Here is a 288,358-nt window from a genome sequence, read left to right as displayed (position 1 = left end):
CTAAGGATTAGTCTCAGATGTAGTATAAATCAATTCAATTTCCACTCCACTGGCCAATGGTCCTTTCTAGATGCAAAGGGATCTGAGAAATGTACTAGCTGTCTGGACAGCTGCTATCCAGCAACACTACTACACTATGGAAAGAAAAGCACAAATAGTTGGTGGACAACTAGCATATCTACCATGGTGCTCAATAAGTGTTAGCTTTTATAACTTATTACCACAATGGCTAAAACTGTGACTTTTTTCCCTTGAGCCAGAAACTAAAAAATAACCATCTCATGAAGACATTTACACTATGTCAGATTGTTGTTGGGTATCCATCCTCCCATGGCCCTACACCTCCATGCATCACGATCTTTGGACCCCAAATTTCAAATATTTAACTTAATTCTCAATAGTTTGTTAAAAGTTTAATAAAGTAAATTCTTTTAAGCCACTTCAGAATAAATCGGTTATCTTCCTTGGCAAGGCCAGAAATGGTGATAATAGAAGCCTATGGTGATAATAGGAAGGAAGGGCAGGAGAATGATTTAACACTGAGACAGGCTTTTGATGACAGGTGATTCAGGGCAGGCCAGGTGTTTTCTTTTGGGAGAAAGATGTTTTCCCAAGCGGCATTAAAATTAAAACTGTCAAAGGAGATTAGCACCTCCTCCTTGAGTGGAACACTATCCAGGGTTTCAAAATCCAGATGTTTATACTTATTTGAGTAAGTGGAACAAACAGACTATTTTTGTGATCCAAGTCTATTATTAAGTATTCTTAGGGGAAAAAAAACTCTACCTACACGTGCATTATTAACCTGGGATTTGTGGACTCTACTAGGTCCATGCATGGTCTTCAGGGGGTCTATGCATCTCCTGAGGCTGTATGCAAATGTGTGTGTGTGTGTGTGTGTATATATGTGTGTATGTTTGCGTATGTATATATATGTGTGTGCATATGTGTATATATATATATGCATATAAGGTGTGTGTGTGTGCACATGTGTGTATATATATATATAAGGTTGGTGCAAAAGTACACATACACATCCCTTCATGGTCACCACTTTCGTATAAGCTGTTGAAACCACTGTCTGAACCACTGTCAGTCACGTGCCAGAGTTCAGTATATATTCCACAATGTGCCATGGTATGAAGGATAGGCTTTATTGGGAAAGGGAAATTTACAAGCCAGCATCAGGATAAAAGGAAGCCATAAGACTCCCATCCTCCCATTATCCCATAGAAAGACATGCTGAGATTTGAACAATCTGTTGAACATGCAGCATGAGTTTGTGTTCCCTTAAAGCAGTGGTTCTCAACCAGGAGTGAATTGCCCCTCAAAGACATTTAGCAGTGTTTGGAAATGGTCTTGATTATTACAGCTTAGGGATGGAGTGCCATTAGCATCTGGTCAGTAGAGGCTGGAGATGCAACTAAACATTCTACAATGGTCAGATCATCGCCCCACAACAAAGAATTATCACATCCAAAACGTCAGTGCTTAGGTTAAGAAATCTTGCACTAGAGGGACTTCCCAACATGGCAGTCTCTCTCCAACTGGGTTCAGAATTTCCGAAGTTCTGCTCTGTTCCCTTGTATCCAATTCTACAGTAGTGTAGGCATATTGCCTTGTTCTGGTTTTATTCCCCTCAAAAGCAGAGCCTGAGACAAGGCTGTCATGACACGGCGTGCATATATGTTGTTTAATTTGGAAAGTGATCCCAAGGAACAGAAAAGGGGGTACTAGGAAGAGTGAAACAGGGAGGATGAAAAGCCAGTCTAAAGGGCACGTTAGTAAGCTGTCCATACTGCAGACGATTGGAGCCCAATCCTTCTGGAGATCCCCCTGAGCGCCATGTAGAATGTTCCTCAGAATTCTCTGCCCTAGGGACCAATACTTATCTTCTGACTGCCATCTCCTAGTCGTCAAGGATTTTCCCATGGGGGTTAACTCCCTTCGGGTTTGTGCATACCCTCAGAACACAGAGGCTACAGGAAGTCTTGGATCAGATAACTAGTGTAGCCAGGGTAAGATGGTGTTACTTGCCACCTGCATATGGCTGGCTGCCACCACAGAAAGTTAGGTGGGCCAAGAGGATATGAGGCAAGGTATTAGATATATCCAACACACTCAGTCTAGCATTTTATTTTGTAGTAGAGGGTCCCGCGTTAAACCCTCCCTACTGACCACCATTCAGATTTACAGATGAAAACAAGCAATCAAGCTTTTGGGAATTTTTCTGGCCAAGAGTGAGGTGCTAGCCTGGAGGGAGCCTGCTTCTCTCTCTTGGTAATGTTCCATTTCTATCTGTACAGAAGTTTTTCCCGAACAGCTGCTAGGTGATACATTCAAGGTGCCCTAGCTGCCCAGATAGTATCCTGGGATGGGGCCTTTCCATCCTCTGTCTTTAGGATTCAGGGATTCCCGACTCTTGAGGAAGAGGGTGGGCTGCTTCAGTCACCTGCTGCCACCCTTCAGCACCCAGGATTCTGCTGTCACAGTGAGCCACCACTCAAGGACTTCCAAATGACCAGCTACCCCAAGTCCTAGTAGTCTTTTTTTTTTAATGTTTAATTTTTGTTTGTACATACTAGGTGTATATATTTATGGGTTATATGGGATATTTTGATACAGGCATACAATATGTAATAATCACATTAAAGTAAATGGGGCATCCATCAGCTCAAGTATTTGTCCTTTGTGTTACAAACAATGCAATTATACTCCTTTAGTTATTTTTAAATGTACAATTACATTATTATTGACTATAGTCACCCTGTTGTGTTGTCAAATACGAGAACTTATTTGTTCATTATAATTATTTTTTGTACCCATTAACCATCCCTACTTCCTCCCCACCCCTCTTCACACTGCCCTTCCCAGCCTTTGGTAACCATCATTCTACTCTCTATCTCCATGAGTTCAATTGTTTTTCATTTTAGTACCCACAGATAAGTGAGAACATGGAGTTTGTCTTTCTGTGCCTGGCTTATTTCACTTAACATAATGACGTCCAGTTCCATCCATGTTGTTGCAAATGTCAGGAGCTCATTCTTTTTTATGGCTGAAAAATATTCCATTGTGCGGATGTACCACATTTTCTTTAACTATTCACCCATCGATGGACACGTGGGTTGCTTCCAAATCCTGGCTATTGTGAACACTACTGCAATAAACATGGAAGTGCAGATATCTCTCTGATATCCTGATTTCCTTTGTTTGGGGTACATACCCAGCAGTGGGATTGCTGGATCATATGCTAGTAGTCTTTTGGTAGAGAATGAAGCCACTGGACTACTGGCCATTCCAGGGCTGAGTGGCCTGGCCTGCCCTCTCAGGGGCTGTGGTGATCGACATCACCATGGTCATCCAGTGGACTTCCTTCATCCCAAATGATCCTGCTCACCACCTCTCCAGATACCTTGTATTCGCTCTCAGGAGGGATATCTCCTACTTCCAGGGTGGCCTACTGGACCCTTGCTGGCTGGACAATTGGGATTCTCCTCACCTGATGTGCCAGGTGGGTCAGTTTGTGGTTATCACCTCCTTTGTTAAAGGGCTTAAATCCCACAATGTCACGCCATATAGAAAAAGTAGAAACTTACAAGGCCATGGTCATAAAACAAGCAAGGGCATAAATGCCTCACCTTCCCATTAGACACACAGAGAGGCATCCCAGGGCCAAGGCATGGATTTGCATCTAGAAAAAACTCCCCTGTTCACTCTCAATCTTACAGCAAATATGACAGAAAATGTCCACAAACATACTCCTAGGCACCAAGCTATCTGGATTTGGGTCCCATCTGTTTGCAGGAGTTGCCTGGGACCACCAACTCACCAGCACCTGGGGCCCCTGGGGTCTATGAGAAGCTAAGCTTAGGTACAGAACAGAAATACTCGCACTGGAAGAAATTGCACTGACTTGGCTGAATCAAGTATTATGTTTAGTAATGTAATATTCTGTTGAAGATTTCTCTCTCTCTCTCTCTCTCCACACCCCCCCACCATTTCTGAGAAATATAATGACTTATATATTATACCACATATTTCCATATTTATGTAAATTGTGCTATTGAGAAACAGATAAGTTGCTTTTTATTTAGTTGCCATTTAGTTATCATTATTTAAGGACTGTTATAGCTAATTTGCTTTTTAACAAATGAGATGACATGATTAGATTTATGTCTCTAAAAATAATTTTATGAGCAAGAATAGAGATTTGATTAGCAAGTTAAGATTGGGTACCCAGTCACTCCTGCTGGGAGAAAGTGGGGGCCCCACTCCAGCCAGCTCATTAACCAGGACACCCACAGTGAGCTGCCTGGATCACTGTTGTACAATCTAGATCCTTGCCTCCCAGAACCACTGCAAAATACTAATGTTTTAGCAATATCTTGGTGGACTACTTCAGTGAGCACTTTTAATTTTTCTGCTAGGAATGCCCTGATGCTCACGTGCACCATTCACTTCTTACAACATTCTCCTTGCTCTGCACATATACACTAGCTAAAAACCTCAGCTACCTACACTGATTACAGAAAAAAAAAAAAACAACGTAACTCTAAATAGACAGATTTACTAGGCAACTAGCCATATGACCATCCAATCTCTTAAAAAGTAATTATAAGTCAAAATAAGTAAATGACATTTGCCATCACTGTATCCAAATTCCAACAAGGTAGAGGTACTTGATTGCTAAAATACAACCTAGAAGAATCAGAAGGGGCTAATGCGGACTTTTGATGTTGGGCTGGGACACAATGGGAATACACTGACAAGCAAAACATTGCCTCTATCCAGATTCTCTCTCTGGCCACCACTGCATTCATTAATTTTCTGCCTAGATGACAGCATGCCTCCTAATGTTTGCCTTGCCACTTTTATTTTTCCCAATCAGCTGCAGCAGTCCCCTTGCAAAAGAAAATAAAAACAAATGCCTGGCTAAGAAAACACAAACAAAGCTTCATTGGTCTAGATAGACATATGCCATCATCAGCTCTGACAGCAGCCTTAGAATAGGAGCAGCCAAAATGTTTTCCTTCCACTCCTAAAAGAAAGAGAGAACGAGAGAGAAAGGATAAAATTACAGTACATATTGGGGAGATTTTCCCCAAATGAAGGAGGTAGTAAAAAATATCACCTTGTGTTTCAACACAATTGATTTTCAGTGTGTTTATAGCACAGACAAAATAAACATGAAGGACTGCAGGTAAACAAAACTGGAAACGTCATTTGGTACTGAGGGATGCTGCACCCGAACAGGGAGAGAATCAGTAATCACGTTTTCTTTCAGCCTGTGCTTAACAAATCAGATAGAAGCACAGGGCTCTCTAGGTATAATGGCGTGCTAAAAATAACTTCCTCGCTTCCTTATGTAACCCAGAGGCAATCTCATTCAGTTTCTAAATTTAGAGCCCTCAGCAAAGGCCAGTCTGGTGGGGAGGTGGTTTGTGGTGCCAGTTAGCAGAATGACTCATAGGGCTCAGCTAATAAAAATTAAATTTATCTCTCTCTGGAATATATGAAGGGATACAGGTATAGCAAGCATTTTTAAGAGCCTCAAATGAGATAAACTTAAGCTTTGTTATTGCAGTCAGGGAAGGAGAGGATGAAAGGGGACCATTAGGACTCCAATTACCTTGTAATAGAAACAAAAATCATATTATGTTTATCTGGTAATCTTATGAGGAGGAATTTTGAAAGCATCTACGCAGCCACAGCTTACAGACCATTTCTAAGTGTGGGTCAGCAACTGGATACACGGTGACAATTTCCGAAGCAAAAACAAGATTTACTGACTTTGAAGTTTTCCATTAAACAGACATATGATTTCCTTCTGGGACCCATTCTGCTGTACATCTCCTGTATCAGTTCTAACATCAAGTTTACAAGCAGAACTCCACACACACATGCACATATACATTACACAATCATTTCTCCCTCATAACTTACTAGGGTGGTTAAATAATAAAATCAGCATTGTTTCTAGTCTCTAATCACAAATTATTATTGACCTTGGTAAAGTTTCCCTTTATCCAGCATGTACACTACCAGAAAATTCTAATGGCCAGAACCGTTTTGCAGTAATGTTCCACAATAATAAATGCTCACAACAGTTTTCAATATCCTGAGGTATCCTTTGAATCATGATAGATAGTTTTCTGGTATGAAGGAAATATGTTAGGGTTCTCTGAAAATTGTTTACCTGTGGTTGGAGAAGAGGAACTTTCCATGGGCTTCAGGGACTGAAAACCTGGATTTCAGTCCAGATTCATTGGCAATTTATTTCAGGACAATTCATTTCAACATTCTGAACCTCAAAATCCTTACCTGTAAAATGGGGCTAATGATGATATCTTAGTAAAGTGCTGTAAGCATACAATGAAATATTATATGCAAGAGTACTTTGGAAATTATAAATCCTATAACCTTGATTAGTTTTGTTTTTAATCTCTAAAAGCTAGGTAGGATAGGAAATTTATCACCGTAACACTTTTTTTCAAGTAGTCAAATATATTAGGCAAAATGTTATCATAACAAAGACTCTGAGCAGTCCTGCAATTTTTCAAAGTCTGCTTGTTTTTTAAGACCGTTCCAATATCTTTAGCATACATATAAACCACTGTGGATTCAATACTGAGAAATTCTGGACTAGATAACTCCATTTTTTCCTTCTAAAATTATGTCCTATATATTATAAATAAAAGAGATCGGTACACCATAGGAATAAGTATAATCATCTTTTTTTATTTTTTTAGAAAATGAAGTCCCAGCTTCAAATAGTCCGACTTATTGCCATCAAATGTTCATTCACGTGTGATACTTTTTAGTTTAAAAGGCATGTTAACCAATGATAACACTTTGTAGATATTCAATGGATGACTCATTCAAGTATACTCTGATAAAAGAAAAAGAGTAAATTATTAGATGGTGTGTACTAAAATATATATTTGCAACCACATTGGACTGCCCAGATTTATTTTTCATTTATCTGAATCCCATCAAGGAGATAGACTTTCCAACACTGTCTCCTACATCTTTGCTATTTCTTTCTTTGTATGTGTGTGTGTTAAGAGCATTTTACATGAGATACAGCCTCTTAACAACATTTTTAAGTGCATGATAGCATATTGTTAACTATAGGCACAACGTTGTACAGCAGATCTCCAGAACTTACTCATCTTGTATTACTGAGACTTTATAGACGTTGAACAGCAACTCCCCATTTTCCCTTCCCCCATCCCTGGTATTAAGCATTCTACTCTCTGCTTCTATGAGTTGGACTATTTTAGAAACCTCATGTAAGTGGAATCGAGAAATATATTTATTGTACTTGATTTATGTATTTGTTCGGAAACAAAATTGGAGATATATCCACAGTGGAAGAAAACATTAATCAACTTCGTAACTTGCACTTTTATTTACATATCCATTCCCAAAGCTAATTATTTATTCAAATATGAGCATCTTCCCTGAGTAGAGCCTGTTAAGGAAATGAGATGCTGGACAAGATGGAAATATGATAATAATAGCTAACATTTATATGGCCCTTACGTTATGCTAAGCGTCATTCTGTACTGTTTGAAGTACTTTACAATATTGACCTATTTAGTTCTCCTAACAACCTTCTTAGTAGATACTATTATTATCTTCATTTTGTAGATGGGGAAACTGAGGTGCTGAAAGGTTAAAAATAACTTTCTCCAGGTTTCTTAGTGTCTGAGTGGCAGATGAGAAACAAACTCAGAGAGTCTAGCCTCCAATTCTATGTGCTTTACCACAATGCTATATGGCCTGGACCCTGAATCTGCTTTCTCTTCATGTTGAGGATGCAGCCTGCTGACCTTGAGTTTGATTCAAGATCCAGGAAGGGCTCAGATACTTGTCACTGTTTCCTGTTAAGGATATACATTGTTTTTGGAAATTCTTCCTGGATGGTCACATTAGCCAGTTATAAAAGACTCAGGGACAGCACAAAAGGAAGCACTCCAAGGCTAGCAGGACCAAACGTGTCTCAGGATCAGAGGTATCAAAGGCTGTTCTGCTGTGGTCCCCTGCACCTTCTCTTCTTTCTATAGCTGCAGCCCCCTCTCTTCTGTGAAGTTCCCAATCCTCGATTAAATCAATCTGGAATTTGCAGTGTAGTGAGTGTGGGCACTCTCACCATTCCATAGCTAAGGAAGAACACTCATCACAATAAAGCCAGTATGCACTTTGCAAGTATGTTTCCACCTCCAAAACGTTTAAAATTCACAAGGAAGGGTCAGTGTGACTAAAATGCTAAATAAATTAAAATAAACTAGATAACAAAACTAATCAGGGGTCCCAGTTCTGTCTTGTCACTGTCACTAATTAACTAGGGGATGGAACTTGATTGGATCATTTAACCTCAGAACTCCTGTGTCATCATCTACAAACCATGCTCATTGGGGAAGAAGAACTCCAAAGCCTTTTATATAAAATTCTACAGATCTAAAGATAGACTTGACTTAAATGAACAAAGACACTTAGAAGTAGAAATATAGACATAAGAACGAGTATGGAGTTTGGCTTTTTTTTTTGTTCGACAAAATAATAAGCCTAATCCTTGCCCAAGAAATCCCAAAGAAGTCTTGGGCCCTCAAGGCAAATGAGGTTCTAAAACCTGACCAGAAAGTTCATAACATTCCCACTTTCAAGTGTGTCTGCCAATGCAACCAAAACATCTGCAAAGTATTAGCCTGCCTTGGTATACAATACTCTGTCAGCCACACCCTCTAAACATCCAATCAGAACCATAGAAGCCTCCCATTTAGTGAACCAGATGTGGAGGGCTTGGTGAGCATTAATGCTTGAGAGAGAAAGAAATGCAATGGACAGCCAATTACTGAAGCACTGGAAGGAAATGGTATCATGGTCTCTAAATTCATAGTAAATAATCTGTGAGGGATATCCTGGGAAAAAAAGCACACACAAAGAATATGGTCACAATCCTCTGGTGTATAATTACCTATTTAGGTAATTCATACACAGAACATAGTCACTAAATTACAAGAATACAAATTTCTGAGCAAACAAAATGTGTCAAGTTCATGCACAAAGCTAATACACTTTACTCATAGAAAGGGGCCTCAGGTCCTTAAGAGTATATGTGTTCTAACTTTACCTGCTGCTCCAACAAACTTAGTTGTCTCATTGCCATATTAAAAAAAGATCAACAGCTGTAAGTTTGAAATGGTGTGGGGGTGGAGATAATTGGCAGAAACAGGCACACTGACTAGGGGAATAGAGAGAAAAGACACAGAAACTTAAAAAGAGAAACCCAAGTATAATAGTATTCAAAAGATATAGTAGTGGCAGGCCATTTAGAGAATCAAAGCCCCTTGATTACATCAGTAGGGCCTGAAAACTTAGCACAACCATCGTTGCGTGATGCATGATGATCCTAAATCATCCAAAACATTTAGACCACATTCAGAATTCTGGGGTGAAGGAATAGAAGAAGATGGAAATTCGTTATTAAAGATTTCCATCAAGTAGTTAAAAGAAAATGCTGACATGCATAGATTTTTTTCTCTCAACGGAATTTTTTTTTTTATTTGAACCAAACCGTTTTCTTATAATGCCAGCATGTTTGTTGGTGATCATCCTGAATAATCCTTGCAATGCACCATACTAAAACCTTGAAGCAATGGCATGCAAATTAAGACATTAGGAGAAAATACCAAAATAGGGTTTAGGGTTTACTCTCCAGGCAAGGTTAATGGAGAGGCTGAATGTGATGAAGAAGGTCACCAATGATGAGACAGGAGAGGGAAGAGCATTTACGGTTGGAACGACATTATCATTTTAGATACAAAAACCCTGAAGTGATGCTAACATTATCCAAGCTCTGATCATCAACATTCTTATCAGATGTTAAGAGATGCTGTCTTTGAAATTTTAATCCCCGATCCTGTTTGCTTATGATATCTTCAGATTGCAGCACCAACACCTCAGATTTCGAGGGATGCTTTTAAGGCTCTGGGAAACAGCAATATTCTACAAAATCCGGTTCCACTGTGTTTCAGTGCCATGGAATCCCATGTAAGGTACTTGCTGTTGTATAAGTACCTTTAAAGGCAAATAAGCAAATGACACAGCCAGGAGCTTTTTGGGGGTGTGGAGCCTGGCTGGACAAATCTTCGCTGCATTTCAAGCTAGCCATGAAGCACTAAGTAATATGGTGCTTCTTTTGTGCCACCAGGGCCAGGGAGCTCAACAAATCCTGATATATATACACATTTAGCTGAATTCACAGCATAAATGCTCTTTATTTCCTCCTAGAAGTGCAGACTGTTGATTCAACTGCTATTCCTGGGCAGAAAGACAGAATTAAGGTTTCATCTATGTGCCTTTGTATAGAAATCTTTTCTATCCAATGGGACATGGAGGAACGACCTACATGGGCAGGCACTGGTATGTTTTTCTTTCTTTCTCAGTATTTTCCCTATATATGTGCATGTATGTACATGATTGCTTCCCCTACGACTACATTGAACTGGAAGAAGTTGGAATAAGATGACAGAAAATTCCCTTACAGAAATCCCAACTGTCAAACAGCATCTCTTACTGAGTCATTTACTCCTCTAACTGCCTAGAAAATGGCCTCTTCCAGTGAACTAAATGGCATCTCAAGTTACTTGAGAAATCTAATGCACCTCCTTCTACCAGGCAATCTGTTCTCTTTTCATATGTAGCATTAGGCCTATTATCCTTAATTCCTCACCCACCCAGGCTGTTACCTAGGCAACAGTATCCCCAGATTGCACTGGTCAAACCAAAAATTTTATCCATCTTTATGAATCAAATGGGTGGCTAATATAATCAAATAGACCCAAATTTACTTTCAAAAGAGTTATAAAAGGAAATTTGTAAAAACAGCTAGAACCTCAGTGGTCAAAAGGAAGGTTGGTGTGTGCAGGGAGGTGTTTAGTTGGTAGTCAAAGCAGAAGGAGAAGGTGTCTGCAGGCCAGATTAGTTTGCCTGATTTAAGTAGCAGCTGAAAAGGTGCTGATGGTGGATTGGGGAATTTTGTTTTCTGCTCCTTAGAGGAAAAATCAAAATGTATATTGTGTCAGTCTGGGATCTTCCAGAAGCAGACTCTGAGTCAAGGATTTGGGTACCAATAGTTTATTTGAGAAGTGATCCCTGGAAGCATTCTGAGGAGGTAGAGGGGAGTGAAACAGAAAAGGTGGAAAAGCCAGCAATACATTAATAAGCTGGTTAGTGCTGTGGGCGATTGGTCACTGGAGACGATCTAAAAATAATGTGGAACACATCTCAGAATTGTCTGACAGCAAGGAAGCTGGGGCGCTTATCTACCTATTCCTTTCCCTGGTAGGTTGAGAATGGTTCCCATGCATTAACCCCCAGGCACTTGCAGCCTGCCCTGCACAGAGGCCTAGGAGACACCTACTGCCAGAGAATACCTCCGCCTCCAACAGAGACACGGAAACCTGGTGGTAGATACCAGAACCGTCTGCGGTGACCTCCACAGCCTCTACTGCAGTACTGAAAGCAACTGGAAACAAAATTAAATTCCAAACCAATTTTAAAAGCTGATCAATAAAATTTGCAAGAGTTTCAAATATGTAGCCAAAATACCATGATTTGAAATGAGGCAAAAAATGAAAGTCCAAATATTAATCAGGATCAGTATTAATTACACCATCACGATTTTTCTGACAACACACCTCAGAAAGAAGGTGGCCTCAGAAGGTGGTGTTGTGATAAGGGCATATGCACATCTGAGGTCCTCACACCACACAGAAAGGAACTGGTATGTTGAAAAGGAATCCACACTAAGGAGAAAGTCAAAAAAGCTGCCCCTTATCAAATGCATATGTAAGAAAGCCAGAAGCCTCCACTCTGCTCCCTTGGGATCAGCTCTGACGTTTGGATGTTTGATGGTTGCCCAGAATGTCAAGGAGAAAGCCAACAAGTCATGGGTTGGGAAGACGTGAAGACCAAGGCATTGTGGGGTGTTGCCTCAAACCAGAGGACATGGTGGCAGCAAAGCATCTCAAGGAGTAATGAAAGAGTCTAGGAGCCATGTCTGACCTACCAGATTAATTAACAACTCTCCCCTCACCCACCTTACCCCCTTGCATGATTGGTCTAGACATTGAAGGGCCCTTGGACAATGAGGTGAAGGGAAGGGAGAAGAACAGCCATATATCTAGCCAGAAGGAGTCCTGGAGAGCAGCCTGCAGGTCAAATGAAGCTGGGACTGACAAAGGAGAGGCCAGGTGTAGAAACCATAAAGAACACAGTGATTGCGAGCGCAGGATTTGAAGTGAGACACATCTTGCTTTCACCAAGTTTCCTAACTTCTCTGGGCCTCAGTTTCTTCATCTGTAAAATGAGGATATATTAGTCAGTTCTTACATTGCTGTAAGTAAATGCCTGAGACTGGGTAATTTATAAAGAAAAGAGGTTTAAGTGGCTTATGGTTCTGCAGGTTATACAGGAAGCGTGGTGCTGGCATCTGCTTGGCTTCGGGGAGGCCTCAGGAAACCTATAGTCATAGCAGAAGGCAAAGGGGCTGCATTCACTTCACATGTCCAGAGCAGGGGGCCAGAAAGCAGGGAGGTGACACACACTTTTAAACAACCAGATCTCAGCAGAGCTCACTCACTACCATGGGGACAGTATCAAGGGGATGGTGCTAAACCATTCGTGAGAAATCTGCCCCCATGATCCAATTACCTCCCACTAGGCCCTACCTCCAACATTGGGAATTACATTTCAATATGACATTTGGGTGGGTACAGACATTCATACTGTATCAGGGGATAATACTAATATCTACCCCAGAATTGTTGTGAGTTAAATGAGATGATGTCCATAATGTACTTAATACAATGCCTAGCATACTCACTAAATGGTAGCTTTTGAGGGGCGTCGGGGAGAGAAGGGCTTGATTGGGTTTGCAGATGGAGGCTGTGGAGAGCAAAATGTTTAAAGGTATAGTTGGGAAACAGCATCCTAGAGGGAGGGGAAGGGGTGGAATCAGGAATCAAAAGCTCTCTAGTCTCTAGGGAATTCTGTTTAAAACTTTGTAATTATGATATACCTTGTTGTATTACAATTAACTGTTTATGGGTCTAAATTTCCCCCTAGACTCTGAACGCCTTCATGCACCTATACTTGCTGAGCTCAACCTATATACCAGGCACTGTACATAGGCACTAAATTAGTGAACTAAACAAAGTACTCTGGTTTCATAGGGCTTAAACTAGATGGTGGGGAGACAGACATAAATAAAGACACAAATATACAACAGGAAAAGTCATCTTGAGAACTATGGGTAATAATTAAGCAGAAAGAGAGAGAATGGGGCACCAGCGTGAAGGGCAAGGAAGATCTGGAAAGGCTTTGCTGGTAAAGTAACGTTTGAGCAGAGACCCCATGAATGTGGAGGGAGGGGCCCTGTAGCTATTCTGAAAGTAGCATTCCAGGCAACAGCACCACTGAAGAGGGTTGGGGAAGAGTGTGGGGCCAGCGGGGCTGCAGTGAAGAGAGCCGGTGGGGAGCTCCCAGAGCTGGGGCTGGGGAGGGAGAAGGAGTATGAGGTCATGTAAGGAAGAGGGTCTCAAACTCCAGTACAGCATAGAATCACCTGGGAAACTGAAAAAGCCTGAATTCCATCCTGCAGCACAAGCAAGTTTAATCAGAATCTGGAAGTGGGATCCAGGCGTGGAATGTTTTAAAGAACTCCAGATAGTGGATGTATATGAGTGCCACTGACCTAGGTCTTTGAAGTCCATTTTAAGGACTCCAGCTTTTACTCTGAGACAGGAAGCCATTGTGGGTTTTGAGCAGAGAAGGTACATGATTTGTATTTTCAAAGGCTCACTCTAACTGCTGTATATAGAAATGGACTAGAGGAGAGAGAGAGGAGTGACACAGCAAGACCAGTTAGGAGACAAAACACCATTGTATTGATTTTCTGTATCCACAGTGCCTAACACAATTGCAGACATAAAATTAATATCCCCAAAACGTTCCCTCTGCCTGAAACCTCATCCTCTGGATCTATGAATGGTTTATCACCATAGTTCCTTCAGAGGATTGCCAGATAAAATTCAGGACATCCAGTGAAATTCAAATTGCAGATAAACAATGAATAATTTTTCAGTATTGCATGAGACATATTTATACTAAAAATTATTGGTTACCTGGTATTCAAATTTAACTGGACTTTTTATATTTATTTTTTATTTTAACTGGATCCCATCTTTTTATTTGCTAAATCTGGCTGCCTAACCTTCAAGGCTTACTCATAGGAGGCTTTCCCTAACTATCAAATATAGAAATAAAGCACTCTCCCCCAGGATTCTCTTTCTCCTTTATCCTACTTCATTTATTTTCAAAGCTCTGATCTTTGCCTGAGATGATATACATTGATTTGCTTCTCAATTGTCTGCCCTGCTAGACTGTGAGCTACAGGAGAGCAGGAATTCTGTTATATTCACTGTGGTATCCACAGAACCTAGACCTGTGCTTTGCATATACTCAACAAATATTCATGGAGGGAAGGAAGGAAGAGAGGGAAAAGAGAGCAAGCATGGGAGGAAGGGAGGAAATTGAAAAATGTGGGAGAAAAGAAGGAGAAAATGACACAACAGATAGGTTTTCTGGAGGAGAAATGGGAATTTAGAAAGCTCAATTCAGACGTTCTTTTCCTCAGGGTATAGGAATCGGGGTTATCTGCTAAGTCTGTAGGAGGCAGGATTAGGCAGAAATTTTAATGAGAGAGATGAATGTTTAGAAAGGTCAACAGAGGGGAAATGGGAAAGTGAGTAAACAGTGGAAAACACATAATTGTCAGAGTAAGGAGGATCTACATAAGGTTGACAAGCATCATCTGTAAGGAGGCTCATCTTGGTAGGCTTGTGATTGTCTCCAATGGGGCTTAGCTGGCTAGGATTAATACACATAAAGGCAGTTTGGACAAAGAGCTGAGGTTTGAGAGGGCCAAATGATCAAGAAACCCAGAAAATTAATTTTGAACTTAAGATAGCCTCAGATTCAGGCTAGGTTAGGAGGTGAGAAGATCTTGAAGGAAGTTACTAGACTTATACCTGAGGAAGGGGCTGAAAACCGAATTTTGGTGCAGTGGGGTGTACCAGTCGATTCTTACACTGCTATGAAGACATACCTGAGACTGGGTAATTTATAAAGGGAAGAGATTTAATTGACTCACAGTTCCACATGGCTGGGGAGGTCTCAGGAAACTTATGGCAGAAGGAGAAGCAGGCATGCCTGACATGGCAGCAGGTAGGAGGGAGAGAGAGAGAGATCATGTGAAGGGGCAAGAGCCCCTTGTAAAACCATCATATCTTGTGAAAGCTCACTTACTACCATGACAGCACCATAGGGAAAACTTCCCCCATGATTCAATCACTTTCCTCCCTTCACATGTGGGGATTACAGGTCCTTCCCTTGACACATGGGGATTACAATTCTAGATGAGATTTGGGTGGGGACACAGAGCCAAACCATATTGTTCTGCCCCTGGCTCCTCCTAAATCTCACGTCTTTTCACAGTTAAAAGCCAATCATGCTTTCCCAACAGTCCCCCAAAGTCTTAACCCATTTCAGAATTAATTCAAAAGTCCACAGTCCAAAGTCTCATCTGAGACAAGGCAAGTGCCTTCTGCCTATGAGCCTGTAAAATCAAAAGCAAGTTAGTTACTTCCTAGATACAATGGGGGTACAAGCATTGGGTAAATACACTCATTCCAAATGGGAGAAATTGGCCAAAACAAAGGGACTACAGGCCCCATGTAAGTCCAAAATCCAGCAAGGCAGTCATTAAATCTTAAAGCTCCAAAATGTTCTCCTTTGACTCCATGTCTTATATCTGCGGCACACTGATGCAAGGAGTAGGCTCCCACAGCCTTGGGCAGCTCCTTCACGGGCTGGCATTGAATGCCTGCAGCTTTTCCAGGCACAGGGTGCAAGCTGTTGGTGGATCTACCATCCTGGGGTCTGGAGGATGGGGGCCTTCTTCTCACAGATCCACTTGGCAGTGCCCCAGTGGGAACTCTGTGTGGGGGCTCCAACCCCACATTTCCCTACCACACTGCCCTAGCAGAAGTTCTCCATGAGAGCTCAACCCCTGCAGCAGACTTCTGCCTGGACATCCAGGTGTTTCCATACATCCTCTGAAATCTAGGTGGAGGTTCCCAAACCTCATTTCTTGTCTATGCACCCACAGACCCAACACCATGTGGAAAGCTTGGGGTGTGCACCCTCTGAAGCAATGGCCTGAGATGTACTTTGGCCCCTTTTAGCCATGGCTGGAGCTGGAGCAGCTAGGACACAGGGCAGCAAGTCCCAAGGCTGCACAGAGCAAGAGTGTCCCTGGGCCGGGCCCACAGAATCATTTTTCTGTCCTAGGCCTCTGGGCCTGTGATGGGAGGAGCTGCTCTGAAGGTCTCTGACATGCCCTGGAGACATTTTCCCCATTGTCTTGGCTATTAACATTTGGTTCCTTATTACTTATGCAAATTTCTGCAGCCAGCTTGAATTCCTCCCCAGAAAATGGGTTTTTCTTTTCTACCTCATGGCCAGGCTGCAAATTTTCCAAACTTTGATGCTCTGCATCCTCTTGAATGCTTTGCCACTTAGAAATTTCTTCCACCAGATACCCTAAATCATCTCTCTCAAGTTCAAAGTTCCACAGATCTCTAGGGCAGGGGCAAAATGCCTCCAGTCTCTTCACTAAAGCATAGCAAGAGTGACCTTTGCCCCAGTTCTCAATAAGTTCCTCATCTCCATCTGAGACCACCTCAGCCTGGACTTCATTGTCCGCATCACTATCAACATTTTAGTTAAAACCATTCAACAAGTATGTAGGAAATTCCAAACTTTCCCACATCTTCCTGTGTTCTTCTGAGCCTTCCAAAGTGTTGCAACATCTGCCTGTTACCCAGTTCCAAAGTTGCTTCTACGTTTCGGGTACCTTTATAGCAGTACCTCACTACCTCAGTACCAATTTACTGTCTCTACTTTATAAAGACATACCTGAGACTGAGTAATTTATAAAGGAAAGAGGTTTAATTGACGCACAGTTACACATCGCTGGGGAGGCCTCAGGAAATTTTCAATCATGGCAGAAGGAGAAGCGGGCACTTCTTACATGGTGGCAGGTGTGTGAGAGAGAGACAGAGAGAGGGGGAGGGGGATGGGGAGGGGGAGAGGCAGAGGGAGAGGGGCCCCTTATAAAACCATCAGATCTCATGAGAGCTCACTCACTATCATGAGAACACCAGGGGTGAAACCCCCATGATCCAATCATCTACCTCCTTCGACAGGTGGGGATTACAGTTTGAAATGAGATTTGGGTGGGGGACACAGAGCCAAACCATATCAGGGGATGTATAAGTGAAGATATTGTGCTCAGAGAGGAAAATTTGAGAATCTGAATCATTGGAAGGGGTAAGGTGATATCAGAGCAGTTAATGCCTCACCCTCTGAAGCCAGACTGTCAGAGGTTGAATCCCAACCCTGCTACTTATTAGCTATGTAACTTTGAGTAAGTTAGTTACTTTCTATGCCTCAGTTCCCTTATCTCTAAAATGGAGTTGATAATTATACTTACATAAAAAATTGTGCTATGGTAATTAATTGAGTTAATGTATGTAAAGCACCTAGAATAGTTCACAGTGGGTAGTTTGTAAGTGTTAGCTATTATCACCATGGGTACTGGTTGTTACCATTTATTAGAAATGAGAGTGATTGTAATATAGGAAGCCCACACTGAGACAAATCAATCAAACTAGCCAGATTGGTTGCATCATAAGAAAAAGGCAAAAATAACTCCAATGAAATCCAAAGATTGGAAAAGTAAAAATAAGTGTATAGAGAACAATCTTGAAAACAGCATTAACAACAGAACTGATTAATTCAAAACTTAGTTTTTGGAAAAGCAATATATTGGGAAAATGCTTTAAAGTAAAATAATACTTTTGAAGGTCTAATTTTTATAAGTGGCCAATTAAATGTAATCCTTTTACTATAACTATGGGTGTGTCTATTTCTCCCCTCAGTTCTGCCAATTTTTACTTTAAATATTTTGAAGCAACGTTATTGACTTTTTTTAATACTTTCCTGATATATTAGCTCTTTTATTGTTATAAAATATCTTTCTTGGTTTGAAATATTGCTTTTGCCTTAATATCTACTTTGTTTGATATTAGAATAAGAGAAGTGGCTTTCTTTTGGTTATTGTTTGCATGGTATATCTTTTTTGCATAATTTTAATTTTAACTTTTTGTGTCCTTAAATTCATGTTTCTCTTATAGAAAACGTCACGGGTGTGACTATATGGGCTGGTGTCGTAGGCAGTAAAGGAATTTACCAAGACCATTGTACATAAAAAAAGGCAGATTTATTAGAGAAGTTATGAAAATACGTTGCAAGGTTGCAACAGGCAGCATAGTAGAGAAGGGGCTGTCTGCAAAGAGGCATTTTTCCCAATATATTTTCTTTTACTCCATATATGTATTACTTACATTCTGTCCTTTTCTTTTCTTTTCTCTCTTTTTTTTTTTTTTTTTTTTTTGAGACAGAGTCTCACTCTGTCACCCAGGCTGGATTGCAATGGGATGATCTTGGCTCACTGCTACCTCCGCCTCCCAGGTTCAAGCGGTTCTCCTGCCTCAGCCTCCTGAGTAGCTGGGATTACAGGCGCTCACCACCATGCCTGGCTATTTTTTGTATTTTTAGTAGAGACAGAGTTTCGGCATGTTGGCCAGGCTGTTCTCGAACTCCTGACCTCAAGTGATCCACCTGCCTTGGCCTCCTAAAGTGTTGGGATTACAGGTATCAGCCTCCGTGCCCAGCCCAATCTGTCGTTTTCAATAGCTGTATGTCAAATACTGTTTTAAACCGACAAAAGAAATAATAGAAATACATTTAACAGTGTCACTATAAATATTAAGAAATTAAATACAGTCAGGTTGAATCAAGTGGTAGAGTGGGGGTAAGAAAGAAGCATACTGATTTTATCATTTCTCAAAATAAGAGATTAATAGATACTTTCTGAAGAAATAGAAGATTAAAAGCATTATATGAAATTATAATTATAAAGCTAGCCACAAAAACAAATACATGAACATTTCTAATTAGCAGAATAGACTCACAAACAGGAAATAAAATGGACCAATGGACAATGAAGAATGTTTTCAAGATCTATATATATAAGAACTATATTAAAAATTAAGATGAGTGGACTTCTAATAACAGATTAGGTAATTTGGTTACACCTTCTCACTAAGAACAACTAGAAAAGTATTACAAAATATTTTTAAATTTGCTTAAGGGCCTTATAATAAGATAGAGAAGTATTACCTGGACAAAACACAGGGGACAATGGATGCCCTGAGAAATGAACCCTGTGTTTACACTCTACTTCTAGGGGTGTTTAATGGTCCTGGAGGGGACATCTGAGAGGCTAAGCAGTAATTCAGTCAACCTGGTGAAGCTAAAGGAACAGACAGTGGCCAGTGGCATTGGAAGCCACCAAGACGTGGGTGGTGGAGGGGCGCTGGTTAACCTTCCTCATTTTGACTTGGATCTCAAAAAGTCTGCATCCTAAGATTAGTGTGAACTGGAAGTACATGAGCTGTTTCAGGGATTGTAGGTCTAATCCTCTCAATCCCTGAAATTGAACAGAGGTGATCAAGATTGCTAGTGCCTTTGGGCATCTGGCAGAAGCAAATGAGAATCCTCTTAGGAGGAAAATAGCATCACCTTGGGCTCAGATTATTTGTACTAACAGTTTTTCAAATCCCAGGTCCAACATGCCAACAGAAGCAGACAGGCCAGAGATAAGATAACATGAATTAAGACCAGTAGGGGGAAAAACAATAGAAATAGAATAACAAGGAAGGATATTGGAGATATCAGACAAACACTTTAAAATAAACATGCTCACCAAATTCAAAGAGATAAAGAGCAGTTTTCAGAATCTCAGTAGAAAAATGGAAACTATACAAAAGAATCAAGATCCTTCTCCCAGCACCAAAAATCTACACGTCAAGTCCAAAAACAAGTGGACATTTTTATAGCATTGGTGTGTGAAGTTATTGATTCATTTATTTAATAGGCATATATTGAGCTTTTCTGTGAAAGCCACAGTTAGATTCTGAGGAAGATGGAAAGATAAATAAAACATTGGTACTCTGTTATAAAGGACTTTGCAGCTAATTACCATATTTATTACACATATTATTTAGTCAAGCACTGACTGAGATTCTCCCTATGTTGCTTTTTAAAAGGTGAAGAAAACAAAATACATTTTGATGTTTAAATGGTCTGATCCTAAATTTATTCTATAGGGGAGTTTCTAAATATGGGTGGATGAGAGACCATCATTACTGTGTGGTGTGCACAAGGGTTGGTCACTTTAATCTGGAATGGCAAGGGAAGAGTCACAGTCATTCATACCACAGAGTACAATGGCTTCAGTCTAAGTATTATGCTCGCACAGGACTTCAGGTCAGCAGCATTCTTCAGTCCACATAAGAAGTGTAAGAAACTTGGTCCCATCTATATTTGAAGGGGTATTGATTTGGGGGCTGTTGAAAGCAATATATTTCTTTTCAATTTCTTTAAAACAGGAAACTGCTGGGGCCTCCTGGAGAAAATAACCTGTTCTCAATGCTGAAAGGACACTCGAATTAAATCATAAGTTACTTAACTTCCATGATAAATATCTCTCACAGCAAATATGGCCTTGAAAAGTTTCCATTTGGAGCCTGGTGAGGGGAACAAAGTCATTTCTTAGAAGCGTGAACTTCTTCTCTGAGACAGATTCGTGAACAAAGGGAATGAAAGCTGGTCTGTCAAAAGAAAACATGTCCTACACATTCCCTTTGTGAAAGGACTATAGGGGTGTAAAAAAAATCAATGTCCTCTTACACCACTCTCCTCATCTATGTTCCGGTTTAGCCAAGTGGTCCATGGGTTGAACCCAAGGTAACATTTCTTAGCTTCATATGTCACTGTTGCATTGTGTTATTACAGATGCATGATACTTCCAGAGTGAATCCACAACCCCAATGGCCCCTAAACTTCTGCAGTTATAACAATCTGGGTGATCATGTTTGGTTCTAATAACACATGCAAAATAAAGCCAAAAAGTTACCCTCAAGATCAGAACATAACAATGTATTGCCCTAAAATAAAAGCCATATAAGGTAAATAATTTGACATTCTGTGCTTAGATTGCCAGGTAATTTTCTCACAACTTCTCTTCCTTCAACTAAAATCACAGTCTTTATTACCTTCAACACACTTAAACTGAAAGAAATTTTGTTCTGGCCTCTGCTTCAATGGCTAAAGGTACTGTTTGCCAGGGCTTTCTATTTTGATGTAAGATAGTAAGTAAAAATGTCAGATATATTCTACCTAGTACACATTGTTCTCCTTAACAATACCCGAAGGGAGCTTTCAATTCAGGATTAGTAAATATGTTTTTAAAAATTAACTATTGAATTCACAGTACTGAATAAACTCAGCTTGAGATAAGTAGTCTTGCACTTAATTTGAAAATTATGTATTGAATTCACAGCGCAGAATAAACTTAAGCATATTCTACAAATAGGGCAACTATAAATATTAGGCATGCATAGTCACAAACAGATTTAGAGGGATTCTAGTTTAACTACTCTTCCTTTCTCATCAGAAAATTGATGAAACCATTGCTTAAGGATAATAAATGATAGCAAGCTTGTTCGGTTGCAATTTACTTTCTCTCATCGTGTCACTGGTACACCATCCACAAATACATTTCGGTACTGACCAATGTAGGTCCAAACTTGTCCATGTTGGACTGGTCCTTCTCTCCTATTAGCCACTACTGTAAGTTCTGGGGGCAGGAATCCCCTTTTCAATAAAACGTACTAAATCACCACAAAGTTTTCAATCCATTTTCTTCACAAGGAAAGACAATGAAAAAAGGGAATCCTAGATTTCTCCAAAGAGCTTGAGAGTTAAGGCAAAAGGCAATATCAATTTTAATCAAATCTCCAAAAGTCAAGAATAAATTTTGTGGTTGGCAGAATAATATCCCTTTCTACCCTCCATAAAAGTCCACATCCTAATCTCTGGAATCTGTGTATATATGATTTATATAGCAAGACGAAATTAAGTTTGCTAGTCAGCTGACCTTAAAATAAGGAGATTAGCTTGGATTATCCAGGTGGATCCAATGGAATCACACAGGTCCTTAAATAGAGAAGAGGAAGCAGAAAAGTCAGAAGCAGAGAGATGGCACCATGAAAAAGATTCAACCAGCCATTGCCGGCTTTGAAGATAGAGGAAGAGGCCATGAGCCAAGGAATGTAGGCAGCCTCTAGAAGCTGGAAAAAGCTCAGAAACAGGTCCTCCCCTCAAGTCTCCAGGAGGAACTCAGCCTTGCTAACACCTTGATGTTAGCCCAGTGAGACCTACTTCAGACTTCTGACCTCCAAAGTTGTAGGATAATGAACTTTTATTGTTTTAAGCCACTAAATTTGTGGTAATTTGCTATAGCAGCAAATGAATACAAGTGTTGAAATGCTTCTGGGCATTCTGGACTTCTTTAATGTTATTGGTCTATTTAAGAAAAGCTGGCACAGAGGACAGTGTTCATGTAGCATTCATGCATCTTCTTCCAAATCATTCCCAGGCATGCCACCATGGCCTGCCAGTCTTTTCCTATCACAAAATATTGAATGATGTATTCTTGACACAAATTGCTGGGTCTCACCCTCAGAGCTTATGATCTGGGGTGTGGCCTGAGAATTTGCATTTCTAACAAATTCCCCAATGATGCTGCTGATATTGCTGGTCATTTTGAGGCCCACTGGTCTAGTGGAAGAGAAAGGCGTGTAAACAACTAAAATACAGTGTGCTAACTGGCACGATGTAAGCACACAAATAGTCCAGCAATCACAGTGAAGAGGCATCAAAATCTTGTGCTTGTCTGGAGAAAGATTTTTAAAAGAAGTGAATAAGAAAAAAGACAAGACACGGAAAAGTGAGAGGGGGAAACAAAGGAAAAGAATATGTCTGGCAGAGGGCAACCCCATATAAGAAGACATAAAGGAGAAACTGCTTTTGTTTTTAGGACAGTGAAAATGTATAACTGGAGAAAAGAATGCCCAAGGGAAGGTGGTGGAAAATGAAGCCAGAGAGGGAAACAGGCCAGATATGAGGGCCTTTCTGTGCTAAGCAAAGGAGTCTGACATTATCCCAAATGCTACAGCGATCCATTGATGTATAAAAACAGACTTACACATTAGAAGGCATACTTGGCAGCTGTGTTGGATGAGTGGGGCTGGTGATAAGACCAGAAGCAGAGAAAGCAATAAGAAGGCTCTTCCAGGAATCCACCTGAGAAGCAATGAGTGCCAGCACCATGGTAAAGGCAATGGTTTGGATGGCATGGCCATGAGAGAAGCATAAAGATAGAGTCTGTAGACCATGGTTACCAATTAAATATGGGAAGTGAAAATGGAGTGTGGAAGAAAAGAGAATGACTGCCAAGGTTCGGGCTTATACATTTGGTTGGCTATTGGAACCATTCACCAAGAGAGGAATGCCTAGAGGAGGAGCCTACTGTCTGGGAGAGGTGATGATTGAGTTAGGATTCACAGGGCATAAAGTGCCTACATTATACCCAAGGGAATATGGCCAGATGAGGGTTTTAATTAGCTATAAGTTACGAGGATATCAAAGCACAAAATAAAATAGTGTTCAAATCAAATAAAAATGTTTACTTAAAGACTTCTTAAAAATAAAAAATGGTTTTATTTTGTCAGATACTTTTTGTAAAACAGTGTGCAACGTCCTCTCATTCTTCCCCATGCCTAATGTGTGGCCAGTCTCTTTCAGAGTCAAAAGCATGGGAAAGGGAAAGCAGAGTAAGAAAGGATTTAGTGATGACTTATTTGTGATAGAATGCACCTACTAGTAATTATAGTGACTGAGATAGATGCTCCTTCTCAAAGCACGTTTTAGAGTTGGCTACCATTTTGTTCCATTCCCGGGGATTGTGGATATGTTCTGTCTTTACACTGAAGACAGAACCAGGCATAGTGATTGCAGTACAACATAGGGCAAGGTATGGACTAAATTAGAGTCAATGTTTTTAATTTTAAGAGACCATATAGACATAGCAGTAAGAAATTAAATAATTTGTGTATATTAAGCCCCAACTAAAGCATATCAAATGGCATTATGTACTAAAATGCAAATAAGTCATTTGCTTTCAGAAGTTAAAAATCAAAAGTTGACCCTGTAATTTAATTTATATAATAATTAATAATAGATTACAGAAAAGGTGCATTCTGGGAACTTTTGCAGAGCACCATATAAATGCATGTAAAAATATATACAGAAAAAAATCACCTATAGAATCACAGATTGCTTTAATTTGCATTTATCCTTTCCTATATTGTGTTTGTATTTAATAATGTGCATGTAGTGCTCTTATAAACTAAAACATGAAAAATATTTTAAAGCTAATTTTCTTAATTAAAAATACAAGTATTTTTAAGTATATTCTAATGGAAACCTGAGATTATGCTGATATTGGTTCCTAAAAGAGATGTTTGCCCAACTGCCTCCTCACTGTCTAATATGGAGTCAAGTGGCATCCAAAGTGATGTCAGCCTTGGTGTCAGACATCTAGGCTTATGCACAACTAGGGAACTAATAGCTTGCTCATATGTGTTAAAATATAACAGAGAGAGGTGGAAAGGCTGGACTAAACAGGGAAGAGAAAGTTTTAGGACATCAATTTGGAAAGCTGTTTCAAATTGTTGGGAACCATGAAAGGATGAGGTTAAAAGGGTTTTCCTCTAAGGTAGCCCATGCTGACTTGAACCTCCTTAAATGCAAAGATAAAGACTGTGCTCCACAGTGACTATGGCTGTATGTACTACCTGAATGCAGCCCTGTCACAAAACTTAGGGCTAAATCTTCAAAGTAAGATCAGGCCATCATAGCTTGGCTATTACATAAAGGGCTCCCACAAATATAGGAGATCCAAAGACACCTATTCAGAAGATAAAATTAGGAATAAGAATTTATGCTTATAAGCATGGTATTTCACATATATACCAAGACTGTAGGTAACACCAGCTACATATGCAATGCCTGCTTAAGCTAAATCCTCTGCAATTTGCTCAAGGTTACTGTGCAGTTTACTGAAGGTTAATCCTCCTTATAACTTGACTATTAATGAGAAAATTGAAAAATAGGTGAAGATGACAAAACCTGAAGAAAATGTTTACTACTTTAAACCCTTTCAAAGGTGAATTCTTTTCATGTCTAAACATCAAATATTTGTAATTCATATCTTGAAAACATCTCACATTAGTGCTAATTTTATTGTAAAACTGGACAGTGTGTAATTCTCTAACTACAGGGGGAAATGGGAGTAAAAATGGCTTGTATCAGTTAGCTACTGCTGTGTAACCCATCATCCCAAAACTCAGTTACTTAAAACAATAAGCATTTATATTATTGCTCACAAAACTACAGATAATCTGGGTAGTTCTTCTGGTCTCAGCTGGGCTCCTGCATGGGTCTGCAGTCATCTTTGGGTTGGGTTGGTAGCTATGCTAATCTTGGTTGGGCATTCTCACATGTTTTGGAGTTGGCTGACTGCAAATTGGTCTAGGATGGCTTTGAATGGGGGGAAAATGAGTTTTCAATGTGTTTTGTCATCTTTCAGCAAGGTGGGCCAAGTTTGTTCTCATGGAGGCAGTGCTCTAAAAGGAGGTGGAAGGACAGAAGGCCTCTATGCTCAGACCTGGTACGCTGACACTTCTACCACATTCTATTGGCCAAAGTAAATCATATTCAAAGAGGTGAGAAAATAGACTCTACCTCTTGATAGGAGGAACTGTGAAGACACATGGGAAGGGGTAAAGAATTGCGGCCAATTTTGCAATCAGTCTGCCATATGCATAAACCAAACAGAATACCCAAGTCAATTATTAGGGGAAAAGTTTAAATACAAATGAGCGATGGTCAGCAAAATAAGCAGACCATCTGTTTCTTATTGTGTGATGATATGTGATGAAAAATGCTAGTTTTATTCAGTAGAGGGAAAAAGTTTTATACCTCTACTTTATCCCATCCAAATAGAACTCCATCTATACCACATTTTTACCAAGGGCTGACCTTGAAAGATACTTAAAAAAATGACTTAGTTCTTTCTATTGGAAATGAAATATATCTATTGACTATTTTGTCAAAGAAAAAAATGTATAATTTTACTCAGCATAATGTTACTGGAACCGTTAGGAGATGTGCCAAATTCTGACACTTTTTAGAATGATTCAGATACAAAAATTTTGCCAAGAACATTTCAATACCTGAGGCATTTTTTTCTGAATTATCCATGTAATTGTGCACTTCTCCTTCCTTTGTTTTTGTAGACGCAATTCAAACAGATTGCATTTTCCCATCTGGGGTTTCTGAGCCATGTGAAAATAAAGCATAGTTGGATCTAGAGTAATAATAAAATTATTTAACAAACAGTATGTCATGGGCACCGGCCAATAAGAACACAGTCTGACTCTAAATTTTGCTATGCTGTGAGTTCTACCACCACCATTCCTCTTAGAAAAGGGATGAAGGATGCCTCCCACATCACCTCCCAGGAGAGAGGTGCTTTAATGAGACCACTCCAAGGGCTAAATATTTGTTCTCTGAAACATTAGGGACACTGTGGACTGGTGTCCGGAAAATCAAAGGTGCAGGAGACAGGCTAATTTCTTTGAGAGCTGAGGGAAAGGAAGCTGGCAACACTGAGATTGGCCAGCACACCCAGAGTTTATCCGGGAAAAGGAGATGTGTTTCTCATGGGCCAGGTATGGCCCCTCACTAGAAGGAGCTGGAGAGATAAACACAACTCAGCTAAGAGAAGCTGTAGGTATTGCCAGATTCTCAGGGGCTAAGGAAGAACTAGGGAACTAACTGGAAGAGAGAAGCATTCATATTCATCACGGGAACTACAAGTAGAGATCTGGATCAATGAGAGCAATTCTTTCTTACCAACCATGAAAGTGTCAATGAAAGAAAAAATTAATTCTTAAAACCTGAAGTTGGGCCCAGAAACTACTAACCCAGTTTCATATAGTACCAACCAAGTTAAGACTTTTCCTACTTCCCTCACCTCTCCTGCCCCAATCCTTTGCATTCCAACTCTGAAGGACCAAGACCTCCACCTGATGAAATAGGGGAGAAGAAATCAAAGCAAAGGTGGTTAAGGCAAGAAGTTGACCACAACATTCTTCCTAACTGCTGGTCTTCCACCAGCCACAGCTAGGGAAGTAAGGAAAGGACTCACCCTTAAATCAGTTCTAAAGTTTGACTGTCCCATCAGACTGGACATTTTAATAACTGATCAGAGAGCTTTCCATTTAAGAGTGTAGAGGAAAGTTATGAGATGGCCCCAATTTTCACCTCGGAAAGAATAAAATGTAAAAAGAAGAAAACAGCAAGAACGAAAAATAAAACTGCTTTGTTATATATCACTGTTCATCCTTCTTCAATGGACTAGTACAAAGACCCACCTCTCTTGGAGATAACATTTTTGTGGAGGAAACAAAAAAAAGCAATTAGTAATTAGTTATGTAATAACAGGTAGTGATAGAGAATGAAGGAAAATAAAGCAGGGTTAGGAGATGGGTGTGTGGAGAGCAGTGCTATTTTCCACAGGGTAGCCAGGGAAGGCATTTGAACAGAAACATGAAGTGAGAGAGCCAGCCTTAAGAAGATTTGTAGGAAGATGGTCCAGGCAGGGAAAAAGAAAAAAAAAAAGAAAAAAAAAAAAACAATGACTGTAAAATGTGAGGCAGGAAGGAATTTGGTGGTCCAAGGATTTTTTTTTTTAAGTTTGTATGGCTGGAACAGGGGGAACGGAGAGAGAAGGGTAGGTTATGAGTTTTGAAAATTCACTAGGAGTTTAACCATATACAGTCATGAAAAAGGAATTGGACTTGAAGTGCAACACAAAACTATTTGAGGGCTGAGTTCCATTCGTTTTGTTGTTTTTTTTTTTCTGAGACGGAGTCTCGCTCTGTTGCCCAGGTTGGAGTGCCGTGGCGCGATCTCAGCTCATTGCAACCTCCACCTCCCGGGTTCAAGCAATTCTCCTGCCTCAGCCTCCCGAGTAGCTGAGATTACAGGCGCCTGCCACCACGCCTAGCTAATTTTTTGTATCTTTAGTAGAGACCATGTTGGCCAGGCTGGTCTCAAACTCCTGACCTCGTGATCCACCTGCCTCGGCCTGCCAAGGTGCTGGGATTACAGGTGTGAGCCACCGTCCCTGGCCGAGTTCCATTCTTAAACGATTACCTTGGTTGCTGGGTACAGAATGGATGGTAGACCACTGAGACTAGAGACTGGGTGTCCAGTGACGAAATTTTTGAGTCAGCTGTTTCTGAATCACCTAGGATACTTACTGAAAGAACAGATTACTAAACCCTATCCATTGCCAAAACCTACTGATTCAGAATCTTTTGAAAATAAGTAAAGCAAAGGATGCTAATTTGTGGTGATGCTCCATGAGATTCATGCTGTCAGAATCAGGAATCACAACCCTATATTAATAACCATTTTATGAGCACCACAAGAGAACTTTTGCTCAGTATCACACTTATGCTTCCCGTGAAATGTGCATGCTTTTATCTTGCCTGTTTGCTTTAGACACTTTTCGTCCATCATTAACAACAGTGCAGGAAACAATTGTGCAAATTTTTTGCTTCCAACTTTAACTTGGACTCAATTTTACTATTTATCCGACCTTCATTTTCCCTTTCCCTGGTATTTCTGTTTATTTTTTAGTATTTATGGATCCATATTGTTTTTCAGACTTAAACTGCCACCTCAGTAGTCTTCAGAGCAATATAATATAGCATACATAAATTTAATGTAGACTTATACTCATTATAGCTTCAAAGCCTTCTCTGAGTAAAAGGAAAAGATTCATATTATTTTTCCCTTAAAGAAACACTAATGGTAATTTTGTGATTCTTTTACCCATCACTATCATTCAAACATAACTGGATGAGTTCATAACCAATATCATTTAAAAATTTTGTCTGCTACAACACATTCATCTGTTCTGCTTTGCTAAATAACATATTGCCTAAACCTAACTGAAAATAAATAATTTTTAAAGGCTTCTTTTAACATGTAAAATTTTATAAGGATACTTTTTTTTGTCTAATGCATCATTTAAGTGGTTTCATACTGCCTTCAATCCTAGAGAATGTCAATAAACATAGAAGAGCTCTTCATAGATAGTTGAGAAGACTTAAATTGAATTTGGCTTTTATTACATGAAACAAAAAATTATATTGGATTTTAACAGCTTCTAAGTAGAGGTAAGAAAGGAAATCAAGTGTGCACCAGTCCAAGTACCTGTAATAATATAATAGAAGCATTTACCAACCAACATTTCACATAATCACATGCCATGCTCCTAATAACAAGGCTTTTTCACTAGAAATATTGCATTAACATTAGACTCTCAAATTGCTAGGTATGAAAAATCACTCACTTAAAAAAGAGTCTATTACTTATTTTAGGCTGGTCAAGGTTAAAATGGCCATTTATATATTTCTAACTTCAGCTCTAAGCTCAGAGAGCATCTGATCAGCCAAGACAAGAATTTATTTTGCCTGTACCCAACAGAGTAAAATGATAAGTTAGCCATCAGTTCATCCTTTGCTAAAAAGAAATATCTCCTAAATTTATATACTATAAACCATCTAGTAAATAATATCTGCATACTTTACACTTCATATTTATATTATGCACTACTGAAAGGGGAGAAAAATCTTCATGAGGGTTTATTCAAACGATATAAAATACCCTAAGAACCTCAGCTCATCCATATGAATTCTATACAAAGTACAGAAGTATAAGTGTAAGTGGTCATCATAGCTGGACTGCAATAAGCCCCTAAAATGCAAAAGCTCATTCTAAAGACACTTAATAAAGCAGTGAAATTCATATGTCATTACTTTTCTCCAATACAAAGTCATCTAGTAGTCTTTACTGTTAACTTCATGCTAAAATGTCCCAAGTTTAGACTGTTTACCAAGAAAAGAAATAGGAAAGAATTAATAGTTTTTAATTTCAAGTTAGAGGAAAAACCCTTATCACACAATAATGAAACCCAAGCAAGTCCAAGTCTGTAACTGTAACAATGCCTCTCATTAATAGATTATCCAAATTCCTCCATGGCATTCAAACTGTAGTTTAAAACCTAATAAACAAAAAAAACCACATAAGAACAGGATCAAACTCTACCATGAAATGAAGAATTATAATAAAGTTTATCCAGTCCTGAATATTTAATTTAGGAGCATGAGCAAAGTAGAACACACTTCATATAAATGACGCCATTTAAACAGTGCTATAAAATAATGCTACTTAAGACTAGTGTGGTACATTATGTGATTTGAACGATTCTGTAAAAAAAAAAAAAAAAAAAAGCATTAACAAGTAACATTGTCCCCACCAGCTTGGAGCCTACAGATACAATTACTTTGGCCATATCTTTCCAAATGATTTAGTAATGCTTTTTAACATTGCAAACTTAAATCTATCATAGTACTGGAATTCTGATATATTTTGGTCCTTCTGGGGCTGCCTAAAAATGAAAAGGCATCCAAACGAAATGCACTATACGCTTATTATACCTTAAAATTTCAGTTCCTAAAATGTGAAATAATTATCTACCATTTAGCAGTCTGCTTTAACTGTACATTGTAGTAGATTTTTACCTCTAGGATTTGTATTGTACTTTGGGAAATTAGTGGTAAAATATGTTTAGGAAACAGCATGTGACTATGCTTGAGTTCACATAAAATCGCATTTTTACAGCTGTATTGAAATTTAATCCTTTTACACAGGTTAACATATCACCAAAAAATAAAAAATAAAAACCACGATACTTTTGAAAATGTAACATTGCATATTTATTTCAGGAAATCGTCAGAGGTCACCTTTAGGTCAATTTACCACACCAGAGGAACAAAGTTGTTCAACTACAGCTCTGCTGAACTGAGCCACTTCTCCACAGTACAGTATAGAACTTGAAGGTTTTTTTCCCATCAGGTCTTCAGTTCCAAATACTGTTATCATCCTTAATACCGTCTATGTCTTCTCTGGTATGAATGATGTGATCGACCATGTAGGGTTGAAGGAGGTGGACTCCGCGTTGGTGGACAAGGTGACAGTCGTTTCCATGCAGGCCATCTTCTATGATCCATTGCATCTGTTTGTGTAAACTGAGGGCTCAAGGTTTCTTGATTTTCGGTGAACTGAGGTAAAAAGTTAGGGTTATAATGGTGAGAAGCAAACTCACTTGCAGATGGATTACCATTTTGAGACTGGGGAGCACGTAGTGGAGGAGAATTCATATCAGGTGGCACCTTTGCAATAATATATCCAGATGATGGATCGTAGGTCGTGGTTAGAGCTGGCACTTGGCTACGAACCGAGTTAGGAGTAACTACATCCTGAGGAGGATATGGCATTTGATGGTTTACTGGTGATGCTGGAGATGGAGGTGGCGCATAATGCTGTTTCTGAGGTATAATATGATGAGGGGACGATACCGCTGGTTGACTTTGATACTCAGGATAACAGTCGGGAGGTGTTGGCTTCTTAGCACCAGAATCTGAGTTATTCTGAATATGATCAACTGTTAAATTGCCATGTTTTCTCGTAAAAATACTAACGGTTTCCCACTGGATGGGAAAAGGCAGACTTAGAGATAGTTCTGGGGGAGGAGCCTGAATATCCTTATGTGGCTGATTATGTTGCTCGTGTAGCATATGTTGCGCAGACGGTAGTGACACCATGGTGTGCTGCTCTGGTGGAATATAGCTTAGATGGTCCCTGTCTTGCAGTCTTTTAGGGATTTCAGAGATTTCAGTTTGTGGCGGAGCAATATGAGGACGAACTTTTTCAAGCGAAGCGCTGGTAACTTGTTTTCGAGCTCTCTTATGGCGGCGTTTGATATGAGCCTGTAAGCTTTTCTGAGACAAGTATGTTCTCTTGCACTGCTGAACAATACTACACATGAAGACAGAACCTCGTTTATGCGCCTCAATTCGCAGCACAGGATAACGACAGCGTGGACATACTTTATATCCGACTTTGTCATATAAATTAGCACAGTCATAGCAAAAAGCATGCTTGCATGGAATTATTCGCCCATAGATTTTAATAGGCAAATCACATTTGTCACAGAAATGAATTGGTAAATCATCCTTTTCACCTATGATGTTTATCTTAATGTCCCCCCAACGGTAACCAGGAATTTTTTTCTTTTTTGTCACCAGTTTAACTCCTTTAGAGCAGTACTTCCTTTCTTTGTTATATTCACATTCTTGTTCACCAGCAGGCATCTTGTTCATATTCCTTGGAGTTCAGACACATATTTAGGTTTGTCTACTTCCTCAAAAATGACGTTTAAAGGAATTCTTCTGCTAACATGAAGGCCACCCAACGATCCAGAACTGTGAGTGCCTAGTAACCCATTATCAACGTCATTAGGATCCAAGTTTCGGCTCACAAGGGACCGGGAGTCATGTGCCAGTAACACGTGCGCATGACAATGCATGTGCACCATCTTCCCAAGCCTAGGAGGCGAAAGTGCGATCCGATCCCTCCCCAACCCTCCACTGCTTTGACGTTTAAGGGCTTCCTTCTCTCCTCACCTACCCTGTCCCACCACTCTAGTGAGGGAGTTTGGGCAGAGAAAGAAAAAGCTTCAGTGTTGAGGTTGCTGATGCTGCTCTTCAGTACTCAAAGAGAAAGGGGTCTTCATGGAAACAGAAACTGATGGGCGTGGGGAATAAATTCCCAGCAGGCCCTGCAGAGCTTTGCCTTCTAGGACTGACTTATTTTTATCCTATTGCATTTTTGTGAACTACCTTAAATCACTCATTGGAATAAGATAGGATGATATGTCTGTGTGTGTGCATGTATATGTACATACACACAAAATACACATACCTTTTAAGATTTTGTGATTTCACGATACAGTAAGTTTAAAATCACCTTTGTCTGGAAGAAGGGAGCATTACATTTATCTCGTCAAGGAAAAATCATGTAAAAGGCAGTGAATAGTCTCAGGCGCCTTGGCTCACTCCTGTAATCCCAGCACTTTGGAAGGCCGAGGCAGGCAGATCGTTTCAGGCCAGGAGTTCCAGACCAGCCTGGCCAACATGGTGAAAACCCATCTCCACTAAAAATACAAGAATTAGCTAGGCATGGTGGCACGCGCCTGTAATCTCAGCTACTCAGGAGGCAGGAGAATCGCTTGAGCGTGGGAGGCAGAGGTTGCAGTGAGCTGAGATCGCGTCACTGCACTCCAGCCTGGGCGACAGAGTGAGACTCTGTCTCAAAAAAAAAAAAAAAAAAAAGGAGTGAATAGATGGTAACTTCGCTGGGCTAGACATTTTTTAGACATTTGCTGTTCTTGCTTAATTTTAAAAAGGGTTATGGGTATTTAGCCCACATTTCCTCACATCTTACCTTGCCTCTAAGTACAAACTGGATCGTAAAAACAGCAACACACCATATTTTTCTGCCTGTACTCCACCCGTAATTGTGGCACCTCTATTCTCCTGAATGTGCAGACATTCACCCTTTTAGCTTTGTTGGCTGTCAACCCCTACTCCCTGCCCTCCCCTAAAATACTAGAAAAACATCACTGATCCATCCAAGTGAAGTATCTTATGAGACTTACTGCAGTATGAGAGAACTCCGCCTTAACGGTGTCTAGGCAGTGTCTCAGAGGGGAAATGACAGGATAGGTTATTAGGGACTAAGTTGGGTGGTTTCAGGGCAGGTCTTGCAAGGCAGGCCTCTAATTGGGATTGGGTAGATTTTGTGATGTAATAGCTGTAGATTGGTGGGCATAGCAGGAGGAGACTATTGAAGCAAGTTTTGATGGGGAAGGTGGTATTCTTGTTAAGTAAACTCTTTTAGTTGGTTTACAGTTTTAATTTTCAGGAAAAAGTATTTCCTGGAGCAAGTAGCTAAGTTTGCTTATTCTCAACATGGATTAATATGGGAACAGAAAACTATTCCCACGTCTGTTATTGTTTTACACAGCGACAGAGAATTATGTTGGTTTCAGTACTCAGTTACCACATAGCAGTGATCATTTTCCTTTTCTCTGGCTCTGGCTTGTTGGGTTGTTGACTCTTTTTTTTTTTTTTTTTTTTTTTCCTTCCAAGTAGATGGGACTATAGGCATGTGCCACCACACCTGGCTAATTTTTGTATTTTTAGTAGAGACGGGGTTTCACCATGTTGGCCGGGCTGGTCTCAAACTCCTGACTTCAGGTGATCCACCCACCTCGGCCTTCCAAAGTGGTGAGATTACAGGCGTGAGCCACCGCACCTGGCCAAGTTGTTGACTCTTGACTTCACTAATGGTGAAAACGCAACAATGCCCCAATAACCACCAAAGGCACCAGTGTCCATCAATATGCAAAGTCACAATTGCCCCAGCAAAGACACAATACTCACTGAAGGGGCCACTGAGTCCAAGAAGGTAAATGGACTTCTGTGCTCCCTTTCATTTCACTCTATTACATGGCCTACAAAACATTTCAGGTTTATTCTCCCCAGTGTCTTAAAGAGATTATTCTGAAATCATTCCTTCACTTGCTCTTAGTTATTGCTCCTCTACCAAGAACTCGGGTTATAAGCTCATGGTGGCTAGTTTAAATTTAAATGAACAGTGTCCCTTGCCTCTGATACTGTCCCCTAGTTCTTGACCTTCTCAATATCCCAGCAGTGCTACTCTGTCTTAGGGTTCGTTCATTCACGGGAAGCAACTTCATCCCTCGTGCAAACAAATTCCTTATGGGATCCTCTCATGGAGTCTCCAAACATACCTAACCTACCTAAACACTAAGGCCAATGCATGTTTTTCTCTCAAACCATTATATATTGATTTAAGTTTTAGATCATTTGAATTTCTGTTGGCTTAGAAACTTTTAAAGCGGTACTGTATTTTTTTTTTTTGGAGATGAAGTTTTGCTCTTGTTGCCCAGGCTGGAGTGCAATGGCGCAATCTCAGCTCACCGCAACCTCCACTTCCCGGGTTCAAGCGATTCTTCTGCCTCAGCCTCCCGATTAGCTGGGATTACAGGCATGTGCCACCACGCCCGGCTAATTTTGTATTTTTAGTAGAGACAGAGTTTCTCCATGTTGGTTGGTCAGGCTGGTCTCGAACTCCCGACCTCAGGCGATCTGCCAGCCTCGGCCTCCCTAAGTGCTGGGATTACAGACGTGAGCTAGCACGCCTGGCCGGTACTGTATTTTTTATAAGCCAAAGTGGTTCTTACAAAAGCATGGATGTTCTGCCCTATTATAAATAGTGAACCAGAATTCTGAGCAAAAACTAAAACAGCTTTAAAACATATGCGAATGTTCCTGTTTTAAAATTACAATTACTCACTTGCCAGGCTGTTTATGAGGGTTCAATTTTTTTTGGTGATGTGCATATAATTCAAATGCCATGAATACAAAGGGAAAAATCTGTCAGATATAATGTCCATAACTTATTTTCTCTTTCCTTGAAGCAGTGTTAATTTTTTTTGGTCAAAACTGAGACATTTTTCATGTGGCAGAATTCTATCCTTACCCATGACCCTGAGTGAAAAAAGTCAGCTTCTTTTCCCAGTTGACTACATTTGCATTTGTCGCTCATTGGGTCTGCTTCAAATTAATTTAGAAATAAATTAAAAGTTCAGCTTTTGAGTAATGAAAGCATGCTTTTCCATAGACAAGCGATGTTAGCTTCTAGCTCCATACCCAGCAACTGTCCCGGTTCAGCACTTCCAGTATCTCTGCTTGGAGTATTTCCTTGTTTATAGCTGAGAAACCTGATGTGAAAGTTCTTAGTAAATATTATTTGGTGAAATTGTTGATAAGAAAAAGGATATTGACCTCCCATTTATCCCTATCAGATTTAAGAAGCTATCTTGCTACACTCAGAGAGCCGTCTTTACAAATTGATCCTTATTTAGTACCTTTAAACAAAAAATTAAATGGGCTTCCATTCAGCCACCTCCTTTAGGGCAAAGAAACTCACTCTTTCCTTCAATCTCATTGCTCTTAAAAGTTGCTAGACTTACATTCAATTGACAGAAGGGAGATTCAGTGTCTGTCAGCCTATAACAGTGATTGGATAGAAAAAGGTTTGGGTTTGGAGCTTTTGAAATAGCTTGAATTCGTGGAGGCCTGCTTGAGTTCAGCTTCCCCTCAAAAAAAAGTCTAAATGAGGTTGACGATGAAGAATTATGGACTACACAGTGGAGGAGTATCAATGTGCACAATTAATACAAGGAAACAGGTTGAGCCATCTCCGTTTAAGCTACATGCCATCTGGCCTAGAAGCAGTCATTCTACCCGAGTGACATCAAAGGTCAGCAGGAGCGAGAGCCGTATGTCCCGCTGCCAGGCTCCTGGATTTTATTTCTCATTTAAGAGAAACTGATCTGTCATTCCTCTGGCTCCTGTGGGCTTTAAATTCACATAATCAACATATCACTGCCAGAGACTTAGTAATAGCTGAGGCAGTTTAAAGGTGAGTGGAGAATAATCGTGCTCCCAAGCCAGATGCCTTCAGTTCTGCAAGGAAATAAAAAGTCCATCTCGGGCTCCAAAAAGGAAGGCAAATTGCCCTGTTTGAAGGAGACCTCACCTCTCCTCCCAAATGTGGGAGTAGCTACATTCTGCGTCCTGGGAGGGCTGGCCCTTTGCAAAAGTTTAAGAGCAGTGGTCCTCAAGACATGGTCCACAGACCGTTGGGGATTCTCAGGGACTTTTCTGAGGGTCATTGAGGTCAAAACTATTTCCATAATAATAGAAAGATGTTATTTGCCTTTTTCACCATTTGACATTTGTGACGATGGTGCAAAAGCAATGATGGGTAAAACTGCTGGCACCTTAGCATGAATCAAGGTAATGGGACCAATCTATACTAGTAGTCAGTGTATTTTCTTACTGCTACACAGTAAAAAGAAAATGTCAGTTTCACTTAAAAATGTCCTTGGTGAAGTGCTAACAATTATTGTTATTAAATGTCAACTCATGAGTATAGATCTTTTTCATATCTTGTGTGACAAAATGGAAAGTACACATAAAGCACTTTCGCTGCACAATGAAGTACGATGGCTGTCTCAAGGAAAAGCACTAATGCCATCATTTGAGTTGGAAGGTGAACTATCTGCTTTTTTTTTTTTGAGATGGAGCCTCTCTCTGTCACCCAGGCTGGAGTGTGGTGGCACGATCTCGGCTCACTGCACCCTCCACCTCCCTAGTTCAAGCAATTTCCCTGCCTCAGCCTCCTGAGTAGCTGGGATTACAGGTGCACACCACCATGCCTGGCTAATTTTTTTTTTTTTTCAGTAGAGATGGGGTTTCACCATGTTGGCCAGACTGGTCTTGAACTCCTGACCTCAGGCAATCCACCCGCCTCGGCCTCCCAAAGTGCTGTGATTATAGGCGTGAGCCACCGCACCTGGCCTATCTGCTTTTTTTTTGAGGAACACTATTTTTATTTGGAAGAACAACTGACAGACTGTGGTTATTCGAAATTGGGTATTTGGCAGATACTTTCTCAGAAAAATGAACTAAATTGGCCAGTAACTTCAAAGAAAATAACTGGCGGTATTTATTGCCAATGATAACATTCAAGCTTTTGAATGAAAATTGGAATTTGGAAAATCTTGTATTTGCCACCGTGAGCCTAACAGCTTCCCAGCACTAAAAACTTATCTGATAAGATCAGTAGTGATTAATAATCAGGACAATGTTTTAAAATTGTATAATAAAATGTGCTTATATTTGGAAGATCTGCATAATTTGGTGCACTCAATATTTTCCAAGTGCCCAAGGTTTGGTGTTACAAAATCATAAATGATTAAAAGACGCATTGAAATAAAGATAGCAATGGATTTTGTTGTAACAGAGCATGAAAACTTCATTGATACGTTTTAGATTCTGCATTGCAAGTAATCTTTAACTGTTAATAGCGTATTGTACGTTTTAATATCGCTGAGTAAATTTCAAGTGTTCTTACTACAGAAACTGTTAATTATTTTGACTTCATTAGTCCCCATTTTATTCATAAATCATGACATCACATTGTACCCCATAAATATATACAACTATAATTTATCAAGTTACAATTGAAAACATTTCTTAAACTACCACTTGTTGAGTTTTGGTTTCATTTCAAAGAAGAATATCCACAATTATCTAAAAACCTATTCAAATACTCTTATGCCCTTTCCCTTTTTCAACAATATATCTGTATGAACCTATATTTTCTTCCTATATTTCACCAAAACCAAATACAGATGCTCCTTGACTTACGATGGGGTTATGTCCTGATAAACCTATCATAAGTTGAAAATATCATAAGTCAAAAATGCATTTACTACGCCTAACCTACTGGACATCATAGCTTAGCCCACCTTAAACATGTTCAGAACACTTACATTAGCTTACAGTTGGGCAAAATCATCTAATACAAAGTGTATTTTATTATAAAGGGTTGAATATCTCATGGACTTTACTGTACTGAAAGTGAAAAACAGAATGGTTGTATGGGCCCTTGAAGTATGGTTTCTAGTGAATATGTATCACTTTCACACCATTGTAAAATCAAAAATCCTGAGTTGTACCATTGTAAGTTGGGGTCCATCTGTGTTTAAAATGCAGAATCAAGAATCAGCTGTCTTCTATTAAACCAGACATTAAAGAGATTTGCAAAAATTTAAAACCATCCCGCTCTTCTCACTAATGTTTTGAAAGATACAGTTATTTTTCATAAAAATGTGTTATATACATTAATGTATAATGGGTTTGTTATTGTTACTTTTAAATTTAAACATATTTTTTAAAGTTTCTTGATAGACATACTCCACATAAACAAAAGCTCTTTGGGGTCCTCAATAATATTTAAGAGGGTAGGGTAGAGGAGTCCTGCAAGTAAAACGTTTGAGAACTGCTGCTCTAGGTGATCTTTAATGCCCTTCTCTTCCAGAGACAGCGCCATGCCTTCCCACATCCACTGCCCTAAGCTCTGTCCCAGAGGTCCCAGAACATTCCCATCTTCTAAATTAGCTGATGGTGGCATGAGGAAGGGAAAGAAAGATCAAAATCACTTTCAGCCAAGCACTGTGTCATGTACCTAATATATATCTCATTTAACCCTCACAACAGCCCTGTGAGGTAATAATAATAATAATATGCCCAAATAGTAGGGCAGCAGGACACATAAAGAGCCAACATCATTGTAAGGGTGAGCAAAGCCACATGCTGGCTAAGTATTAGACCAAATAAGTAAAAACATCTTAAATACAGTTACAGCACTACTAATTTTTGAGTACATGGTGGTGATGCTATACCTAAATAAAACTTCATTGTAAAGCATTAGCAAATTCATGAAAGCATCTGATCATTAAGGTATTTTTTAACATGTTAATCAATGAACCACAACACACTTGTTTATTGACAATGGAAAGGGAACAAAGAGATCTTCATCTTGAAGAATATTGAGAATCACCGCACTGTAGCATTGTAAACTACGCTGAAGCCACAGCAAACTCAGTACCTCCAGAACAATGCTAAGCTCTTTGGAATGATTTCCTTAACTCCAAAAGTCCACCTTTGCCATCAAAGTATTTAAGACACTAGCCAGGGAAGACAACAGACACATATTAAAGCCAACTAACAGCCCGGTATAGTGTAAGGTTAGATGAGGGAAACTGACAGAAAGTGCTGTAAGAAATCTGGGGACATAAAGAAATTTTGGTCAAGATGATCTTGGATAAACTAAGATCAGATCTTCATCTTTCAAGATAGGATTTACATGCACACAGAGCAGAGCCACTCGCCTTCCAAGTCAGGGAACAACATGGACGAAGACAGACATAGAAAGGGCAATATGCTTGACTCAACAGAGGACTCATAAAGGAGCAATGGGAGATATGGTCGGGAAAGCTAGTTTAGGGCCAAATGTTGGAGGGTCTGGATGGACTAAGGAGCAATATAAACTTATCCCTATAGGTAATTCAAAATCCTCAAGTAAAAATATAAAAGAAAGACAGCAGAATGTGGCATAGATTGGCAAACAGGAATAGGAATCGAAAGTCCTATTAGGAAGCAATTTACTGTTCAGGACCGAGATTGTTCAGGTTTGACTGGGGAAAATAGAAGCAAAAAGGAATGAGCATGAGAAACATTGAAGAGTCACAGTTTGGTGATTAAGGCAATGGAGAGGAGGGAAAGAGAGGACTGAAGTTTTCAAGCCCAAGAGACTATCACATGGTCCAACTAGGGAGGGACCATTTGGGTTGGGGCCCATCTGCTTGCTCTACACCCTCTTAAGTTTGGTCCTGGTCCACTAGAAGGTCTGAGGCACATGTTTAGTGACATGGAGGAGTTTTGACTTAGTCTCATAAGGTAATCCAAACAGTCTCCTGAACTTACTGCTGGTCAGTTCTTCAGCTGTTTGTGAGATGCCTGCCCCTTCCCAGCCCAGGACTGTAAGATCTAGATTTGCTTCAAAGGCTGCAGCTGTCCACTCACTACTCAGCCCACATCCAGGCCTGCTCCTCTTACAGAACAATTCCTCTGGATTCTCCCTGGGCCTTTGAACCAGCAAGGACTTCGGGCTTGGCTTTCTTTTTTCTTTTCTTTTCTTTTTTTTTTTTTTTTTTTTTTTACGACACGGCCTTGGATTGGGGCCTTGGTTTTGGACTCAGTTGTGTTCAGCTTTATTCCACAGCTGTGCACAAGCAGCACCTACCTCTACTCTCCCTGTTGCTTTCTCAGACATTTTTTTAACCTGCCTTGTCTCCATCAGTTGGAGAACAAGATCAGATAGACTTTTTGCATAGTACTAGGTTCAGTTCTGAAAAGTGTTTGGCAACAGTTAAAGGGGATCATAGAAATGATAAGAAGGAGAAGGAAAGGAAAAAGCTAAAGATGAAAATTTTGAGTCTGGAGAATGGGAGGGAGGATGGCACGATGATAAGATACTCATCTTTGGGTACAGAAAGGGCTCTGCTGGAGAGAGGAAGCCTGGCTGCCCTCCCATCTGGCCAAGGGCAGACCAAGGGCTTAGTTACAGCATGGGGGATTTACATAAGATAAAAGAATTTCTTGAACAAATGCGGAAATGGGTTTCAGAGGGGGTTTGTGTAATTGCCTTCACGGGAGATGGCTAAGAATAGCATAGCTCCTCCAGCAGCCGGAAGGCAAAGAGGTGTTCTGTGGACAAGCAGGAGGTGCACTTGGGTCATTTCTTTTGCCCTTTCCATAACTCCTACCCTCTTCTTTTTCTATAGGAATATACATTCCTGCACTCTGTTAGGCCCCTGTGGAAGAACTCTGAACCCTTCCCCAGAACAAGGGCTCTTGGCCAATTCCTGGTATTTTTAGAAAATCAGCCTGTAAAGACATTGCCCCTGTGGCTACCAGAGCACTGTAGTGGTGATCATTTCCAAAGCCATAGAGACAATTTCTGACTAAATGATATCCTAGGCAGACTCAAAAATTGTTTCTTTAACTGAAGGGTTGCATGGCTGGGTTTTAATTAGAATGGATTAACACAGTGTTCCCGTTTATAAAAACCAAAATCGAAAAGAAGGAAATGCAGTGAGGTAATTAAAGTGAGGAAAAAATCCTCTGGATCCTCCCCCACCCAAATGGAACCATTAAAAAGACAGGGAAAATTAAGTAAAAATTTATGTTATTTTTTGTATACCCTGGTAATGTCTGTATATAAAAATCTCAAGAGCGTCACATAGCTGTTTAAGCTTCTAGTGTGTATATACATATATGTATGTTTGTTCATGTGTGTACATAGTTTTGTACTATATAATCATATAAACCCATATACGGATTGTTTTTTGTTTACAATAGTATATGACAGTATATATAGGTAACACTTTTTTCCTTTTTCCTCTCAACTGACTGATTTGGCAAAATCAAGAAGTTTGCATGGTAGTGCAATAAGATGACCTACGTGATTTACCACTGCAAAATTTTGAAATGTGTCATTGGGTTTTCATTCCAAGCAGCAATGGGAAATCATTGGTAAGCGTTCTCTCGTTCGTCATGACAACATCCTTTGATGTATACACCTGTAAAAAGGTGTTAAAGGGGGGAATAAGGACAAAGGCACATGTGTTTTATCATTTATCAAAATTAAGGTTCTACCAATTTTTTTTTACTAGAAAAAAAAGTACCATGCCTACCTGTCAATTTCAAACCCGTCAATTACTGAGTCCTGTCAGAACAACTGTCTCCTCAATAGCTCTCATGTCTGTCCCTACTTCTCCATCCCATACCACCAGCCTGTCGTATCTCCCATGGATTACTGCAATGGCCTCCTAACTGGTCCCCCAGGCTCCAGTCTTCTTAACCCTCTTCAAGTATTTCTCACACCATCACCATCTTACTCTTTATTAAGTAGAAACTTAATTGTGTCACCTGTTTGATTTAAATTGGTCAGTGGTTCCCAGATGCCTACAAGATTAAGTCCAAGCTCAGTATCATGACCCTTTAAGATCTTTCTCTGTCTGACCTTTGCCAAACTCTCTTGCTTATCATTAACCCCTCCTCAGCTACTCTTCAAGCTCTAGCTCCAGCAAGCTCTGTCCACTCCCTCCCAGTGGGTTCTCTTTCTTTCCCTACCATACCTTTTTGCTTTCGAGTAGCCTGGCCTCTCTCCCTGGAACTGTCTGCCATCCACTTGCTTCCCTGGCTGTCTCTGATGGATGCTACAAAACTCAGGTCCAGCTTCATCTCTTCCAGGAAAGCTTCCCAGCCAGGACCCCACACCCAGTTTAGTCTCTTACCTATGTTCCTGCAACAAGTACAGGATTACCTACCATTGCCAGCAAAAAAAGGGCTCCAAAAATGAGGGGAGAAAAGCTTTTTAAAAGAATTTGATATTCAGAATTTCCCTAGAAAAGCATCAAAGTGATTGTTGTGGGGAAAAAATGAGGACTTACTTGGACTTTCTTATATTTATTTTGATGTTTTTTTTTAAACTTTTTGATGCAATACACATACATATACAAAAGTGCACAAATCATTAATGTAAAAAGCATCCAGATCAAGAAACCCAACATTACCAGAACTTCAAAAGCCCCACCTTGTGAACCCTTCCAGTTCCTAACCCCCAAGGGGTAACCACTCCTCTGACTTCTAACAGATTCGTTTTGCATATTTTTATATTTTATGTAAGTAGAATCATAAAGTATGTTCTCTCTTGTGTTTGGCTTTTTTCGTCCAACATTATGTTTGTGAGAAACACTCATCTTGTTGCATGTAGTTGCAGTTTGTTTGTTCTTGTTATTGTAGATCAGTATTTGATTAGTTACCTTCTCTATTGTTGATGGGCATTTGGATACTTTCTATTTTGGGACTCTTATAGTGCTTCTGTGAAATTCTTCCACATCTTTTGGTGAACATAGGTGTGCATTTCTGCTGGGTACACGTTAGGTTAAGCAATATAAAATTGCCAATATTCAACCATTGTTTACCTACTAAGATGACAACTTAATACCTAGGAGTGGATTGCTGGGTCATTGGATACAAGTATATTCAGCTTTAGAAGATACTGTTAAATAGTTTTCCAAGGTGGCCAAACAAATGTATACTCCCTCCAGCAGTCTATGAGAGTTCTGCTTGTCTAAATGCTTTTTGATTTTAGCCATTCTAGCGGGGAGGGGGTAAATAGTTGAATCATGTTGTGGCTTAAATTTGCATTTCCTTCATGACTAGTGAAGTTAAGCACCTTTCCATCTATTTGTTGGCAATTTGGAATATCCTCTTTTGTGGTTAGTTCAAGTCGTCTGCCCAATTTTCTATTGAGTTGTCTGCCTTATTCATTTTGTATTATTTTTATTTCACAGCTGAGGCCATTAGAATTTTTTCATTGCTTAGCTCTATAAATACTTTTATCCAGTTTTATTTCCAAAGAACTCTGTGTTCACCTCTATTCATTTATATATTACACTGCTGAAATTTATTTATATATCTACTGTTCCTTATGACTAATTTTCAAATTGTTAAACAATTGGAAACTACAACCTTATTCATCATATTCCCAACCCTAGAATAATATCTATTAAGTGCTTCAGTAAATATTTGTTCAGTTAACTGATATACACTTAACATTGTATACCTCCTAAATTTGTGTTAACTCTTTTGTACTTCTCTGTATAAAGTTTATTTCAGTAAGACAAATTCTGTGAAGTATTCTGCCCATCTACATTACCTTACAAAGGAACACCACTACTTACAAATGTACAAAGATGAGGATCAGAGAGTAGCAGAATTGTTTTCTAGTTAAGTAAGTGTCTATGAATAATAAGCAACAAAAACTTACCTAATTGATAAGAAAAAAATCAAAATCTTTTTTATTATTATACTTTAAGTTCTGGGATACATGTGCAGAACTTGCAGGTTTGTTACATAGGTATACACATGCCATGGTGGTTTGCTACACCCATCAACCCGTCATCTACATCAGCTATTTCTCCTAATGTTATCCCTCCCCTAGCCCCCCACCCCCGACAGGCCCTGGTGCATGATGTTCCCCTGCCTGTGCCCCTGTGTTCTCATCGTTCACCTCCCACCTATGAGTGAGAACATGTGGCGTTTGATTTTCTGTTCTTGTGTTAGTTTGCTGAGAATGATGGTTTCCAGCTTCATCCGTGTCCCTGCAAAGGACATGAATTCGTCCTTTTTATGGCTGCATAGTATTCCATGGTGTATATGTGCCACATTTTCTTTATCCAGTCTATCACTGATGGACATTTGGGTTGATTCCAAGTCTTTGCTATTGCGAGTAGTGCTGCAATAAACATACGTGTGCATGTGTCTTTATAGGAGAATGAGAAAAAATCAAAATCTTAATAGCCTAATGGGTGAAGGGCCTTGATATGTGGGTAATTTATATCAAGAGAGGTAAAAACAGAAAAGCAAATTGGTAAAATTAAACAACCAGTCACGCTTTATTTATTTACTTATTTACTTACTTACTTCAGGTTCTCACTGTCACTCAGGATGGAGTGCAGTTGTGCAATCATGGCTCACTGCAGTCTCAACCTCCCGGGCTCAAGTAATCCTCCCTCCTCAGCCTCTCCAGTAGCTGGGACTACAGGTGCACGTTCTATGCCCTGCTAATTTTTATATTTTTTGGTAGAGATGGGATTTCACCATGTTGCCCAGGCTGGTCTTGAACTCCTGGGATCAAGCAATCCACCTGCCTCGGCCTCTCAAAGTGCTGGGATTACAGGCGTGAGCCATTGCATTCAGCCTTACTTATTTAACGAATGCAAAAGTTACTAAAAATGAAATTAATAACACCTAAAGCTGATAAGGTTTTTCTAAATGTGGTACCTTCTTACACTGTTCTTCACTGTGCTTTTTATTACAGCTGATGGTTTACACATCTTCTTCCCACATTATATTGTAACTTTCTTATGAGCAGGACCTACTTCTGATCCAGTTCTATTGTAAAACCGGTAGGTACCCGCATGCATACAACCTTGTTAGAACGCAATTTGTTAGTGCATTTCAAAAGCCACAACAGCATATACGTGCCTCCTTTGATGAAGTAAATTCACTCTTAAGTATTTATTTTAAGGAAACAACCTATAGGAAAGAAAACAAATCTACATATTAAGATTTTCATCTCTATTATTTACAATAGTGATAAATGAAATCAATAATAAATTTCTAAATAGAAATAATTGAACAAATTATGTCACAGAAACTCTAAAGAATATCATTCTGCCATTAAAAATTGAAGATTTTGCCAGGTGTGGTGGCTCATGCCTGTAATCCCAGCACCTTGGGAGGCCCAGGTGGGTGGATCACTTGAGGTCAGGAGTTCCAGACCAGGCTGGCCAACATGGTGAAACCCCATCTCTACTAAAAATACAAAAATTAGCCGGGCGTGGTGGCTTGCGCCCATAATCCCAGCTACTCAGGAGGCTGAGGCAAGAGAATCGCTTGAACCCGGAAGACGAAGGTTGCAGTGAGACGAGATTGCACCACTGTATCCAGCCTGGGCAACAGAGTGAGACTCCATCTCAAAAAAAAAAAAAAAAGATTTTGAAGCACCTATGGATGCAGGCCGATGCTATTAGATGAAAAAGATTCAAAATCATATTATCCTCAGAATAAAAATTATGCCATATAATTATACATGGGGCTATGGAAAAACACAAATACAAAAGAAATAGGTGGAAATTTCAAAGTAACAGGGTGATGGAGCGTTTCTTTCTTAAATTTTATTATCGTTCATTCACTCATTTCCTCCCCTGCTCCTCTCCTCGACACGGCCACCATCATTTCTTGCTGGGATGATGGCAACCACTTCCTAACTGGTCTTCATGCTTCTTCCCCTGTTCAGCCACAGTCTATTCTCAACACAGCCAGAGTCATCATGGAAATCACAGGTTGGATCTTGTCACTTTTCTGCTCAAAATTCTCCAATGGCTTCCCATCTCACACAGAGTGAAGAGTTCTTGCAGCAGCCTATATGACCATAGACAAGCTGAATGTTGTTGTTTTCATCCTGACATCATCTCATTCTGCACTCTTCCTTGCTCGCTCTGCTCCAGCCACACTAGTTTCCTTGCTCTTCTACAAATGTCCTGGGATGCTCCTACCACTAAGTCTTTGGACTCACTCCTGCCTCTGCCAAGAAGGCTCTTCTCCAAGATAGGTTCTTTGCTCAAACATCTTCCTGACCATGCTGTTTAAATTTGCAACACTCTGACATCCACATATTATATCCTCCTCTCTCCTCCATAACAAGTATTACCATCTGCTATATCATGTTCCACTTATTTATTTTATTGTCTGTCTCCTAGAGTATAAGCTCTATGGAAGCAAGACCTTCCATCTGTTTGGTTTACTGCAATATCCTCAGCAGCCCCTAAAGAGTGCCAAGCACGTAGTAAATGATCAATATTTATTGGTGAAATGAAAGAACAAATTTACTAAATGTTTATTCAAGGGCCTATTATTTTTCAGACCCTGTTCTGAGTGCTGGAAATATAGTAGCGATGCTAGAAATATAGTCATAAACAAAAGAAAGGCTTATTTTTTTTTGTTTTGTTTTGGTTTAGAGACAGGGTCTCACTGTGTCATCCAGGCTGGAGTGCAGTGGCACAATCATACCTCACTGCAGCTTCAACCTCCTGATCTCAAGCTATCCTCCAGCTTCAGCTTCCTGAGTAGCTAGGACTACAGGTATGCTCCACAATGCCAAGCTAATTTTTTTTTTTTTTTTTTTTTTTAGAAACTGGGTCTCACTATATTGCCCAGTCTGGTCTCAAACTCCTGGCCTCAAGCAATTCTCCCACCTCGGCCTCCCAAAGTGCTGGGATTACAGGTACGGGTCAACATGCCTAGCCCAGGAGAAAGTTTTAATATCATGGGACTTAGAAGACAGTGGAGGAAGACAAACAATAGGAAAGAAGAGAGAGAGGGAAGGAGGGAGGGAGGAAGGAAGGAGAAAACTAGCAACAGTGGTAAGATCTATGAAGGTGTGAGCCAGGTGAGGTGACAGACTACATAGTTAAGGGGCCTAATTTCAATGAAGTTATGTGAAAGACATACAAAAAGCATTTCAGGCAAAGCAGCAAAGGCCCTGAGACTGAGAAGATAGGAGAAAGTTTAGTAAATTTACAGAAACAGAAAGACCACCAATGGAGCTAGAAAAAGGCTATGAAGAAGTGACAGCAGAAACAGAGAGCCAGGTCCTGTAGGCCCTTTAAGTCAGGGTAAGTTGTTTCGATGTTATTGTAAACACCATGAAAAACATCGCTAAAGGTTTCTTAAGCATAGGAATGACAAGGCTGTTATAATATTGTTCGTGAAGTTTTGGGCTAAAGTCACCAGAGTCCTGGATTACTCAAATTGCAATGTGACAACTAGCACTCTGCCTCATGTGTTGTAGGCAGACATTAAACGACAGTTGATTTTTTTCCTTATTCTAAATATCACTTAGTACATATCACCAACTGACCTAGGTGAGGGAATACCTTTATTATTAGCGCCTTTTGTAGTTTTAATATGCTGCATGTTTTAAAATGGTTTTTATTCAATGCTTATAATAAAATTGAGATACTGAACTTTCTGTTCCTAAAGAACCATTTATCCTTAAAAAGGTTTTTGATTGATTTCTTCCCAACAAGCTATGTGCATTAACTCAAACTCAATCTGCACCAGAGACTCTATGTGTGTGCAAATGAGAGTTGAAATGTGAATCTCCAAGGAGCGAGCTTAGCCCTTGTTGATATGTAAAAATTTCCTCCAGAGCATTTGTGACAAATCCACTCTAGCATTCTCCTAGATGTACTCCTAGGCAACTTCGGAAGGTACACAGAGATAGGTTCCTTCAATCTCTGATGAATTCTCCAAAGGCTGAGTTCTATGTCTTTAGGAGAAATGAAAAATACCAAATGTTCGTGTGTGTTTATTTTATTCAATTAACTAAGAAAAAATAGGATGGGTTTCTGTATAAAATAAAACCTCCTAATATTCAACAGTTTAAAGGAAACTTTAGACTCTTTAGTTACAGACATTACCGGGGAAAGGCAATAATTCCGTATAGAACTGTATCTATAGCAGCATTTCTTTCCAAATAAATTTTTATTAAATATCCCCATTAAAAAATTAAATGTAGACTTCCAGTTGAGTGTAGGAGACTCGGATGCAGATCTGCTCACCCTCTCACTTCAAAAAGCTAAAGATATATTTTTTGAAAGGTATAAACCTACATAGACAAAAATATTAGACCCCCCTACTAGAAGCAAACTGAAATACTCTGTAGAATACCAGAATGCCTCAGGATTTCGAAGCTCTAGGTAACAGCAAATGTCACAATGCATGATAAAGCTACAAGTGCTGGCAAGGATATGGAGAAAAGGGAACCCTTACACACTGTTGGTGGGAATGTAAATTAGTACAGCCATTATGGAAAACAGTATGGAAGTTCCTTAAAATATTAAAACTAGAACTACCATACGATCCAGAAATCCCACTACTGAGTATATACCCAAAGGAAATGAGATGAGTATGTTGAAGAGATATCTGCACTCCCATGTTTATTGCAGTACTGTTCACAATAGCCAAGACGTAGAATCAACCTAAGCGTCCATCAAGGGAGGAAGAATGTGGTATATATACACAAGGGAAAATTATCTAGCCATAAAAAATAATGAAATTCTGGGCCGGGCGCGGTGGCTTACGCCTGTAATCCCAGCACTTCGGGAGGCCGAGGCGGGCGGATCACGAGGTCAGAAGATCGGGACCATCCTGGCTAACACAGTGAAACCCCGTCTCTACTGAAAATACAAAAAATTAGCCGGGCGTCGCTGTGGGCGCCTGTAGTTCCAGCTACTCAGGGGGCTGAGGCAGGAGAATGGCGTGAACCCGGGAGGCGGAGCTTGCAGTGAGCCGAGATCGCGCCACTGCACTCCAGCCTGGGCGACAGAGCGAGACTCCGTCTCATAATAATAATAATAATAATAATAATAATAATAATAATAACGAAATTCTGTTACATGTGACAACATGGATGAACCTGGAGCACACTGTGTTAAGTGAAATAAGCCAGACAACAAAAAGATAAATACTGCGTGATGTCACTCCTGTGAAATCTCAAAAGTTGTTCTCATAGACGTAGAGAGTAGAATGGTGGCTGCCAGAGACTGGGGGGTGGGGAAGATAGGGAGAGGTTGTTCAAAGGATACATAATTACAGTTAGATGGAAGGAATTAATTCAAAAGATCTATTGTGCAGCAAGGTGACTGTAGTTAATGATGATTTATTATGTTCTTGAAAAATGCAAAGAGAGTGAATGTTAAGTGCCTTCCCCACAAAAAATAACTGCATGCGGTAATGCAATTGTTAATTAGTGAGATTTAACCATTCCATAATGTGTATATATACTTCAAAACATCGTGTTGTACGTGATAAATACACACAGTGTTGTCAAATCTTAAAAAAATTTTAAAAAGAATGCATCATAGGGTCAAAACCAAGGTGATTGCTTAAAAGTATCTCAACTACCCATAGGCAGGGCCACAAAGATTTTGTTCTCTGGAGAAAGTAACCTACAAACTTTTTGGTTTCAGGGACTGAACAGACAGGGTGAGGGTAATCATGGGGCTGATCACAGGTAGATTTCAGGGAGGTCTGCCAACTGAACTGAGGGGATGCCCCAGCCTGGACATCCAGGACTTAGAGTTACCATAGTTAATGTTTGCCTAAGAAAGCACTTAGACCAAACTGGATTCAAATCCATGCTGCCAGTTGCTAGCTAAATGATCATGAATGAAGTCATTAACCTCTCCAAGCCTCAGGTCTCTTACCTGTGAAGTAGAGATAATAATATGTATCCCAGTTGTTGTGATAATTAAATTAGATAATATAAATAAGGTATTTAGTACATGTTTGGCACTTTATACATAATAAATGGTAACAAGCATTATCAGTAAAGAGCAGTATCTAGAATCCTTTCTGAAGGACTTGAAACTACCAGTAAGTATAAATTATTGTAAACTCCTTTCTTTACATTATTTTCTAACAGATTACTATAGAAGTATAACCTGAAGTCTTCAGTAAGTCACAGGTTACAATCATGTTAACATTGTTCTATATCCCAGGAGAACATTCGAGAATGGGCTCTGAAGTTAGACAAAATTGACTATTTCTGGCTCTTGCAATTACTAATGTGATCTTGACAAGTCACGTGTTTCTCACCTGTGAAGTTGGAATAGCAACAACTATGTGCAAGATTGTTGTGAGGATTGGCCATAAAGCAGGCATGCCCCAGCAGAGTGCCTAGGACATAGTGGGTGTCAACAAACAGAAGCCATTTTCACTACGATTATTATTAGGCCAAAAAAAAAAAAAATACAGATGCCAATTGAAAATCTGGTCAACTTTGGAATAAATATGCTTTGGGCTATTTTTGACATTCATCAAATGTCACTGGGGTGGGAGGGCTGTCTGACTGTTATCCAAGTACTGGGATTCCACTGACTTCTAAATCAATTTGGAAATTAACACAGTGTACTTCCAAATGGTAAACTATACTTCTTTTTTTGTCTAGGACATTTGCAGACATTTCAGCCAAACTGGCAGGGAAAATGATACTCAATATTTTAGGTAGCTTTTTACACTGGGATTTTAACTTACTCAGTTTTTCTGTCTCTGTAAAGTGGAGTCTCCGGCCAGAATTAATTAGAACAGCACTTTTGTGGCTTGTACATGGACACTCATCTTCATTTCTTGGACTCTGAGCCTCAATTTCTCATTCAAGTGGAGAAAGCATATAACAAGAATATGGTAAGTAGTATTTTTCATCTCATAATCAATGGAGAAGTAAAAACTATTGTATATAAATTCTCTGAAAATACTGGAAAATATTGCACTTTCAACAGTATTTTGTAGGGTATTTTAGTTACTTTCTCAATGGTATATATTTTAAAAGCTTAGAACATATTATAAATTCATGGCTTTGCCACAGATTCTTATGTTCAGTTACCTTTCTAATTGAACCAATTAACAAAACAAAATACACATTCAAATGAAACATGTATCTAAACCATTTAGGAATAATTAAAATTATAGATCAGGTTTTCTTTCACTGATCACAAATCATGGTTATGCTTTTGTGGTGCTCATTTCCGGGCTCACTTTGGTGTGTTTATTAAAGCACAGTATTGTCAGATCACAGGGAGTATCTCATTTTCATTTTCATATCTCCAATTCTAACGGGGATTAAATTATCCAATTAAGCTGTTAATTAAAAAGACTCCTACAGAATAAACTGCAGGCTACCAATGGCATTTTCAGTTTTCATTGTGCTGTGCTCAAAAGCAATTTTCTAAATTCAAAAGAACTCAAAGTTACTGCCCCATACGTCACTTTATAAGGTGTGCCTGGGAATGCTCCCTGAGAACTAAACCCATTTGCTCTTCATTCTGGGCACACAGCTAGACTACATGTCCCAGCCTCCCCTGCAGTTAGATTTGGCCAATGGAATATGAACAGAAGTAATGTAGACAACTTCAAGGACAATTGCAAATCTTCCACTCAGTATCTTCCATGGCCTTTTTCCCTCCACTGGCTTCTTATAGATGAGCATACATTAAATCATGTGTTGAAAATGGCAGAACCATAATATGGAAGGAGGCTGGGTCCCTGAGTCACCAGTTAGAGGAGAGAAACTCACTGATAATTAATATCCATTATGTATATAATGAAAACAAGAAATAAATTGGGTTAAGCCATTATCTGTTTCTACAGCTAGTGTGATCTTAATAAAAAAAGCAAGTGAACTTGAGGCACATGCAAATATCTTAAACCTAATTGGAAACAGCCTCTTGCAAATTTTGATCAGGTCCACTTAGATACATATCTAACACTGTCATTTATATGCATCTTTCCTAGTGCCACTTCCCTATACACAAAAATTCCCATTTCATGGATCAGCTCAGAAACTAGAATAAACTCTCCAAGAAGGGCACAAACAGGCCATACTCAGCTACTTATTACCCACAGTCTGTGCCATCTGATGTCCATTTCCTGTACATGATGATGATATGACCTACTACACAGAAGGGCTGACCTAGGATCCTACAAACTATTACTTTTCCAGATCTTTTTTCTTTTTTTTTTTTTTTTTTGAGACGGAGTCTTGCTCTGTCCCCCAGGCTGGAGTGCAGTGGCATGATCTTGGCTCACTGCAAGCTCCGCCTCCCGGGTTCACGCCATTCTCCTGCCTCAGCCTCTCAAGTAGCTGGGACTACAGGCACCCGCTACCACGCCCGGCTAATTTTTTGTATTTTTAGTAGAGACGGGGTTTCACTGTGTTAGCCAGGATGGTCTTGATCTCCTGACCTCGTGATCCACCCACCTCGGCCTCCCAAAGTGCTGGGATTACAGGCGTGAGCCACCGCACCCAGCCTTTTCCAGATCTTAGAACATATCAGTGCCAGAAAGGTGTTTAATCAACAGGGGACTCAATTTGCACTGTCAGCATAATGCTAAAAGAAAGACACCACAGAGAAATCAGTATAAATTCTATTGTATGCCTCTGGATTTGTCTGAACTCAGGGAGGTAGTCAGGCATGCAGAGTCCCATACCACTCAGTCATTGTCTAAGGGTCACGAGGCACTTCCAGTTCTCTGAAAGTGCATTGGGCAAAGAGGCTCCAGTAGCATGAGGGCAGCCATCCTAGAGAGCCACAGCCAATTAGAAACAAAAGCAGACCAAAGATGAGATAAGGCCACCCAGTAAAAGGAATTTGCTGGGATCTGCGCAGAGGAAACACCAATAGTATCCACCAGACAAAAGTTGAAGAATTCTTTCTCTGTGTTCCAAACCACAACCTGATTTACTTATATATCATAATCACTCAGTAGGGTAATTGAAATGGTTTATATATCCATCTCCCATGTTAGACCAGACTGTTCACTGAAGCCCAGACACTGTATATTATCCACCTAAATATAGCTAGTTTGGTGATTTAAATATAATGGGTGCTCAGTTACTGTGTGCTGAATGAATAACTATAAATTGACTGGATTGTTAAAGAATGATGATAACACAGAGACTGTTTGATTTGATAGTAACTAACTGTGATGTTCATTGTCACTTTTGTGAGATCAGCCCTATCCCCTATCATCACTGATAATTTCCTCAGAGGCATCTCTTTCTCTATAGAAATATTATTACAAAGGCAATAAACCATATCTGCTGACTTACATTCTGGAAGAAAATATAATGACAACCTCGTAAATACCTTCTTGTCTATGGAGAAAGTTACTGCATTCAAATCTCACTTTTCTAAGCCAAGAAAGCTAGTAAGTACAGTTATTGTACACTATTTTTTGGCAAATGTTGTGTAAAACAGGACGGAATATGTTAACAGATCTAATAGATTTTAATATTTTTAAAAAAGAAAGACACAGAAAGCCTTCAACCAACTTTTTATTGTCCTTAAAATGATTGTTCACATCGTTTCACGAGTAGGAGAAGAAAATACAACCAGTCTCAGAATAACCATTTAGATATAAAACTCATAATCCAAGAATATCTTTCTTCAAACCAGTAGGACACTGTCACTGGTGATGAGAATGTTGTTATATGAAGCAATCGTATATTCTTCCATAATGTAATATGCAACTGAGGCATTATGTTAAATGTATCAAGGAAGAAGCCTATCAAATGCTAAGTGATTATAGAAATACTGATTGAATAAATGTATTTAGAAATGGAATAATCTAAGGGATAGAGTTTAATCCACAGGTCAGTAGACCAAAGCCCAAAGACTACCTCTCCTTCCTGTGGGATACTTGACAAGAGATTTCAGGCTTCTCCACTTCTCTGGCACAAGCATAATCTGTCTGGCAAGCCATAGTTCCTAGCTGCTTCTTAGTGATGCTCCAGGGCTAAATAAGATAAAATTTCTGTGCTATGCTTTAAGCTCCATTGAGGCAAGGCACTAAATAAACTTCAGGATAATTTATGAATCCTGTGTTTGCATTAGTGATGTCCAAGTCCATCTCATAAAATGAATAAATGAGAACAGGAGGCCAATGCTGAGCACTTAGTGAAAAGCTCAGTACACTTTGGGCAATGGTCATGAGCCCAAATAAAACCACTTTATATCTAGAAAATTTTTTTACTGATACAGGAGATTTTCACAAACACAAAAAAACCTAACTCCTTCCAATGCCCAGACAATAGTTCACTGGCAGAACATCTGGTGTGTGAATCAGAGAACTGTATTATAGCAGCCCTAGTCTGAGATCCAATATCTAATATCCTTTTAATTTACCATAATTATTTTTGTAAAACTTCATGGCTCTCCTCCAGTGAATGTGCTTAGCAAGGAATGCCAAAATCCTGTCTTCTCTTCAAAGCCACATCCATAGGCCAGCTTCTCCCTGCTTTTTTCTTTCCTTTCCAGTTGCATTTTACCTTTCTCTTTCTACCACTTAATCAGTGTCTGTTTATCTTAGCAATCTGTATCCAAGAGAAAGGACAATGAGAATGTAATTGGAAGAGTTAAACATAAGCATGTATTTGGAAATTCAATCCTTCTCATTGTTCTAGCTAGTAGTGATGATTTGGTATTGCTGCTTTTGGTTTGTTGTTTTGTTCTGCTTTGTTTTAGTAATGGACATCCTACCTACAATTTTCGGTATAACAGTTACAGCAAGTAAAGTTAATCAGGATAAGGTAAGCTTCTCATCTAGAAACTGTGAGGGCCCCAACTAATCACCAACCAGTTTTGCTAAACCAACAAGTGACTTAGTTTGTCTTTCCAAAGCCATAATTCTATGCTTTTATCAAACACTTTCTCTGACCTGCAGGAATGTGTTTATTTGGAGTTTATAAAGGAAATCTCGAAGGGAAACACTATTCGTATAAGCATGATAAACCTCAGCTGATTTTAAACACCCAAGTCCAGGAATAAAACAGAGTATCTTATATGTCTAAACCAAGTCAGAATGCTTCCTCCAGAGAAAAGACACATACAATTCCAACCTAATACTGCTTGTTTTTAGAAATACAAACTAAGGTCACATTAAGCCAGGTTAAGAGGAGGACAAGGTAGCTGCCCTTCACAAGTTTATCCATTCAGAGAGGAAGAAGTCAAGGGGAAAATCGCTCTCCTCTGACTAATGCAGTATAATTGTTTCCTCATGATGGTGCCCCTCCATTTTTCTCCCTTCAAACGTTCCCATGGCTACAAAAGGACATGGCACACACTTTATATATATATATATATATATATATATATTTTAAAAGAATCACAAATCACAGGGACACACAATGGCTTCCTGTGGTTAATCTGAATTTGTCATTTTGCTTTTGAGATTTTCCTATTGGCCCACTTAACCCAGCACCTCATGTATAATGAATAATGTAAAGGGGGTAGGGGGATGCCTATTTTATTTTAAGAAACCAAAAATGCCAGGTAACAACTTTAAGGCCATTACAATTTTATCCTACACACACACACACACACACACACACGCTCAGTAATAAGAAAGGAGTTCACTTAGAAGGATAATGCTCTAAGGATAAAACACATAGTACTGCTCTTTCTCACAACTCTTTAGATGACTTGAAGAGTAAAAATTATGTTTATTTGGACTATGCAGGGAATTTTAAATTGAATCAATAAATTCTAGAATGTCATCAATCAAGAAATTTTTCAAAAATGTTTTTTTTTTTTTAGAGAGAGGTAACATTAAGCTGAAAAAGAAGGGTACATTTCTCCCTCCTCAATGTGATGTTTGTTCCTTTGCACTAAAGGGAAATGAAAATCATATGTTCCTAATGGGGAATCAGAAAAGTGTTTTCTCAATGTCTGCTCATTTCAAAACCAGTACAATGCACACATATGAAGGTAATGAAACAAACAAGAATTAGGCTAAAAAAAAGTGTCTAGCAGACAGACAATCACTGCAGTTTATACAGATTGGACAAAATTTTGGAGATTTCATCTCCTAGTTTCCCTGCTGTTATGTAACTAGGAGGTTTTGCTTCTTCTGGGACCTAAAGGTATGTCCTCATTCCCCTTTTTCTACTGAATAAACTCAAATCCGTTACCTAGTAGCCTTTCTGCGAGCTTTGTTCATGCTGACTTGAACAGGGCAATCTGCTACATCAGATGCAAGCTGTGAGACACATTTTCATTCCAACAGACTCCAAAGCTGAAGGCAAGAACTTCATCAAAAAGTGTAAAATGGAGATCAAACATATTTCTAATTTAACTACCTTACAGTTTAGGAATGCTGTGTAATTACTGTCCATAAAAACTTGCACTGCATTCCACAGAGCAGCAAGCCCTCCCAGGTATTCATGCACATGTCTTCATCATTGAGAGGCTACAAGTTTAATAGATTGAACTTTTAAAGGATACATCAATTTAGGCTTCCCACAAAGCTATAGATTGAAATGCTATGGACCACATAACTGTGGCTAACACACTAAAATGGACAATAGCAACAATTTAGCAGAGAGCATTTTAACAAAAGTAGCCTAGGGATTTATTTTTGTTGGTTTGATTTTCTAAAGAAACATACTTAGTTCATTCTTATATTCCACTTTATAAGCCCTACAACTTTGAACAGATACTGTCTAGATCCAAGCAGGTCACCTACCCAAATAATGAAAATGCACTAAAAATGAAAGTCTCCAGGCCTAAAGCAATGGGCGATGAAGGCTCAGTGCAGCCTCTGCTGGCACTGTGCAACTGTCTCAGGATGCCATAAACCAGCGTCCCAGCTACCAGAGTCGGCAGGAGTCCATGCCTCTGTTCATCGTGGAATTGGGTGGACAGTTAAAAGCTTTCTGGAATTCTTCAAAGTTACTAATTGCACCATTGACCCTGAAAAAAGATATGTCAAAGCGTATGTCATATAATTCTTGCACATCAACAGGTTCTGTATAAAACTATAGCAGAATATTGCTAGAAAGAATGTTGGCATTCTTTTAATCTGTTTACAGGGAGACAGCTAAAGCCCAAAATGATTAAGTAAATTTCCAGAAAAAATTAACAGACTAGAACCAGCATCTCCTGAATGCCAAGCAAATGCCCCTATTACTCTTCGAACAGTCTTCAAAATTCTTTTAAAACTGTATCATCACCAATATTAGTTTTTCTAACTTTTTAAAAACTTTATGGAAAGTATAACTGACATAAAGTATACAAAATATTAAATGTAGAACTTGCCAGTTTTTGTGTGTATATGCCCATATTACTATCTGCCAGATCAAGACATTCCAGCACCCAGAAGGCTCCTGCCTGTTCCATACCAACAGCATCTCCCAAGATAACCTACTATTCTGACTTCTATTGCCATAGCTTTGCCTGATTTTGAACTTCATGTGAATGGAATCCACGGTATGTACTGTTTGGTCTTTGATTTCTTTCACTGAATATAATGTCTATAAGAGTCATCCATGTTGTTGCATTTCCAGCTATTTTTAAAGAATTCATTCAATCTGCAAAACATTTTCTCTGAATTAGTGTTAGGTATGGAAGCTCACAGTTGCCCAGAATTTGATTAATGCAACAATCAATCAATGAATGAATGGTATCTAGTTATTACTGATAATTCTTCACTGGAGTTAGCTCCAATATATCACATTCTTACAGGCTTCCAACTACAGCAAAGACTGGATTCCTACTCAGCACTTGGATTGTAGCTGCCTTTTGGAAGTGGTATTGCCATTGTGTGATTTCTGCTGCACTCAAAATCTATAGTTACTGCAGACCTCAGTAACAAGCCAGCACACACACACAAAAAAAACTTCCCCCCTTCTATTTCTTACTCAACTCCGTGTTCGAAGGGTTGACTCAAGACTCAGCATTCTCAGTCCCTGACTATTTCTTCCCTAATGACTTTGTTACCTACGGGCATTTGAATAAATCTAATGGACTGTATCCAAAAAATCCTCATAACCTCTTGCGTTTTAGCTGAATATATGGGTAGGGATGCATATTTCATAGTGTGATTCACCCTAGGCAAGTGTTAAAGATAGAATATAGCTGATAATTAGTAAGCATACACTGTAAAATTCAACATTACAGGCAACTAGTTAAAGGAAATAAGTTTCTGAAAACTTATCTGTTGAGTAATTAATCTACTGTGTGATTTCATCTGCACCATTTGTCAGTGGGAACACATTTTAGTACATTCGAGACCGTCAGCCTTCATGACAGTTTAGCCCAGTGGGGCAGAAATTTCCAACATAGTGATTAGATTTTTATGCTAGTGGGTAATTTATAGTCAATTTCTGAAGCATTTCTAAGGCAAGATCTTAAGAATAAGATTTTAAAATATAGAAGAAATTTTAGATGGCTTTCTTGCAATATGCTAATGGATCCGTTTAAACATTAAATATAAAGATATCCAGATATAATGCCCTAAACAAAGAATGAATACATATAAATTATTATGGTTTTTGGGTTTCTCATCATACTTATCTTTCCGGTACTATAGAAAATTTCTGTCAACCTATACGACCGAGTACAGGGTGAGTAATATTAACTTTAATTTTATTTGTACTTAATGTTTTATACATTCTGACAAATAAGACTGCAATTCATAATCCTTTTCCTTTTTTATATAAGCTACTGTTTCAAAATATGATCCAACCTGAAAGCCAAAATGTAGACTCTCTAACTCTAGATATAAATTGTAATTGCTGAATAATACTATGTATCCTCCTTTGTGTTCAGAGCTATTTAGAAAGTGGCCATTCATTCATGTTTGCTGGTTGACTGTGTGAAAGAATAAGAGTTACTAAAGGGGATATTCTTTAAAACAAAATAAACCAGAGCTCTAGGTGTTTTAAGGCAGAGTACATCAAATCTCATCCTTTCCTAAGACAATAAAGGCTATTTTTTTGGACAAAAAAGTAAGCAGTTGAGTAAGTCCAATAAAGCAGTTTACTGAGACTCTTTCAAAAACTAGAAGATAATGGGATGTAATACTAAAGCTATGATTCGGATTCCGAATTACCTCTGGAGTCTTGTATAGTCTCACTGGCACTTGATGTAGCACTAGACTAGATATGCACAGGTACCATCAGCAGAAATTCAGGTGAGAGAGTGCTGACAAAACCAGCTTACTACTAATGAAAGAAGATATTTAGTTTCCGTGTGGCCAGATATTTTTTGGCTGCAAAATGGAAATCACACGTTCACAATGTGGGATTTTTTTCAGATCACCTATCTGGTAGAGCCCTTGGATGGCTGGGTGGGGGAGGAAGGGGGGAGATGCACAGTTAAAAACTGCCGTCACCCATTTGCCCATTTACCTAAACTGAGGGGGACTGTGAGCACCAATTTGGACTTGTTCTCGGGCAGCTTCTGGTCTGTAGGAATTGCACCTCACCTAGAAGAGAAAAGCATCCCAACAAATGAGCTTTCATTCCAATTATGTATTTTCTACTGTTTTAACTGCTCCAAATTATACCGAGGAATAATTTTAGAACCAATGGATGACAAACAGTTTTAGAAGATCAAATAAAACCATCATCGGTAATAACATCTATTATTCTGATCCCCAGAGTAGAAGGTTTTACCAACGTGAATAATTTCACAATTTGAGTAAGTGAGAAAGGTTTCCAGACAAGTGCTTTAAATCAAGAGAATCGTATATGTGCCCAGGAATCGACCAGTGTATTCATTCAATGAATTTAATGTTTGAAATGGTCCTTCTCAAATTTAACCATACTCATTCAAATCAATAAAATGAATCAGCCACCCATTCTTGAGGATGGTGATGAGAAGTTAGTAGTCTGCCCCTGAGTGCCTTGCTCGCTTCACCCTAGTCTGGGCCTAGGATTGAAGTACACTTCTCCATCTCCTTTGAAGTTGGGCATGGCGATATGGCTTGTTCTGGCCAATGAACTGTGAGCAGAAGCAGAAGTAATATATGTTACTTCCTGGCAGAAGCTTTAAAACCTGACAGAAGTTTTAAGAGCCTTAAGAACAATTTAAGATGCTACACTAACGGCCAGTGCACATATCCTCGTATGTCTTTTCTACTCCTGTGGTATCCACAGAAGCACATGCCAAGATATAGACTCTAAAACCCAAGTCTTTTGTTTGTTTGTTTGGTTTGACATGGAGTCTCGCTCCGTCACCCAGGCTGGAGTGCAGTGGCATGATCTCGGCTCACTGCAACCTCCACCTCCTGGGTTCAAGCGATTCTCCTGCCTCAGCCTCCCAAGTAGCTGGGATTACAGGTGCACACCACCACGCCCAGCTAATTTTTGTATTTTTTTATTATACTTTAAATTCTGGGGTACATGTGCAGAACGTGGAAGCTTGTTACATAGGTATACATGTGCCATGATGGTTTACTGGACCCGTCAACCCGTCATCTACATTAGGCATTTCTCCTAATGCTATCCCTCCCCTAGTCCCCCACCCCCTGACAGGCCCTGGTGTGTGATGTTCCCCTCCCTGTGTCCATGTGTTCTCATTGTTCAACTCCCATTTATGAGCGAGAAAATGTGGTGTTTGGTTTTCTGTTCCTGTTAGTTTGCTGAGAATGATAGCTTCCAGCTTCATCCATGTCCCTGCAAAGAACATGAGCTCATTCTTTTTTATGGCTGCATAGTATTCCATGGTGTGTATGTGCCACATTTTCTTTATCCAGTCTATCATTGATGGGCATTTGGGTTGGTTCCCAGTCTTTGCTATTGTGAACAGTGCCGCAATAAACATACGTATGGATGGTGTCTTTATAGTAGAATGATTTAAAATTATTTCGGTATAGACCCAGTAATGAGATTGCTGGGTCAAATGGTATTTCTGGTTCTAGATCCTTGAGGAATCGCCACACTGTCTTCCACAATGGTTGAAGTAGTTTACGCTCCCACCAACAATGTAAAAGCGTTCCTATTTCTCCACATTCTCTCCAGCATCTGTTGTTTCCTGACTTTTCAATGATCGCCATTCTAACTGGCATGAGATGGTATCTCATAGTGGTTTTGATTGATTTGCATTTCTCTAATGACCAGTGATAATGAGCATGTTTCATATGTTTGTTGGCTGCATAAATGTCTTCCTTTAAGAAGTGTCTGTTCATACCCTTCACTCACTTTTTGATGGGGTTGGTTTTTTCTTGTAAATTTGTGTAAGTCCTTTGTAGATTCTGGATATTAGCCCTTTGTCAGATGGGTAGATTGCAAAAACTTTCTCCCATCCTCTAGGTTGCCTGTTCACTCTGATGGTAGTTTCTTTTGCTGTGCAGAAGCTCTTTAGCTTAATTAGATTCCATTTGTCAATTTTGGCTTTTCTTGCCATTGATTTTGGTGTTTTAGACATAAAGTCCTTGCCCACGCCTATGTCCTGAATGGTATTGCCCAGGTTTTCTTCTAGGATTTTTATGGTCCTAGGTCTTACGTTTAAGTCTTTGATCCATCTTGAGTTGATTTTTTTGTTTAAGGTGTAAGGAAGGGGCCCAGTTTCAGTTTTCTGCATATGGCGAGCCAGTTTTCCCAACACCATTTATTAAATACAGAATCTTTCCCCCATTGCTTGTTTTCGGCAGGTTTGTCAAAGATCAGATGGCGGTAGATGTGTGGTGTTATTTCTGAGGGCTCTGTTCTGTTCCATTGGTCTATATATCTGTTTTGGTACCAGTACCATCCTGTTTTGGTTACTGCAGCCTTGCAGTAAAGTTTAAAGTCAGGTAGTGTGATGCCTCCAGCTTTGTTCTTGCCCAGGACTGTCTTGGCTATATGGGCTCCTTTTTGGTTCCATATGAAGTTTAAAGTAGTTTTTTCCAATTCTGTGAAGAAAGTCATTGGTAGCTTGATGGGGTTGGCATTGAATCTATAGATTACCTTGAGCAGTATGGCCATTTTCACGATATTGATTCTTCCTATCCATGAGCATGGAATGTTCTTCCATTTGTTTGTGTCCTCTTTTATTTTGTTGAGCAGTGGTTTGTAGTTCTCCTTGAAGAGGTCCTTTACATCCCTTGTAAGTTGTATTCCTAGGTGTTTTATTCTCTTAGTGGCAATTGTGAATGGGAGTTGACTCATGATGTGGCTCCCTGTTTGTTATTGGTGTATAGGAATGCTTGTGATTTTTGCCCATTGATTTTGTATCCTGAGACTTTGCTGAAGTTGCTTATCAGCTTAAGGAGATTTTGGGCTGAGACGATGGGGTTTTCTTAATATACAATCATGTCATCTGCAAACAGAGACAATCTGACTTCCTTTCTTCCTATTTGAATACCCTTTATTTCTCTTGCCTAATTGCCCTGGCCAGAACTTCCAACACTATGTTGAATAGGAGTGGTGAGAGAGGGCATCCTTGTCTTGTGCTGGTTTTCAAAGGGAATGCTTCCAGTTTTTGCCCATTCAGTACGATATTGGCTGTGGGTTTGTCATAAATAGCTCTTATTATTTTGCGATACGTTCCATCGATACCTAGTTTATTGAGAGTTTTTAGCATCAAGGGGTGTTGAATTTTGTCGAATGCCTTTTCTGCATCTATTGAAATAATCGTGTGGTTTTTGTCATTGGTTCTGTGTATGTGATGGATTATGTTTATTGATTTGCATATGTTGAACCAGCCTTGCATCCCAGGTATGAAGCCAACTTGGTTGTGGTGGACAAGCTTTTTGATGTGCCACTGGATTCAGTTTGCCAATATCTTACTGAGGATTTTTGCATTGATGTTCATCAGGGATATTGGTCTAAAATTCTCTTTTTTTGTTGTGTCTCTGCCAGGTTTTGGTATCAGGATCATGCTGGCCTCATAAAATGAGTTAGGAAGTATTCCCTCTCTTTCTATTGTTTGGAATAGTTTCAGAAGGAATGGTACCAGCTCCTCTTTGTACCTCTGGTTGAATTCGGCTGTGAATCTGTCTGGTCCTCAACTTTTTTTTGGTTACTACTAACCAAAAAAAGTTGAGGACCAGACAGATTCACAGCTATTAATTGCTACCTCAATTTCAGAACTTGTTATTGGTCTATTCAGGGATTCAACTTCTGCCTGGTTTAGTCTTGGGAGGGTGTATGTCCCCAGGAATTTATCCATTTCTTCTAGATTTTCTAGTTTATTTGCCTAGAGGTGTTTATAGTATTCTCTGATGGTAGATTGTATTTCTGTGGGATCGGTGGTGATGTCCCCTTTATCATTTTTTATTGCGTCTATTTGATTCTTCCCTCTTTTATTCTTTATTAGTCTGGCTAGTGGTCTATTTTGTTGATCTTTTTGAAAAGCCAGCTCCTGGATCCATTGATGTTTTGAAGGGTTTTTCATGTCTCTGTCTCCTTCAGTTCTGCTCTGATCTTAGTTATTTCTTGTTTTCTGCTGGCTCTTGAATTTGTTTGCTCTTGCTTCTCTAGTACTTTTAATTGTGATGTTAGGGTGTCAATTTTAGATCTTTCCTGCTTTCTCTTGTGGGCATTTAGTGTTATAAATTTCTTTCTACACACTGCTTTAAATGTGTCCCAGAGATTCAGGTACGTTGTGTCTTTGTTCTCATTAGTTTCAAAGAACATCTTTATTTCTGCCTTCATTTTGTTATTTACCTAATAGTCATTCAGGTGCAGGTTGTTCGGTTTCCATGTAGTTGGGGAGTTTTGAGTGAGTTTCTTAATCCTGAGTTCTAATTTGTCTGCACTGTGGTCTGAGAGACTGTTTGTTATGATTTTCATTCTTTTGCATTTGCTGAGAAGTGTTTTACTTCCAACTATGTGGTCAATTTTGGAATAAGTGTGATGTGGTGCTGAGAAGAATGTATATTCTGTTGATTTGGGATGGAGAGTTCTGTAGATGCCTGTTAGGTCGACTTGGTCCAGAGCTGAGTTCAAGTCCTGGATATCCTTGTTAATTAATTTTGTCTCAATCTGTCTACTGTTGACAGTGGGGTGTTAAAGTCTCCCACTGTTACTGTTTGGGAATCTAAGTCTCTTTGTAGGTCTCTGAGAAATTGCTTTATGAATCTGGGTGCTCCTGTACTGGGTGCATATATATTTAGGATAGTTAGCTCTTCTTGCTGCATTGACCCCTTTACCATTATGTAATGCTCTTCTTTGTCTCTTTTGATCTTTGTTGGATTAAAGTCTGTTTTATCAGAGACTAAGATTGCAACCTCTGTTTTTTTTGTTTGTTTGTTTGTTTTGCTTTCCATTTGCTTGGTAAATATTCCTCCATCCCTTTATTTTGAGTCTATGTGTGTCTCTGCAAGTGAGATGGGTTTCCTGAATACAGCACACTGATGGGTCTTGACTCTTTATCAAATTTGCCAGTCTGTGTCTTTTAATTGGGGCATTTAGCCCCTTTACATTTAAGGTCAATATTGTTATGTGTGAATTTGATCCTGTCATTATGCTGCTACCTGGATATTTTGCCCATTAGTTGATGCAGTTTCTTCATAGTGTTGATGGTCTTTACAATTTGGTGTTTTTCAGTGGCTGGTACCAGTTGTTCCTTTCTGTGTTCAGTGCTTCTTTGAGGAGCTCTCGTAAGGCAGGCCTGGTGGTGACAAAAATCTCTCAGCCTTTGCTTGTCTGTAAAGGATTTTATTTCTTCTTTGCTTATGAAGCTTAGTTTGGCTGGATATGAAATTGTGGGTTGAAAATTCTTTTCTTTGAAATTGTTGAATATTTGCCCCCTCTCTCTTCTGGCTTGTAGGGTTTCTGCCGAAATATCCTTCGATGGGCGTCCCTTTGTGGGTAACCCGACCTTTCTCTCTGGCTCCCCTTAACCTTTTTTCCTTGATTTCAACCTTGGTAAATCTGACGATTATGTGTCTTGGGTTGCTCTTTTCGAGGAATATTTTTGCGGTGTTCTCTGTATTTCCTGAATTTGAATGTTGGCCTGCCTTGTTAGGTTGGGGACGTTCTCCTGGATAATATCCTGAAGAGTGTTTTCCAACTTGGTTCCATTCTCCCCGTCACTTTCAGGTACACCAATCAAATGTAGATTTGGTCTTTTCACAGAGTCCCATATTTCTTGGAGGTTTTGTTCATTTCTTTTAACTCTTTTTTCTCTAATCTTGTCTTCTCGCTTTATTTCATTGAGTTGATCTTCAATCTCTGATATCCTTTCTTCTGCTTGATCAGTTCGGCTATTGATACTTGTGTATGCTTCACAAAGTTCTCGTGCTGTGTTTTTCAGCTCCATCAAGTCATTTATGTTCTCCTCTAAACCGGTTATTCTAGTTAGCAGTTCCTCTAACCTGTTTCCAAGCTTCTTAGCTTCCTTGCAATGGGTTAGAACATGCTCCTTTACCTCGGAGGAGTCTGTTATCACCCACCTTCTGAAGCCTATTTCTGTCAATTCATCAAAATCATTCTTTCTCCGTCCAGTTTTGTTCCCTTGCTGGCGAGGAGTTGTGATCCTTTGAAGAAGAAGAGGCGTTCTGGTTTTTGGAGTTTTCAGCCTTTTTGTGCTGGTTTCTCCCCATCTTCGTGGATTTATCTACCTTTGGTCTTTGATGCTGGTGACCTTCGGATATGGTCTCTGATCAGACATCCTTTTTGTTGATGTTGCTACTATTCCTTTCTGTTTGTCAGTTTTCCTTCTAACTCAGGGCTCCTCTGCTGTAGGTTGCTGGAGTTTGCTGGAGGTCCTCTCCAGACCCTGTTTGGCTAGGTATCACCAGTGAAGTCTACACAGAAGAGCAAAGATTGCTGCCTGGTCCTTCCTCTGGAAGCTTTGTCCACAGAGGGGCACCTGCCAGATGCTAGTGAGAGCTCTCCTGTATGAGATGTTTGTCAGCCCCTACTGGGAGGTATCTCCCAGCCAGGATACACAGGGGTCTGGGACCCACTTGAGGAGGCAGTCTGACCCTTAGCAGAGCTCGACCGCTGTGCTGGCTGTCAGGCAGGGACGTTTAAGTCTGCTGAAGCTGTGCCCACAGCTGCCCCTTCCCCTAGATGCTCTGTCCCAGGGAGATGGGGGTTTTATCTATAATTCCCTGACTGGGGCTGCTGCTTTTCAGAGATGCTCTGCCTAGAGAGGCAGTCTGGTCACAGTGGCCTTGCTGAGCTGCTGTGGGCTCTACCTAGTTCAAACTTCCCAGTGGCTTTGTTTACACTGTGAGGGTAAAACTGCCTACTCAAGCCTCAGCAATGGTGGATGCCCCTCCCAACTCCAAGCTTAAGCATCCCAGGTCAACTTCAGACTGCCGTGCTAGCAGTGACAATTTCAAGCCAGTGGATCTCAGCTTGCTGGGCTCCATGGGGGTGGGACACACCGAGCCCGGTACTGTAAGGAATCTCCTGGTCTGCCAGTTGCGAAGACTGTGGGAAATGTGCAGTATCTGGGCTGGAGTGCACTGTTCCTCCTGGTACAGTCTCTCATGGCTTCCCTTGGCTAGGAACAGGAAATCCCCCAACCCCTTGTGCTTCCCGGGTGAAGTGACGTCCCACCCTGCTTTGGCTCACCCTCCGTGGGCTGCACCCACTGTCCAACCAGTCCCAGTGAGATGAACCGGGTACCTCAATTGGAAATGCAGAAATCACCGGCCTTCTGTGTCAATCCTGCTGGGAGCTGCAGACCAGAGCTGTTCCTATTAGGCCATCTTGCCTAATTTTTGTATTTTTTTAGCAGAGATGGGGTTTTGCCATGTTGGCCAGGCTGGTCTCAAACTCCTCACCTCAGGCAATCCACCCGCCTCGGCCTCCCAAAGTGCTGGGATTACAGGCCATGCCCGGCCCAAAACCCAACTTCTTGATTAAAAACTACAAGAGCCCCACTGCTGACTCATGTTGGACATGGAGAGTGAACAAGAAATAAACTTTTTCGTGTTGTTTCTGCAGCATAACTTACTTTATCCTGACTTGCCATATGACTTGAGGTATGATATGGTCTTCAAGTATGAATTGAACTAGGACACATAAATATGGAAAAAAATATTCTAAGTGGAGGGGGAAATGGGAACAAAGACATGTTTGAGGGGAAAGAGGACCAGACATTCAGCTAGGCTGGAGTATATGATGCCTAACGGGCAGCAGTGGGAGAGGAAGGACAGTGTCAGATTTCTGAAGTCCTGAGCAGTGGCCAGAGTGTTGTTTAAACTATATTTAAAAGTCATTCTTGAGTAGGAAGATAATAAAACCCAGATTTTAAAAAAGATTTATCTGGCAGGGGTGTATAGTGGAAGGAAGAAATTAGAGGCTAGTTAGATTATTTATAGATACCAGGAAGGTTCTCAATGGATGTCCACTAAATAAGTAGAAAATAGAATGGAAAGAAGTAGAAGGATTAGAAGAATATCTGAGAAAAATGAGAGGTCACAGCAACTACAGGGACATAGAAAGCAGGAAAGGTGATATGATGTTGTTGCTTTTGATGAAGATAAACCACCAGTCACAGTGGTTCTGAATTTGACTTTGAAGATGATGTTTTGTAATGTGATCCCTTGATTTCCTCAGAAGCTGGCTAATATGCAGTTGTTTCTGGCATTTGATTTTACCTCATTTCTTATTTCTTCTTATATTCTTATATTATAATATAGTATTGTCTTTGCTTAATATATCACTTAAGAGACTTCTGAAAACACATTATGCCTGCTACTGTTTTCTTAGTACCTTCCCAGGAGGGAAAGTAATTTTACTCCTTATAAGCAGACTTACTTTAAAGTGCAAAAGATTGAAAAATCTCTTCATTCTGTCAGTGGGAAAAGCTCCAAGATAAATTTCTCACTAGTGATATAAAATAGCTTTCCACTTTTCCCCCCTAAATCTATCTCTTTAGTTTACAATAAATCAATCAGCTATAGTTTGGTATTATATCTGGAAACATTTCAGAATTATAAGAAGTAACTTCACTATCAATTAGTTTATTTTCTCTACAAAGAGATATTGTGGGCTAGGATGTAAATAGTAAGAACTGATAGATCACTATACTTTGTCCTCTAGAGCAGGGGTTAGCAAACTTTTTCTGAAAAGAGACAGATGGTAAAGATTTTAGGCTTTGAAGACTATAAGGTCCCTGTTTCAATTATTCAACTCTGCCACTGTAGTACAAAACCAGCTACAGATCATGAATAAATGAAGGAATGTGGCTGCTTTCCAATAAAACATTATTTACAAAAACAGGCAGCAGGCCATATTTGGCCCTAGTTTGCCAATCCCAACTCTAGAAAGTTCTATTTTTGTATACTTATTTTATATATCTGACCCAGTAAAAGGGAGTCTCCTCAGTTGAATTGTTAGTTTTATTCATTTCAAGCAATTGATCTAAAAATATCAACTGTCTTCAATATACCCAGCATCTTTGCTGGGTGCTATGGAGATAGGAAGTGTAAGGATCCAGAAGATTAGCTGTGGAGATAAAACTAAAATTCTTGAACATTTGGAGAGCAGTTAAGTACTCAACTGCATGGTAATGAAAGTAAGTGTAAAAGGAGTTGAAGATAAGATAAAAGAAAATAATAAGGACTGGGGTCCTTGGGGAAGAGTTTATGGAAGATGTGGAGGGAGTGGAACTCAACATGGATCCTGAAGGATGAAGCTTAGATTGAATAATCATCTGAAGGGGAAGAGTAGGAAGGGTTGCATTATAGAAGGAGAATCAGAAGCAAAGCCAAAGAGACAGTAATGGGCATGACATTGTAGGGTAGAAGTAAGGATACTTGCCCCACTAAGGCTGAGTTTTTTCTCACCCAATGGAGTTAGTTATGGGAAACTGAATTGGATTGAGTGGAGTTGGGTCATACCGAAAATTTGGGAAGCCAGATGGAGGTATTTGGCTTCAATGTGGTAGGCATTTGGGAGCCACTGTAGTTCTTTCAGCAGGTTGGTAATGAAGTAAAAGTGGTATTCCAATGGTATGTATAACAGTGGTTAAAAAAAAATGCTGAAGTCAGATTAACATTCCATAAGGCTGTTGGGATAATCCAGAGTAGAGGATATTAAGATTATGCCTATATATGATAAGATAGGGTAATGGGGATGCTATGGACTAAAAAATGTTTCTATCCCCCAAAATTCTTATGTTGAAGCCCCGATCAATGTGATGGCATTAGGAGTTGGGCCTTTGGGAGGCAATTAAATCATGAGGGTGGAGCCCTCAGGAATGGGATTAGTACCCTTATAAGAAGAGGCCAGAGAGCTAGCTAGCTCTTTCCACCATGTGAGGACACAGAGAGAAATTGGCAGTGTGCATCCCAGAAGAAAGCCCTCACCAAAACTCGATCCCACTAGCACTCTGATCTCAGACTTCCAGCCTCCAGAACTGTGATAAATTTCTGTTGTTTATAAGCCACCTAGTCTATGACACTTTGTTATAGCAGCCCAAACTGTCTAAAACAGGAGAGAAGATGTCAAATCTGAAAAGCACTTAAAAGTATGAAACATCAAGAAGAACTAGAAGATGGCCAAATAGGAACAGCACTGGTCTGCAGCTCCCAGCGAAATCAATGCAGAAAGTGGGTGATTTCTGCATTTCCAACTGAGGTACCCAGTTCATCTCATTGGGACTGGTTGGACAGTGGGTGCAGGCCACAGAGGGCAAGCCGAAGCAGGGTCTGGTGTCACCTCACCCAGGAAGTGCAAGGGGTCGGGGAATTTTCTCCCCTACCCAAGGGAAGCCATGAGGGACTGAGCCTGAGGAACCGTGCACTCCAGTCCAGATACTGCACTTTCCCCACGGTCTTCGCAACCTGCAGAACAGGAGATTCCCTCCAGTGCCTACCCCACCAGGGCTCTGGGTTTCCAGCACAAAACTGGGTGGCCATTTGGGCAGACACCCAACTAGCTGCAGGAGTTTTTTTGTTGTTGTAGTTTTTCTGTGTGTGTGGGGGGGGGGGGGGGGGGGGGTTTTTTGATACCCCACTGGTGCTGGGAACACCAGCAAGACAGAACCGTTCACTCCCGTCAGAAGGGGTTCTAAAGCCAGGGAGCCAAGTGGTCTGGCTTGGCGGGTCCTGCCCCCACAGAGCCCAGCAAGCTAAGATCCACTGGCTTGAAATTCTCGCTGCCAGTACAGCAGCAGTCTGAGATTGACCTGGGACACTTGAGCTTGGTGGGGGAAGGGGCGTTCCCCAATACTGAGGCTTCAGTAGGTGGTTTTACCCTCACAGTGTAAACAAAGCCACCAGGAAGTTTGAACTGGGAGGAGCCCACCACAGCTCAGCACGGCCACTGTGGCCAGACTGCCAGATGTCACCTCTCTGGGCAGGGCATCTCTAAAAAAAAAAGGCAACAGCCCCAGTCAGGGAATTATAGATAAAACTCCCATCTCCCTAGGACAGAGCGCTTGGGGGAAGGGGCAGCTGTGGGCACAGCTTCAGCAAACTTAAACGTCCCTGCCTGACAGCCAGCGCAGTGGTCGAGCTCTGCTAAGGGTCAGACTGCCTCCTCAAGTGGGTACCTGACCCCCGTGTATCCTGACTGGGAGACACCTCCCGGTAGGGGCCGACAAACATCTCATACAGGAGAGCTCTGGCTGGCATCTGGCAGGTGCCCCTCTGGGGCAAAGCTTCCGGAGGGAAGAACAGGCAGCAATTTTTGCTGTTCTGCAGCCTCTGCTGGTGATACCCAGGTAAACAGGGTCTGGAGTGCACTTCCAGCAGACCTGCAGCAGAGGAGCCTGTTTGTAAGAAGGAAAACTAACAAACAAACAGAAAGGAACAGCACGTCTACTAAAAAAATACCCCATCCGAAGGTCACCAACATCAAAGACCAAAGGTAGATAAATCCACAAAGATGGGGAGAAACCAGCACAAAAAGGCTAAAAGTTCCAAAAACCAAAATACCTCCTCTCCTCCAAAGGATCACAACACCTCGCCAGCAAGGGAACAAAACTGGACGGAGAATGATTTTGACGAATTCACAGAAGTAGGCTTCAGAAGGTGGGTGATAACAAACTTCTCCGAACTAAAGGAGCATTGTTCTAACCCAATGCAAGGAAGCTAAGAACCTTGAAAACAGGTTAGATGAATTGCTAGCTAGAATAACCAGTTTAGAGGAGAACACAAATGACTTGATGGAGCTAAAAAACACAGCATGAGAACTTTGTGAAGCATACACAAGTATCAATAGCCGAATTGATCAAGCGGAAGAAAGGATATCAGAGATTGAAGATCAACTCAATGAAATAAAGCGAGAAGACAAGATTAGAGAAAAAGGAGTGAAATGAAATGAACAAAGCCTCCAAGAAATATGGGACTCTGTGAAAAGACCAAATCTATGTCTGATTGGTGTACCTGAAAGTGACGGGGAGAATGGAACCAAGTTGGAAAACACTCTTCAGGATATTATCCAGGAGAACGTCCCCTCCCTAGCAAGACAGGCCCACATTCAAATTCAGGAAATACAGAAAACACCACTAAGATACTCCTCGAAAAGAGCAACCCAAGACACATAATCGTCAGATTCACCAAGGTTGAAATGAAGGAAAAAAAGTTAAGGGGAGCCAGAGAGAAAGGTCGGGTTACTGACAAAGGGAAGCCCATCAGACTAACAGTGGATCTCTCTCAGCAGAAACTCTACAAGCCAGGAGAGAGTGAGGGCCAATGTTCAACAATCTCAAAGAAAAGAAAAGAATTTTCAACCCACAATTTCATATCCAGCCAAACTAAGCTTCATAAGCAAAGGAGAAATAAAATCCTTTACAGACAAGCAAAGGCTGAGAGATTTTGTCACCACCAGGCCTGCCTTACAAGAGCTCCTCAAAGAAGCACTGAACACAGAAGGGAACAACTGGCACCAGCCACTGAAAAACACCAAATTGTAAAGACCATCAACACTATGAAGAAACTGCATCAACTAATGGGCAAAATATCCAGGTAGCAGCATAATGACAGGATCAAATTCACACATAACAATATTGACCTTAAATGTAAAGGGGCTAAATGCCCCAATTAAAAGACACAGACTGGCAAATTGGATATAGTCAAGAACTATCAATGTGCTATATTCAGGAGACCCATCTCACTTGCAGAGACACACATAGGCTCAAAATAAATAAAGGGATGGAGGAATATTTACCAAGCAAATGGAAAGCAAAAAAAAAAAAAAAAAAAAAGCAGAAGTGGCAATCCTAATCTCTCATAAAACAGACTTTAATCCAACAACGATCAAAAGAGACAAAGAAGAGCATTACATAATGGTAAAGGGGTCAATGCAACATGAAGCGCTAACTATCCTAAATATATATGCACCCAGTACAGGAACACCCAGATTCATAAAGCAAGTCCTTAGAGACCTACAAAGAGACTTAGACTCCGACACAATAATAGTGGGAGACTTTATGCCCCACTGTCAATATTAGATAAATGGACAGAAAATTAATTAACAAGGACATCCAGAACTTGAACTCAGCTCTGGACCAAGTGGACCTAATAGGCATCTACAGAACTCTCCACCCCAAATCAATAGAATATATATTCTCAGCACCTCATCGCTCTTATTGTAAAATTGATTACATAATTGGAAGTAAAACACTTCTCAGCAAATGCAAAAGAAAGAAAGAAAATCATAACAAACAGTCTCTCAGACCACAGTGCAATCAAATTAGAACTCAGGATTAAGAAACTCACTCAAAACCACACAGCTACATGGAAACTGAACAACCTGCTCCTGAATGACTACTGGGTACATAACAAAATGAAGGCAGAAATAAAGATGTTCTTTGAAACCAGTGAGAACAAAGACACAATGTACCAGAATCTCCGGGACACATTTAAATCAGTGTGTAGAGAGAAATTTATAGCACTAAATGCACACAAGAGAAAGCAGGAAAGATCTAAAATTGACACCCTAACATCACAATGAAAAGAACCAGAGAAGCAAGAGCAAACAAATTCAAAAGCTAGCAGAAAACAGGAACTAACTAACATCAGAGCAGAACTGAAGGAGATAGAGACACAAAAAACCCTTCAAAAAATCAATGAATCCAGGAGCTGGTTTTTGGAAAAGATCAACAACATAGATAGACCACTAGCCAGACTAATAAGGGAGAAAAGAGAGAAGAATCAAATAGATGCAATAAAAAATGATATAGAGGATATCACCAAGAATCCCACAGAAATTCAAACTACCATCAGAGAATACTATAAACACCTCTATGCAAATAAACTAGAAAATCTAGAAGAAATGGATAAATTCCTGGACACATACACCCTCCCAAGACTAAACCAGGTAGAAGTTGAATCCCTGAATAGACCAATAACAAGTTCTGAAATTGAGGCAGCAATTAATAGCCTACCAACCAAAAAAAGTTGAGGACCAGACAGATTCACAGCCGAATTCTACCAGAGGTACAAAGAGGAGCTGGTACCATTCCTTCTGAAGCTATTCCAAACCACAGAAAAAGAGGGAATCCTCCCTAACTCATTTTATGAGGCCAGCATGATCCTGATACCAAAACCTGGCAGAGACACAACAAAAAAAAAGAAAACTTTATCCCTGATGAACATCTATGCGAAAATACCCGATAAAATACTTGCAAACCAAATCCAGCAGCACATCAAAAAGCTTATCCATCACATGATCAAGTCGGCTTCATACATGGGATGCAAGGCTGTTTTAACATATGCAAATCAATAAACATAAACAGAACCAATGACAAAAACCACATGATTATCTCAATAGATGCAGAAAAGGCCTTTGACAAAATTCAACACCCCTTGATGCTAAAAACTCTCAGTAAACTAGGTATTGATGGAACGTATCTCAAAATAGGAAGAGCTATTTATGACAAACCCACAGCTAATATCATACTGAATGGGCAAAAACTGGAAGCATTCCCTTTGGAAACCAGCACCAGACAAGGATGCCCTCTCTCACCACTCCTATTCAACATAGTGTTGGAAGTTCTGGCCAGGGCAGTCAGGCAAGAGAAAGAAATAAAGGGCATTGAAATAGGAAAAGAGGAAGTCAAATTGTCTCTGTTTGCAGATGACATGATTGTATATTAAGAAAACCCCATCGTCTCAGCCCAAAATCTCCTTAAGCTGATAAGCAACTTCAGGAAAGTCTCAGGATACAAAATCAATGGGCAAAAATCACAAGCATTCCTATACACCAATAACAAACAGAGAGCCAAATCATGAGTGAACTCCCATTCACAATTGCCACTAAGAGAATAAAACACCTAGGAATACAACTTACAAGGGATGTAAAGGACCTCTTCAAGGAGAACTACAAACCACTGCTCAAGGAAATAAGAGAGAACACAAACAAATGGAAAAACATTCCATACTCATGGATAGGAAGAATCAATATCGTGAAAATGGCCATACTGCCCAAAGTAATTTAGAGATTCAGTGCTATCCCCATCAAGCTACCATTGACTTTCTTCACAGAATGGAAAAAACTACTTTAAACTTCATATGGAACCAAAAAAAAAAAGAGCCCATATAGCCAAGACAATCCTAAGCAAAAAGAACAAAGCTGGAGGCATCACACTACCTGACTTTAAACTTTACTACAAGGCTGCAGTATCCAAAACAGCATGGTACTGGTACCAAAACAGATATATAGACCAATGGAACAGAACAGAGCCCTCAGAAATAATACCACACATCTACAACCATCAGATCTTTGACAAACCTGCCAAAAACAAGCAATGGGGAAAGGATTCCCTATTTAATAAATGATGGGAAAACTGGCTAGCCATATGCAGAAAACAAACTGGATCCCTTCCTTACACCTTATACAAAAATTAACTCAAGATAGATTAAAGATGTAAACAAACTTAAGACCTAAAGCCATAAAAATCCTAGAAGAAAACCTGGGCAATACCATTCAGAACATAGGCATGGGCAAAGACTTCATGTCCAAAACACCAAAAGCAATGGCAACAAAAGCCAAAATTGACAAATGGAATCTAATTAAACTAAAGAGCTTCTGCACAGCCAAAGAAACTATCACCAGAGTGAAGAGGCATCCTAAAGAATGGGAGAAAATTTTTGCAGTCTATCCATTTGATAGAAAGGGCTAATATCCAGAATCTACAAAGAACTTATACAAATTTACAAGAAAAAAACAACCTCATCAAAAAGTGGGCAAAGGCTACGAACAGACATTTCTCAAAAGAAGACATTTATGCAGCCAACAAACATATGAAAAATGCTCATTATCACTGGTCATTAGAGAAATGCAAATCAAAACCACTATGAGATACCATCTCATGCCTGTTAGAATGGTGATCATTAAAAAGTCAGGAAACAACAGATGCTGTAGAGGATGTAGAGAAATAGGAGCACTTTTACACTGTTGGTGGGAGTGTAAATTAGTTCAACCATTGTGGAAGACAGCGTGGCGATTCCTCAAGGATCTAGAACCAGAAATGCCATTTGACCCAGCCATCCCATTACTGGGTATATACCCAAAGGATTATAAACCATGCTACTATAAAGATGCCGTGCACACTTATGTTTATTGTGGCACTATTCACAATAGCAAAGACTTGGCACCAACCCAAATGTCCATCAGTGATAGACTAGATAAAGCAAATGTGGCACATATACACCATGGCATACTGTGTAGCCATAAAAAAGGACGAGCTCATGTTCTTTGCAGGGACATGGATGAATCTGGAAACCATCATCATTCTCAGCAAACTATCACAAGAACAGAAAACCAAACCCCGCATGTTCTCACTCATGAGTGGGAGTCAAACAATGAAAACACATAGACACAGAGAGGGGAACATCACACACCAGGGCCTGTCAGAGGGTTGGGGGCTAGAAGAGCTATAGCATTAGGAAAAATACCTAATGTAGGTGACGGGTTGATGGGTGCAGCAAACTACCATGGCACATGTATACCTATGTAACAAAACTGCACGTTCTGCACATGTACCCCAGAACTTAAAGTATAATTTTTTTTTAAAAGTATGAAACATCTGGCTTCTGGAATACATGTTGTAAAACTGAGGACAGATGCATCAAATAAGACCTAAGAATCCAGGCTTTCTAACCAGGAAAATCTAAAGATGGGATGTGATGATAGAAACAGGAAAACTAAAAGGAAAGTCATGTTGTGGATGACTAGAGTTTTGTTGACATTAGGTTGCTAAATAATAATTTATTTAGTGTTTTTTATTAGCTTTAAGAAATAAAAGACCCCAGGCAAGCAAGAATCCTGTGACCAGAGTGAATTATAGAAGACTTGTGTGAGAATGAGCTTACTTAGCAGTGAAAGCAAAGAAAGACTTAGGAACAAAAGGTTGTACTGATGAAAATTTTTGTCTAGCTTTGAGCATATTCATACACATTTGCCCACTGTGAGGCCATCCATTAGAACCTTTATTGACCTATCCCTGACTTCTTTGAAAAGGCTGCCCGTATGTTTATGACATAAACCAGTATAATAACTAATAAAGATTTGGCACTTGCCTCATTAGCCAGAGACTCAGGCTCAGAACTGTGCTTTATTTCGTGTACATCTTCCTTTCAATTTCTGCTCCAAGAGCCTATTAAACTCACAAAAGAGTGACATGACTCTCCTTGCCTTTGTTCTTTTTCAGCTCTAGGGGGTCTCTGCATATGCATTAGACAGTTGGGAACATGACCCGGAGGGTCCCCCACAGGCTGAGAGTGGTGGCATAAAGTCAGCAAATGAGGCAAAGGAGGAGCAATATAGGAAAGAGCAGGCCCATGAAAGCCAAAGAACAAGTTATTAGAAATGGTTACAAATAAATAATAGTATCAAACACATTAAGAAGTCAAGATACATTGAGGAACTATCAAATGAATTACCACAGGGCTGCTAACCCATTTGATTTAAAAAATACCAATAAACCTTGATTCAATCAGTTAATTAATTATGTACTACAGAACATTAAGAAGGTGAGATTTACCCTGAAAATAATCAAGATAAAATTTTTGCTGAAAATCAAAGTCATGCCATTAAACTTTTGTTTGAAATCTTTGATCAAGGGAGCAAACTCAAGTCCTGCATCTCATCCCCGATGCCCCTTCCTCAGTCTACTCACGTGAGCATAACTCAGGAAGAAGAGCTGGTTGTTGGTGAATGTGATGCCTGGTAGAAGAGGCTCCTCAAGTCCCTGCCTTCTGTCATTTATCCATTTCCTGTAAGCCTGGTGAGAGAAGAAGAAGAGATGAGTCTCTGCAACGGTGGGTTTTTTTTCTCTTTGCTTAGCTAGCACAGGAATAGCAAATATATACTCCTGCCACGTGCAAAATGCATCATGTCAAAATTTTCTTAAGAAACACAAGTCCATGTCCTATTGCTTACCAGTGAGGCAGGTACACCGGCAAAAAGGCCTTATGCTCAATGTATACCAAAGCAGCTGGACCAAAGCATTCAGATGTTAAATAACTCTTGGAGAAAAAAAAGCTGTTCTTTCAATTCCTAGCAGGGGACAAACAAATCTAATACAATGGCAAGGCCCCTATGGCAATACATTTTGGGGTCCGCATATTACCTTTTTTCATTTTGACACGTAAGAGAAAACCTATCATCTTCTAGTGCCCTCATTTTATAAAATAAAGTATATTTCAACTAGAATATAGGAAGGATATAACCAGGAATAACAGTCTAGTCATTAAATTTAATGCATTTAGCTTTATGAAATCTTTCTGTATTATCCTTATGCTTGTTATTTGACCACAAACTAGTGGATGATGAAAACGTTATTATGAACTATCACTTGGCCCAGTATATGAGAACCACTACCCTCTGGTCATAATTTAGAAGTTTGATATTTTAAGAGAAATTTATAGGAGGACTACAGAAAGACCTGTACTCAAGGAAAACAAATGAACCTAGCCCCAAGGAGATTGCTGTAGCATGCTTCGATCTGATGGTGAATGTATTTTCTAAAAGCTATTCTTTAAATACATGATTCTTAATAACAAATATTATTCTTTAGGGTGACTTCACACCCCAAAAAGCAAAAAGAAATATAGTTCTATTTATATAATAGGGTCAATGGGCAGACACGCTTCTATTTACAGAAATTCCATAATATCTAACAACTCCTCAAGAACATGGCTATGGTATGAAGTGAGGTACACCCATATGGTGTTTTATGGCTTGATTTTTAGAACCACAGTAAATGTAGCAGCGCATACCCTAAAAGCTTCCCGCAGGCCTCCATTATCAGCAATATTTTCTCCCAGGGTCCTCTTCCCCTTGACCTAACAGAAAGAAAAAAGGAAAAAAAAAAATCAATGAGTGTTTCATGGTCAACTATCATTCAGCAAGAGGCATGAATATTATAGCAAGAAAAGTATCATATTTTAAAGAGAAAAATCGCATTCAATAAATCAGAGGTAGGCATAATATATTGTAAGATGGCAAACTATCCTCAGCAAGGTGCTCTGGAATGTAATACTTTCTATTTTATTATGCTACACACTTCTTTCTCACCTACCTCTTCATTCTAACCAATCTAGCCAGCTCCAATAAAATGTTAACAATATTCTGAGTGACTCTGGTTTAATGGGAAAAAACAGGAATGTCAATACACAGGTTACTTTCTCTGGTTAACTCACATAATTTGAGTATTCTTCTCATTGTGCCTGTGTTTCCAAAAATTTACCATCCACACAGGAACAAGATTTCAAGACCAACTATCATCATTTTACCTTCAGCAATTTCCATGAAAAATTAAAAGGAAAGTGGTTCTCCTAGGGAAGAAAAATCAAATAGAAGTAGTGCAGATCACAAGGTCGAGGTCTGCGATATGTATGACAACCAGCCAGCATGGTAAAAAAAAATTATTCCCAATATTCAAGATTGTTTCTCAAACCTTTAAATGAGCTAGGACACAAATATTCGAAACTAATACAGCCCACACGCCAAATCCAACCTGCTGCTTGTTTTTGTACAGGCTTCAAGGTAAGACTGGATTTTACATACTTCAACAACTGGGGAAAAATCAAAAGAAGAATAATATTGGAAAAATCAAAAGAAGAATAATATTGTTGTGGCACATGAAAATTAATTATATGAAATTCAAATTTTGGTGTTCATAAATCAAGTTTTATTGGGACACAGCCATGCCCATGCATATACATATTGTCTGTATTTGCTCTCTTGCTACAGTGGCAGAATTAAATATTGTAACAGAGACCATACGCCCCACAAAGCCTAAATTTTTTACTATCTGGCCTATAGTAGGCAGAATAACGGCCTCCCAAAGATGTCTGCGTCCTAATCCCTGGAATCTGTGAATATGTTACCTTATTCACTGCAAAGAAAGATTCAGGCACAGAGGAATGGTCCCCACAAAATGAAGCTGGAAAAATAAAGCATGGCAAAGGAGACTTTTATGATGTGATTAAGGATCATGAGATGCAGACTTTATCCTGGATTGTCCAGGTGGACCCAGTGTAATTACAAAAGTTCTTACAAGAGGAAAAGGGAGGCAGGAGAGCGAGTGTCAGAGTGATGCAACATGAGAAGACTCCACCAGCCATTGCTGGCTTTGAAAAACGAAGGGGCCATGAGCTAAGGAATGTGGGCAGCCTCTAAAAGCTAGAAAAGGCGAGGAAACAGGTAGATACTCCCCTAGAACCTCTACAAAGGAATGTGGCCCTGCTGACACTTTGATTTTAGTCCACTGAGATCCCTGAGATCCATGTCAGACTTCTGACATACAGAACTGTATGATAATAAATTTATGTTATTTTAAGCTACTAAGTTTATAGTAACTTGTTACAGCAAGCAACAGAAAACTAATATACCTTGCTTTTAACTTTCAAGCCATGGATCTTACCAACGCTTTACTTTTAAGCTAGCCCAGTCACCCAGGTATCAAGCAATATAAATGAATAAAAACAAATCTTTGGAAAATATTATTCACTGTAATCACTCAGGACCCTCCTAGCTTCAGTATACAAAAGCTACCATTCCTGCTTTACGTATATTCTTTGTTATCCACAGTCGTATGAGGTAAGTGCTAATTACCACCATCCTTGCTCAACAAATGAGGATCTAAAGCTCCGAGTGTGTAGCAGATGTCGATATCCCACCAGATCCCCTTTTCTGCCTAAACTGTGCACCCATTCCCACAACTGCTAACAGCTCAGATCAACCTTAGCTTATGGGAGTCACCTCATCTGGAGACTGCTGGGAGGTTATAACCCACCTTCCAGTAATTGACTGATGTGCAGTTTGAACAACCCAGTACCTGGGCTGAACAATTTCTGTGGTGCAGTTCGTGCTCCAGAATCCTCTGTGGAATCAGGGTGAGGCTAAACATTTCCTGAAACCAATAGGTTTCCCTCATTCCATTATAGGTTTTTCCTGAAACGACTTTCTGAATAAATCACTGACCTAGGCTGGGTGCAGTGGCTCACACCTGTAATCCCAGCACTTTGGGAGGCCGAGGCAGGCAGACTGCCTGAGGTCAGGGGTTCGAGACCAGCCTGGCCAACATGAAGAAACCCCGTATCTATTAAAAATACAAAAATCAGCCAGGCGTGGTGGCTGGCACCTGTAATCGCAGCTACTGGGGAGGCTGAGGCAGGAGAATCACTTGAACCAGGGAGGCAGAGGTTGTAGTGAGCCGAGATCACACCACTGCACTCCAGCCTGGGTGACTCAGCGAGATACTGTCTGTCTCAAAAAAGTCAATGACCTAAGGAACCCCGTCTTGGGCTCTGCTTCTAGTGAACCTAAGACAGAGTGATGAAGTAAACTGCTCGCATGTCACTGGGATTCGAACCCAAGCAGTCTTCTGTCTCCAGAGCCTTTGCTTCCTAATATGCTACTTTCTCAAGTCCCAACTCCTCTTGGCTCTTGAAGATTATGATTATATCCACTCCTGCTTAAATTTAATCTCCTTCCTTTTTACTCTGAGGGTTTTGTGTTTGTCTGTGTGTTTTGAGACAGGGTCTCTCTCTCTTTCACCCACACTGGAGTGCAGTGGTGTGATCATATCTCACTATAGGGTTCAAACAATTCTTCCACCTCAGCCTCCTGAGTAGCTGGGACTACAGGCATGCACCACTACACCCAGCTAATTTTTAGAAAAATTTTCTGTAGAGACAGGGTCTCCGTATGTTTCCCAGGCTGGTATCAAACTCCTAGGTTCAAGTGATCCTCCCACCTTGGCCTTCCAAAGTGTTTAGAATACAGGCATGAGTCACCATGCCCAGCCATTCACTCTAAGCTTTATATCTAATTTAGAGCCTTTTGGAGCAGCCTCACCCCTCTGGCTCCTTGAACTCTGGTCTGCCTCAGTAGACCACATGGCCCTAGGTTTGGACTCTCAAGACTCAACAGCTACAAAAAGGAACAGCAACAAAAAAAGACTCAACAGCTGCTGACAGTCTGCATCTGTAGTGCCCCATCTGAGCTCCCCCGAATTCACTACAAAGCAAGATTCAGGCACAAAGGAACGGCTCCTATAAATGAAGCCAGAAAAATAAAGCATGGCCCTTATATCCACAAAGGAAGCCACCCACTCTCCTGTGGGAATGAAACTGAAGCTGTTTTCTGATGGTTAAGTGGATTGATGCTAAGACAGGCATGCCCTTTCTATCGTCCTTGCGACAAAGGTACATATTTGTCAGAATTAAGTTTCAATCTCTGACACTTTGGCCAAAATGAATGGTGAAGAGCAGTCCACCCACACATCACCCAGATATAAAATGAACTTAAAATAAGAACCTCAGCATGATATAGGGGAAGCAGTATGGACTTTGGAGTCGTACAGACTTAAACTCTAATCTAGACTTTACCATGGATTTTAATCTCTTTGAACCTCAGTTTAATTAATTCCTTTGAACCTCATATGTAAAACCTGTACACTTAGTAATAATCTATACCTCTCAGGACTAGTATGGGGATACATTTGTTTCAATTAAGTGAAAAGTTTCATCTTCATGCCTGTATATAATAATCATCAGGAAATATAAATTCCCTTCCTCCAAGAAAACTGTTCTATTGTTTTTTGGGGGGTTTTTAACCCAAAAATCTTTGGCTTTGTTTTTTCCTGGGATAGGGCACTAATGAGTATGTCACGAAGGATCAGGAATATTAACTAACTATCTTTTATTGAGCACTTGCTTTATGTCAGGCCTTGTGCTAGTGCTCCACATTGCTTTGCTCACTTAATTCTTACAACAAATCCATGAGTTCAGAAACATTGACCCGTTTCACAGATGAAGATGCTGAGACTCAGGAACATTAACTAACTTGCCCAAGTTCATAAAACTAGTTGAACCTAGATTTGGACCCATGTCTGACTCTAGAACCCCTTTCTGCTATGCTTTTCTTGAAGCAACATATACTCCAGATGAATTTTCAGTGTGAAAACCCCTGCACTATATAGAGATACATAGAAGCACCCATTTTAGGTCTTCTCATGTCACAGTTGTAGATATTTAAAAATATATAGGCAGAGAAATGGCTGTCCAGGACACTGATAAAAGAGCTAGACACCATTCAAGGATACAGACTCTGGTTTCTCTGCCTGAATGAGCAGTGGTCTCACTTGGGCTGAGCATGGTTTAAGAACCAGGAGAACCAAGTCAGTGTTTATAAACATTCCCTTTAAAAGAAGCACATGGATTTTTACCTAAATTCATCTACAAGTATAATAGATTTGAGGCATAGCAAGGATTTAGGTATTTTTCCAGCCCTAGTAATATATCAGGAAAAAGTTCATGCCTAGTTAAGGGATGACTAGGCCCCAACCCCAAAGATTCTGATTCAGCAGGTATGGGGTAGGACTCAAGAATGTTCCCAAGGAAGACAGATGCTGTTGATCTTGTAAACACGCTTTGAGAACCAATGGTTTAAAGCAAGCTAATGTCCAAATGAGGAAAAATGAACCACGAAGTGCCCCTTTAGCCACAGTTGTACTCACATTTAAGCCAGCTTTCTTCCAATAATAGTTGCTATACTGGTTAATCATGCATTTTGTTTTTTCCTTAAACTTTTCTTCTGATTCAGTAGACCACCAAGGATCCAGGTTTCCATTTTTATCATATTTTCTACCTAGCAAAAAGAAAAGTTCGAAGACATTTGTGTTATTTATGGAAACTAAATTCATCTTTCCTTTCCCTCACCTCGACAAGCCTTCAAAAAGCAGTCATAACAGCAGGGAACACTCTTCCTGAGATCAGCTCCTGCATTCTCTCCAATGTCACAGGTTAATTGTAAAAAGGGTGAAAAGGATAAAGACAATTGAGGAAGTTCTTTCCTTCTAAGGAACAAAGAGCACCTTAAAAATGAGATTCATCAATTTATTACATATACTAGTCTTATTCAATCTTGGATTCTGTGTCTTGACCTGATTTGACCCAAAGTGTTCACTGGATTATGAAATAAAATGGCTTCATTCAGAAAGCCCATGGAGGCAATCAGAGCATTACTACCAGTGAAATTCCAAATGATCCATAGGAATAGCCCCAGTGAGTCATCCATACTGTGCGATCATAGACCCTGACTCAGCCCTATAGGAACCTGTTTCCTCCAAGTTGCCAGGAGCTGAAAGACACATAAAACCTACGGAAGACCCATCTGTCCTGCTTAGACAGGGAAGATTGCTCTAAAAAGAAAACTTGGAATAAGAATGAAAATCTCCAAAACATAATGGGAAGAAAGATTACACATGCTTTCTTGCTATGTGCTCACTCTTCATTTCCTCTACAGCCTTTGAAACAAAATTTGGATGCTGCTAGACTGTCTTCTATATTCAAGGTTACTATGAGAATCAGAGGCATCGTTTAAATTTAATTATACAGAGAGCTTACAAAAAAGTCCCGTAAGTAAAGTTGTTAATTAATTGGAACAATCCAAAACTCTTCAGCAAGGCTACATACTACTAACACCACCCCCTGGGATAGTATGGAGTCACTGTCCTCTACCCACTAACCAACCAATCATTAAATAGGTACCGGGCATGTACTTATATGTGCAATGCACTGTTGTAAGCATTGGTTACAGACTGAAATTGCCACCATTAGATTCAGTCCTTTGAGAAAGACTCCAGAAGTTCTCCAGAAGGTTCTGGGGAGGAACTGTACTTAAATTTCCTATCAAGAGAGGTCCAGAACGAAGAAAGGACTATTAGCTTTTTTTTTTCTTAGCTAAGACTCTCATCTCAGATAAACCAAACACCCAAAGGCAGAAAGTCTAGCTCTGCAGAGTCAGATAACTACAAGTCAGCCACATTTTAACAGAGAAGGGAAGACCAGGGGAGCAAAAATCTAGGTGATTAAGGAAGGGCTGGTGGGAGTACAGGAAGACTTTTCTAGAAGAGCCTAAGTGTCTCTGGCCCTGGGGTAGGCATCCAGGAAGGATGTTGGAGATACTACAGGGATGGAAGAAAGAGGTCCCCTTCTGTATAACGTTGCCTTAGGGCAGCTGGTTCCTGAGACTGCCTGTAAATCATTGTGTGGGTATGGAAGTGATAGTAATTTGCTACTAATCCATAAGTTTCAGAGATTTCATGTGGCCTTCCGATAATACTCCAAAGTTAAAGGAGAAAAGAGTGCTGATTAATGATGATGTGGACTCTCAAAGGAAGCCATTTCTTTAGTTTATGTCATATTCTGCTTTTTCTTTTTGCTTAAATGTCATCAGGATACAAAGCATATCCTATTATATAAATTATCAGTTAAGTATAGACTTTAAAATAATCAGAATAGGCCAGGCGCGGTAGCTCATGCCTGTAATCCCAGCACTTTGGGAAGCTGAGGTGGGCAGATCACGAGGTCAGGAGATCGAGACCATCCTGGCCAATGTGGTGAAACCCCGTCTCTATTAAAAATACAAAAATTAGCTGGGCATAGTGGCACGTGCCTGTAATCCCAGCTACTCAGGAGGCTGAGGCAGGAGAACCACTTGAACATGGGAGGCCGAGGTTGCAGTGAGCCGAGATCGTGCCACTGCACTCCAGCCTGGCAACAGAGCTAGACTCTGTCTCAATAATGATAATAATAATAATAATAATCAGAATATAAGCCAGTATAGAGAAAAATATAGATTAAGCATTGCATAATCTTCGAAATCGTAAAAGGGAACCAGTCAGCCAAGCTCCAGAGTCCTAACTCAACGAGTCCTAACTTGGCAGCATGTATAATCATCGTTGGAGCAGAGCTTGCTCCTCCAGGGAGAATATCTCAAGGCAATGAATAAATGACAAAGGGAGAAGCTATAAATCAATCTCTGTAACTATTGTGGCAGCTACAGCAATCCTGATCTAAATGCAAAGCTAATTTTATTGAAATTACAAGGCTGCTTTTTAAAGTCTACGCCGATCACCAATGGGAACAATTGTTTACTTATTGCAAGCCATCACAGCAAGACACGGTGAAAAGTTTTCAATCAGCAATCATATTGCTTTGGATAATCTTCAAGCTATGATGCTGCTGCTATGCAAAGATAATCATAACAATTAACATCCATATAGTCAACATTATTATAAAAGCAGCAGCTTATAAAATGAACCAGTACTTACCATTATTATCAAATCCGTGTGTAAATTCATGTCCGACAATTACTCCTATAGCACCATAACTCAGAGATCTATGGCATTAATACATAATTTGGAGACAATTACAAGCATGAATCTCAGAGCATAATCCTTTAATTTTTTCAATGGAAAGCCAAGATAAACTGCTTTCTAGTAACCATGGTAATAACAATCGAATAACCATACCCATAAAGCTGTAAAAAATCTAAACATACCTTCCAATTGAAATAGACAAAGAAAATATAAATTCTAACATTGTCATTATTACCACATATGAACCTTAGCACCCTACTCTCTGAAATTAGGGCTGTGAAAGAGATGATTTCTAAAGTCCCTTTCAGCCTTAAGATTGCTATGATTTTTTTATCTGCTATAGCTATATATTTATGAACACCTAGAACAGGGCTTGAAAAGATCCTGTCAGTAAATATATCATTTATATTTTATCTGGAAACTTGTTGAAAAGTCACTATAGTCTTAGAAGTTAAATTGTTTTCCAAATGTAGTCATAAAAAAAGGAATAGAGTAGAGATTAAAAGGGATCACTCTATTTTCAAAGGTAGTCAACGTTCCTCTTTCTGTTGTAGACAAGATAGCAACTGAATAGCAAAGATTTGAAAAAGGTGCCACATTATTTCTCTTCACCTCTGAAGAAGCATGTGGTAGATTATCTATAAAAGGGGACACCAACAATTCTACCTACCCCTGAATGCACATAGCCCCTCCTCCCATCAAGAGACAATCTATTTCCCTCTTCTTAAATTTGGACTGGCCTTGGGACTTGCTATGACCAACAGAATGCAGTGGAAGGGGTCAGGTATGACTTCTGGGTCTAGGCCTTAAGAAACTTAGTAGCTTCCATTTTCCACCTTCTTGGAAGTCACTTGCAAAGAAGTTCAACTACACAGCTAGAGGGAATGAGGCCAAATGAAGCAAGCGAGAAACCCCAGAAGTTGAGAGACTCCAAAGGAAGAGAGAGAGGCCCTGCCATGCCCCAGCCACAAAAGCCAGCCCAACTGGGGCACAGACAAGTGAGTGAAGTCGCCTTCACTCACCTGTCTGTGAGTCCAGCCCTAGTTGAGCGACCCCGGCCAGCACCATACAGAGCAGAGACCAGCTGTCTCAGCTCAGTCCTGCCCAAATTACAGAATCATGAGCTAATAAATGGTTGCTTGGTGGTGCTTTGTTACATAGCAAAGCATATTAAGAATACATGAAGAAATCAATAATGGGGTTTCCATATGTATGTCTGGGATTTTCTCTCGCAAATATAAGTTCTATTGAGGCCACTCTCTTATCTACTTGTTCATTGCTATATCCTCTATGCCTTGTACAGAGTAAGAAAGTAACAATGATTTAACTCATTAGTTAACTTTACCATCTCATGCAAGTGACAGATCTGTATGTATCTTAATTTAGTCATTTAACCTGTGGATGAGAATTACACACCACTTAGAATCCTTATTGTGAAGATTCTTCATGAGATTTGCAATTATGCTAAAAATATCTCACAGTTAGTTCCTGACATGCAACATCAAAGTCACCCAGCAAATAGATAGGACCCATAACTGGAAGGAATGGAAATTTTTAAAGTAATATGTTATTACAGGACATAAATGATCCTTACCATGCTAACTGTTTGTCTCAACTACACCCAAGGAAGTGGTGTAAGATTTAATTTTTCCCCTTGGTGGCAATGCTTTCCTTTGTTATTTCTTTCCTGTAAGGTAATTTGCATTTGAAAAAATGCTTCCTACTGTTTTTCCATCATTGCAAACCTTCATTAAAGAAGTAAGAGTGAAATTATTCATTTCAATCATAGAACTATCATAGCAGTGTGGGACAAATTTGTAATTTTACATAGTGTTAATTTTTGCGGCAGTAGCTATCAGTGTGCAGATTGCAACATTTAGTTTTTCCAGGTCTCTCAGCTCTGAGAATAAGTACTTGGTTCTCTACATCCCTCAGTCAATGCTGTTGACTGGATGAATTGAAGGCATGAACAATGGAAGCTTATAGAAATTGCTGTGCAATAAATGTCCTTTAAGCGGGGCTGCTCCAACAAGCTTCCTATTTGCAAAAGGTAATAGAGAATTCAGAAAATGATTGAATCATTTTAAGTTTCAATTCTCAGTTACTTAATCACAATCCTTTGGACAAGAGACAAAGAAAAAGTAATTTTATATGACTAAGCCTGACAATAATAATTTTTTATAATATTAGATTCATGTCCTCTATTTTATCAACGAAGAGTATTTAAATTAGCATGTCATTGGCCAGGCGTGGTGGCTCACGCCTGTAATCCCAGCACTTTGGGGGGCCGAGGCGGGTGGATTACCTGGGGTCGGGAGTTCGAGACCAGCCTGACCAACATGGAGAAACCCCGTGTCTATTAAAAATACAAAATTAGCGAGGCATGGTGGCGCATGCCTGTAATCCCAGCTACTTGGGAGACTGAGGGAGGAAAATCACTTGAACCCGGGAGGCGGAGGTTGCAGTGAGCTGAGATCATGCCTTTGCACTCCAGCCTGGGCAACAAGAGCAAAACTCTGTCTCATAAATAAATAAATAAATAAATAAATAAATAAGCATAAAAAAATAAACTCGCCCTTTTAAAATGCAACCGTGACTGGCTGGCCAGAAACTGGAAGATTTCTTGCACTGAAGATCTAGTCTTCCAAAAATAAAATGGAGAAGACACCACTTTTACTACCTACTCAGTTTCTCTTTTGTTCTTATTACTCAGTGCGTTTAACATATGCACCGGATTTGCTGTCAACAACAAAACAACTATACTGCTGTCTAGCTTAATCATGATCTCACACTGTTATCAAGTAAGGGCTGCCCAATGCCTGAATCATAAATTCATAAAAATTTCTGAGTTGGAAATGGCTTAGAGGTCATCTACTCCAACTTCCTACTAGAGGAATGGGCCCCCTCTAGAAAAACCCATTCAAATGGTTATCATACTCTGCTTGGGTATTTCCAATGACCAAGAGCTCATCCCCTTCTAAGGTAACCCATTTCCTCTTTGGGCGGGTCTAAACATAATAGCTCTCCATAATGCTGATCTGAAATGTCTTTTCTATGGCTCCCATCTATTGGTCTAGTGTAGCCTCTAACTGAACACTTGCTGAATCTCCTGAATATAATAAGTCATTCTACCACCTTAACTTTCCTTCAAAAATATGCAGACAGTTATGAGGTTCCACTTCAAGTGTTATTAAGTTCTTTCAACTCTTATTCTTCAGTCATGAATTCTAGATCAGCATTTCCCAAAACACCGGGGAGTTTGGGAACCTCTACATTTCGAAGGATGGTTACCAGAGTCTGGGAAGGGTGGCGGGGGGCTGGGGTCAGAAGTGGGGATGGTTAATGGGTACAAAAAAGGTAGTTGTGTTAAACACATCTAAATAGGTTTCTTTCTTGCAGAGCTTCTAGGAAATTTTTATGGTGATAATTATTATGATTCCCCAAAACTGAGGGAAGGGGAGGATGTCTTACCTCTATTACTATTTCATGGAACACACACTTTGGGAAACGTTGTCTTCAACCATTTACAGTCCTGATTCTCTCTTCTGGAAACAATTCAGCTTGTTCATGCCCCATAATTAGACTCAACACTCAGGTGAGGACTAAGCTGACCACTGTGAGCAGAAAGGATACCCACTCCCTTGATTCTGGAGGCTATCCATTTATTAATACAGAATAGATGAACATATGGGAAGCCATCTCACTGGACCATGACTCCCATGTCTTTAGCATCTTCATATTCCCAATGCTGAGTACCCAAATGATACGTAGTAGCCATTCATTAAGTGGATGAGGACAAAGAAGTCTTTAGGAAAAAAAAACTCTCTTTCACACTCAAGTATTAACTATGACCTAGCCTAAGGTACAAACAAATAGACACTAACATGCTCACAGACCCAATAAACAAATCACTTAATCAATAACTTCAGAAATCTAACCAGACTATTTCCTAGTCTCCAGCTATATAACCACAATAATAGAAGCTCAGTTAAATTGTTAACAATAAGCAGAATCAAAGAATTATAGGACTTTTTTAGTTTGAAGGGAGCTTAAAGAATATCCTAAACCTTTAATTTTTTAGATATATATATATTTCTAAACTTAAAAGCAGGGCAAATTGATTCCAAACATCTGAACACCAAAGAAAACTATGGCGCTGAGGCCTGGGATATTATTAATGGATTTGGTTAAATAAGAACCTGCAATTTTTATTTACTCTAACGATGGTGCTTCCCTGTAGTAAGCTTTATCGATGGCTGCCCACGTCCTCGTAGCCCTCACTATTTTTGAGCATACCAATCTGACAGCCTTCAAATGTCAGCACCTGAAACTAGTTGCCTAAAGACTTTCTCCAGCCACTAGAGCCCTCTTGGCCTAGGATGGGCACTGCCAGGTACCCCTGGTAGGAGCCCTCAATCAATGATGGAAGGTGAGTTGGAGGACAGATAAATACCCCAGCTCCCATGTCCCTGAGGTGGGATCACTCTGAAGCATGTTTTACAGTTCCCCAGCAAGATTGAGCTCCAGTTGCCCATGGTGATAACTGGCTTTGTAACACACATGTGGTAGGTGGAATAATGGCCTACAAAAGATGTCCATATGCTAATCTTTGGAACCTGTGAATATGTTATGTTACACAGTAAAGGGGCTGCAGACGGAATTAAGGCTGCTAATCAGTTGACCTCAAAACAGGAAGATTATCCTGAATTAGCTGAATGGTACCAGTGTAATCACAAGGGTCCTTATAAGTAGAAGGGAGAGACAGAAGATGAGAGTCAGAAGGAGATGTGACTATGGAACTTTAAAGATGGAGGAAGAGGTCATGAGCCAAGGAATGTGGGCCCCCTCTAGAAACTAGAAAAGGCAAGAAAACAGATTCATCTCTAGAGCTTCCAGAAAGGAAAGTAGCCCTACTGACAACTTGATTTTAGCCCAGTGAGAACCAGTTTGGACTTCTGACCTACAGAACTATAAGCTTATAAGTTTATGTCATTTTAAGCCACTAAGTTTATAGTAATTCATTTTGGCAGCCATAAAAGACTCACAGGACATAATTCATTTGGCTTATTTCCCTCACTGTCTCAATTCTCCACTCCCCTGCTGGTGTTTCCTTGTACCACCTCCCGAAAGAACTAATTGCACTTGAATACTTATCACAAGGTCTGCTACTGGGAAAGCCCAAAGGCCAAATGAAAACATTGCCAACATATTTCTCTTGTTGATATATTTATGGGAATCGATATCTTTTAAACCTACATATTTTTAAATTGTCATATATCCAAACCAAAACACAAGAGACTCAACGTATAGAATCAAGACTAAAATTTTCCATGCATTAAAACACAAAAGCAAGTAGAAAGTATGTAATAGAAATGGTGATATTATTGACATCGAATATTATCAGAATCTCTACTATGTATGGAAATTGTGAATTACATGAGTCTACAATCTGTTGGTATTAAAATGACCTTTAAACTGGTATCCCTAAGTCCATACACTACCAATTCTGACTTATTCTGTAGCTATACAGGTTATATTTCTAAAGATAAATTCGATTATCTTACTAACTTGCTCAAAAAGTTCAATATTTTCTATTGCCTATTAGTATCCAAGCTCCTTATTTGCCATGCAGAGCCCTCCAATATCAAACCTCAATCTTCTTTTCCACTACTTCCTTTCATATACCATTTGGGCTAGCCAAACTAGACTCTGCCATTATAGAAACACTTTTCCCTCCTTATCTCACACTGTTTCTTCTACCTGGAATGGTTTTAGACTCATCCCATCAATTCAAATCCCAACAATCCTTCAATGTCCAAATACTGGTAGTATGAGTTAATGGGTAAGAGAATAAATGCATAAAAATGAAAGCCACCTATGTGTAAGATGGCTTTCCTGTCCAGCCATACACCCTGGTAACAAGGATCAGAAAACAAATACCTAAAATGATAAGAGTACAGGCGACCCACGCCAGATTCCATGGCTTCTTTCTGCTGAATAACCTTTGACTTTGTTTCTTCTGTCCTCTACCAAAGCAACATGTTCTTCCTAATTGGTCAGTAACTGGTTTGTGTACTCATTTACTCACCGAGGATATTCTGTTCCCCAAAAGAAAGGCTTCTGGAGCTCTCCTGCTGGAAATCCTATGAGAAAGAAAAAATGTTAAGAGATATAGAGAGATTGATTCAATGATGAGTACCTGGTTCTAGCTATAACACTGAGGTTTCAAAGACCCATCTGAAAGGCACTCCTCCTGGCACTGGGAGCCCTCTAAGAGATCTAGCTGTCTCAATGATATCAATTCAACTGAGTTTGAAATAAGTGTATTAAAGGTTTCAGGGAAACCATTTTGCACTGGTACACTATTGGCAATATCCAGCCTGCTGTAAGCTGGGCTCCTTCATACATGGCATGCTCATGAGGCTTCAGGCTGTCCAGCAGCTTTGCCTGATACAGAAAGGGCCGGCTTCGTGGGTGTGCAACCTGTGTAGTCACACAGGCCCCACACAGAGAAGGGTCCTGCACTTAGTTCAATCTTCTCCTGCCACTATCTTGAAATTCTTAATGATTTTTATCTTTGAACTTGTATTTTTTGAGTGGAGCATGAGGGGACAATGGAACATGTGTGTGTGAGCAGAGAAAATGTGCACAATATGTGTCTGTTGTTCCTAGGAGCCCCATTTACACACAGCATTCACAGTGCCCCAGGAGCACAGGACTCCATCAGGCCCATAGTGCATGGGAGTTCAGCGAGATGCCAAACAAATACAAGGTAAATATGATACATCTAGAACTGAGTAAGCTCTGATAGCCCTAAGAGGCCATACTTTCCATTCAAACCAGAATTTGCTTCAACCACCAAAAGAAGGTAGTGGCATTCTAAGAAACATGAATGACCAAGGAATCCTGTCATAACCTTTATTATACCTGTTACTTCCCTGTATTGGCCAAACGCCTACACTGAAAATGATGACAGAAAAGGACAGAGAAAGGGTGAATTATATGGTTTGGCTGTGTCCCCACTCAAATCTCACCTTGAATTGTAATAGTCCCCATGTGTCAAGGGTGGGGCCAGGTGGAGATAATTGAATCATGGGAGCGGTTTCCCCCATACCGTTCTCATGGTAGTGAATAAGTCTCATGAGATCCAATGGTTTTATAAAGGGGAGTTCCCCTGTACAAGCTCTCTTGCCTGACGCCATGTAAAACATGACTTTGCTCCTCTTTTATCTTCCACAATAATTGTGAGGCCTCCTCAGCCATGTGGAACTGTAAGTCCATTAAACCTCTTACCTTTATAAATTACCCAGTCTCAGGTATGTCTTTATTAGCAGTGTGAGAACAGACTTATACAATAACCTATAGATTCTTTTCCTTTTAGTCCTCCTTTATTCATCAGTAAACCAAAGGTAGAGAGTATTGGTAGAATGTACATGTATTCAGAAGTGAAATAAAACCAGTTGAGTTTTGTTCAGCATTTCCTCCATGCTGGTAAGAACAAAATACGTATGCACATACAAGCTACAAAATACAAACTGTGTAATTTTGGTGATTCCACATACAAGTTAAATGCTCTTATGTTTGCATTTAAAACTGACATTGCACAATATTGAGATGAAAAGTAACACTCATGCTAATGACTTACGTCTTTAATTTTTCTTATAGTAGCACTGAATAGCAAATAAAACAATACCATGACAAGTTGAAAGAGAAAGCCCATGAAAGATAGGGCAAGGCTTTATATTTTAGCCCCCTCAATGGCATTTTTTCCTGCTTTTGGAACAAGAGGCCCCACATTTTTATTTTGCACTGGGCTTCCCAAATTATGTACCTGACATTGAGTGCAGATGAGTGGGAGACATGCTTTGCTTTGCCCTTGCAACTCACCACTAAATTTTGCACCCTGGGTTGATCCTAGGAACTGTACTTACAAGTCATCACAGCTGATAGAGCAAAGAATCATAACCAAAAAGAGAGAGAGAAGCCTTCCGTAGTGTCCTTCGCTGCTCCAGAGCAACTGTTCCAGGCCCCAGGAGACTGAAAGCTCTTTTATAAGTCAAAATGTTCTTCCTCCCTCTTCTTAACTTTTTTTTCTCTCTCTCCTCCATGTCAGAACACATGAGGAGAAATGGGGACAGGAAAGCAAGTCCTTAATTTAGAAGGGAAATGGTGGTTCTATATAACCCTTATATATATTCTTTATATTTTATTAATAATATCATAGTTTGTGATTAGGTGCAAAAGCCTAATTGCAAAACAGAGATGGATCCAGCTACTAGTTCTCTGTCAGTTTCACATAAAGGAAAATGCATCTAATATTATTTTGAAGTGGCAACATCATAATAATCTTCCTAATTTCTACATTTCCTTAAATATTTGTGGCATATTTACATCAATACTCCATCCTCTTTTTTTGGTGATTACTTTTAGTAAGTCATTCTCACTCAGATATATATACATATGCAAATATATATTACAAATAAATGCAAATCATAGTGTTTATATGAAAACTCAGTTTCACATAATAAATCATCAAAAAGCAATGATATTTCCTAATAAGAACAATGATCATAAACCAATGTGATTTCATTATCAAATCATTATGGCTTATCCTGCCTGGTAATGTGCCCAGCTGGAAGCATTTACGTCCATTGCCAACCTCTTTACAGGAAAACATCTGACACCTGCATGAGCCTCTATTTCTGTCACTTTTGCTGTTAGAAGCCCCAGACTCAAGAGTTGAAGCCACCACACATCACTCTGTTCAGCTGTATCTGCTGAGCTTGTTGGGGCCAAGGAACCCAATACTGATAAACAGAAGAATCTGATGCCCTTAGGCATGTTTTGCTGAAGTGAATGGATTAATAGTGTAAGCTGCATTTTTAGAGATGTCAACCAGCTAGAGTGATAGATGGAATCCTACAGGGTCAACTCAATATCTTATCTCATAAAGTGGATAAGTTGTATTTAGCAAAGGTAGAAGTGAAAAATAAGTAGAAAGGGAATTCCTTTTTTCTTCCTTTTTAATAGGTTTTTATGTTTTCTTTCATATCCATTTTATTTCCTTTATTTTTTTTATTTTTATTTTTTTTACCATTTCAACACCACCTCGCCACCTGTTTCACACTTTTAAAGTTCCTTTTTCTATCAGTGTACTTATGGGAGGCATTCCTCACAGTGTAAATGTCTCTGTGGAGGTGGGGAAGGAGAGAGAGGGAGGAGAGGGAGAGGGAGAGGGAGAGGGAGGAGAGGGAGCAGAGGGAGCAGAGGGAGCAGAGGGAGGAGAGGGAGGAGAGGGAGGAGAGGGAGGAGAGGGAGGAGAGGGAGAGGGAGAGGGAGGAGAGGGAGGAGATGGAGCAGAGGGAGGAGAGGGAGAGGGAGAGGGAGGAGAGGGAGGAGAGGGAGCAGAGGGAGCAGAGGGAGGAGAGGGAGGAGACGGAGGAGAGGGAGCAGAGGGAGGAGAGGGAGAGGGAGAGGGAGGAGAGGGAGGGAGAGGAAGGAGAGAGACGTTTAACTAGTGGTTGGCAAAAGTTAATAAATGTGATAATAAGTAATATTGGCCAAGGTGTAGGAAGCATGTTGATGGGAGTGTAGGTTGTTGCAAGCATTTTGGAGATCAATTTAGTCATCTCTTAATGCTTTAAATGCCATTAAAAAAAAATGAGTAACTATGTGGCGATATGGAAAAAGCTCTAAGAAATATTAAGTGAAAAACAGCATTCAGTACAGTGTATGGAGTTATTTTGTGTAATGTATGCAAAAGAATAAGCATCCATACATACAGCTGTGACACCTGTATTGAAAAGGCAAATTTATTCCAAGGAAATTGATACACTGGGGGAAAATTTGGACATAACTCCAATTTCACATTTGCTTATCCACAAGAAATGCTAGGGAAAAGCAGAAAAATGCACCCAAATGGACTGAGCCATATAGGAATACACAAAATGCACACACGCACACACCTCAACATGACCAACTGCCTCAGTTCACCACGTGCGGCAGGAGCCACACTCACCACATCTGCTGTTAAAACTTACCTTCCAATTTCATGTAACCCTCCTTCCGCCACTACTCAAAAACTCACAAGGGACAACCCCTCCAATACCAACTTACACAAGCAAACTTCTGGTCTTTTCAAGGGAAGGTGCCATATTTACTGTAGCATTTGTGTATTTACCCATTTAACATGTATAAAACCGCACTATCATTTTTATTGGTCTCCCAGCTTTTGTTTTTAACGTGTCACTGATGAAGTTTTTAACTATTGTGCCCCAACCTCATTTTTCTCATAAGCCCTGAGGCCTTTTATTACATACTTTTGCATAGCACAGTGGTGTTTAAGAACACATATGTTACATTATAGAACTGACTGTATCCGTACATGTGTGTCTGTATGAACAGACATACCTGCCAGTGGTTTTCAAATTGTATAATGCATCAGATTCACCAGAGGGCTTGTTAAACTACAGATTGCTGGGCCCCATCCTCAGTTTATGAGTCAATAAGTCTAGGGTAGGGCTAAGAATTTGCATCTAGCAAGTTCTCAGGCGATGCAGATGCAGCTGGTCTGGGTGCCACAGTGAGAACCACTGCCTGATCACTTGCACAAGTGCACTACAGAATTCATTGCTGCATGGCTTGTAGTTGAGAAGTGTGCAACAAGCTAAATGTCCAAATAAGAGGGCAATGAATTATGGTATAACCATATTGTGGACTGCTATGCAGTAAGTGAAAAGAAAGAGGTAGGTCTTAAAATTCCAGCATGGGAAATAATCCCCAAGACATGTTGTTGGCATAAAGCAAGGTACAGATATAGATATATAAATACCATTGATTTTCTTACATAACTATCCTACCAGTGTGAGCATATACATGTATTGTGTGTATATGTGTATACATATGTAAATTCTTTAAAAGTCTGTAAAATACATATCAAAGTGATCATAGTGGTTACCTTTTGAAGAAAATCAGGATTTGGGGGTGGTGGCTCATAAAAAGGGCTCTACACATAAATGTAATGTTTTACCTTTTGATTATCCAAAGATAATCAACTTGTGTAATTAAAATTCTTTTAGAAATAAGTGTGTGTGTACACAGGGGCCTGTCGGGGGGTGGGGGGCTAGGGGAGGGATAGCATTAGGAGAAATACCAAATGTAAACGACGAGTTGATGGGTGCAGCAAACCAACACGGCACACGGCACATGTATACCTATGTAACAAACCTGCACATTGTGCACATGTACCCTAGAACTTAAAGTATAATAAACAAAAATAAATAAAATACCCCCTGGATTTTCAAGCCTTAGTATGACAAAAGAACATAAAACATCTCTTTAATAATTTTTGTATATTGATTACATATTAGAATGAAAATATTTGGGGTATATAGGGTTAAATAAAATATATTACTAAAATTAAATAAATTTGAGAATTAGTTTTGTCTTGATTTTGCTTTTAACGGTGACAATGTCAGGTAAATTTAGTTAATAGAGTAATTTTGTATGATGACAACAGTATGTATAAAAAAACCTCCTATTTCTTATTTTAGTTATTTGTTTTCTTATTTTTTTCATGGAAATTGTACCCAAAAGACTAATATATTCTTATCATACATTTCAAGACTTACTTTAATAATTATTACACAGAGGTAGATTTCATCAAATAGCTACACAGTATGTTATGTAACAATTATTAAAATTTCTTTTAGCATCTGAAAAAAAAAAAGAAGTGTGTGTGTATTATAGAAAATTCTTCTAAAGGCTATTGAAAAACAGTTAACTAAGCTTATATAGTATTATTTTGTTCTTGCATTTGTTAACACCAGCAAATTCCACTCCTATTTAAGGCAAAAATACAAATTGTGGTTATACCATTTCAATGATTAAAATTCTGACAAAAGAAAATATTGGTCTTTGTAATAACCTAATTATTTATTTATCATCAGTAATAGTGTCTTTTTCAAATCTGCACCTGGGAAAGCCACAAGAACCTGCTTTTGGTTTTCTACTGGGGTCAACCTCTCCTTTTTACTGGTGTTTCTCATTACAATTCTCCTATCAGTAAATATGGAGTAACCTAGTTGGAGCTTAGCAAAATGCTGACCATAAAAGACAGAGTGCTTTTGTTTAGGACACAATTGCCAAAGAACCAATCACATTCAGTGGGTGATTACCCCAGGCTCAACTATTTGACTTTTATAGTCATAAATCATACCCTGACGGTAGCTACAGCTTTCCCAGAAAAGTTAAATGCCTCAATGTGTCTGGGTTTCAGTACACATTATTGTAAGCTGCATTAATTAGAGTTTTTTTAGTACAAACAAGTATAGAGAAGAAAACAAACTTAGCACATTATTCCACAGCTCAGACCTCAAGAAAACAAATAAATAAATATATTCAGGCCTAGCAAATTCACACTGTATAGAAGGACATGCAAAAAAGGAATAATTTTCCTTTTGCCCTACGCCTCTCTTCTCCTAACCTAGAACCTACTTGCCGCCACCATCTGTATGGCTCGCTTCAGGTATGTAGGCTAAGATCATCTTTTCATTAACCCCTTCCCTAGTGCTTTTTTAAGGGGCAGGATGTTATTCTACCCACTTTCTTGCTTTGTAACTCATCGTAACACTTACCACCATCTAAGATAGTTTACATTTGACTTTCTGTCTTTCCCCAACTAGAATGCAAGTTCCATGACAAAAGGGATTTTTATTTTTTACTATTCTTTAATGGTGATATCTTCAGAGCTAGAACAATACCTGGTTCATGGTAAGCACTCAATAAATACTTGTTGAATGAACTGATTCTGTATCTTGTGAAACTCAGAGGGATGACTGGGGTTGAAGCATTACCTATCATTATGAGTACATCTTGTTAGACAAAGTTTAAAACCTTACATGATACTATTAGTAGTACCAATGTATTACTTCTTGAATTTTCCACATTCAGTACCAGATCTAAGATACATCCCATTATTCAAGTTCTGGTTTTCATTTTCCTTCTAGATGAAAGAATTTGTTGGTTCCATTCTCTTGCTATCATTGCCGAACTAGTGTAGTTTTGAGATCAGCACATTTTTCCAATAAACTTTCAATCGCAATACAGATATTAACAAGCTAAATAGTCCAGCCAGTTTTATGCAAATTCCATCACTCCTGTATCCTCTTAGCCCTCCCTGCTGACCCCCAATAAAAGTGGAATATTCTTCCTTTTTATGTTTGTGATATATGCTGGAAAGAGAAAATTAGACAAAATATTGATCAAAGGCCTTTGGCCTGCAGAATATTGAACTAATTTAATCCATTTTCCCTACATTCATTGTTGCTTTCACTTTACTGCAGCATTAATTTTAAGTTCCATATTCATAAGTGTATGGTTCAGAAAAGTTATCATACAGAAAATATTTTTAAAACATTACCTTCCAAAAGTGTATGTTATTTGGAAGTTTTAAAAATATTAATAATTTAATATTAATAAATTATTAATAAATTAATAATTTAATATTAATTTTTAATGTTAAGTGTTAACTTATAAATGCTGATGATTTTAGACAACTATGAACCAGACTCAGACATCTTTTCCTGTTATTTCCATGTTTGGTCAGATTTTACAAAATAGGAAGCCTCCAACTTTCACTGCCAGTCTTCAGAAACCCAGACCATGTGCTTTTCTCCTTTCTCTACAGCAAACTTTTGTAAGTGTAGTAACACAATGCAAGACAACTTGAACTCATCTACCTTCAGGAGCATTTCATTCTTAAATTCAACATCTCTTTTGACTCCTCTGAAGGAATTAGCATTATTGAATTTGTTCATTTAGGATCCCTGCAGCAGCCTCTGGACAGAAGTGACAGAGCCAGGGGCAAATGACAAAGTAAATTCAGTCCAAAGAAAGGTGACCAAGGGAAAATTCCAAAGGAAAATTCAATGGGCTTGAGGATGTGTGGACCAGCATACACATTCAGCTGTTTATTGAACTAAATCTGTTTCCATATTTGCTGTAGCTGCTTTCTCCAGAAATATACTTGGGGTTTTTCATTAAGTGTGTACCTGTGTCTGTTTTCTTTCAGTGTGGATGTTTGTGATAGTTTTATTAAGGGGTGGACTATGTCAATACATTCTGTTGCATTATTAGTTTTGTCAAACAATGGGATATTTGGTCATTTGCATGGATTTTTTGATGTATTAATGTGGCTTCAGTACAAGTTGTGACAGTTATTTTTTTTCAAAAGCCTTAAGTGTGTGCTTATATTACTAAACTACTCTATGTATCAGTCCACATTTCAGGGCTATTGCTGATATATCATCTTATCTACATTATTGTCCTTCTTGGTGAAATTCCCTCGTAGTCACCTTCTGCTAACTTCTTTGATTATTTTACTTGTCCTGTGCAATAGCTTCTACTTCTCTAAGTGAATACGTTTTATGATCCTAATTTTGGAGTGTCAGTCTATTTAGATCCCATTATAAAAACTGCTGGGAATAGGTGGGTTTGGTTATGATGATGCAATTTCTATGCATAACCACTGACTACTAACATTTACTGAGCACCTATGATGTTCTAAGCCACATGGGCAACCTTCGAACAAACAAATGTCCTCAGAGAACCTACAATCTAGTGAGGGAGAAAGGATACCACTCGACAAATAATCCTATTTTGCAAGACCTAAAGAGGAAGGTAAACCTATACCAAGCTTTCTAAAGTATGCTTTTTAATTGAAATATGTTTTAAACTCAGTAGAGAAAAGAAATACTGGATACGTGGGAGTAGATGTGCAGAAGTGTTTTGAGAGGGAGTTATTTATTCACATGTCTAGCTAATGGGTGACAGATGTGGTTTGTACGATTATCTGGGGTTTGGAGTAGGAATGGTTTAGGAAACTGGTGATCAATCTTGGTCTGCAGACCAGCAGCATCAGCATCACCAGGGCACACTCCTCAGAGGTGCAAATGTTTGCACCCCCACCTCCCTAGACCTACTGAATAGCACTTCAGGCTATTCTGGTACATGCTAAAGTTGGGACCCATTGGTTTATATCAGGGTAAGTACAGTATTCTCAACCCCAAATGCACATCACCTGGGGAATTTTGTTTGTTTAATATCTATGTCCAAGCCCCTGCCTCAAACCGATTAAGTCACAATCTCTGGGATGGAACCCTGAACATAAGCATTTTTTAAAAGCTCCCCAGGTGATTCGACTATGAAAACAGGTTCAGAATTGTTGGTTTAGGAAAAATAAGGAATTTCTCATGTTTAACTGATCTATAAATCAGCCCTCCTGTCTTTCTGTCATCAACACCATGCATGTAACAATGTAACGTATGATTACTTTTATTAAAATTTTGCACACTATACTTTCAAAACTGAAACTTTACATGCCTTATACATTATTGACTGTAGTAAAGAACAAAAAGAGTTTAAATTGCACCTGCTTTAGAAAATCCGGGATGAATGCTTACTCTAAGAATGAATGTTACATCTTATTCAGGATTAGTTCTTGTAATCAGATAAGCCCGACACCATTCTAGAATCTAGGGGGCCATCAGTCAGGACATGGAAACTGCTGCAATTACAAAGCACTTTTGGTTATGGTTTTTGCTGTAAAATGATTTCATTGTCATCACTGCTAAGATTAATCATGGCTTTTTTTTCAACTTGGCATCTTGCAGTAGTTTGGTGAATGCCAACCTTCCCCTTTCCAGAAAGTATCAAGTTCTAACAGCTGTGACTCCTGTCAAGGGATTCAGCAAGATGCCTTAGCCATCTGCTGGCTTCCTGCAGGTAACCTCCTGCCACCACATCTATCAGCCTAGAGCTGACAAGCAGAAAGCAGCTTCTGAAATCTGCCCTCCATCTTGAAACCTTCTCTGCTGGCCCTTCTATTCTTTTTCTGCCATAATTACCTTTAGGCTGCAATAAAGAGAACCTCCCTTCACCCCTGCCACCCTTTACCAGGGTGACCAACCATCCCTGTCTAGCTGGGACAGAAGGGGCTCCTGGGATGCGAGACTTTCTGTGCTAAAACTGGGATGGTCCCAGGCAAACCAGGAGAAGTTAGTCACCCCACCTTTAACCAACAAGTCTGACCTCTTCTGCATTTGCTGCCTTTTTATAGCTCAGCGGTCCTCAATCTTTGGCATCTTGCAGAAGTTTGGTAGTTAAGACCTTGTTAAAACATAAATTGCTGGGCCCAAATCCCAGAGTCTCTGATTCAGGAGGTAGGGCCAGATAATGCCCATCTATCACAAGCGATGCTGATGATCCAGGGACCGCACTTTGAGAACCACTGCTATAGTTTAACATCTGGCAAAGAAAACACTAATTTCCTTCCACTATAAAGCTCGGTGTCTCATAGTCTACTCATATTCCAACAGGTCCTCTCATTTATTGATTGCTGTACTAAGTATTTGAAACTGACACTAGCAGCAGGGATATTCAGCCCAGGCCTGGGAGCATGGTAGGTACTCAACAAATGCTTAATGTGGGTTCACTGAACCATATCTGGTTACGCAATAATGGTCTCAAGAATGAAATGTGACTGATATTTTCCCTATATCAGTTAGACAAAAAACTGAGTCTCTCTATTCATTTCCTCCAACAGTATCTTTAAGATGCAACTCATTAAAGGTTAAACCATCTCATTTGTTGTTACTGGAAATACAAATTTGTACCGCTTTCTTGAGAGAAGTTGGGTAAGATGCATTTCAAAACCCTCAAATGGGGCATACCATTTGATACAGCAACTCCTCCACTTCTAGGAATTTACTCTAAAGAAATGGTCTCAGATTTAGACAGAAAGCCACAAAAACTTATTAATACAGAGGGTTGTTTAACAATAGGGAAACAGCCTAAATGTCCATTGGGAAGTAATTAAATAAATTAAGGTGTTTTCTCAATTGAACACTACACTCGATGACTTAGAAGAATATGTAATAAATGGAAAAAATATTCATGTTACAATGTTCAGTGGGGAAAAAGTAGTACTGTTGGATGAGTCTAGTTAATTTAAACTGTAAAATATTTGTAGATAAACATACATCTCAGTGGTATTCAACAAAGGTATTAACCATGACTATCTTTAAATGATGTTAACTTTTTAAATTTTTAGTTCACTTAAAATTTTTCTAGATTTTCTATAATAAATATGAACTACTTTTGTAATAAGGGTAAAAAACAATTGATTTTTTAAAGAGAAGACAAATGAGACTGTGACCATCAAGGTCAATTAATGAGATTTCTCCCTGACATCCTGTTTCCTGTTCCCATGGCTGGTTTTTAGGTCCCTATGCTCACCTCACCCTGGCTTACTTACATCCAGGTAGTTGCCAGTGAGTGCCCCACTCACACCCTGTCTTTAATCAGGTTGACTCTGATAATCATTTCATGCTTTCCTACTACCAGCCCTGCAGCCAACCTGACCAGTGCACTATGTCTGAAAACAGCATTTAGAAATACCCTACAAGCTGCAAATTGCATCCTTACAGGCATTGGTTCTGGGACTTACCATGGTAACAGGAATCCCATGAGACTACAGAGCATTCCAGATGAGGCTACTTTTGTCCTCCCAGGATACTACCCAGAACACCATTCTCAGGTGCCTCCTTGGTTAGGCTTCAGAAACTGGGGGGCTGTATCAGGACCTCCAAATTTCTCAACTAGACCAGGACAAGAATGCCTTAAAATAGGTGTAGCAGGTCTGGGCATAGTGGCTCACACCTGTAATCGCAGAACTTTGGGAGGCCGAGGCAGGTGGATCACTTGAGGTCAAGAGTTCGAGACCAGCCTGGCCAACATGGCAAAATCCTGTCTCTACTAAAAATATATATTTTTAAAAAATAGCCAGGCGTGGTGGTGAGCGCCTGTAGTCCCAGCTACTCAGGAGGCTGAGGCAGGGGAATCGCTTGAACCCGGGAGGTGAAGGTTGCAGTAAGCCAAGATCGGGCCACTGCACTCCAGCCTGGGTGACAGAGTGAGACTCTGTCACAAAAACAAAAACAAAAAACTTGTAGCAGGTGTTCCACAGACTTGCTAAGTGCATCATCTTTCAATTTCACAAACTATTCGAAGTTTGTTCATGACTTAACTTCAGCTCACTTAACAAAACTTTTAAAATCTCAGTGTAAATTTTGGAAAGTAAAGCCTTTTGGGGGAGTATATCTAAATACTCCTTTTAAGCTAGCTTATAGAATAACCCCTCCTCCACTCTTCCCATAAGCTAAAGACCCAAGGAGATAACAGGCTTAGCCAAAAAGCTTGCAGAGAACAGCACTGTTAGAAGAGGCAATAATGAACTGCTTGATGCCACCACCCTTTTGGACATGAAATCAGTAGGACTTGGGGACCATCTAAACTTCTCACTCTCACCTCCTGGCTGCCTTACATTCTATAATATCTTGTTTCCATACCAGAAGAAAAACAATCCCCCAACCAGGGAACGAGCAGCATGGGTGAGGGGGTGATATAATAATGATTACTCTAACACATTTATATCATACCCTTAACCTTTTCAGAGTGTGTTCCTGTATATCATCTCATGGCTATTTTTTATTTTATTTTTTATTTTTATTTTTGAGACAGAGTCTCACTCTGTCACCCAGACTGGAGTACAGTGGCACGATCTCAGCTCACTGCAACCTCTGCCTCCCGGGTTCAAGTGATTCTCATGCCTCAGCCTCCCGAGTAGCTGGGATTACAGGCACCAGCCACCACGCTCAGCTAATTTTTGTATTTTCAGTAGAGACAGGGTTTCACCACGTTGGCCAGGCTGGTCTTAAACTCCTGGCCTCAAGTGATCCACCCACCTCAGCCTCCCAAAGTGCTGGGATTACAGGCGTGAGCCACTGCACCCAGCCTATCACATGACTGTAATTCTCACATTTCCTATCCAGTTTTGAACAGTGTAGTGTGACGATAAACAGGATGCAATCAGATAAGCTGGGTTATACTCCCAGCTCTGCAATTTGCTAGTTTTGCAGTCTTTTGCAAGTTGCATCACCTCTCTGAGCTTCAGTTTCTTCTTCTGTAAAATGAGCCCATAATACCAGGTTTATAGAACTATTGTGAAGATTAGACATAACATACATTAAAGTACCTGGCATAATGGTTGGCATATTAATGGTTCCTCAGCAAAGCCTAGCTGCACAGAACTGTTATAATCTCCATTTGATGGAAGTCCTGTAAAGCCCTAGTGGAAAAGTTAGAAACTTACAGTAGTCCCCCCTCTTGTCCTTGGGGGATATGTTCCAAGACCCCTGGTGGACACCTGAAACCTCAGATAGTACCAAACTAATACACACACGCACACAATGCACAAATTTCTTTTTCCTCCACAACTTCATGTATAGAAGATTCATTCTTACTGTAGATCTTAGCAACCTCAGTATATGATTTCTTTTTAAATTTCCTTAAGTGGAGAACTTTCACCTTAGCACTGAAAGGAAGCTTCTCTTTGGCATACCTGAATTGCCAGCATCACTACTCTTATGCTTTGGGGCCATTATTAAGTAACATAAGGGTTACTTGGGCACAAGCACTGTGACAGTTGATCTGGTAACTGAGACAGCTACTAAGTGACTAACAGGCAAGTAGCATATACAGCATGGATACACTGGACAAAGAGATGATTCACGTCCCAGGTGGCACAGAGCTGGACAGCAAGAGATTTCATCGTGCTACTCAGAATGGCACACGACTTAAAACTTAGGAATTGTTTACTTCTGGCATTTTCCACTGAATATTTTCAGAACTTGGTTGCCCATAGGTAACTGAAACAATGAAAAGCAAAACCATGGATAAGGGAGGATCACTGTGCTATCTGTATTATCATTATGCAGTTATTTGACAATTATCTCCTGGGATATGATTTATAAACTTCCCGCTCCTCCTCACCCCTGTCATTGCCTAAGTTTAGGCCCTCCCCGTCCTTCTCTTGAGCCATTTGCAAAACTCCTAACTGGTCTTACTGGCTGCAATCTGTCCCTCTCCAGACCATGATCTTTAATACTAGGATTAAGGAAGTTGATATGGTTAGGCTGTGTTCCCACCCAAAGCTCATCTTGAATTGTAGCTCCCATAATTCCCACATGTTGTAGGAGGGACCCAGTGGGAGGTACTTAAATCATGGGGGCAGGTTGTTCCCATGCTGTTCTCATGATAGTGAATAAGTCTCATGAGATCTGATGGTTTTATAAATGGGAGTTCCCCTGCATACACTCTCTTGCCTGCCACCATGTAAGACATGCCTTTGCTGCTCCTTCGCCTTCCACCATGATTGTGAGGCCTCCCAGCCATGTGGAACTGTGAGTCCATTAAACCTCTTTCCTTTATAAATTACCCAGTCTTGGGTATGTCTTTACTAGCAGTGTGAAAACAGACCAATACAGAAGTAAAACTTAAGTTATTTGCCTCCCCCCAAAAAAACTATACTAGCTCCCTCTGGCCTGTCCTTTGACATGACCCACAAAGCCTTCCTTCCACATATCATCTCCCATCATTCCCTTTGCTGTCTCTTCCACCAGTGCAAGCTGTGCCCCAGCATTTGTGGCCATCTCACAGTCTGTTCCTGTGCTATGTTCTGCCATATCTGCGCCTTTGCACCAAACAACAGTGCTTCTTCCTAAATGCCCTAATCTCACTTCTCTGCCCAGAGAAATTTCTTTTTCTTTCCAAAGTCCACTCAAACCTCAGTTTCATAGGGAATCCAATCTTGACTCCCCAGGCTTAATTGCCCCTCCACTGTGGCTCCCAGAATGCACTGCACACCCTTCTGTTGCACACTCACCATGATGTCTTCTAAATGACCTGGTAACAAGTCTCTCTCTCCCAGCTCCTCAAAAGCAAGGACTAATGGCTAATGTTTATTGAGTGCCTACTATGAACCACACTCTATACCAAGCATTATATATATATATATAATAGTAGTAACCATCCTATAGGGTTAAGATTAAATGATATTATATATACAATATTAACATATATATAAGTATATATAATTTAATATATACTTATATATTACATATTGATATATATTATATAAATATCTATTATATGTATAATTTATAATATATAACTATAAATGTATATTAATATTAGATATAATTAATATTTAATATTACATATTAATATTATATATCTAATATTAGATTATAAAATGTACTAGATAACATTAGATATTAAATATATAGTATCATTTAATCTTCACAAAAACCCTATAGGATGGTTACTACTATTAGCTCCATTTTACAGATAATTAAACTGAGGCTTAAAGATGTTAAGTAACTTGCCCAAGGTTGCAAGTTATTAGTGGCCAAGCCAGGATTCAAAATCAAACTGTCATACTTCAGAGCTCACACCCTTAACCACTAAACCACACAAAGTTATATACCCTCCTACCAAACTCAGTTAGTACCTGGGCATGCTCTAATAGCTATATTAGTTACCTCTTGCTGTGTAACAAATCATCCCCAGACATAGTTGCCATCTCCCCATTTCTCTGGGTCAGGAATTTGGAAACAGCTTATTTGGGTGGTTCTGTATCAGTGTCTCATGAGGCTGCAGCCAAGATGTCAGCCTGGGCCACGGTCATCTGAAAGCTTGGCTGCACTGGGGATCTACTTCCAAGATGGTGCACTCACATGGTACTCCTAATGGGCAGGGGGCCCCAGTTCCTTCACATGTGGATCTCTGTGTGAGCTCCCTGAATGCCCTCACAGTGTGGTGGTTGGCTTCCCCCAGAGTGAACATTATCCAAAAAACAAAAGCCACAATGTTTTTTATGACCCAGCCTCAGAAGTCATAATCTAGAATTTCCATAGCATCCTATTAGTTACAGTGGTAAGCCTTACTCAGTGTGGCAGGGGACTAGACAGGGGCATGAATACCAGGAAGTGAAAATCATTGGGGCCTTGAAAATTCACTTGAAAATCAAGTGAATAAGTGGAAAAAAAATTACTAAGAATTGCTCTGAGTGTCAGGATCTCTTTTAGGTAGTGAGAAATTTGGATGAGGTGACCACTTAAGTTTCTTTCTAGCTCTAAAAACAATGGAAGACTATTCCCAAATTCTACATATTAGTCTTATATTCTCATGTCCCCAGATGGAACATCAAGTGGATTCAAAGATTTAATTTCATTAAATTCCAAGAGAAGCCACAGGTGAGTATTTGCTAACTTAGCTTTTACTTTATGGTTTCAGGCAGAGCCAATGAAGTATGAGAAATTCTCCCAGTTTGAAACACAGTTATTTCCTTAACAGCAAAACAAATCTATGTTTCATTTCCAGATTAATTCCATAATTCGATGCCAGCATAAGCCCAGCCTCTGGACAAAGGCTTATCTTCTTTAGCAGAATATCTGTGATTAAACTGAGGGGAAAAAAATCCCTTGTGTATAACAGCAAAGATAATAAAATCATTGGTTTTAGCCCTTAGGCCATGCTTGTTTTCAAGCCAAGATCTTATCTGTTTAAAATACTTCTTTAATTTGATTTGAGATGTATGAAAATAAAAACCAAATACTTAAATGAGGCGCTTTTCAAATATTCATTGATAATGAATACTTAAAATGAATTTTCTTCTAAAGACCAATCCATGTTAGTAGAAATGAAAACCAAATATGAGCTGTTCACTCTTCCCACCACTACCACTACCTGAATATTGCCACCTGTTTTGTAAATAAAGTTTTACTGGAACACAGCCAGGCTCATTGGTTTACGAACTGTCTATGGCTGCCATGGCAGAGTTGAGAAATTGCAACAAAGAAAGTATGACTTGCAAAGCCAAAAATATTACTGTCTGGCAATTTACATAAATAGTTTGCCAATCCCTGGTCTACACCTCTAGAGACTTAGCCTGAGGCAACCTATTATTAGCTCCAGATGTCCATGCATACTATACGCTGTTCCAAACATTTTTATGGAGAAAAGGAGCAGTGTTCCTATTTATTTTGAGGTGTCACTTAACATACAGTAAAAGCATACATTTTTGTTGTTGTTAAAGACAGGATCTTGCTCTGTCACCCAGGCTGGAGTACAGTGGCATAATCATAGCTCACTGCAGTCTCAAACCCCTGGGCTCAAGCAATCCTCCCACCTTAGCCTCCAGAGTAGCTGGGACTACAAGTGCATGCCACCACACCTGGCTAATTTTTTGTTGTTTTTTGTAGACGCAGGGTCTTGCTATATGGCCCAGGCTAGTCTCGAACTCCCGGGTTAAAGCAATCCTCCCACCCTGGCCTCCCAAAGTGCTGGGATTACAAGCGTGAGCCACCACACCCAGCCAGACACAAATTTTAATGATAGAACACGGTGAGTTTTTACTCTTGTATCACCTGTGTAACCACATCTGAGATCAAGATAAAGAATGTGTCACATGCCTCCTCTCAGTCAATACCCCCAACAAAGGTACTCATTATTTTAACTTCTATCATATAGATTTATTTGCCTGTTCCTGAACTTTATACACATGAAACAGAACAGTATTTAGTCTTATACCTGGCTTCTTTTACTCAGCATTTAGTCAGTTGCATGCATACATATTATAATGTGGAACATTATAATAAAATCTCTTTTTTTTTTTTGAGACAGAGTTTCACTCTGTCGCCCAGGCTGTAGTGCACTGGCACAATCTCGGCTCACTGCAACCTCCACCTTTTGGGTTCAAGTGATTCTCCTGCCTCAGCCTCCCGAGCAGCTGGGATTACAGGCGCCTGCCACCAAGCCTGGCTAATTTTTATATTTTTAGTAGAGATGAGGTTTCACCACATTGGCCAGGCTGGTCTCGAACTCCCAACCTCAGGTGATCCACATGCCTCAGCCTCCCAAAGTGCTGGGATTACAGGCGTGAGCCACCATGCCCGGCCTAAGATCTCTTGAGGGCAAAAGTTTGAAATAATCCCCCCTGCCGATCTTTATATTTTGCTGTTTGTCCTGTGACACAATGGTTATCGCAGGGATTCCTGGCATGCCAGGTTTAGATATACAAGCCCTGAGCTTGGCAATGTGCTGGCACTTTACAAATTCATCTCATTAAATCTTCCCCTAAAACCCTATGGGCTAGATAGCCTCAACATGTGGCAGACAGGACAATAGGGGTCTGGAAGGATAAAAACCTCAACTAAGGCCATACAAACTAGATCTCTGATTCATGTTCTCACCTTGCCACTCTGAAAAGCAGCAAGATCAGTGTCGCAGTTATCACAAAGTTAGGGTTAAGCACCAATCATTTCAGATTTTTGTTTTCCTCTTTAACCACCTTATTCAAATATAATTAAATTTTATGACAGCTACTGAGTATAACTCCTCATACAGCAGATTTAAGTCATTATAATTTCACACTACGTTCCATGTCTAGAGACGTTGCTACCCAGCTTGACAAGGGAAGAAAAATAAGAAGTTGTAACCACCCTGTAAAAATCTAACATTGAAAGATGGCCACAAATCATAGGGTTCCACACAAAGGCATGGATTTGAAAAAGAAAAAACAACTACAGGTTTTTCTATTTTCTATTCAAGTCTCTATTGCGTGCAGAAGCAGATTTAAGTAGCATAAATCAGAAAATGATAATGGGAACTGAATGAAATTGTCATAAATCACGTTACTAAGTATAGTTACATCTTAGATGTAAAACCCAATTAAACAGATGGCCACATGCTGTCAGTATCAGCCCCTAATCAATAAAGATGTTCATTTTAGAGAATCACCTCAATTTTTCACTTCTTCAGCGAAGCAAAAAGAAGGCAGTTGTAGGGTGGGGGAAGTCCCAGGAAACCCGGTGGGGAAGTGTGTAAGAAGAAACTCCACCTGTCTTAATTTGTAGTCCAGAAAATCAGAAAGGAGAGAGGGGAAAAAAAAGTCACCCAAAGGATTCCTTGTCATCTTGCCTGGGAATGTAATTTACAATGAGAGCAAGCACTGGTCATTAGGAAAACAGAAACAGCTTGAATCTCTTAATTAAAATACTGTTTCAAATTGTTCATTTTAAAAAACCCCTCTGCCCATGAGCTTTCATGAAACCATTGGGTTACCCTGAAATGGTTTCTTCCTCAGTAAACCTCTGATAGGATTAGCCCTTCCCAGGCAAGAAAAAGGCTGAGCAGGGGTGAACCCTGGAGATGGAACTATTATTAGACACACTTAAGTACCCCAAGGAGCAGTAAGCCTTCAGTGACATTTTAAAGTGAATGCGGAAACGTCGGCTTTTCTTGCATAAGAGCTGATCTCTTACACTCGCTAGACTGGTGAAAATTAAATCTACCAATGCCAAGAGTCGATGAAAATGAGGAACAACAGAAACACTTCTGTACTTTGGAACACCAGCTTTGGAAAACATTTGATATTATCTGGTAGATAACTTCTTCCTATCAGCCAATAATTCTACTCCTGGATGTATACCCTCAGACACTTGTTCCAAGAGACATTCACAAGAATATGCAGAGCAGCACTGTTCATAAGCAAAAACCTGGGTGTGGGGACACATAGGCTGGACAACAGAAGAATAAACAATCTGGGGGTACAGTCATGAAATATTATACAGCAGTGAACATGAAAACAACCTACCACCACCTGCTACACGAACAAATCCTAAAAGCATGTTGACTGAAAAATCGCAGTTGTTTAAGATTGCATACAGTAAGATACCATTTTTATTATACTAAGAAACGAGTAAAAATAAACAACATATTGTTTAGGGATACCTATATAAATAAAGTTTTATTTAAAAAAAAAAAAAACAAAAATGATAAACCCTCAAATCAGAAGAGTGTTACTTCTGTGGTGAGAGGGAGGGATGGTTCCTGATGGGGTGAGGGCGTCGTAGGCACATATTAATTTCGTCATGTTTTCATATATTCTTTATAACTTATATGTGCCAAAATGTTACATGTTCTTTTGCATGTACCAAATATTAGACAATAAAACGTTTTTAAGTGAATAATCTAAACAATTTATATTTCCCAATAGAATATCCTAAATGTGATTATAGTTAATAATAAATTATTATAAGTATTAGTTATAATTAATAACTCAAATATCATAAGTTCCCATATAACATATGCAACTTAGTTCTCAAGTTGGCATTTAGGGCCTTAAGAAAGCAATGGTAGTTTCGTGATAATGAATATTTATACAGTAAGAAGTGACATTCAAAATATTTAACAACTTACTTGGTTATGTAAATTAATGTATAAATAAAAAAATCCCGCCATCTGCTTGTCTTTCGTCTTTCTGTTCATTTCTCTCTCAGACCGAAGTCGGGCAGAAACTGCCATTCCTAACAGTGGCCACACGAGGGCGGCTCTAAGAAGATGTGCCAGCTGGTAGTGAGCAGCCACAGCCTTCGGGCTGTCCTCTGACCAGAGGCCTGTAGGAACAATGGCCAGTATGGAGGACCCACGGCAGACTGGCCAACTGGCCAGAGGGGAGGCAGGATGCCTCCCTAAGGAGGTGGCCTGGCCTTTGAATAAAGATTTGAAGGAAATGGGAGCATAAACCAGGCAGGTCACTTGGGGAAGTTTTCCAAGAGAAAGCGAACCCCAGGTATAAATGCTCCCAGAGCAGAGCGTGTCAGGTGTGCTCTATAAACACGAAGGAGGCCAGTGTGGCCGGAACAGAAGGAGGAAGGAAGGGGGAGAGTAGCAGGAGGTACGGGCAGAAAGATAACAGACCTTAAGGCCATTATAAATAATTTGGCTCTTTCTCTGAGTGAGATGGGATGCTGATAAAAGCTTTTGAGCAAAGAAGTGACACGATGTGACTGTAAAACGTCTTAAAATCGCTACAATATTATATTTAGAATAGACTGAAGGGGGGTAAGAACAAAAGCAGGGAGGCCAATGAGGAGGCTATTACCATAATCCAGGTAGGAGATAGTAGTGGTATGAACAAGGGTGATAAATTCCATCCCCGGCATTCAACACTGTAGAAATGTGATTAAAACCATGAGATTAGATGTTATCACCAAGCAAGTGAGCAAAGATGGAGAGAAGAGAACAGAAAAGGTGCAAAGACTGAGCCTTGGGGCATGCCATCATTAAGAGATATGGGAGATGAGGAGAAACCAGCAAGGATTTGAGCAAGAGTGGCCCACCCTCCCCAAGACAAGCCACCACCAACCGGAATTTGGTGTTTGTCATTCTCATGAATGTCTTTACACTTACACTACAAATGGATGGACCTCCAAACCATGTGTAGAATTGTTCTGCATGATTTTCAACTTTATTTATATAGTATCATACTTGATATATTTTCCCAAGTTGTTTTACTTGTGAAATTCATCCATGTTAATATATGTTGCTCATTTTTCACTGCTGTATGGTATTCCTTTGTGTGAATATGCCACATGTGACTCATCTTCCTGCAGAGGAATATGTAGGTTATTTTGCTTTTTCTACTATTATAAATAATACTGTTATGAGCATTTTTGCATGGGCTTCTTTATGCCTTGTGCAAGAGTTCTCTAGGGCAGCTGTTCCCAAACTTTAGCATACATTACAATCACCTGCAGGTTTTATTGCACCAGATTTCTGAGCTCCACATCCAAAGTTTGATCAATAGACCTAAGGTGGGGCCTGGGAATTTGCATTTCTAACAAGATCCCCCATGATGCTATTACTGCAGGTCCAAGGACCACATTTCAAGAATCACAGCATTAGAGCACATTCCAGGAGCACACATCATGGTCATAGGTATGCATGCACAAATTCAGCTTTTTGAGATATTGTCAAATTGCCCTGCAAAGTGGATGAGCCAATCTATCTTTCCACCAGCAGTGAGTATGTGTCCTTATTGCCAAGGCTGGATGCTGTCAGACTTTTTATTTGTGCCATTCAGATCTTAATAATTTTTTAAGGCCAGGTGCAGTGGCTCACGCCTATAATCCCAGCACTTTGGAAGGCCAAGGTGGGCAGATCACTTGAGGCCAGGAGTTTGAGACCAGCCTAGTCAACATGGCAAAACCCCATCTCTGCTAAAAATACAAATAAAAAAAATTTAGCTGGGCGTGGTGGTGCACACCTGTACTCCTAGCTACTCAGGAGGCTGAGGCACAAGAATAACTTGAACCTGGGAGGCAGAGGTTGCAGTGAGCCAAGATCGTACCACTGAACTCCAGCCTAGGTGACAGAGGGAGACTCTGTCTTTAAAAAATAATAAAAATAGTAATTTTTTAAATTTATCGTGGTATTTTTAATTACATATACCTGATACATGTAAGTAGAAAACCTCAAGACATAACTTCCTAGCGTTAATAAGAATATTTCCAAGCTTCTTTCTTACATACAGATGGTCCGCTCAGGTTCTACAATCTGCTCAGTTACCTGCTGTTTTCCCCACCAATCCTAGGAATGAATAAAATGGCCTGGACAAAATCAGTAAGGCCATTATGAAAGGAAAGTGGAAACTTGCTCCTTTTCATGGCAAACTTCATTATGGTTTAATTTGGTTTACTGTAGTTGACTTTTTTTTCAATCAGTGGTGACATAAAGCTTTAAAAAAACTAGTAAGGTGAAGAGAGTGAGGAAAATTTGGCATATAGGTAGGAGAACAACCTTCCTTCACCAGCATACCCTGCCACTTTTGGGGGAAATAAGGAATGTCTTACCCTCCATCATAGTCATGGAAAAGTTCTTTGCATTTTATACCAGATTACCAAGGAGACAAGGAACCCGTACTCACGGATCTGGTTGGTGGATGCACTGTAGAAGGCATTGACAGTCGTTGGATTTGTAAACCACCTGTAGAAAAAGAAACAAATGCCAGAGAGTAATCATCATTATACAGGCAGGAGGGAAGCAAAGACAAACACAGCATGGCTGGGTTTATTAGCAGATAACATGGAACAATGGGGATGTTGGACATGAGGGGAAATTATTCCCTCAGTTTAGGGCTACTGTACTGCTCAATGAACAATCTCATCCTAAACTGAACATGGCTCAATGAAAATATATTAACATGCCCAGTTATTTATTGTTACTAACTTAACAGAAAAAAAGTCAGCACACCAGTGCTTTTGAAAAAGTTTTAAAGAGAAATTCTAGAATCTAAAGGGCTGTCCCTGCAAATGGAAACACAGCAACTATATATTTGCCAGGCCCTATTCAATGGGTTGAATGGACAATTGGGTTTCTATGCTGCATCACCTCTGGCCTGTCCATTTAAAAGTACTGGATTGGTGACAACACAGAGGTCCATTTAAAGAAAGATGAATAAAGTCCAACTATGCCACCCAGAGGGTCTGCCTGCTCTAGTGGAAAATGTACTGGCTCTATCACTAACTAGCTGAATTGTATGGGAAGACTCACCTACCTTCCTGGGGTTTGGTTTTAGCTATAAAGTTAAGGCATTGCATTAGGACATCTAAAGGATCCCTTCTATCTAAAAGGAGTCTACACCCAAACCTTAAATGCACAATAGGTTACTGGGATCAGCAGTCAGCAAATTTTTTTCTGTAAAGAGTGAGATCATAAATATTTTAGTCTTTACAGGCAAAGAGGCAAAATCAAGGATATTACGTAGGTACTTAAGAGCAAACTGTCCACAAATTTTATTGATGAAATCCAAAAAATAACAATAGTAATCAAGTACAATTATTTCTCTTTTTTCTTTCAGAGACAGGGTTTCGGCATGTTGGCCAGGCTGGTCTCGAACTCCTGACCTCAAGTGATCCACCCACTTCAGCCTCCCAAAGTTCTGGGACTACAGGCGTGAGCCACCATGCCCAGCTGAGTACAATTATTTCTAATATAGGCCTATTAATGAGAATAATGGAATTATTTTGGGATGAGATAACATTTTGCTTAATTGGGGTTCAAAGTTATGCTTCTCCAATTTGGAGGTTCCTCAAAGAACTAAAAATGGAGCTACCATATGATCCAGTAGCCCCACTGCTGGGTATATACTCAAAGGAAAGAAAATAAAGAGATATCTGCACTCCCATGTTTGTTGCAGCACTGTTCACAATAGCCAAGATTTGGAAGCAGCCTAAGTGTCCACCAACAGGTGAATGGATAAAGAAAACATGGTACATATACACAATGGAGTACTATTCAGCCATAAAAATAATGATATCCTGTCATTTGCAACACATGGATGGAACTGGAGGTCATTATGTTAAGTGAAATAAGCCAGGCACAGAAAGACAAACATTGCATGTTCTCACGTATTTGTGAGATCTCACGTATTTGTGGGATCTAAAAACCAAAACGATTGAACTCATGGAGATAGAGAGTAGAAGGATGGTTACCAGAGGTTGGGAAGGGCGGTAGGGGAATGGGGGAGAAGTGGGGATGGGTAATGGGTACAAAAAATGTATAGTTAGAAAGAATGAATAAGACCTAGTATTTGATAGCACAACAGGGTGACTATAGTCAATAATAATTGTACATTTTAAGATAACTATAATAATATAAGTGGATTGTTTGTAACACAAAGGATAAATGCTTGAGGGGATGGATACTCCCATTTTCCATGATGTGATGATTATGCATTGCAGGCCTGTATCAAAATATCTCATGTACCCCATAAATATTTACAACTACTATGTACCAACAAAAATTATTTTAATTAAAAAACAAAAACAAAAAACAGAACAAAGTTAGGGCTTCCCCATCATCAAACCAACTGCAAACATTTATCTCTAAAAATTATTCTTAGCTCATGGGCCATACAAAAACAGGCAGCAGGTGAGATTTAGCCCACAGGCCATAGTGGCCAAACCCTGACTTAGCTGGTTGTGAGTTTCAGTGACTGCTTGTTATGATTAAAACCAAGCAATTCATCTTAAGCAAAATTGCTAAAAATAAACTCCTAAGCCCAGCAGTGGCATGCAAATATAGTTCCAGCTACTTGGGAGGCTGAGGCAGGAGGATTGCCTGAGCCCAGAAGTTCGAGTCTCTAAAAAAATTAAAAAGGAAAGAAAAAAAAAACTTGTATAAATCCCTTTCTAGAATAATTGTATTACTCATTTATGTCTAATAGGATAATTATGTCAGACTAACAAATTAATTTATATCAGGTTAATATGAAACTAATAGGAAACCCAATTGTTGATACTAGTTGGTAAACTCATACCTTCTCCCCAACTACAAAGAAGTCTATGAATATGTCATTCTGTTATCATTATCATTATATTTAGCTAACATTCATTGAGAACTTACTATGTCCTAAGCACCTTCTATTCATCAGTTTTTCCCCATGGCAACATAGGAATTATTAGCCCATTTCACAGATGAGGATAATGAGATTTATGAGCAGTATGTGCTTGTACGAGGCCTGGTCTGTATGACTTCAAACCAGTTCGCCTAAGCATTATATTATACTGTAGACATTACTGGAAATCAAGAAAGAGCACCTCCTCTCTTTTCAAAACCAAAACCTAGACATATTTCCATAAAATGCATATTCTTTTCCTTCAAATTTAGGGTATTTCAATTAAGCCCTAGTGTTTAACATAAACTTGCTGGTTGGCCTACTTTCCTGAGGAAACAAGTGAAGGGGAAAGCACCTCTATTGACCTAACTTGGCTACCTGTAGTAGGTAAAATTATAGCCAAGTCCTAATCCCTGGATCCTATGAACATGTTATATTACATAGTAAGAAGGACTTTGCAGGTGTAATTAAGCTTAAGGACCTTAAAATAGAGAGATTATCCTGGATTATTCAGGTAGGCTCAATCTAATCACAAGCCCTTAAAAGCAGACAACCTTGTTTGGCTGGAATCAGAGAGATGCAACAGAGGAGGAAGTCATAGAGGAGGAAGGGTAAGAAGGATTTGACACGCTGCTGGCTCTAAGATGTAGGGGCAATGGGCAAGGACTGCATAAAGCCCTCTGAGAACAAAGAGTGGCTTCCAGGCGATAGCTAGCAAGGAAGTAAAGACCTTACCCCTACAATCAGAAAGAACTGGATTCTGCCAACAACTTGAATCCCCTTGGAAGGGGATTATTCCCAGAACCTCCCCAGAAGAGCCCAGCCGGCTGACACTCTGATTTCAGCCTTATGAAATCCAAAGCAGAGAAAACAACCAAGCTACCCTAGACTTCTGAGCTAGAGAACTGTGAGATAATAAATCTGTGCTGTTTTAAGCTGCTTAGGTTGTAGGAGTTTGTTACAGTAGCAATAGGAAACTAATACACTACCCAAAGAACCCAACATTTGTAGGTCAAGAGGGGAAAATCCAGGTGGGTGCTTTGGCTTCTAAATAACACTGGAATGAATCATAATATATACAAAAGATAATGTGTATTCCTAGAGCTTGTCCCTTCTCTTTTTGTTCTTCCCAACTCCCCTCTCTTTAAAATAACAAACTTTTAAAACATTCAGGTAAGGGCCATGCAGGGAAAATGTTCCTAACTGCTGGTAGACAAAGATAGACAAAGCAAACCAAACAACCAGTCTCTGAAACTAGACCTTAATGGGGCTTCTGAAGCTTCAACAAGAATAACGAAAACATCTTATTTCAGACACATGATCTTACCATTCCTGACCTCCCAGGGCTCTTATTGACTCTAGGGCACGTATGGAGCCTTGATAATACCCAGAGCTGATATTAAGCAGCTGCACCAGTAGCTCCTACCAGTTGTTGATGCTGTTATTTCTTCTATTTGTTCAGGGCCCATGCCAAACCAGCTGTTAAACATTTTGTATATCTCCCGTATTACATCCAAGTTTATTATATATTTAGTTTTACTATTCTCTAATGTAAGGCTACATGTGCTAGCTTCAATATGTGTTTGTGAACTTTTTTACACTCCTCCCATTAAGAGATGGAATCTAAATTCCTCTCCCCTTGATTATGGGTTAGCCTTAGTGACTCACTTCTAAAGAATAATATGCAGCAGAAATGACAGTGTGACTTCCAAGGCTAGGTAATTAAAGGTGATACAACTTCCCCCTGATGCATACAAGCACACCCTCCCTCCCTTCTTCTTTCTCAGAAAAGCTGCTCTTTGAACTTTCTATATCAATCAACATGCTTTAAGGAAGCCCAACATACATGAAGAGGCCATATGTAGATGTTCTAGTCAACAGTCAGCATCAACCATTAGACATGTGAGAGAGGTAGCCTTCCATATGACTCCAGCCCCAGCCACTATCTGACTGTAACTACATGAAAGACCACAAATGGCCAGGTGCAGTGGCTCATGCCTGTAATCCCAGCACTTTGGGAGGCTGAGGTGGGCAGATCACCTGAAGTCAGGAGTTCGAAACCAGCCTGGCCAACATGGTGAAATGCTGTCTGTACTAAAACTACAAAAATTAGCTCAGCGTGGTGGCGGGCACCTGTAATCTCAGCTACTCAGGAGGCTGAGGCAGGAGAATTGCTTGAACCTGGGAGACGGAGGTTGCAGTGAGCCGAGATCACGCCAATGTACTCCAGCCTGGTGACAGAGTGAGACTCTGTGTCAAAAAAAAAAAAAAAAAAAAAAAAAAAAAAAAAACCACAAACAAGAACCATGCAGCTGAGCCTAGTGACCCCCAGAACCATGAGAGAGAAAAATAATTACTGTTGTTTCAATACTCTAAATTTGGGGGAGGTTTATCACACAGCAATAGATAAATGGAATGCTGAAAAGTTGGCTATCCACAGACTAAGTCCAACCCAATGGGCTGAATCTTCCCAGAAAACTGTTTTGCTTGCCCAACACAATGGCTTAACAAACTATTGAATTGGAATTCCTTTAAGTGGTGTGTGTAATTACTAGTTTTCTACAGTCCCTACCACTCCCTGTTGTTTACACCCATGTAGGTCAACCATTTGTTAACTGACTGGCCCCTGAAGGCATCTGAGTTTGCACAGCTTATGTCCCAACAAGATTTTAAGTTGCTTATGGGCTTTGACTGTTGTCCAAATGGTAAGTGCTGAACAGAAGATCACTAAATCCATTAAAATGAATTTATTGCATGTATACATCCACTTCAATAAACAGAGAATACCATTCAAGTGCTTTAAATTCTTCTTACTATGTCTTTAGGGTGCTTCTGCAGTCTGTGTTTGAGAAAGGATTTGGTGGATAAGGTAAGGAGAGGTCTCATAGAAATTTCAAATCCCACAATAATGGGGATGAAATTATACTGGAGAATGAGATACATAAAAGGAATATAATACCAAAATACAAGAATCTGAAGAAAAAGACATTGGTACACCTATTTCTTTGGACCATATAAAATAGATATACATCAGGCTAAAGTTTTACATTTTTCTTATCAACTCCTACAGATAGTCTAGGGAATATGGAATGGAAAAGCAATAGTGTATTTATTGCTTTCTTATTAATATCCTGCAGATTATATCACTCACATTCCATGCTACAGATAATGCTTTTGCAAACAAAAGTTCTGGGCAGGAACATAATTTATAAAGACATTTAATGTATTGTTACATTTTTTCAAAAGATAGAGAATTCAGACATGTTTGGTCTCAGTAGAATGAGAGTGAGTTAAAAGTGAGGCTGGCTTAAAATAATTTCTGTCAAAGAAGGTGATCCTGAGGGAAAGAAATTACTTTCAACTCAAGCCGAGCAGTAAGTAAATCCTCTATTTTTAAGCAAGCTGATGAAGTGACAATTCTGTGAACCAACCCCTAAATATGTACCTTCAGGGATGACCACCCAATTAACTTCATTCTTGCTGACATTTCCCATCGCCTTAGAAACTACTTAATGCACATTAGTGCAGCTAAAATGGATTCCATAAGAATGAAAGATAAAGGGTCTTTATCTCCTACACCCACAAAGAAGCAAAACGTTATTTCAGGACTTTGTGAAAATATAATCATGATGCTGTTCAAAGTAAACTAGTGTAGTAGAGCTACTCCAGAATGATCCCCACTCGATTAACTCATGAATTTTCAGACCTGAAAGGTGTCAACTCAAGCCAATGAGTATCATGAGGCTAAAAGTCTCTACAATGCCTGAAAAGGTCCAGCCAGATGTTTCCTTTAAAAAAAAAAAAAAAGAAAGAAAAGGAATTTACTCATATCCCTTTACTATGCAAAGAAGACCTTAAATTTCTAAATGTTATTTCCCTGAAATAGACATATAGTCTGAGGAAACAAGAATTACAAGCATTGCACTGATTTCCATTTCTGGAGAACTTTTCCCAAAAGTTAACCAATTTAATACCCTTGTGAAAGAGCTATTTGTTTTTCAATGACAGAAAAGAAAACCACACAAATCTCAGTTTGCCTAAGCCCGCAAAGCCAGTATATTTCTAAGGCATGAATAAAATATTAGAAATAGTTAAGACCATTAGAATCTGAAAGTTCATCAGTATCCTAGGATGATGTTAAAGATAACACATTTAGGAGTTTTTCAATTACTAATCCAGGCCTTTCTACACATCTAAATGAATAATGACATTTTGAAATCAAACCATTAGACTGACTGTATTGCCAATATGCAGGAGCTCCTGAGAAGACCCTGAAAATTCACCAAAAAATTGGTGAAACCCTTCAATTTTCCACAGATATTTTTAAAAAAAAGAGTTGGAACTGATCTGAAGCAAATATTAAAGGGCAAGATTATATAGATCTGTGACTACCATATTACATGTAGATGGTCATAGGGATACTGGAAATCGTTTGCCAAAGTCATCAGATTTGAGTATTGGATTTAAGAAGCCTAAATCTAAAACTATTGAATAATTTAGACTGGGAATGAAACAGGATAGGTGGACTGAGAAATAACGTGATGAGAGGAAAGAACCAAAGACAGTGGAGCAAATGGCTTTAAACCATTATCTATCATTTTTCAAAGCAGTTCTAAAGCTGTTTTCCTTTGTGCTTTTGACTGGAGTCAGGGTTAGGTAGGGGAGAGACTCAGCTTTAGGCCTACCTCTTAAAGTCAGTAACCTCCAGTGAATTTTTCAGGTGCATATTATAGGAAGGTTTGAAGGGCAGAGAGCAGGGATGGCCGGATGGAAACATAAGAGGGAGAAGTGGTAATCACCACTAAAGCCAAGGGAAAGCACAGGGGCTCAGAGTTTCTAGAAGCCAGGACAGAACAGGGACTTGAAAGGGAGAGTAGCAAAAGACTAGGCAGCATAAAAACAGCCAGTCAAAGATCTAGAAATCAGAATATTAGCCAAGGTTAAAAAGTGGGCCATGAAAAAAAAAAATGTAATCCATGGAAGCCAGGCTTGCAGGTATAATGGCATGAGAACGTTGACAAATCATTTCTACAAAAACCAAGTATAAAACTGGACAACATTGTCAACAAATAACCATTTTAGGAATCTGGGAATTCATCAAGGGGGAGCAATAAATTAAACAAAATTTAATATTTAAAAACTGCTAGAACTTGGCATTAAGTAGAGCAGGCACTATGGCGTTTTTGCCTGAGACTACTCCTGTCCCTCCTAGCTCAGTGAGACCTTAGTTTTGTCAGAAAAAGGCTGGCTGGGAAATCAGCAGCTTTGCTGCCCCAGTGGGTAGACTCAACTGGGGGTGGCAGTGAAAAGCCACAGCTTTGTCAGATAAAAATGGCCAACATAAAGGATGAAGCAGAGCAAGAAGGCTGTAGAAACCTCCAGCAAGTGTCCTCCCTGCAGGAACACCAAATTGAACAACTAGCCACACACACACACACACACACACACAGCATCTTGATAAGAACCAAAATCCAGGTGAACAATCACAATACCTGGTTTTAACATCACATCAAGGAAAGAGGCACTGAAGAGGGTAGGAAAGCCAGTCTTGAATTGCCTACACCGTCCTTCCCTCATTCCCCACCAGCAGCCACATGGGCACAGAGAGAAAAACCTCTGCGCTTGGGGGAAGGAGAGTACGGTGATTGTGGGACTTTGCACTGGAACTCAGTGCTGTCCTATCACAGTGGAAAGAAACACGGGGCATATGATCATGTAAACTGATGCTAAAGAAGCATTTAATAAAATTCAACATCGTTTCAGGATAAAAACCCTCGAAAAACTGGGTATAGAAGGAATATATCTCAACAGAGTAATAGTCATATATGACAGAGCCACAGTTAGTATCACACTGAATGGGGAAAAACTGAAAGCCTTTCCTCTAAGATCTAGACAAGACAAGGATGCCCACTTTTACCACTATTATTCAACATAGTACTAGAAGTCCTAGCTAGAGCAATCAGACAACAGAAGGAAATAAGGGGCATCCAAATTAGAAAGAAAGAAGTCAAATTACCCTTGTTTGTAGACAATACGATCTTATATTTGGAAAAACCTAAAGATTCTACCAAAAAAACTATTAAAATGATAAACTGAGTAAAGTTACAGGATACAAAATCAACATACAAATATCAGTAGCATTTCTATATTCTAAGAGAAAGCAATCTGTAAAAGAAGTCAAGAAAATAATCTCATTTACAATAGCTATGAATAAAATAAAATACCTAGGAATAAACTTAACTAAAGAAGTGAAAGGTCTCTACAATGAAAACTATAAAAACACTGATGCAAGAAACTGAAGAGGACACAAAAAAGTAGATATTCCATGTTAATGGATTAGAAGAATCAATACTGTGAAAACGCCCATACTACCAAAAGCAATCTACAGATTCACTGTAATCCCCATCAAAATATCGATGACATTCTTCACAGAAATAGAAAAAAATTCCTAAAATTTATATGGAACCACAAAAGATCCAGAATAGCCAATGTTATCCTGAGCAAAAACAACGAAACTAAAAGAATCACATCACTTAACTTCATATTATACTACAGAGCTATAGTAACCAAAATGGCAATGATATTGGCATAAAAACAGACACATAGACACAAAGATCTGAATAAACATTTCTCAAATGAAGACATACAAAAGGCAAACAGGTATATGAAAAGGTATACAACATCAATGATTATCAGAGAAATGCAAATCAAAAATTACAATGAGATATCATCTTACCCCAGTTAAAATGGCTTTTATTCAAAAGACAGGCAAAAACAAATTCTGGCGAGGTTGTTGAGAAAAGAGAACCCTTGTACTTTGTTACTGGGAATGTAAATTAGTACAACCACTATGGAGAACAGTTTGGAGGATCCTCAAACAACTAAAAATAGAGCTACCTTACAGTCCAGCAATCCCACTGCTGGGTATATACCTAAAAGAAAGAAAATCAGTACATCGAAGGAACATCTGCACTCCCGTGTTTATTGTAGAACTGTTCACAATAGCCAAGATTTGGAAGCAACCTATGCGTTCATCGACAGACAAATGGATAAAGAAAATGTGGTATATATACACAATGGAGTACAATTAAGCCATAAAAAAGAATGAAATCCTGTCATTTACAACTACATGGATAAACTAGAGAATATTAAGTGAAATAAGCCAGCCCCAGAAAGAAAACTTCACATGTTCTCACTTATTTGTGGGAGCTAAAAATGAAAACAATTGAACTCATGGAGATAGAGAGTAGAATGAGGCTGAGAAGGGTACTGGGTCGAGGTAAGAGGGGATGGTTAATGGGTACAAAAATATAGTTAGATAGAATGAATAAGATCTACTATTTGATAGCATAACAGGGTGACTGCAGTCAACAACTTTTTATAGATTTAAAAATAACTAAAACTGTATAATTGGATTGTCTGTAACATAAAGAAAGGATAAATGCTTGAGGCTATGGATACCCCATTTACTCTGATGTGATTATTACACATTCGATGCCTTATTGAAATATCTTATGTACCTTATAAATACGTACACCTACTACATACCCACAAATTTTTTTTTTAATTTTTGAATGGCCAACTTAGTAGAAAACTAACGAGGAAAACCCAGTCAGAAATTTAAAAGAGAGATCCTGTAACTGAAATAGTAATAGAAGGGCCAAATAAGCACTCCACACATCCCTGGCTGACTGGGAAACTAGGCACATGTGCAGGGAAGACCAGTGGTGGCCTGGTGGAAGGTGAAATTGAAGGTGGACTGGCTATAACTTTGAAGGTGCTCCCAACCCACACACACAGCAACTGGCAGAGGGTAGAAGCCCTATAGACTCAAGGTGTTTAAGCACAAGCTCTGACCTAATCACTGATTGAGCACTAAGCTATGTAGACACAGGGACAACCATCAGGAAGTGAGGCTAATAACTACAAATAAGAGTTAAAAAACTGAGTGGAGACATCGACAGCTACATACCACAGAGAAGATCTATTTGGCAGTATAAGTTAGGACAGTTACTTTTGATTTAAAAAAAAAAAAGCCTCAGAAAAATAAATCAGAATCCAGAGGTGCTACAACATGCTATCTAAACTGTCATTAGCAACAACAACAAAAAATGTTAAGCAAAGCAAAAACTAAAAAAAAAAATTAATTAATTTAATAAAAAGGCAATCAATAGAAACTAACTCTAGTTAGTTTGAGCCCACATATTAGATTTAGCAAAGACTTGAAAGTGACTATTATAGATGACTTCAAAGAATTAAAATAAACTTTATTCGAAGAATAGAAAATATGATGACAATGACTTAACAAAGAATCACAACAGAGAAATAGAAACTACAAAAAACAAACGGAAATTCCGAAATTGTCAGCCATAAAAAGGAATGAAATAATGGCATTCACAGCAACCTGGATGGAACTGGAGACCATTATCCTATGTAACTTAGGAATGGAAAACCACACATTGTATGTTCTTACTCATAAGAGGGAGCTAAGCTATCAGGACACGAAGGCATAAGAATGATACAGTGGACTTTAGAGACGGGGGAAAGAGTGGGAGGGGGGTGAGGAATAAAAGACTACACACTGATACAGTATACATGTACACTGCTCGCGTGATGGGTGCACTGAAATCTCAGAAATCACCACTAAAAAACTTATTCATGTAACCAACCACCATCTGTTCCCCCAAAATCTATTGAAATAAAAAATAAGTTAAAAAAATAATAATACAATTAAATTTAAAAAAGAAATTCTGGAGTTGAAATCCAGACCAATAGAAATTATCCAATCTGGAGAAGAGAGGAAAAAAAAGCATTGGAGAAGTGGGCCTTAGCAGAACAGAATCCAGTCCCAGGAATCAAAAGCACCAGCAGACAGAACAAAACGTGATCCAAACCTAAGCTGAAGAATTTCTCAGTTGTAAGCCTTTTATTTTCCTGTAAAATGGGGATAACAGTACCTATACCACACAGAATTCATATGAGGATAAAATGAATTAAAAATTCTAAAGCACTTTCTGGTACAATGTAAACAAATAATAATTGTTAGCTGCTACATTCATCACTGACATTTTGCTAAGGGATGAAATCGTAGCTGGTGGGCTCTGGGCCTAAAAGTTCCTAAGGAAACTCTATCTGTAGGAAAAACTCCTATAGGCAGCTGAGAGGAAGGCAAATAAATCATAACTGCTATTAGATAAAAACAATATAGCTATCAGTTCTTTGATAGGCATTACCTCAACAAATATTTTCTAGTTGCTTCTATACATTTACTTTGACATTTCTAATCATAGTTTTTTTTAAGTATTTATTCTTTTTTAAGGTCTTCAAAAGTTACTACACGAATGTAAAAATCCAGAGAAATTATTCCCTCTCTATATATTCATAACTAGATCTAGAAATAACCTTAATGTTTGCATTCTAATAAGCCTTCTCTTGATATGTGTTGATGCTAGAAATGGGGGACCTGTAATTACACTTAAGATCTGAATCACATAATATAAAAAATAAGAGTTGGCAAAACATGACACAGATTTTGCTACAACAAGTTAACTGGCAAGCCAGCTACTCTGACTTGAGGGGAATTACAAAGTTTAATCTAAAGAGACTCCGCTTCTCACCAATGTATTTATCTATTTAACTTTTTTTTTTAATACTCACTCTGTTTTTGGAACGGCTTTTCTTAGCCAGAAGAAATCAGACTGTGCTAAATACTTGCGAGTTTGTAGGACGTTGCCAAAGTAGTCGGCTTCTGAAAACTTGATCTGAATAAAACAAACCACAACATCATTGTTCTAAGTAAAGATAAAAGATGGCTCTAAAAAAATACTTCAGCATAGGAAGGAGCAACTAGCAGAGAAGGTGCATCAGTCACAGCCTCTCTCAGCTGTTATCAGTTGACCCAGAAGTCACAAAGCCATGAAATTTAGTCTCAGTGATTTTGTTAACGTAAAAACTTCAAAAATCAATATAGTCATTTCTGGATCACAGTAAAAACACAACAAGAGAAGCTGCAGTCATTTACAATGCGTTCCGTTTACTTTCTAATTGAAAAATCTACTTTAACCTTTATAAAACATATTATCTTTGGTTTGAAATTTCTTGGCTCACGAGTCCTTGATCTTTTTTAAAATGTGTACTTTGTTTATTTGTCACGTAAGTTTTTTCAGTAACATGCAGTTTAGTTGGCTGAAAACTCATTTAGCTTATAGACAATGATTTAGTCAAATAATTGGTAGTTGTTCATAAAGGAAAACAATAAATGTGATTCAGAGACCTATTTTCCACCATAAGCACAATGAAGTCACCAGAATAATTATTAACAGAATGTATCTGTTAACACTCAAAAAGTCTCTGGTCACTAAATATTAATGAAATTACAGAGGCAAATCATAGATTATAGCTTGCATGGGAACACAGAAAGCTGGTAGCAGCTCACAACAATGTTGTCTATTAAGACAAGGAAACAGACATAATTGCTTTTTTAGTTCCTTTTCTTGTTTTGGAAGGAGAATGGCAGACGGTTTCCATTCTATAGGCACTCCATCTACAAAACTAGCAATACCTAACCTGGCTATTTATTGTAAATAAGATCTGTGGAGCTGTTCATGCTATCGTTTGTAGTGACCTCCAATGCTTGGGTTTTTAAATATATTACTATGGAAATTAAGAAAAATACACATTTGAATAAGGAGATAACCAAGGGTAACCAAATTCTTATAAACTGTAATTTTTATAACTTTAATAGTCTTTTACAAGCAAAAAGTAAAATACTCGTGTATATGAAACCCACAAGGCATTACATTATAGATACAAATGTATATATGCAATTTGGTGGTAATAGGCTCGACAGTCACCTAATTGTTGACCAATGTCTGGCTCACATTTAGCTCCTCCCTAACACAGAGTGGGTTCTCATGTCCATGGAGAAGTTTTTGTTAAGGAGTCATCTTAACAATCTTTCCAGGAGACCAAGCCAAAATATAAAGGAAGGAGTAAAATAACTGAAGGCACATGGAGAAAGGCAGAAATAAAAGTATTGATTCCTGGCATCCTCTGTGTTCTGCTTGGCCAACAAATTATAACGCTATAACTTTAAATTGTCCCTCAAACTGCTTGCTCAGGGAAGAGGGGCTGATAAACAAATTGTGGTATATTCACATAATGGAAGGCAATACAACAGTTTACATGATTGTTCTGTATGCATGAACATGAAATAATCTTAAAAATTATGCAGAGTGAATAAGGTAAGTTATATCTATGAGGAAATTTAAAGTTTTTAAACATGCAAAACAACACTGTATGCTGTTGATGGACACGTACCTATGTAGCAAAAGCATAAAGAAAGGCATGGGAATGACAATAATAAGACTGAACTCAAGGTAGTGTTTATATGCAGAGATGGAGATAGACGCAGAGGAAGGAGATTAGATCAAGGAAGATTACAGACAAAATTTCAAATGCATCTGTTCATTTAAAATGTGTGTGTGCATGTACAAAGCTAATATGGCAATATGTTTACTATGTGTTAAAATAGATGTGTTCAAATTATTTTACTCATGTTCCAACATTTGAAATGCTTCATAATAAAAAGAAATCATATATACATACATATATATATATATATATATATTTTTTTTTTTTTTTTTTTTTGAGACAGTCTCGCTCTGTCACCCAGGCTAGAGTGCAGCGGTGCAATCTCAGCTCACTGCAACCTCCACCTCCCAGGTTCATGCGATTCTTGTGCCTCAGCCTCCCGAGTAGCTGGGATTACAGACATGCACCACCATGCCCAGCTAATTTTTATATTTTTAGTAGAGATGGGGTCTTGCCATGTTGGCCAGGCTGGCCTTGAATTCCTGGACTCAAGTGATCCGCCCGCCTTGGCCTCCCAAAGTGCTGGGATTACAGGTGTGGGCCACCGCGCTGGCCAAAATCTTATAATTGATTGTATTTTAAGATAAAGGTTTTCTTTTAGCCTCAGAAGAAACAGAGTAAGCACCTTGTTATAGAAAGCAACCTTACTAGCAATCCTAAGGCATTCCCAGATCATATGGTTAAAAGATGTGTCCACTGTTCAACCCTTTGCCTTTTTCAGCTTTTGTTTCCAAGACAGCTCTGCCAAAACCTTCAGAATATGATTATAACTGATAGAAAATTCAGGTATGTTCTTGGGTTCAGAACACATTCTGGGAAATTCTCTCAGAGGAATTTCCTTCAAAAATATTAACTTTTTAAAAATAATATCAGTGAGGTCAGTTTTTACTTTTAGAAAACTTGCTAATTGTGATACTTTCATTACTGTTCCATCCGAAAAAAAAAAATCCCTTGACATTCAGGTTGGTCTACAGACATTAAACAGAAAGCCATCTCAAAACTTTCTAAAGGGCTGGGCACAGTGACTCATGCCTGTAATCCCAACACTTCGGGAGGCCTAGGCTGGCAGATAACTTGAGGTCAGGAGTTCGAGGCCAGCCTGGCCAACATGGTGAAATCCCGTCTCTTCTAAAAATATGAAAATTAACCAGGTGTGGTGGCACATGCCTGTAATCCCAGCTACTCGGGAGGCTGAGGCAGGAGAATCACTTGAACCTGGGAGGTGGAGGTTGCAGTGAGCCGAGATTGTGCCACTGCACTCCAGCCTGGGCAACAGAGGGAGACTCTGCCTAAAAATTAAAAAAAAAAAACTTTGTAAAGAAGAAAAGGGTCCCAAGTCTAAAAATACATTAGATAAGTAAGGACCTACCAGAACCCTGAAAATAACTGGGGGGAACAAAACTCAGAAGTAATTAATTACAATTTGCCATAGCTTATTTATGTTTAGAAAGATAATTTAAAAATTGTTTTCATTATTAAGTTGAGAATATTTCTTCTTTCTTAGCCTGGTTTAATTGATCTATTCCATTTATTTAATGGAAATCACAAGTAATAGAGGACAGGTCTTACGTTTTTCCTTGAGACAGGTTAAGTGTTTGGGGGTAGGCAGGGGCCAGTCACTGTTATTCACATATGATAGATGGGAAACAGGGCTAAGGAGATTATGGAATTTGGCAAAGCTACACCGTCCAAGTCATTTGGCTCTGACTCCAATGTTATTTTCGTTGGTCTTAATAAGAGAACCAGTGATTCAAGGACAAAGTAAGATTGAGGAAGGGAGTAGAAGCAGTGATTAAATAAATCATGATACAACTTACTTGAAATACTATACAGCAGTTAAAATAATGGTAAGAAAGGCTATAAAGACAGTAACAAAACAATATGTTACTGTAAAGGTTGGTATACCAAATTATATGTAAACATCAATTACAGCAGTACAGAAATAGAGAAAAACAAATTAATAAACTGTAACAGAAGTATATATTATGTAGCAATATTATGAGTGCGTTTTCTCTAGTTCCCAAATTTTCTGCCAAAACCTTCAGAATATGATTATAACTGATAGAAAATTCAGATATGTTCTTGGGCTCAGAACACTTTCTGGGAAATTTTCTCAGAAGAATTTCCTTCAAAAATATTAACTTTTAAAAAATAATATCAGTGGGATCAGATTTTACTTTTAGAAGACTTGCTAATTGTAATAATATTTTGATAATTTTAAATATTTCAAAAGGCCCTTGGATGAGAAAAAGAATTGAAACCCAGCAACTATTGAGAAAGTTCTGTTTTTTCTAGAAGTAGAAACAAGAATGAATTCGCATGAATATTTTAAAGCCGCTTGTAATCTCCAAAATGAAAAAATTAAATTTGGCAAGAGACAATACTTGGCTCAAAAGCCTCTTGTCCTTTCAGTTACTGGAAAAAGTCTAGGTCAAGTTGATGATCACTTTCAATCAGTTCCATCTCTTGACTTTTCAATTGCGTGACCTTTGGGGAATTAATTGGGATTCTTGTGTCATTTCCCAGGAACAGCTGTCCCGATCATAAAATTCAGGAGAGCCTACATTTCTCTTCTTGAATATCCTATCCCAGATCCACAGACTAAATGGAAGAATAAAGTTATTACCACCACCACCACCCCAAAGATGGAGAACCTGTAATAAGCGCAGAACAAGGAAATGTGTTCAGCTTCTCTGTAGGATAAGTACATGTTTATAAGACAGTACATAGGAATGCAAATGATCTGTAGTATAGTCTTCGGCCTACATGTAAGAATAGGCAGATGAAAAATACTGAAGCACTAATTGTGGTACTTTCCTTACTGTGCCAGTAGGAAGTGTAAATTCTAGGATACCTTTCATTTAATTTAAATCCATTTAAAGATACTCAGAGATATATCCAAATATCTATTAGAAAGACTTTATGTTAGGCACCCAAAGGATTTTCTGAATACTTAATGGAATCCGTATTTTATATCTACATGTTCCCTTATTCAAACAACAAAGCAACATGCAAGATTGGTGTGTTTAGATGGCTTTGCCCAAAAGTAATGTGTGTCTATACATGTAGACATACTTATCATGTTGGTGCAAAAGTAATTGCAGTTTTTGGCATTAATAGTAATGGCAAAAACCACAATTACTTTTGCACCAACCTAATATATACTGAGGTGTGATGCTCAAAATGTTTAATAATCCACATATACAGTGTACCATGGAGGATGCAATTCCTACAAACAGCTATGTGAAGGTGGGTCTAAGGGAGTTCCAGCCAGCACACTAGCACTGGAACCAGATGTCCCATCTCCACACTGGGGCTGGTCTTGGTCTGCTCTGACCAGTGGAACAGTCTGGATGAAGGCCAATGTGAGAGAGTTACAGAGGCCTGGCTGGAAGGTTGGGGGGCACCAGGGTGTCCCACCTCCAATGCCCACCCTTAGCTCTCCAGTGCCATGATGGCCAGGGGTCCCTTGAAAGAGCTGAGCTCAATGTTTTGTGTTTTTTAACAAATAGTAAAGAATTATTTTAATATTTTAACAACCTCTTTTTCTGCAGCATTCTAGCATTCCATCTGAATATCACCTCACTCTTGCAGAGTGGCACTCTCTGTCATGTACACACACACACACACATACTACACACACACACTAGTGTTTCACTGGCCAAAGTAGACCAGACCCACCACAGAGAATCTTACATAGGTTCACATATCTGCATATCCCTATATGCACATTTATGTGTATATATGTGTGTATCACTCACCAGAAACTTTGGCCTCTGAAAAACTTCTCATTTCCAATTCTCCTAAGTAAATGGAGGCCAGCCATGATTCTGACTTTGGTCCTTAGTAACGTCCTTAATTGTGCCAGTTATTTACCTGTAGTTTTTCAGCTACATGCCTACCCTTTCACTCTGTTCCGTAATGCTGGGGACTGGGAATCTGAAAACTGTTCCCCAAGCTCCTTTGCCAATTAGCTTCCTGCAAATAGGAGGCACTACAGGAAATTAGTGGGTTGCAGAAGGGAAAAGGGTGCTGTGTTGCTGTCTCTCACTCTCTCTCCCCCTCTACTCCCTCCCTTTTCTTTTTCTGACAATAACTCTGGAAGAATCTTTAGTTCCTCCTGCAAAGCTCAGCTCTGGAGTGGCAGTTCTCCTCTACTCTCCTAAGTGACGGTACCATCACCTCCTCCCTTCTGTGACCCTAGACACAGGAGTAGCAGCTGCTTTCTAAAGTTACTAATCTGTGGTTTATCTCATTTTTCCCTCTTCTTGCCTTCCAACATATTTCATCTATTAAATTCCCTGTTTAAAATACCTAGTGTGCTTTTTGCTTTCCTGGCTAATATTGAAATATTTCCAAAATTGGGAGAGACTCACTTTTGAATCTATTTCTATTAAGAATCAATGAAATGGAATACTTTATTAGGCTGATTTGAAAATGGGCTCATGCCTACCTTTTTAGGCTAATAGGCTTTCGTGCATGTTGATGGGGGTTCAAATAAAGGGCATTTTATTTCTTCCTGTTCTTTTCAAAAACTGCAAGATTGTTGTTCGGAAATGCTTTGCTGAGTACCTCAGTTTACCTTGTCATCCTTAAAGAAAAAATTTCTGATTCCTTTGCATATTTACCTCTTAATTCTATCTCATTTGCTTTTATTTCCACATGAGCCCAACTTCAATTTTCAACATTTCTCCTTGACCTTCGTCTGATCCATCAGGTAATCTCGCTCCTCTTTCCTTTTGCATTTGTGCCTGATGAATCATATCTCCACCTGTCTCAAATGCAGCATGCTGTTTTTCATTTGTAACAGCCTCTCATGCTCAGAGCTCGTATTACCAGAAATTTCTCATAGGTCCTATAGCAGTCCTTATCTACATGTTTCTTAAAACTGAAAACAGTCTCATTGTGTACCAGGAATACTTCAGTCTTTTTGCTATTGCCCTCAGTGACAATATTACAATCTATCATATCATCCTTTACCTATTTTTAGGGTGGGTTTTATTCATTTTCTCTATCAGTGATATGACTTGGCTCTGTGAGAGTCACAGGAGTACACAGCTGCTACTCCTGTGTCTAGGGTCACAGAAGGGAGGAGGTGATGGTACCGTCACTTAGGAGAGTAGAGGAGAACTGCCACTCCAGAGCTGAGGTTTGGAGGAGGGACTGAAGTCATTGTCAGAAAAAGAAAAGGGCGGGGGTTGAGGGGGAGAGAAAGTGAGAGAGCACAAATCTCATCTCGAATTGTAATCCCCACTTGTCGAGGGAGGGACTTGTAATCCCCATATGTCAAGGGAGGGAGGTGATTGACTCATGGGGGCAGTTTCCCCCATGCTGTTCTTGTGATAGTGAGTTCTCATGAGATCTGATGGTTTTAAAAGTGGCAGTTTTTTCCTGAACTCTCACTCTTCCCTCCTGCCGCCTTGTGAAGAACGTGCCTGTTTCCCCTTCACTTTCCGCCATGATTGTAGGTTTCCTGAGGCCTCCCCAGCCATGTGGAACTGTGAGTCAATTAAACCTCTTTCCTCTATAAATTATCCAGTCTCGGGTATTTCTTTATAGCACCGTGTAAATTGACTAAAACAATCGGTTTCTGAATACAAATGTCTTTTTACTTCATGTACCTGGAATTTTTTTCACTGTCAGGTTTTTAAACTGTTAAAACTCTTGGGCATAATTGTGTCTGCTTTGGCAGTGAGTCAGATGAAAGCCATTTCTTCAAAGAAGTGATTAAAAATCTTGGTGTGTAATGTCTTCAGTTCAGGCCCCAGAGAAACAAAGAAGCAGAGCCAACATGGCATCCTGTTTGGCATCTGGTTTCTTTTCACAAAAGATATTGCATTCAATGGGTCCTTAAATTTGGGGCTCTGAACTTAGCAACAGAATGCCAACAAAACTTGATCAACTAAATATTGTGAGTAAGCCTTAAGTGCTACCTTATTCGATTAAAGCTTGAGACTGCTCCATCTGTATACCCTTTTAAATCAATTTGAGGGACCTGGACAGTGCATGAGTTAATTCATGAGGACTTTTTCAAACCAAAATAGTTCACTACCACAAGTGTGAATTGAGGATGTCATAGCTAACACGTATATTGTGCTGATTGTATGTTAGGGTTCATTCTAAACACTTCAAATATGTTAACTTATTTGATCCTCCCAGAAATCCTATATGGGAGGGATTGGTATGACCTTCATTCTTCAGATGAAGAAAGGCACAGAGAGGATACATAACCTACCCTAGGTAACAAGGTGGTACATGGTAAACTGGGGGTTTTACTCCAGGCACTTTGACTCCACGGTCCCTATTTATAACCTCTACATCAAACTGTCTCTCAAACCTTCTCATCCACATCCTGACTCAGAATATATACCAATAGTATGGAGTTACCCAGGTTCTCCTGCTAAGGTACTTTGTGCCCTGATGATACTCTTCTTAGTAGCAACAGCAGTTTAACCTGTGGTTTATCTATTTTCCCTTTTCTTGCCTTCCAACCCATTTCCTGTATTAAATTCCCCGTTTAAAATACCTAGTGTGCTTTTTGCTTTCCTGGCTGATACAGATATATTTCCAAAATTGGTAGAAATTCACGCTTGAGTCTATTTCTATTAAGGATCAATGAAATGGAATATTTTATATGGCTGATTTGAAAATGGACCACAAATGGTCCATATTGATCCGCAAAGCTACCCTTTATAGGAAGTAGGCTATACTCTGTGCCAGAGTATTATGCCAGGTGCTTTTACATTTATACAGTCTCATCTAATCTTCCCAACAATACTAAGACTTGGTTATTATATTTCCAGTAGCCAGATAACCAAAGGGAGGCTAACCGAAGTTAAGTAACCTACACAGAATGAAATAACTAGTAAGTAGAAGCAGCAGAATTCAAACCCAGGCCCATGATACTGGAGCCTGTGCTCTTAACCATTTGATAACATGGCCTTCCCTCTGCTCTTCTTCCAACAGCCCTGGTCACACTGCCCCCACCAAGTCTCCACCCTGATGCCTCTGTTCCTCCAGCATAGCTGCCTAAAAAGGACCCTCAAGAATCCCTTCTCTGATTACAGGCAGAGCTTCCTGAGCCCAGATATCAGTCCTGGCTCTGAAACTCTGTGTGGAACTGAGGAGCTCACTTAAATTATTGAGTCTCTATGTCCTTTTCTGCAAAATGGGAATGAACATCATCTATTTCACAGAATCACTGAAGGAATTAAAAGATAATGTACATGAATATGTCAAGTGCTTCAATATTTTTAGTTACGATAATAATAATGGGATTTTCAGCATCATCAAAACAGTGTATAATAAGATAGACTGAGTTTTAGGATGCTATGAGGCATAATTATTTTCTTCCAGAGCAACTGTATCAATATTTTGGGAGGCTATATCTTAGAGCCCAATGGAGGAAGATTCTAATTAATGCTTTCTCTCACTTTTGAATAGTCTTGTAAAATTTTGATGCTCATCTACAAAGCTGGGATCATTTTCAGATATGCCACTTGTTGAACCACAATTTCAGGAAAGAGCTATACCTCAGAACTATAGTTACTTAAAGAATTTCAAAAGACTACATTTTCAAGAAAATCTAGTGAATAGTAAAAACAGGTTTTTTTAAATGAGGAAGAAAAATCACTTATCAGAACTATTTGTAGGAGAGGAAATAAGAGTGCTTGTGAATAGAAAGGCCTGTAATTAATACACCTACTGGAAAATACATGTCCAAAAATATTGAAATAAAAAAGAATTATGACCATTTTTCATCAGTAACTTACTGCAAATACGCAATCCAATTCACAATAAATTATAGAGTCATATATATATGCATTTAATTTGCCAAAACACTCATAAAGTTTAATGAAGTTAACTCCCAGCAGGCAGATTTATTACTATTCATTTAATATGAATGAAGCAAATAAAAAGTATTTAACAACAAACATGATGCATTTGCCATTAGAACATGCCCACTAATTGTAACATACTCAATTTGCTTAATTCTTTCTTTTATGATCAAATTAGGCCAAACCCAAGTCCATTTGTTTTTTGGTACCCACTCAGCTACGCATCGTTTCTGACACTTCCTTTATTTTGAATCTGCCCTAAATCTTGTGATCTGCCTGGCATATTCAGGCTCATATCTAGCCAAGGAATTAATCAAAAGTTGGTGTTTTCTGGCATCACCAGTTTTAATTGCTTGGACTTGGGTTAGTTGAAAGGCACAAGGCCAGTAAACCTTGCCAGAAAAAAAAAAGTACAGTAAATTTAGCACTTACGGCTTTGAGGTCTTCATTAACATGAGTATCATTCATTATAAACTCTGGATAGCCAACTTTTGCCAAAACAGCTCTCGCCTACAAAAAGGAAAAAGAAAAATAATGTCAGAGTTTCAGCACTTAAATCATTAATAATCACAAGATGTAGAAATGCGCCCTTCATCTGAAAACTCCATTTACTGAATATCTACTATATGCAAGCCACTGTGAAGGGCAAAATTATATAGATATATTTTGAGAGACCTCAGTATACTAAAAATGTAGTGAATGTAGCAAATAACTGTCTAGTACAATGTAAACAAAATAAAAATTTTAATAGAAATAGACAATATTCTTATCAAAGTCCAGAGCAGAGACTGTTTCTGCATGGAGAAAATGCTTAATGGAAAAGGTGACTGAATCGAGTCTTAAGAGAATGGTTAGGATTTCAAAATGTAGAGCTAGAAGAACATTCCAGGAGAAGAAACAGGCGCAAAGACAGAGGCAAAAATATGTGCAAACCATACATCTGATAAAGGGTTAATATCCAAAATATATTTAAAACTCAACTCAATATCAAGAAAGCAAATCACCTGGTTAAAAAATGGGGAAAGGAGGTCGGGCACAGTTGTTCATGCCTGTAATCCCAGAGCTTTGGGAGGCTGAGGCAGGAGGATTGCTTGAGGCCAGGAATTCAAGACCAGCCTGGGCAACACAGCGGGACCCTGTCTCTACAAAAATAAATTTAAAAAAAAGCCGGGCATGGTGGCCCCTGCCTATAGTTCCAATTACTTGGGAGGTTGAGGCAGGAGGATCACTTGAGCCTGGGAGGTAGAGGCTGCAGTGAACTATGATCACACTACTGCACTCCAGCCTGGGTGACGGAACAAGACCCTGTCTCAAAAAAAAAAAAGAAATTAAAAAATTAAAAAGGGAAAATAACGTGAAAATACACTTCTCAAAAGAAGACATGCAAATTGTCAACAGATTTTTTTAATGATCCACATCATTACTCATCAGGGAAATAAAAATTAAAAACACAATGAGATATTACCTATCACCAGTTAGAATGGCGACTATCAACAAGACAAGAGATAACAAGTGTTGGTAAGGGTGTGGAGAAAAGGGAACTCTTGAGCACTGTTGGTGGCAATATAATTTGGTACAGTCACTATGAAAAACACTATGGAGGTTCCTCTAAAAATTAAAAATGTAACTACCATACAAAGCAGTAATCCTACTTCTGGGGATATATCCAAAGGGAATGAAATCAGTATGCTAAAGAGAGTGCCTCCACGTTCATTGAAGCACTATTCAAAATAGCCAAGATATGGAATTAACCTAAATGTCTATTAACAGAGGAATGGATTAAAAATGTAGTATATGTACACAATGGAATATAAAATGTAGTATATATACACAATGGAATACTATTCAGCTTTAAAAAAGAAGAAAATCCTGTCATTTGTGACAACGTGGATGAACCTGTAGGACTTCATGCTAAGTGAAATAAGCCAGGCACCAAAAGGCAAATACTGCATGATCTCATTCATGTGAAATTTAAAGCAGTCAAACTCATAACAGAGAGTACAGTAGGATGGTGGTTACCAGGGGTGGGGGAATGGGGTTAGGGAGTTGGTCAAAAGATACAAAATTTCAGTTAGATAAGAGGAATAAGTTTAGGAGATGTATTGTACAACATAGTGACTATAGTTAATATCAATGTATTGTACACTTGAAAATGGCTAAGGGAGTAGATTTTAAATGTTCTTACCACAAAAATGATAAATATATGAGGTGATGGATATGCTAATTTACCCATTCTCTAATGTATACATGTATCAAAACATCATGTTGTACATCATATATATATATATAATTTTGACAGTATATAGTCAGTTTAAATACATAAAAATGAAAAAAACTACAAGGAGATAGCAAACACACACGATATGGCATATTGGAGAGAGGGCGAGTAATTTAATGTAGCTGGACTATAAGTACATGAGGATGGAGAACAGAAAATAATGCAGGAAAATTGGCCTGGGGTCAGATCACAGGGATTCCTGAATGCCATGTTAACAAGCCTATATATTTTATTTTACAGCTAAGAGAGAGCTAAATATGTTTAGCATGGGAATAAAAGGAGATGAGTCATGCTTCAGGAAGATTATCTTTGCAACATTGTGAAAGATGGCCAGGATGCCAGAAAGATTGGAGGCAGTGGTCTAGAATAATTTAAGATACATCATAATGTCATAACCATCATTTAGATAGACAAAGGTACTAATTTTCCTCTGTGTTTTATAACAGATAGGGAATAAATAAAGGAAAAACAAACTTAGGCACATATAAAGAACCTCAAGAGCAGGGATTGGCAAAATATGGTCCCTGGGCCAAATCCAGCCACCCTACCCCTGTTTTTATAAATGAAGTTTTATTGGAATATAGCCACATGCATTTGTTTACCTGTCAACTATGGCTGCTTCTGCAGTACAGTTGTAGAGTTGAATAATTGGGTCAGACACCCTGTGGCCCACAAAGCCTCAAATATTTTATCTGGCCCTTTCTAGAAAAAGTTCGTCAACCCTTGCTTTAGAGAAACTTTACAGTTCCATGTGAAAATTTCTCTCTCCCTTCTCCAGATTCTGGGTTTCATAAAAGCAAAAGAGAAGCTTACAAGTACACTGTCAGGGCTCTGACCAGATTCCCTGGGATCCCTTTTATAACTCCTGTACATCCCTCCAGCATCTATGTTTTTTCTTTTCTAATGGCCAACACCTGAGACTTTTTGAAGGCCTGCCCTAGGAACTACTAGAGCTCCTTGCCTGCAATCAAAAACAGCTAGTTCCTGGGGGTTTATTTGCCTTCTACCCACTTTTCCTGCACCTGCACCTCTGCCTCCGCCTCTGCCTCCACCCAAGCAGCCCTAAGCAGCAATATGAAAGCCCAGCCCCCTTGCCTCAATTCAGGACAAACTCTGAGGTATAATTTGTACTTCCAAAGTTCCCTGCAGGATCAGACTAGTTCTGAGATGTCTCCTGAAATTGGACTCTCATCCCTCCCTGTCTTGCTTCTCCCATTCCCTTACTGATTTCTCTTGGGAGTATTTGTTTAATAAATCACTTACACAGGAATTCTCATCTCCAGATCTGCCTCCAGATGACCCAACATAAGACCTAGGCAACCCCAAACACGTTGGTTTTATTCCAGCAAAGCCACAAAGCAAAACCAGTGACCTCTGGACACTGCTCTTGGCAATGAGTTCTTTCCTTTAGTCCCTTTCAATTTTCCTCACTCAAGAAATAAACATAGTAAGATAGTACACTTTCCTTACCTTCCTTGAAATAATTCAAATATTAAATATCAGCAGAATCCTGAAGCTCAAGACTTAGGATTTTACAAGGGCTGTAGGACATAGTCATAATGGGTTTTGCTGTTTCAGAGACTCAAGTATAGCACAGATCAAATTATACCTTCAAAACCCTGTGAGTTACACATACTAAAAGCTTGATGTGACCCAGATAGCACATAACTAGAGGTTACAACTCTACCCCCAACACCAAACTATGTCATACGTCTATAGGTTACCTCATTCTGAGATTATTCTATTATTTCCGGCATTGTATTTAATTTTGCACTATATTTTATCAGCTCGCTATAAGTCATATGCATAACTATAGCAAGTAAAGAATTCCAGATAGTTTTGGAGAGAAAGTGAGAAAAAGAGAGAGAGAGAGAGAAAAGAAAAGAGAAAAGAAAAGAAAGAACAAATGAGCAAGCTGAGTCATCCACAATTGTTTTCTGAAGACTGGTCTTTCCAGAACATGCTGGTGAATTATGCATTGTTTTTTAAACCTCATCTCTGGGACCCCCACTGCACTACAGAGCCTCACAGAATATATTAGCTTCTGCACCATCTATGCAGGTTATTGAATCCTTTTTTATTATTTATTGAGCATCATCATGACTTGAAGATAATCAGAACACATACAAAGAATCCCTATTTACCTCCCAAAGATACATACCTAGAATAAGGTAATAATACTAGTAGCAACATTGCCAACATCGGAATAGAGTGTTCTTCTTCCTAAAATATGCTATATATGTATTCCTCTACTCAGATTCAAATGTTTTTTTCTGCCACAGTCTTCGTTGTCAATTCCTCCTCATCCTACCCCACCCCATTCTACATTTTTCCCTGAGAAGCTTCAGAACTACATCTTGCAATATCCCATGGCTCCAGGTTAGACTGCCAATGAGAAGCACTCATAGGCAATTCCAAAGGTAGAAGAGGAGATGCCATTCATTTGCTGTTGGTAGCCTTATACAGACATGTGGGCATCTGCAGACAGCAGATACAGCCCTTTTTCAGCAACTTCCAGGCATTCTCCTGAGAAAGACCTCTTTGGTGTACAAGCAGCAGAGATCATTGACAGACTCTGCCCTTCACTCCCCAGCCCTCTGAAAGGTTGCCTAAGCCTCCAATTCCCTGTATTAACTGTCTTGCTGGTTGATATACTTAGAAGAGTGTCTGTTTTCCTGAATGAACCTTAAGTAAGGCAAATAGTAATCACATCACTTTTTAATTTTTCAAAATGGGAGAAGTGAAGCACCAATAGTTTGATGGCTTGAAGGGCAAAGTATTAGTGAGTCAGGTCTGAGATTAATTACCCTATTGGTTACATGGACAAAAAGGAAAGGCAAGTCCCACTGTAAATGCTGAGAGAGCAGTGATATAAATATTTAACAGATTGCATATTATATCCTGCAAGAAATATTTCCTAGGCTGTTTGTGGCTGATCAAAAACTCCAGGGCTTTCCATACCCAGTGCATGCATTTTCATGCTTTATTCGTACAGACATGTAGAGAGAAGCTGCACTTGACAGCTGGACATCCGTTCCTCAATAGAGGAGGTTTACGCAGCTGCTGATCTTCACTATCTCTGTGACCTTAGGCAGAGTACTTAACTTTTTGAAATAAACACTGCCTACTGTCTACCTAATAACTATTCTGCCTTTCTTCTCTTAGTATCAGGACTCCAATTCTGCTCAGGATGACAATGGACTCAACAACAACAACAACAACAAAATAGCTGTGTTGCCCAGCTTCCTTTCCAACTGGAGTCAGCTACAGGATGAGATTCGGGCCAATGACATTTAAGAAAAACTTCTTGTTGCACTTCCAATAATCCATTTTAAAAGGGGACAGATTCATCAGCATATGCTTTCTGCCTCGAGTCCAGGGTTTCTCAACACTTTGGGCCAGATAATTCTTGCTCTGGGGTTTGTCCTGTAAATTGTAGGATGTTTAGCAGCATCTTTGGCTTCTACAAATTAGATACCAGGAGCAACCCATGTCCCCCCTCCGCAAGTTGTGACAACCAAAAATATCTCCATATATTGCCAAATGTCCCCCTGGTGGCAAAATCACCTCCAGCTGAGAACTACTGCTTTAGCCTTTCCTCTTCTTCCTTTCTGGAATGCCGATGCAACGCCAGAAGCAGAGCAGCCATCTAGTAATCACAAGGCAACACATATGAGGAAAAAATCTACATGCTGAAGATGGTGGGATGAAAAGCTGATGGCATTTGAAGGCCAGCATATTAGATCTGGACTGCCTCCCTCTTTTCCCTTCATGACATACAGAAAATAAAGCCCTTATTTGTTAGAGGCATTACGTGTCATGTTTTCCATTAGCTAATGTAATCCTAACACACTCTCCTTTATATCAGATGTTGAGAAAAAAATTACTAAAAATTAGTACCTATTTCATAGCATTGTCTGCAAGAGTTCAGGATGACATTGCATGTAAAACACTTTTTTCCCTTGGTCCAGAGTACATGATGAGGAAATGTTAGTTGTAGACTACACCAAGAAAGTAGAAACGTGACTTTTTCCAAGGATTTGGAGTAACTGTGATGTGTGTGTTTGGAGGTCTTCCAGAAGAGTCCAGGTCATCTTATACCCCAATGAAATACCTGAAACCCCTGAGAAATAATGTCACTCTTTTAGTCATAGGTCCAGTTTCAGAAGGCCACACTTGTGGTGACAGAAAAAATAACGAGAAAAGAAATGCTTAGGGAGAAAAGCTATTGAGGCAACCCTCTTATCAATGGAAGACAAATGTACAAGCTTCTTGGAGCATGGTAGGAGATTTTCCTAGCAAACCCAGACTCTGCATATGAGTCAAAAGAATCCAGGCTATTTGCAGCCCCCCAAAAGTTGGAGGACTCTTTTGAGAGCCACTATTGGCACACCTCTGAAAACAGACACAAGAAACACTACCAGATCTAACCCTAGAAAAGATCAAAGATACAGGTTGCCTTTAGCACTTGCCATCTTGGTTTCTGCCTTCCTCCTCTTTCTCTTTCTCTTATCTGTTCCTTTCAACACCTAGCAGGTCCTATGTGTTCATACCACTTGCAATACCATCGTACCCTAGCTGGCCTTTCCTTAGCAATACTCTGTGCTCCAGAGATATCTCCCCCTTCCCTTCTCATCCATCAAAATTATTAATTTTTCAAGGTTGCTAATCCACTAGCTGCCATTGGGGCCTCAAACTAGTTTATAATAGAATGTAAGTGACTAATAGCAATCTAATACATTTACTCTGGAGAAATACTTTTATTTAAAAGAGTAGTTTATTAGCCAAAGGAATAAATACAATTAAATGAGAGGTTTTGTAGCTGAGAGAATCTTCTAATACTATTCAAATTAAACCAATAGCCTATTCCACCTAATCACCATGTTACCACAGGTAACATAGCAAGTGACCAATACTCAATAAATATTAATTCATATAATGAATAATTTGATAAACCCACTATGATCAATGTCATCAATAGTATCAGAAAATATAAAAGGCTATATTTTACATTTAACCTTTAAATATAAGAGGATTAACATACAATCATAAACATCATTCAGTGCTGTTCACACCAAGGTACGTTTCCCTGGGTTTTGTTGTTGTTGTCTTGAGACAGTGTCACGGTGTCATCCAGGCTGGAGTGCAGTAGCACGATCTCGGCTCATTGCAACCTCCATGTCCCAGGTTCAAGTAATTCTTGTGCCTCAGCCTACCAAGTAGCTGGGATCACAGGCGTGTGCCACCATGCCCAGCTAACATTAAGGTATATTTCTATATTAACTGATCTTACCACAGGAGAGAAAAAAGAGGGGAAAATGAGATATTTTGTGAGAACATATAAAACATTCTGGAAAATTAAGCAAGATATAAAATCCATTGCAATTAATTTTTTTTTTGAGATGGAGCCTCGCTCTGTCACCCAGGTTGGAGTGTAGTGGCACAATCTCAGCCCACTGCAACCTCTGCCTCTTGGGTTCAAGCATCTTCTGCTTCAGCCTCCCACCGAGTAGCTGGGATTACAGGCATGCACCACCATGCCCGGCTAATTTTTGTATTTTTTAGTAGAGACGGAGTTTCATCATGTTGGCCAGGCTGGTCTCGAACTCCTGACCTCAAATGGTATGTCCACCTCAGCCTCCCAAAGTGCTGGGATTACAGGTGTGAGCCACCACACTCAGCTTCCAATGCAATTAATTCTAGGTGGCAAACAAAACTATATATTTTATGTAAGCTATTTCAATCAATCAGCAAATACTTACTGATATGGTTTGGCTGTATCCCCACCCAAATCCCAAATTGTAGCTCCCATAATTCCCACATGTCATGGGAGAGACCCAGTGGGAGGTAATTGATTTATGAGGGCGGGTCTTTCCTGTGCTGTTCTCTTGATAGTGAGTAAGTCTCAGGAGATCTGATGGTTTTATGAAGGGGAGTTCCTCTGCACATGCTTGCTTTCTTTTTTCTTTTCTTTTCTTTTTTTTTTTTTTTTTTGAGATGGAGTTTCACTCTTGCTGCCCAGGCTGGAGTGCAGTGCCACAATCTCAGCTCACTGCAACCTCCACCTCCTGGGTTCAAGTGATTCTCCTGCCTCAGCGTCCCGAGTAGCTGGGATGTCAGGTGCCCACACCATGTCCAGCTAATTTTTTGTATTTTTAGTGGAGATGGGGTTTTGCCATGTTGGCCAGGCTGGTCTCGAACTCCTGACCTCAGGTGATCCACCTGCCTCAGCCTCCCAAAGTGCTGGGATTACAGGCATGAGACACTGTGCCCAGCCTGCACATGCTTTCTCTTGCTTGCCTGCCGCCATGCAAGATATGACTTTGCTCTTCCTTTGCCTTCCGCCATGATTGTGAGGCCTCCCCAGCCATGTGGAACTGTGAGTCAATTAAACCTCTTTCTTTATAAATTACCCAGTCCCAGGTATGTCTTTATTAGCAGCATGAGAACAGACTAATACACACACTGAACATAAAATCGAGGCTCAGGACTCTCCTTAATGCTGAAAGAACATACAAACGTAGTATTATCAATTACTTAACTGCATTTTTATTTAAAAAGCTGAGGAAAACCATTCTATAACAAGTTATCATCATCACATAAGGTATTAGCAATACCTGAATTTTCTGAATCTCTCTGTTCCTCAGTTTCCTCGTCTGTAGAATATGGATACATTTAGTTCTAATACCAATAAAGTGAAATAGAGAGTTGGGAGAAGTATTCAGATAATAAAGGAATTATGAAGTTTGCCTTACCCATATCAGGAATAACCAAACTTTTTCTGTAAAGCGCCAAATAGTAAATATTTTAGGCTTTGCAACCCGTATGGCCTCTGCACAACTACTCAGCTCTGTGATTGTACCTGAGAAAGCAGAAACAAGCTAGAACAACACATAAATGAATGGCTGTGACTCTGTTCCAATAAAACTTTATAGACACTGAAATTTGAATCTCATACAACTTTCATGTATCATAATATATTCTTCTTTTGATTGTTTACACTTGGTGGGTTTTTTTGTCCTTTCGTGTTGTTGTTGTTGTTGTTGTTTTCCTTTTTGTGGAGAACGAGGTCTCACTACGTTGCCTAGACAGGTCTCAAACTCCTGGGCTCAAGCAATCCTCCCACATCTCCCTCCCTAAGTACTGGGGTTCCAGGCATGAGCCACTGTGCCAAGCTGATTTTTAAAAACTATTTAAAAAATGTGAAATCCATTCATAACTTGTGGTTCACACAAAAACAGGCAGAATGCCAAATACGGCCCAAGGGCCATAACTTACTAAACCAACACAGATAATTAAATAAAGCTAGGTTATTCGCTGAGTTGCCTCAATTCATGACACAGGGGCTAGTACACAGTAAGGGCTTAACAATGCTTCCAAACTGATCCATGCTCAACAGCATCATTTGTGTGCATGTGTGTGCACGTGCACGCACGGCTTAGCTATGAAGATTTTTATTTGTTTTTGCTTTGCTCTTTGCTATTACTACCATTTACATGCGACAGATCTCAGTTGCTTGGGAGTTGACTCCCTGCCCTAAAGTCTTAGTGCTAGAGCTTTAAAAATCACAATTAATTTCCATGGAGACAACAGAGAGTTTGTAAAGATTATTATTTGAAGAGAGAAACAATAGCTATCACAAATGAACTCAGAAAAATGAGGAACATTGAAAACCTAATATACAACATGATTTAAACTCTCAAATCACCCCCACCTTCCCAGAATTTTCAGTACTGTATAATACAACTTGATAATGCTGGTGGGAAGAACAGAATCAGGCATAATTCTGCTTTATTTAGCTGTGAGCTCTGAAATGGCATCTACTTTTTATATATGTGACTGAACTGATTTAAAGATTGGCTAGGTTGACTGCTTTACTCCCGAATTTTCAAAGCCACTTACTATTAAGCTGATCTACAGAAAGGAAGACAGAAAGCTCATTTATTTTAATCCCCACTGACTTGGCTATTTAGGAGAGTCAGATAAATTCTCAAATGTCTTGCATGTATCACATCAAAGAGATCACTTTAATCACTTAATTAAATAGCTGTATGTTTAGTATACGTGGTTAAGTCTCAGCATATTTTTTCTTTTTTATTAATTTAACCAACATAAGAAAAAAATGGAACAATTGATCACTGCCCTTTCATAAAAAATTTATAGGGCAACTTTCCTAAGTTTGCAGTGGCTTTGAAAGCTTCAGTCAGGCTCAATCATGCCAAGGCCTCATTTTCTCTGATGAGTTCTGTAATAACTATTAAACATCAATCAAAATTCTGAGCTTTAAGCACCCAGAAGTTCAGGAGACTGTACATGAATTACACTATCATTCAAAACAATGGCAGTTTCCATAATGCCAAACAAATGATTGACTAGTATAGATGCCTTAGCTGAAGATATTACCCTAAGCGGAGCTAATGGTATTGATGAAAATTAGTCAGGGGAACAGGCTTTAATATCCTCTGGGTCTATCAGGATCCCACAAATAATAACAATGCAGTTATCTGATGAATCAAATTTTATTCTCTTGATAAAATTGAACTGATTTATTATGAGTCTTCAAAAACTTTAATTCTGCAAATTGCTTTTGGGTGCGGTCCACAAGCAGATGCATCATACAGGGGTAGAAGATAGATAAACACTTCCATGAATCAGAAGGCTCTCTAAGTGCAAATCACAGTTCTAATTGTACAAGAAGTAGAAGACAGGAAAGATCAGATTTCAGGTCATCCACCCTCAACCCCATGTGAGTAATGCCCCAGTATAGCAGAAAACCCTCATTACTCTCTAAGATAGACAACATTCTAGGAAGGCATGTTCCAAATTATAAACAAGCACCATCCATGCTCTCTCCTAACACACCAACTCAATATATTTTAGAGGTGGGCAGTTTCTTCTGTCTGCAAAAGGAAACTACTCTGGCAGAAGTAAATCTTAATTTTGCCATACTGGCACTAAACATTTCCCTGGTGTCTTTGTGATGCTCCTCTTACTTGGGTGAGCCCTGTACTGAACAGAGTTAAAGAAAGAAAGTAATATTTGAGTTTTCTTGGTAAATAGATGGAGCAGGTAGTAGCAATAGACTTTAGAAGCCAAAGCCACCTTATGATTAATTAATAAAACAACACACCCATCGTCCTTAGAGTGGTAGCAATATCACCTTAAAAATAGAGGCAACTCTCATTTATTTCCTTTATTTGTTTGTTTGTTTAATATAGACAGGGTTTCACCGTGTTGTCCAGGCTTGTTTCAAACTCCTGGACTCAAGCAATCCGCTCACCTCTGCCTCTCAAAGTGCTGGGATGGCAGGTGTGAGCCACCACACCCGGCCCATTTATTTCCTTTAAAACTGGGCAGGAGCTGGGCACTGTGGCTCACACCTGTTATTCCAGCACTTTGGGAGGCTCAGGCAGGTGTATCACTTGAGGTCAGGAGTTCCAGACCAGCCTGGCCAACATGGTAAAACCCTGTCTCTACTAAAAATACAAAAATTAGCTGGGCTTGGTAGCTTGCACCTGAAATCCCAGCTACTTGGGAGGCCGAGGCAGAAGGATCACTTGAACTTGGGAGGCAGAGGTTGCAGTGAGCCAAGATTGTGCCACTGCACTCCAGCCTGGGCAACAGAGTGAGACCCTGTCCCAAATGATAAAAATTAAATTTAAAAAAAAATAGATGAAAAGAAACTGGGCAGAAGAGTGGCCAAATCATAAATTTTTAAATCAATGTTTTTATTGGTTTCGATTATATGTGGTTAACTGCTCACAAAGTTTGCAAATAGAACAGCTGCTAGACCTAGTCAAATGAATACCCTAAGCCTCAATTAGCTAAGCCCATTTATCCAGACATAACCAAAATGATAACAGCCCAAGAGTGGGAACAATCCTATATCACACTTAGGCTTTTATATGAGCCAAAATAAATTATGTTTGTCTCTGTCTCACTCACAGGGCTCTGTATCAGAGGTCAGCAAACTACAGCCCAAGCCAGCCTACCACATGTTTTTTGTAAAGAAAGTTTTATTGGTCCGGAATATGCTACTGTAGCAAAGGACTATTTTGAGCTGAAGGTATCTGAGAATCAAGACAAGCAGAAAGAGGCTTTCTCCATGCTTCCCTTATCGGCCTACAAGCAGAGACTTCCAAAAGAATTCAACTGTCGTAAATCCCCCTTTTAAGAGAGACTTCCTGCACCGGGGGAAAATAACTCCTCTCACCGGGGATAAAAAGTTGGCGCCAGGATGAGAACTTACATAAACAGACCTTACTAAAGCAAGCCTGACTTTCTGTTAGGTCCCCTCATATATTTCTCAGTCATTTCCCACCATTGATTGTCCCTTAAAATCCTAACCCTACCCCTTCTTAAGACAATATGTAAGCCCCCAATTCTGTTTCTCTGGGCTGTGTTTTCTGTAAGCTCTCATGCAGGTTAGTGAATAAACTTTGTTTTTCTCTTGTTAATCCATCTTTTATAGTTTAATTCACAGGCCCTCACATTAAACCTAAAGTGGTAAAGAAAAAGTTGCTTTTTTCTCTCTGACGACAGCCACGTTCATTTAAGTATTGTTTATTGCCACTTTCATGCTACAACAGTGGAGTTTGAGTAGTTGCAACAGAAGCCATATAGCCCACACAATGCCTAAGATGTTTACCATTTGTCTCTTTACAGAAATGGTTTGCCAACCCCTCTTCTACACAAGAGGTTTCCCCATTTTTCAAAACCAATAGTAAAGATAGCAAGGGAAAAATAAGGCACAAAGGTTAATCTTTTCGGAAAGTTTCATCAAGACAGAAGTATATAATTAAATAATAACTATTTAAATAATTCTATAATTAGCTGTAATACCCATTCATATTTTGTTGAGGTAAATATCTACATTTAAAACACAGCCAGTATAGAAATATTAACCAAAATGGGAATAAATACTATGAAATAAATCAATGCATTTTTTGGGGAATGGGAAAAAATACTTACAAATTATTTAAAAACATTTTCAAATATCAAGGTTGAAAGGGCTTAGAAACACACCTGCAATACCAAGGCCCTAACACCTAACGTTTCTCAGAGAAATTTAATCAGCTACTTAATCCTCCTCCAGTTGTTAAATTACTTATTTAAACAGGAGGAAAGTTGGAGATTAACTTAGATAAACATATCCCCTTGTCTCATCAACAGTTTAAGTGGGAATTGTTGTCATTCTTTCCTTTAAGGTTAGCTCTTACATGAACAATTCTTTACCACCCAAAAACCTTGTGAAGTACCTCCCTCATAAAGTGGTGGGGAGAGATCAAATGAGATAACTTTGGTGAATTATTAAATTAGACAAGTGTGGGCTGGGCACGATGGCTCACGCCTGTAATCCCAGCACTTTGGGAGGTTGAGGCGGGTGGATTGCCTGAGGTCAGAAGTTTGAAACTAGCCCGACCAATATGGTGAAACCTCGTCTCTACTAAAAATACAAAAATTAGCTAGGCACGGTGGTGTCTGTCTGCCTGTAATCCCAGCTACTTGGGAGGCTGAGGCAGGCGAATTGCTTAAACGCGGGAGGCGGAGGTTGCAGTGAGCCACTGCACTCCAGCCTGGGCAACGGAGCGAGACCCCGTCTCAATCAATCAATCAATGCAAGTGGGAATTTTCATATCATTTTTCTAAAAGAAGGGAATGTCATATGGCCAATGCCCACATATATGGCTTGTTCCTTTGACACTGGCATCCTCTAGCTTAGGGCTTCCCAAAGCTTTGTCTTTGGACTGGCAGCATCTGCGTTATGTGGGAGCTTGTTGAAAACACAAATTTGTGGGACAATGCTACATCTCTTGAGTTAGAATGCTTCTGAACTGGGACCCAGGAATCTGCATTATAATGAGCCTTACCATAAGGCAGGGTTTCTCAACCTTGGCACTATTGACATTTGGGAAAGAATCATTCTTATCTCTGGGGGCTGTTCTGTGGATTGTAGGATATTTAGCAGCATTCCTGGCCGCTACCCACTAAATGCCAGTAACACCCTCTGTCCCCCCAGTTGTGATCAAAAATATCTCCAGACATTGCCAAATGTCTCCAGGTGTGTAACATCACTCTGGGTTGAAAACCGCTACTATAGGGGATTCTCATGCCTGCTGAAATTTGAGATACTCTCTGCTGTAGATCATGGTACTTGCCATGGTACCAAGGCTTCTGGACCCACTTCTGAGAACCCCCAACACTGTGTTATCGGTTCATAAGTAGGGGACTCATCCTCTGCTTCAATAATCCTTAGGGATTTCACTAATAGTCACCACTACTAAGCTAGTAGGTGCACTTTATGTAGAAAACTCTACCACCTTCCCTCCCACTCATTTTTTTATTTTAATTTTTAATTTTTGTGGGTACACAGCAGTTGTACATATTTGTTTTCTAATTTTTATTTTTAATTTTTGTGGGTACATAGTAGGACATCAATTTTCTAACGTGCCTCAGGCACTTGCAATTCAACCCAATTTCTGGCCAGTGCCACCTAAATCCCAGGATGATAAGGGACAAAGAATAAAAAACTATTGGAAAATGCTTTGCAGCTGTAAGTCATAATATAAATATACCTCAGGATCTTAGAGATGTTTAGATTAAAAGTTCTAATAACTTTTCTCTCAGTAACTTCGCAAAATCTATTTTTAAGTACTTTCAGGCATCAAAAAAGCCATGTTAATACAATTACAGTTCACTGAAAAATTAGCACGCAATCCAGTTTGAAAGCAAAAATCAGTCACAGCAGGGTAATATTCCATTTAATTATAAAGATTAATTCAACCTTCATTTATCTGTGCATGTGTTTGGTCTTTTCATTTTTCATAGAACACCCGAGATTCGAATGCCATCTGGTAGAATTGCCGCACAAGTGTCAGTAGCATCTATTAGAGTTGCAGATTTTATTTCCAAGTAGAATTGATAAAAGGACAAAGGGAGGGTGGGAAAAGAGGGGCATAGATGCAATAGACAATCAATTAAAAATGAGGTTTTCCACCAATCTGACGGGACCGTATCCCCACTCTGTGTTCTCTGTCCTGCCACCCGCACAAACTGTCTGAAATTGCAAGTCCTGCCATTCGCATTTACTATATTTTCTGAAACAGCTATGTGAAGATTCAAGTAGCGCCATGAATAACAGCGTGAATTCTGGCTATAAATTATGAATTACGTCTACCATGTTTTCCAAAATGTATGCTACATCTTCCTTAAAATTTGGTCTTGGTCACATGGTGATTAAGATTAACCACTTAGGGCCAGGTACGGTGGCTCACAGCTGTAATCTCAGCATTTTGGGAGGCCAAGGTGGGGGCTTGAGCCCAGGAGTTCGAGAGCAGCCTGGGCAACATAGGGAGACACCATCTTTACAAAAAAATAAATTAGTTTGGCATTGTGGTGCATGCGTATAGTCCCAATTACTCAGGAAGCTGAGGCAGGACTATCTCTTGAGCCCAGGAGATTGAGGCTGCAGTGAGCTATGATGGTGCCACTGCACTCCAGCCTAGGTGACAGAGCAAGACCCTGTCTCAAAAAAAAAAAAAAAAGTTGACCATTTACTTCATCATGACATCCATTAAATATTCAACCTTTTACTGAATGATCACTAAAAGGCAAATAAGCCCTGCATACTGGGAAACATCTTTTAAAATTTTTACTGCACTATATCATACAAAGTGCACAAATACTAAGTATACCAATCAAATATTTTTTAAAACATACACACATCTGTGTTAGTAGGCCTGAGACAAGGTTTAAAACATTTATAGCATCCCGAAGACTCCCCTGGGTACCTCCCCAGTGAATAACCCTTCCACCTTCAAAAGAACCGCTATCCTGATCTCTGTCTCCATAAATTACTTTTTCCTGTTCTTGAACTTCAAAAAAAGTGTGTACTCTTTTGTATTTGGCTTCTTCCACTCAACAATACATCTGTGAAATTTGTCCATGTTGTTGTGTTTAGAAGGAGTGAAGACACACAGTTTAATAAACTGGATTTCTTTCCTTCAGGAGTTCATAGTTGGTCATATGGAGAGAATGCGATGTAAGAGAAAAAACAACAGAAGAAGGTAGAGGATCAGATGGAATGGATGGGAAGGGAAGGGCCTTGTGGAAATGACATTTTCAAGGAGGAGGAGATCTCAGAGCTAAACAGAAACAGAAACAATAGACATAATTTTTTAAATAACAAAAGTAATGCTCTTCATTAAACCCTTACTATAAACCAGGTACTGTGCTAAGTACTTTACTTCATCATCAGATCCAAATCCTACCCTAACTGTACAAGGTAGGTACAGATCATCCCCATTTCACAGCTCATAAGCTAAGACTCAGAAAATGAGCACAACTCACCCCAAGTCTACACAGGCAATGAGGGCCAAAACTAACTTCTCACCTAGATTAATTTAGCCTTAATCTGACTTCAAATTTCATGTTTTCCCAACATATATTGTCTTCTGAGTGATTAAAAATAATATTCTATTATATAATTATTCATTTTTTATAAATCAAACTGAATAACATGTAAGGCACAGACCACATCTGCATTAGTAACCATATTCAACATGCCAAGACAAATAATATTCTCAGATGTAAGGATGAAAAGACACACACAGATAGAATTTTAAGTATGCTTTTAAGAGGTTCTCCCTCCCTCTCTAAAAATAATACCACTGAGCTTTCTGTTCTGGACATCGGTGGGACTAAACTTTGACTGAGAGCCCCCGGAAGACAAGACTTGGCCAAGAGAGAAGATCAAAATGGAAAAGGAAAGGCAAGAAAGTACAAGAATGATAAAGAAGCAGAAAGCAGAGAGGACAGGCTCTCCTGTCGGGAAACGTCAGAAAATTTATTTTGCAGATCAGTCAAGGCACTAAGGTAAATTAGATTTTACCAGCAGAGAGAAGGTGGTATTCCAGAAAATGGCACCTCGGGGAGAGAAGGGTCAATCTCATGGAGGAAATTCCCAGCCAAAACCATGCTGAGAAATGGAGTTTACCATAAGCATCCCTGGCCCAAGGATTCCTGGCCCACATCCTCCCATTTCAGAAGAGGAGTAACACCTCTCCCTTAGGAATCCTAGCACTGTCATAAAGATAGATGAGAGTCTGTTTCAGTTTTGAACCAATTAAACTGAAAACTTTCCTGAAGCTTAGGCCTAACTGACTTTGGGGTTTGAAATGCAGGAAATTTACCATGAGCAGCAGACCAGGAATCTTGCACCTTACTCCTGAAGCCCACAAGATGGAACCCTTCTGAGCTTTGAGTCCTTGGTTCCAAATTTGGGTCCCCCCAAAACTCTGACAACTTGGTTCTGTATTATCTACTTATTAGAATATATTATCAGCAACATTTAACTCTCTGCTACCATTAATAGCCATATCTGGGGCATGACCTATCTCAACACAAACGGTACATGTCCAGGAACCTCTCTGCTCTCTACCTCTCAGATAGCCAAAATACCAGCCTCTGTCGCCTTAGACAAAACACCAGAGATGAGCTGTAAAATGCAGGTCAAGGAAAAGTGACCTGAAGCCACCCTCTGCCTCTACAGTTCAGACCTGGTTATTTATTCTGAGATGCCCGTGGGCCACATTTTAGAATAAACCCTAGCTCTGTTTCGATCCATCGCTGAAGAGGCAGTCTAGGGAGAGAAATCAGAAAGGCCACCTATATTCAAGGCAAAGCAATGAGCCACAACCAAGGGACAATTGGGGCTGTTTGTAAACAGAGCCTAAATGTCATCATCAATTATTCATCAGTTCAACAAAGCCATTGAGTAACCTCTTTCAAAACCATTTAATTCTTACCTGAGATTCAGCCCAACAAAACAGGGAAGAAGCAAGATATTGCTCAAAAACTTGAGACAGGGAAAGCTCTAGACCAAGTTGGCAAGTCACAGCCTGTAAAATAAATTCAGGATACTGCCTGGTGTTATAAATAAAGTTTTATTGGCTCAGGGCCTGTAAGACAAATTCAGGATACTGCCTGGTGTTGTAAATAAAGTTTTATTGGCACGCAGCCACACCCATTTGTTTGCCTGTTGCCTATTGCTGCTCTGTACTACAGGTATATTTGGGTTGCTGCAACAGAGACCACATGACCTGCAAAGCCCAATATATTTACTCTCAGGCCTTCATATGTGAAAAGTTTGCTGCCCCCTGCTCTATATTCTCAAAGTATGGTCCATAGTCCATTGTCCAGCAGCATCGGCCTCCATTGGGAGCTTGTTAGAAATGCAGACTCTCAGGCTCCACTCCAAACTTATTAAGAATCTGCATTTTTAACCAAGTCCCCAGGAGATTTGCATGTACATTCAAGTTGCAGAAGCATTGCTCCAGTAGGGCTCTGCTTCTCAAACTTGGCTGCTCATTCGAATCACCTAAGAGTTTTTATTTTTTTAATTTTTTTTAATATTAATGACCTGGATCTGAAGTGACATCAGGCTGGAAACTTCATAAGAGCTTCCAACTCCTACTCAAAAGGTCACATGGCACCCCACTATGTTCTCATTCTCATTAGATGCTGATAAAGGATGCTCAAATAAGTAACCAGTGATGAGGGGGGCTTGGGGAAGAAGAGAGAGAAGAGACTTTCTCCTTTTCTATTCTGTCATTTTTCCTCATTTCAAAAGTGGTCTCTCTCTCTCTCTCTCTCTCTCTCTGATGAGCTTATTTTTTCATGAATCATTTTTAATGGAAATCAGAAATTACTTAGAACTCATTGGACCTCATTAGAACATGATGTATTACAGATCTATACAAATCACTTTGCCAAAACTTAACCTTCATTTTCTTTTTTGAGATGGAGTCTAGCTCTTGTCGCCCAGGCTGGAGCGCAATGGCATGATCTCGGCTCACTGCAACCTCCACCTCCCAGGTTCAAGCGATTCTCCTGCCTCAGCCTCCCGAGTAGCTGGAATTACAGGCAGGCACCACCACGCCTGGCTAATTTTTGTATTTTTAGTAGAGACAGGGTTTTGCCATGTTGGCCAGGCTGGTCTCGAACTCCTGACCTCAAGTGATCCACCCACCTCGGCCTCCCAAAGTGCTGGGATTACAGGATTACAGGCATGAGCCACGGGCCCAGCCTTAACCTTCATTTTCAAGAGCCTGGAAGAACAAGCTGAATTGTTCCATAAACTTGTAAACTAGCTTTATAGCTTAACATCAGAGTTGAGTAAAGGTTCTGGTCTGTGGCCCTGAAGGACACAATCTCACTGTTGTCCTCGGCTTCACTCTGCCCTGGAACAGGTCTATTCCACTCAGTTCTAATCCTTACAAACCTCTGTGAGGAAGCTCTCATGAGCCTTCACTAAGACTGCCAATGAGAGAACACCAGAATATACCAGGGTGGCAGACCTGTCCCCTTCACCTTAGCTAAACAAAGACACAGAGTGGAGCATCACCTTTCCAACATTGAGTCTTTGGTTATGGCGTACAGGACCCCATAAGTCAGTGGAGGGGGTGTCTATAATGGAAAGTAAACTTATTTACTAATGAACTCAAATATAAAACTGGAAAATGATTTGCCTACTAGGATGGGTTGGGTCCCTCATGGCCTAGTCCAGTTCTGGGCCCTAAAACCTAGTAGGAATTTCTTACACCCGTACACAAAGGTCACATGTCCCAAGGCTGAATCCTTTCCCCATCACAGTTCAACAACGATTAGGCTTACTCAAATACTTCTGTGAGTCGATGTATACAATGGTCTTGAGCTAAACAGAAAAAAATAATTCAGTCAATAATGAAAAATAGCCTAATCAACCAAACAGAAAAATAGAAAAAAAAATATGCTAAGTAAGCAAAACACAGAAAGAAAAATACTGTATAATCTCACTTATATGTGGAATCTTAAAAAGTTGTTCTCATAGAAACAGAGAGTAGAAAGTAGTTACCAAAGGCTGGAGGGAGGGGGAGAGATAGGGAAAGGGGAGATTTTGATCAAAGGGCACAAAATTTCAATTAGACTGGAAGAATAAGTTTTAGTAACCAATTGTACTGCATGGTGGCCACAGTTAATAATAATTTATTATATATTTCAAAATTGCTAAAATAATAGATTTTTAATGTTCTTACCAAAAAAATAAGTTTGTGAAGTGATGGATATGTTAAGTAGTTTGATTGAATCTTTCTATAATGTATACATACATCAAAACATCACACTGTACCCCAAAAATATATATACAATTATTATTTGTCAATTATATTCTGGGAATTCTGAGAACAGACATTAAGAGGACTAGCAGCTTCTGCTTTCTCTTCTTGGCACTCTTAGCTACCCTGTAGGAGTACCACAGCACCCTGTTGAGAAAGCCACATGAGGAACACTGAGCTGCCAGACACATGTGTGAAGAAGCCACCTTGGACGTCCAGCCACAGCCACCATCTGACTGCAACTGCCTAAGGGACTCCAGGTGAAACCAGCAGAGGAGCCACCCAGCTGAGCCCAGCCAACCCACAGAATCATAGGAAATAATAAAATACTTGTTTTAAGCCAGCAAGTTTTGGGGTAATTTGTTATGCAGCAATAAATAACCAAAACACAGACAACTACAGTAACTGAGTCATTCTACCTAGATGGAAAAAAAATAAAACCTACTCTGTTCCTCGGGCCTTTCACTGATCTAGAACCAAAAAAAAGAAAACAAAGCGCAAAACTCCAAAATCTTCTATGAGCAATCCTTACATAAATTTCATTTTTTAAAAAGGAATTTTGTTCATTTGAAACACCACAAATGATGGCATTTACAATCAAAATTAAATTTATTTTGCAAAGTTGTCAGCACCTCTATCAGAATACTTGATCATGTTAATTCCTCCTAACATTGTTTCCTCTGACTTTTCCAACCCCAAATCTTTCCCTCTTTTCCCAGTATATTTCACCCTTTCTTCTCTTGGTATCAGGCTGTTTCTCCAGTTTGTATACGAGATTCTGTCAGAAATAGATTTGCTGTCATGCCCTCTGCTTGCCTTTACCCAGCTATGCTAGGGTCTCAAAAATGACAACTCAGAACACTGGGTTAAATACAATTTCTCTCTCTTCACCCATTTTCCACTATCTGCCTGTCCGGCCCTGGGGTTATTAATGGAACTGACATTCCTGTACAACTGACTGAGCAGGACCAGCAGCCAGATAACAAGGGTGCAGCTGGCAGCAGCAGACACAACCCTAGAGATAGCACCAAAGCAGACACATTGTGGCTATTAGTTTCATCTTGGGCCAAAGAGAATGAGCAACACAAAATATACACAGAAAACCTGAACATTCCTAATGGACTCTTTCCCCCATGAAATTAAAAGTCAATACATCAAAACTGATTATTTTTATTAAACCAAACTAAACATATATTTTTAAGTGAATTCCTCATATAATTTGGATAACAAAAAAAAACAAAAGAAACAAGACACAGGCATTAAATCACCACCACCCATCCCATGAATAAAAGTAATAAATATCCTCCATAATTCTTAAGAGGCATCTCTCTGCTTTGGGTCTCTAGAATTTTATCCTGAGGCTATTGTGGCATTTCCCAACTGCTTTCAAAGTCCCACAGACAACCAGTCTCTTACATACCCTTAAAAACCAAACACTTTTACAGTACATGTTTAAACTATCACTACTTGTTGATATGGTTAGAATTTTTAAGTATTTACTATTCCAAGTTTCGTCTTTTATTTTTTTAATTAATTAATTAATTATATTTTATTTATTTATTTTTTGGAGACAGAGTCTCACTCTGTTGCCCAGGCTGGAGTGCAGTGGCACAATCTCGGCTCACTGCAACCTCCGCCTCCTGGGTTCAAGCGATTCTCCTGCCTCAGCCTCCCAAATAGCTGGGATTACAGGTGCGTGCCAACACGTCCAACTAATTTTTGTATTTTTAGTAGAGATGGGATTTCGCCACTTTGGCCAGGCTGGTCTCAAACTTCTGGCCTCAAGTGATCCGCCTGCCTCAGCCTCCCAAAGTGCTGAGATTACAGATGTGAGCCACCACACCCAGACTCATCTTTTAATATAGTCCCACTGTTCCACAAATTTGAAAATAGTTATATTCCTCAACACTAGCATTATTTGTTTTTAAAATGTATGACATGGTTATATACATATTTGTATTCTTGATGATCAACACTGAAAATGCAACATTGCAGAGGTTTTCAAAAACCATGGAGTATATATTACGTGTGTTTCTGTTGATATAAGCTACTGCCCCTTACAAAAGATAATTTACATCAGTCTCTAACAGATATTTCTGCAAATTTGCTCATTAATAAAATGCTGTATTTCAAGTTAGTAAGGTGCTACCCTTTCCCTACCAGAAAAAAATCAATATACTGTTCATTGGTGGGAGAACTAATTTAGGCACTGATTTACAAATTGTTCAAAACAGCTTATGATTAAACAGAGGTTAAACATTAAAGAGAATATCTTGTGCCAGGAGGCAAAGATGCTTTCAAAAACAACTAGGGTCATGTCAAAATTCACTAAAGGAAGAGCCCCACATTGGCCAAGATGGGACAATCTGAGCTTCAGTGAATGATGATCATAATACATTTAAACACATCAAATACATAAGATTCCCTAAGTTGGTGATACTAAAAAGAAAACTATTTTGGCACCTCTGGAAGTGCTTAGGGCACCAACTTGTGAAAATTAATCAAGAGAAAGACAGCCATTTATGCTGTCTTTCCTGTATAAACTATATGTCAGAGTAATCAAGTGGTTGATGAGGGAAAATCCTTTTTTATAAAAAGAGCCTAGCTAATAAATGCAAAAAGAATGATAGAATTTGAAAATCAAACATTGCAACACCGAATGGAATCATGAATCAATGAAATATTATCAATGGCCACTGAAACAATTAAGTCAGTGGTTTCAACCCTGGCTGCACATTTGTATCTCCCGGGTAACTTTTTTTTTTTTTTTTTTGAGACAGAGTCTTGCTCTATCACCCAGGCTGGAGTGCAGTGGCATGATCTTGGCTCACTGCAACCTCCACCTCCTGGATTCGAGGAATTCTCCTGTCTTAGCCTCCCAAGTAGCTGGGATTACAGGTGCATGCCACCATGCCTGGCTAATTTTTGTACTTTTAGTAGAGATGGGGTTTCACCATGTCGGCCAGGCTGGTCTGGTCTCAAACTCCTGACCTCAAGTGATCTACCCACCTCGGCCTCCCAAAGTGATGCGTTTACAGGCGTAAGCCTCTGCGCCGGGCCCCTCCTGGGTAACTTTAGAAAATGCCTGTGTCCCACTCCCAGAGAGTCTGATCTTCATATGGGGTGTGGCCTGAGCCTCAGGATTTTTAAAAAGCTTCCCAGGTGATTCTAATGTACAGCCAAGAAACAGGACAGCTGCATGAGGAATGGTAAGAAAGTTCAAATGAAAGGAGCAGGCTGACAACACCTGAACACACGGATCGCCCTTCACTTTGGAAGTGGGACAACGTGGCATTGTGAGCCTCTTGATAGATGCAACAGGAAGCTCACAGCACTGCCTATGAAGTCTTCTTATCCAAAGAAAATTGAACCTGGATCTAATCAAACCTCTAGATAGAACCAATTACAGAAAATGTAAGAGACAGAACAACATGTTAAAAGACAACATTAAGAAATAACTAGCAAAACAAGATTGTTAAAAATTCTACCAGACAAATGACTCAATTTATTTCATAAATAAATTTCATGGATGGAGACGGGGTACTCTTAAAATTTAAAAAGCTTCAAAAGATGTACCTATTAACTGCAGTATGCAGACCTCGTCTGGATACTGATTCAAATCAACCATTTTTTTTTCAAAAAAAAAAAGCAAACAATTTTGAGATAATTATAGAAAACTGCACACAGACAGGAGACTAATAAGGAATTAATGTTAATATTGTCGAGTATGTTAATGGTATTATAGTTAGGTTTTTAAAATTCCTTATATGTTGGAGATACATAATGAAATATTTATAGTAAAATGGTGTCAGAGATGGAATCACAGTAAAATGATTTCATAGATGGAATTAGCTTTAAAATTCTCAAGCATAAAAACAAGTAGGGGAGTAGATGAAATCAGCATGATAAAATATTACTAACTGTTGAGTCTGGGTGATAAGTATATGGAGATTAGTTATGTACATTTTTGTGTACATTTTTAAATTCCCATAAAAATATTTTTAAATATTAGAGGCAAAGTTTAATAAAATTCTATTTTGTACCTCTGCCCCAAAGAAAACAATGTAATTATGTAATTGGCATCACTTTTTCATTCCCAATTTTAAGACACTATAATGGAGCATGTTATTTAGTGAGGGAGGCAGTAAGAGGAAACTTGGGGAAAAAAATGAACATGTCATCTTACTAATACTGAGCACTTATTCTGTGCTAGCCACTGCACATATATTAATTGTTCCACTCAGTAAAAATAGGGACAAAAGTTATTTGTCTTCATTTCATGAGTGAGGAAACTGAGTCCCCCAAAACTGTCCATCTTGCCTGAGGTCCCATAGCTAGTGTTTGGTAAAGCCATGGTTCTTACTAAGGTCTGCCCAGTGGTCAAAGAATGGAGTGTCAGATCCACATTAGGTTCTGAAAATACAAAAATAAAGTAGTCAGACTTACTTCTTTCCCTACAGGGGTTGCTTCAATTCAGTAATATATAGCTGGGGGATAGTTTTTCAGCTATGAATAAACACTACGATGCTACTGCAAAAAGTTCAGAGAAGACAGGAAAGATCTCACTATCAGAAATGCTACAAGGGTTTATTTTGCTATTCTTTTTCCAAGACTATCAATGGGGACGCCGATTAAACAGAATGAGAAGATACATGCTACGAAGTGGATGAGTCTCGAAAACATAAGGCTAAGTGAAAGAAGCCAGTCACAAAAATCGCATTGGTGCATGATCTCATTTACAGGAAATATCCAAAATACATGAATCCATAGAAACAAAAAGCAGATTGGTAGTTGTCAGGGGCTGGGGGAGTGGGGAATGGAGAGTGACTGCTTAATGGGTACAAAGTGTCCTTTGGGAGTGACAAAAATGTTTTGGAACTGGATAGAGGTGGTGATCACACAACACTGTGAATGTTCTAAGTGCCACTGAATTGCTCACTTCATTTTTTTCTTTTATTGATGCATAATATTTGTACATATTTATGGGTACATGTGAGTAGTTTTTACCTGCATAGAATGTGTAATGATCAAGTCAGGGTATTTGGAGTGCCCATCACTGTGAATATTCATTATTTCTATGTGTTGGTAACATTTCAAGTCCTTTCTTCTAGCCGCTTTGGAATATACAATATACTGTTGCTAACTGTAGTCACTATAATCTGCTATTGAGCATTAGAGCTTATTTCTTCTATCTAATTGAGAATTGTTCACTTTAAAATGGTTACTTTTATGTTAGGTGAATTTTACCTCAATTAAAAAAAAATGTTTAAGGATGAGAAACTAAGGGAGGGGAATAACTAAAACAGAAATGGTATAAATTTGAGAGCTGGCAGAAAGAAGCAACAGGATTTGTGCTTAGAAGTTGGCTAAGAGGAAAGACTGAGATTTCTGATTTGGTTGTCTGAACAGCTGGCTGTTTTCACAGAATGATATAATCTGCACTTAGGTAACATGGAACTTCAGAAAAATGAGAACCCAGTGAAGCTTTGTTCATTTCCTCAGGTTTCCACATTTTAAACAGAACAATACATTGGTAAATTAAAGAATGCCCTAAATACAGTATAACTGGATGATATCAACGCATTGCTAAATATCTCAAGGTCTCCTTGCAGGCAAAAGGGAGAATTTAAATCATAGGTCCATGGAGTTTGTCCAAAGTAGAACAACTAGACCAAAAATCTATTAGTTAGTGAATTGACTGGCACCTAACAAAAGACTCACCACTTAGAAGTTTCTCCCAGAATATTTTTGTTCAATAGATAAATCTGGAAGGGCATCGCCAAAGGATGAACAAATTGGCTGATTCCAATTCCCTTTTTTTGAGCATGTCCATTCATAATAACCCCAAAATAATAAAACTAAAAAACAAACTTATCAAGTTATGAACGATATAGAAACAGTAGCTGATATACTGAAGGAAAGAGTTGACCTTTTCAAAGGGTGTCTGAGATGCCATTCTAAGGAATTAGTCCTACATTTAGGGAGAAGGCATTATGCAAAAGATGTGTATCATAGTAATAACTATAACAGCACAACCTAAATATGCAATTATAGAGAAATGTTTAAGTAGTATCTCCTGTGCCACCACTAGAAGAATATGTCACAGTAGTGAATATTCTTTTTTGTGTGTGTGTGAGATAGAATCTCACTCTGTCGCCCAGGCTGGAGTGCAGCGGCGTAATCTCGGCTCACTGCAACCTCCGCCTTCCGGGTTCAAGCGATTCTCCTGCTTCAGCCTCCCAAGTAGCTGGGATTACAGGCGCCTGCCACCACACCTGGCTAAGTTTTTTGTATTTTTAGTAGAGACAGGGTTTCACCATGTTGGCCAGGCTGGTCTCAAACTCCTGACCTCTATAGTGATCCACCCGCCTCGGCCTCCCAAAGTGCTGGGATTACAAGTGTGGGCCACTGTGCCCAGCCAATAGTGAATATTCTTGCATAAAGAATATGCAATAATACAAGAAATGCTTATAATAAATGTTAAGAGAAAAAAGAACTCAAATTTTTATAAACATCATTGTTCAAGAATGCCTTTCGAAGCCTATGTATGGGAAAAAAGTCAAAGTGATACATCAAAATGTTAGCAGCAGTTATGCTTAGATGATGGAACTAGAATTTTTTTTTGTCTTTCTACTGTTGTGCTTTATTTTCCAGATTTTTAAAATGAGCATAGATTTTTAAAACAATAATAAACATGTAGGAGGTCCAGAAATATATTTTTTGAAAGCCAGAGCCATGAACCAAAACAACTAAATGGATTTTAATAAGAATAAATGTGAAGTTCTGGGATGAGGGTTTTTTTTTGTTTGTTTTTTAATGCCAAGTTTAGGACTGGAGCAACAGGGCTTAACAACAGTTCCTGTGAGGGGGGAAAAAAAGACCTAGAAATTAACTGACTAGAAATTCGTTATGAGCCAACAGTGAATGGCTGAGGGGAAAAGATAGCCATAATGTAAACTTTGGATTTCTTAATATAATTTGTATGCAAGACAAAGGCAGTAATAATATTCCCATTGTGCTGTGTGAGTTACACTATACCTAGAATATTGTGCACAGCCTTGAACTGAAGCTTCTAAAACAGATATTGAAAACTGGAGAGCAGCCAGCAGGATGAGGCATCAGAACCACACCTTAGAGCAATGGTTCTCATACTTGGGCTGCATCAGAATCACCAGCAGGACTTACTAAAGTACAGATGCCTAGGGCCTCTCCCAGAGTTGCTGATTCTATAGATGTGGGATAGAGCCAAGAATCTGCATTTTTAGCTAGTCCTGAGTGATGGCGATGCTTCCGGACTGGGGACCACACTTTGAGACCCACTGGCATTGCGGATAAAAGCACAGACTGTGAAACCAGACCTCTAGGGAGGGAATCCCAGCTCTTCTACCTACTAGCTGTGTGACCTTGGGTAAGTGTGGTCATACTCTCTGTGCTTCAGTTTCCTCATCTGTATTAAAAAAAAAAAAAGTACCTACCTCATACGGATATTATGGCATTGAGAGAGCTAATATTTGTGAAGCATTTAGAACATCCAGTCTGACTGTAATGTTGGTTCATTTAATGTGAGAAACACTAAAGGTGTTTTATTTGAAATAGAAAAAACAGCCAGGCACGGTGGCTCATGCCTGTAATCCCAGCACTTTGGGAGGCTGAGGCAGGCGGATCACTTGAGGTCAGGAACTCAAGACCAGCCCAGCCAACATAGCAAAACCCCATCTCTACTAAAAATACAAAAATTAGCCGGGCATGGTGGCGCGTGCCTGTGGTCCCAGCTACTCGGGAGGCTGAGACAGGAGAATCGCTTGAACCCGGGAGGCAGGGGTTGCAGTGAGCCAAGATTGCACCACTGCACTCTAGTCTGGGCCACAGAGCAAGACTCTGTCTCGAAAAAAATAAATAAATAAAATAAAATAAAGAAAAAAGAAAAACATTTAAACATCTTCAAACGTTGGAAGGGCTTTTATGTGGAAGACTTAACCTGGGTAGTTCCTGGGGACAGATGTGGAGTCAAGGAGCAGAAATGACCAAGAAAGAGCCTTTGGATCTCTCTCAAGAAGGGCTCTTTAGCAGAGACAGCAACAGTAGAGTAGGTGGCCTGGCTGGGTTCTGGGTGTCCTAGTACTCACTCAGGGGACCCACCTGCGAGAAATGGTGAAAAGGGGACTCCAGTAAGAGGTAAGACAATCACTTAATGAACATTATACCCTTCTATTAACACAGGCTTGGCATAAGGAAATTTTCACTTGTAATCACCTAGAGCTCTCAAAGCACAGGTCCCAGACCAGCAGCATCAGAATTGCCTGAGAACTTGTCAGAAATGCAAATATCCAGGCTCCACCTCAGCTCTACTGAATCAGAAATTCTAGGGGTGGGGCCGGCAATTGGGGTTTTAACAAGCCCTTCAGATGGCACTGATGCATGCTCAAGTGTGAGAATGAATGACCTAAAGCATCCCCCTAAATGACATTTACATGAGGCTCTAGAGCATGGAAAATCACGCCGGTAAGATATCACATGTACTATGCCTTTAATAAATATATGTTGGCTGGGTGTGGCAGTGGCTCACACTGTAATCCCAGCATTTTGGGAGGCTGTAGCTGGCGGATCGGTTGAGGCCAAGAGTTTGAGACCAGCCTGGGCAACACAGTGAGATCCCATCTCTACCAAAAAAAACAAAAAATTAAGAAAACCACTCAGCTGGATGTGGGGGCACACACCTATAGTTCCAGGTACTCAGGAGGCTAAGGTGGGTGGGGGCACACACCTATAGTTCCAGATACTCAGGAGGCTAAGGTGGGTGGATCGCTTGAGCCCAGGAGTTTCAGGCTGCAGTGAGCTATGATTGTAACACTGCACTCCAGCCTGGGCAACAGAGCGAGACTTTAACTCGAAAAAATAAATAAATATATGCATCAAACTCCCACTTATACCAGATATTTACTTTTGTGTTTAAAATATATATCACAACGACAGTACTGAATTTGTTCAAAACCACAAAATCCAAAATCCAGAGAAAAGAAATGCATCCCCTCCAACACCCTCTCAGCAGGGGCTGCTCACAAATATCCCTCCTCTCACCGTCTGGTCCAGCCAAAGCCTCCCCTCCCAGAGGCACAGCAGTTTGGACCAAACGGCTGACAACTTGGGGAGCCTTTCTCATGCTCCAGGCATTCTTATAAGTACTTTAGGCATAGTGGCTCTTTTAATCCTCATAACAAATCTTCTGAGACAGGGACCAATCTCCCCAGTTTATGGATGTGAAAACTGAGGGTGGAAGAAGTTAAGTAATTTCCAAAGGGTCATACAGTCAATAAGGTGTAGAAGTTGGCTTGGAAACTAGGCAGTCTCTCACCTGTCTATACTCCTGACCTCTATACCATACTTCCTGTTGAGGCCAGTGAGAGGAAAGAGATACAAGTATGAAGGCCGCCATCTTGGCCTGCATGTGTGTGAGAGAGACATGGAGCCAAAGAGAAGGGACAAGCTCAGGAAGGTGGCACATGGGAGGGAGCCACAGCCCGCGGTTTCCATGCTGGTCTACCAGTCACTGTCCCTGGTGAGCCCTGGAGTGGATGCCAGACGCAGGGTGACTGCATTCTTGAGCGGTTATGCAAATGTGCTGGAATCTGTAACTGGAAAGGGCAGGAGACAGTTTGATGAAAGCCCTTCTGTTTCTTTTCTCCTACGAAACAATTTAAAATGCACAGTGAGGTGAAGCAGGAGTGAAGGTATCAAGGGGAAGTGACAGCCAGATGCAGAGTTGGGATTAGTAAGGAAGGAAGAGGAAGACTTGCCACAAGGCTGCAAGACAGGGTGTGGGAACACCACAGAGGAAGAGAGAAAGGGGCAGAGTAGGCACTTCCCAAGTAAGGCACCCTCACATGTCATGTTTGAGCTCCGTCAAAGCCTCCTCCCCTAGACTCCCAGGACCCCTTTCATCTCCATCACATTACCTAACACTTCTCCTGGTCTGCCCTGCATCCATGGCCTCCTGTTCTCTCCTAGGAGCCTGAAGGCCCCCGCAGAAAAGGGACTGTGGCTGCTCATCTCTGAGTCCGAATCCTGGCTCAGCACCTGGCATGCTGTTGGTGTGCTAGAAATGTTTGTGGCATGGAGTCTGCTGAAGCAGTGCTAGCAACCAGACTTGGTGAAATGTGCTGTTGCCTTACAGGCAAGGAAGCACTGGGAAAGCGTATACCCCCAGGGGCTGTGTCCTAGTTGGGAATCCCCCAGAAACAGACTCTAAGACAAGGATTCAAGTGCGAGCAGTTCATTTGGGCAGCAAAAGAAACACGGGTAGGAGAAAGAGGAAATATGTAGAGAAAGAAAGGCAGTCAGCAACGAGTATCTTAGCTAGTATAATAGCTCTAGCCCATTGGAAAAGCTCCCAGAGCCCATGTGGAACACGCACTAGAGGGATGAGGGAGCGGGGGCCACACACAGCAACTCCCATCAACTGTTGGGTGAGGACTTCTGAGGAAGGTGCGGTCATTCCCCGTCCTTTGGGCCCTCTTTATGAGTAGCAAAGCAGGCTGTAGCAGGGAGAGAATGCTCTTGGCCAAAATGCAGGAGGCTGCAGTTGGAAGTCAGGCAGGTGTGCTGTGAAGTGGTAAGGACAAGACAGGGGTTCCCAACCTTTTTCATGCAGCAGAATCACCAGGTAAAACACAAGGCACTGAGCCCTACTCCCAGAGCTCAGCAGGTGGGGATGTGAAAATTTGCATCTCTAATGAGTTCCCAGGGACCACTGCTGCTACTGGTCTGGAACCACACCTTGAGAACCACCAGGCTCCGGATATAAGCAGGGCCCTGACCGCATCCTGGGAGAAATCCAGTACCTAGGCCTGGTAGAGCTTAGAGACAAAGCGAAAGAAGTGGGCTACACCTCTGTTTTGCCCTCTGCAAGAAAACTCTCACCACCTCACTCAAAGCCTGTGTGTGGGGGTCACATGCCAATAAACTTAGGACCATTCAGCCGACTTCTCTGCACCTGCTGTGGCCAAGGTTAAGGCCACTCCCTCAGAGCATCATTAGGATGCCACCTCCCTGTGAGTCCCATCCTGCTATTTTTCTTTGGATGTGACCTGACAAACTTAGGTCCCAGGGGCAAAGAGCACAAACAAACAAATAATTCCGAAGGGATCCAGCTTTTGGCTATATAGTCAAATCCAGCTCGAGATAAGCCAAGCTCAGGAAGTTGCTCCTCCTGATCTGATGCTCTCCTGCCAGGTCTCAGTCAGAATCCTGATGTAGCGACCTTGAGATCCTCCTCTTCTACTCTGGCAAGGACAAATCCTCCAGAAGACACCCCTAAAATCATTATTTTATCACCTGACACTCATTCAACAGCTGTGGTCACCAGAAAAATAACAGATGCCGTCCTTTGCTGCTTATTTACAATAAGAGCACATGCTTGCAGGGAACAGAGAATCCTAAACAAAAAGCGGTGCTTATTTCACAATACTAAATTTCCACTTGAAACCTACACCACCAGTTTCACAATACAAAAACTACTCGTGACCTCTTAAGAGATGAGCAGGAAAAGGCAGGGAGACAGAGAAAACAAATTTACCCTTCACGGGAGCAGAGGCATCCTCATTTATCTTTTACAGTGAACACCCCTAGCAAAGAGTACAACAAAGCCACATCCACACACTTCCATTTTGAGACGAGGTCATTGCTACAAAAGCCAAGGTATTAGGCCTCAGAACACTGCAGCTTTCTGTACCTGCCCGGTTCAGGAGGTCGGTCACTATGGAATGCTGAGGTTAACACTTCTTTGGAGGCTCTGTAATTAGCTGCGGTCCAGAGCTTCATGGTGAGGGAAAGAAAAGCTTCTCCCTTTCACAGATCAGAACATTTTTCCAGCTTTCCCAATGGGTTGCCAAGTGACTCAGCATTGGCCCAGTGTGGGCACTATTATTGATGAGAAATCTTCCGCCTGGGTGATACACTGCATACAACACATGCCCAAAGAACAGTGCCAAGTCATACCAGGAAGAGCAGGCGAGTTATTCACCTCCACTTCAAATGCAGGCAAATCCTTTCTTAATGCAGGGGCTACCCAGTATCAGAAAGACAAAACCCTAAGATAGTGGGAGATTTCCATCTAAGATTCAAGGAATTATTAGGCAAAGTCTCTCCTTTCTTGTTGACTATTAAAAGGCAATCAAATCGAGGACAACAGAGAAAAAGGGCAAGAAATTTTTTTTTTTTTTTCAAAAACAACGCCGGAGTAGAAAGCTGCATAAAAGCTTTCAACGCCGCTAGTGTTCTTTGTGAGTACCACGAGCTCCACCCAGAGGTCATTTTAAGAACTGCATGTTCATTTAATTTTGAGGGAAAAAAAAAAAAAAAATTTACGTCTTCCGGGGTCCAGGAAAGGACCCACTTCAAAGAAATGCTGAAATTGCTTCAACAACATCCATCTTTCTTGCATTTCGTTAAAGAAACTTCTCTGAACTCTGAAATGCAAGATACAGTCGGGGAACTTTGTGAGATCCAATTTGCCTTTGATATTTGTACCTGTCGTGGAACTAGCAGAGTTCCTGGCAGGTTGAACTCAGCTCAAAGAAAGCAGAGTGTTCAAAGAACGCTTTTAGAAGAAAAACTGACAGCTCTCATTGAAATAAAATAGAAGACTGGAGAGCAACTCGGGAGGCAAACAGGAACATGTCTAATATTAGAAGAACTGAGAATAGTCCTGCTTCAAGAAGGACCCATGGGCCACTTGCCGAGAAGGGCCAACTGTGAGGCACCCACTCCCTTATGCCACTCAGAAGAGCTCCCTGAGGCAACTGCAATCCACACTGCTCAAAGAACTGACTGCGCTTCCCAGAACATTCCCCTGGCATCCAGGGGAATGTTACCCCACATTACCCCCAACACGTATACATACACACACACTCCACCCCACCCTCCACCCTGGTGGTCCTGTACTAATTCATGCAAGCACCTCTTCGGTCCATGTGGGGTCAGGCGAGGATAAAGAGCCCTTAATACACTAAGCGCTCAACTGCCCAGGGCAAGACACATCCTGTTCCACATACCACAAGCTAGCTCAGCAAATAAATGAAGCCTTCATAAAACAACAATATGTTGGTGTTGAAAGTTGTCTACCATCTGGAGAGTTTCCCATCACAGCCCATGTGCTCTTGCCTTCATCAGCCTGTGCCTTATGTGACTGAGGACAGCTTTGACAGATTTTTGAAGGGGAAACAAAAAATCAAACCTACTCTTTGTCTTCCTCCAACGCTGCCTTGCCACCCACCATCCCAGTTCTTCCTTCATTATAAACACTGAACAAACAGCCTTTTCACATCTATTGACAAAAGTATCTATGGCAATGTTTATCCATCTCCAGTACCATGAGTTTAAAGCACTAGAAAATATCCTTGCTAAAACTCTACGTGTTCTCATTTCAACAAGGTTAAGCATTCCCAGAATGCTGAGGCAAAAATATTTGTGCTCAGTATGACTCAGTATGACTCCAAGCAGTGTTTCCCCAGACCTGCCTAGTGATAACAATCACCCGGAGACTGGCTAAAGTGACAGCTGTTCAGCCTGCATCCATGATCCATTAACCCAGGCCTTGCTGGGAAGGGGCCCAGAAAGCCAGAGCGTCCAGGCAACCCAGGTGATTGTTATACTCAGGAAGCTTTCAAAAGTACCTCTAGATACAAGAAATGCTCAGCTGCAGAGAAGCATCCATCAAGAGTCTAGCAGGTGTGCTCTACCCACTTGAATTCCAGCTCTATCAGAATCTCTGGAATTCAAAATGGGTCCCATTCATTCATTCATTTGTTCAGAGATGGAGTCTCTCTCTGTCACCCAGGCTGGAGTGCAGTGGCACGATCTCAACTCACTGCAACCTCCGCCTCCCAGGCTCAAGCGATTCTCCTGCCTCAGCCTCCCGAGTAGCTGGGACTACAGATGCATGCCACCACACCCGACTAATTTTTTGTATTTTTAGCAGAGATGGGGTTTTGCCATGTTGGCCAGGCTGATCTCAAACTCCTGACCTCAAGTGATCCACCTGCCTCAGCCTCCCAAAGTCCTGGTATTACAGGCGTGAGCCACTGCACCCAGCCCGTTTTCTACTTTTAAACAGCATGGCTGTCAATACTTTTCTCCTTTGTTCCCTTATCGTGTCGCATAGTATCAGAAAATTTTACAAGGCCCAGCAAGTGTCCACTTCTATTAGGAAATACGTCTGTAGTCCTAAGCAATGGTAGAACACTGGTCTGCAGTTTATCAGTACACTATTTGGGTCATTTGTGCCAAATGATGGGTCGGGAAGGAGATATGCTTGGTTACAGGAAAGGATTTGCCCCAGGATATTTGCATGCATCATGCACAGAGCAGAAGGACATGTGGCCAATATGGGTTTTCTTCGTTTTGGTGTCTTAGGGGCTCTTGTTCCAGCTGCTCCCTGTGACTCCCACTGCTCTGCATTCTGCCATATCCAGTGATGGTTTATGACACAATTCACCAGGCAGCAAGCCATGTGCCTCTTACAGACAGCAATTAGGAGAAAGGAAAGGCCGAATTACAAGGTATTTGAAAATGCAGTTCGAAAAATTCAGGTATTATTTTCTCTTACCTCCTGGTGAAACAAAAATCTATGTATTCATCCAAAAGCAGACAGCTAACTCTGGGGTCATTCAGAGTCAACAGTTCAGTCAATATAAAAACCAACTACACAGTCAATGTCAAGCATGAAAATCCATTAAACCAGAAGTCTTATTTTTTTTTCATCAAAAGGAATCCTTACCTTTTCTTTGGCTTTCCTTTTCGTTCCTGCATCCATCCACTCATTTTCTTTCTCTAGCATGTCAATAAAGGCCCAGCGAACGCCCTCAATCAATTCCTCCATCTACAAGAAAATACCCAAAGAGGGAACGTCAAAGCCAAGAAGCTTCAGTCGAGGTTTTCTGGAACAAAATTGGCTTGCATGAGAAATGACCCTTTACTCAACATGGTAAGTAAGGGGTTCTTTCAGCTTGACTCCATGCTCTGGCAACACTTCTTTTTCCAGGAAAATTCCCTTCTTTCCACCACTAAAAGATAACTAACCAGGCCCAGCATGGTGGCTCATGCCTGTAATCCCAACAATTTGGGAGGCCAAGGCAGGTGGATCACTTGAGCCCAGGAGTTCGAGACCAGCACGGACAATATGGTGAAACCCCATCTCTACCAAAAATATAAAAATTAGCTGGGCATGGTAGCTCATGCCTGTAATCCCAGGACTTTGGGAGGCTGAGATGAGCAGATCCCTTGAGCCCAGGAGTTCAAGACCAACATGGGCAACATGGCAAAACCCCATCTCTACAAAAAATATAAAAATTAGCTGGGTGTAGAGGCGAATGCCTTAGTCCCAGCTACTCAGGAGGCTGAAGTGGGAGGATTGCTTGAGCCCAAGAGGTGGAGGTTGCAGTGAGCCATGACTGCACCACTGTACTCCAGCCTGGGCAACAAAGCAAGACCGTGTCTCCAAAAAATAAAAAACATTTAAAAAAAAAAAACCATTTCTTTCCATGAGAATAATGTGGTGGCCCAGCTATAAAATGAATTATACGGGTATACAGGGATAGGAATTCACCATAGATTATGACAAACCAATAACTTACCTGTCTGTAGCTACTAAACTAGTTCATCCTTATCAAGGTACCAACTAATTTTAATCATTTAATAAAGGACTGAGAGAGACAGGCAAAGGCATGGGCTGTGCATTTCAGATAGGTATTGCAGAAGAAAGTGAACAGTTGAAAGAGATAACTGTTAACACAGAGAAACGGGCAGGGAGACTTAGCACCCCAAAGGACACTTCACCAATATGAATCACACTTATGTCAGGACCCCAGTTCTTTCCAAATTTAGTTCCGTGGGTTAAACTAAATGTTCAGCTGTTCTATATCATCTTCCTACTCTCCTCTCTACTCCTTGGCAGCTCAGAAAAGTCTTGTTATTTCAAATTTAAAAGGGTAGGTATAGGCCAGGGGCAGTGGCTCACCCCTATAATCTCAGGACTTTGGGAGGCCGAAGCAACACAAGAAGACCTCATCTCTATAAAAACAAAATTATTTTTTAAAGGCCAGGCATGGTGGCGCCTGCACCTGTAGTCCTAGCTACTCAGGAGGCTGAGGCAGGAAGATCACTTGAGCTCAGGAGTTTGAGGCTGCAGTAAGCTATGATTGTACCACTATACTTCAGCCTGGGTGACAGAGTGAGACCTTGTCTCTAAAAAAATAATAATAAAATAAAATGGTAGGCCTAAAGGGGGCTGCTACAGAAAGGTGGACTTCTGAAAGACCTACTGCAAAGCATTTGAACAGTGAGGCCACACCCATAGTGAGGATGTATGTGCCTGGCTTTGCTGCCAGTGTCTGTGGACCAGAAGAGAGGACTGGAGGAAAGGAGCTGCTGACACGTCACATTAGAGGCCACCTGCAGCGATGTGAGGAGGCCCTGCCTGTTCATGGATACAAACCCCTCGAAATCCAGTTCTCCTGCAGAGATGCTTTGGCTTTCTCAATGGGACACCCAAGAAAGAAAAAACACTGGGTTTGGCCCCAGAATGAACTTTTTCATTTGAGAGCATGGGGTTGTAAATCAATTGTTAACATTAACTCTAGAAGGAAAGACGTTGAAATGTTTCCTTGGTTCTATAATAAATTGTCAGCATGAAGCTCAAAATAATTTTTTTCTGTTTAATAAGTTTTCAGCTATGTTTTCAGTTCAATAACAGTTGTGAGGGAGCCAGAGCTATAAATCAGTGGGCTGGGTTCCATCATATGTAAATAAGAACAAACAGCAGATGGAAGGGGGTCGGGGGAGCTTCACAGCTATTTCTTCCCAACTTGGTAAAAACATTAAAAGAAGAGAAACTTCAACTTGGGATAAAACACAAACTGCTAGAAGAGCAAAGAGCAAAAGGTCCTTTAAAAATCATTAAGTCGGTGGTTCTTAACTTTGTCTGCCCATTAGAATCTGTGGAGGAACTTTAAAAAATACTGAGAGCTGGCCGCAGGGGCTCACACCTGTAATCCCAGCACTTTGGGAGGCTGAGGCGGGCGGATTACTTGAGGTCAGGAGTTCGAGACCAGCCTGGCCAACATGGTGAAACCCCGTCTCTACTAAAAATACAAAAAATTAGCTGGGTGTAGTAGCAGGCGCCTGTAATCCCAGCTACTCAGGAGGCTGAGGCAGGAGAATCACTGGAACTCAGGAGGCAGAGGTCGCAGTGAGCTGAGATTACACCACTGCACTCCAGTCTGGGTGACAGAGCGAGACTCAGTCTCAAAAGAGAAAAAAAATAATACTGACAAAAAATTTCTAAATAAAATAAAAAATCCTGCGGCGTGGGCATCGGGATGCTAGTGTCATTGTTCTGAGGTCCAGCCTGGGCATTGGGAGGGTTGAAAAAGTTCCCCAGGTAATTCTAATGTGCAGTCAGGGCTGAGACCCACTAGACCAGGGGAAACCATTTATTTGACAGATAAGGAAATTAAGGGTCAAGGAGTCTATGATCTGCTCAAGCTGACACAGCTAATGAGGACCAGAGCCAGGACCTGACCAAAGAGCTAAAATAACAGTGGAGAGCTCAGAGCCTCTAGTAACAACAGAGGATCCCTCCCAAAATCAGAGAGAAATGCCAGGGAGTGAAAGGGAATCAACTGAGAGATGCGTAAGTCACGATTTCAAACAGAAAACCCACATTAGGAGGATGTTAAAATGACAAGGAAATCTCCGGGGACTAGATCTTTTGCCTATCAGCATGCCTAAGTCTTTTTTTTTTTTTTTTTTTTTTTTTGAGAATGAGTCTGACTGTGTCACCCAGGCTGGAGTGCAGTGGCATGATCTTGGCTCACTGCTCACTGCAACCTCCACCTCCCAGGTTCAAGCGATTCTTCTGCCTCAGCCTCCTAAGTAGCTGGGATCACAGACATGCACCACCATGCCCAGCTAATTTTTGTGTATTTTTAGTAGAGATGGGGTTTCACCATATTGCCCAGGCTAGTCTCGAACCTCCGAGCTCAGGTGATCCACCCGCCTCAGTCTCCCAAAGTGCTGGGATTACAGGCGTGAGCCACCACACCTGGCCCTAAGTCTTTAGGGACTCATCATGTAGCAACATGCATTGGCTGGCCCATCACGTTCACAGAGAAAAAGAAATTATATCTTCCCAAATTAGGGAGGGGCAATGGGGAGGGAAAGAAGTGGGTGGACTCAAAGGAGAGATTTAGTGACCAAACCAATGGAAACAGGTGATTCATTTTATGTGGGAAAGTGAGGAACGTAGAGAGAGTCAGATTCATTCCTAGGCTTCAGAAAGATACTGGCAAACACCGTCATTCAATAAGACTGAGAAAATTGGAAGAAAAAGAGGGATGGGGACAGAAGCCAAACTAGTGGGATGAAGAGTGTATGGGAAGCGAAGACAGCAAGTCTGGACAAATTAATTGAGTTTGTCTATGAAGGAGAAAAAGCAAAGATAGGAGAGAAGTAGATGTAGGGTTAAGGGAAGGGTCTGAGGGTTTGGAGTTTGGGTTTCATGCATATGCTTGCTAATGCTGTTCCTACTGTTTTTGTTGTTGTTGAAAAGCTGAGAGATTTGACTATGTTTAAATACCAATAGAAAGGATCCAGCAAAAAGGAAGAGACTGAAAATAAGGGACAAAGCAAGCCATGAGTGGTGTCTCAGAGGGCAAAGGAGGTGATGGGATCCAGAGACTATATGGAAGGATTCACCTTAGATATGAGACAGACTTATGAGAGGAGAGAAGATTAAAATGATAGGCAGGCATGCAGAAGAATCTAAAGATTAGATGTAGAAGGTTGAGAGAGTCCTAGTATAAACGTGGGTCTTTTCTCCATGAAATAGGATTGAGACCTTCTGCTTAAAGGGAGGTTTATCTAAAAAATTATATTTCTTCGCACATGGCTATGTGCATCCTGGCAGCATGAACATATTACTAGGAAGAGAAGTACAGTAGTACCCCCTTATTCACAATTTTGCTTTCCATAGTTTCAGTTACCTATGGGCAACTGTGTTCTGAAAATATTAAATGGAAAATTCCAGAAATAAACGATTCACAAATTTTAAATTGCACACCATTCTGATTAGTGTGATGAAGTTTCATGCCATCCCAACCTGTCTGGCCCGGGACGTGAATCACCCTTCGTTTGTCCAGCATCTCCACCCTGTATATATGCACCCAATAGTCACTTGCTAGCTATCTTGGTTATCAGACAGATCATAGGAAGTACATGCATGAGTTCAATACCATAAGATACTTTGAGAGAAAGACAGACCACATTCACATAACTTTTATTACAGTATATCATTATAACTGTTCTATTTTACTATTAGTTATTGGTGTTAATCTCTTACTGTGCCTACTTTATAAAATAAACCTTATGATAGTTATATATGCATAGGAAAAACATAGTATATATGGAGTTTAGTACTATCTCCAGTCTCATCTACTGGGCGAGGGTTGGGGGGGTCTTGGAAAGTATCTGTCTCAGATAAGGGGGGATTACTATATTTACAGATAGGGACAAAGAGGACAATAAAAGGTTCCCTCTCAATACCCTGGCCAGGATGTAGCAATAATAGAAAGCACCCAATAAATAATAAAAAGTTGAATATGTCCAAAGAAAATATTTATTTGGGATAAGGTGTACAAAAGCAAAACATCTTATTAGGTTTTAAAATAAATTATCAAAAAAATAAGCACTCTCCAAGCTAAAAAGATCTTTAGCAAATTTTGGAATTTTTGGATTCCTATGATGAATCTTAAGGTCATTTTGCTCCTGTTCTCTTTGAGGTATTTTTATGGAGTATGTGGTTATTATTAAAATGGGGCTGAGTGTTTCCAGATACTTCTCTCTAAGCAGCTTCGTTTCATAGGACCCTCCCTGTCCAGCATCTCCTAGGCATTAAAATGGCTATCAAATTCATTAAAATTTAATGCATTTTGAAAAGGTTTTCAGGGTGGGTGCAGTGGCTCACGCCTGTAATCCCAGCACTTTGGGAGGCTGAGGCGGTTGGATCACCTGAGGTGAGGAGTTCGAGACCAGCCTGAACAACATGGTGAAACCCCGTCTCTACTAAATACAAAAAAAGAAATTAGCCAGGTGTGGTGGCACATGCCTGTAACCTCAGCGACTTGGGAGGCTGAGACAGAATAATCGCTTGAACCCGCGAGGCAGAGGTTGCAGTGAGCCAAGATCGCGCCACAGCACTCCAGCCTGGGCGACAGAGCAAGATTCCGTCTCTACATAAATAAATAAGAAAAGGTTTTCAAAGCTCTTTGTCTGTAACCCGTTGATTGGCATTCTAAATGAAAATAAAAAGAGGCAAAAACATTTCAGCCCACTGCCAGAGTGAAAAATGACAAATAGTTTATTCACATGCCAGTTCCTCCCTCCTCTGCCTTTTCTTCCACCTCCTCCCCTGCCCCCACCACCTCTGTCTTCCCTGAATCCACACTTCGGTAACTCACTCTTTGTGGCGCTCTCACATTTGTCAAAACGCGGGTAAATCACTTTTTTTTTCCCATGAGCCTCAGCTGCTCTTTGCCCTTGTCTTCTCTGGCACCTCCACTCCCCACACCGTCCCCCACCTCAGGTTCTCAATTTTTTTTTTTTTTGGCAGACTTTACAGATTTATTGTATAACATTTTCTGTGAAATGGTGTTGAACTACCCCAGCAGACTTCAAGAACAAGGAAAATCTTTGAAGGTGATTAATTTCATTGGTTGACATGTCAATGCAAATAAGAGAAATAATTATTTTAGCATGCTGGAACTAGGAAGATAAATCACTGAACACTTCTGATTTTTATCTTTAGACTACTCTACAGCATCACATAATAACATTGCCTTCAGTCAAGTCAAAAACCTGCTGTAATTTTAAAATAAGAAAAAAATAGAGAAATAGTATTTCTTCACCAAACTTTGACCTCACACCTCAATCAGGCAGCATATAACATTAATAGAAATCCCTTAAAGTGGAAGTCTTAAGGTGAAGTTATCCATAGGAAATATTTATTTAGAGCCGGTCAAAGGTCAAAATATAACATATAAAAATTAACTCAAGTGTTATTATGGTAAAATCTGCCATATTCAGGGTAAGAGCCCTCTAGGCAAAGCAACATTTTGTTAAATATCTATTTATTTCAGGGGCAGGGTGCTATGGCACCCACCAGTAATCCCAGCACTTTGGGAGGCCGAGGTGGGCGAATCACCTGAGGTCAGGAGCTCAAGACCAGCCTGGCCAACATGGTGAAACCCTGTCTCTACTAAAAATACAAAAATTAGCCAGGCATGGTGGCGGGCAACTGTAATCTCAGCTACTCGAGAGGCTGAGGCACAAGAATCGCTTGAACCCGGGAGGTGGAGGTTGCAGTGAGCTGAGATCACCCCACTGCACTCGAGCCTGGGTGACAGAGCAAGACTCTGTCTCAAAAAAAAAAAAAACAACTATTTCAGATTTTATGGATCCACACTATAAAAATACAGTTCATTTGGTTGATCTATGGGCAGTTCTTAGTTCTCTTCCTCAACCAGTGTTATCTAAAAATAGGTTCTTCTTTTTTCATTCTTTGCACCCCAGGATTTTGCCCATAGTGTTCTACATCAGACACCAGACATTGGTGAGTCACATATGCATAGGCACTTGTTACCCTTCCATCCAGGGCTTTACTTCAATGAGATGCTCCTATCTTAGCAAATTATAAATTATCTCTCCTGCTCCTCTCTTGCCCTCTCCTTACCCTTCCTCCCATCACATGGACATAAGAATTCTGTACTTTGCATAAATGAGTCATGATGGTTCTATTAATACATTTGAAGGGACATATGCCAACATTGCTTTAAGGAGGGATTAGTTTGTCCCATTATCGGTTGTAGTTTTCTTCAAAGCTTTGTCCCTGATAATAAAGAAATCCCACAAGGCAACTCAAATCCTATCTCATACCCATGAATCCCAAACACTTAAACCCACACTTTCAATTCCCTCTCTGAGTTCCTGTGAGGCTTAAAATCAGAATAATACATAGGTGTGTGTTTAATTGTTGTCTTTTCATTTATATTTATTTGGTCTCCCTAACAAGACCCATAAGCTTTGAGAACAGGAACCATGATTTAGATCAAATGAGATCATGAATATGTAAGCAAACAAAAAAGTATTCTGCTAATTTAAAATTTTGTTAGTTTTATGATTTCATATCTCATGTGATATGATTTTTCACGAGTCCATATCTCACATTCATACCTAATACTAAAATATAGCAGATGCTCAGTAAATACAAGTTGATCAATTTATGCTTTTTGAAACCTTCAATTGGCACCCGGCAGAGTTGAAATTGAATCAAATATCTTTCATATATGCTAACAGATAACAGTTATTCCAATAGTATAAAGAGAAAATATTAACAAACTCACTCATAGAAAATATGGTGCTGTGCAGATATGATCATGAGATTTAACAACATGAAAGCTGAAAAAGGAAACAAAAAATGCATGGTACCCTTTTTAGGTGAAGTCATTTTTGAAAAGAGAGACCTACTCTGATTTAGTAATTCAAAGCCTGAATCCATGAATAGAACTTATCAGCGAATAGAAAATCCATCGTTATATTAGGGGACAAGGTTCACAGCAAATGTCTCCAGAATGACTGTAGCCTACTACCAAACACAAACCTTAGTGGAAATCAAGTGACTCAGTACGTTAGCCTAGTCCATTCTAAGATAGGTGATGTCCACATGGTACATGACAAACAGCTTGGAATAGTTTAAAAATATAGTACATATCTAGTAGGAATAATTATAGGCTAGGAGTTCTGAAAAAGAAAAGAAAGGAAAAACAAAAAAATCAGTAAGGTTGATTATGTGCATTAACCTTAAACTAATTTAATGTTAATAAAATTCTTAACGAAAAGGCATAATGTTGAGTAGGCTTTCCTCTTTAATATACTCAGAAGTTATAATATCTGGGAAAAAACCATGAGATTAAAATGTTTCCAGTCTTCTCATTGCTCTAGAACAGGGCAAGTTTTCTTGAGTTGTAACCACTGATTAGTGGAATGTGAAAAATGGAAATCGTTGTTAATAATTTATGTGGATAACCCTGAAGAAATAGGCTTTAATCTCAGGGGGACTCTTAAAATTTTCTTTCTGGCAATTGTCACTTTACTAGAAACACAGACATTAAATAAATGAATGCACCAATAAATATTAAATATTCATTAATTAATTACTTATAACTATTTATAAAAATGACCTTGGATTGGCTCCTGATAAAAAATAATGGCAACAAAATAAGTAAAAAGTGACCTATATTGAAGTGGGACATGTGGTTAAACCAGAAAAACTAAGGATAGTCAGAAAATGCTGAGGTTTCTGGCAGCCAAGTGAGTGAATAAATCATATCAGTTTGTCAGGATTAGCAGTGTTACATAGCTATTAAACATTTTGGCAAAAGAAGAAAAAATCAAATTATTTGGTGCTATAAAGTGGGTTATTCTGGTGGTACAGGAGGAGTTTCTCATGTCCTTTTATCTAAAGGTATATATTCATAAGACTCAGGTAGATATTTATATTTATATTTGCTGGATGTGAACATATAGGCTGTGTTCTAATTTTATAACTCATCTTTTCCTGTTTTCCACTTTCCAACTTTAAGAGAGGATGGATCAGAAACCAGAATAATATTTACAAGTCAATCAGTCTCAAATAGTCTAGCCTTTGGCTGTGAATAAATTCTCCCCAGCAAGTAACTATGTCTGGTCACTTCCAACATTCAGATCTGTTGGAAGGCATAAATGTTTTCTTTAGGTAAATGAATTTCTAATAAAGGGTCTTCACATTCCATAGGTCTGACCAGATCTGCTTGACAAGACTGTGGCTGATAATATGTGGCAAAGGCAACACTGCCCCATGCTAGCCAGAAATGGAGAAAACAAACAAGAAAGGTGAGCCAATGTGTCATCGTCGTGGCAGCACACTCAAAGACAAGGACAAGAGTAAGTGTTCATACTTATTTCAAAAGAATTCCCAATGAGCTATCTAAATTACTTGTTTTGCTGGATGTTACTTGACCAAAGATTGCATAAATGAGCTGTCACGATTGGGACCTGATGATATTTGTTGTAACAAGATTTAGCCTGCAGAGGGTTATGAAATCTGGACCTATTCTAGAAATTATATGGCCGGGCGTGGTGGCTCATGCCTGTAATCCCAGCACTTTGGGACGCTGAGGAGGGCAGATCACGAGGTCAGGAGATCGAGACCATCCTGGCTATCACAGTGAAACCCCATCTCTACTAAAAATACAAAAAATTAGCCAGGCGAGGTGGCATGCACCTGTGGTCCCAGCTACTTGGGAGGCTGAGGCGGGAAAATGGCGTGAACCCGGGAGGCAGAGCTTGCAGTGAGCCAAGATCGCACCACTGCACTCCAGCCTGGGCAACAGGGCAAGACTTGGTCTCAAAAAAAAAAAAGAAAAAGAAAAAGAAATTATATTTGGCTCCTCGAGTAATTTCATGAGTAATTTCATGAGACTCTTGTATGAGCCAGACTTGGCGTTAAATGATAGGGTGGGTTCTGGAATGTGGCCAGGGCACTAGCATGAAAAGGATCTTTATTCCAATGAAAGCTACTATACTAGACATGTATGGAGGAGTAGCAACAACAAAACCCCCCAGGCACCTCCCTCACTCTATGATAAATTAAAAAGAGGCGATCTAAATGCAGAAGTTGCCACAGCCTGTGCCAGGAAGTTGATATTATAAATTCTATCTTAATTATTAACATTAGGCATGGCAATATTAGCAATAAGAGTAGATGACATTCACTGAGCACTTTTTGTGTACCAGGTATTATGCTAGGCCTTCTACATAGATTATATCATTTAACTCTCACCTCAAATGAAAGAAAGAGGTACTACTTTTATCCCTATTTGTGATACACAGCACTGACAGCTTTAATGCCATACTCCTTCATTTATCCACACCCCTTACTGTGTGACTTTGCAGATCTTCTCATTAAAAATGCAGAGTTACAGGTGGCTCACACCTGTAATCCTAACACTTTGGGAAGCCAAGGCGGGCAGATCGCTTAAGCTCACGAGTCCAAGACCAGCCTGGACAACACGCCAAAGCCCCATCTCTACAAAAAATACAAAAATTAGCCAGGCATCTTGGCGCACACCTGTAGTCCCAGCTACTCGCAGGCTAAAGTGGGAAGATGGCTTGAGCCTGGGAGGCAGAGGCTGCAGTGAGCCGAGATCGCACCACTGCACTCCAGCCTGGGAGACAGAGCCAGACCTTGTCTCAAAAAAAAAAAAAAAAAAAATGCAGACCCTATTTCCCTAGTCTGTAAATCTGGACTGGCCTTGTGACTTGCTTTGGCCAACAAAATGCAGATATTACATTATGCCTGTCCTGAGCCTAGGTCTCAGGAGACCTCACATGTTTCTACTTGCTCACTTGAACTTCTGCCATCACCATGAGAACATGCACAGGCTAGCCGGCTGAAGGAAGCAAGACACATGAAGCAGAGCCGAGTCATTCCAATCACCTCTGCCAAAGCCAACCTTGATCAGCCAACCCCCAGAAATTCAAGCCAGCCTGGCCAAAATCAACAGAGCTGCATGGGGGCCCACCACTGACTCCAGATGCATCAGCAGTAACCGCTTATTGTCAAATGCCAGTGAGGCTTTGTGATTGATTGTTACACAGCATTACCAAAGCAACAGAAACTCTTGCATCATTTATAACAGGAAAACAAGCTCAAAGAAGTTAACTGATTTGCCCATGTTGGTAAGAGCAGAGCTGGGCTATGAGCTATCAATGCAACTTTGCAGAAAATCCGATGTAATTTCTATATTAGGTCAATATTTTATAAATATATTAAAAAGCCCTTAAAAAACCAAATCATCATGGTTTGCCTTAATTTGGACAGGTCTTCAGCAAAGTTTCTCTGGAAAGTGATCTTGATAATAATAACCAACACCACTTACTAGACAAACAGAAACAGGGGCATTTAGTAGCCAAAGAGAATATCCTTTCTTTCACAATTTGTGATGAAGGGACCATTGTCTTTATCTGTACAGTGGCTTTACTGAGAACAACCTTTGTGAGCAGCTGAATTTGCAAGGAACGAAAAACTCCTCAGTATAAGGGCAATGCTATAATGCATGACACTGACTTTCATGTGACTTCTGCCATCAACGTTATAGTTACATCTCATTTACTCAACCACTGAGAGAAACCATGAGCGAGGGAATTGGAGAACTTAAAGAATATTAATGGCAGTACATCAATTCAATTATCTTAGCTCACTAATGAGGTGAACTTCTAGTGTATTGAGGTTGCAAGTTCAAACTCCGCCACTGCAATTGGACCCACGTGGGTATTTAAGTCTTCAACACCAGATGTAGCAGTATGGGGTGGGAGGAGAATTCTTTTCTTAGGATAAGAATTACTACTGGAATTGCTCAGGCAGAGAGCAGCTCAGAAAAAATGGAAGATATTTTAGGGCATCCATGGCATTACTTGGGGACATGAACAATGTCTTTAAAGAGAAATAGAATAGCTGCTAGAGTGCAGGAGAAATTAGTGAATTGTTCTACATAGGGAGTCAAGTTTTAGTTCTTCACTTAATAAAATCTGAATCTGAAGTGTAATAGATTTGCTCTGCTTTAACTAGATTAACCTTCTGCATATAGAATGTTTTAATATATGACAGGAGATCAGTGACTTTAGCTTTGATCTGAGGGCTGACAAAGACTCTCTCCTTGACCAAAGTTTAGTCAGGCTCCTCTGAGCCCTCTTCTCAAGTACGTCTTGCCCTTACCCTCCTCCCAGCCTCCCACCCCCATCCTGTCCTCGTCAAGCCTGTCTAGTCCAGTTGTAGCAAGAATCCTGCTAAGTCACTTTAGAAAGAATCCCCATCCTGATCACCTTGGCCTGCCTTCCACAAGAATCCTGTCAAGTTGGTTTAACAAGAATTTCCCTGCTCGTGATGCCTCCTCTTCATAATTTTCCATCCACTGACCCCCTCATTCTCCTCACTGGCTATAAATCTCCAGCTATCTTTGCTGTATTTAGAGTTGGGCCTAATCTTTCTCCCCTGTTGCAATAGACTTGACACCTCTTGCAATAGTCCTGAATAGTCTTCATTACTATTTTAACAAGTGTCAAAATAATTATTTGCTTTAGCAGGGTTTACTCTATAAGAAAAATGCAGAAAATTTGAGGGAGCAGCAAAAAATACCTACTGGCAGAGACGAGATATATGAATAAAGATAAGCAGTTTGGGGACATACTGTCTACAATGAAACAAACCAAGACATGGTTTATACAGAAGAACTTAGCCCAGCCAAAATGTTCACATGGGAACTTCAGCTTTACTGAATTTTCTAGAAACTAGAGTTACAGCAACAAGGCCTTTTTTCCCATCAACACAATAGAAAAGAATTTTCTTTGATGTATATATTCACATTTCCGCCTTAGTAGAGAATGGTAAACATTTTTTTTTAAACTTTGATAATAAATCTTACAGAGCCTTTGGGTTACCACTGCAAACATCAGGGATCACTCCTTAGGATGACATAGGTACAAAATATGAGAAATTGAGCTCAGTGTGTAGACTGAGCCAAAGATATACCTGCAAGGTTATTCTTAGATTAAATCAATAGTAGCTTGCTTCTTATCATTTCCGTCTTTCTCCTGAGAATTATATGAATACAAAAATGTGATGTCAACTGGTTGGATATGAATTAGGTTTCCACTATATTTATATTTAAAATTTTGAAATACTGGAAGCCAAACCTATTCCAACTGTTTCCTACCTCTGAAATGTTAAAAAATATGAAATGTATGCCTTTTTAGGATCTTAATATTAGAATAATTTGCTAACAAGGGTAATTATAAGATAAGCCACTAAGAAGGTTCTGGTCTCCTCATATTCGTAAAACTGGCAAAGATTCAAGTGTCTTCAGAGAGAAGCAAGGGAATGGAACACTGGTTTCCATGTAGATTGTCTGGGCTTGAACCCTACCTAAGCCATTTTCAAGCTATATGACTCCAGAGAATTTACTTCAACTCTCTGAGCCTGTTTCCTCATCTGGAAAATGAGGGCACTAACAGCAGTAACAGGGTCATTATGAGGATAAGTGAGTTCACACACTGAAAGCACTTAAAAGAATACCAGACAGCTAGTTAAACCTCAGTGAAAGCTAACTGCTACTGTTATTATCATCACCACATTTTAAAACCAATATGTCCTGACCATCACAGTCACAACTAGGCCCATGGTGACAATCCCTTCATTCCCTGGCCTTCGTTGGAAACTTCAACTGCCCTCCATGGACATGAGTATCTGTCTGGGGCACTTACTTATACATTACAGATATAAGTAATAATAATAATAATCAAACAAGGCCAGGCGTGGTGGCTCACGTCTATAATCCCAGCACCTTGGGAGGCTGAGGCAGGGAGATCACTTAAAGTCAGGAGTTCAAGACCAGCATGGCCAACATGAGGAAACCACATCTCTACCCAAAAAAAATACAAAAATTAGCTGGGCGTGGTGGTACACACCTGTAATCCCAGCTACTCATGAGGCTGAGGCACAAGAATGGCTTGAACCCAGGAGGCAGAGGTTGCAATGAGCCAAGATCATGCCAGTGCACTTCAGCCTGGGTGATGGAGCAAGACTCTGTCTCAAAAAAAAAAAAAAAAAAAAAAGAAAAAGAAAAAGACAAGAGTATTAAAAGATAAAAATAAATAAAAGGGAAAATTAGCAAGTGATAACTTTAGACACCCTTCCTGAACACAACTAATCCTCTCTCCTGCCATTTAGGTCATGAGCATATGGATCAGGGCTTGGCACAGTGGAACAAGAGCATCATCTCTATTTACGGTGATGATATATCATCAATTCTCTAGGGGAGTCCCACTTTCATGTAACTTTCCACAAAAGTAATATTAAATGCTTAGCTAATGGAATATATTTTAAAATTATAAATAATCTTCATCTAAATAAGATAAAAAATTAAAGAAGTCCTCTGATAGACAAGGTTATGATTTTTAGTTCTGGGGAATGGGGGAAGAAAGGGAGGTAAGGAGGGAGAAAATGTTAATATAAAAGTCAATGGAGGCCAGGGGTAGTGGCTCATGCCTGTAATCCCAACACAGGGAGGCGGAGGTGGCAGGGAGCCGAGATCACGCCACTGCACTCCAGCCTGGGCAACAGAGTGAGACCCTGTCTCAAAAAAAAAAATGTGGCTCATATTCCAGTTCAATTGGATAGTGCTACTTTGGACTGCAAAGACAAAGCAACACTTGCAGCCAATCCCACATGAGTTAAGGCTCTGTCCTGCTAACTGGGAGGCAAGGGATTGTACTATATGACCTCTTTTGGTGGCTTTCTGTTGAAGGACTCTCCTTTTCTACATGCTATTCTTCTCATTTCTAATTCAATTTGCTAAATTCCCATGGCTATGTGTATGAATGAGTATGAGAACGCTGGTGTATCGGTGTGTCCAAATGCACACTTGGATGTGGGAAGTCTTAATGAAACAGTAATGTAGAATTATGTGTTTTCCCCAGTGAAAAAGAGGAGAACACTGATAGGTAGGAAACCTCAATGTGAACTGCTCTCTCCTACTCACTCTCTAGAAGAAAGGGTACCAACCACAGGCAGTTGGGCCAACTCTGTCATCAAGAGGTTCTCAAAACAGAGACACGGAGGAGAAGTGGGGCGGGAATCTCTTAGTAAAACCTAGGTATCAGTTTTCAAAAGATAACTACATAGTTGGTGGGTGGCGAACCAAGCCTGGAGGTCCTAACGCAGGGTTTTTCACAGTCCATTTAAACCAATCTGAATCACAGAAATTTTCAATGATCTGAAAATTAAAGCAGTTACTTGCACTAATGTAACCGATTTTGGTAAATAAAGTACTGCTATTCATGTCAACTGGCCTGGCCTGCTCTTGTGAGTCACTGGGGCTTTTTTTTTTTTTTTTTTTTTTTTTTGGTGCTGTTTACAAACAAATGAATCATGAGAAGACCTTGCTGCTCAAAGTGTGGTCCACGACCAGCAGCAGCAGGTCACACCTGGAACCTTGTTAGGCAAATTCTTGGGTCCTACCCCAAACACAACTTAAAAAAAAAAAAAAAAACCTTGTTAAAATGCAATGAGAATCTGCATTTTTAACAAGCAGATGCTCACGTGATTTATGTACACATGTAAATTTGAGACATACCTGAAGTTTAAGCTTCTGACTGTATTCATTTTCTTAACAAACTTTTTTGGTAAATAAACAATGGCAGCCTTCCATCTGAGTTAGGTTCTCTGGAATTTGCCCCTTTGGGGATCTTTCTGTTTTTCTTTTTCTTTAGACTGTAGCTAATAATACTGAATGTTTTTCAAGTAAATCAGTGGTTCCAGGTGGTTCTTGCATGGGAGCCCTGTAAAAAAAAGGCTATAAAAGGCCAGATATTTCTCTTATAAGTTTCCAACCTAAGTATTCCCTGAGGCAAACAGCTTCAGCACAAGGGAGGCAAACAATTTTACGTTAAAGAGATGAGTATCTGCCTAACTACCAAACTACCCCCATGTACATCAAAATAAGGGGGAAGATGCCAAAATTAACTTTATTTTAGAATGTCATACCCTGACACAAGGAAAAGGGACTTTCACACCAAAACTGAGAAAAACAAGTTTAATCCACATACTGTTCATATTAGTTAAAATTCTTCTACTGCCAAAAAACCTGCTATAATTTTTTTAAATCTTTCATTACCCTTTAATTGTTTTTATAGCCTTCCCAGAGATTATAATATTACCACTGTGATTATCTGATAAGATCTCAATCTATTTACTCTGACCAAGGAGCAAAAGAAAACACGCAATGAGAATACTGAGTATTTTGAAATAAGCCATTAATTCTTCAGTGGAATTATTTGCAAGGGAACTTTCAGGTTCAAACACAAAGTCTCATACTTAGACAGTAAAAACAAGTTAACATAGGTCAATTTGTTCCCAGACCAAACTGAGGGTCAGGCTGCTATTTCTCACCGCCCAATAACGAGATGCAAATGAACTGGGGAAGAACAGAGTTTTATTTTCTGCCACTGGTCACAGGGAGAAAGCCTGGAAATTATCACCAGACCAACTCAAAGTTACAAAGTTTTCTAGAGCTCATATACCTTCTAAGCTATATGTCTACGTGAAAGTGTGCAATCGTTGAAAGACATAAATGATTAACTTCTTTTAATCTATAACTAGGTCTGAGTCCTGAAGACCTTCTTCTGGAGCCTCAGTAAGTTTACTTAATCTAAATGGGTCTAGGTACTGAGGTAATTACCCTTATCTTGTCTCCTGCTAAATCATAAAGGTTTGGGGAGTTCCTTTAGACCCCAATAAACTTGTTTGTGGAGGCCTGTGGAGTTTCTTCAGACCGCCAATAAAACTTGTTTAATCCTAAAAGGGTCCTGTTAAGAATTCATTCATTATCTTGTCATGCTTCAAGATCCAGGAAAAGCCTAGGCAAAACTCTTGGTGGGCTCTTTGTTACATTCCAGCCTTTGTATATGGGCAGTGGCTCAATCAGCTTTTAATGTTTAACCTAGCTACTCAGTCCGTGCTGGGACAGTTGTGATGGAGGCCTGTGTTAGTGAGACCTGGCCTGCCACAAATGTACTTAGATATGGTATTGCAAAGCAAACTTCAGTGCATAATACATAATCATGTATTATGTATCAATAATGACTATGTACTGATACATAATACCAACCATTTGGTATTATTATGTATCACTACGTGATACCAATCATTTGAACAATCATGACATTACAATGTCTTTGCCCTTTAATTCAGTGTTTATTGACCACCTGCATCCAAGCTGCTCATATATTTGTATCTTATTGACTACATGGATTGTTATTAATCATGCCTGGATCTTTTACTTCATGACATTTGTAAAATATAATTCATCAAAAATAAAGTGCAGACAAAAAACCTGGCCAAATCCATGTTTCTAATTCAAAATACACCCTCTCAATAGTGAAAAAACGAATAACCTGATTAAAAAATAGGCAAAAGATCTGAATAGACATTTTTCCAAAGACGACACATAAACAGCAGGTTTACGAAAAGGATTTCATCACTAATCATCAGGGAAATGCAAATCAAACCATAATGAAATAGCACTTCACTATCTGTTAGGATGGCTACGATCAAAAATTTAAGAGGTAAGTGTTGGCAAAATATTCCTGGAAAAAAAGGGAACGCTCATATACTGTTGGTAAGAATGTAAACTGGTACAGCCATTATGGAAAATAGCATGGAAAATCTTCAAAAAATTAAAAATAGGACTACCATTCAATCCAGCCATCCCACTACTGGGTATATATCCAAAGTAAGTAAAATCAGTATATGGAAGAAAGATCTGCACCTTCATGTTCATTGCGGCATTATTCATAATAGCCAAGATATGGAATAAACCTAAATACCCTTCAATGGATAAATACATAAGGAAACCGCGATGTGTGCGTGTGTGTACCACACAATGGAATATTTGGCCATAAAAATTAAGAAATGAAGAAAATCCTGCCTTTTGCAACAACATAGATAAAGCTAGAGGACATTATGCTAAGTGAAATAAGCCAGGCACAGAAAGACAAATATTATATGATCTCACTTATATGTAGAATCTTTATAAAAGTTAAAATACAGAAGCAGAGAGTAAAACAGTAGTTGCTAGGGACTGGGGGCAGGGAAATGGGGAGATATTGATCAAAGGGTACAAACTTCTAGTTCTAAGATGAATAAGTTATGGGGATCTAAAATATGGCATGGTGACTATAGTTACTAATAATGTATTGTATACTTGAATTTGCTAAGACAGTAAATCTTAAGTGTCCTCATCCCCCGCCACCACACACACACAATGGTAAATAAGTGTGACAACAGATGTGTTCATTTGATTGTGGCAACCATCATCTTGTATACTTTGTTTGTGTTTGTTTTGAGACAGAGTCTCGCTCTGTCGCCTTGGCTGAAGGGCAGTGACGCAATCTCGGCTCACTGCAACCTCCGCCTCCGGGGTTCAAGCAATTCTCCTGCCTCAGCCTCCCAAATAGCTGGGATTACAGGTGCCTGCCACCACGCCCAGATAAATTTTGTATTTTTTTAGTAGAGATGGGGTTTTACCATGTTGGACAGGCTGGCCTCAAACTCCTGACCTCAAGTGATCTGCCCGGCTTAGCCTCTCAAAGTACTAGGATTACAGGTGTGAGCCACTGCGCCCGGCCGTATACTTCGAATATATACAATTGTTATTAGTCAAATGCATCTCAATAAAGCTGAAGGAAAAAGAAAATACACCCTTTTCTCCAATGCAGTTGAAACAGATGGAGAAGAACACGTTGCCACAGTGATGAGTCCCTCTTTAAATTCAAGACCTCAAACCTCACCTACATCTGGACATGCCTGCCTTCAAGCAGCTATACTACATTCCCTCAGTTTATTCACTCTCCCACTCCCCTGGACAACTACACACCTTCTCTGTCCTCTAACCTTCAATACCTGCTAACTCATCCTCACTCTCGTTTGATGACCTTTCTTCCTATTTCACTTAGAAGTTGAAAGAATCTGAAGACAATACCCACAGGCCACTACCACCTGGAAGGCTGACATTAGCCTGTTGAATATACCCTTGTCATATCTGGCTAAATTGCCATTATTTTTTGCTAGCTGGGGAGTACCACTTACCATTTCCTTCTTATCTTCCTGGAAGTACACATCTACAAACATCTTTCCAACAACATAAGGGAGGGCACTTTCAATAAAGTTTACACATTTGTCCCATTGAGGCAGCAAAGTTGTGGTCCCCTGGATTACCTGTGGGAGATAATTGATCCAGATTAAACTTCATTTGGATAAAACCCATGGCTGAAAACAATTCAAACAACCTGAAGAAAACAGTCTACAAAACACTGCACACCCTAACCCATATATATGCATCAGATAGTAGAGGCAAAGGTAAAATAGTTGAAGAAAAAAAATTCTGCTTGTCCCTATTATATTTCAAACTAAATGAAAATGTTTTAGGCCGGGCACAGTGGCTCACATCTGTAATCCCAGCACTTTAAGAAGCCCAGGTGAGCAGATCACCTGAGGTCAGGAGTTCGAGACCAGCCTGGCCAACATGGTGAAACCCCGTGCTTACTAAAAACACAAAAATTAGCCGGGCACGGTGGCGCATGCCTGTAATCCCAGCTACTTGGGAGGCTGAGGTGGGAGAATTGTGTGAACCCAGGAAGCGGAGGTTGCAGTGAGCTGAGATTGGGCCACTGCACTCCAGCCTGGGCAATAGAGTGAGACGCTGTCTGGAAAAAAAAAAAAAAAAAAAAGAAGAAGAAAAGAAAGTGATTTAACAGTTAAAATAATATATGTATCCTTTCTTCCCAATTTTCCCCATTAAACAAAGAATCTGGACAATGGTATCACTTTTCTGCAGTCAGCAGGGACATGAGAGGATGCTATCCAAGTGTCTAGATAATATTTAGTATCTCCTGAGAACTAAAGTTCCACTAAGAGGGTCTAGAATCAGTGGGTGATCAAAGTTCCTGCCCAGTGAGGGTTTCCTTGCTCCGAGTAGCACACTCAACAAGGCAGACCAGAAGAACATGGCCCACCATGAACAACACAGGGAGCATATTTACATTGTGTCACAGCAAAAAACACACTGATAAACAAGCAAAATACAGATGTAAATGCTTTGCCCATCTGTCCCAATTACACCATCGCAAGAAAACATTTACAAACAAGTAAGAAGTTTCCCAAGCAGGACCTGGGTCAGAGGTTTACTCTTGGGAATAAAAGCAGAGAAATAAATATAGTGTAAGTTGCCCTTGGAAGTTGGGGGTGCAGGCAGGGAGGAAGGGAGGCCCTGAGAATGGTGGCCAGAAGTGTCCTTTGCACAATGTTAGACCCAGGTTGTTTTGAGGAATGGGATTAAGGCTTAATTTCATCTATTCTTCCTCTGATTTCTGGTAACCTCTCTCAGAGGTAAGGGATGAATCTATTTTTAAAACCTCTAGAGAAAGAGATCCTACAACCTTCTTCGGCAATTCAATATTATATTTAGCACTTCGTGCTCAAGAAACATCCCCTCATACCTAACCTTAAATGTTCACACAGTGCTTCTTACACCTCTCTCATTCTCTTCACAGTAGGGGTGGAAAGCAGCTGGGCATCATCTTTTATGTGATTCATAGCAGTTAAAAATACACACACACACACACACACACACACACACACACACAAAACCTACTTGTTTTGTATGTTAACCCATCAATATGACCTAAATATATATATAGTTGTTTTATGCTGTTCTCTGTAAAAAGACTTTTTTTTTTTTTTTGAGACGGAGTCTTGCTCTGTTGCCCAGGCTGGAGTGCAGTGGTGCCATCATCTCAGTTCACTGTAGCCTCCGCCTCCCGGATTCAAGCAATTCTCCTGCCTCAGCCCCCCGACCAACTGGGACCACAGGTGCGTGCCACCATGCCCGGCTAATTTTTGTATTTTTTGTAGAGACGAGGTTTCACCACTTTGGCCAGGCTGGTCTCAAACTCCTGACCTCGATTTGCCTGCCTTGGCCTCCCAAAGTGCTGGGATTACAGGCGTGAGCCACTGCACCCAGCCCTAAAGTAACTTTATATGCTAGTGACTTTATAGGGTCAAAGCATATCCAAAATAATTGCACTACTCTTCCAGAGTAATGGCCCACTAAGAATTTCTATACTTATTAGTTCCTCTAATAACTAAAATGCCTCTTGAATGAAATTATAGCTTATAAGATTCACCATTCACTTAACTTTAAATTGATAGAAAAATAAAAACTGTTTCAAAGATACAAAATCCTTACGGCCTCTAGTGGTAGGAGAATTAGTCAGACATAAGCCTCAAAAACAAAGATGAGAGTAACTTGGGTACCAACCGGGAGACAAGCAAGGGTGGGAGAGAAGCAAAGGTTAAAGAGCCAGGTGAGGCCCGGCACAGTGGCTCGTGCCTTTAATCCCAGCACGTTGGGAAGCTGAGGTGAGAGGATCACTTGAGCTCTGGAGTTCAAGACAAGCCTGGGCAACATGGCAAGACCCCATCTCTAATAAAAATAAATAAATAAAGAGCCAGGTGAGCAGGTGGAGGAAAACCATCTCAGACATTTGAGCAAGAAAACTAAATTGGAGCCTCTTGGACCTAGCAGAGGATACATTCAAAGATGGAAGGTATAGGCAAAGTTTAAGACAAAATTCCATTTCCAAACTGAAAATGAAGTTCTACCATCTAATATCTCTATCATGCACATTTTAAATATTCAGAATACTGAGAATAAAAGATAGTTACAAATATATCACAAAGAAATATTAAAACTATAATTACAGTGACCCAGTTAAAAACTCTGGGGGAAAATGGGAATACACTGATAAGACGGGGAAGTTTGAAAACAATGTGTGGCCTCAAGGATTTCTCTAAATATCTTTATATAACCCATCAAAGTAAAACTTGAGTGTACCTTACCATATGTAATTTATACCTAAATAAAAATAAATAAGGCACACACACACACAAAAACAATAGAGCTTGGGCTACAAACTCCCCCTGTCTAATCCCTAAAGATGATTTTTACTGGATCAGTTAATATATGGACTATTCCAGCATGTAAAGTTATCCAGCGATGTAACACTGCAATCGTCTTAAACTTACCCTTGAGAATTCCAGCCATCTATACTGAAAGCGCCTGCTAAGGTTTGGAATTCTGGAATAAACCATTCTCCACACCAAATAGTTGGCAATGGTCCTGTTAACAGAGAGAGATGCCCATTTATTGTATTTTAGGTCAATATCTGATGCTCTGCAGAACATCTTGAGAAAAACAGTTGGCAAAGCTCCATCGAGGGACCTCTTACTCATACAAAAATGCAGAACTTTCACTTGAGAAATGACATAAGATGATACAATGTCAATAAGCACAACCAAAATTGGCTTGCTTTTCACCACCTAACAGAGATAGATGAAGGAAAGATTCCAGCCCCAGCCCTCAGAGTGAACATTTTGCTTTCACTCTCAGGGTGTAAAGTCCACTGTTACACAGCCTTTCATGTCTGGAAATTGTGAGTACCTTCAAATTACAGCAGATCCTCGAATAACATCATTTCATTCAACATCCTTTTGTTATACAGTTGATAAGGAAAAAACCAATTCTGGGCCAGGGTCACTGTCTGTGTAGAGTTTGCACATTCTCCCCAAGTCTGCACAGGTTTTCTCTGGGTACTGTGGTTGCCTCCCACATCCCAAAGATGTGCCTGCTAGGTTAACGGCGTGTCTACACATTCCCAATGTGAGTGAGCATGGCGAGCTACTGCACCCTGTGACAGGATAGCGTCCTAGCCAGGGCTGGATCCTGCCTGGTGCCCTGAGCTGCCTAGATAGGCTCCAGCACCTGCAACCCTGAACTAGAATAACTGGGTTAATAATTATCTTACTTTCCCCTTCCTGTGTCCAAGTGTTCTCATTGTTCAATTCCCACCTACGAGTGAGAACATGCGGTGTTTGGTTTTTTGTTCTTGCGATAGTTTGCTGAGAATGATGGTTTCCAGCTTCATCCATGTCCCTACAAAGGACATGAACTCATCATTTTTTATGGCTGCATAGAGGGAGAGGGGAGGGATAGCATTAGGAGATATACCTAATGTAAATGACGAGTTGAGTTAATGGGTGCAGCACACCAACATGGCACATGTATACATATGTAACAAAACTGCACGTTGTACACATGTACCCTAGAACTTAAAGTATAATTAAAAAAATGAAAACAAGGATAAAAAAAAGAATATGTCTACAAAAACATTGAATGGGTTCCAAAGATCAAACAAAAATTATCTTACTTCCTTTTATTTGTCTTTCTTAAATGTATGCATAGCTCACATGTATTCAATGTTCAATATTAGAAGTGTTTTGGTCTTTATTTAGAAGTTTGGTGATGTTTTTGTGAGCATGAATACGCCATGGGAACTTAACTCTTGTTTACATCAATTAGCCTATGGTAAAATTGATTTCATTATCTGTCATTTTGTTTAAAGTCACAGTTTCCAAGAAGCTATCGATGATGTTAAGTGAGGACTTACTGGATTAGGTGACCTGATACAATGCCTATGTATTCTTTGCCTTTGGAAACTAACAGCAAAATATTGGCTAATACCAATTATCTAATTTTGCACCCTCATTCTATACTTACTAAATATGTGAGTTTGGACAAGTCACTTAAGGTCTGTGATTTTATCTTTATTTGTCATACAATGAGGATGATCCCTACCTACCTTACAGGGTTGTTGCAGGGTTCAAATAAATAACAAAATGCTTGACAAATAGTAAATTTCTAGGGTTTTGTCTTTCACTTCCAAATGTATGAACAACCTCATAAGCTCATGTAATGCCTATAACACATATCTTTAAAAATCTGTTACATTTTAAGGTTTGCCTTTTTCTATAAGCAAAAGATGACCTGACCTCAGAAGAATGTGTGATCTCAGTTAATTTCTGACTCAATAGTGATGATGGATTTTTAATGATCCATTCCCCTCCCAGCTGTGCCATTACCATGGTGACTAATAACACACATTCCTGAAATGGCTTTCTGGTCAGCCAATCACGTGAGAGCAGTATGACATGATGACGCTAAAAGCCCACCAAGAACAAACTACACTCTCATTTGTATGACCTTCTGACACAGTGGACATGCGCTCCTACTAGTAAAATATTTTTCAGCATACACACCCAATACATGGATGTTTAATTTCTATAGAGATATACTAATAGACTAATATATTAGGAATATTTTTAACAAATACAAAAACAGAAATTTCAAAAGATGAGGTAAAATGAAATTTAAAATCTTCAAAAGTCATTAATTCTTCAAACACCATTGGGTTAATTCTTCAAGACATAGTGTCCATATAGGATTTGGTTAATACAACAATGACAATGAATATAAATCCACATTTCTTAGAGTCTTCTTGACTATTTCAAAAATTTATGACATGTCTTTGTCAGATTGCCATTGTCCTTGTTCTTGTTAGACCACCATTGTATTTCTTTTGTCATCTGGCTAACCAACATGGCGTACCAGCCTGGGAGAAGGGTCACTTCTGCCAATTTCTAGCTGTTCTCTTGTGCTTACATCATCAATAATCATTTCAATTCCTGTTTCCTGCAAGAATTTTTAAGCCACTTATCTACTTTGTAAGTATTCAACTAGATAAACTAGATAATAAAATTCATAAATCCACAGCTATATGTAAATCGCTCAAGATTTTTTTTTTTTTGAAGATGGAGTCTTGCTCTGTTGCCCAAGCTGGAGTGCAATGGCACGATCTCCACTCACTGCAACCTCTGCCTCCTAGGTTCAAGCAATTCTCCTGCCTCAGCCTCCCCAGTAGCTGGGATTACACATGCCCACCACCACGACTGGCTAATTTCTATATTTTTAGTACAGATGGGGTTTCACCATGTTGGTCAGGCTGGTCTCAATCTCCTGACCTTAGGTGATCCTCCCACCTCAGCCTCCCAAAGTGCTGGGATTACAGGCGTGAGCCACCATATCAGCTGAGATTATTTTTAATATATTGAATGAAAACAAGCCAGTGAGGGTGACACTGCCCCTCTCACATGTTCCATACAGATCAAATGAAGGGTCCATAGCCATCAATATAGAACTCAATAAAGTGTAATTATTTTTCTTTATAAAGTTTTTTTATTTCAATAGCTTTTGGGGATGTAAATGGTTTTGGGTTATATGGATAAACTGTATAGTGGTGAAGTCTGAGATGTTAGTGCACCCATCACCCAAGTAATGTACACTGGATCCAATCTATAGTTTTTTTATCCCTCATCCCCTTCCTACCCTCCCTGCTTCTGAGTCTCCAAAGTCCATTATACCACCCTGTATAAAGCCTAATTATTTTTAAATTTAAATAAAGATATAGAAGTTCTAAAATGTTCTTCTCAGACCCAGTGGATCTTGTTAGGGTATGTGCATTCCCCTAAGATACCACTGCGCTAATCAGCAAAGTCCAGCCCTTGCCCATCTCTGTTGAGGCCACTAAGTGGTTTGGGGTCATTCCTTTGGCTCTTTTGCATTCACATCTCCACTCCTTAATAGGACAAGAAGTGCTCACTGAGCACTTATTGTTGGCCAAGTATTGTGCCAGATGCCATGAGGAACGTAAAGAAGTCAGAACCCAGCACCTACAGTTAGAGAACTCAAAGTCCAGCTGGGAACACAGGACTTCAGATTTCAGCTTGTTCATGTAATTGGGTTGTTTAATTGAAGGGACACACTGTCAGTATATAAAGGATCTTTCTTTCATTCACTCAGTCAACACATCCTGAGCACCCACATATATACTAACAGTTCTCTGTGCTGGGGAGATGGATAGTCCCTGAATTCCTGAAGCTTTTAGCTGAGCAGGGGAGATGAGGCAAGTGCATAAATAATGATTTGGTAGACCCTAGCACCCAAAAGTGTGTGCCAGACACTTCACTGTAAGGATAGTACATCTCAAACTGAGGGCTAAGAGTAGGCTTCATGAGAGAAGCATGCCGAAAGGTTAAAAGGCTTTGGTGTTGCAAACAGGAACGTGAACTCTGGACAGGCTAAATAATGGTGGAATTGGCTGATGTGTTGGAGAGGATGGTGAACAGGATCATCACTCAAGGAAGTGGGCAGAAAGGCCAGCGACACTGGGGAGATGCAGACAGCGACCAGGTCATGGTGTCTAGCACATTAATGGGCTGATCTTGGTCCTAGTGCAAGGACTTTATGTTCTTTGTCTCTGTAGTACCTCTTACCAGGCATGTGAACCATGCTGGATCCATAGGTGGAGACGAGAAGGAGGTCAACAGCCAGCAGATGTCCTTTCATCAGTTCAAAAGATATTCCCTCAAAGGGGTGGTGATGAGCCAGAATAACTAGGGAAGTTGTTAGGGGGCCCAATGGTGGTGGTGGAAGATGTAGTATGGCAAAGTATACTGGGGTTTGAGAAGCAGGGGCCCTTCCAGCTCCCCTGAGATCATCCCATTTAGGCATCTCACATTAATTATGATCCTCACAGTGCTGCTGTAAGAGAGATGTTATTATACCCATTTTACATATGAGGAAACTTCAGGCTTAGAACCATTAAGTAAACTCACCATCACATATTCGGTGAGTCTCAAACTAGTAGAATCACCTGGGGAAGTTGTTAAAAGTCCACATGCCTAGGCCACCCCAAGCCAATTAAGTCACAATCTCTAAAGTGGGACCCAACATAAATATTGCTTATAAATCTCCTCAGCTAAGTCCAATGTGAGGCCAAGTTGAAGAACCACTGTAATAAGCAATGGAGGCCGGACCAGACCCAGGTGTGTCTAACTCTAAAGCCTGCATGCTTTTCCCTATGCCAGATAGTGATGAATTAAAGCCTCTATTTGTTTTTTTTTTTTTTTTTTTTTGAGACAGAGTTTCACTCACTCCTGTCACCCAGGCTGGAGTGTAATGGCACAATCTCAGCTCACTGCAGCCTCGATCTCCTAGGCTCAAGGTAACCTCCTGCCTCAGCCTCCCAAGTAGCTGGGACTATAGGCATGCGCCACTGTGCTCAGCACATTTTTTTTTTTGTATTTTTGGTAGAGACAGGGTTTCATGATTTTGCCAAGCTGGTCTCAAACTCCTGGACTCAAGCAATCCGCCCAACTCGGCCTCCCAAGTTGCTGGGATTACAGGCGTGAGCCACCACGCCTGGCCAAAACCTCTAATTTAGCTAAGATTTCCTGGCCAGTCACAGAGACCCCAAAACACTCCCACAAAGATGCTTCACAGAAATCTATGGGCACAAAAAGAATTATGAGGACTTCCTGGACAAGGCATTACAAAGGTGATAGCATAACAACCAGACCTCTGCAAGCTGGAAGCTGTAATGCTGAGAAGTTCACACAGCGAGACAATGGCACTGATGAGTTTCTTCAGTGTGTTATAAATACACTGACAGAATGCTATGGAGCACAGTTTTGGAGTGCTAACATTACCACACCAGGAACAGATATAACCATAATGACTGAATCACTGTCACCTAATGCTCAGATATATCAAAAAGCAAAAATCAGACTCAGCAACAGTCCTTGAAAATAACACATAATATCCTTTTTTCCCAAAAAAACACATTTTCAGCCATATGGTAATTTCCCCAAGTGGCAATAAATAAAATAGAGAAAGGCAAAGCATCTCAGAAGAGCACCCACCACAAAGAGAGCAACATGAAATCATTTCCTAAAGCCTCTGACTTGGAAGATTTTTTTAATTTTTAGATTTGGGATGCTCAATTGGTAATTATAATGCAAATATTCCAAAATCTGAATAAATCCAAAATCAGAAACACTTCCAATCCCAAGTATTTTGGATAAGGGATACTCAACTTCTGGTGGCAGCTTACATTTGTATTACATTTAAGAGATCATAAAATACCTTCTTTGATATTTATAACAGTGCTGTGAGGTGATTATTATTATTATCCTTATTTTCAGATGAAGAAAACAAAGGTAAGAGGTCAAGGTACTTCCAAGAATGTGTCAAATCTAGGACTAACATCTGGGTTTTCAGATTCCAGAGCTTGCATTTGTTCGTCTTGGTCATACTATTTGAAGTGAGCCACAGAGGCTCTTCTTAAAGGTTCTCAAAGCCAGAGATCTTCCTACAGGCTGCCTAGAGGCTTATGTAAGGCAGTGATTCTGAAAGTGTGTCCCTGAGCCAGCAGCTTCAGCATCATCTGAGAACCTAGGCCTTACCCCCAGACCTGCTGAATCAGAATCTGTGGGGTGGGGGGCCAGCAGACTGTATTTTAGCAAGCCCTCCAGGGGATTCTGAGGCGTGTCAGGTTTGAAAACAGCTGGTCTAGGAAAACTTCATCTCCGCATCGTTCTGCACACACAGCTCAACTAGGACTTCCTAAATCCCACATCAGTGCTTCTTAAACTTGAACGTATATATGAGTCCCCTGGGGATCTTATTCAATTTCAGCCTCTGATTCAGTAGGTCTGGGGCAGAGCCCGAGAGTCTGTATTTCTGACAAACTCCTCAGTAATGTCTCTGCTGCTCATCTGTAGGCCATTCTTTGACTAGCAAGACCCTAGATCACTCTCAGAAGAGCTGGCCCCCAGGAGAGGTCCACATAACAGCATATTTTCCAGGTCATCCTTTGGGAACATGCAATAAGAATCATCTTACTTTAATGTACATTGTACTTGCTTTATATGAAAATAAAACTAAAGACAGGAATACTTACAGGGTCCTTGACAAAACTCCAAGGGTTTGCTCTAGGCCAGTCTGCTAAAAAACAAAACAACAACAACAACAACAAAAAAACAGTCCTGGTGCAGATGATCTCCATGGAGCCAGCCCTGGCCTGGAAGAGGAAATCACGTCAACTCCTCCTGATGCCAACCTTCCTTGGCCTCTCCTCCTCCCACTCTTACTCCTCAGATAAAAGTAGATGGGAAGTGTCTGAGGCAGCCTCGAGTCAGGAGTGAGGAGGAGAATTGAGGGGGACAGAAAGGGAGAGAAGTCTATAGTGCCCCTCACCCAGTGATGTGCTAGTAAAGGTTACCAACTGGCTTGTCAAGAAAAAAAAATGATTTGTTACATTTGCCAATTTCCATGGTGTCAAAATCCCCCATAGTTGAATTGAAACTATCAACATGAGGTCACTGAACATGTAGTTAGGAAGAGATGCACATAACATGAGGGATCATCACTACCTCCTTACCCCACCCCCCTTTCCACCTCAAACACCAGCTCTTGTTCCCCACAGGCAGCCTCCAGCTCATTCCTCCAAGGGTCCCTCCCTGGCCACCTACTCCCTTGGACTGCAAGGGCTGGTGTGGTTTGGCACCACCACCACTGGAGGATCTCATTGCTCTAATTCTGTACCATGCACCACCTACCAAAGAGTCAGTGCCACTGTCCCCACAGCCACTCAGTCAGAGAAAGAGGCCTAATCCCCTAGACTGGCAGTGGGAGTAACATAAGAAGGGAGAAGCAGCAATTGAGAAATGAGCAGCTGAAAGAAAAAAACAAACAATCCCATCAAAAAGTGGGCAAAAGACATGAACAGACAATTCTCAAAAGAAGATATACAAAGGGCCAACAAACATATGAAAAATGCTCAACATCACTAATTATCAGGGAAGTGCCAAACCACAATGAGATACCACCTCACTCCTGTGAGAATGGCCATAATCAAAAATCAAAAAAATAACAGATGTTGGCATGGATGCGGTGAAAAGGGAACACTTTTACACTGCTGGTGGGAATGTAAACTAGTACAACCACTATGGAAAACAGTATGGAGATTCCTTAAAGAACTAAATAGAACTACCGTTTGATCCAGCAATACCACTACTGGGTATCTACCCAGAGGAAAAGAAGTCATTATACAAAAAAGATACTAGCTCATGCATGTTTATAGCAGCAGCACAATTTGCAATCGCAAAAATATGGAATCAACATAAATGCCCATCGACCAACGAATGGATAAAGAAAATGTTGTATATATACACCATGAAATACTACTCAGCCATAAACAGGAAGGAAATAATGGCATTCGCAGCAGCCTGGATAGAGCTGAAGATGATTATTCTAAGTGAAGTAACTCAGGAATGGAAAAACATATATCGCATGTTCTCACTTATAAGCAGGAGGTAAGCTATGAGAATGCAAAGGCATAAGAATGATATAACGGACTTTGGGGACTCAGGGGGAGAGTGGGAGGGGGTAAGCAATAAAAGACTACATATTGGGTACAATGTACACTGCTCAGGTGATGGGTACACCAAAATCTCAGAAATCACCACTAAAGAATTTTTCCATGCAACCAAACACCACCTGTTCCCCCAAAATTATTGAACTAAAAATAAAAATTAAAAAATAAGAAATGAACAGCTGACACCAACACAGGATGGCTTTGAACTCCTGAAAATTGCAGGAAAATTGCCAAAGCTAGCAATATCTAACTAGCTGAGGGTACAATATGCTAGCATCTCCAAAATGAGCAGTGAAGCATCTGAAAAGTATCTCTTTTCACACCAAGACATTTATGGAAAAAAAGAGACAAGACATAGAAATGAGGGTGACCCCATTTAGAATCTCAGCTCTGTTTCCTCTTAGAGGTGTGATCTTGGCCAAGTCACTTAACCTCAGCTTCCTCATCTGTAAAGTGGGAACAACGCATAGAATTGTTGTAAAGATCAAAGATGTTAACCACAGTGGTGGTTAACATCACCATTACCTGTATATGATTTTTGTAGGCAGATTCTCGAAACAGAGGCACAGCAGAGATGCCCAACGTGAGAAGGCTTGGCTGGCTTTTTCTTCAATGGTGCCTCCAGGGGAAAGGAAGGAGGTGGGGGGATCCTCAGAACATTCATCTGATGCCTTTCCTCTACATATCCTGAGCCCAAGCTGGCCTCTCAGCTCTCTAGCCCCCTGCCTTGCAGGCAATACCCAAGTTCACATTGGTTCCACCACTGAAGGTGCTTACCATCCCCTTTTCTCTATTCTTCCCTACCTAGAAAATTCCTCTTTATCCTTTGGGGTTCCGTTCATATGTCACCTCCTTGTGGTGGTGATGGGGTATCTGGTTAACTTCTAGAATTTTTAAAGTGTCTACTACATGAGAAGCACTGTGCTAGGTCACAACACTTAAAAAAGCAATCACAAGACAGCCTGCCAGAAGCAACCTAAGTGTCCATCAACAGATAAACGGATTTTAAAAAATGTGGTACATACACAATGAGTACTATTCAGCCATAAAAAAAAGAATGAGATCCTGTCATTTCCAGAAACATGAGTGGAACTGGAGAGCATAATGTTAAGTGAAATAACCTGGCACAGAAAGACAAACTTCACATGTTCTCACTTATCTGTGGGAGCTAACAATTAAAATAATTGAATTCATAGAGATAGAGAATAGAAGGGTGGTTACTGGAGGTTGGGAAGGATAGCAGAGGGGAAGGAGGGAAGGAGGGATAGTTAATGGGTACAAAAAAATAGAAAGAATGAATAAAACCTAGTAGTTGCTAGCACAACAGGTAACTATAGTCAAAAATAGTGTAATTGTACATTTTTAAATAAATAAAACAGTATAATTGGATTGCTTGTAACACAAAGGACAAATGCTTGAGGGGATAGATACCCCATTTATCTTGATGTGATTATTATGCATTACATTCCTGTATCAAAATATGTCCTGTACCCACAAAAATTAAAAATTAAAAAAGAGTGCCTGCCATCAGGTGCTCACAGTGTCATAGAGGTAGGGAGCAGGGAAGTATTTGCCATTGAGAGAAAAGTGGTCATTTCAAGAAAATGAGATATGCTCTTTGATAAAGGCATGTCTAGGGAAACTCCAACTCCTTTTCCTTCTGCGTATATAGCTAAACTATATTTCCCAGTCTCCCCTACAGCTAGATGAGTCACAAGACTGAGTTCTGGCTTATGGAATATGGGTAGAAGTGACATACCCCAATTCTAGGCCTTCCCACCAAAACCTATACAATCCTCCACCCTCTCTGTTTCTCCATCCTCCAGCTGAATAGAGAGGATGCCAAACATCCAAGGGAGGGCAGAGCCATAAGATGAAAGGAGTCTGGGTTCCTAAGTCACTACTTAGAAGAAAGCTCTCTTACAGGGACACCCATGTTCAGACTGTTCCATGAGCAGAGGGTACAATTTAGCCAATGAGTGTTTAGAGGTGCTGGTTATAGCAACTGGCATATCCTGACCAATATGGCAATTATGGGAACCCAAGAAGACTTTTCCTCAAGTAGCCTTGTAATGCTACACGAGTGGTGATCAAACACGATCATCAATGGAAAAACATCACCATAGTCTGCAAATAAAATGCTGTCAGACTTCTCATGATGTGTACGTTGTCTTGAAATCTCACAAGAATACGCAGAATACAAGTTGCTTTTTATAAACTGGTGGTTGAGGGATAAACTGTGTGAAAGAGATTTGGGATTTGGCTTTATTTTTATTTTTATTTTTATTTATTTATTTTTTAAGACAGAGTCTCGCTATGTCACCCAGCCTGGAGTGCAGTGGTGCGACCTTGGCTCACTGCAACCTCCACCTCCTGGGTTCAAGCGATTCTCCTGCCTCAGCCTCCCAAGTCGCTGGGATTGCAGGTGCCAGCCACCATGCCCAGCTAAATTTTGTGTTTTTTTTTAGTAGAGACGGGATTTCACCATGTTGGCCAGGTTGGTCTTGAACTCCTGGCCTCAAGTGATCTGCCCACCTCAGCCTCCCAAAGTGCTGGGATTACAGGTGTGAGCCACAGCGCCTGGCCAACTTTTGTCTTTATTTTTAAATGAAGTTGTATATGTACATAACGTCTAAGGTGATTTTTCCATCTATGTTTTTTCTACTGTTGTTCACTACGTTTATATTTGTCCAAGTTATCATTTTGACAAGAATCAGGGTAAAATCTCCCTCCAATCATGCTCTTTTCCATTGTTATGAAAGGTCCTGCAATTACCAAGTAAAATCATCACGATAGAGATGCTTTTTCTAATACAGTAAACCAAATCCCAATCTATCCCCTGATTGTAAATTAGGCTTTTTTGGAAGTAAAAATCAATCAGTGTTCAGAAGTACCTACTCTTTTAACACAGATACTAGAAGAAACTGACTCACGAGGTGAAGGATGACTCTAAAGCAGGCCAAACTCCACCTTTCAATGGAAATTACCACCAAAATTTAAAATGTGCTCCGTAACTCAATGGCATATGAGTAGAAAATCGTTTGGGTCATATTTTATAGTATTTGAGAGCTAGGAAGTACTCACAAAGAAATTTTCTAATACAGTGATCCCCTTCCCCTCCCCTAAGAAAAGTTAATCATAAGATTCTTCTGAGGTACTTGTTTAAAATAAAGATTACTTGGCCTCCCCTCCAGCTCTACTGGATCAGACTCAATGGAGGAGGGCCTTGGAATCTGCATTTTTAACAAGCACCCGAGGTGATGCTGACATTCCTGGTCCATGGAGCAAGGCTCTACCCCGCAATATAATTACGTACCTCTAGATTCAATTTCCGTTTAGAACATTTTCAAAGAATCCTGGCTTATCTCTAAATGATAGAATTTTAAGTAAATTAATTGTTTCTTCTCTCCTTTTTCTGGATGTTTTCCTCAGTGAACACAGACTACTTTTATCATCAGAAAGTATCTTAAAAAGAGCAGCAGCTCCTCTCAGGTGTCTAAGTGTTTCCGTAGGGGATAAATGCTACATTTTATTCCAAGGACTTTTGTGCCTTTTTTAAAAAACGTAACTTCTGGAAACATAGCCTTGTCTGAGTCCAAATAAGAAAATATGATTTTAATCATGGCCCAGCAATTAACTCAGTAAAGTGTTTTGTAAACTCGTTGATTCATTTTGTAAGCTCTGTGATTCATTTTCTGTAGTCAAAGCTGAATGCCTTAATGAACCTGTAAAATTCTCCTTTCTGGAATATTTGAAGATTTTTCTTTGTAGCAATAAACTAGCAAAGCAACAAATTCTAAAACATTCTTTAAAATAAGAAAAACCTGGCAGTTCCTAAAGTTGTTTTATCAGTGCAATTTTTCTACCGCTCTCAAGGTGGTCTTGTGTCTTTTCAATACAGTTACTTTAGTTTATTGCCAGAAAGTGACTTAGTGGTTAAAAAGGAACCAGGAAAAAAAAAAAAAAAAAAAAAAAGCAGCAAAAGATTGAGAATGAACTGGGGAAAAAAAAGATGTTCACATAGAAATTTTAGAAAATAACATCATTATATAACTAGTTCCCCAAGCTCATAAACAATTTAGGATCTCAAAGAGAACAGCATGGAGAAAGACCGGAAAAAAAGGGCAAAAACATTTGTTATCATTGCAGCAAGTAAATTACACCAGACAATGCTTTTGGCCAGTTCATCACAAAGGATACCGGGATTTTCCCTATGACTCTTTTGATGTAACATTCTTTAAAAACAGTTTTCAAAGGATGTGAGAAGGGAAGCCCTTATAATTTAAAGAAAACACAAAAGTCACAGTAAAATTCATGTGAAAGTTCTTACTTCTTTCTCTCAGACCCTAATATCCTAAACAAATCTTTAAAGTACTGCGGGACGCGGACCACCACATTCTCGGAGGCGCTGATGTCTTTCAGATGGGGGTAGAGTCTGGTGTCAATGACCTTCTTGATGTAGCCCAGCCAGTCGAACTGAGGGGAGAGAGAACAAAACAGAATGAGAGAATCTCTGTTAGGTAGCAAGTAAGAAAGGCAGATAGAGTAGATTGAGCATCATTCATTTCTTTTGATTTCACACCTAATAATTCAAGATGCAACTACTCAAGTCTAGAAAATAAACTCCTGATCATTGCCATCCAGACCTATTGTCTTTTTTTTTTTTTTTGAGACAGTCTCGCTCTATCACCCAGGCTGGAGTGCAGTGGCATGACCTCAGCTCACTGTAACCTCTGCCTCCTGGGTTCAAGCAATTTTCCTGCCTCAGCCTCCTGAGTAGCTGGGATTACAGGCACCTGCCACCACACTTGGCTAATTTTTTTTTTTTTTGTATTTTTAGTAGAGGTGGAATTTCACCATGTTGGCCAGACTGGTCTCGAACTCCTGACTTCAAGTGATCCACCCACCTTGGCCTCCCAATGTGCTGGGATTACAGGTATGAGCCACCGTGCTCGGCCTGACCTATTGTCTTAATCACAAATGGAGCATGTGTTCTGTACCATCTACATCTGGACAACACCCACACACACACTAACACAGTAATATGCACCCTCACTCCCTTGGCCCCCTCCAGTACTCTTCCTCCTTCCTGAACTCTCCCCTCTGTCTTTCTCTCCCCGTTCTGCTCTCTCCCTGTCCAGTACTCTTCCTCTATTCTATACTCTTTCTTCCTCCCATACTCTTCCCTCCTTCTCTCCTGCATTTCTCTTCCTCCTTCTAAATTCTTCCTCTATACTGTACATTTTCTCTCTCCCTCCCTCCCTTTCTCTGTCCTGTACTCTCCCTCACTCTCACATACACACAGAAACAGATGCCCCAGTACATAATTTGTCTCTGTGACACAGTTTTTTTAAAAAAAAAAAAAAAACACAAGAGGAAATAAGCAGCAACAGAAAGTAAATGTAGCCAGGCATGGTAGCTCACACCAGTAATCCCAGCACTTTGGGAGGCCGAAGCAGGTGGATCATTTGAGGTCAGGAGTTTGAGACCAGCCTGGCCAATCCCATCTCTATCAAAAATACAAAAATTAGCTAGGTGTGGTGGCCGGCACCTGTAATCCCAGCTACTCGAGAGGCTAAGGCAGGAGAATCACTTGAACCCGGGAGGCAGAGGTTGCAATGAGCCAAGATCACACCACTGCACCCCAGCCTGGGTGACACAGCAAGACTGTGTCTCAAAAAAAAAAACAAACAAAAACACAGAAAGTAACATGCCTCCATTCTTCAGAGCATCCCTATCCTACCTAAAATACCATATGGTGTTTTTCAGATTGGCTACTCTAAAAGTCTTTTCCCAACCTTTTCTTCCTTGCCTGTGTCCACTGTTGAAACGGAAAACCAGTTACTCACTTGCCCAACCTCCCCTGTGGTTAGGACTGGCCACGTGACCCAATCCTACTCAATAAGAAATAAAGGGAAGACATCTGGAGATGTTCTGGAAAGGCTTGTTTGTTTTTCCTAGTGAAAGAGTTAGACACATCACTGGCCCTTTCACCTTCTTCCTGCTCTGACAGCAGATGTGATACATGGAGCTGTGATGGATACCTTGCAACCATGAGTCATCAAACATGAAGTCAAAAAGCCAACACACTAAACACAGTAGGATGGAAAGATAGAAAGAACTTGGGCCTTTGACAACATTGTTAAACAGCTGAGCCAATGCCAACAATTACCTATGTCTAGACTTTTGTCATGTGAGAAAATAGGCTTTAAGTTTCTAAGCCACTGTTGGAAAGATGTTTTGTTCCCTGTAACAGAAGGCATCCCAATGCACAGACAAGGGATATTTCATGTGATTGTTGACAAAGATGATGATAACCAAGACTGAGAGCAGGTTTTACAAGACACAGATTTACACAGAGATGAAATCCAATCCCTTCTAAAATGATGAGTTGAGAGAAAGTTTTCTGGATAGTTTTCACCAACCTGGGGAATCATAGCACTCAGTTCAGAAATGTTCATTTTGTTGTACATGGCCTCGCTGGTTCGGTTTTCATGTGGAATCATTATCTGTTGAAAAGAGATTTTTGTTATTTTTTTTCAAGTGAACCATTTCTTACTGTATGATTACTTCCTACATGTGCCAAAACATCTGCATAGTATTATAAAGTTTTTCAAGGCTTTGGTGTGGTCCCCAACTCGGGGAAGAGAAAAAAAGACATCACTTTAGGCAGGATTAAGAAAATAAACTTTCATATCCTCCTCTGTGTGAAATATTGTCCCCAGTACAAAAAGAAATACCCCAAATCTCCCTCCCAATCTATAATGTGGATGGGCAAAATCTATTGCTGGCTCAATTTTGACAATCAAACTTAAGTTGGACATTGAGGTAAACATCCCACTGTCACCTGTGGTCTCCAGATAATGATTTCAATATTTCATGAACCACAGACCATCCCTTCACCTCTAGGGGCAAATTTTCACTGATGAACACAAGACTATCTGGATGCCACTGTTCCCCATGATCATTTTGTCAACAGCTCATTCCCTCATTTCCCCTCTCGTTTCTTGAGATCTCCTTAGCCCCATTGCTGGGGGTATGGATTCAGTCACCGCCTGGACACACATTTCAAAACTTGCCTCTCTCTAGCCCTGGCTCTATACTCTTTCAAGTCCTAATAATCATGCTCTTGGCCATTTGGCCAACACCAAATCGGAGCTTCTAGCCTCCACTATGTTTAACCTAAGAACAGCAGCAACGATTATCTTCCTCAAGGATCATCTTAATCACTTCCACTGACCAGCAGTAGCTCACATATCCACCCCTCAATCACGTCATGACTTTGCCTTCGGGCCTTCCATCATCTAATTCCCTTGCATTAAACTTGCCACCTTCCCACTGCACACATGACTCTCCTACTCTTGCATCTCCTATCCACCATCACCACCTCCATGGTTTGAACTATGACTCAGGACTGCCCAAGACTCACTGCATCTAGCAAGCCTTTCCAATTACACTCCACTTGGTTCCAATCACAAGGGCTACTCCATCAATAAAACCTCTCCTTGTGCACACATCTCTCTAGCTGGATTGGTTAAGTATATGCTTCCCTGGTTGTAATTACAAGGACGTATTTGGCTGGGCTGGACTGTCTTGTCTTCCCAGCTTCAGAAGTTTCCATAGGACTATGTATCCCACTAATTTTAAAAGTACCTACTGATGTGTAGTGTAAGATATGGAAGTGAGCATTACTAGCAGTGATTTTTCAAGGTAAAAATTACAGAGGGCTGACTGGCAGACGTCTGGCCCCTCTTTGCTAAATGCTTCAGTGTCCTTAGCTTCCCTTTCTTCACCCTCCACAGGAGAGACCACATGTAACTTACAAACAGCCTCCTGGCTCTGTGTGAATCATTGCCTCAGAGGATATCCACACTCCTCTTCCACCAATCCCTCCTCCGCCCTCGGAGTCTCACAGCCCCAAGTTGGACCCCTTTGGCCTCAGAGCTGTTTTCAGCTCTCTGCCAGCCACTCCCCTCCACACAACAGATTTGTCACTTCATTTAGCCTTTTGACAATTCCCAGTCTTGCCTCAGCCCAGCTGTTTTTAGTTCCCTTTTTGGTCCAAATCCCTGGCTCAGGGCAAGGCCTTCCCTGCTGTTTCAGAGTTTTAGTCCAAATGAAAGCCCTGGGCCTCCTGTGTGCCTGGAAAGAGAATTCAGACAGACTCTAGACATGGCTCAGAGGCACAGTCCTGGACTTCGAAACATCTGCAGCAGTCTTCACAGTCTTCAAAGGTGACATGCAGGAATGAACTTTTTGCACTGCAAGTAGGAGTTTGGAGAGAGCTATATACGAACATCACCACGGCAAAGAGAGAGAGACCAATTCCTCCTTACCCTTATCCTTCATCCCTACTCCATACCTCAACATACCACCACCACCTCGCCAAACAAAACCAATCAACATTTGGACTCTTATTCATCTCGAGATTTTTACCAACTTCTTTTGTAAAAGATTCCCAACACATACGCAAAACTTCCTTGGTAAAAAGTATCATTTTTTTCACTACAGGGTTTCCCCAGAAGCAGATTTTACCACATTTATTCCCTCTTGGCCTAGGAACATATAGAGAGATTTTTACACTTTCTTTCTTCTAGAAAAAAGTTATTCCATAAACAAAGCTAACCATTTAGGAGTTCTCATTATTTTGCCCACAAGTTTGTTTTTACATCTTTTTGTCTCTACAATGAGCCAACAAGAAGTTAAGGTAATTTACATAGACATGTAGTTCTGTGTCATGTATATGACACAATGATATTCATTAAAGTAGGGCAAGAAAATAATGAAAAACAGGGGCAGGTACAAAGTAATACCAGAAAGGTCGTTTAAAAATGCTTACCAGCATGTCCTACCTATTTCTATACCAACTTTTATATCCAGTATTGGTGGACGGACTTCCCTGAGCCCAGAACTTAAGCCAGAATGACTCTGAGTGGGGATAGCATAAAACATGGGCTGGATTAAAAGCAACCTTCCATTCAAGCCAGATTACTAAGGATTTATTAAACATCTATCTTCTATTTAAGCCAAACATGAGTTTCTCCAGGAAAAACGGTCAGAGGGTCTCTCTGCTGCTATTCTTTGGCCACAGCTGAGCAACGTATGAACACTGAATGGGCTTAAACCAGGGAGGTGGAAGGAATGAGGAGCTTTTCTGTCACAGTCCTTGTTACTTCCTAGAGGCGATGCTATTAGTTCTACCTTGGGCCCAACGGGCAATGACACAAAATGCTATTATTTGTTTGCAATTTATATTTTCATTCAGGATATACTGCCTTTAATAAAAGGAAAAGAAAAGAAAGTAAAGGAAAAGAAAAGAAAGTAAAGGAAAGAAAGAGATTTTCAGTGAAGACTTACCTCAGCTATCTTAATTTCCAATCTGAGCACTGACTTCATGTCATGCTCTGCTCTGGAACTGTTAGCTCCTAAAAGCACGGCAGTATCCACCATGAACTTGTAAAGGGCATCCCGATACTGTAAGAAATAAAGAACAAAGTGACCATGACAATAGCTTCTTAGGAAATATGTTTGAGAGACATGGAAGAGCAGAAAATAGCAGGTGGAAATAAATGTCTTTTATTTTCACTCTGTACTCAAAGTATGGTGCAGGCATTATGCAATACCAGGTACCCATATAACACTTTGGGAGAAAAAAAGAGTGATGGCTACTTGAGTACTGTTTCCATGACAGACAGAGATGTCCAGCCATCAAGCAACAAGAGAACTAGTTTTCTGGCAACCGTCGATATTATGGATACATGAAATAACTCCAAATGAGACAAGAATAGAAAGTTAAAGGTCAGACTTCCTCTTTCCAGACAAGTGAGGCTTTAATAAAACAATGGGAAAGAACTGTTTCTAAAAGCAGAAGGCCTGATCCATAAAGAATGGTGGGAGGTGTGATTTATTCTCTTGCAACTCAATTTACCCACCTTCACACTAAGAAATAAAAGACCAGCGACAGCAGCCCTGTGTCTTTTTGGTTTTTTACAGTTTTCACAAAGTCCTGCTCCCTAGCTCAGGAAAAAAAGGAGAAAAGAGAGGAACGATGATAGGAAACCTAACAAATAGCAAATATAGAATTTCCTTCTTACATACTCATAAACCCATTTTGGGGATAATCATATGTCAATGGGTGGGGCAGGGGTGACCTTACTTAATGGGAATTAAAGAACTGCCTTAGGCCCACCTCTCATTTCAGATACATTTGTGAGATCTCAACGCATCAGGTATTAAATGACCTCCTTCTCATGCATTGGGAATAAGATTTACTAACTTATACCTTGACTCTGTAAGCTATTCTTACTATATGTATGACCTTAGGACCTATACAGTACTTAGCATATAGCAGGCCTTTAATAAATCTTTGTTGAATCAGTAAGCAAGCTTTGAAAAGAGTCTTAAATAGGCTGGGCGTGGTGGCTCACGCCTGAAATCACAGCACTTTGGGAGGCTGAGGCAGGTGGATCACGAGGTCAGGAGTTCAAGACCAGCCTGGCCAACGTGGTGAAACCCTGTCTCTACTAAAAATACAAAAAAACTAGCTGGGCGCGCTGGCACACGCCTGTAGTCTCAGCTATTCGGGAGGCTGAGGTAGCAGAATCGCTTGAACCCAGGAGGCGGAGGTTGCAGTGAGCCAAGATTATGCCACTGCATTCCAGCCTGGGCAATAGAGGGAAATTCCATCTCAAAAAAAAAAAAAGAAAGAAAGAAAAGAAAAGAAGTCTTAAATAGAAATAATATTTTGCTATTCCTAGTTCAATTCAAAACATATTTATTGGCCGGAGGTGGTGGCTCACACCTGTAATTCCAACATTTTGGGAGGCCGAGGTGGGCAGATCACTTGAGGCCAGGAGTTTGGGACCAGCCTGGCCAACATGGTGAAACCCTGTCTCTACTAAAAATACAAAAATTAGCCCGGCATGGTGGTGCATGCCAATAATCCCAGCTACTCGGGAGGCTGAGGTGGGAGAATCACTTGAATCCAGGAGGCAGAGGTTGCAATGAGTCGAGATCATGCCACCGCACTTCAGCAGGGGCAACACAGTGAGACTCTATCTAAAAAGAAAAACCAAAAAACATATTTATTGAGTACCTACTCAAATGTACAAGGTGGCTTGGTAGGCCCTCTGTGCATATGTTAGGAGAGGGTGGTACAGAAAAAAAATAATAATGCGGTGTCTGGTTCCCAAACAGTGAGGGACATAAACATGTAATTATGAACTGTAACACTAAAGACATCAAAATAACTTCCTTAATAAAGCTGCTACATGCTTGGAAACTGAAGATCTGGAGAGAAAAATCTAGTCTGGAGAGACTGGGGACATAGCATTTGAGGGAGACTGGTTCCAACGCAGTGAAGGGTCCTGTGAGGTGGGTGATACGGTTTGGCTGTGTCCCCACCCAAATCTCACCTTGAATTGTAATAATCCCCACATGCCAAGGGTAGGGCCAGGTGGATATAATTGAATCATGGTGGTGGTTTCCCCCACATATTCTCATGGTAGTGAGTAAGTCTCATGAGATCTGATGGCTTTATAAATGGGAGTTCCCCTGCACAAGCTCTCTTGCCTGACACCATGTAAGACGTGACTTTGCTCCTCATTCACCTTCTGCCACGATTGTGAGGCCTCCCCAGCTACATGGAACTGTGAGTCCATTAAACCTCTTTCCTTTATAAATCACCAAGTCTCAGGTATGTCTTTATTAGGAGAGAAAGAATGGACTAATACAGTGGGCAAGCTGCTTTTGTTGGGGGAAGAACAAATCCAGATGAGATAGGAAAGATGACTTGGGATAAAGTCATGAGGCAGCCTTGAAAGCCCTCTAAAGAATTTAGACCCTGTCTTGGAAGCGAAGGCATGCTAGGAGCAGTGCTTTGAGAACAGAACTTGTCAACTGGTGCTAAGGAGGCAATGTGATGAAGGAGAAGCAGTAACAGTTAAAAGGCTACTTGCTGTAGTCAAGGCAAGAGTTAACAAGAATCTGACCTATAGCAGTCAGTATAGAAAAGAGGGACCAAGTGGATGGAAGAGATATTTTGAAGGTAGAATCATTAGGACTTGACAGATAGGTTATAGGGGGAGATGATTTTGAGCCTGGTTGCTGAGACTCCATCAATACCAGGGGTACACCCTCCCCCCACATTGGCAAATGTTCATTCTGTCCACTTTTAGGAAGGAAAACTTGCCAACCCTCTTTGGTGAGTGTCCTCAGCAAGAAAGCTGCCCAGCATCTTAGTTAGCTTCCCTCCAGAGCCTTCTATGTATAGAAGTTAGTATCAGCATAGACCCAGGGGACCTAGGTCTGAGGGTCCTTTGGAAGTTCAATAAAGTTTCCAAAATAAATTGAAAGTGTCAGAAATGAACCAGCTCTTTCCAATATCCAGGAGACTGCTAGATTTCTAAGCCAATCCAAGAAGTCTAACTTGATTGATCCTTTCTGATTCTTATTAAACCTCCATTAACCTGGAACACCTGTTAAAAATATAGATTCTCAGACCCTACCTCAAGTCTAAGTCAGACTCTCCAGGGCTGTGACCCAAGAAGCAACATTTAATGAAAGCCTCCCAAGTGATTCTAAAGCAGTACAATTTGGGAACCATTTGTCTCCTGGGTATCTCTTCTGACGCTTTATTTCTGCAATTGATAGTGAGCTCTCTGCACTTCTGAGGAATGAATGACTGCAAGCTCATTTATTTGTTACTTCATTTGGGAGTGCTGTCTCCTAAGCTAGATAAGGGCATTGAGTACTGAGACTTGTACAGCCTTGATGAGCAGACTTCTAGAAAGACAGGGAGTGGAATTTATCTGCCTGAATAAAAGTCTTCCTGCATTGGGAATATGGTCATTGAATAGCCACACTGCTCATTTCCAATAAAGAAGCAGCGGCCTTAGAACTAATGGGCCTGACAGCAGCCTGGTAAGGCACATAGTTGAATATGAGTAAAACTTACAGACTTGGCTTCTGTACTGTTATCAAGGTAGTCTTCCCTCACGGCCAGGGAGAGTGTTGCTTGGTCCAGCTGTAAAAACAAAAACAGAAAGCATTCTGCTAGCACTGTAAATTCTTACATACCATGTTAACAAGAGTGATGAAATCGTCTGCATCCCAGCCATATTTTGAGCTCATGTCACCATTACAAAAAGAATTCAGTACACTCAGAATTACATGCAAATAGGCACTTTGGCAATGACAGATATAATAAACTATCAGAGACCTGCCCCTGCTTTTCTAATTTATGTTTTCTAAACCTTTTGAGGTCCTATCAACACTGAATAACAACAAGGCTATTTCAGTTGGAATAGATCTTAGAGATTATTAGCTATTCTCCCTTATTCAATGGGAGGAGAAACAAAAGCCAGATAATTGATGTGACTTTCCCAAGGTAACATGATTGGGCAGAGCTCAGACTAAAATCATTGTCTCCTATCACCAGATCCAGTATTTTCCTCATTGCAGTGTTTTGCAAAATGCCAATCTGTATAGAGTTGATTAATCAGACGCTTCCAACTCCTTATCTCTAAAATAACATATGGCATTGATTTTTTATTTGAATGAAATCAAATAATAATTTTGTTTTGAGAAACCTTCGCAAATGTTAGAACCCTCTCTGGAAGGTTTAGGATAAGTGATAAAAACACAAATAATAACCAGACAACTAAATAAGTAGAATTACAGTGATAGAAAAGTATAGTATAAATTATTGAATTAAAACTTTCAGCACCTTAGGCTGGTGTGGTGGCTCACACCTGTAATCCCAGCACTTTGGGAGGCCAAGGTGGGTGGGTCACTTGAGGTCAGGAGTTTGAGACCAGGCTGGCCAACGTGGTGAAACCCCGTCTCTACTAAGAATATAAAAATTAGCCAGGTATGGTAGCGTGTGGCTGTAATCCCAGCTACTCGGGAGGCTGAGGCAGGAGAATTGCTTGAACCTGGGAGATGGAGGCTTCAGTGAGCAGAGATCACGCCACTACACTCCAGCCTGGGCAACAGAGCAAAACTCTGTCTCAGGAAAAAAAAACACACACACACACACACAAAACTTTCAGCACCTTAAAGGTAAACAAAAGAAAGAAGACAGCCTTTTCAAAGAGCGTATTAGAAAAACTGGACATCCAGGCCTTGTGTGGTGGCTCATGCCTGTAATCCCAGCACTTTGGGAGGCCAAGGCAGGCAGATCACTTGAGGTCAGGAATTCAAGACCAGCCTGGCCAACATGGTAAAACCCAGTCTCTACTAAAAATACAAAAATGAGCCAGGCGTGGCGGCACGCACCTGTAATTCTAGCTACTTGGGAAGCTGAGGCAGGAGAATCACTTGAACCCAGGAGGCGGAGGTTGCAGCAAGCTGGGATGGCGCCACTGCACTCCAGCCTGGGTGACAGAGTGTGACTCCATCTCAAAGAAAAGAAAAACTGGGCATCCATAAGCAAAAAAGAAAATAAACCTTTACACATACCTCACACCTTAGTCAAAAATTAACTGAAAATGAATCATAGCCCTAAATGTAAAAACTAAAACTATAAAACTTCTGGAAAAAATATTGAGAAAAATTTTTGTTACTAGGGGTTAGACAAAGAGTTTTTAGACATGACAATAAAATCACAATCCTTAAAAGAAAAAATAAATTAGACTTTATCAACATTGAACAAATTTGCTCTTGAAAGAAACTTAACAGAATAAAAAGACAAGCCACAGAATGGGGAAAATATCTGAAAATCACATATATGACAAAGGACGTGTATCTAGAATACATAAAGATTCCTCAAAACTCAACCATAAGAAAAGAAACAACTCAATTTAAAATTGAGCAAACGATTCTAACAGACACTTCATCAAAGAACATATGAAGATAGAAAATAAGCACACGAAAATATGCCCAACATCATTAGTCATTAGGAAAATGTAAATTAAACCCACAATAAAACACTACTATAGATCTGTTAAAATGGAAAAAAAAAATCTGACAACTGCTGGTGGGGACGTGGAAAAGTTGGATCACTCATGTATTACTGGTAAGAATGCAAAATGGCACAGCCACTTTGGAAGGAAACCAATTTTACAGTTTCTTATAAAGTTCAACATACATTTACATAAGAGCCAGCAATCCTACTTCTAGGTATTTACCCAGGAAAAAAAGTTAAAGTCACACAAAAACCTGTATGTAATTTTATTCAATATCACCCAAAACTGGAAACAACCCAAATGTCCTCCAATTCATGAAAGCATAAACTGTGGTATACAATGGAATACTACTCAACAATAAAAGAGAATGAACTGATACAACATGGGTGAATTTTACTTACATCCTGAAAAAGCCAAACTTTACAGGAACAGGGAACAAAGTGATGGCTAACAGGGTTTGGGCATGAGGAGACGGCTTGACTTAGCAAAGGGATAACATGAGGTATTTGGGGGTGGATGATGGGACTATTCTATTTCTTGATTACAGTGGTGGTTACATGACTCTATGCATTTGGCAAAACTTAGACATGTACATCACAAAAAATGAATTTATGTAAATTTTAAGATACCTTAAAAAAATTTCCAGCACCTTCTCTAAATCTATGGTTTGTTCTTTCTTGAATATCAGCAACTGACTAAAGATAAATAAAATGAATCTCAAGAAGAGTAGATTTTTCCAAATTAAATCTCTAATTCACACATTAAACATTACGCCAAAATAATAAGAAACAAAATCTAAACAACAAATTAAAAATTAATAATATCTGAATAAAAACTGAATCCTACATGCCCATACCATTAGTTTATATGACTTTAAACTGTTTTGACCCATCTCCTCCAGCTGCTTTTTCGTCTTACTATAATCTTAAATATTTTATTCTTAAATACATAAATTTGTGTAAGATTACAGTTTTCCATGAAACTGCCCTTAATATACAACAAATTTTACAAAGGCCACGTTAAGAATTAGTGATATTATGAAAAATTCCAGGAAAAACATAACTCTTGTTTCAGGGGAAAAAAGGCACTTTCAAAACATCCATCTTGTCTGTGTATACTGCTAACATCCTCAAATTATTTTGTTCAACCCTCTCTAATTGGCCTGAAACAACAAAGTCACAAGCCTTCCTGGCTTCGTCCTACTGCAATTCCCAATCTGCCACTATTTCTTCCAAAAATTAAGCAAGCCACGATCATGAAACACAATATTATGATTAAGACACTTTGGCTTTCAATTAAATTTGGACCACTTGAAGAATCTTTTGAGCTTGAGTCTCATAGGAAAGGAAACTGTGTAGATATTATCAAGAAAGCCAAAGTTTCCCTCTCATGAAATAAAGTTAAATCCACTTATTGTAAAAGTTTAGATAATTCAAGTGAGGTTACCAGACCTTTTATAAACTTTCAGATTGTTATGGTTTCTAGGGAACATTTTAAACACACCAACCAACAAATTGAATAAGGTCAGTCAAATAAATCTCATTAGAAACATACAAACTCTTGAGGCAAAAGACTTTCTCATGAAGCCATCAGGACACTGCGTTATTTGAGATTTTTTAAATCCTTGCATTTACAACTGATCTAAATACTGTAAGCAGAAAATAAAGTATATTTTTAGGAAATCCAACACATTTAACTGAAAATATAAATGTTTTCTCCAATTACAACTGGCATTCCAATGATAATAAACCTCAAGTTAGAAGACAAAGTAGTAATACAAGAAGAAAGAGCTTACAAATTATGAGGTAGGAAATGGAGTCTGGACTTCAGGTTTCAAAATGGTGGTGGAGACAGAAGCTGGCTTCCCTCCCCACCCCAACATATACACAGGAAACTAAAAACAAATATACAGCACTAAGATTCTCACCAGCAATATCCCAGAACTCAAATATAAGGATGAATCAGTTGCTGAGGCCACAGAGAAGTGAAAAAACTCCAAGCAGACAAAGGAGAATACAATTTCTCTATGATGCCCTTCCAACCAATCTGTCCAGCAACAAGCCTGCAGAAATTTTCCCTGACTCATAGTTTCTACACTGGAAAAAGTGAGATCAAGGTGGACAACCAGCTTCCTGACCATCTTGGGTTCTTTGACAGAAGACCTGCCCATACCTTAACCCACAGAAGGCATCATGAGTGCCTGAAGGGAGATATATTTCTGAAGACAGCAAGAGACAAAGAGGGGAGGTGGGACTACCATACCCAGCCCTGGAAACTCTGCTCCGTAACTCGGCCAAAGGAGACACCAACTCAGAGTGGCTGTTCAGCAGCATTATGCTATAGGAGGTTCATTCCAAAGGTCACCTGTACACTAGCCGCCAGCCAGCTTTTCCACACTGCCAGGATATTCTCTTTAGGACCTCCCCTATATCTGGACTGGGAGTGCTCTGATCTTGGGCTAGAGTCAAAGCAAACGTAGGCTTAAGGTGCCATTTAGTGCCAGAAAAAAAGGCAAGGACCTAGTGGAGATATAGCAATATACTGCCTATCTCAATTATAAATACCTATGCACTCAACACTGGAGCACCTAAGTATATAAAGTAAATATTAACAGATCTAAAGGGAGAGGGAGACTGCAATACAGTAATGATAGGGAACTTCAACACTCCACTCTAATGGACAGATCATCTAGACAATCAACAAAGAAACATCAGCGTTAAACTAGACACTAAGCCAAATAGGCCTAACTGACATTTACAGAACATTTCACCCAATTGCTGCAGAATACATATTCTTTTTATCACCATGTGGAACATTCTCCAGAATAGATCATATTTTAAGCCACAAAATAAGTCTCCACAAATTCAAAGAAGCAGAAATCATATCAGTTATCTTTTCTGACCACAATGGAACTAAAAATCAGTAATAAGAGGAAACTTGGAAAATACACAAACACATGGAATCTTTTTTTTTTTTTTTTTGAGATGGCGTCTCGCTTTGTTGCCCAGGCTGGAGTGCAGTGGCATGATCTCGGCTCACTGCAACCTCCACCTCCCAGGTTCAAGCAATTCTCCCACCTCAGCCTCCCGAGTAGCTGGGATTACAGGTACCCGACACCATGCCTGGCTAATTTTTGTATTTTTAGTAGAGACAGAGTTTCACCATGTTGGTCAGGCTGGTCTCAAACCCCTGACCTCAGGTGATCCACCCGCCTTGACCTCCCAAAGTGCTGGGATTACAGGCATGAGCCACCGTGCCTGGCCAAACACGTGGAAATTAAACAATATGCTCCTGAATGACCAATGGGTCAATGAAAAAAATAAAAATGAAATTTAAAAATTTCTTTAAACAAATGAAAATGAAATTACAACATATTAAAATCTATGAAATACAGCCAAAGGAGTACTGAAAAGGAATTTTATAGCAATAAAAGCCTACATCAAAAAGGTTGAAAGACTTCAAATAACAATTCATAAACAATCTAATGATACAACTCAAGGAACTAGAAAAATAAGAACAAACCAAACCCCAAATTAGTAGACAGAGATAATAAAGATTAAAACAGAAATAAATGAAATGTAGACTATAAAAACACACAAAAAATTAATGAAAAAAGTTGGCTTTTTTTTTTGAAAATCAACAAATCTTTAGCTAGACTAAGAATAAAAGAGAGAAGACGCAAATAAATAAAATCAGAAATGAAAAAGAAGACACAACAACTGAGACCACAGAAATACAAAGAATTATAAAGACTATTATGAACAACTACATGCCAACAAAGTGGAACATCTAGAAGAAATGAATAAATTCCTGGACATATGCAACCTACCAACATTGAACCATGAAGAAGTAGAAAACCTCAACAAACTAATACCTAGTAACAAGATCGAAGCCATAATAAAAGGTCTCCCATCAAAGAAAAGCCCAGGACTTGATGTCTTCACTACCAAATTCTACAAAACATTTAAAGAAGCAATACAAATTATATTCAAACTCTTCCAAAAAAAAAAAAAATGAAGAGAAGGGAATACTTCCAAACTCATTCTATGAGTCCAGCATTACCCTGATACCAAAACTGCACAAGGACACAAGGAGAAAAGAAAACTACCAGCCAATATGACTTAGGAACATAGATGCAAAAATTATCAACAAAATACTAGCTAACCTAATTCAACAATATATGAAGAAGATCATTCACTATGATTGAGTGGGATTAATCCAGGGATGCAAGGATAGTACAACATACACAAATCAATAGACATGATATGCTGGGTGCAGTGGCATGCACCTGTAGTACCAGCTACTCAGGAGGCTGAGGCTAGATGATCACTTGAACCCAAGTCCAGCCTGGGCAGCACAGTGAGATCCCATCTCAAAAAAATAAATTAAATGGAAAATCCAAATTCAAGTAAATAAATATAAACACATCATATTAACAGAACCAGGAACAAAAATCACATAATCATTCCAATACATTCTGTAAAAGCCTTCAATAAAATTCAACATCCCTTTATGACAAAAACCCTCAACAAACTGGGTACAGAAGGAACACACCTCAAAAAGTAAAAGCCATATCTGACAAACACATAACCACCATCATACCGAATGGTGAAAAATTAAAAGCCTTTCTTTTAAGATGTAGAACAAGACAAGGATGCCTGTTTTGTCCACTTTTATTCAACACAATACTAGAAGTCCTGGCCAGAGCAATTAGGCAAGAGAAATAAATAAAGGGCATCCAAACTGGAAAGGAAGAAGTCAAATTAGCCTTGTACAGAGATAACATGATCTTATATTTGGATAAACCTAAAGGCTCTACCAAAAAACTATTAGAACTGATCAACAAATATAGTAAAGTTCGAGTATACAAAATCAACAGCATTTGTATACACCAAAAGCAAATAATCTGAAAAAGAAATCAATAAACAATATCATTTACAATATAAAACACCTAGGAATCAATTTAACCCATGAAATAAAAGATTCATGTAAAGAAAACTATAAAATGTTGATGAAAGAAGTTGAAAAGGACACAAAAAAATGGAAGGATATTCCATGCTTATGAATTAGTAGAATATTGTTAAAATGACAATACCACTGAAAGCAATTTACAGATTCAACACAACCTCTATCAAAATACCATTGACATTCCTCACAAAATAGAAAAAACAAATCCTAAATTTTATATGGAACCACAAAAGACCCCAAATAGCCAAAGCAATCCTGGGCAAAAATAACAAAGCTGGAGAATCACATTACCTGACTTCAAAATATAGTTCAGGGCCTATGTCTAGAATGGTATTTCCTAGGTTTTCTTCAAGGGTTTTCACAGTTTTAGGTTTTACATTTACATCTTTAATCCATCTTGAGTTGATTTTTGTATATGATAAAAGGGATGGGTCCAGTTTCAATCTTCTGCATATGGCTAGCCAGTTATCCCAGCACCACAGTCCTTTACCCATTGCTTGTTTTTGTAGACTTTATCAAAGATCAGATGGTTGTTGGTGTGCAGCTTTATTTCTGGGCTGTTTCCATTGATCTATGTATCCGTAGTTGTACCGGCCACACTGTTTTTGTTACTACAGCCTTATACTATAGTTTGAAATCGGGTAATGTGATGCCTCCAGCTTTGTTCTTTTTGCTTAGGATTGCTTTGGCTATTCGGGCTCTGTTTTGATTCCATATGAATTTTAGAATAGCCTTTTTCTAATTCTGTGAACAATGTCATTGGTAGTTTGATAGAAATAGCATTGAATCTGTAAATTACTCTGGGCAAGATTTCATGATGAAGACGCCCAAAACAATTGCAACAAAAACAAAAAATGACAAACAGGACTTAATTAAACCAAAGAGCTTCTGCACAGCAAAAGAAGCTATCAACAGAATAAACAGACAACCCACAGAATGGCAGAAAGTATTTGGAAACTGTGCATCCGACAAAGGTCTAATATCCAGAATCTACAAGGAACATAAACAAATTTATAAGCAAAAACCAAACAACCCCATTAAAAAGTAGACAAAGGACATGAACAGACACTTTTCAAAAGAAGACATACGTGTGACCAACAAGCATATGCAAAAAAGCTCACCATCACTAATCGGTAGAGAAATGTGAATCAAAGCCACAATGAGATACCATCTCACACCAGTCAGAATGGTTATTATTAAAAAGTCAATAAATAATAGATGTTGGCATGGATATAAGGAAAAATAAATGCTCATACACTGCTGGTGGGAATGTAAATTAGTCCAGCCACTGTGGAAAGCAGTTTGGTGATTTCTGAAAAAACTTAAAACAGAACTACCATTTGACCCAGCAATCCCATTATTGGATATATCCCAGTTACCATGATTTGATTATATGAATGTATCAGATTATCACATGTACCATGAAAATGTGTAGTTACGTATCAATAAAAAATAACAATAATAAAATAAAATTCTATGTTCTGTCAGTTCCTGAGAAAAAAAGGAAAAGGAAAGAGAAAGAAACTTTTCAAATTTTCTTGGAGTTTCTCCTTGCCATTTTTTACGAGTTTTGCTGAGAGCCAGAAAAATGCAGGCTGTTGAGAGATGATGACTTTAAGTTGTTGTCTTCATTAACTAGTAATACATACTGGGACAACCTTGGCCTTCCAAATACTCTTTCAGGATCACATATACTCACGTCTTTTATTGTCCCTTAAATCCTCATACTGTCTCCTGACATAGAATAAATCCAAACATGTGCAGCAAGATAATGTTTTTGGTCACTAACTTCTGTTGTTTTCTTTATTTTTGGAATTCCTTTATCTCATTTAAGCCTGTAGCAAACCCTGGGTCATTTCGCCACAGGGGAGCTTTGCAGAAGTACGCTGTGTAGATTAGAGCGACCCCTGCTGGCCAAACTGCATGTCTTTGGCATGGGGATATATCTACCCCTTAGAAAGGGTGCCTCTCTCTTCACCCAAAGGCACCATCTGCTCACCCAAAAGGATGCCCACAGTGCTGTGCCTGCCCAAAAGGCCCTTCTCTTATTCCTGTGGGTTTGTGGGATTAGAAAAGCTAAGCACACTGAGGAAAATTGAATTCGATGGAAAAGGAAGCCTAACGACATTGAGGGAAGAGAGTTTCAGGTAAGAGGGATTTCTCCCAGAGCAGAAAGAGGATCGTTCAAGCAGCAAAAGAAGTCAAGAATTCTCATGAGCAGAGGAACTGATCACCCCGAAACATGGCAGGATCTGAGAAGGAATGGGAGTCGCAGGACCTCAGCATCAGAGGGGCACACTTGAAGGGGTTACATGGTTCCATAGTGGGTTTCTTCTCAGAAACCAGATAACTGGTTATTGCAGTTTCCCAATACCCTAGGAAAAGACCGAGAAATGGGGCCACCAAGAGGGGAGGTAAATGCCTAGACTAAGGTTCAGTTTCCCACCAAAATGTTGGGTGGGAGCTAAAAGTCAAATATTAGGTCGAGTAAACAAAATGCCTATTCCTTGCACAACTGAGTTTGAGCTCTGAGAGGCGTATCGGGTACCACATGTCAAAGAAAAACATTCTCCAAATGGTCCTGACCAGTTGCTGGGTCATGCTTGAAGAGTAGGTTCGGAACCTTGTGTCGTGTGCTACTGTGGACCAGTATCTACCGTGAAAACTGTCACAAAAGTCAATTCATTTGAACGTCAATGACGATTAAAAGTAAATTCTAATTCACCCTTCCGTACACATGGGAAAAGTGAAATCAGCGAGGTGAAGTAATTTGCACAAGGATATTCGGTGAGTAAATCACAAAGCTAAACTGCAAACCTCAATCTTTTAAATACCAAAGCCTATTCTTTTTTTTAACTATACCAGTAGTTTTCAAACTATGTTCCACAAAACCTATAAGGGGGGGGCTCCAAATGTTCACCCAATTAGATTTTGTCTTTTATAGTTTTAACTATTTTTAAATGAATAAAAAAGCAACACTTGCAAATTCTACAACTTTGGCAACCACCAGTACGCTAATTTTTGTTATCAGGTTCATTGGGTTTCATGCAGCTCTCAGAATAAAGCTTCTCCTACCACCTCCAGATACATGCTCGGACTCTTGTAAATGTGTCATCAGGAAGACTATAATTATATTATATCTGAGGGAAGGCAATTAGTTCAGATGTGTGAATATTCAGTCATGGAAAATGGTACAAACAGGAACAGAACTTAAGCAAACGTTTGCCGCACTCAAATGCCAAACAATGTTCAAACACCAGTTTGGAACAAGCTGCCATCTTGACAAAAGAGAGCAATAATAAGTACATGGGTGCCTCCTTACATTTGGAAAGTATTCTATCATTGACATTTTAGTGTTTCTAGGATCAGTTTAACTGAATATTAAGTATACAAGGCAAGCTATTAAAAATTGGTTACCATGTTTCTCTATTCCCCATGTTTTCTGTAAGCTCCTCTTAAAACTAAAGGCTCAATTGTGGGGGCATGACAACATCACTGGTGATAGTGTGCACTTCCTACTGATACCAGGAGGCACACAATATCTGGTTGCCCCACTTTTAGCAATGCTATCATTGATATTAGGGTTCAGGTGATATCAGTCTGATATCATGAATTTCCCAATCAACCATTTACCTAATGGTTTTAGCAGCCATTGATGATAATTGCCTAGATCAATCCTTTCCTTAGGGATTTTTTTTTTAAAAGATAGCTTCCTATTATTTCTTCTGCATTTTTAAGCTGTGATTCTCCTATAAACAAGAACTTTCGTCAGCTATTAGATTACCCTGAAAACAGTCAAATTCAGAATGTAAGACAGTTTACAGGACAAATACTCCAGTTTCTTCAACAAACAAATGTGGTTTAAAAAACAAAAATAGGGGGATCCCTTGTGGAGTAAAACAGACATATCAACTAAGTCCACCTGTGATTCTTATTTGGAGATTGAATCAAAGACCAACTGTTTTTTTTTTTTAAGGACATGTTTAAGACAATCAGAAAAATTGAAAATTAACTAGTTATTAGATGTTAATTATGGAATTATGATTATCTTTTTGGTTGTGATAATAGTCCTTTCCACTAGCTAAGCACTGAAGTATTTACTATGCAATGATATATTTTTAATTTGCTATAAAATGTTCTAGCCACCTCCCAAAAAAGGAGGGGTCTAGATTAAAACATAACTGCAGAAAGAAACATAACATCAGAAGGTTGAGAGTTGTTGAAGCTGGGTTGATGGATACATGGGAGTTTATTATTCTATTCTTTAATTTTGTACCACATTTTAATAATAAAAAGTTTAAAGAAATAAATTCAATTGAGTAGATCCAGAAATAGGTGAGAAAGATAATAAAATGGCTACCATTTGTAATTATTCATCTGTGTGTGAATCAAGATCTTCTATCACTCAATAGAATGTATAAACTTAAACTTAAGTTTGGAAAACAGACTTCAGCTTACTTCAAAACACCACTTAAGGTGTTTGAAAGAACATCATAATAGTTCTGGAATTGATAATGATAGTCTTAAAACCTAGTTTCAAAAAATGAGTGATATATCAACACAGTACAGAGATCAGTTGGGTCGTCATCATCACTGTGTCTTACATAGCACATCTTATCCTGATAGCATTAGAAGATGGCTCATTTCGTCACCAAACATAGAAACACAGTTGTCTCTGGAACTCAGAATTTCCTCCTGAGTAGAGGGGAGTCCTTTCAATGACCAAAGATTTTTACTGAGAATTCCATTGTCTAACCTAGAGGTGAGAAAACTACAGCCACTGGGCCAGCCCGCCATACAGCCATACCTTTGTTGTCTACAGTTGCTTTCCCAGACACAATGGCAGAATTAAGTAGTTGCAACAGAGACCAGACGGCCTGCAAACCCTAAAATATGTATTATCTGGCCCTTTACCCAAAAAATGTGCCAATCTCTGATCAAACGATGACCAGCTTCAATCAAACGATGAACTTTAAGATTTGGATTTTAGAAGGTTAAAATGCATGAGGTGAGGGCAATACATGTCTACAATTTGAATATCAATATTTTACTAATATTTTCTGATTTGACTAAGGACAGAATTGGGGAGAAAATCAGTCATGCAATAACATTTTCATTATCAGTCAAAGTAACTGTGGAAGCAAAACAAAACAAAACCCAGCAGGATCAAAGCACAAAACTATTTGACGAATGTTATTTGAATTCTTGCATAGCTCTTTCATTGGTGAGTCTTTAGCTGTTGGTAGTTTTCCGACAGCCTCCCGATTTTACCAATGTGAAATGCCTCAGGGTATGTCCATGTGGCTCATTGCTTTATGGAAGACATGGTTAGTCTTCCAACAGAAAACGCAACCAAGCACTCGGAACAGAACAAGTTTTGCTGTATCTTTGGAAAGGAGGGAGGAGAGATTCAGAGTGAAGTTGATAACTAAAATTTAGGTGTGTGCACAAGAAAATGTTAGTGAAAGAGGAACAAAAAATCATGGCACGTGTTTTCTCCTCTATCAAGGGAATGAGGAGGCAAGGACAAGAGCAGGGCTCAGAAAATCTCTGCTAACAACAGGAGACCTGCAGTCCCCTTCCCACTGGAATTTAGGAACCCTAGGCTTGCTGTGAGTAGGCATATGAGGGCCAGATCACAGATCACTTGAAACTAGTTCACTAGTTTTCCAAAAGGCTTACAAAACTTGTATGGTAATGGTCTACATTCTGCAAAGCCGGGAGAAGGGAATATTCTAGATTCTACTATTCAATAAAAGTGTTTTATGTTATTATTTCACTAAGGCAGCATGAGTCTCTTTCCCCAGGATGGCACCCCAAAAGGCTAATCTAGGACTGAGCAAAGAAGATGAATGGGTCCTCATTATACCTTCAAGATATGTTCATTGGATGCTTTGTCATCAGGGGACACATACAAACGGATGAACACAGAATTGCTGTATTGACCACGAAACGTTGCAAGTGTCTGCAGAAGGCTGAACTTTCTCTCTGACCAAACCCCTTCAGGGCCAATATTAGATTCAAGCACGGGCCAGCGGAAAGGTGAATGCCGTAGGATGTGTAGCAGTGGCTTGGCATCTGCTTTTTCAATCGCTTCTGAAAGGGAGCAGATATGAAGAGAAAGTTAGAATTGCAAACTGGATCAGCACACTAGAATTTAAGTGCATCTTCTCAAGACAAAATTCCCATAATGCTCCAACTTAAAATTTCAGCTGTTAGGGAGTAGGTAAAAGAGGTGGGGTGGGATGAGCATAATCACAGAGACAGAACTACCTACGATCCACGCTTCAATGTGACTGTCTACACCTAGTGTTCTTGCCAGGAGAGCTGACCAGGGAAACTGCTGGATATTCACTACAATAAACATGGATTCTCTACATGGAACCCAGCCAATGAATAATACTTGGTGGGACTAAGGTACAACCCTAACTAAAGGAATGCCTCAATAAAGCAAATCACTACCCAATGAAGAAGAAGTGATGCTTCAGATTCCTGTCTTTCATTGCTCTTTTCTAGCTCACCACATGATACCCCAAATCCTAGACCAGTCGACACACTTCCCACAGGCACTGGCTTCTTCCTGCGGTGGCCTTGAGAAGGCAGACCAGGTCAAGTGGCCAGTATCTGTTCTGATTCCAATCAGACCCAAGATATTGAGACAGGGCTAAGGACCCAACAAAGATGCCTGTTAGGCTGACACAGGAACCTGGCATGCCTGGGAATCTGGATTTCTCTAGGCTCCAGTAGGTGCACTCCCTCCCAGTCTCTTTCTCAAGCCAGACTTGGCCTGGCTTCTGGATTCTGTACCAGATACAGTGGAGTTTGCCCTGCTGACTTTGTCTAAGTTTCTCAGGGAGTAAATGATACCCAAAGAATCCAACTCATATAAATAAGATTTTCTCCACCAAGCCAGTAACAACATTAACTAAGATGGGACTAGTCAAAATCCAGTCTTTCACAATCATTCCTTTAACACCTTTAAACATTAATAGAATTCTTAGTAGTTCTCTTCTTCCTCAAACAATATATTAAAACATTAATAGAACTCTAAAGGATAGGGATGGTAAATATTTTATTTAGTTTTCTTCATCACTCACTCTCATTCATGCAGGATGAATAAAGGATTTTGGCTTTCTGTATGGCTTCGGTGTCCCGCCTTCTACTGATTGATTTCTCCAAAAGTTCTGGGAAGGTTAAGAAAGGATTCATTAGTATCCACCCACATATGGTGCCAAGTTGGAAGTCATTTGATAATCACAATTCCAACCTCCAGAAAATTAAATACAAAGACAGACAACCCTGGAAAAGACAAATCTATTAAAGATATGCAGACAACAGAACAGATTCCAAGTTGCATGAGGTTCAAATAAAAACAGTTTTACATTCTCTTATCCAGGGTACTCCTAACTCAAAAGAAACCAAAAATTTAATTTCCAACTGAGAATGGATGTTCTACAGGGGTTAATTTCTTCTGCCACCTACACAAAAGGAAACAGAATTCATTTATTCAAGAATCAAAAATAACTGAATTCTGTCCCTTGTTCCTGGACCAAGTAATATTCTCAACGGAGCCAATTTCATCAGGGTTGTGTTTCTTAAGATTTCTCCACAGCCCAGCCTCTCAAGGAGGTCACCCGGAAGAAATTTCCCATTAGAAGTTTTATCCATTGTTGAATAAACATGCTGTGGACATGGAAGAAGTTCTTTAGACAGGAAATGGAGAGACAAGATTGGAAAACCTACCCGAATTGCCTGAAAACTTGCCCGTTTACACATGCAAAGTCCTAAACATCTAAGAGAGTCCGTGTGTACACAATGCTTGCCAGCACAGACATAGGCCCACCTGGAAAATAATTTTCTATTTATAAAATCACTAATAATAATGTTTGAAGGTAGAAAATGATAGTTGTCACTATTTCATTAAATAAGGAAAGAGGAAAGCCAGGACTCAATGAAAACAACCCTCTCCCGAAAAAGAGAACCTTGAACGTACTTGAGAGTATCAATCTACCAACATGAAGCCAAGGTGAAAAATCCCTATGGTGACTGCAGCACCAGGGCACTGCCTTCACCACACTATGTCAAACTGCCTTGTCAAGGCATTTGGGGAAACAGCCTAGCAGCCATCATCATCACAGTATAACAGATGTTCCTATAATACTCTGAATAGCTTCAAGACAAAATGTACGGCACTAATTAAGTTAATAAATAATTGTATATCTCCTGAAGAGGAATCTTACTTCTAAACCAGAAGTTCTACAGTTCAAAAAAAAAAAAAAAAAAAAGCAACCCAGAGCTCCTGTCTAGTTTTTTAAAAATAAGCACCTGTACCTAAAACAAGTCCATATAACTAGATAGATTCCAGTGAAATAAATTAAATTGGGTTGGATGTGAGTATTTTCAATTATTTCAGCTTGCTTGGTGTTTTCTTTCTTGTGTATCATCATAATAATAAAATCAAGATAATTAGTCCCAAGGATTTTTTTTTTTTTTTGAGACAGAGTATCACTCTGTCACCCAAGCTGCAGTGCAGTGGCAGGATCTCAGCTCACTGCAGCCTCTGCCTCCCGTGTTCAAGCAATTCTCCTGTCTCAGCCTCCCGAGTAGCTGGGATTACAGGTGCACACCACCACACTCGGCTAATTTTTTGTATTTTTAGTAGAGATGGAGTTTCACCATGTCAGTCAGGCTGGTCTCAAACGCCTGACCTCAGGTGATCCACCTGCCTTGGCCTCCCAAAGTGCTGGGATTACAGGTGTGAGCCACTGCCACCGTGCCAGGTCCCCAAGGATTTTTTAAAGGAGATTTTTTTTTTAATACACAGAAAGATCTAAAGCCATATCCACATATATTTCCATTCAAATCGGCTCCTGGACCCTTCCACTATATTTCTTACACAGTCATTAGACTATTTGGGAAACATACTTAGAAGTAAATAATCCAAATTTCATTTAGGGTTGTGATGATGTTCTGATGCTATGAACACTCCACAGGCTAAAAAACATGAATGCCCTAAGGGCCAAACAAGCCACAGGAGCAAAAAAAACTAAAAGCATTAAATATTTACCTGTGTCTGCTTCCAAGGCATGCTATCTATCACAGGGAGGGAAAAAGAGGATCAGCAGATGCTAAATAGGGCAATCCCAAAACACTAACCGTGCACAAATATCAATAATTTGTATATGTCAAAATTCTGGTTTCTGTACCAGAATTTGGCTTTTAAAACAGATTCGGCTATCACAAGTTCCTTGCCATACCCTTTTCCTTCTCTTCTTTCTTTCTCTCCGAGCCCAAGCAGACAGGAGAGCATTGATATGCAGACAGTGATGTGGCAATCAGTTGACAGCATCCATTTTATGTATCTCTGCATGTGAATTAGCAGTAAGAAGAATAAAATGTAGCCTGGAGAGTTATTAATGAGTAGAAAACAAAGCCTGCCTACCACAGGTAATTACTCAGGTTATTAAAATGTCCCCAAAGCATTGAGAAAGGCTCATGGGTCACCCATACACGGGCATTCCAATCATAGCCTGTGTTGTTTCTTGGAGGATTTCTCAATCCCCACCCCCACCCCACCCAGGTATTTCTTACCACCTTACAACTGCAAAGGACAACAGCAGTTCATAAAACTGCAGGCCAGGCGCGGTGGCTCATGCCTGCAATCCCAGCACTTTGGGAGGCCGAGGCGGGCAGATCACAAGGTCAGGAGTTTGAGACCAGCCTGGCCAATATGGTGAAACCCCACCTCTACTAATAATACAAAAATTAGCTGGGTGTGGTGGCGCACACTTGTAGTCCCAGCTACTCAGGAGGCTGAGGCAGGAGAATCGCTTGAACCCAGGAGGCAGAAGTTGCAGTGAGCCAAGATCTCGCCACTACACTCCAGCCTGGGCGACAAAGTGTGTTTCCAAAAAAAAAAAAAAAAACTATAGCACAGCAAACCTCAGACTTTAAAATTGGTTTGAGAAGTTCTTCTGATCATCAAATTTGAACATTAAGTATATATTAAGTATGTTTCTTCTCACTATGCTCCATCTAATCACTTTTTTTTAAAGGCAACATAATAGACATGTGGGAAGGGGGTGCTTTGGAATCACACAGACATGGGTTCCAGTTGCAGCTTGCTGCAACTTGCTAGCTGGAATTCGAGCGAGTTATTTAATCCCTCTAAGCCCCAGTTTCTTTATCTGTAAAGTCAAATAATAATAGTACATGCTTCCCAGGATTGTGCTGAGGATTTAAAATTTTTAATGCACAGAAAGCCCCCATCTTGGTGCCTGGGCACATGATAACGGGGATCAGTAAGTGGTGACTTAAACAGGATTACAGGCAGAATTTGCCCTATACAAAACTGTCAAGTAATCAAGCTTGTTTCTAGTGCTTCCTCCGTAACTGTGTTTGTTCTCCTGCTTGCTTCTCAGGATATTGTTGGCCAAAGGACTTATGCTAACCTAAGACACTGCCAGGCTGTGTGTAGGACTATTTCACAAACTGCACCTGCTCTGACCACCTTGCAAAGCCCCATGCTCTCAACATTTCCTCTGCTTCTATAGTAGAGGCAATTCTAAATGGGGAGACATATTTTGCAATCAGTGTTAACCTCCAAAAATATTCTGCTCACATTCTTCATCCTGGACAGCAAAGCATTTTCTTTTTTTATGTAAACTTTTCCAATGAAAGTACAGAAAAGTACACAAATAATACAACATACAGAAAAGTACACAGATCATAATGTGAAGAATGTTCACAAAGTTAACACGCTCAAGTAACCAGCATTATTACTGGAACCCCAGAAGCCCCTTGTGCTCCCTTCCAATCACTAACCCCAAGCAAGAAAATTAATATCCTCTATGGTAAAATACTTATTCAAGTCTATATCACATATTTATAGAGTAATCTACCTTTTTGTTATTGATTTGTAGAAGTGCTTTCTATATTCTACATACAAGTCCTTTTTGAATATATTATAAAATATCCCATTACATAGACTTCATTTTTAATGGTATCTTGTAATAAACTGAAATTATTTTAGTTCAGCTTCTCCATTTTTCTCCTCCATGGTTACCATATTTAGTGTCCTGTTCAAGAAATCTCTGCCTATCCCAAACTCATGAAGACAGTCTACATTTTATTTTCTTTTTCTTTTTTTTTTTGAGATGGAGTCTTGCTCTACCGCCCAGGCTGGAGTGCAGTGGCTCGATCTCGGCTCACTGCAATCTCCACCTCCCAGGTTCACGCGATTCTCCTACCTCAGCCTCTCAAGTAGCTGGGATTACAGACACATGTTACCATGCCCAGCTATTTTTTGTTTTTTGTTTTTCTGTGTTTGTTTGTTTTGAGATGGAGTCTCGCTCTGTCGCCAGGCTGGAGTGCAGTGGCAGGATCTCGGCTCACTGCAACCTCCGCCTCCCGGGTTCAAGCGATTCTCCTGACTCATCCTCACAAGTAGCTGAGACTACAGGCATGCGCCACCATGCCCAGCTAACTTTTTGTATTATTAGTAGAGGTGGGGTTTCACCATGTTAGCCAGGCTGGTCTCGAACTCCTGACTTCAGGTGATCTACCCGCCTCAGCCTCCCAAAGTGCTGGGATTACAGGCATGAGCCACCTCGCCCAGCCTGTATTTTTAGTAGAGACGGGGTTTTACCATGTTGGTCAGGCTGGTCTCGAACTCCTGACCTCAGGTGATCCACCCGCCTCGGCCTCCCAAAGTGCTGGGATTACAGGCATGAGCCACTGCGCCCGGTGACAGTTTACATTTTCTTCTAAAATCTTTATTGTTTCACATTTAGATCTACAGTCCATCTAAAATTTGTTTTTGACCATGGTGTGGACAACCATGCCTTTGTAACCCAAGCCTAGCCTCAAAGGGGATGAAATGTGAGAATTTTAATAATAAAGATATTTTTGGTCATTGGGCCTCAAATAATATCACCAAGAAATACTTTTGGTATAAAACATTGGCATTAACAATGGCTATGCTCCATTAGATTGAATACTCTTTTGGGCAGGGGCTGGGTCACATTCATCTTTGAACACCCAGGACCCAGAGCTTGGCATGGCTGGTGCTCAGTGAATGTTCGCTGAGTTGAATTCCTGACAAGGAAAGTCTGAGAGAGACTTTCATCCAATTGAAAAAGAACTATGAGAAGCTGGACTGACTACTTTTATTATTTCTTTTTACAATCAGCAATGCCCTGATCATACTAACACCACCATCTCTTTTTTTCACATCTCAGTCCCTATATCATACAATGAAATCCAAGACTTCATTCATCTGTTTTCATGAACGCCAGTTTTAAGGGTACCTAAGTTTTATTTTCATCAATTGTCTCAGCTTTATCATCCATTCCCAATGGCCTGCTCTTCTACACTGGGGAGAAAAAAAATACTTAGTTATGCTCGGAAGCTGAGAGAGGACTATCAATCCTCACTCAATTCAATTCTGCTGCTCAGACAGGACATTTATTGAGTGCTCTAGAATACAAAAAGGAAATTCCAAAGGAAGGATGAGGCCCTTGAGGATTTTACAGTACCATGCTTAGTCAAGAGTTCGTAACAGCCATCTGCAGCTCAGGCCAATCATTTAAAGTTTCTACAATATCTAAGACATATCCACCTAAAACATTTTTCAAAAACTCCACACATGCAAAGTTTTAGGCCTATGAGCAAAAACCTACCAAGAACCTTGATTGAGCTGACATTTGAATGAAGTGGCTCAGGAGCACAGGAACACTTAAAAAACACCCTCCTTTGGGTTCTTTCTCCTGACCCTGCAATATTTCCATGTGCCTATTCTAAAAGGGGGCCTCTGGCTGTTTGCTAAGAGACCAGTGAATCCTGGAGCCACTTGCTTGATTTGCTTAATGGGTACTTTTAGAGACAGGGTCTTGTGCTGTCACCCACACTGGAGAACAGAGGCATAATCACAGCTCACTGAAGCCTCAACCTCCTGGGCCCAAGCCATCCTCTCACCTCAGCCTCCCAAGTAGCTAGGACTACAGGTGCACACCACCACACCGTGGCTAATTGTTTTATTTTTATTTTTGTAGAGATGGGGTCTCGCTATATTGCCCAGGCTGGTCTTCAATTCCTAGTCTCAAGTGATCCACCTAACTCAGCCTCCCATAGTGCTGGGATTACAGGCATGAGCCACTACACCTGGCCAGCAATTGCATTCTAAAATCTTCACGTCAGTGTCAGCAAGTTAAATTCTCAATTTCATGCAGATTGTGGTAACATTTCTCTTTTGGAAATCAGAGGGAGTGCCCTCTGATTCTGGTGAAAGAAAGAACATGAAAAATTAAAACTCTGGAAAACCAAATCTATACTTTAAGCTTCCACATCTACATAATGAACAGAATGTTCTCTAGACCTACATTTTTTTAAAACTTATTGTAGAATGGCCTGCTTTCTCCTTTGGTGGTACTTAAAAACTACCTTTGGATGGTCTATGGTTGAATGCTGCCTCTAATCCTACTATTTTTAGCTCTTGTTGATTTTCTAGGCTACAGATTTCAATTTGGTTTCCAGGCTCCTCAGTTTATTTACAATACTGAAAATTTTCATTTTTCTAACTCACACTGCATGGGTATTAAAGGTATTAAAAACCCTTATGCAGTTAAAGCTGCAGACTCTAAATAAGCTTGCAAAGCTTATTGTTATTCTCATTAAAAAATAAAATTCAAGTTAACTAAGTCATGGTCCGTAGATCCCGTAACTCTCATATATTTTCACACGAATTGTGTGACACTCAGCTTGGCAGTTCCTCAGCCTCATGGCCAGTCAAGCATGGGATTAACTGAATCTGTTTGACATACTGAAAAGCCAATAGGAGCTGATCTTTCTCATTCCTCTAGAAAACTCCCACCTAAATATAGGGATAGAAGCTGTCAGAATTATTTTCTCTGTTCATTTTTTATGATCTTATAAATGATAATTGTTGGTTAGCATCAGCTTAAGAAAAAGGTGCAGAGATGATTTTAAGGGGATTAAAATCCTCTAAATCAATCTAAATCATGGGTTACCAAATAACACAAAAATGTCCCTGTTAACACAAAAGACCTCCTTGTCCATAATGAAATTAATTATATAAAATTGCCAGATACTACAAAACTCTAACAGAAGATAACTCTTTTATTAAGTTCACTTATAAGTGAATTTATAAGAATTATACTTATTATCAAGGTTATACTTCAAAATAATTTCAATTTTAGCATTATTCTTTGATAGCACAGCATTACAATGAATCTGCCAATCTTATGTTTTAACTCAATATAAATAGCTTTCCTATTTAGATATTTGGTATCTTAGCAGATAATTCCATGTAAGGTCTGTGCCAAACTTGAAGTTTAAAATAAATCTATCCTCAGTTTTTTCGTATAGCATTTTTACTACTAACTCTAATTATTTATATTTTTTCTCCCTCCTATTTGAGACAGTCTCACTCTGTCACCCAGGCTGGAGTGCAGTGGCATGATCTCAGCTCACTGCAACCTCTGCCTCCCGGGTTCAAGCGATTCTTTGCCTCAACCTCATGAATAGCTGGGATTACAGGCACGTGCTACCACGCCCAGCTAATTTTTTTGTGTGTTTATAGTAGAGTCGGGGTTTCATCACATTGGCCAGGCTGGTCTCAAACTCCTGACCTCAAGTGATCTGCCTGCCTCGGCCTCCCAAAGTGCTGGGGTTACAGACGTGAGCCAGCACAGCTGGCCTCTGCCTCCTATTTTATCCATCTTAACGTTACAAGGAAAAAGCCGTGTGTGTTTATATACTCCCTGCAATGGTCCTTCCTGAACAATCCTAAGACATCCAAGGACCAGTAACGACAGTGTTCATTTTTTAAGCACCTGCTCTGTGCCAGATGTATTGTATTAATACATAACCTCAATTAACCTGCCCAGCAATCCTAAGAAACATATATCATAACTCCATTGTGCAGGCAAGAAAACTATAAGAACTTGTCCAAGGAGACTCAGTTAGTAAGGGTTAGAGCTAGGATTTGGACTCAGGTCTCTGACTCCTGTTAATTCAACCATCAGATACCCAGAAAAATTCTGCAAGTTGCTTTCCTGTGAGAGAATGGGCCCCCAGTGGCTAAACGAGAGGCAGCTATGCCCTCATGGAATTCCCTGACAGATCTCTCCACCATAACTGAAGGAAAGACCTTCCCTGGTTACATCATAACTTCTTTTTGCAGTGGTGCAATGACTTTGTGATGAGCCATCTACTCCCTTTGCCCTGTCACCCTATTTTTGACCAGGGACACAGACTCCTGAGGCACCTAACCAGAGGTAGGAGGCCTGGTGAGGTTAGAACAGAACAAAGTTGGCTGGTCCTCAAGGCTTGACCTCACATTTTGCTCTAGTCTAAGCCAGTGGTTTCTAAACTTGAGTGAACATTGGAATAATAAAGAGAGCTTGTTAGGCCAGGCGCGGTGGCTCACGCCTGTAATCTCGGCACTGTGGGAGGTAGAGGCAGGCGGATCACCTGAGGTCAGGAGTTCGAGACCAGCCTGGCCAACACGGTAAAACCCCATCTCTACTAAAATTACAAAAAAAAAATTAGCTGGGCATGGTGGTGGGTGCCTGTAATCCTAGCTACTCGGGAGGCTGAGTCAGGAGAATCACTTGAACCTGGAAGGTTGAGGTTGCAATGAGCCAAGACCGTGCCATTGCACTCCAGCCTAGGCGACAAGAGTGAAACTCCGTCTCAAAAATTAAAAAAAAAAAAAAATGGGAGCTTGTTAAAACACAAATGGCTGTGTTTTAACTTGAGTGTCTAATTCAGTAGGTCTGGGGTGGGACCCAGGATTTTGCATTACTAACAAACTGCCAGGTAATGTTGATGCTGCAGGTCGGGGGAATACACTTTGAGAACAACTACTTTAAACCAACAGCACTCACCGGTCTTTCTTGATGCCTGCAATCCCTGGAAACATCACCAGCCCAGACTCCTACCTCTGCCTTTCCTACCCTACCTCAAATCAAAAAAGGAACTTTTGTCCTGTCTTTACTGATTTCCTCACTCTGCAGCTCCATTTTAACTCAGTGTCAACATTCTTCAAGGAGGACACTAAACACTTTGTTTTGTTTTGGAAACACCCTCCTTGCATAGGCCCATTTAGGTCTAAGTTTCTCAGTTCTGCCAACCTCAGCTTTAAAAAGTTCCCTTCTTAAACATAAAATGCAATAGGGGTTTGATGTGAGGGTTGATTCACAGATTCAAGAGCGGAAAAAATATTAGCACTATGCCAGAAAGACTCTCAAAGTGAAAGAAAGAATACCATACAGGGTATTTCTTTTTTTTTTTTTTTTTTTTTTCGAGACAGGGCCTCACTCTGTTGCCTGGGCTGGAGTGCAGTGGCGCGATCTTGGCTCACTGCAACTTCCGCCTCTTGGGCTCAAGCAATTCTCCTGCCTTAGCCTTCTGAGTAGCTGGGACCACAGGCATGTGCCTCAGTGCCTGGTTAATTTTTATTTTTAGTAGAGATGAGGTTTCGCCATACTGCCCAGGCTGGTCTTGAACTCCTGGGCTCATGCGATCCACCCACCTCAACCTCCCAACGTGTTGGGATTACATGCATGAGCCACCACACCCAGCCGGGTATCTATTTTCAATTCCAGTTTATACCACATCCTCAAGAGAGGAAGAGAGAGATAAACATCACATCCCTGAAATCCTAAAAAATCTGAGCTTCAGACAATTCCTCCCTCGTCTATGAAAGTGACATCAAAACACTGTAAACATAGGTTTAAAAAGCCACTTCCCAACTAACCCCTGTTTTCACTCCCACCTTCTATGAGGAGGTGAGAGAAGGAGGGGTTCTATTCCTGGCTGTTCAAACCACAATGTGTGGTCGAGGGAGACTGCTCCTCCAGAACTGGGTTTCCGACAGTGAGTGATTAGGGGTAAGGCTTTCTTTCCTTCTCTATCCAGAATCCTCTCCCCCAAAAGGGGGGAAGCAACAGCACCTTTGGCACAAGCAGTGAACCCAAAGGGGCAAAAGTGCTGGTAGAACGAGTACTAACTACCATGCCCACCAGTAGCCGCCATGACTTCCCTGGCAGATTTTGCCCCATGAGTGGGGGTGCTTGACAAAATACCTTCCTAAGTTCAAAGAAATCAAGGGCAACAAAGAAGAAGCAATGATCTTTCATGTTGACCTAAGGAGAAAATAGAGAAAAGGATAAACAATCATGCCTTGGTATTTTCTGTAACAAGGAAGTCAAACTCCACCTTCGTTTGGATACCAGACTAGAAAATAGATCAACATGATGGGGCCTGTAAAGCATGAATTGGTCGCCATTTGTCAGCTACCTCCTCCAAGTCACTCTCCACAGACAGCAGCATGCTCTGGCAAAACATATCGCTCATTGCATCCCTCAACATGACATTTACAAACGCCTTCCCATTGCCCTAGGATAGAGTCTAAAATCTTTACACGGCCTACAAAGCCTGTATGCTCTGGCCCCCGCCTTTCTCCTCAGTTTTGTCATTTATGCCTCTTCCCTTCCAACTCAGAGCTCCAATCACACTGGGCTTCTTGGGTTTCCTCAAAGGCACCAGCTGGACAGAGTCTCTGCACTTGCAACTCTTTCCGCCGGGGTTAAAACTGGAGACATTTGAAATGAGAGACCCATAATCTGTGGCGAACAAATTATATGGCTGGATTGGTTTGGGCAAGTCACATAATCTTCTTGACCTTCACTTCCTCAGATATAGGGCAAAGACAGAAATAAACAATGATGACTGCTGACATCACAGAATTAGAGTGAAGACAGTAGAGAAAACAAATGATTCTCTGAAGAAATAAAATGAGTATCAAGAAATGCTTGGGCCGGCCGGGCGCGGTGGCTCACGCCTGTAATCCCAGCAATTTGGGAGGCCGAGGCAGGTGGATCACGAGGTCAAGAGTTCAAGACCATCCTGGCCAACATAGTGAAACCCCATCTCTACTAAAAATACAAAAATTATCTGGGCATGGTGGCACATGCCTGTAATCCCAGCTACTTGGGAGGCTGAGGCAGGAGAATCGCTTGAACCAGGGAGTCGGAGCTTGCAGTGAGCCGAGATCATGCCACAGCACTCCAGCCTGGTGACAGAGCAAGACTCCGTCTCAAAAGAAAAAAAAAAAAAGAAAAAAAAATGCTTGAGCCTTGAAGAAGTGAACTTGTGAATTTAGAATAGACCAGTGGGTAGTAGAAGCAGTTCAATTCGGAACTTAATCTAAATGGCCACTATAGGAAGTCTTTCTGCCTAGTGACATAGGTAAACTTATGAGTATATTAGCACATATTTGTGTTTGTGCTGCTCTCTTTCATAAATATCAGTCCCTACACCTATTTTAACTGTTCATGAAAATAAAATTTCCTTCTCATTTTACAAATTAAAAGGTTCATGAATGTTTTAAAAAAAGTACCTCTCACTGCAAATATCAATACCAATGAGGCTTTCCAAACAAACATATCTTCTTTGTGACAAGCTATTATCCAACCAGCATATAATTAATTTTCCTGTTATGGGTAGTGCCTTTTTACATGGAATGTTCTCTTGATGCTATAAAGCAAATAGTCCATCATTACAAATTCATTAAGTATTCACATAGATGCTATTAATCATGATGAACTAATGTGGTATTAATGGGTAGGTTATTAATCTGCAATTACATGCAGATTTCCTAATAAATTCAAGTTTCCCAAGTTTGATAAAGAAAGCAAAGGAAAAGGAAATGAACAAATCTTTCATAAAACAAATTAAGGGGAAAAAAATCTCTCTCCCTGTACCATAAGATCAGACATACAAAATTCCTGCTTTCTTCCTTTGTATTTACCCAATGCAAGGCAAAGAAATTTGCAATATATACATTTTCATCAAAATAATAATACAAATGGAAGAAAAATTAAAACATCCATGTACCCTGGAGAGGTACTGAATTTCTTCAGTGACATACTATGTCCTTAGACACACTAAAGCCTAGCTATTGAATGTGTGGTCCCCAAACCAGCAGCATGGGCATCGCCTGAGAACTTTCTGGAACTACATAAAGAAAATGTGGTACACATACCACGGAATACTATGCAGCCACAAAAAAGAATGAGATCATCCTTTGCAGGAACATAGATGGAGCTGGAGGCCATTATTCTCAGCAAACTAATGCAGGAACAGAAAACCAAATACTGCCTGTTCTCACTTATAAATGCGAGCTAAATAATGAGAACACATGGACAGAAAGAGGGGAACAACAGATACTGGGGCCTACTTGAGGGCGGAGGGTGGGAAGAGGGAGAGGTTCAGAAAAAAAACAACCATCAGGTACTATGCTTAGTGTCTAGTGACTAAATAGGTCTGTACACCAAACCCCCAAGTCACAAGTTTACCTATGTAACACACCTGCACATGTACCCCTAAACCTATAATAAAAGTTAAAATATTTTTAAAAAGTTATGTCTAAGTCAGGATAAAAGAACTTCAATGAACACGAAATAAAATTCCAAGTGATAAAAAAGCGTCATGTAATAGCTTACTCTTTCTTAGCTCATGTGAAACAATGGTGCATCTTACAGTAGACAATATTTTTGATTTGATGAAATATGGTATTCATTTTGGTAAGGCTGTGGAAGACTCTGCAGTGTTTGCATATTCTCTGGCTTAATTTGAAGTCAAATAAACATAACTAACAAAATTGACTAAAACTAAATAGCTACCACTTCAGAAGAACTAGTATTTCCATGCTGGAAAGTAATAAATATGTCAGAAATACTGAAGCTATATTTGGATTTAAATGAAAGAAGCCAATATAGAAATTATTCCAAATGACTCCAAAAGCATTTTAAGGACAACTGAACCTCCGGGTGAGATGAGACATTTTAATTCTTCAGTATTGGGTTTCATATCCAGGGTTCAGGGGCAGAATCAAAAGTTTGGTACAGTGGGAAGGTGGACGCGAGGCTTCTGGTGAGGGCAGCTTTGTGAACGTCCTGAGACACAGCGGGCTGTGCAGCCTTCAGACCTCAGGCGAACCACAATTGCCTCCTTTCTTCACCCAGCACCTCCCACGCATTCCCCACTAGACTTGTCTCATTCTGGCAGCCACCTGCAGCTTTCAAACCCCAACTTCCTCTTCTCCACAGCTCAGAGATTCCAGGCTGACACCAACACCTTTGACCTCAATTAAAAGAGTAGAATTTTATGTCTGAATTTACTTTCACTGTTATGTATCCAGACCAATGTGTAAATCAGCAAGAGAAAGAAAATCTCTTTTCTTATATTATTCTGGAGACTTGGTCAACATGTTGGGAAATGTAAATGGAGAGAAATTAATAAATTAGCTAGGGCATTGCTTGGCATTCATTAATGTCAACTAGCAAAGCATACTGCCAGAGCAGTCATTTTGAATGGTTCTCATCTCAGAAAACTCACAGAAACTTCTCTAATGTACAAAGGCTACAGTTTTCTACTCAGTTAGTTTGGGCATTGCCTGGTCGGGAGGGAGGTGGTTAAAAATCCTCACATCTAGCCAGGTGCAGTGGCTCATGCCTGTAATCCCAGCACTTTAGGAGGCCAAGGTAGGCGGATCACTTGAGGTCAGGGGTTCGAGACCAGCCTGTCCGACATGGTGAAACCCCGTCTTTACTAAAAATACAAAAATTAGCCAGGCATGCTGGCACACACCTGTAATCCCAGCTACTCGGGAGGTTGAGGGACGAGAATCGCTTGAACCTGGGAGGCAGAGGTTGCAGTGAGCCGAGATCACACCACTGCACTACAGCCTGGGCAACAGAGCAAGACTCTGTCTCAAAAAACAAGCAAACAAACAAACAAACAAAAATCCTAACACCCAAGCAGCACCCCAGATCAATTCCATGAGAATCTCTGAGAATGGGCCTCAGGCATCTGTGTTTTATAAGCTCCCTAGTAATTCCACTGCACAGCCAGGGTTGAGAACCACCACTCTAGAATTGTTCTTTTCAGTAGTCCCACAAAGCTACTGGGTATTGCAATATGGCTGGTCCAAATGGAGAAGTGTTGCAAGTTTAAGATATGCACCACATTTGAAAGACTTAGTAAGAAAGAAAGAAGAGAAAATGCCTCATGGGTAAGTTTTCTACATTGATTACATGTAGAAATAACAGTATTTTGGATATATTGGGGTAGATAAAATATATCATCCCAACTGCTGTCATGTTTACTTTTTAAAGTGTGGCTCCTAGAAAACATAAAATCACATGTGACTTGCATTTGTGACTCACATTATATTTCTATCGGACAATACTACTCTGGAAGGTATCTTTATAGGTCTCTAATTGTGTGAATATGGGTAAATTACTTAACCTGTTGTTATGGTTTGGCTCTGTCTCCACCCAAATCTCACCTCAAATTGTAATCCCCATAATCCCCACGTGTTGAGGGAAGAACCTCATGGGAGGTGATTAGATCATGGGGGCATTTTTCCCCCATGCTGTTCTCGTGATAGTGAATGAGTTCTCAAGAGATTTGATGGTTTTATAAGGCAATTTTCCCTGCTCTTGCTCACTCTCTCTCACCTGCTGCCATGTAAGACATGCCTCCTTCCCCTTCCGCCATGATTTTCAGTTTCCTGAGGCCTCCCTAGCCATGCAGAACTGTGAGTCAATTAAACCTCTTTCCTTTATAAGTTACCCAGTCATAGGTATTTCTTTATAGCAGTGTGAAAACAGACTAATACACCTCTCTAAGCCACAGTTTGCCCAACCGTAAAACAGGAATAATATCACCTTCCTAGTTTTCAGGGCTTTTACCAGGCAGTAAAGGTCAAATGGCCCAAATCTAATCCTGGCTCCATTTGCATATCAGCCGTGTGACCTTGGGCTAGTTATACTGCTTGGTGCCTCTGTCTTCTCATCTGTAAAATGCAGATAAATCTTACATCTTACGTGTTGGGAGCTCAGTTCAGAGTCCAATAAATGATAACTAATGATATTATTAAATAAGGTCACCTCAATAAAGTGCCCAGCCCTGTTAGGTCCTGCCCTATGTGACATATTCTTACAACTTTTTTAATCTATTAAAGGCTCACTTCACAGTAATGAATTGAAATATCTCCCCATTAGTAGTAAATCAGAGGAGAAATGGCGATTTTGTCACATTGTAAAGATGCTTGACCCATCCACACCTCAGTCACAGTTGAAAAGTTCTCAGAATTGGAGGTGAGAGCATAGCTAAAACAATCTAATCAGAGAGTCTGGAAATACAAGGATAAAATTTTCAACTCAGTTCCACTATGAATGTTAGCATGCAACCAACTTTTCAATTTTTATAGGGCTTCCATTCTGCCGTTGACCAATTCAGAGTATGGTAAAGGTAAGGGATTCACGCATCTCTCTAAGGCGCAGGACATCTGAGTCATCTGCTTCTGCTGTGAAATCTGAATGCCCCTGGAATTTCTCACAAAAATCCCATATTCTCAGCTCCATTATTATTCTGGCTTCTGGCAACCAACAGCAGGAACACATGGACCCTTGGAGAAGCTTCAGGAATTGTTACCACCAAAGCTCACGTGGGTATGCCTCCCAACTGTTACCACCAAAGCCAGCTAGGATTTTTCTTTCCTTTCCAAACAGTCATCCTCTTTCAGGAAGTAGTTTTTCAAAAATATGCAATCCTTCTGAACAACTGCAAAGTAAAATACACTTAAACATACCAACCTTGTAAAACAGGACCTGGGTGTGGGCAGGTGGAAAAGTGTCATTGTGGGTGTATACGTCTTTCTCAGGATGCACATATCCTGTGTCATTAGTCATGCTGAGGAACTTATATTTAGTCAAAGGAACCTAAATTTAGTCCACAATCTTCTAAAGTGAAATGTTTCTTTCCTCCTACAACATTCAAGCTAACTCACAGGAAACTTTTCATAATGTGTGGCAATATTTATGCTACAAAAATGCCCCCTTGTCTGCTTTCCCATTCATTTTTTTCAGCCAATATTCCCATGCATAGCATTTTGCAGGCTATTGCTCCACTTCTCAGAAACCTTAGCATTCCCTGCTGCAAGTCAAAAATCTCACCAATGGATTTCAACATCTTTTATCTCCTGTCATCTCTCACCAAGGGCCCTGTTCATTCCTTCCTTCCAACAAAGCCAAGCTTTTTTATATTGTTTATATATTGGATCTGACCCTTAGGACTTAGCTCCCAGCATCTCCAGGTTTGCAGTTCCCCTACTCCCTTACTCCCCACCCTTCTAAGTTCAATCAACAGCCCCTGTCTTCAACATTGAATAACAAGCTAGCTCTTTTGTACACCATGTAGTATCTACTTATGGATAAACACTCTACTTGGTGTATTACTATTTCCAATCATTTGCACTGTTCACAAAAGCTATATCACTTCGAATAAGAATTGACTTTTTTTTTTTTTTTTTTTGAGACAGGGCTTTGCTCTGTCACCCAGGCTGGAGTGCAGTGGCACAATCTTAGCTTACTACAGCCTTGAATTCCTGGGCTCAAGCATTCTTCCCTCTCCAACTTCCTGAGTAGCTGGGACTACAGATGTACACTGCCAGGCCCAGAATTGACCTTTAATGCCCTGCTTTCATGATAAGCACATGGCAAGCCTTAGTAATTTCACCTGAAAATATACAGGTTCCATGGCATAGACAATCATAAAGCCTGCATTTAATCAGTTCAAGGGTTGGTACTGGTACAAACTCCAGTTTCATCTAATATCCTCATAAACACATATTAACTGTCAGCAACATGCTCATTACCCAGGGAGTCTAGACAGTGAAGTACTCAAAGATTTGGGCACGAGTGGACCCATGAGGCCACGTAATAGTCAATGCCACTCCAAGCACCTGAATTAAGATGGATCAAGAAGCTGGAGCTAAATAAAACTGCCTTCTTGAATCTTGCTCTAGCAATCCTTACATACACTGGGGTTCTTAATGTTTTTTTCTGCCTACATCTCTTGGGCAGCCTGTTGAAACCTGTGGACCATTCTGAGAATAATGTTTATAAGTACAAAAAAATAAGAAACATAGGCTTACAAAGAAAAACAGGTATTTCAAAATACAGCTAAACTTTTTTTACTGTGTGAAATATATATATGTGCTATTTGATTAATTCATTAAATACCAAGCCCTAACTTTGAGTCTGACAACTACTATAATTTTGAAGTAGTGATACATGTACATAACATTTCAAGATACCTGCAACATCTGTAATAAGGTAGAAAAATAATCATGATTGCTGTTGGTAACAAAGTCACAGGCACTGCTAATAGTACCAGGGTTTGTTGCCTACATTCATAATTAAAGAAAATGCTAAAATTCTGTGAGAGGTTAGTGAAAACAAAGGTGCAATTTTTTCCCATCCAAGTACCTGAATTGTATTGACAGCCCTCTTGTGGGAAGACTGTGGACTCAAGTTAAGGATCCCCTAGGGATAAGAAAGAAGAGAGAACAAAGGGAAATTGGGGCGGTGCACGCTGGCTCACACCTGTAATCCCAACACTTTGGGAAGCCGAGGCAGGTGGAAAACCTGAGGTCAGGTGTTCAAGACCAGCTTGGCCAACATGTTGAAACCCTGTCTCTACTAAAAATATAAAAATTAGCCAGGCGTGGTGGCAGGCGCCTGTAATCCCAGCTACTCGGGAGGCTGAGGCAGGAGAATCATTTGAATCGGGGAGGCAGAGGTTGCAGTGAGCCGAGATCGTGCTGCTGCACTCCAGCCTCGGCGACAGAGTGAGACTCCGTGTCCGAAAAAAAAAGGGAAATTGGTAGAAATTTTTTTAAGTGGCGTCCAGAGAAGCTCTAGAGCGGCGTAAGAGGATAGTTATTCTTATTTTTACCAATTCCCTTTTCCTCTTCTTTCTCTTCCTGTGGGAGTGATTTAAAAATCACATGGCCCCCAATGAATGTGTTATCTGACAATTAGACTATCAAAACCGTCCAGGGTTTAGGGTCATGACCAAGGTCTGGCAATGCAAGTTGGGAATATGTACAAATGTCCTCATCTGCTGTTTTTTATCTCCAGCCTTGCCTCTTTCAGAACCAGCTTCCTTATTTACAGGCCTGTGGGGAGTTTGAGAAAAAAAACTAGATCACAATATTTTATTTTACTAGTGATGTCAAGGTCTTCTTCTAAGTTATTTTTATTTGGCTGCAGAACATTTCTTAAGCATCTACTATGTGCCAAGTGCTTTTAAAACATTAATCCTTGTGAAATTAACAGTAGCAACAGATTCCATTTATTGAACCATGTGTAGAAGACTTTCTACGCATCTCATTGGATTTGTCCAACAGTATCACCAGATAAGAAACGGAGGCTCAGAAAGTAGTTTGCCCATGGCCACACAGCTGATAAGTGGCAGAATCCCTTTTTATTTTTCTTTTCTCAGAACCCAAACTTGAACCACCTGCAAGTTATTTTTCTTGTCTGTAACTTGCATCAGATCCCACCAACAGGGAGTCTTAGAAGAGCCCAGGCCTGTCTCATTGCCCACGTCCCTGTCCTGCCTTCCTGAGGCCCAGAACACAAATGGAAAATGACTGATGATTTTGCTTCCACTCCTTTCAGGGGCAAGCCCCAGTTGCATCTCAAGAGTCTTCTGGGACTGTGGGCACAGGAGGAGATGGAGTGAAAGGGAGAAGAAAAAGCCACTCCTCCCTACCCAGTCAGCTGCCCCCACAACTGCATTCAGCCAACCACAGAGGGCACATTCTTTTCCTCCTTTCTTTAGGAAGTATTTACTGAGCACCTCCTATGGCAGGCACTATGCTTGGTGCTGTGGTCACAGTGACACCCAAAATGGACAAGGGGCTGGTTCTCATGGAGTTTAACATCTACAGGAGCGGGGATGGGTGTAAGTGAGAAGAACAGCAAGCAGGTACACAAATGAGATCATTTCAGATGGTTATAAGGACCACAAAGGACACAAATACAAAGGGATTGGAGATTGGGTAGGGGACTTTTTTTTTTTGAGATCGAGTCTCGCTCTGTTGCCCTGGATGAAGTGCAGTTGTGCAATCTTGGCTCACTGCAACCTTGGCCTCCCCAGCTCAAGTGATCCTCCCACCTCAGCTCCTGAGTAGCTGGGACTACAGATACATGCCACCAGGTCTGGCTAATTTTTGTTGTTGTTTTTTATTCTGTTGGCCAGGCTGGTCTCAAACTCCTGGCTTCAAGTGATCTGCCCACCTTGACCTCTCAAAGTGCTAGGATTACAGCCGTGAGCCACGGCACCCAGCCAGAGGACTATTTTAAATAAAGGTGTTCTCTGAGCTTTCTCTAGCACTGAAATCCATTTGAGTTATTCCCAGATAGTTCACCTTGCTAATAGCCTGTTCAGGGCTCTAGAGCAATGCTGTCTGGTAGAAATATTACCCAAACCACATACGTAATTTTTAATTTTCTTGTAGCTAAATTTAAATAAGTAAAAAGAAACAGGTGAGATGTTTAATGGTATATCCTATTTGCCTTAATATAACTCAAAATATTATTTCTACATGCAATTACTGATTATAAATGAACTATCAATTAATGAGAGTGCTTTCATTTTTTAAAATGAAGTATTTAAAATTTGGTGTATATTTTACACTTACATCACACCTCAATTCCACCTAGCCATATTTTCAGATACTCAAAAGCCACAGTGGCTAGTGGCTACCATGCTGAGCAGGACAGTTCTAGAGTATTGATTACAATACCTATGGGAACACTCATAAGATGCAGATTGTAATTTCCATGAGGATATTCTAGGGGACATTATTATTATTACTATTATTATTATTTTGAGACAGAGTCTCGCTCTGTCACGCAGGCTGGAGTGCAGTGGAGCGACTTCGGCTCACTGCAACCTCCGAGTAGCTGGGATTACAGGCTCCCGCCACCACGCCCGACTAACTTTTGTATTTTTAGTAGAGACAGGGTTTCACCATATTGTCCAGGCTGGTCTTGAGCTCCTGACCTCAGGTGATCCACCCACCTCAGGCTCCCGAAGTGCTAGCATTACAGGCATGAGCCACCCCGCCCAGCCTAGGGGACCTTATTAATCTTTGTACTTCTGTATCCCTTGTGCCTAACACAATGCCTCTTGCTAGATATGAATGAGGAAGTATAAATTCTGGTTATTAGCAACAATCTCATGACCAAACAGACTTAGAAGGAAATATGACATGGTGGATGTCAGAGTAGAGAGAGAAAGAAAAAAAAAAGTGATCCTTAATGACATGGTTCAGTTGCTGGATCAGCCCTTACCTGAAGTCTACATAATTACTAGGCTTTTTGGTTACATGAATCAGCATATTTTATTGTTTAAGCCAGTTTGAGTTGGGCTGTCTGTTACTTATGATTGAAAGCAATTAGTGCCAGGAATAAAAGTAAATGCTCGGTAAATAAGACTATTTTCACAGAGTAGTACAATCAAAATGCTGTGCATTTCAATCTATTTGAAGTGGTGAACTTCCCCCCAGCTGAATATCATACAACTTAGAATGAATGTAATGAACAGAGCTGGTTCTTACCAAGCATACCCAACTTATTTGTAGTAGAAACCACTAATGACAGAGGAGCTACATTAAAGCAATAGGGGAAGAGATCAGATCTTAAAATGGAAGGCTTAGAGCAGACAAGAGTCAAAAAGTAAGACAAGGACATGCATTGAGGGTGGAAAAGCACACATAAGAAGAAAACCTGGCCGGGAGCGGTTGCTCACACCTGTAATCCCAGCACTTTGGGAGGCAGAGGCAGGTGGATCAACTGAGATCGGAGTTTAAGACCAGCCTAGCCAACACGGCAAAACACCGTCTCTACTAAAAATACAAAAATTAGCCGGGCATGTGGCACACGCCTGTAATCCCAGCTACTCAGGAGGCTGAGGCAGGAGAATTGCTTGAACCCGGGAGGCAGAGGTTGCAGTGAGCCGAGATTGTGCCAGTGCACTCTAGCCTAGGTGACAGAGCGAGACTCCGCCTCAAAAAAAAAAAAGAAAACCTGACAGGCTGACTGTCAGAACTACCAAAACACAAGCTTTTACACACAGTAGTCACTCTGATGGCCTCTTTAGTTCATTTAGCTATTTAGAAAGAGTACATATCCTAGAGATACATTCACATCTTCCACAGAGCCTTCAGAAAAAAAAATTTCTATATTTGTCCAGTTTTCCAATTTTCAATGATTATGGATACATTATAGTTTACATATTTATGGGGTACATGTGATTATCTGATACAAGAATACAATGTGTAATGATCAAATCTGGGTAATTGGGATATCCATTGCTTCAAAATTTATCATTATTTTGTGTTGGGAATATTTCATATCTAGCACTAGGTCTTTTTTTTTTTTGAGCTGGAATCTCTCTCTGTTGCCCGGACTGGAGTGCAGTGGTGCTATCTTGGCTCACTGCAACCTCTGCCTCCCAGGTTCATGCAATTCTCCTGCCTCAGCCTCTGAGGTAGCTGGGATTACAGGCGCCCGCCACCATGCACAGCTAATTTTTTGTGTTTTTAGTAGAGATGGGGTTTCACCATGTTGGCCAGGCTGGTCTCGAACTCCTGACCTCAAGTGACCCAACCGCCTCGGCTTCCCAAAGTGCTGGGACTACAGGCGTGAGTCACCACGCCCAGCCCTAATCTGACAACTTCTTACCTTCTCCCCACACTCCATGCAGCACGCACACCTACCAATACTCAAATGGTACAGCAGGAAAACTATGAATAACAACAAACTTTTCAAGTAAAATTATTTAATCTCACATTCCAAAAGTCTTCAATACAGGCCCAAATCTTCATGCAGCACCCCTTTGCACATATAGGACTGTAGTGATGTATTTGTAACTTGGAAATTTGTTGCTTTCTATGTGGCCACGTGAAAAAGAGCCAGCATGATCTGAGAAAAATGGGAATCTTCTCTGAAGGGGTGCACCCAGTTTACATAGGAGACTCACACAAAATTACAGAAGCTGAGTTTTCACTAGTAATAAAAAGCCCACCACAATGGATGCTTGGTCCTTAGCACTTCCCCACTGCATCCCCACATTTGCCAGTCTAATATTACTTGTTTCAAAGAACTTCATGAAGTGGCCGGGTGCGGTGGCTCACACCTGTAATCCCAGCACTTTGGGAGGCTGAGGTGGGCGGATCACCTGAGGTCAGGAGTTCAAGACCAGCCTGGCCGACATGAGGAAACTGTCTCTACTAAAAATACAAAAATTAGCTGGGCATGGTGGCAGGCGCCTGTAATCCCAGCTACTAGGGAGGCCAAGGCAGGAGAATCACCTGAACCTGGGAAGTGGAGGTTGCAGTGAGGTGAGATGGTGCCACTGTACTCCAGCCTGGGCAACAAGAGTGAAACTCCATCTCAAAAAATAATAATAAAATAATTTTTAAAAATTAAGAACTTTATGAAGTCAAAGCTCTACTATACATACAACATGAGGAAAATGACAATTCACTGTTTTCAATAATCTGAACTTCCTAATCACTAAATGACTTTATAGGAACTGAAGTTTTCAGATTTCCATTGTCTGCAAAAGATGATTTGGCTAGGATCATTTACAGAAAAAAAGATTATTTGGGGGGGGGTGGTATTTAATTACGAGAACTATTTGAATCTCAGCCAGAAGGTATTTACAAATAAATGGTCTATGAATCACAATCATCTCTATCTGTTCATTAATGCAGAGTCCCTACTTCATCTTATTGGTCTGCTGAAGCTGGGCTTGAAAATAATATATTGCATTTCTTCACAAAATATTGGCAAAGATAGCTATTCCATAATAGAGATGATCTGGCCGTACCTTGAGTCATCTGTCTTCTGTGTGACAGAAGTGTTCTATCTCATTCATTGCCTCATGTTTCATAAGTGCTCATTTGCTAAATTTCCATCTGCTCATTCATAAGCAATGCATGCTGTGTCTTCTTCATGGTCACATGAAGACAAATTTGGGGGGTTTATAGAATGTGCATCTTAAGACCAACATATGATTATATTCGGCTTTTTAAAAAATCTCACTTCTTGGAGAGAATAAGAAGTAATTTTATTTCCCAAGTAGGAATCTGAGTCTTATATGCCATTTAAAGAAAAAAATTCACAAAGCCAGGTTGCTCACTTCAGTAGAGGGCAATTTTTCATCAGCCAGGTCTGTCAAGTCCATTTTATTTCACAAATTGGACAGCCGTATCTGTGTGTTTTCTATCAGCCTTAAGAAAATGGTATTCTTTTGATTGGTAGTATTGGGTTTTATTTTGGGATGTTCTTTTTATCAAGAGTGAGCAAAAATATCTTGACAGTATTCAATATTTTTGAAAGCACATGATATTTACACAAAGGATAATACCAGAATAAAACTTAAAGCATTTGATAGACATTACTTCATGAATCTTAGAACTATCTTTGAAACAAAGCGAGGAACAAAGGACAAATATTTACGGAAGGTCTGCTATGTGCCAGGAACTGGACTGGGTAATTTATATAAATCATCTCCTTTAATCTTCACAAAATCCCTATGATATGGGTATTCCTTTTTTTTCCCCTTTTTTCAAAATATATATATTTTTTATTTCAATAGCTTTTAGGGTACAAGTAGTTTTTGGTTATGTAGGTTAACTGGATAATGGTGAGGTCTGAGATTTTAGTGTACCTGTCACCAAGTAGTGTATTTTGTACACAACCTGTAGTTCTTTTATTCCACACCCTTCTCCCACCCTCCCCCTTTTGAGTCCAAGGTCTATTACACCACTCTGTATGCCTCTGCATACTCTGATATGTATATTCTTATCTCCATTTTAAAGATAAGAAAACTGAACTAGGTGAGATCAGTAATTGGCCCAAAGTGATATAGAGGGTAAATGAAAGGGAATCAGGATTCAAATCCAGCTCTTGATGTTTCTAAACTCATGCTCCAAGTGGCTTACAATGAAGAAAACATAAAAAATAACCTAAATAACACAGGCATTGTTTAAGTAAATTATAGTATATCCAGCTGAGTACGGTGGCTCACACCTGTAATCCCAGCACTTGGGGAGGCTGAGGCAGGCGGATCACCTGTGACCAGGAATTTGAGACTAGCCTGGCAAACATGGCGAAACCCTGTCTCTATTAAAAATATAAAAATGATCTGGGCATGGTGGCGCATGCATGTAATCCCAGCTACTTGGGAGGCTGAGGCATGAGAACCACTTGAACCCAGAAGGCAGAGGTTGCAGTGAGCTGAAATCGTGCTACTGCACTTCCAGCCTGGGCAACAGAGCAAGGCTCTGTCATAAATAAATAAGTAAATAAATTAATTAAATAGAATGTATTATATGATCCCTTAGAAGATATGTATAATTTTATACCTATATTTGCATTTAAAAAGTTGTTATTGCTGGGTGGTGAAGTATGCTTCTTTTGATGTTTATTTGTGGTTGGTCTACGATGAGCCTGTATTACCTGGATAGAATGATAAATGAATAGATAGTTGGATGACTAGGTAGCTAGACTGACAGACACTAAATAGATAGGTATAGAATATATTAAAAGATATAGATAGAATTTAAAGATTCAGTGTTTCAGGAAAAGAAATAAGATTTTTAGCACATTTGACATTTGAAAACCTCTATACACTTTAAGAATATCTAATCATCTGTAACATACTTGCAGAGTTCAGAAAAAAATCTATATATCTGTATCTATATCGATATTTATCTCTACATTTATAGATATATTATTTTATCATATACTATCTGCCCATGTGTATAAAAGTATATAAGTATATATGTAGAGGATGATACACTATATATACATTTACAGATGGACAATGAAAGTATATATATAATAGAACAAATGTAGTAAATGGTAATAATCAGGGAATCTGGGTAAAGGGTACATAGAAGTTCCTTGTGCTATTTGTTCAACTTCTCAAAGTTTGAATTATCTCAAAATAAAAAGTTTTTAAATCTAATAGACATTTTATGCGGTTGTTTTTTGTTTTTTTTGAGATAGAATTTTACTCTGTCACTCAGACTGGAGTGCACTGGCACGATCTTGGCTTGGTGCAACCTCTGCCTCTTGGGTTCAAGCGATTCTCCTGCCTCAGCCTCCTAAGTAGCTGGGATTACAGGCACCTGCCACCACACCCAGCTAATTTTTGTATTTTTAGTAAAAACAGGGTTTTGCCACATTGGCCAGGCTGGTCTTGAACTCCTGACCTCAAGCAATTCACCTGTCTCAGCCTCCCAAAGTGGTGGGATTACAGGCAAGAGCCACTGCGTCCAGCTATTTTATATTTTACCTATTTTTGTTAAAAGATACTAATTTTAAGATGTCCTTTTCCACCATTTGCTCTCCTTCTTGACATATGAAGCAAGAACCCTACGGTCAGTTTGTGAATTTGGCCTTTACAGTGCTTGTCATAGAGTAACTTGGGATTTATTGAATTACGTCTTTCCCAGAGCATAGAAACAAATATAGGAAGCCTCCCACTTTGTTTGACAAGGCCAGCACAATCTTAATAACAGAATTCGACAAACCTAGCACACAAAACAATCACAAACCAATATGAATCATAAATATAGAGACAAATGTGTGAAACAAAATGCTAGCTTCTTCAATTCTGGTAATGTCTTAAAAAATACAAACCATTAATAGGCAGGATTTATTTCAAAATTATAAGTTTAGTTCAGCATGGGTAAATCAAGATAAGTTAAAAGAGATACTCCATCTGAGTCTCTTGATAAATGGCAAAGAGGCATTTTTCTTGAGCAGCAGCTTTTTGCAAACTAGGAACAACAGAACACAAAAAAGAATAACTATCTAAAACAAACAAACAAAAAAAGTTTATGTTTTCAGGGGAAAAACTGGAGGCATTACCACCAAAGCAAGGCATAAGAAAATTACACCCATTATCATTGCTATTATTTCAACACCGTTCTGGTTTTTTTTTTTTTTTTTTCCTGAGATGAAGTCTCACTCTGTCGCCTAGAATGGAGTGCAGTGGTGCAATCTCAGCTCACTGCAACCTCCGCCTCCTGGGTTCAAGCAGTTCTCCTGCCTCAGCCTCCTGAGTAGCTGGGATTACAGGTGTGAACCACCACGCGTGGCTAATTTTTTTGTATTTTTGGTAGAGACGAGGTTTTACCATGTTGGCCAGGCTGGTCTCAAATTCTGACCTGAAGGTGATCCACCCGCCTTGTTCTTCCAAAGTGCTGGGATTACAGGCGTTAGCCACCATGCTCAGCCTGTTCTGGTATTTCTTAACTTTATTAACTATCTAAGAAATTCAAAGAAGCTACCAAGGAGCTATCAACTAATAAGACAGTTCTAAATGAATCCAATACATAACATTCAAAGCTTTACTTTATACTAGGCATCAGGGATTGGCAAACTGTCTATAAAGGTCAAAGAGTAAATATTTTAGGCTTTTTGGGCCATCCAGTTTCCATTGCAACTATTCGACTGTACCATTGGAGTGCAAAAGCAGCCATTAATAATGCATAAGCGAATGGATGTGGCTGTGTTCCAATAAAACTTCCAGGCAGTGGACTGGATTTTGCCTACTGGCAATGGTTTGATGGCTTCTACTTTATACCACAGAAAGCAGTTGATGGGAAAAAGTTATCCTTTAAAACATCAAAAAAATATAAATACCTAGAAACAAACTTTTTTTTTTTTTTTTTTGAGACAGAGTTTCATTCTTGTTGCCCAGGCTGGAGTGCAATGGCATGATCTTGGCTCACTGCAATCTCCGCCTCCTGGTTCAAGTGATTCACCTGCCTCAGCCTTCTGAGTAGCTGGGATTACAGGTGCCACCATGCCTGGCTAGATTTTTTATTTTTAGTAGAGCCGGGGTTTTGCTATGTTAGGCTGGTCTTGAACTCATGACCTCAGATAATCCACCTGCCTCGGCCTCCCAAAGTGCTGGGATTACAGGCATGAGCCACCATACCCAGCTGAAATAAACTCTCTAAAAGGCAATTTGGCTATATGCATCAAAAATGAAATTTAGAGTACTCTTTCAACCCAATAATTCCATTTCTGGAAATTTATCCTAAGGATACATTTAGATAAGGACATAAAGATGTGTACACAAGGATGTTTATTACAGTGTTATTTATAATAAGAAAAGTTGGCCAGGCGCGGTGGCTCATGCCTGTAACCCCAGCACTTTGGGAGGCTGAGGCAGGCCAATCACTTGAGGTCAGGAGTTCGAGACTAGCCTGACCAACATGGTGAAACCCCATCTCTACTAAAAAATACAAAAATTAGCCAGGCGTGGTGGCAAGTGCCTGTAATCCCAGCTACTCGGGAGGCTGAGGCAGGAGAATCACTCGTTTGAACCCAGGAGGCGGAGGTTGCAGTGAGCCGAGATCGTGCCATTGCACTCCAGCCTGGGTGACAAGAGGAAAGAAAAGAAAAGAGAAAAGGAAAGAAAAGAAAAGTTATCTACTGACATAATCCATGTCTATGAGGAATGCATAGTTTTAAGTTACAGAGTAGTATGTATAATACCAACTAATTTTTAGAATTAAGTTAGAGTAGTATGTATAATATCAGCTAATTTTTAAAATATATAGGTGTGCATATGAAGTTATGCATATGGACCCACACATGCAACAAAACCTGGAAAGAAATATCCCCAGTTGCTTTATTAGCAGTTATTTCTTGTGACGGATTTATGAGCGACCTTTCTTCTAATTTTTGCTCTTTTTTTATTTCTTCAATGGAGCTGGGAAATAAAATTTTTGATTTTTAAAAGGAAGCTAGCAAATACAAAAACCCTGTGCTTAACAATTTACTTGCATTTCTATTGATTTTGAAGGAGCCTGTAGACAGTACCCTCCTCAAACAAAGCATATTGACACTGATTTTAACTTTTATGTTAAAATTCCAGACACCCCTGGAAAGTTATTTAAGTTATCGTTAACCACTTCATGTCCTGAATATAGAAATCTTTGGGTTATAACAAATGCAAAAGGAGCATATGCCTGGAAATCTTGTAGTTTTCTTATCTTTCAGTAATGTTTCTGTATGCATGACTGTGCGTGTGTGTGTGTGTGTGCACATGTGTGTGTACACATCTGTCTATTAAGAAAAGCCAGAGAAGGGAAATAGGAAATGGACAAGAATGGTAAATCAAAGACCAACATGAATTAATGTTCTACAGGGAAAAAAGTATTAGTAAACTCACTCCTCAAGGTCTTATTTATGATTTTATAGTATGAGAATTTTCCTTTTGGGTTAGGAGAAAACCCTGACATCCTTGTAAATTCCCATTTATAATTTACCAAGACTAAATTTGGGTCTCCTAATAGAAAATATAAGTCCATGTGATTTATATCTAGTTGTGAAATTTAAGTACATTTTTCCTTACAATTGACAATAGGTATCTAATTATTTATTTTGCCAAGAGTTTTACTTATTGTAAAATGATACATATTTAATTTTCATGTATTTAAAATCTTGGGAAACTGTAAATGGGAAGGGAAAATGATTTTTATAATTTCTCAGGAGTTCTTTGTAGGTGTTACTGAAAGCAAGTTACATGGTGTAACTCACAGTTGTCAAAAAGAGCCAAAAAAAAAAACCATACTATTTTTGCCTTCTCAAAACAATTACCTTATCTGGCTTTGAAATCTTCCTACTTCCCTCCTGAAGTGGCCTTCTCCAATAGCTTAGCATAAAAATTAGATCCAATGCTAACAGAATATCCTCCAATAACAGACATTTCCAACTTTGGCAGGGGGCAGGGGGATGTATTTGAGAACATATGTATGTTTCTATGCATCCACGTGTGAGTATGTGTGTGTGAGCTTGTCATTGCTAGAGTGGCCATGGGAGAAAAGTGAATCTCCCTAGAGCCAACTTAGAAGTTAACAAGAACAATATGACAACCACAAGGTCATCCAGAGTTCTCAAAAGTGATGTCAAAAGATGATGAGGTGTTAAGTACATTTTGTAAGCCATGAAAATCCAGGACACAATGAGCAAGAAATGAAGTTTGCTCTGAATACAACAAATGAGTATATTGATATAATTTTCATTAACTATTCCTTTGCTTCCAATCTCAATCAAATGCTCTTTATCCTTTGGCAGTAGAATTTACTATTACCAAACATGAACATGACAACCTACATTAGTCTTATGTTGAGATCTGGGAGTCCAGAATTCTGCAAACTTTCCTTTCAACCTTTCATTTTAAAAATTCTTGGAAATGAATTTAGCACGGTAGTTAAAAAGTGAGAAGTCATGCTTCAAATCCCAAACTATGTTTTTCCTGTCAAATATTGCTCTCTATAAAGTGTATCACCAAACCCCAGTAGAAACTTACCCTTCAACTTGAGGTCAACATTATGTCTCAGCCAAGGATAAACCCCATAGCTTGGCATATCTTCGGGAATTGGATTATTGCTTATCCAGCCATCACAAGCGAACCGGAAGAAATTATCACAAGGATCCACAGACAGATTTACTTTACTTAAGATGGCAGCAGCTATTTAGAAAGAAAATCATAGGATTAATGACAAGCACTGAATGTTGTGTACTGTTCTTTTCCAAATTAAACAACAATTTCATATCAACCAGTTTCCAAGCCTTGGCATTTATATTTCCCCTTAAATAAACTCTCTGAATCTACCTCACTATATGAAATGACTACATTCAAAGTGAATGGATAGGCTGGGTGCAAGGGCTCATGCCTGTAATCCCAGCACTTTAGGAGGCCGAGGCAGGTGGACCACCTCAGGTCAGGAGTTTGAGACCAGTCTGGCCAACATGGTGAAACCCCATCTCTACTAAAAATACAAAAATTAGCCAGATATGGTGATGCATGCCTGTAATCCCAGCTACTCAGAGGCCGAGGCAGGAGAATTACTTAAACCTAGGAGGCAGAGGTTGCAGTGAGCTGAGATCGCACCACTGCAGTCCAGCCTGGGGTGACAGAGTGAACCTGTCTCTCAAAAAAAAAAAAAAAAAAAGTGAATGGATAAAAGTTTGGTGGTATTATCATCACTGGTTTTTGCAGGGCCATCCCTAACATCTGTGGGGTATGGAACAAGAATACAAATAGAGCGTGTGGTCAATTGTTTGCAAAGATAACTGTGACTATTTCTTCTATCCTGCTTGTCCTTCTGCAAAGTGACCTTGCTGCTCTTCCCATCAAGTGGTAGAGTCTATTTCCCCTGCCTTGAATTTGGACTGACCTCGTCACTTGCTTTGACCAACAGAATTGGCAGAAGTAACTTTCTGTGAGTTTCAAAGCTAAGCCTTAAGAGGCCTTGCACCTTCCATATTAACTCCCTTTGAATGGAGCCCTTTAGCTGCCCTTTGAAGCAGCCTCCTGGAGGACAAGAGGCCACATAGAGAAGAACCAAGCCAGCACAACTGCCAGGCATTGACTGAGGCCATCATTCGCCTTCCAGTCCAGGCGCCCATCTAGCTGAATGCAGTGGCACAAATGAGCCTAGGCAAAAATCAGCAGAGAAACCATCCACCAAATCCACAAAATCATGAGAAATATCCAATCATTTTTGTTCCAGGCCTCTATGGTTTGGGTGGTTTGCCTCACAGTGAAGGCTAATGGAGACAGAAGTTCATATGTCATCTATCTAAATATTTAAAAGTTATATTTACAAAATACTTTCAAATTCTTGAGCTCCTTGATATTCAGTGTAACTCTCAGAGAAATAAAGCCCCAGAAGAGACTCACAGAGATCCTGGAAGGGAGCTTGGGGCCATCAGGCAGGGAATTCTAGGGTGTAGAAGGAGAGGGCTGCCTACTTGGCTCCACAGACGCCTTGGCTGAAGGAGAGGCATGGCCAGAGGAGGGCCAAAGTAGGGTGTTCTAAATGAGGGACCCAGGTCTAGCAGTAGAACTGAGTATGTGTATAAGTTAACAGAAAGACACAATAGACTGATCTACCATTTTTTTCCTCTTTCATAAGCCCATACGCAATTACATATAGAAGATAACCCACAGGTAGGAGATGTGTGCATAAATACGTAACCATGAACTTTAGAAGAAAACCCTTCATTACAAAATGAGAGTTCCCAATATTGAACTCCAACGCTCTTCCAGCTGCCATACAATTGCTGGCTACCATTCTAGCACAAAGTTATGTACCAATTGATTTTTTAAAAATCAGACAATATTTTAATGACATTGAAAAGATGACATTCTGGGTAATTTTCATACTTTAAATAATGCCAGAATATATTTTTGTTTGAAGTAATGAAAACCCAAAGAGATTTCAGCTAAATATGAATTAACTGCCCCAAAAAAGTACAATCTGTGTCAATTTAGATACATATCTTACAGTTTGGTTACATGTGTGGTTCCTCCAGGTTTAAAAATAAGGCTAGATATTTCTCCAGCCTAGACTTTCTACAAAAATTTCAAACAGCCTTTTGTCTTCAATGAAGTGAATAATATAAAAACATTCTAATTTCTATAGGACCTCAAAATCCCCACCATTTTCAAACCTCCCCCAACGACACACACACACACACACACACACACAAAAACACTAGCAAAAAATTGGTTTAGAAGCCAAACACTGTGGCTCATGCCTGTAATCCCAGCATTTTGGGAGTCTGAGGTGGGCAGATCACTTGAGCCTAGGAGTTCGAGACCAGCCTGGGCAACATGGCAAAACCCCGTCTCTTAAAAAAATAAATAAATAAATAAAAATAAAGACTTAGAAGTTTGATAAATTTCAAATTGGCTTAACATTTTCGTGCTTCAGAACTAGCATCAGTTGTCCCTAATTACATTTTTAATTACTGCTACTTTTTTTTTTATTTTTTATTATTTATTTATTTATTTATTTATTTATTTATTTATTTATTTATTTTTTGAGACAGAGTCTTGCTCTGTCGCCCAGGCTGGAGTGCAGTGGCGTGAACTCAGCTCACTGCAAGTTCTGCCTCCCGGGTTCACGCCATTCTCCTGCCTCTGCCTCCCAAGTAGCTGGGACTACAGGCACCCGCCACCACACCCGGCTAATTTTTTTTTGTATTTTTAGTAGAGACGGGGTTTCACCACATTAGCCAGGATGGTCTCGATCTCCTGATCTCATGATCCACCCACCTTGGCCTCCCAAAGTGCTGGGATTACAGGCGTGAGCCACCGTGCCCGGCCACTTACTGCTACTATTTTATCATTAATATTTAATGTGCAAATGTGCTAGGACATAACAAAATCTTTCTTTTGGTTGGTGTTTATAGTTACTGTATGCAGCCACAGAATGAATCTGCTATGTGACACCTCAGAGACATGGATCACACGTCTCAGTCCCACACAACATTTACAGTCACACAGGGGAGCCCTCACACACATTTTTACCCACATGAGTACACTGTTTTCCAGCCTCCTTCTCAAACTTTCCCTGCCCCCAACCCTCAAATGTATCCTCTCCATCTCGCCAGTATTCTTGCAGGTACCTAGAAAAACTGCAAGGTCAGCTCTGACCTTGGCCCTGATACAAAAGTTGGGAAATACATCACTCACATTGAATTTGGAAAGAAGCCTGCTGAGTGAGAAAACTCTAGTTGCAGCCTCCCAATTCATCATTCACAATTCACAGCGGGGCACAGGGCTGCACTTTCTGCAGGGGAACTGTGACTTCAAATTGCAAGGGACCATAGTTGTCAAGACACCAAAACGCCTTTCCCCCTACTCAGCTCCATGGAGAAAACCCAGAGTCTTGTTTTAATAAAAGAAATATGATGATGAAGGAAATCTGTGAAAGCTCAGGCTGTGTACTCTTCCAAGTCACTATATATAAGGTTAATTGTCACACAGTCACCAGCTGCTGTTTATGTGGTAGAGGTGGAGGCATCCTCCCTAAATACCAGCCTCTGTTTTTAGATTTAATCAAGAATGAAGGGAGAGAGTAGTAATAATAATAATTAACAATAATAAAATCACCAATAGTGAGTATTTCCTTTTTGCCAGGACCTACGCTAAGCCCTTTTTAAGCAATATGGTATAGTCACAAACTCTAGTCAGACCACTTGTGTTTGAATGAGAGAAACACCATGCAGCAGCTAAGACACCTTAGGCAGGTGATTTAACCTGTGTCTTAGTTTCCTCACCTGAAAATGGGGATAATAATAGCACCCCATGGAATCATTATGCAAATTAAATATATGTAAAGTGCTTAGAATAGTGTTGGGCACATTACCATATAAATGCATGATGCCCAGTGAAGTCTGAATTTCTGATAAACAACCACCTTTTAGAATAAGTAGGTACCAAATAGTCCATGAGACATACACCAGAAAAAGTAGTCATTGTATATCTGCAATCAAATTTCACTAAGCATCCTGTATGTACGCATGTATGTAGTTAGCTAAATCTGGGAACTGTAATTCCACAATCACTTATCTGAAACTCTTGAGGTTAGATATGTTTCAGAGCTCATAGATTTTTCAGATTTTAGAAAATAAATACATTGCATATAACCACAGATCATGTAATACTTTAGCAATGGCTGGAGTGGCAGGCCTGAAGCAAGTGCATTAATGTTTCTATAGGGAAACATATGCATATTCTTGTAAGTAGGATAAATGAAATCTGAAGCAGCCTCACATGAGTTAAGATCCAATTTTGCCATCAAAGGAATTGAGATCAGGCCCCCATCTTGCCAACTGAGAGTTACATCGTTTTCTGGGTTTGGGGTTAAGAATCAGCATTGTGAACCTAAATTACTGCTACTACCATTATTATTTTCTTTTTCTAATTTTTTTTTTTGAGGCGGAGTCTCACTATGTTGCCCAGGCTGAACTGCAACCTCCCCCTTGGGGTTGAAGTGCAGATTCAACCTGCAATCTCGGCTCACTGCAACCTCCACCTCCCAGGTTCAAGTGATTGTCCTGCCTCGGCCTCCCAGGTAGCTGGGATTACAGGCTTGCGCCACCACGCCTGGCTAATTTTTGTATTTTTAGTAGACATGGGGTTTCACCATGTTGGCCAGACTGGTCTTGAACTCCTGGACCGAAGTGATCTGTCCGCCTCGGCGTCCCAAAGTGCTGGGGTGGCAGGCGAGAGCCACCGTGCCCAGTCTATTATTATTTTCTTTTATTCTCACAACTAGTATAAGTAAAACCTGTTATTCCCATTTCACACTTGGTGAGACTGAGGCTTAGGGTGGCTATATATTTAGCCCAGGATCATGTGGCTTGTAAATAGCTAAATCATGCTTCAAACCCAGTCAGCCTGTCTGCCCTTATCTGTGATCATGAGCATGCATGCCCTTTCCTTGTTTCTTTGCATTCTTTGTACAGCTCTTATTTTGAAAGAGGGATTAAAATAAGAGGATACAGAGAAGAGGAGAGTTATGGAGAGGAAGCATCTCAGAAGTGGTTGGCACCTGCTCAGAAATGGTCCAGAAGGCGATCAAACACTCTAGTCTTCTGAACTTTCAGCATGCACGCCCACGCACGCATAGCCTCTTGTTCAAGGCCCTGGCTTGGCCGCAGTTCTCCTGTCATGTGTACTCACAGCTGTTCTGCAGACCCCTGGGCACACTGAGGCTCACATTACACTAAAGAGGACTGGGTCTTTGGTGAGCCTTTCACTCCAGAAACAGCAAAATCAATATTTTTTTTCAACATTAGAAAGCCATTTGCCAATGTGAAAATTAAAAACAGGACAGCAAGGCAAAACACACTAGCTGGCAGAAGGCAACATCTTTGAATGTCAGTCTGTAAGTTTTAGTCTTGCATTATTATGATTCATAATACAGAACTAAAACTCATGAAATAAGTGGCCTTCCATACAAAAAAGTGTTCTAAACTCAAGTTGAAAATTTATGAGCTCAAAAATTCCCATTTCACACATCTGCAAGAACCCCACCACAGCCAAAGCACCAGGTGACATAAACTCTAAAACCTGTCCTGATAGTTCCGCCTGCTCTCTCACCCCACTCCATGACAATCTCTCACCACTGGAGAAAACCCCAGGTCAACTACTCAAGCCTGGAGCAGGAAAGGGCCTGGGAGTTCTCAGATAGTTCCACGGCCAAAAAGAGTTGCCTGGCATGGCCCCATATCACCAAGGAAAAGACGGAAAGGAGCCAGACATGGACACGAAGTCCAGCTCTGCTACTAACTCAGGATGAGACCCTGGGCAGTTATTTAGCCTCCAGAAGCCTCCATTTCCTCATCTGTCAGTGAGGCTGGTGATAGCACTGACTTCATAGGGGTCTTATGAAGGTTTTATGAGATGGTGCCTGTAAGTCACTCAACACACAGCCTGGTTTATATATATATATATATATATAGAGAGAGAGAGAGAGAGAGAGAGAGAGAGAGAGGGAGAGGGAGAGAGAGATCACTTAAGAATGGAACAAAAAAAGAACTCTACTAACATAATTATCTAAGCCACTACCTTTGTATAAGGTCTCAGAATTTACAAGCTCTTTCACCTAAGTGTTTCCCATCTCAATAAACACCACTGACCAACCATCATCAAAAATCTAAGCATCACCCACAATTGTCTGCTTTTGTTCACAGCCCATATCGAATCCTTCAATAGGCCCTCTACCTCCTAAACCTTCCCCCATTCTCCCTCTCCATCTCTTGAATTCAAGACAGCATCGTCTGTCACCTGGCGTACAGAAATAAACCTACCTGAGTCACCTTCTTCTATTCTTGCTCCCTATGGTCTCTTCTCCATCAAGAAAGACTCCCTCTAACTGAGCCCTCCACCGAGACATCTTTTGAAATGCTCCTAAGATGTATTATCTTTCATAAAAGCCTCCAGAGGCTTTTGAGCACACTTAAGGAAAGCCCAAACTCACTGGCACTTGGGTCCCCCATTGACTCCTCATCACTTGCACCTCACCTAGCAAGCTCCTCCCGTTCCTCAAGTCCACCAAGTTCGTGCTTCTATGCACCCTTTGCCCCATCTGTTCCCCCCACCTGGAAAGCCCTTGCCTCAGTCTTCACACAGCAGTTCCCTCCTCATCATTCAAAGGTCACCTCCAAGGTCATGTCCTCCGGCTTTTCAATCTAGCCATCCTGTCACTTGCTATCACATTGTTCTATTTTTTTTTTTTAATTTTCTCTATAACATGTTCCACTGACTGATATTCCTCTTTCTTTCTTTCAGAGATGGGGTCTCACTAATTTGCCCAGGCTGGCCTCCAACTCCAGGGCTCAAGCCTCAGCCTCCCATGTGGCTGGAACTAAAGGCACGTGTCACCACACCTAGTTTCATAATTTTCTCATTGTATTAATTGCCTTATTGTCTTTCTTCCCATACCTGGTTCACTGCTCTATTTCCAAAACCTAACTCAGTACCTCATGTGCAACAAATATTTGGTTCATTAACCTTTTAAGGCCAAGAGAAAAGTGAAAGGGCCACATGCTTGTTTGATGACTTTCCTTTTGGAAAAAGGAAAAAAGTGTCCCTGCCCACTTAAAGAATGAGGGTGAGGGCTAGAATCTGGCTCCCTGAAATCTAGGCCCTAACACTGATTTAGGAGGGAAATCTAATAGCTGTGTGTGGGACCCCCAGGTTTCCCCTCACCTCCCCACCGCCGCTTTCGGTGTCCTAACCAAAAATTACACAATACCCTGACCACTCTGTGACCCAGCCACCTGCAGGTTTGTTTTGTTTTGTTTTTTTGAGACAGAAGTTCCCTCTTTCACCCAGGCTGGAGTGCAATGGTGCAATCTCAGCTCACTGCAGCCTCCGCCTCCTGGGCTCCAGCAATTCTCATGCCTCAGCCTCCCGAGTAACTGAGATTACAGGCATTAGCCACCATGCCCGGCTAATTCCAGCTGCTGGTTTTTCCCAGCAGGCTTAGGTCCAAACTGGACCCTTGAACATTCCCAGGCACTGATAAAGGTATCTAGGTTGATGCACAAAACACTGAAAGAAACTAGTACCGGCTCGGAGCCAAATTCCTTAAACCCACATATAGTCTCCACACCCTAATGCCCTAAGTAGAACACCCCTTTTCTCTCACTGTCTTGAGGATACACTGCAGCACTTTCAACATAAGTTGCACTAATAAATGCTTTGGACTGACCGGCCGCCCTGGCATTTATTTAGTGCTTCTTTCTTTGGAATCCCAACTGGCCCCATCTCGGGATGGGGTATTCTCTCATGGGAACTTCCCTGTTGCTGCTTTTGGGGCAACTCCAGCCATGAGTTTGATGGGATAAGACACTGTGGCAAAACTGCGGCCACTTTAAGCACTCATCTTCACCGTGGGATACCCACTGATACACAGCCTGGTCACCTCAAGAGAAGTTTGACTTGCAACGTGTGACAGAAAAAAGAGATTCCCAGCCGGGCACAGTGGCTCTTGCTTGTAATCCCAGCACTTTGGGAGGCCAAGGCGGGTGGATCACTTGAGGTCAGGAGTTCGAGATCAGTGTGGCCAACACGGTGAAACTCCGTCTCTACTAGAAATACAAAAATTAGCCAGGCGTGGTGGTGGGCACCTGTAATCCCAGCTACTAGGGAGGCTGAGGCAGGAGAATCACTTGAGCCCAGGAGGTGGAGGATGCAGTGAGCTGAGATCGTGCCAGCCTGGGCGACAGAGCAAGACTCCGTCTCAATTTTTAAAAAAGAGAAAAGGGACTCCCACTGACAATGGAAGCGTGGATTTATCTGCAAAGGAGCCTTGCTTAGAGGCAGGCAAGTCAGACCCACAGACCAGAAAATAGGCAACTGCTTAAGGTAAAGAGGAATCCATAGCCAGCGGAGCCATAGGATGACCAATGTTCTCTGCCTGTGGGTCTTAAGAGAGGCCATTCAGCCTTCCAAGCCCCTTCCTGATTTCCTTGTAACAACGCTTAGAATACCACAGTTTTTGCAAGGAAAAAGAAAACAGGAAACCTAAGCTCCACTGTTTCACACCAAAACTTGAAAATAAACTTAAAATTTCTTCAAAATTGCATTTCGTACTTGGTAAACCTCAAGCAAACAGAATACTAAAAATACCACCTGTCTTCTCTTCCACTTCCCAAGGTACCATAATTATAACTTGACACAGGATGGAAAACTGTGACTTACCCGCTTCGATGCATTCTGGCTTCAGGCAGTACTCCTGTTTAGCTTGGAGACTTAAGAGACCTTGACTCACTGAAAAAACAGACCAAAATAAATGGCTGAGTTGTAGCAGACCACCATCCGGTAAACCACCCTCGGAAACATACGCAAGATATTTGATATCAGTTCATCCTTCTCAGTGTTGACACGGTATTCCAAAACCCAGTTGGTTAAATGTCACGAAACCAGACTCTAGTTGCTAGCTAAATAACCTTGGTAAGACTCTTGGTTGCTTTGAAACTCAGTTCTCTCGTACGTAAGATAAGTGAGTATAACTAGACCAGAGCTCCTAAGAGTGTGGTCTCTAGAGCAGCAGCTGCTGCTGCTGCTGCACCTGGAAGCTTGTTAGAAAGCCACTCCAGATCTTGACTCAGAAACCCTGGGGGTGGTGCCCAGCCATCTGCAGTTTAACAAGCCCCCCAGGTGATTCCGATACATGCTCAAATATGAGCACCACTGGGCGAGACACTCTCTAAAGTCGCTTCAACCTCCAATTATCAGTGGTTTAAGTCTCATACTTTCACTCTATTGGTTATAACTCCATGCCCATGTTCAAGATGGGAAAATTGAAACTTTTAAACTATGTCATTTGGAGCCAATCAGAGTGGAAATAGAAAGCTAGCATGTTTGGCTTTTGGAGTTCTGGATCTTATCTAAACCATCCATACAGATACAGACCAAAAAAGGGGTAGGGGTAAAGAATATACTGAACATATCTCAATCACCTATTGATAGCAACAGTCATTGTCCGCCTGCGCTGAACCCCACAAACTCTCCGCCCACCAGGCCCAGCTTAGCTACCAGACATTTGCAACTTTGTAGACCAAGCTTCCAGCTATTTCCTCCCTTCCCCCACTCCAAAAAAAAAAAAAAGTCTAAAGCTGAAATAGCTTTTCACCAATGGCTTAATATCTCCATCTGCCTGGCAACATTATCTAAATAGGTGTCTGCAGAAGTACAGAAGGGTGCCCAATTTGTCAACCCCAGGTAGCACCTGGGCATTAGCAGATGTGAGTTTAAGATTTCAAAAGTATTTGTAGTAGCTGAGGAAATTCTGGGGAATTCATTCTTGCTGTGCTCTGTGAGCAGAAACAATGAATCATTTGGAGATGTGGCCATGGGGAGACGGATGGTGGGAGGTGAATGGGGACCAAGGCCCTCTGTGGCAGAAAGCTCGGCAGTACCCATATTTCTGCTAGAGATGGAAGACCTATAGATTACTACCCAGTGTGGCGAGTTTTTATTATTTATTAACCCACTCTCTAAATGGAGCCTGCTTTTCCTTTGTTCTTTTCTCTGCTGCCATCCTCCAAACAGCCTCTTTGCATTGTGTTACATTAGAGATTCAAGAAAACTGCCGATGAAACATCTCAGTCCTATTTTTTTTTTTTTTTTTTTTTCGAGACAAGAGTCTCACTCTGTCGCCCAGGCTGGAGTGCAGTGGGGTGATCTTGGCTCACTGCAAGCTCTGCCTCCCGGATTCACGCCATTCTCCTGCCTCAGCCTCCCGAGTAGCTGGGACTACAGGCACCCGCCACCACACCCGACTAATTTTTTTGTATTTTTTAGTGGAGATGGGGTTTCACCATGTTAGCCAGGATGGTCTCGATCTCCTGACCTCATGATCCTCCCGCCTCGACCTCCCAAAGTGCTGGGATTACAGGTGTGAGCCACCGCGCCTGGCCCATCTCAGTCCTGTTTTTAAGAAAATAAGTTTCTTAGCAAAAAGGTGTGTTTTGATTTCTGTATAAAGCAAAAAAAAAAAAAAGTTATGTAAAAAAATATATATGGGCAGCATAAAGATTAGTGTGCAATATTCCAATATGCCTGGGTGGTAGAACCTCAGGGGGAACTTTCCCCATCAGTCAATTTTTATATGTTGACCTAATGTTCTTTAGTGAGCATGTGTTCTTTTATATAATGCAAAAATAAGCTTTATTGTAAATAATATTTTTATAATTCTGGACAATACCTTCTTGATCCTAGCCTTATTTTAAAAAACAAAATAGCTAATAAAATCGTTAAAGACTTATTCCTTTCATGAGAGATAATTCTTGACCCAAAACCTCAAAGGAAGAAGTAAAATCAGGTATCTTTATCTAACGATGAGCAGAAGGAAGGTTTTAAATATAACTAATTAGGCCAGGCGTGGTGGCTCAGGCCTGTAATCCCAGCACTTTGGGTGGCCGAGGTGGGCGGATCACCTGAGGTCAGGAGTTCGAGACCAGCCTGGCCAACATGGTGAAACCCCATCTCTACTAAAAATACAAAAATTAGCTGGGAGTGGTGGTGCATGCCTGTAATCCCAGCTACTCAGGAGGCTGAGGCAGGATAATTGCTTGAACCCAGGAGGTGGAGGTTGTAGTGAGCCAAGATCGCACCACTGCACTCCAGCCTGGGTGGCAGAGTGAGACTCCGTCTCAAAAAAAAAAAAAAAAAATATATATATATATATATATATGTACTTGTGTGTGTGTGTGTGTATATATATATATATAATTAATTAATTGGGACACTGACAGACCCAACCCCTCAAGGAAGAGCATTATCTCCATGGATGGGGTTATTTTAAAATTCTCCAAATAAATGAGGATCAATAAGCCCAGATAATGTGAAGGTATAAGTGAATGAAATAGAGACAATAAAGAAAATATTTTTAATATAAAAATTAAGATGTTACTTTTGAATGGTTAGGAGCTTTAAAAAATACATGTAAATAGCACTTTGGTTTCTCATTGTAGATTTCTCTATAACCAGAGGAAATGCCCTTAGGATGCAGTGGAGTCATCCACAGATCAAGAGCATAAGAATGGCCAGAAAGCAGGGGTCAGCAAACTATGGCCCGTAGGTCAAATCCATTGCCTGTTTCTGTACAGCCCATGAGCTACGAATGGCTTTTACATTTTTTTCATGGTTGGGAAAAATAAAAAGAAAAATAATATTTCATGACATGAAAAGTATATAAAATTCCAATTTCAGTGTCTAGAAATCAGATTTTCTTGGCACACAGCCATGCCCATTTGTGTACATATTGTCTATGGATGCTTTTGTGCAACAACAACAGAATTGAGTAGTTGCAAGAGGCCGTATGGCCCACAGAGCCAAATATATTCACTATCTGGCTCTTGGCAGAAAAAGTTTGCCGGCCAGTGCCTCTGAGAAACAGACTGTGGGGAGGAAAGAGAGGGGAAGGAGAAGAAGAAAGGACACTTGAAAATAAATAAACAGGTTAGAGGCATATATGTTTTCCATTCTGGTGCTCTGTAGCTTCTCGGAAGCCACTGCAAGACCACTGGCGATCACTCTTACTGTAGAAGCACTAAGGTTGCGAGGAGAGATTATCCCAGAACCTCAGATACAAAGATGAGGTAAGAAGGGATGCTAGAAATTGCAGGCATGTAAGTGAATGTGGACAGGCAGAGAAATATACCACAAAGTCAACCAGGAAGCCCCTTGAAGAGAAGACGACCCTAACTAGAATATTGTCATGAAGAGCATTGCCAGGCAGGTCCCTGGAGCTTTTCAGACAAGCACTTTGCCTGGGTGCAGAGTGGAGGTGGGTGGCAGAGTTGAGGAGAGGGACGGGGAGAGGGGGGTAAGGGGGTGATTCTAAAATAGTGCAGAAATATTTGACAAAAAGAAGTGTCCCTGAATGTATACATCCAAATAGATATGGTCACCTGAAGCAATGCTTCTCAAACCTGCATTTGCAAACAGTCCCCTGGGGGTCTTGTGAAAATGCAGATTGTGAATCAGCGGGGCTGGGGTGGAGCTCAAGCTCCCCAGTGATGCTAATGCTGCTGGTCCACAGACCCCATTTTGAGAAGCAAAGTTGTAGAGGCCACAGCCTCAGTTTGCCCTTATTCTCTAACATCATTTGAGCTCCTCTTAGAGAGTCAAGGTGAGAGCCAGGTTATTGGGCACGCTGGAAAGTTCTCTTTCATATTTTATGCAGGCCTCTTTATCCATAATAGGACTGTCTGGCTTGATGAATTTTACTTTGCTCTAAAAACATCGGCACTATTTCCTGAGAATAATTTTCTCTGAAAGAACAAAGATTTGCTGCCATGGAGAATCTTTCAACCGATATGCCACGGCCTCAGGATGTAATCATAAAAGTAGAGTTTTGCAAAAGTTTCGTGCAGTGGTAATATCATTAAAAAGAGTACATATTTTTACATAAACAATAATTATTGGGATTTTTAAGTTTGGGAGCATTTGCAAAACCTAACCTTGCAGTCACGTTGCACATAGCATGTAGTCTTTTGGCATGCCCATAGAATTTTTCCTCTTGTTTTGAATTTCAGCAGAGGACACTTGTCTAAACCCTAAGTGCTGAGAAATCTTACAAGAGTTTTCAAGAGCCACAGATTCAGTTGCAGGAGTAGGAGATTTCGCTTTATCAGAAAGCAATAAACCCATCTAATTTCCTAAATCTTCAGCCACAGAAAGCATGGAAAGATGGTTTGCTCATTTTAGCAGTTTTCAACCACACAACCCTAACTCTTTTAAAGTTTAATTACTGGTTTACCCCTGCCAAAATAAACATGGCCTCCTGCAGGTTTGCTACATTTCAAACTGCACCTAGAATCTCCTCGTTCCTATGTAACGTTCAAGTTAATGAAGTATTATGGGTTGTATGAGAAAAATTAAAACGGTAATAGTCAAGGGTTCAGAAAGCCTAGAATTTTAGAAAATCCCTCACTCCTTTCCAAGATATTTGATTCTTTTTCATAGGAATACACTTCTATCATCCTATATACTCTCTGGGTACATCATTCTCACCAACAGTCATTAAAATAACTGAATCACAATATCTTTCAAATCTTGGGGGAAAACCTCTGTTTTCCTTCATATTCATTTGTAAATCAAATTGCATCTCACCAGAGTCACTGGATAAGAAAGGAATTGAAGAATATCATTAAAAGCACACTTTAAAGGACTGATTTGTGTTTTGTGAATTAAATTTCATGATTCGTTCAAGCAAACATTAATAAAAGTCAAATGGAAAGACACTCCAGCATGGTTTTCATCACAATGTAAAGTCTTTCCTCAAAATATAAATGAAACTATGTGACTATGAATTCACAAACACTCATTTTGCTAAATGTACCACATAAAAATTTTTCCACCCAATGCAACAGAATCAGCCAGCCACTCGAAGCCACTTACACCCACTTTGCCTTCTGGACTATATACATTTGGTACTTGGGTGTATTTATTTATTTAGGCTCCCTAAAAAAGCCTTCTTTATCATTTGCATATTTGATAGAAACTAAAGATGCACCACCTACGAATGCAGGCAAACAGCCCTATACCTGTGTTATGACAAGTTTTGCTACAATAAAGCACAAGGAAACTTCTCGACACACACCCAGTTCCCCTGGCCTCCTGCACTCCACTTACCTAGAAAGAGGATCGTGCCCAGAACTAGGGTGCCACCGACAAACACGACCAGGGCAATTCGAGTGCCTCTGTTGGCCTTCTTTCCAGTCTCCACGCTGCTCCCTGTTTCTGCTTCCATCAGAAGGGCCGTAGAGAGCACACGAGAAGAAAGTCACTTTTCGTGGTTTGGTGGCTGGTCTCAAGAGCGAGGCGTTGACATCCAAGGCTCTCTTGCTCTTCTACTAATGGACAGCTTAAGAAACTCCCGTCAGGAAATCTCCCCTCGCCACCCTTTCTCAAATAATTCTTCACAAATGAAAATTATAAAAACCAAAATATTGGTTGCCTTGGCTTTCCCCCTGACTAGACAAAACAAACAGTGTTGCTTTATCTTGGTGCTCTCCCTCAGCAAAGTCCCTCTCAACCGATTGTTTGGCAGGCTCTTCTCTCAAGCGTTCCGAGTATACATGTTTTACTATGTTGCTGAACAGATGTTTTAGCTATTTAAATGTATAGTCACTTGGGGAGGAAAAAAACAATTGTTTTATCAAAACTGGATTCTCGTGAAACTCCCCCAAATCATGATAAGTTAGGTGGCCAGGATTCACCGGACCCACTTCAAGATCTCAATTAATCATGTAATTCTGTTGCAAGAATCATTCTGCTTGCCTGAATTGTCTTCATCAAAGATATTCTTTCAGTGTGTGAGTCCCTTTTTAAAGCCTTCTAAGAGTTCCTAGGATATCCTGGAGCATTTTATTTTAGGAACTTTGTGTATGATAGCATGTGCCAAAAATCAGTCATAGTCCAGTGCAGTGCAAAGTAGCAATTAAGACAACCTACAGAGGCTGATGGTTTGAACTGGAACTTTTTCTTAAAGGAAGGAGAAAAAGCACTTCCTCTTTGTGGTACTAAGAAGTGTACAAAAAAAAACCCCACAAAAAAACACAAGTGCGTGAATTAAGTTTATTAGCAACTACAAAAGATATGATGAAAAATTCTTTCCTTGTGTGTTTTTGATGAAAAGTGCACCATGTGTTTTGTCTGCCACTCCTACTGAGGCAGCCATTCATTAGGATGTTTTTGTGTTTACATAAACTGTCCACTTCAGCAGATTCCCCAGGATGAATTCAAAGGCAATTGGTTTCAGGCCGGGCGTAGTGGCCCACGCCTGTAATCCCAGCACTTTGGGAGGCTGAGGCAGGGGGCTCGCTTGAGGCCAGGAGTTCGAGACCAGCCTGGCCAACAAGGTGAAACCTTGTTTGTACTAAAAACACAAAAATTAGCCGGGCATGTTGGTGAGCACCTGTAGTCCCAGCTACTCAGGAGGCAGAGGTGGGAGAATCGCTTGAGCCTGGGAGGTGGAGGTTGCAGTGAGCCAGATCGCGCCACTGCACTCTAACCTGGGTGACAGAGAGAGAGACCCTGTCTCAAAAATAAACAAACAAAAAACAAAGGCAGTTGACTTCACTGGAAAGACTGATGAATGACTGGGTCTTTGATATTTTTGATTATGATAATGATTTAAATGATAACAATGTGCTTTCTTCATGGGGAAGGGCAACTGATATTCCAATGCTACCACTGAAATGATATAGATTTTATTATCCAAAGATATAGATATCGTTAATTCACAACACAGTTACTACCTACCTGCTTTTGTTTTGCTGGAGGTCATAGGGCAGTGGGAGTGGGGGTGGAGAATTCAACTATATCTAGAAACCAGTAGTGCAATTATCTCAATGCAAAACTTGTGCGCATGGCTTTAGAGGTGACACAGGAGCTCAGCAGGTGCTGATGAGCTCAGTATAACATGGCCACACATTCATGGTCCTGTCTGGCTTGTCTTGGTCAGGGCTTAAGCCCTTAGCATGGGATTCTCTCAAGTTTTGGGGCTTATTCCATAATATACCTTACTTTCTGCTCATTTCATGTTGTGCCAAAGTCAGGGGGTCATAAGCCTTTGTCCAAGTTATGACATCATGTTGTATTGTAGTTATCCTGTGCTCATTGGCTGTTGACATTATTTTGTTGCTGTTATTCCATAACACACCCTAGCAGGCCTTTGGCCCCTAGTATGGGATTCTCCCAAGAGTTTTTGGACTTGACTCTAGAACACATCTTAGACCATGAGTTCCACAAAGTCAGGAACCATGTTCAATGTTGCAGCTCCAACATCGACATTTCCTGGCCCTTCACAGTGAAAAGGAGAAATAAGAGCAATAAAAATCATACAAGTTAGCCCTAGCCACTTACTCTTAAAAACCAGCTTCAGCCGGGCGCAGTGGCTCACGCCTGTAATCCCAGTACTTTGGGAGGCCAAGGCGGGTGGATCACGAGGTCAGGAGTTCAAGACCAGCCTGGCCAACATGGTGAAACCCTGTCTCTACTAAAAATACAAAAAATAGCCGGGCGTGGTAGCAGGCGCCTGTAATCCCAGCTACTCAGGAGACTGAGGCAGGAGAATTGCTTGAACTCAGGAGGCGGGTTGCAGCGAGCTGAGATCATGCCACTGAACTCCAGTCTGGGCGGCAGAGCAAGACTGTCCGGAAAAAAACAAAAACAAAACAAAACAAAAAACCAACTTCGGGGCCAGAAGTGGTGGCTCACACCTGTAATCCCAACACTTTGGGAGGCTGAGGTGGGCAGATCACTCTAAGTCAGGAGTTCGAGATCAGCCTGGCCAATGTGGCGAAACCCTGTCTCTACTAAAAATACAAAAATTAGCCAGGCGTGGTGGCACGTGACTGTAATCCCAGCTACTCGGGGAAGCTGAGGCACAAAAATCGCTTGGACCTGGGAAGTGGAGGCTGCAGTGAGCTGAGATTGAGCCACTGCACTCCAGCCTGGGTGACAGAATGAAACTGTGTCTCAAAAAAACCAAAAGGCCAAGGTGGGTGGATCACCTGAGGTCAGGAGTTCGAGATCAGCCTGGCCAACATGGCGAAACCCCGACTCTACTAAAAGTACAAAAATTAGCCGGACGTGGTGGTGGATGCCTGTAATGCCAGCTACTCGGGAGGCTGAGGCAGGAGAATCAGAGAATCGTTGGAACCCGGGAGGCGGAGGTTGCAGTGAGCCGAGATCACAGTACTGCACTCCAGCCTGGGCAACAGAGCGAGACCCCATCTCAAAACAACAACAACGACAACAACAACAACAAACAACAAACAACCAGCTTCAGCTTCAGGAACCTCACATGCTAATGTCTGCGGGGGGAGGAAGGGTGTCATCTTTCAAGGCCCTAATTATTCCTTCTCAATGCTCAACTAAAAGTGATACTTCATATAGGCATAGCACATTCGCTTTAACCTCATGGTAAATCTACATACTTGATAGCAAAGGTATTTTAACTCTGTTTCACAAATAAGGACACTGAGACCAAGGAATGGCCTCAGGTGGCATGGGAAAATCACAAATGGATAGATGGGGGGATGGGATCATTGCCATACATGGCATGTCTGCTGCTTGACAAAGCTTCCTGTGCACAGCGAGAGGACAGTCACCCAAGCACGACACCAGGACTCACTTCTTTCCTCTTTCCTTCCTCCTCTCAATCTCCTCACAACTTTCAGTGTCCCCACTGACATTGAATAGTGGCTGTGAGTTCCTAGCTGGAGTAGCCTTCACCTACCTTGAACTTGCAATTCCCCCAGAGGTGAGGGCAATTTGGGGATTCCCTGAAGTTATACCTACCCATCACTTACCGACAGGAATTCATTCCTGAACGGTCAACTGCTGAGTGAAAAGCCATTAAACCAAAAAAAATACTTTCATTAATTGTAATACGAAAATTATGATGCATTCTATCCCAAACTAAGATATGCAAACACAGATAGAAAAATGTATTCATTTAACTTAATTGTAAATTTAAAAATAACTGAAAGACTGCCATTGGATTGTTTGTAACACTAAGGATAAATGCTTGAGGGGATGGATACCACATTCACCACGATGTGATTATTTCACATTGCATGCCTGTATCGAAACATCTCATGTACCCACAAATATATACACCTAATATGTACCCACAAAAATTAAAAATTAAAAAAAGTAATTTTAAAATGTATTACTTGAACAATGAAAACAAGTCTGTAAGAGTAATATAGAACTGTCAAAATATTGAAAATAAACATAATTTGTGTAATGTAATGTAATGAAGGTTTCTTTTATTCACCAAAGGAATAAAGGAAAACTTGAGAGTGGCGGGACTGACAGAGGAAAGGATGTGGGAGAATCATTCATTACAAGGTACATTGTTCATTCTGTGCCATTTTCTGCATTAATTTTTCAGCCTTTTAGGAGATGATGATTATCTTGCCCTCAAAATAAACCACACTTAAAGTAACACGGAAAAAAAAAAAAGAAAAGAAAAAAACCCTTTAGGGCAAAATAAAGAAGTTCAAAGCACAGGGAAATAATAGGTGCTCACAGGACTAAAGCAGGGGTCTGCAAACAAGAGTACATGGGCCAAATTTGGCCCACTGCCTGTTTTTGTAAATAAAACTTTTTTTATTTTTCACCTTTTTTTTTTTTTTGAGACAGGGTCTCGCTCTGTTGCCCAGGCTGGAGTGCAGTGGCGCAATCTTGGCTCACTGCAACCTCCACCTCCCAGGTTCAAGTGATTCTCCTGCCTCATCCTCTCGAATAGCTGGGACTACAGGTGGTGCGCCACCACGCCCAGCTAATTCTTGTATTTTTAGTAAAGATGGATTTTTGCCATGTTCCCCAAGCTGGTCTCGAACTCCCGGGCTCAAGCGATCCACGTGCCTCGACCTCTCAAAGTGCTGGGATTATAGGTGTGAACCATCATGCCCGGCCTGTAAATAAAGTTTTATTGGAACAAGGTCACACCTATTTGTTTGTAGATTGTGCATAGTTGCTTTCATGCTGCAAGAGCAAAGTTAAGTAGTTTTGCAACAGAGACATTTTGGCCTTTGAAACTTAGGATATTTACTCTCTGGCTCTTGACAGGAAAAGTTTAGCAACCTCTGCACTAAAGAGTAGTAAAAGATGCTACCTCTAGCCCAGAGCGGCGGCTCACACCTGTAATCCCAGCACTTTGGGAGGCCAGGGTGGGTGAATCATGAGGTCAGGAGATCAAGACCAGGGTGAAACCTCTACTAAAAATACAAACATTAGCCAGGTGTGGTGGTGCGCGCCTGTAGTCCCAGCTACTCGGGAGGCTGAGGCAGGAGAATCCCTTGAACATGGGAGGCGGAAGTTGCAGTGAGCCACTGCACTCCAGCCTGGCGACAGAGTAAGACTATGACAAAAAAAAAAAAAAAATGCTACCTCTTCACCCCATCTACATGGCATACAAAATAAAATGTTTATCCACACTTGACCTGTAACTCAAAATTGTTCCATTCGAGATTCTTTGAACAGAAACTGTTGTGTCAGGGAAACTGGTGAATGTGTCTTTGCCTGAAACTGTAATATTGAAACTATGATTTCAATATTATGATTTAGCATACGATTTAGTGTGTTTGGGAGTGAGAAGTCATTATTCTGGAAAAAAAAGGGGAGGGGGTGTTATTCTAAAAATTTTTACAACTATTCTAGAGCTGTGAAAATTAGTTCATTGAAAAGTCATTATGCAAGGTAAGTCTGTTAATAGCCTGCTCTACACCCACCCAATTATTTCAATTAAGAACATTCAGGACTACGTTGGACATTCACTGGAGCAATCAATGAATCAACGGAAGTTTCTTGAGCATTTCTCAGGTGCCTAGCCCTGTGCAAACCCTTATGAAGCAAGACCAAGAACCCATGCTGGAGGTTCTGGACTGGTCAACTTGATGCAGGGATGAAAATACTGTATAGGAAACCCAACTTGGCCACATGACCCTAAAGCACGCAGGCCTGACCATAAGGGCAGTCAGTGCCCAGAGAAGCAGAAATCCCAGAGCGGTAGATTCATTGGGAAGACTTCCAGAAGGAGTGTTTGCGAGAATGGGCAGCTTGCAGGACAAGAGGAAGGCTTCCAGATGGACCGAGCCCCACCCCAAGAAGGGACTTGCCTGGGCATTTACTGCTCTCCCTGCAGGACTCACAGGTACAATGATTTATCCGAGGTAACGGAATCCAGCAACAACAGCCCAAGCTGCTAACTGGCCAGGATGACAGCTGAAGCTGTCTTTATGCTAGACATGAGTGCATCTGGTCATTATTTGGATGTGCAGGGTCCTGTGTTTCAAGCAGTAAAATCCCACGTGGGCCATAATTTTAGTGAGAAAGAAGGAAGTGATTCACATTCTGAAAAATGTTTTCATCCATCCATTGGAAGGAAGAGGGAGGAAGGAAGAGGGAAGGGAGGAGAGGGAGAGAAGAGCCATTAAAATAAATAGTGAAAGCTCAGATCTGGGGATTGTGGTGGGTTCTGTTACTTATTGGCAGGTCCTTCAGACTGGAGGAGTTCAAATCCCAGGCCTTTCACTAACGATATACATTACTTACATTGTATCTGATCTTTTTAAACATTTTCCTTAGGTAGGTGTTCTTATCTCCTTTTACAGATAAGGAAACTGAAGTTTGAAGCTATTAAGTGATTTGCGAAAGGTCACAGGGCCAGTATTTGTCTTAAGGCCAGAATGGTTTCAAATTCCAACCTCTTGTCTCTCCGCTGTGGTTCCTGATAAGTTTGCTTATCGGGTAATTAGTGAAGGTAGGTGTAGCATCTCAAAGTGACACTTGAGCAGAGGCAAAGTGATAAACTATGCTTCCTTTAATTCTCTTGTTTAAAAGAGTAATTATCAGGCTTTATTTCCTTAACAGGAACAGCAGCCATCATTTAATTTGGGGGGGGGGGTACATTTTTCAGTTGAGGAACAAAAATAGCAATACATGTACTATCTCCTGATGTGTTGCTGCTAGTAATTGAACATTAGGAAGGATATATACATCTGAGAGGCTATCTATCCATGTGTTCTACTTGTTCATTTCTGAGCCTTAAAGGGGATTTTATCCATTGATTTTTTTCTCACCTCCTTTCCACACAGCTACTATTTCCTCAGTGCCTGCTCACTTTATGTGTATTATCGTCAGTCCTTAGAGCAGTCCTACAATATAGGAATCTTTTGCAGATAAGGACACTGGAGCCAGCTGAGGATAAGTAATATTCCGAAGGTCACGTGATGGGTAAATGACAGAGCCCAGTTGGAACTCAAATCGATGTGGCTCCTGTGTTGAAATGTACTTGGAATTTGTTTTAATCTGGTATGGTTAAGACAACAAACATGGAGACAGCCCTTGAAAAGGGTTTATTACTCACAGTTTGGAAGATGAGAGGGCACGCTGATACGGACAGGAGACAGGGAAATACTGGGTAGAAGAGGGCGGTTCCCTGGCAAAGTCCCCACCCTCAAGCATGAAGACCAGAGGCCCTAATGAGGACAGGCATTTCTGTTTTCACGCCCAAAAAGTTGCCTTTTGGTCCACCACACCCCCTACCCTGGCCCCATATAAACCCTGAACCCCAAGCTCCAGAAGAGAACCCCAAGCAAAGAGAGGAGGAGGCAAGCGGACCAGCAGACCAGTGACGGCAGAACAATGCAGCAGAGAGAGAAGAGGAGGGACATCTGGACGCCAAGGGGAGTTCACCCAGGGGCAGTCAAAGAAGAGTCTGGTTGCTAGGCACCCCGACTCTAGGGGAAGACCACCTTCCCACTCCATCCCCACTTCTGGCTCTGCATCCATTTCGCTGAGAGCCACCTCCACCTCTCAGTAAAACCCTGCACTCATCCTTCAAGCCCATATGTGATCCAATTCTTTTGGGACACTGGAGAAGAGCTTGGGATACAGAAGGCTGTCACACTCACCCCCTGCCCTTGTGATAAGGCAGAGGATCCACTGAGCTGATTAACACACAAGCCATCTGCAGATGGCAAAGCTAAAGGAGCACACTGTAACACATGCCCACTTGGGCTTTGGGAGTCACAAACACCCACCCATAGATGCTGCCATGGGGCCAGAGCCCCAAAGTGCTCACCCCGGTTCCTGCACCTGCTGATCTGCATGCTCCCCCTCCCGTAAGGGGTCTGAGCTGCGGGGGGCAACCAAACAGGCGAGCCACAACCCTGTCTCATACCCTGTGAGGGGAATCAGGGAACTCTCTCATTTCAATGCCTTGCCACACAGGGCCATATGTGGGAGCATCAAGGAGCAGAAGGAGCAAGGGAAAACCATAGGCACTTTATTGTGGTTTTCAAAGAAAGGAATGGGCAAAGCAGGGTAAGCAGCTGAGCAGGTTTAGGATTGGGTGGATAGCATGAATAATTTCAGCAGGCTCTGGTCTCTAGAGGTGGTCTCTAGCACTCTCGTACCTAGCCCTGGGATGATTTAGGGTGGAAAGGTAGGGGTATAGTGTCCTCGACTGCAGGAGTCTGGTAAAAGGAAGTGGGGGGTATATGAACCTGGATTGGTTGATTTGCATATCAAAGGCATGCTCACAGGCAAGTCACTTACTATCTCTAGGAATTAGCTAACCCTGGGAGGGACAGACCTTCCCTGGGTCTGCAAGGCACCAAGATGTCAACACATCATAAAATATAGAAAATAAAAAACATGATTGATACAGCTCCCAAACCCACAATATTAATACCTTTTCCAAAGCACTCCACTGCATAACAATTTTAAAATGAAATAACTATTCATCCAACTAGTGTTTACTTGCTGTATCCTCAAACTGGTCACACTCACCCTACTCCTTGGTTAGACTATTAACCTATAGAAGTTTGTATGCCCTTGATTAATAACAACCAATTGTTCAAGGATGGCTTACCTAGATGTTTATGAGGACAAGGGGCTTAGAGAAGCAGGTCTCAAATTTGAGTGGGCACTAGAATCTCCCGGAGGGCTGGTTAAAACACACATTGTGGCCAGGCATGGTGGCTCACACCTGTAATCCTAGCACTTTGGGAGGCCGAGGCAGGTAGATGGCTTGAGACCAAGAGTTTGAGACCAGCGTAAGCAACATGATGAAGCCCCATCTCTACAAAAAATACAAAAACTAGCTGGGTGTGGTGGTGAGCTCCTGTAGTCCCAGCTACTCAGGAGGCTGAGGTGGGAGGACTGCCTGAGCCCGGGAGGTCGAGGCTGCAGTGAGCCTTGATTGTGCCACTGCACTCCAGCCTGGGTGACAGAATGAGAACCTGTCTCAAAATTAAATTAAATTAAATTTAAAAACAGATTGCTAGGCTCCATCCCTACAGTTTCTGATTCTGTAGGTCTGAGATGAGCTGAAATTTAAATTTCTTTTTATTTTTTATTTATTTATTTTTTGAGACGGAGTCTTGCTCTGTCACCCAGGCTGGAGTGCAGTGCCACAATCTCGGCTCACTGCAACCTCTGCCTCCTGGGTTCAAGTGATTCTCTTTCCTCAGCCTCCCAAGTAGCTGTGATTACAGGCGCCCACCATCATGTCTGGGTAATTTTTGTATTTTTAGGAGAGACGGGGTTTCACCATGTTGGCCAGGTTGGTCTTGAACTCCTGACCTCTGGTGATCCACCTGCCTTGGCCTCCCAAAGTGCTGGGATTACAGGCGTGAGACACTGCACCCGGCCTGAAATTTTAATTTCTAACCAGCTCTTGGGAGATGCTGATGCTGCTAGTCTGGGGACCACATTTTGAGAACCACTGGTGTAGGGCAACCATTAAATCTCTCTGCAATGTGGTAAAGTGGACTGAAGAACCAACAAAACTAAACATTAAACTTATGTAGTGAAAACAGTGATGTCATTCAAAATATTTAACAACCACCATGGCATGGCACTGACCAGGGGACTGGGGCCAGTTTCAGTGGCCCCTACTGTACTATCTTAGTTGCTGGATCTGGAGGGTTCTAGGAGAGGGGGTGGATTGGAGGAGGCTGCAGGGGGTCCAGAGGGGCAGCCATCCACAGCTAGTAAGGAGATATTTCACTATTTCACAACAGCAGCAGCCACACTGGTATGAACCAACTAAATTGCAGTCCTGAGTCAAATTTCAAATGGACTTTTGATGTTCTTAAAATCCTTCAGTGGCTGCTGTCAGTTTTTAGGAAAATGTAAAAATACTTCACATTGAGTTCCTGCATGATTGAGCCCACGCAATCCTCCAGGCTCACCTGTGCACGGCTTCTCAATTTACACCCTACACACCAGTCATTCTAAACCCCTTCAAGTTCTCAAATGCACTAAACTTTACCCAGCCTTTTGCGCTTTGAAAACATTTCTCTGCCGGGCGTGGTGGCTCACGCCTGTAATCCCAGCACTTTGGGAGGCCGAGACGGGCGAATCACGAGGTCAGGAGATAGAGACCATCCTGGCTAACGCCGTGAAACCCCGTCTCTACTAAAAATACAAAAAAGTAGCCGGGCGTGGTGGCGGGCACCTGTAGTCCCAGCTACTCGGGAGGCTGAGGCAGGAGAATGGCGTGAACCCGGGAGGCGGAGCTGGCAGTGAGCCAAGATCGCGCCACTGCACTCCAGCCTGGGCGACAGAGTGAGACTCCATCTCAAAAAAAAAAAAATTAAAAAAAAAAAAAGAAAACATTTCTCCTTTTGCCTGGAAAACCATTTATTTAGGAAACTCGGGTTCATCTTTTAAGACTCAGCTCACATTTTACCTCCTCGAGAAAATCTTCCCAGACCCCTCTTCTTAGTAAGGTCACAGGGTCACAGGATGTCAGGTTGTATTACAATAGTCTCTGCAGAAGTCTGCCCCATTAGACTACATGTAAGTTGAGATCAGACATTTACTGTATCTTATCAATTTTAACGGGACTTTTTTTCAAGCTTTAACATTTCTAGAAGTAGAATGTACCTCGTAAGTGGTGATGTGGCATAATTTGACGGTATTTTTCTTTCTCGATGGTATTATTATGGTGGTATTATGATATATCTTACAATCGATTGAATGTTAGATTCAGTTAAATGTTTTTTTCTTCCCTGTATCCACGTTTTCTTGTGCAACACTGAGCATGTAGAATACGCTTTGGCTTCCAGCCCCACTGTGATCTTCTAGTGTGTTCAATGTATGGTTGGCAGCTGGAAGCCCACGAACTACATTTTCCAGGCTCCCTTGCCAGCTGAGTTCCCGTTAGACTCTGTCAAGGGAAGGCATTAATGGGAAATTCAAAAACAGGAGGAATGTAGAAGCCTGGTTTAATTTTTCTTTACTGATCCTGGGTTTATCCAGGGCCACAGGAGGAAACTCCGGGATCCTACATAAAGACCGCAAATGTGACAGCTGCAGGGGCACATGGCTGCAGATGACTGCAGACTCTGGCAGCATCAATGGGATTGTGGCTCCTAGAGTCCCACTCAGCAGTAGCAGCAGCAGCCTCCGAGGTGAGTGTGATGTGGACTTTAGGCCACATTCCTTTTCCCTGTTTGCTTCTCTAGTCTTAAGGGCAGTAGCGGCCTTTTGCAGTCACTGAACTCTGGGTAACATCCTCTCCTTTGTTCCTTCTGCCTTTCCACTACCTTTGAAACCAATTCCCTGCATTAAATACACTTGTTAGAAATACCTAGAGTGGTTTCTGCTTTCCTCACATAACACTAACAGAGCTCCCTTCTCTTTTTCTTGTAACTGCTAACTGCACCATTCACGTTGATATACGTTGATTCACGTTGATATACATTGATTCACGTTGATACATGTTTCCACGCTGCCAGGCAGGATAGTGCAGTGTGACAGTCGTTAAATACCTGGTATTTGGGAACAAACTCCCTGGATTGGATTCCTAGCATTGCTACTTACTGCTATGTGACCTTGAAAAAATTGCCTAATCTCTCAGGGTCTCAATTTTGTCATCTGGCAATGGGAGATAATAATAAACTATGATTATAATAGTTATGAAGTGCTTAAAATGGTTTCTGATGAAGTGGCAGGCATTATTATTATTCTGTTTCTTAATATTTCATGTTTTGCCACCCATAGATATGCCTTATAGATGTCTCCATTGTTTGTGTTTTAAAATTCTTATTCAGGGCTGTCTAGGCCTATGGGAGGTATTCAGTCCAGACTTACTGGGGGAGGAAAAGAGGAAGGGATGAAGAAATAATGGAAAGAAGAGGAAATGAAAGGAGAGGGGATGGGAGAATAGAGGAGTTGGGGGGAGAAGAGGAGAGAAGAGGTAGGGAAGGGAAGTGTTTTTTACCACAATTTAAGAAAACATCAGCTTTGGGAGGCCGAGGTGGGTGGATCATTTGAGATCAGGAGTTTGAGACCAGCCTGGCCAACATGGTGAAACCCCATCTCTACTAAAAATACAAAAATTAGCTGGGCAATAGTGGCACGCACCTGTAATTCCAGTTATTCGGGAGGCTGAAGCAGGAGAATTGCTTGAGCCTGGGAGGTGGAGATTGGGATGAGCCAAGATCACGCCACTGCACGCTGGCCTGGGTGACAAAGTGAGACTGTGTCAGGAAAGGAAAGGAGAGGAGAGGGGAGGAGAGGGAAGGGGAGGGGAGCGGGGGGGGAGGGAAGGGAATGGAAAGGAAATATCACCTCTTCTTTGGTCTCTTGCTCTTCACTGCAGACCCTGGTCAACCTCTAACCCTAGTTGGTTGTGTTCCTATTGGTAGTAAGGACAGCAGGTGTCCAGTCTTTCAGCCACCTGGTGGTTGGGACCACGATTTGGACAGCTTTATACCTCTGGGACCTGACCGAGAAGGCATTTAACCTTGCAGGATGAATGCAACTGAAATCACAATGAGATTACCGAAGTCAGCCTGAAAAGGCTGGGTTCAGTATGTGATTTGTGTAGCCAGAACGAAGAGAAAGAAAAAGAGAGGAGCAATAACAGACTCTGTAGTTACTAGTCATGGTCAAGGATGATCAAGATAGTGGTTACCGAGTGTGGTTCACATCTCCTCTGATGGGTTGCCTTAAAACTTACTATCGAATTCCTTGATGTCAAGTATTCTCTGAGTTCACTAAGCCTGACTTTATTCAAATCAAAACATATCTCACTTATCTAGAACTTTCTGCCAATAGAATACTCAGTGGAAAAGAAAAAAAATGGATGGATGGACATAAAATAGGGTATCATTTACAAATGGGGGATGGAAACTAAGATACAATTTTCAAATTTTTACTGATTATTTTCAGTTTTATAATGCATTTGAAAGACCTCAACTCTAAAAGAGCTTGTTTGACATAATAAATTTGCCATTATTCTTCCAAACATAGCTTAATGAATACTCATTGTCCCTATTTCTAAAAGACTATAATATAGGTCCCCATGCTCATCACTACATGGGTCTGAGCGAAGAGTACCCATGAGCGAAGATGGAGGGGCAGCCACATACCATTTAAAGCTGTAAATCAGGCTAAAAACTCTTCAATCAAATACATTCCCTCCTCCTACCTTGGAAATATACTTCATACCCACCTGGAAGGCCTGATTCCAATTCAGAATTCTCAGACTCCTGGGAGTTTCAGATAGAAACACGTTGGAGAGCGGGCCCCAGTCCTTGGCCCATCCCCTTTCTCTTTTCACATCCCCCATCCCAGCAGCACCTTGACAACACATGGGAGCCCAGGCACAGTCTTCCCTCAGGAGGATGGGATGACAAGCTGAGAAGGAGACCCCCATGGGCCCTGGATGTGAGCTCTGAGCAAGTTTAAACAGAACATTAGTAGTCTCAGAGATAAAAACTGTGTTTTAGAAAGGGACACAGGCACATCCCCTTGGCACTGCAGATCCTTCACTCCATGGTGAAGGGCATAGCCTCAGGATAGCCAGAGTGGAGCCCTCTTGAAGCCAGAACCCAGGGCAGGGTCCCTGTTGCCCAGAGCTAAGGGCAAAACTGTAGCTCCTTATCCCGTAGCGTACGATATTAAATCCTTTCCCACTGAAAATACTCAAATAGATTTAAATTATAAGAATTTTTTTAAAGCAGAGAAATACAGATCTTAGGTGAAAAGAGAGTGAGGATGAGTTACCCACTGCAAATGAGGGCCTTGACAGTTAAAGCAAAAAGGAAAATACCTCAGTTATGGGTTCTTAAATAATATACGCATGTTCATTTGTTTAAGGAGACAATGTTTTTCAACATGTCACATTCTAGGAACGTTTTATTGTATTATTATTATATAAAACACAGATGATATATGAATTTCAAAAATGTAATACATTATGCAAACCGAAAAGATCATTTGTCTTCCAAAGGAGGTGATAAATACTACATTACACAGTAGACTGCCTCACTGATATTAGCCATGAATTCCATTTGGAGTTTACTGCTTGTCTCAAAGACTTAGCATTATTTAACTGCAATAACTTCCAATCATAACCACCCAGATGATCGATTCTGTTTAGTCACTGATGTTCCTGTAATGGTGAAAAGACTGTATTATTTTGTTTGAAGCTAGCACACCAAGTCTCATAGTATGGTATAATTAAGAACAACTGTTTACTTTTTCTTAAATCCAACACCCCTCACCCCCACCTCAAAAGCTAGACATTAAAGTACTAAATATAATGATCTTGGTAAACCAAATTGCTATGTTCCTGGCAGCCCTTCCCTGCTGTTTCCCCTAAACATTTCTATCTAAAAGGATGATGAATTAAAAAAGGAAAAAAGAAACATGGGAAATATACAGCTATCCCTTGACTGTATTTTCCACCTAACCATCAGAGTTTCCGGTCCAGTGCTTAAAAGCACTCACGCTCTCCTTCCTCTGTCCCTTTTTGGCCATTTTATTTTGAGACAGGGTCTCACTCTGTCACCCAGGCTGGAGTGCAGTGGCGCAATCATGGCTCATTGCAGCCTTGACCTCCCAGACTCAAGCAATCCTCTTGCTTCAGCCTCCTGAGTAGCTGAAACTACAGGTATGTGCCACTACACCCAGGTCATTTTTTGATATTTTGTAGAGATGAGGGTCTCACTATGTTACCCAGGCTGGTCTCAAACCCCTGGGCTCTAGCGATCCTCCTGCCTCTGCCTCCCAAAGTGCTGGGATTACAGGCATGAGCTGCCACACCCAGCCCTTCTTTGGCCATTTTACATGGTTACTTGTATTGTTTCAAATGTCCATGGGGCACACCATGCAGCATCAGGAGACAGCAGCCCACTGTTTTATGCCTGTGAGTTAGTCTCCTTAGACTGGGGGACATTCTTAAGGGCCTTTTGTCATCTTGCTTCACTTACCCATGCCAGAGCCTGAAATATAGTAAGTGCCCATAATGTATTAAATAAATAAATGATCACCTTATTGTCCTCAGGAACTATGTAACATTGAGTTATTCTGGCATGAAGAATATCAGGAGTTGTAGGCTGGGCACGGTGGCTCATGCCTGTAATCCCAGCACTTTGGGAGGCTGAGGAGGGCAGATCACCTGAGGTCAGGAGTTCGAGACCAGCCTGCCTAACATGGTGAAACCCTGTCTCTACTAAAAATACAAAAACTAGCCAGGCACAGTGGCACATGCCTGTAAACCCAGCTACTCGGGAGGCTGAGGCAGGAGAATCACTTGAACCCAAAAGACGGAGGCTGCAGTGAGCTGAGATCACGCCACTGCACTCTAGCCTGGGCCACAGAACCAGACTCCATCTCAAAAAAAAAAAAAAAAAAAGAAAAGAAAAAAGAATATCGGAGTCCATTCTCCATGGAAGTGAATTAACCCATGTGTTACCTTTATAAATTTTGAAATCTGAGAATCAGAAAGTCCAGCTATAAGATCCTGGATAATTCCATCCAAATCCCACTGGGTAGGGAAAGACATACAAAGAACTCCCAGCATTTAGTGGCAAAGACAAGACCGACAAGGCATGCCCTTGTGAAAATGTTGTTTTTTTAAAATGCATTTTGTTTTAATAACATATTCTAATCATCAGGACACTAGCTTTGGCTATGTTTTGAAAAATGGTACAACACTGCACTTAATCCAAGGTTGTTCGGTTTTGTTTTGTTTTTGAGACGGAGTCTTGATTACTTTTTTAGAGGTGAAGTGAAAATACATCAGATTCTGGAAATACTTAAAAGGGAATCATTTTGAATGGGGTTGCAACAAGTGATCAATGCAACATGGCAGCTACTGCCTTTTTTCTCTTCTACTTTCAGCTACCTTCTTTTAAAAGCCCCCCCCCCCCCAAACTAAAAGGAATACCAGACAAATGACAGCCCTCATTATGAGAAGCAAAAGTTTAAAACACTGGAAGATATACAGAAAATCAGGTTAGGGAAAGGTTTCTAAAACAAGACACAAACACATATCATAAAGGAAACAGACTGACAAATTTGACTACATCAAAATAAAAAACTTCTGTGCATCCAAAAACACTACTAAAAATGAAAAAGACACACTACAGACTGAGAGTAGATACTTGTAACAAAAATACAAGCAATAATG

The 288,358-nt window shown here is 40.3% G+C and overlaps 2 protein-coding genes and 3 long non-coding RNA genes across 5 annotated transcripts; 3 read left to right on the top strand and 2 right to left on the bottom strand.

Annotated features, from left to right (window-relative positions):
* Positions 1-30,992: 30,992 nt before the first annotated feature.
* CBLL2 (Cbl proto-oncogene like 2) lies at positions 30,993-32,539 on the bottom strand. Its single transcript, XM_004063909.3, has one exon. The coding sequence runs from the start codon at positions 32,460-32,462 to the stop codon at positions 31,185-31,187; it is 1,278 nt and encodes a 425-aa protein (XP_004063957.2). The 5' UTR covers positions 32,463-32,539; the 3' UTR covers positions 30,993-31,184.
* Positions 32,540-45,553: 13,014 nt separating this feature from the next.
* Positions 45,554-77,592, top strand: LOC129530072 (uncharacterized). Its single transcript, XR_008675603.2, has 7 exons — positions 45,554-45,622; positions 47,410-47,502; positions 51,341-51,467; positions 55,307-55,371; positions 57,917-58,048; positions 59,151-59,184; positions 77,523-77,592. It is a non-coding gene; the product is annotated as an uncharacterized lncRNA (long non-coding RNA).
* Positions 57,022-272,276, bottom strand: PHEX (phosphate regulating endopeptidase X-linked). Its single transcript, XM_031006124.3, has 22 exons — positions 272,038-272,276; positions 266,596-266,664; positions 257,896-258,057; positions 228,702-228,788; positions 227,474-227,700; positions 214,686-214,754; positions 211,088-211,204; positions 208,156-208,239; positions 206,061-206,206; positions 193,644-193,737; positions 190,647-190,775; positions 171,630-171,731; positions 136,859-136,936; positions 126,873-126,976; positions 114,744-114,802; positions 92,163-92,217; positions 86,027-86,094; positions 83,429-83,559; positions 78,681-78,746; positions 77,579-77,683; positions 59,971-60,047; positions 57,022-57,532 (listed from the first exon to the last, which is right to left on the bottom strand). Exons 1-22 carry the CDS (start codon positions 272,153-272,155, stop codon positions 57,430-57,432), a joined length of 2,250 nt encoding a protein of 749 aa, XP_030861984.1. The 5' UTR covers positions 272,156-272,276; the 3' UTR covers positions 57,022-57,429.
* LOC134757943 (uncharacterized) lies at positions 77,598-115,784 on the top strand. The gene is made up of 3 exons (XR_010132610.1): positions 77,598-77,720; positions 92,747-92,846; positions 115,677-115,784. It is a non-coding gene; the product is annotated as an uncharacterized lncRNA (long non-coding RNA).
* LOC115932406 (uncharacterized) lies at positions 133,911-142,507 on the top strand. Its single transcript, XR_008675602.1, has 2 exons — positions 133,911-134,088; positions 141,870-142,507. It is a non-coding gene; the product is annotated as an uncharacterized lncRNA (long non-coding RNA).
* Positions 272,277-288,358: the final 16,082 nt, after the last annotated feature.

The sequence above is a fragment of the Gorilla gorilla genome, chromosome X, assembly GCF_029281585.2.
Source record: "Gorilla gorilla gorilla isolate KB3781 chromosome X, NHGRI_mGorGor1-v2.1_pri, whole genome shotgun sequence".
Lineage (NCBI taxonomy): Eukaryota > Metazoa > Chordata > Mammalia > Primates > Hominidae > Gorilla > Gorilla gorilla.
This window is presented reverse-complemented; position numbering and strand designations above follow the sequence as displayed.

Excerpts from the sequence above, each read along its gene's own strand:
- CBLL2 (XM_004063909.3), bottom strand. The coding sequence starts at position 32,462 with ATGAACAAGATGCCTGCTGGTGAACAAGAATGTGAATATAACAAAGAA.
- PHEX (XM_031006124.3), bottom strand. The coding sequence starts at position 272,155 with ATGGAAGCAGAAACAGGGAGCAGCGTGGAGACTGGAAAGAAGGCCAAC. Across the intron at positions 258,058-266,595 it reads GCCAGAATGCATCGAAGCGG|CTGCTGCCATCTTAAGTAAA; the intron begins GTAAGTCACAGT and ends CTTTCTAAATAG. Across the intron at positions 60,048-77,578 it reads TCTTCCTGAGTTATGCTCAC|GTGAGGTGCAATTCCTACAG; the intron begins GTGAGTAGACTG and ends TTTCTCTTCTAG.